General features: G+C 39.7%; 4 protein-coding genes, 2 long non-coding RNA genes and 1 pseudogene across 12 annotated transcripts; 3 read left to right on the forward strand and 4 right to left on the reverse strand.

Moving 5' to 3' along the window:
- Positions 1 to 1662: 1662 nt before the first annotated feature.
- On the reverse strand, positions 1663 to 114869 carry ACAP2 (ArfGAP with coiled-coil, ankyrin repeat and PH domains 2). Of its 3 annotated transcripts, XM_037525311.2 has the most exons (24): positions 114635 to 114744; positions 72399 to 72456; positions 62870 to 62989; positions 62035 to 62088; positions 52810 to 52868; positions 50766 to 50949; positions 45837 to 45881; positions 41246 to 41341; positions 38721 to 38795; positions 33471 to 33583; positions 29370 to 29390; positions 26322 to 26373; positions 24860 to 24960; positions 24434 to 24539; positions 23254 to 23462; positions 22865 to 22934; positions 21325 to 21416; positions 19752 to 19936; positions 18787 to 18879; positions 17220 to 17407; positions 16390 to 16499; positions 14822 to 14932; positions 11820 to 11881; positions 1664 to 6194 (listed from the first exon to the last, which is right to left on the reverse strand). In XM_037525311.2, exons 1-24 carry the CDS (start codon positions 114685 to 114687, stop codon positions 6094 to 6096), a joined length of 2358 nt encoding a protein of 785 aa, XP_037381208.1. In that variant the 5' UTR covers positions 114688 to 114744; the 3' UTR covers positions 1664 to 6093. The 3 variants fall into 3 exon arrangements, with proteins under 3 accessions (XP_054556434.1, XP_037381208.1, XP_037381209.1); XM_054700459.1 differs by lacking the exons at positions 72399 to 72456; positions 114635 to 114744 and adding an exon at positions 67852 to 67908 and having other exon boundaries at positions 1663 to 6194; XM_037525312.2 differs by lacking the exon at positions 29370 to 29390 and having other exon boundaries at positions 114635 to 114869.
- Positions 55669 to 56970, forward strand: LOC119257036 (glucose-6-phosphate isomerase-like; annotated as a pseudogene).
- Positions 114870 to 150362: 35493 nt separating the features above from the next.
- Positions 150363 to 170288, reverse strand: PPP1R2 (protein phosphatase 1 regulatory inhibitor subunit 2). Of its 4 annotated transcripts, none has more exons than XR_005128026.2 (7): positions 169917 to 170282; positions 160415 to 160522; positions 158660 to 158737; positions 158054 to 158148; positions 153346 to 153513; positions 151665 to 151751; positions 151094 to 151134 (listed from the first exon to the last, which is right to left on the reverse strand). XR_005128026.2 is itself a non-coding variant. In XM_037525313.2 (7 exons), the coding sequence occupies exons 1-6, from the start codon at positions 170036 to 170038 to the stop codon at positions 151707 to 151709; spliced, it is 621 nt and encodes a 206-aa protein (XP_037381210.1). In that variant the 5' UTR covers positions 170039 to 170283; the 3' UTR covers positions 151094 to 151134; positions 151665 to 151706. The 4 variants fall into 4 exon arrangements, 3 of the variants coding, with proteins under 3 accessions (XP_037381211.1, XP_037381210.1, XP_054556435.1); XM_037525313.2 differs by having other exon boundaries at positions 151665 to 151756; positions 169917 to 170283; XM_054700460.1 differs by lacking the exon at positions 151665 to 151751 and adding an exon at positions 151968 to 152144 and having other exon boundaries at positions 151119 to 151134; positions 169917 to 170288.
- Positions 152517 to 156007, forward strand: LOC129146735 (uncharacterized). The gene is made up of 3 exons (XR_008553842.1): positions 152517 to 152608; positions 154869 to 155031; positions 155857 to 156007. It is a non-coding gene; the product is annotated as an uncharacterized LOC129146735 (long non-coding RNA).
- Positions 170289 to 192953: 22665 nt separating the features above from the next.
- APOD (apolipoprotein D) lies at positions 192954 to 209701 on the reverse strand. The gene is made up of 5 exons (XM_037524562.2): positions 209591 to 209701; positions 205692 to 205837; positions 199893 to 200014; positions 196195 to 196283; positions 192954 to 193360 (listed from the first exon to the last, which is right to left on the reverse strand). The coding sequence occupies exons 2-5, from the start codon at positions 205815 to 205817 to the stop codon at positions 193125 to 193127; spliced, it is 573 nt and encodes a 190-aa protein (XP_037380459.1). The 5' UTR covers positions 205818 to 205837; positions 209591 to 209701; the 3' UTR covers positions 192954 to 193124.
- Positions 209702 to 245047: 35346 nt separating this feature from the next.
- On the reverse strand, positions 245048 to 253431 carry LOC129146736 (uncharacterized). Its single transcript, XR_008553843.1, has 3 exons — positions 253245 to 253431; positions 246812 to 246902; positions 245048 to 245164 (listed from the first exon to the last, which is right to left on the reverse strand). It is a non-coding gene; the product is annotated as an uncharacterized LOC129146736 (long non-coding RNA).
- Positions 253432 to 258842: 5411 nt separating this feature from the next.
- On the forward strand, positions 258843 to 282472 carry BDH1 (3-hydroxybutyrate dehydrogenase 1). 2 transcript variants are annotated; one of them, XM_037525317.2, is made up of 7 exons: positions 258843 to 258976; positions 264653 to 264775; positions 270529 to 270610; positions 271293 to 271403; positions 272168 to 272309; positions 278710 to 278862; positions 280122 to 282472. In XM_037525317.2, exons 2-7 carry the CDS (start codon positions 264693 to 264695, stop codon positions 280589 to 280591), a joined length of 1041 nt encoding a protein of 346 aa, XP_037381214.1. In that variant the 5' UTR covers positions 258843 to 258976; positions 264653 to 264692; the 3' UTR covers positions 280592 to 282472. The 2 variants fall into 2 exon arrangements, with proteins under 2 accessions (XP_037381214.1, XP_037381213.1); XM_037525316.2 differs by lacking the exon at positions 258843 to 258976 and adding an exon at positions 260227 to 260501.
- Positions 282473 to 288358: the final 5886 nt, after the last annotated feature.

The following is a 288358-nucleotide window of genomic DNA, read 5'->3' on the forward strand; positions in this document are numbered from 1 at the left end:
CCAGATGCTCCCCTCAGAGCGGTTGCTCTGCCTGTTCTGTTCCCTGCTCTGTCTCTGGTGAGTCCTCTCACCCACTGTGTCTCTGGCCTGTACCCCAGCTCTTTTATGCATAATCTTTAAAAAAAAAAAGAATGCTATCCAATAAGTATCAAAATAAATTAACCTGCAACTTCCTATATTTTTGATAGTGAAAAGTGACAAATAATAATGCTGTCATTAAAAATGTATTCAAAAACTACAAATGAAATTTAAAAAAAAATACTAAGTGGAGGAAGAACCTATACTCAAGAGACATACTAGCCAAATACAATGTATGGAACTTACAGAATTCTGACTTGAATAAATTTTTAAAAATATACTTGAGACAACCAGGAAGTTTTTAATATAGTTTTATAGTTTAAGGAAGTGTGATATTACAGAATTTTTTAGAGTCCTTAGAGATACATGTTGAATAATTTCATCAAGTATCTGGGATTTGGCTAGAAAAAATTGGGAAGATGAAAAATGGAGTATAGGAAAACAATGTTAGCCATGCGCTATTAGCTATAAGGTATTCTACTTCTGTAGATGTGTGAAACTTTACTTTTTAATTTCCCCCTAAAACTTACGTAGAATACTAAAGGATTTGGAATTTTCTTCCCTATCAAGGGAAAACAGGTAACAAAGACTATGAGCCCACATGTATAAATACACATGCCGAGGCCTTCTAGAAGAGTACATAGCAAAAAGTATGTTTTCCCTTCAATATCGCACAATAAAATTTTTTTAAGGTTTTTTTTATTATTTATACAAGTGCTGGGGTACAGGCCACATGTGCAGGAGGGTGAGAAGATTCACTAGAGACAGAGTGGGGAACAGAACAGGCAGACTGACGAAGCACACTGCTGAGGGGAGCAGTGGGCGAAGACAGGAGAGGTCTGCCACACCATGTGGGATTGTCGCCGGCCGACCAGCCGGCTGGGATGGAACCTGTGCTGCAGAGGCTGCCAACAGCTTCACAGTGCGGCGCTCAACCACCTGAGCCACCAGGGAGTCCCGCACAATAAAATTTTTTATGATGGATGTATTCTAAAATCTACCTTGCTCAAAATAGTAGTCACTAGCCACATGGCTGGTAAGCTCTTAAAATGTGGCAAAGCAATGGAGCACCTGAACTCTCAATTTTGTCTAATTTTAATTAATTTACATTTCAGTAGTCACATTTGGTATATAAACACCATACTGGACAGCATAGGCAGATGATGGCATTCTGGATGATCATCTTCTTTTAAAATTATCATTATTTAAACATTTTTCTACAGTGAAAAACTATTCTTTTGCAGAAAGGAAAAAGGCTGTTTTGTTTCTTTTCATTTAAAACATGCACTATCTGTGTAGGTTCTCTTTACAGAATAATTCTGAAAATGATATTAAGAGGAATAAGGCAAATTACATAGGAAAGTTTTATGTGACTGCTTTCAATTACTTTGTAATGGAAAGGCAAGAACAGTCAATTCACGTCCAGATCTGTTCTTTCAATTCTCTACTTCTTTAATTTCAATTTACACATAAGCATGTTTTTGCTTACTAGAAGGACTCAGTGGGAATGAGTTTCTAGATTAAACAAGATGTCCATCATAATGGGAAAAATACAGAGCTGGAGAAAAAAAAAAAAGGACTTTTTTTTTAAAAGGTAATGAATTGGGAGCCATACAGCTCTGTGATAAGACAGAAGAAAATATTAAAAAGATCTAAATGGATGTCTTGATTGCAGCAATCAGCATACAGGATCAGTCTGGAAATAGAGGACTTTAAGCATGACAGTTAACAGGTATGTCTATTAACATACCTGTTAGTTCACATAGCTGTAGTTCATAATAAAGTAGAAGTCTGAACATAAAAGAACTATACCAGAGGTAAGATTTTTATTGACTTCTTATAATTTTTCAGCATACAAAGATTTAATCAAGTATAATATTTACAATTCTTACATAATGTACATTTTAGGATAACTGTAAAGATAATGTACTTTGTTCCATTTACAATGACAAACTACAGTAAAACTACATGAATTAGATACAAATCCTCTACATACTACTAAAAAGTAAATGGAGTGTTGGTTATACATTCTTTCAAATATACCATTTCACAGGTAGCAAGAAATATTACATGTAATAAGTCTTTATGACTGGAATGATCCAGAAGTATCACAAAGCACAAGTAAACATATATAGAAAAGTAGCTCATCATTTCAAACATTAACCTTCAGCCTTTATGTAAAATAAATTGTGCTGACAATCTTTATAATGCAGCGAGCTTTCCCTGTTTAAAATTAACATCCAAGGAAAAATAAGAAAATCTAGAACATAAGATAGTGAAAAGATCAATGCAGAAAAGTTTAATCAAACATTGCTTCTCTCTTCTCATTACCTCATTAAAGTCTATATATTTATGTAAACAAAAAAGAATGGATGTCGGGATTCAGCCACATTGTGTTTCATTTGGAAACATCAAGAAGTTGATGAACATATGGTGAATTAAAATTATCTTTATAATGTTTTGTTTTCATTAATGTTATTACAAAAATATAATTTTCTATAATGTAATATCTTCAAATCCTAAATTTATTCCTTCAAGGTAATTTCATATGCAGATTCTCCGAAATATTTGGAGTCTCTGTTATCAAAACACAAGGAAAGCTGGCAGTCATTATTAGATTTTGCTGCTATTCTATGATTTCAAATCATTTCATGATATAACCAAAGTGCCTCTGAATAGCAGTCAGTCAGACAGGTGTTCTGTGTTAACTCTGCCCCCAACCAGCAAACAAAGGGACTCCCTCATAAAACAAGGGAGTAACCTAAGATCATTGAAAAGACAATGCTGTAACTCTTAGATTAAGATCTCATGAGTCCTACTAGGAGAATCAACTGACATAAAGTATTTCAGAGTACACCGTGAGCAGCAGAATAGTATACAAAGTGATGTTACCATTTCGCCTTGTTCCAGTCCACTCTTTATTTGTGAGTAACTTTGAATCTAAAAAGGGTAGTAACTACTTATCAGTGCTCCTTCCACTCTATCACACAGGTCTGAAGATATTCTGCAGTTACAGTTCTATAAAAATATATCGTTTTTCCAGCTCATATCTATGATCAAAAGTGCTATCAAACAGAAAAGTTAGTTTGACAATATTAAGAGTGATATGGGAATGTATTATTATTCAATATGGGTAATAAATTTAGTCTTAAATACAATTTGGTTTACACCTTACATGTCTAAGATTATGTTTTTAAAATACTGCTTAATATAATATATCACAAACTTTTATGGTCCAGACTGTGAAGATACAATTTTTTTTCCCAAAATGTACTCATGAAGAACCAAAGCACATATGCCGAATTAAATCTGTATGTTTTGGAAAGTAAACACAAGTTTACAGTAAAGATCAATATAGGCAAGCCAATGTAATATAGTGAATCACTGCAAATTTCACCATTTCTAAGGTTTGTACCAAAGTTAATTTTTCAGACCTCAGAAATATTAAACATATTGTTACAATGAAATATGGTAAATACTCAATTACCCTTAGTCTAGGTCTAACATGAACTACCCAATTACCCTTAGTCTAGTTCTAACATGAAATTCCATTTTTATGAGCTCTTCATAGTACTGCTATTCTTTTATTGGTATTAGTCTAAATTTTAAGTTATGAGCTAATGATAATGAGCTAACAGAATAATGATAAGAAATCAGAAACAATGATCAGTTAGGGATAGAAAAAAATTGGCAATCACATTGATTTATGAAGCCTAAGAATATGATAGACAATGTTTACACTGTAATTTCTCATAATGCATTGAATAATTCACAGCACAATGAAACTCAGATTTGTTACATACTAAATAAAAGCTACTAGTTGCCACAGCTAAATTCACCTTGATAAGAACTAAACTACTTTGTAACTACTACCTACAAGCTTACTTTTAAAGCCTTGCTGCTTATTCTTTCTGCCAAATTTAATTCAAGTTGGGTTTTAGCTTATTCAAGAAATTCTGCCACAGAAATGTATTTTTGTATTGTCAGTCTTCCTGTACTGTTAAAGATTTGCCTTTTTCTGAAGATATTCAGAACCATGATCCTCTTTAGTGCACTTCCAATACATCTCTAAATATTACATTTCTGTAGATACTAATTACTTCCACATTAACAACTCATGATTAAAGCTATAGGAGGTATGAGTGTCAAATGGAATTGCCTTTACAGTCAGAGATCCCAGAGGTGATCTGAAGCACCAATGGCTGGATCCAAAAGAACTGCCTAGGTTTCCTAGGATAAAGGTTAGGAGCATTAGGCATAAAGTCCTAGGATTAAAACGGGAATAGGCACTATAAAGGTAAAGTGAGGTTCTCTCTTCTTTTTCTATTTGTTGGCTTGTTTTTAATATATTTCCTTATCCTTGAATTTTTTAGATCATTCATTTCAAAGTGTATGCTAATAAAAATGTCACAGATCAGACTTTTTAAAGCCACATGACTCTAAGGTGACACAGGAAAGATTTAATGTTCCAGTTATTGTTGTAAAGTATAAGGCTTTCAAAGTTAGCATTTCCTTAGAAATAATTCACATATTTTATCCTTATCTAATAAGCAGTGATTATTACTAAATAAGCATTATATTGATGCAATTTGGCCAAATATGGAACATTTTCTGTAATGTAAATATATCTCAGTATAATTGATGTTTAGCCAGATTCTGATTTGATGCTCATTTACAAAAATCTACTTATAAGAGAAAAATGTAATTTCTCAATGTATTAGCCAACAAAACTTTTAAATCTCTCTTATTTAGAAACTGAGAAGTAATAATGTTATGCATATAACTTTAAAAGATTAAATTTCACTGTTGATAATATTAGAATGAAGCCATAAAGCAAATACTTCAGTATTTTATACACCTCACAAGATGTCAAAGATGGAATCAGATTAACTGTAGTATATATGATTAAAAAAGTATAATATTTTGCAATTCAAGGGCCTATGATTCATATAACCAAATAGTAAAACTATATAGATGCTATGTTTAATTTGAAAATATATACACTGTGTACAAGAAGTACACAGGATATTGGAAAAATTAAAAAGCAATTTATTGCTGTATATCTTAGTATAAATGAAGAAAAATGTGGTCTTTCTTTCACTAGGAGCAACAGTAAAAATGTATCTTGAAATAAATTTCAAATATAAAAATGCTCTCCATTATTTTATAAATCAACTTTTCCTTTGAAAGTTACATTTTGATGAAAGCATAATTTTGCAACATTCAAGTAACCTTTAAAACAGTTTTATTTACATCAATAAATTTGTCAAGATTTTAGAAAATCAGCCCAACAACAAAGAACTACAACTTCTATAAGTGAGATTATTTTGATTTTCTTTAAAATTAAAGGGCTTCTTTTCACTTCATATATTTGGAACAAATCTAAAGGGCTGAATTATGTCTACCTATACAACCATTGTATGAATGTAAAAGTACTGGACAATAACCAGGCAGCTAAGGAGCATAACTGCATCAATGAGCAAATGGGGGAAACATATTCTCTAGTTCTAACAATTAAATTTCATGTCTACTAATAGCTAAGCTACAAAAAATAAAAACACAAAATCTTCCTGCACCACCAAAAATGATCAGGGAAGTTAAAGAAAAGACATCCTCTCAAGGCCAGTGGGATAGTCAGGAGGCTCCCACTTGATGCAGACATGCTTGACCGAATAACAGAAAAAAATTCAATGCTACCATCCACTGGCAAAAGAAGAAATATTGTCTAAACTCTTAGCATCTTATGATCTACGGAGGGCCTAAATCTAGCTAACACAGCCCTTTAAAAAAAAGGTTATTTTTAGTAAAAAAGATTCTAAAATAAGCTCCTTTCCCAACTACTAGAGATCTGTATTTTTACTTATAAAAATATCGAAAATGGGTACCTTTTTTCTAAATCACTCAGTGTCTACTAAAATTAAAAAAGTAGAATTAAAGCAGAAAGAATTTGAGTTTTCAGATGTACATGCTAAGGGATCATCAAATTTAGTATTTTCCCCTTCTTCTAAGAAACATTCAGAATTTCTGTGAATCTTGCTGGAAACGGTTTAGTTTCTCTGGATTATTGGATGCCATTTGGGAAAAATCACGAAAAATGTCCTGGTAAGTTTCATCACCTGTATGAAAGTAAAATAAAGACACTTTTTAAAATTATAAACAATTAAAGTATTAATAAAGAACAATCATTTTATCGCTAATAACAATTTTGTAATTGTCATATTAAAAATTTGTTCAGATGAGCATTGTTGAAGAAAAAAAGACCACCTAAATATTAGTACTGGAAAAGTATATAGTGAAAGAAAAAAACTATACCTGAAAAAAGCACCTCAGATGCAGCCACAGAGGAAAGTTCAGAGTTAGAAAAGAGCAAAAAGCAAGTATTTTAAAGCAATGTAAAGAAATACATTTATTAACACATGAGAAATGAAAGTTACTTTAAATGAGGTATAGTAAACAAGGCATTCTGTAAGTAAGTGTTCCTTTCATCAAAGCCAAAAGAAAAGCTCAAAAACAAATACTAATGTTTCTGATGGATGCAAGTTATTATCAAAACAAAAATGATAATCAAGTGGGGGAAAATCCTTCTATTTAATATTATCTTTTAATTAAAAGATACTTTAATTTAAATAGTATGTGAAAAGCAATTCTACACTCAAATTTTAATGCTTAACTGAAACTAATGCATCTAATCCATAGCCTACTAAATTTATAAGATGATAAAGCCTAAAAACAACTATAAAATATAAGTTTCACATTTAGTCCTAAATTGTTTTTTTTTTAAACTAGGTCATATGAACAAGAATGGGATTAAAAATCAAAGACATCTGTAAAATCAGAGTAATATATATGTATAAATACATACAAATATATTTAAATATGTATATTACATACAAATATATTTAAATATATTTATATAATATATATGTATATATACATACAAATATAGAGAATTAGAGATATTGATACAGCAGTTTAATTACCAGTTTTCTTGCTATGGAAACTTAAATATATACACACACATACAGATTAACGCCTCAGAAAGGATCTGTATAAAGTAAAATCTTATTTTCAAGGTGAATCATTCATCACGAACGCTTCCTATTAAACATTAGCTTTATACAGAATCTTGGCATGATCCTGTTCTCAAGATTTAGACTGTCAAATACTGTTTTAGATATTTATTGTTGCAACATGATTTTATCATTATTTCTCATAAGATACCTTGCATCCATCTTATTACAAACTCAATGCTATAATTGGTGTTAACAGTGCAGTAAGTTTTGTCAGCTTTTATAAAGCAAATATTTTGAGGAAACAGATCTCATACTAAAAGCTAAAGCATTAGAAAAAAGTTGGGAGAAGGGGATAATGATAATAAAAGGTCTAACAGCACAATCCAAGATTTTCAATAAAAATTATTTAATACTTTTAATATCTAGTCACTGTTAATGTCTAGTCTATGTAAAAAGCAAGTTATTCAAATCTATACATAGTTTTCATTTAGCCCTGGAAATTTCCTCATGACCTGAATCAATCTACTTTAAAAAGCAAAAAAATACAGTAAGAAGAGAATCTTAATAGGGTGACTAAGAGTAACTACTAACCCATTATTGTTATTAAAACAATCAAAATAAAGGTTAATATGCTAGGACAACTGGTAAAACAATCCAATTATATCCAAGCTTCCTTAAAAGTTCGCTCCCATATTAAAAGACAAATTACAATCTATTCCCAATTTCAGCCATTCTAAAAGATAGAAACTAAGAAGAGACCAACATTAAATAACAACAAACCATACAAAATATTTAAAAAAAAAAATTTTGTCCTTAGATGCTGAATTAAAATATTTAAAATATTTATTGTAAACATTATAAATATTTTTAAAATACTATTTAAACTGGAGAGTCTGTTATTTTACTTCCCAAGAAAGTATAAAGTGCAGATTATAATACAAAAATACCACACTGATTTTTATCACTCAACACCAGAAGTAACTAAAAAGGCACACATTATACATTCAAGAAATAGGAAGAAGGATCTAGCAGACGCTAATGCCAAATAGTTTACAGATAGCACCAGATGAGCATTCTTAAGTATTACAAAAGTACAATGGCAATATATGGCTTCTACTATTAGCAATGCATATTATATATAACAAGCGGTGATTTTTTTTCTTTTTGTGATATTCCAGTTTTTGTTTTTAAATCACCTAGTACCTATTACACAAGTACATTTTAGTAGAACCATTGTACCATGCAAAACACATTGTAAGATCTTTTATTCACTGAATTTAAATAGTTCCTTGAAGGAAAGTGTTGGTGCTACACTAATCATTTGTTTTCACTGACTGAATAAGTTTTTTTAAAGTTAATACAATGCAAAAGGAAGTCTCACCTTCACACACACACACACACACATCTTGTTAACATTCAGTTTCTAACAAAACATTAATGGACTACCAATATAATACCTTTCTAGGATCTCCAAATATGTTGTTAGGGCAAACATTACAATAACAATAGTGACTACAATATTTAATATAGTTAACACAAATTGAACTTCAATGTGATTCTTTAAATTTTATGTATAATTTCAATCATTAAAAATTTTCCCAAGGCAAATATAACTTGTCTACACTAGAATACAATAAAGAACAACCCAATATGTTGCCCCAGCAAGTTCTTAGGAGCACACTTAACAGTTTATTATATATGGTAAACAACCAGTCAGCCAACATTTATAACACTGCATATAACCTTTAAATTACTTAATCACATTCTTTTTCTCTTTAGAGAATTAACTTTTCTATGTGCCTGGACAATTCTGAGTTTTTGAAATGTGGACTGCTACATATTCCACTGACAGTTTAAAACAGTTTTTGATTTTTAGTGGTCAGGATATCCACTGCAACAGCATTATGATGATCCAAGATTTTGCTCTTGAAATGTACTCCCCCTCAAAGAGATGGCAGCGAGTGAGAACCCACCCCAGATGATCATGTGTACAATCCTGACACTTCAGGGATGGTTACAGCTTCCTTCCTAATTAGACCAGTGGTCAACTTTTGCCAGCAACATACTCATATAACCAGCAGTGGTTCATTAAAGCTGTGAAGTCATAGAGCCAGAGACTGTGGAAAACACCAAACTGGTTTCCAACAACTGGAGAGCAGGCTATGTTTCACTCACCCACCCAGTCCTCTTAAAGTTGTAGGAATTGATAAAGATGGATAAATCTTTTTCTTTAAGAAATGTGTGCTCTTACATAGCCTTGCATAAAATAGGGAGTCACAGGTCCTTACAGTTGTAGATAGAAAGTTCACAAGTGGAGTTTCCTATAAATGGGTCCATGATTGCCAAAGATTGTATCTCAGTCTTTTAAATGATAGGAGTCTTCATTATCAAAATATTGGAAATAACTGCATTTTAAAGTTATCCAAAATTCTGAGGGTTTTCCTTCTACTACTAAGCAAAAAAGGGAGCTAATAAAACAACCAACAAAATCCATGAGAGAAAAATTTACAGTGAAAAGCAGAGGCAAAAAAATAAAGACCTGCTGCCTGAACAAACATTATCTGCTCTCCAAAGGCTCATAAAAGAAAAAGTCAGAAAGCAATTTCTGCACCATTTCACCATTATTATAAGTGTAAAATCATTCTGCTTTAATTGAAAGCCTCTAAATAAGCTAAAAATCTAATTAATATCAAGATGATCCTCAAATAGATCAAAATCCTTTTATTCTGATAATATACAATTTCCAGAATTCTGTTCTATTTTTTAGCCTCTAATCTAAATTTGAGAATAGTTGGACCTCTTAAAATTAGGCTTTTGTTTCCCAATTTTTTATTCAAATAAATTGGAAAAAATCTGTTTTTCTATTGATGAATACAAGGTATATATAATATACTCATAAGCATATTCATAAAATGACAGTGAAAGTAGCATTTCAATGCTCCTAAATGGTGGATGCAGAACCCTAAGCAATCTGAGTAGAGTCAGAGTCTGCAAGAACATACAAGCCCTATTTCAAGCTTTCCAATTGCAGAGAGAAGTCAATTACTTATCTTGTGGCTAATCAGTTGGGTACAACTTCATCAGCAAACACCTTCAGGAAAAAGAACTGACCAAACATTGAGGTTTAAAATTTCAGGGGAAAAAATTATTTAACATAAAATCTTGATGTTCCCTCTTATCTCACAAATATCAGATCATTACCTTTAAATAATATTTATTTTAAAGTGCTTAAACACAAAGGCCTCATAAATGGCCAGTAATACTATTACTTAAGTATATCTGTTACAAAATTATAACTTGTTTAATATCTAACATTCAAGTTTAAAACAAATAGGTGAAATTCAGAATTAACGCTGAGACTTCACCCTTAATCAGCACTCTTACATCTTCATAAATCATGAGTCAGAAGTATTGTATGATCCATAGGATTAAAGTGGGACACCCTAGATTACAAGTATCTAGCTGAAGTGCCTCTATTCTCAAAGTTCTTACTTATTCCCTATTAAATTAGACCAAAAATAAGTAGTAAGTACAATCCTCTGAGAAAGAATGGCCCCTTATTTATATTAATGATATATTAATATAAATTAAAATAAAAGTAAATGACTGAAAGCAAGCATAAAGCACAGAAATTCAAAATATATTAAAGAGGAATATATTACCAAGCCACTTTAAAAATATTAATATTCATTGAAAAAAAACATACTCATTGCAAACTGAACATTCTCAAGTATTTTAGTTATAAATTCCTGAAAAGTTTTACTAATGTTTATGAATTCAACAGTTAAATTAGTAATTCATATACTCTATTCATGAAATGGGAGATCCAATAATTACAATCGCTTCTTTGTGAAGACTGTCTAATTAGAACACATTCAACAAAGAAAGAAATCTAATCCAACATTTGTTCCTTCTCTTGACATCTTGACTCAAAGGTGAAAATTACTCAAAATGAGACTTGAGTTGATCCTGAGTTCAAATTTTTCTAGTAATTATACTTTGCCATCAGGTTCACAAAATATATTTCTAATACTTCTATTTATCCAACAGGTATTGTACAATTGCTTCGGGCAAATCTACAAGATAAAATGAGACACTTTTCCTCTACCTTTTAAATTAATTCCATTCCCATTATGGGCTTTTTCCCCTACTATTAATTTTATTTTTAAACCTTCAACTCATTTTTAAATCAGAATGCAAAACTCTAATTCAATCAACTTCTCCTAGGGATTTTCCATACTTTTTATATGCCAAATACATGGTGATTTTTTTCCCTGAACACAATTTGTAGAAATTCCCTGAATAACAAAAAGAAATAATATTGTTATATTCACTTGATAGTTAAAGAGAATTACAAAAAGAAAAAGACTATTGTGCTGCTGTAAATGTATAAAGACACATCATCATTCCATTCACTTCACTGGAATGTATATGGAAGACATCTGTACAGTAGATAAAGAAATCAGCAGCCAGAGTTAAATAGAGCAAGTAAATGTGTACTGTAATAGGAATAGTTATGGAATTTTAAAGACCCGGAAGTTAGCAACCCCCGAGGATTCAGTAAGTACAGTACATACTATCAATTCACAATTTACAAGTAAGTTATAAAAATTCTATACTATTAAGTTAGTTTGCTAAGGAACTATGAATCTTCCAATTGTAAACTGATAAATTCCTGAATGCATTTCTTATACTGCATTTCAGTATGGTTATTAGTGGAATATTGACCTGGCTGTCCATAAAGTCCTTCTGATTCCCGCATCTCTTCATTCATTCTTGCTAAACGTAACCTAAAATTAAATAAGATGATTTTTTTAGATGAAGTTATACAATATAAATATTCACAAACTAATGAATTATATAAACAGGTAAAACATGAACTGATGTAATTTTTTTCCTTTACCATATTTGCCACTAAAATAAATGAATTTTTAGTCAAATTAATCAATCTGAGACACAAAAACAACTATTTTATTTTATGCAATGTGTGTGTGAGAAGACAGCAAAAGATTTCTAACAAGTGCATTTCAGCTCTGTTTAAGGAGGATTCTTTCAACACCTCCAGCAACTTGCTTCCTCCAGAGTCCCACAAGTTCCTAGTTTCTACTGCAACTTGTCAAACTTTAACTGCCCACTGCTGAAATTATTGATTCTACATTATGGAAGCAATTGCCAAAGTACATTCTAATTCACCCTGAAGTGAAGTAGTTCCAAACATATTTAAGTAGTGTGTGTTATCTCTAAATACTGGGAGTATATTTTTATATACTTTATCCTATATAAGCATTATAAAAATGAGTGTAGGTTCTTATACATCATATACCAAGGGATGTGTGTGTGTGTGTGTATATACACACACACACACACACGCAATATTAGTTATACATTCTGTTTTGGGTTATTCAACCTGGCAGTAGGAAGAGATGTAGATTGAACTAAGAAGACAAGAATTTCCTCCCATTTAATTACTCACTAAATAATCTTTTTAGATCAGCAAATGTTGCCATTGGTACCCCTCTCCTACTGCGTACTGCTCACCTATAGTGCAGATCACCCACTGCGCTCCCAGATCTCTAGTCCCTTCTAATATGTTCTCTCTGGGGGGGCCTCCCGGGTGGCCTAGGGGTTAAGTCTCAGCACTATTAACACTAAAGCCTAAGTTCGAGTCACAGCCAGGGAGCTAACCCACATATGGGACCGCAGAACACTTCTTGTCTCGCCTGCTGCTCCCCTTAGCTGTACATTTCAGTAGATCCACCTGATCTGCTCCCCACTCTGTCTATGGTGAATCCTCTCACCCCCGCACCTCTGGCCTACATCCCAGTTCTTCTATGCAAAAAAAAATTTAAAAAAATAATTAATAAGCTCTCTTTGGCAACTACAGCATCTACATGGCTTTTTTGTATTCCCAAAGTACTACAATTCTCTTCATCTCCTTTTTTAACCCCTGTGCTTATGAATAACAGCATCACAAGTTCCAGCTTTGGTGTCTGGACTTTTCAGAGAAAAGAACTATTTTCAAAAAAAAAAATTTTTTTTAAGATTTATTTATTTATTTATACAAGCACTGGGTTACAGTCAGAAGCACAGGAGGGTGAGAGAATTCACCAGAGCCAGAGCGGGGAACAGAACAGGCAGACTGACAAAATACACTGCTGAGGGGAACAGCAGGCGCAGCAGCGGAGGTCTTTGCGCCATGTGGGACCCTCACCAGTGGCCAGGGATCGAACCAGGGCTGCAGAGGCTGCAGGCAGCTTCGCAGCCCAGCGCTCAACCGCTGCGCCACCAGGGGAGGCCCTATTTTCAAAAATTACTAAGTGAAAATGAAATCCTCACATAAAGTAAAATGAGAAAATGTAGAAAATTTTGGAACAGATATTTTTAAGGAAGATGAATCATTACTATAAGAATTTCCTGGGATTTTCATTCAGGGTTAGTTTCTCTTTATTATTTCTATTGATCCTTTAATAATTTATCTTTCTCCATTATAAATCTTTAATGATTTAATATCTAAATTTCCCTATAATGGCATGCACAATAACAATAATTCTTCCAGGGCAGGAAAGACAATGGGCACTGAGGACATATGTTTTGCTGATTTTTTTTTTTTAGTTTGGCAGGGTTCAGGGAGGGATGATAGACAGCTAGTCAAGAATTCTCAGTGTGAGTTTAGGAGTTCAAGGAAATGAGGGAGTTTCTCTTTATAAGTGACTGAGATTCTGCAGTGAGTATAGAACTATGTGTACTCATATAGTAGGATCAACAATTCTGGGCTTCATTCTGCACAAAATAGAATGAATAAGTGACTTTATACAACACATGCTAAAGGTTCCCTACATGATAATGAACTATAGATGACGATCACATTTCCAGATTTTAAGTCTAACAAACAACTCTGACCTAAGATGAAAATCAAATTAAGACCTCAAAATTCCTTAACAGATCATATTAAATTGTATGCAAATATTTTTAAATTCTTATCTTAAAATTAAGAATATTGCTCCATTCACAGCAACATGAATGGAACTAGAAGGGGTTATGCTCAGTGAAATAAGTCACAAGGAAAAAGAAAAATATCGGATGATTTTACTTAGAGGAAGAATTTTACAGGGACTACACCTGACAAGAGAAAGCAAACACTGAACAAAAATGGAACAATAAGAATATTCTTTGAATAATTCTTTTAAAAAATAAGCACAAACAGACCCTCCTCCCCAAGTATCACTGCCCAAAAGCAGTACAACTGCAAAAGCCTCTAAATCAATGCAGCTGCCTTTATAATCTTGTAATTCCCGAGGTCTAATAATTGCCTGGTACACAAGTTCAGCCCTCACCCCAGTTCTGTAGTGAGAATTAAAGAATCCATTTTAGTGCAGTCTCTGGCTTTCTATTCCTACTGGTAATGCAGTATAACAATAGTGGCTAAGAACATGGGTATTTCTGTCAGATTTCTTGGTTTCAGATCCACCACTTACTAGTTTCTCAAATTATCTGTGACATAGTTTCCTTATTTATAAAATGAAACTAGTAATATTAACTTTCCCATATGTTGTGAGAACTAATGAGTTCATATGTACAAACTGCTTAATATAGTTAATGTGCTTAGAGAGGGACATGCCATAGAGTATATAATCAAGTTTAAAGTTCACACTGATACATGAAACTCCATGCTGACACCCTGCAGAACTAATATTATATCGGAAATAATCAAGTAAAAAGAAAACACTTACAATGTCACTATATCAGCATTGGCTGCTTCCACAGCTATGCTCAAAGGGTCTTTCCCTTCTTCATCAGTAGCATGTTGATTGGCACCTCGTTTTAAGAATAAACATACCTGCCTATTTAAGGAAACAGTATTGTTCAAATATTATCAGTAAAATAATTAGTATCTACTTTAAAAATTAGAAAGCAATACTTAATTTAAAGAAAACATTTTCATTAGGAAATTCTTGATTCATTCTACAAATATTTATTGAACACTGATAATAATTTACCAAGATTAGCATTTTACAATATCAAGGTATTTTCATATTTAAACTGGCATTATGCCATAGTGGGATGTGTAAATTATGGTCCTTACCATAAAAAAATATGTGCACAGTTATCTATAAATTTAAATAAAAGTCACACAAGTCATTTTGGGATAAGAAGGAAGCCCAGGCAAGCTTATCATTATAGTGCATTAATGATAATACCACAGCAAAAACATAAGAATGTTCCTACTGTACTACACAAATAGCCATTTGTAACTTGAAGAAATTGACAAAAATGAAAAAATACAAAAGAAAAAATATGAAAGGGTAAGTGGAACCTATGAAATAATATGGGAAGAATTATGATTATTTAAGAAGAAAATACAAAGGATGAGTTGATTATCATTCTTAAGTGTAGAAAAGTTGTTATGATGAAGTTATATTGAACAGAATCTCTGCTAATGAAGGAAAAGAAAATAAGCTATAATAAAAATAGAAGATGCAAAAAATGAATATTTTAAAAGAAAAGCTCCTTGCTAGCAAGACAGTAAGAGCTGGGTATTCTGATAACAAATTCTAATTACCAAAGAGGAAGGGGTGGGAGTGGGCTGAAGGGGTCAAATGTAGCATGGTAAATGGTAACTAGCCCTTTGGAAGTAGGCATGGTGTAGTATATACATTTATGAATGTGTGAAGCTGTACTACTAAAATTTACAGTGTTGTGAACCAAATAAGAGAACTGACTATGTGAGATGTTTTATTAAAACACAATCAACTTTGACACAAAGTTTTCATACAAGACTAACACTTTGCTTGCTTCATTTGTGTGCATTAATAGGAAATTCATTTTCAAGGCTTTATTGTTCTGGAAGCCTAAAAATTACTCCAGAAGCTACAATGTCAATACCACAGGTTAAGAATTTACTTTAGAATTTTACTTTAGCTACCCTGTGGGAACTGAAAATTTCCAGTTATAAAATTCTCCCAAAATGTGTGTGCTATGTACATATGTATAAATACATGCACAAATACACACATAGACTTAAGTTGTCTGGCAAAGCCACAATGTCAGTAACAGTTTTAAATACTAAAAAATATCTATATAAATTATAAGTTCACAGTTTAGCAATTTTCATATCTGAAAAGTAACAGTAAGATTTTTCTGAAAGATTTTTCTCATTTAATTTCATTAAAATATGTCATAGGAAAGTAGAACTTTACAAACTCTACCTAAGGGCCTGAACCTAAGAAAAAGCATAACAGAACTCCAAAGTAATTTTTCAAATAAAATCTACTAAAATATGTGAACACTAATAGATTACCCAGTATGCCCCAAGACAGTGGCATGGTGCAGTGGCCCCCGCCCTTGTACATCTCTTTGGTTCACATTAGCACCATTCTGCAGGAGAAACTCGCATGTCACCAAAGAGCCCTTAGAAGAAAAAAGGAAAACAACAATGTACACAAAAAGCAAAGTATATATGTCAAATTGTTACTCTAATTGTCTAATTCATTCCCCACAAAAAAGAAAAATATCCCCAGCAAAAGCACAGAAATCATGTATTATTTCTTCCCAGGAATTAATTCTAATAAGGTTTCCATTTGCAATTTGTGACCTAGCAAAACATACTTATTTCATTAGCAGAATTTTCTTCCAGTAAGAAAAAAAGTAAGGGCTTCCTGGTGGCACAAGGGGTTAAGCACTGCACTATGAAGCAATCCGCAGCCTCTGCAGCACAAGTTCAATCCCCAGCAGGCCAGGGAGCAACCCACATGGCGTAGCAGACCTCTTCTGACTTGCCTACTGCTCCCCTCAGACCTCTCCTGACTCGCCCACTGCTCCCACTTCTCCCTTCGGTCAATCTGCCTGTTCTGTTCCCCACTGCCTCTGGTGAATCTGCTCACCCCCCATATCTCTGGCCTGTACCCCAGCTCTTGTATGCATAAATAAATCAATCTTTAAAAAAAGAAAAGAAAAAGAAAAAAAACTGAGTTTACATGTAATCAAAGTGATGCTCAGAAACCACTACTTACTTCTTGTATTTTTCCAACCCATCTCTTAAAGCTAGAAATAATTCTAAAGCTATGTTTAGAACAAATTATAATTTTTAAATCATACTACTAATAACAAACTCAATGTATGAACTCTTACCCCTAATACAGCCTGAATAAGTGGCGTTCCTTTGTTTTCCTCTGAATTAGCCCAGTTCACATCTGCACCATGAGCCAAAGCCTCAGCCATTTTAGGAAGATTTTTTTCATATGAAGCCCTATAAAGCTGAAGTCCTGGATTAAGATGTTTAGAGTCGAGAAACACAGAAGAATCTTGCCTTTCTCCCTCTGAAAAGCAAAGACAAATACAGCAATAAAAATGAGCTCTTGGTGGGAAGAGAGAAAACAGAAAGTGTTTGTTACATGGGTTGAAAGTCTCAGTTTTATAAAATGAAATGTTCTGTGGATGGATAGTGGTGATGGCAGCACAACAATGCGAAAAGACTTAATGTCACTGACCAAAACACTTAAAAACTGGTTAAGATGATACAGTTTATGTTATGTGTATCTTACCACAATTTTTTAAAAAATGAAACTCTTATTTATATCACAGTGTGAATGTTCTCACTTAAAAAAACCCACTAATTTAACATAATGAGGTAATGGAGGTTTTCACAGTTATCTTACTTCCCACAGTAATCACTTCCCAGTCAACCATCTTCTCTTATGAAGACACCAATTGGTATTTCAGTACCAATGTGGTCTTGCCAGTACCCAATAGGCATTTTAATTACTCTGTACTATATTAAAATAGGTATATTCCTATAAGCCTGGGCTTAAAGTCTAACAATTCCTAAAGAATGCTACCATTAGATCAAACCCTTCTTTATTCCTAGGATGGCCCAATACCATCACAATTTCCAGGAAAAGCAGATCAAAAAATTTGAAGAATGCTTACTATCCTGAGTATTTTGTAAGACCAAAATCACTGAAATAATAAAACGAAAATTTAGAAATAAAGCACAAGTCAGAAGTAAAACCTAATGGGAATGGGGTTGCTGATCTCTTTCTCCTAGTAAGAAAAAACAGCATAAGAAAAAATGAAGGGCGGGGGGGATTGGGGTCAAAATAAAGGGGTTGCAATTGTTTGGGGAATATAAAAATAAAATTTAAAAAAAAAAAGAAAAAATGAAGAGTAAGATATACAGTTATTGTATATTAAAAATTATCCTTGGGCCTCCCCGGTGGCACAGTGGTTGAGCGCTGGGTTGCGAAGCTGCCCGCAGCCTTTGTGGCACCGGTTCGATCCCCGGCTGCTCCCCGGCCACCAGAGGAGGGTCCCACATGGCGCGCAGACCTCTCCTGCCGCCCGCTGCTCCCCTCAGCAGTGTACTTCGGTCCTTCTGCCTACTCTGCTCCCCGCTCTGGCTCTGGTGAATTCTTTCACCCTCCCACGCTTCTGACTATGCCCAGTGCTTGTATAAATAAATAAATAAATAAATCTTTTAAAAAAAATTTATCCTTGGCAACTGATAAAGCACCTTCTGCACATATCACAGGGCTTAGAAGACTGTAGCTAGAAAACTGCCAAATTAAAAAAAAAAAAATAGGTGTTTTCTCATTTGTATTCCTCCTCCCTGTAGAAACTACTTAATCAATCTAGACATTTTATCATATTATTTTTCAGCAAATAATACCAATTAACACTGAATTTCACCAAAACTCACCAGGCTCATATAAACTATTGGCTGACACTGTGGAGGGTAAAGATTCTCTTCCATCATCAGAGCTCTGCTGGATTCCACTGTCATTACTTTTGACTGTTTTTTAAAATAAAAAATCAGCTAGTGATTAAATTTCATGTCATTTAGAAAACAACCTCCCACAAACAAAGTTTTAAAATGAGCTCTGATACATCAACGTGAACTTAGCCACCACCAGCAGAATACGTTTAACACCATCTTAATCCATCTGAACACTTAGTTTATCAAAATGAGAATCACCAAATCTGAAAATAAACTTATTTTCAGAACTATAACACATTTCATTACTCCATACTATGGCAGGGGTGGTAAAGAGCTTAACTTATCATGTGACTGTAAGTAATGTGTAATTCTGAGACAATGGGTAACATCTAGAGAAATGGCCACACGCACAATGACCACTGGCACAGACGTGGAATGCTCCCCAAGAGTAGTACTTACTACTACGCAGTTTTGAAGAAGTATCAAAGTAGGAGAAGAGTGAATCTAGCTCATCAGGACAGAACAGAGACTCCCGCCTGGCCTCGTCGCTATTTACAGCAACCACTGGGGACATGCAAGTTAGCAAAGCACAAAGCAGGCCGTAAGAAGGAAAAAGGGCAGGAAAAAACATTACTGGGAAAAATTTAGGAGGAAAAAAATAGGAAGGATATTAGGTGGTTAATCAGATATTTAGGGCTTTTTAGCATGACAGATTTATAATTCCCAACTCCCCTTGCATTTTAAGTATTTTTATTCCTTAGAATATACACATTACCTAGACATGTGAATTACCAAGACACTAAACTTAATTGTTGTAAAGCCACAGAAATCCAATTTTCCTTAAAATATGTAGAGGAAACAGTTTATAGCATTTAAAAAAATCTACAATCTACAATTATAAAGTGACTTCAACTTAAGAAAATGTTTGTATACACAAGTTGTAATACCTGAACTTAGAGAAGATGCTCTGACTTGGTCAGTTGGCCCAAGTTTAGAAACACTCAGCCTCTTTTCTTCACAACTTTTGGAGACAATCTTTTTTTCCTGCTCAGGAGGTGATGATGATATAGAATATTTATCCACAAATTTTCTCTCCACATATTTTGCTCTGATATATGCCTCTTTCTCCTGTCTGGTATACATAAAAATGCCATAATTTTCTACTTAATCTCTTAGTATGACTAATACTGAAAAGAAGCCATGTAATGAATATTTACAACTAAAGTCACAAAATGTAATAGAAGTTAAAACTGAATTTAGGACATTATGCAAAATGCTTTTCTTCAAAATATTTAATGAACATCTTCAAATACAAATAATTAACTGAAAAATCTCAACTATTAACAAGCCACATTTTTTCTCTTAATTTCTATGCCCATTCACTTTCTATATATGTTCCCCTGAAACCAAGAAAACTACAAAAATGTATAGAAATTAATATTTAAATATTAACATAAATCCAATAAATGTCACATACTGGAATATCAATACTTGAGGCCATAATTTTTCAAAAGACAACCACTTAAAAACAACATAGCATCCTACGTTGAGGGAAGATGAGATGTCATATTTTAAACTTCTGATTTATGATACAATCATAAAATGCCCAATCTGTTATCTATATCTTTCCTTATTTATAACCTTGAAAATGCTCAGGTCTTTGACTAAAATGGCTATTTTTCAAATCAACTACGTTTTAGCAAATGAACAAAATCTGATTTAAATGATACTCATTTAGAGAGCAATAACTTTAATATTGACTCTCTCTCTCTCTCTCTGTGTGTGTGTATGTGTGTATTATATATATATATGTACACACACACACACATATATACACATATATAGATGTAGTCAAACATAAAATCCCAACATGAGATTATGGCAAATACAACTGTAATGCTAAAATGAAAAATATCTAAACTGAAAATATCAATAACAAAAACAAATTATGTACCTTGAAGACAGTCTTAGTCACTTCATTCAATGAACCTCCATAAACACTGAAGTATAATTTCAAACACAGCAATTGAACACTTTCCCATTATCAGAAGCTACCTTTTTCACAATTAATTCAACATCATAATGCCATGTATGAAGTATATAATTAACAAATATTTGTTGAGCTAAGTCAAACAATGTAAAAATTATTCATTACAGATAGTAGAAACTTGACCTTGGAGACATTAATAAACAGATTATCTCTTTTAAAGACCTACCACTGATAAAACTTTGGTCTGATTTAATTGCTAAGAGCTGTCACATTCCTATGTAAAAAGCCTTAAGTTTTAAGATTCTGTCATCTGAAAACTACCTGATTATCTGCTCAGTAAATATAATTATCTAATTAACATACCCAAGTAAAAGAAAGTTACATTTTAACAGAAGCAGTAATTATATCTTCTAAACAGTCTGTTTCAATATTACATCTCAGTCATGGTGGAAAAAGAAATCATAGTTTATCTATATTCCTGATTTGCAGAGGAAAGGGGAACCTATTAAGACAACTGAAATAATAAATACCTTTGTCCTGGTTGTGGTTTCTTGATCCCCATTTTTTCCACTTTAGCTTCATAAACTCTATTTATAACATCATTCCCCAACTCACACATAAGCTATATAATAAGAAAATAAAAAAATAGCCTATTAATGCCTTAGAAAATACTTTCATAAAAGTTCATAAGCAAACACAGCTAATGAATTTCTGTGCATATCCTGCAATTGCTTACTCCACAAAGAAGTATAAGGGTTAAGCAAAGTAAAAACAAGCAGTGTGAGCAGTATCGCTATTTTGCCATTCCTCACCAGAAAACCTCTCATAGAAGATTACCACTCCTATAAGAAAGGGTTTCTCCTCATCCATCTTCCACTAGTTTTCTGTCCCTGTACTACAACTGGTAGAAAGCTGCACACTATTCATAATGTCTGGTACATTGACTGCATAAAGTCTAAGGTCAGACAAAGTTTCAGACAAAAATCAAAGCAAACTACTTTCTCCTTATCCTTGGTATGTAAGTAGTTCAAAATACTGTAAAAGTTTTGGTCATTTTTTTTAATGTATCAGACAAATGTGTTTCAACCAAGTTTTCTAAATTGAATCAACAGAGTTCTATAATGCTAATGTAGAAATGACATTTCTACCCCTCATCCTCCACTTTCTTCTTTCATTCATAACCATTAAAAGAGTCTTATCTAAATGGGGCTACACCTTAGGGTTAAATTTATCACTTTCACTTAGATGTTTACACAATAATTGCACAATTTTTTTTATTTTACTTAAATAGATTACCATTTTACCTATGGACTAAAACTGAAATACAAACACATTTAAAACACAATTTTCAGCTACACCTTAGGGTTAAATTTATCACTTTCACTTAGATGTTTACACAATAATTGCACAATTTTTTTTATTTTACTTAAATAGATTACCATTTTACCTATGGACTAAAACTGAAATACAAACACATTTAAAACACAATTTTCAGACAGAAATAAATACTGATTATACTACAACCTTTAATATAATTTTTACAATGTGGAAAAATAAACAATGAGTAATTAAAAGAATACTATTCACTGTTATGAATTTTGTAAATCTGATCAGAAACCCAACTGTGATATATATTATCAATCCTTACATGAGAAAAAGGAATCATAGCCTGATGACTACTATTCTAACAAATACACGTCTGCAAGTGATCCCATGTTAAAATATCCCAATGATAACAACATGTTATTCCAATCCATTATGGAGCTTATTACAATAAAATCTCTCTTATATTAATAACAAAAATCTATGTAATTATTAAAGAGTAGCATTAAGATACAGAATCTAAGATTTTTTTGAGAAAACATAGGAATGCAGTTTTCTTAAAATGTGACTAGTGCTACACAGACAGCAATTTTCAAAACACTAGATTTGCCAGTATACTTTCAAATATGTCCCAATACAATTTAGTTCATTGCTGGCCCTGAGCAGCACATACATTCGTAAGCCAAGAACATAAAATCTTGACATTTTTGTGAAAATGATACATTTTTAAGCAAATGTTTATCTTACCTTTAAAAGTTCAGGCTCCCAGGTGTCTAAAGTTAAAGATCGCACTTTTGAAAAGTGAACTCCAAGACTCCTAAAGGAAGTCAGGAAAGAGCATTAATAATAACCTAGCAAGTCTCAATTTGCATATTTATGCTTTTTTTTTTATTTTTCTTTTTATGTGATGAGGTTTCTAATATAGTCCTCAATGCACATATAAACAGAGATAGATCTCTGGTTAGTAATGAATGGTGATACAACATACTTGATAACATTTTACAAATTAGAATTTTATCCATTTTATAAAAGCAAAAAGATATTAACTGGAAATTGGGCAAGTGGAAAAGGTCCTCTACCCAAAGGGCCATGATAATTTACACTGTGTGCTTATCACCCTGCACAGGCCTACCCACCGGTGAATCCCAGAGCACTCGATACACAGGGTGATGCCCAGGTTGATGCTGGCCCACCGTGGGTCTGCCAGACCGCAGTCACAACAGCTGGCATTGCCAGGTATACACTGGACTCGCTGCAGGGCACTTTCCCCTTTCAATAATTTATCTTTTGACTCATTTCCAGAATCCAGGCTTCCTGTGGATGGTGATGATTTCTTATCTAGCTTCTAAAAGAATAAAGAATTATTTGTTAAATATATATATATATGTACATATGTGTATATATATATGTATGTATATGTATGTGTGTGTATGTGTGTGTGGAAAAATAACACAATATATATATATATATATATATGTGTTGTGTGTACACACACACACACAAAATACTCTTACACACTACATGCTCCAAACAAAAACTTCCAAAAAATAAATTGAAGGCCTTTTATGGAACTAAGTTTTAGGCATTAGAGTTCAAGTATGAAAAGATGTAAGTTCCTCCATCAATTTGCATTTAGTCTTAAGGGAAGAAATGCATAAACATTGAGTATTTTGTTTTTTATTTATATATAAATTACATATATATAATAGACAAAATAAATAGACATAATCCTTTAGAACTAATTATTTCCAACCTAAAAATGCCATACCCAACTAAATTATCATACAAATGTGATGATAAAGACATTTTTTTAAGTGGACTCACAAATATCTTTTTCAGGAAGTTCCTAGAGTGGTAAAGCCCTATTTCTCAAGACTCACTCATGACCTTGCTCCAAAGAGTTTCTTAACTCATTGGGAAGCTGAAGTCAGACAATGAGCCAAGACTCAATATTAAGCCTGTCTTCCCCAGGAAGATCTCAACTAAGGCAAATTGTGTTTTCCCTTTTTTTTAAAGCTTTTTATCCAGTTTTACTTTTAATGCCCTTTCAGTCATTATTTTATACTTTATTAGAATTAAAAAACTGGGGGTAGGGGAAATGCATTAGAATGCTTATTATGTCAATCTGGGACACATTCAAACACTGAATTAAAATATATATAGAAACATACAAAAAATTAAATCTAGATTTTAAAAAATAAAATGCATTTAACATTTAACACATCCTTCATGAAAAAAAACAGTTGTAAAAATATAATTCTGCAACTAATATTAAAACTCTTTGCAATATGCCATTTGATATCATTGTTAGCTAACCTCTGATTCATCACCCTTCTCTCTATAAGCAGTAGCAATACTGGTTTGAACAGCCTTAATCCATGCTTGGCGCAGCTTTTCAGAGTCTGCCTGAAGCATACAACTTCTAAAAGATAAAAAAGAAAACATTGTTTTTTCAAACACTATATTAGCAAAAAACAATAATATCTGATATGACTTCAGTTCATCAAGACAGTTTCCACATGGTCATATTAATAATCTCTGTAGTATTTTACGAATGATAACTGAATAGTTACATAAATATCTCATCATAACACTTGAATACAAACTATTGAATTTTACAACATTTTATTCCTCTTTAGTACAAATAATCACAAGGGAAACACAAATCTTTCTCTACTCTGAAAAGTCGAGATAAACTATACAAATATACATGCAACTCTCAGATTCTTCAGAACCACTCACTTTGTTGGAGAGACCACCTCAAAGCAGAATCGTCTTTCTATGTCTTCACAATGTTTCACTGTGCAGAGCCTTAAATCTTCCACTACCACAGTGGGGTTATCCTGCAATAACAAAACGAAACTCCCATATCTATCAATCTAGGTTTTAATACTACTATCAATAATAGCATACTTTCAAATATTACTTAAAAAAATGTCCTAACTTTAAAGATTTCAAATTATGTATTTTAGAGATATAGGCTACAAATATACATATATTAAATCCAATTTTGTCCTATTGGTAATTTTAGCTGGCTCATAAAATTACTGTGAAATGATTAAACAAAATAGATTATAAGGAGCTTAATTCAAAACTTGGTAATTAACTAGGAAGTGCTCAATAAATATTAACTTCCCTATTAACTTTCTTCCCTATTCATTACTTTCCTGATCCTATCTCACATGATAAAAGCTATTATTTTCTTCCCAAAAAGAAGGATCTAATGAAGTTTTAAATATCTATCAAAAAAAAAATCCCTATACATCTTTCTTAAAATACCTAAGAAAATAAGAAAGGTTTTCATTATTTTCTAGTACTTAATAAATATATAAACTCAAAGGCAAATTTATCACAGAAGAAATGATGAACTAATTATAGTCAGAATGAAAGATTTTGTATTGAACCAACCTGCTATTATAGAACCAAACAAGTCAAATTTCATATTGTATCATCTCAAGAGTACAGTAAAAATCTGAAATTTATAGTTGAATTTATCATTCACAAAGGCTAAGTAAAAATAAAGTCAGCAAATTAACAAATGGTTCTTTTTCTTCTATTTTTTTGACATTCTAAAGTTCCATGCAATCTCAGTATTCCTTTCAATGAATAAAAATCCCTCACCTTAAAATATGGTCAAAAAAAATATATGTATAAAAACAGTATGAACAACAAATTTAAAGGTTCTATTTAAATTTCTTCAAACTTATATTTAAGGTCATTTTTAACCTTTTGATGTTATCATCTTTCCATATTATAACTCTATATCATTTGGTCCTAAGGTAATATTTCTTAAAAAGGCATCCTGTTTTTCACCCTCAAAATAGTACTATGGTATGGTAGTGTTGTTCCTGTACACAGCTGGACAAAGATACATAAAGAAATAAAAAGTATTAATTCTGGCACACATGCGCACACACGCATGCGCGCGCACACACACACACACACACACACACACACACACACACACATATAAATCCATCTCAAAGCTAGGGATTAAGAGTTAAGGATTCAAAATGACTGCTTTTAAGGAATAAGGAATAAATGTTGATACTTTCCATTGGAGTTTTACACCGCAAAAACATAGAACTAATAAATACTAATTTTGCAAATATGAGTATTTATGAACTTCAATTTTTTACCAAGATGAACAGATGAACTAGAACTGGGGAATCACTGGAGTTTCACTGAATCACTTAACACCTACCTTAAACTTTTTCTGGTAAACCAACTGATTGTTCTGTATTGAAAACCAGCGTCTAAATAAATAAAAAATAGATTAAATTTTCACATATATAATTCCAGTTGTTAGAAATAGTTGGAAAAGCACTAAAAATCAGTCATGGCAATTACATTTTTTGAGAGTGCACTGTTTTGCTTTATATAAACTGATGTCAGTAACAATTCAAAGTAAAGAATAAGCAATTTTAACCACAGATTAGGAAATTTACTGTGTTTTGATTTATTTTGTCAGAAATGTACATCCTAACAAAAGCTGTTATCTTTTATGCTAGCACCAAATAATTTTGGTGCTAAACAGATTTATATTGTAAATAAATGGATTTATATTGTAAATAAGACTGACCATTGTATACAGTAAAACACTGAAGTAAATGGTGCTGGTTTTCAACCTTTCTGCAGATAATTCAGCAAGCATTTGATTAAGTAAACAAAAAACTAATCAACATTTAAGAACTAATATTCAACAGGAGATAATTGCCAATTAACTTGACCTTTCTGTCATATAAAGTATTCCCAACCAGAATAATCAAAGTTATTAATAAAAGTGATTCACCCAACTACCTATATTGTTCAGTTCATTATTATAAATTATTAGGCAAACAATTTACTTGGAGTCTTCTTTACAAGAAAAAGTTAAGCTACATATGGCATACTTATTTCTAATTTATTAAAACAGTAAAAGGACCTAAAGATTAAAAAAAAAAAAAAATCACAGCCAAAAGCCATTCATGAAAGGAAGCAAAAATTCTCATAAAGCATGAAAGGTAAAACAATATTTGAGTCATTATTTTAAAATTAGTTTCATGTGAGATGATTTCTTTTGTAAACATTAGTTATTAATCTATTAGCAGATAGAGATTCTACCTTTTCATTGATACTAATACAAAATACAAGAAATTTTATTTAGAATTTATTTAGAAGATTTAGAATTTCTATTTCTAAAAATTAATTCTCCAAAGCTGAGAAAATGATTACAAGATGCTTTTCTATTTTAAAACTAGACAGATTGTTAGATTCTCTTGCTACTTAAAAAGGTATTACCTTTACCATTAAAATAGAGATTTGTTAAATAAGCATCTAGATAAAACCAAGTGGGTTGAGTTTAAATGCAAATCATCAACAGGGAGGCTAGAAAAGGAAGAACATCTGGGTTTCTTTGCTTTGGGACACATAGTTGGTTAGAAATGTTAAAGGAAATACCTATAAACAAAATAGTACAGCCCTGCCAACACGGGATGACATGCAATGGAAATAATCTCTGACACTGATTAAAGTGACTTTTTAAGTAATTTGAAGCAGAGTGAACTAACTATATTAATGAAAATTGTTATGTTTTCTAGTATAGAAATCATTATATAATTTGCTATTAAAAAATACAAAGATTTTTATACTATGGAAAACACTCATATAACCATGTAAACTTTTCATGCTTCTGAGGTCTTCAAAACATAAATTTCTTTTGACCTACTGCATATTTAGATACAGGCCTCCGAAAATAGTAACAAAATATTACAAATTTTTACATTTTGTCAGACTATTACCTTTCATTATTAACTCAATAGATGACATATATCAATATTTCTGAAACCCAGTTTCTCTCCCAACTATCTGCTTCTAGGTAACTTTCTCATATCATTAATTTTTGCACTCTCAGGAAAAACAAAAACACTACAAATTAATTTTAATTTGAGCACATCTTCTAAGGCAAAAATTTGCATAATGTGTATGCTAGGGAGAAAAATAATTTCAATAACTAAGATCTTTTCTGTCTTATAACACTCTCTCTCCTTCTCTGCCCTAAAATAAATATATAAAAAAGGAGTTAACTATACTCATCTATACTGATCAAGACTTTAGTCAGGTAAGTAAAATAGAATATATTCTTAATTGTATCTGTAGAATAATCACAGCTATTATGGACATTTATAATAAAAGGAAAAATGAGACAATTTCTAGTCTACTGAATATTAAAAAATACTCAATATTTTAAGTTCAAGTTATCTGCAATTTTAAGATACTTAAAAGGTGTATTTAAATCAAAAGGACAAGTTTTGGAAAGCACAATGCTGACAGCTACACTACATTCTATAAGAGTCAGAAACTAACTACAAAACCACAATCTAAAAGTTTTTCAGAAAGAAAAGCTCATGGTTCATTAAGGAAAATGAGAAACCACTTTATCGCCATCTTAAATTGAATTAACTCAATAAAGATTTTAGACCAAAATATTAAATATTAATATTTATATACCAGTGAGAGCTTCCAGATGACAAAATAGCAAGAGGTGGGAGGGGGAACATACATAAAATAATACATCAGTAATCTCCTAGCATGTTTGATCACTTAGTCCCAGAACTGCACTTGAAATTAAAAAAACATGGGTGAAGTCAAATTCTAATTCTGTAGACACTCCATCACTAAAGGATATTGGTGATGGACTTGTGCACACATCCATATAGATGCCAAGAAAGTGAACATTTAACAAAAATAAAAGTTTGCATAGTATGTTCCTTTATTTCAAATTCAATTTTTCACAAGAAAAAAAGAGCTAACTGGTAAAACAAAGAAGAAAAATCTAAGAACTGATGTTTTCTTTCAACATAACTAATATGGTTACTACCAAAAGGACTAATCCTTAGATACTATTTATAATTTTTAAAAAGCACTTACTAGCTTACTTAATTTAAAGTATAATTTAAAAATTATAATTTAAAGTATAATTTAAAATTAAATTTAAAGTATAATTTAAAAATTATAAATATATATGAACTCAATCTAAACCTTCTTTGAGTAACTATAAACATCAAATGTTCTTTTCCAGATTAAAACAAATTGAGGAGATAAACAATGAAAAGGTATAATTTCATTTATATTTTCCTCCCAATTTAAAACATGTGAGACTTTAGATCCATTGCAAGTAATCCATCTGAAAAGCAGGTTAATTATGAGCTTTCTCGTGCCAAAGAGGAAACTGGAGTAAGGTAGGGGTGAGGGGAAGGAAGCCATTTGGTACCTGATATGATCGGGCTTTTTCCTGTCATGTGAAAAAACGGGGCAGGATTAAAACAAAAGGGAAAGGTAGTAAAAGAATGAAAATGCAAATGTGCAAAATAAGCAAAGGACTAGCATGATATGAAAATAAAGCAAGAATTAAAGGAACAAGCTTAAGCTCATAACCTAATAATAAAAAATACCTGCTGCATTTTGTTCATATTAGACATATGTGCATCTCTACAATTAATTCCAACTCTTAGAAATCTGAAACACTAATATTTCAGAAATATACAAAGTTTTCCTTTGAGTACTATAGTATAGAAAGTTCTGACAGTACTGAGCACACCAGGCATATCCCTCTACTACTATTTTTTGTCTCTACAGTCATAGCCATAATATATAGACAGTACATTTCCTTAATTTAATAAGCTGCTCTTGAAAAATTAAGGGAAATAATCACTGTAGATATATCTATATAAACTTGAAACAAATGAAAACTTTTTATAAGAAAAGTGGATTACAAAATAAAAATTTCAAAGATAATAAAGTATTTTCAGTAATAAGACTTCCTTCCACTTGCTCGCCCTCTTTTCATCAAATGGTAACAGAAACCCGAAGGTCACAATAACTTGAGTTTATCTTCAATCTATATACACATTTCTTATTTTTTAAAAGAGGCCATAAAAGAAAAAACTTAGTATTTGTCAAGCAGCATAGGGAATACTTTGCTTTAAAAAACTGGATAACACATCTTGTGCTTAGTTGTATTTTCTAGTTCAATGGTGACTGAGCATCATAGCATGTAAGCTAGTTTTACTCCTCATTACTAACTAATACTAATATTCACTTATTTTCCTTGTTCACTCATCTTTTCTGAATTTACCATTGGGAAAAAAAGAGAAATATACAAGTACTAGTAATCCAACTAACACTGTTTGAGCCTGAAGTGAAGTTGCCAGCATGAGAAAATGACCTGCATGGAAAAGATTATCTTGGTAGATCTCACATGTGTCTTCCAAAAAATATGTATTTTAGACATAAAAATCTCATGGGACACACACAAGCTAGATATCTGAGACCAATGAGAAACAAGCTCAACAATCCACATAAGCCATAAAACTTTCACTCCTTGTTTTATTTCAATCACATCACACAAAACATTATCCCTTCAGTTAAATTTCAAGTTACAAAATGATGTTGTCAAGATATGCTTAGATTTTACAAAGAACAGCAGGTTATAAACCTGCTGTTCCTAATCATATTCACATTTCTCTCAGGAAGGAGGTCTTTTTAAAAGGTTGCTTTTAAAGAATATAATATGCCATTACTCAAAAAAACTATAGATAATGGCAAATTTGTCATCTTATGATTGGTACTTTATTGTGACTGCAAGGGGAAAAAATCAATTAAAATTAATCCACAATCTAAAATATATATATTAAAAACAATGAGCAGAAAAACCATTATATTTGAATGGTGAATTCCTAGATTTTTAAATTTAAGGTGCAAATACCACAAATACAGAGTATTTTATTCAGAGGCTAGAATATATTACATCAAACTGGACAGAGGACTAATTACAGAGGTAGGACAGACTCTTAAAGTTATAAATAGGTAAAAGAAAATTATTTGCTGACATTTCCTAAATTAGATTTTGATAAACTTCATATAAACAATATAAATTCTAAATTATTTTTAACTTGAAAATGAGAAAAAAAATTTTAAGTTACATTTAGTAGATTTACTCTTTCCTCTTCCTTTTAGTCACTGATCTGTAACCTAAAGGAAATTAGGTTCTGACTTTTGTTTTTAAATGTGAAGAGTTTTACAGAATGTTGATATGCTACATTTCTTGCAAGTCTATTTTTTACTGATGTTTCCATCAAAATGTTATTTAAAGGCATATAAAATGAAATTAATTAGCTAGCCATAATTTTTCCATAAGAATGCAAGTTTTTTTGTTAATACATTTTTAAATCATTTTAAAACTAATTTTTTAATAATTGAAGTTATATTTTATCAAGCTATAGATTGCTTGAAATGTCCAAAGTAATTTGTAAAAACACAATGTTGTGTGCCTCAGTTTTGCCACAGACCAGTTATATGGTCTGTACGTCTTCATTACTTTACTAAAAAATTAAAAATTGAACTACAGTCCTTAATTCTAATCAATAACTACCATCCCTCTACATACAGTCGGCTCCTCCTTTAATAAGCTATCTCATTTCTTAAGGTATTGTCTTTTTCACTTTGCAAATGGTAGTTAACAAGTTTACAGCTGAGAATGTTACAATTATTCCCTACTTGATTTTAGTTACATTTAATATCTATGCCAATTAATCAAATTCATAAAGCACATAGTGAAAAATGAAAAGGCTCATGCTTAAATCAGAATTAATTTTTGTCTATTGCTCTAAATGGCAACACAATTTTCCACTAACACTTACTGTGCTTCATTTTGAAGTCTGAGAGCATTTCTTATTGGAGAAGTCCATGGAAGTTCATTTCATTTCTTCTTAACATAATGGTATAGTTTCTATGGATTTATTGTATTTTCACTGTGTTAAACTTTAAGTAGGTTGTTTTGAAATCTGAAGGTTAAAATTCAATTCTAACATTACCTCATGAAACCATACTGGCTGAAAATACCTTTATTTATTAGAAAAATCTGATAATCACACTTTTTTATTTCAACTTCCTACTGTGACTAGGAAATTTGCCAGGAAAAACTTAAAAGATCATTGTACTAACTTTTACAGCTTAGAGAATATAATTTTCATTTTCACTTTACAATAATCAGAAACATTATTTCTAACCAGACTCTCTTGGTCTTCCTACACTCATGTATTATTTTTAAAGTTCTACATAATACAAAGAGGTTTAATATCAAATATAAACATATTATATTATTTGCAGTTTATATTCATTCTCATATGGAAAAATCATTTCTAATAAAAAACACCATATACAATTTTAACACCAGCAATATCAAATGCTAAGGAAAGCTCAATATATCACAACATTTGAAAATATCAGTAAATTTTTTCTATAAAACTTCAAAACCAAGAAACCAAATTAAGTGCACTGAAACTCAATTAAATATACTGATATCCAAGTATAATTGCTTCCATTCAAATTAATGAAAATGTATACCAAACTAAACTTACCAAGAAAACTCTATTTTGTTAATGTCCATGTTTTAAAAAGAAAACAATCTTCTCTATCATTAAGTGAATTCATATCCTGTTCAAGCAGTAAATAAAATATACATACTCAACCAATAATATAATAGTAAATCAAGTAGCCACAACCTAAAATTATTCTAATTTAGTATAAAATTCTTTTATTGCATAGAGAAGCATCTTTGAATAAAAGGTTAATAGCTATTATTCAGGAGGATGATCCTGAAATAACAATCTATTTTTTTAACGCCTACATCTCTGAAATTATTTCACTTTATTATTACTACATGAGAAAATATAATTAAAAAAATTATAAATCACTCACTTAATAGATATTTGCTGGCTTTATATTTTATAAAAAGCAGTTAAGAAAAAAAAATTCAGTGCTTTCGGTATCCATCAAGTTTAGAAAAAAGGTGTGCCAGCTGTCACACATACTTGATATACAAAAACAATCCCATTTCCAGAAATCCCATTTCTGGTTAAAGTTACTGCAAAGATAGGATCATCTAACTCAAAGATTCACATGTAAACACAAAGTAAAAAGTAAACATGAGATGGAGAGGAACCCAAACTTAAAAACAAAGTTCATTTATCTTACCCACCCACTATATTTAATAATTTGTAATCAAATCTATTTCATAACAAATATGGAAGGAAGCTCACATTCCTAGTAACAATCTAGTCATTACAGAACAAGTATTATAAAAATTTTCCTTACTTAAACTTTGCTTAAATTTTATAATTTAGAATTAGCATTGTCCCTTTTCCCAAAAGGAAATCTTATCTTCAATAAGATTCAATAAGATTCAGGGTTCAGGAAAGCTACTACGAACTGTGGCTTAAGGGTATTATGAAGGAAAGAGTTGCCAAATCACAGGGAAAGTCAGAAAACTGAGAATATGGAAAAATCAAGACTAGCATTTGAAATATATTACCTGTTCCAAGTTTTGAAGGCATTGCTAGCTCGTTTGAACAGATATCCTTCCATAACAATGCCATTTGCAGTATCTACATTATATTCTAACTTAGAATCATCACTGGAGAAATCCTAGAACAAAAAAACAAAAAAAGTTCATATGATTTGATGATGTTCCCCAAACAACAAGTTTACCCTACAAAAATAGCTCAAATTGTAGAAAAGCTTTAAAGATAGTTATATCAACAATATTCATAAAAGGGATGCCTAAATGATCAATAATAAAAGGATTGTTTCAACACATCAATAGTGGAATATTATACAACAATAATAATGGTGATGATTTTGAAGATGATGTTGATATAAAAACACAGGTGATTACATAGAATATACTCAAAGAGAAAAAACATAAATTGTATATACACTGTGATTAAAACTTCAAAATAATATGTACATATATAGACAAAAGGAAGAACTATATTATACAGGGGACATTTAAAATGTTTTCATTTTATCTCAATATTTCATGGTAATACATACACTAATAATTTTTTAAAAGGAATGTGTACATGTTTGAGATTTCTTAAATGTACCAATCTTTTCTAAATATATTATTATTATGTAAGTGATTTAATCTGACAAAAGTAATAACTCTACTATTTGGAAGTTCAGAAATAAAGTAAGGAATTTATGGCCTTTTTTTACCTATAAACATTTACTTTTGCAAAGGAAAACCACAGTTTGAAGTGGGCATGCTAAACTCACTTTAGAGGGAACTACGAAATTATTCATCACCTCTATCCTAATCACTACAGTCTTCACTCAAATGCACTTCAAACTTCCAATATTCCTACAAGGATTCGTAAAGATCTGAAATCCAATATCCTATATTTAAAATATTTCCTGGGGCCTCCCCGGTGGCGCAGCGGTTGAGCGCTGGGTTGCGAGGCTGCCCACAGCCTCTGCAGCCGCCGGCGAGGGTCCCACATGGCAAGCAGACCTCTCCTGCCGCCCGCTGCTCCCCTCAGCAGTGTACTTCGGTCCTTCTGCCTACTTTGTTCCCCGCTCTGGCTCTGGTGAATTCTCTCACCCTCCCACGCTTCTGACTGTACCCAGTGCTTGTATAAATAAATAAATAAAATCTTTAAAAAAAAAAAAAAAGATAAACTTTAAAAAATAATAATAATAAAATAAAATATTTCCTGATGAACTTCAAAGTAATTTAAACAAAATGCAAGACTGCTACTATTTCCAAATTTAAAACTCTAAAAATCAATCTCAGAACTTTCAAAATTACTTCTGGACCAATGATCAAAATTTTCATTACTATTCTATTAGGAAGCAGTAATTTTCTATCTTGAGAAAGAGTTGAGCAAAGGTTGACTACTATTCGTCAAGACTACTGGGATGTGGGGTTCCTGCAACTGGAGTGCAGACAGAGTGAGAATCACTTAAGGGTTTTCCAAATCTAAGAGTCTACAAAGATAGGAAAAGAAAACAGATTAAATTCAGAATTTAAAACTCTCCTGACATCTTTCAAAATTTAACCATAGAAAGATAGTAATCCAAAATAAATAGATTAAACAAAATCTTTAAATGAATTGCTACATTTCTTCCTATTTTTCCTTTGGAAAAAAGTCAGGAAAATTTTAATTTCATCATTAAAATTTATTTGAGACTCCATTACAGATCTTTATCCAGAAGCCAGCAATAGATATACTGAATTTGGAAACATAGTACAGGTTTCATTTGAAACATCAGCAGTTTTTAAATAACCCTTCTGCTACTTAAAACATAAGATTTCCGGGCCTCCCCGGTGGCGCAGCGGTTGAGCGCTGGGTTGCGAAGCTGCCCGCTCCCGAGGCGCCGGTTCGATCCCCGGCTGCTCCCCAGCCACCGGAGGAGGGTCCCACATGGCGCGCAGACCTCTCCTGCAGCCCGCTGCTCCCCTCAGCAGTGTACTTCAGTCCTTCTGCCTGCTCTGCTCCCCGCTCTGGCTCTGGTGAATTCTCTCACCCTCCCGCGCTTCTGACTGTACCCAGTGCATGTATAAACAAAAACAAACAAACAAAACAAATAAATAAAGCATGCCTCTATTAAAAAAAAAAAAAAAAAAAACATAAGATTTCCTTGAAAGTGCCCTGTATTTTAAGTATTTTCTAATTTTCAACTTTATTTCCTGAGATAAACTGTCTTCAATTAAATTACCATTAAAATCAATATTTTATAGCATTTAAAATGTGACATATTGGAACTCCCTGGTGCCTCAGGGGTTAAAGACAGTGCTATCAAGCTACTGCCACTTCAGCACAAGTTTGATCCCTGGCTGGCCAGGGGGCTACCCACACGGTGCAGCAGACCTCTCCTGACTCGCCCACTGCTCCCCTCAGCAGTGTATTTCAGTAGATCTGACTGTTCTGCTTCCCACTCTCTCTGGTGAATCCTCTCACCTTGCATGCATGCATAATTATTTAAAACATGACATATTACATGGATATATAATGAAAGTAACTACTAATGTTGGATATATAATATTAGAATTAAAATACATTGATGAACTGACAAAATTGGAAGGAATACCCAAAGGCAAATGATTAAGTGGAAATTGGTAGCCAAAGAAGTGAACAGAGGAAGCCAGCTTTCACTACAAAGGCTTTGGCCTAAATTAGGAGAACTTGAAGTTTTCATCTGAAGCCCAGAGATTAGAAGGCAAAATCCAGGTTGGCCCAGAAGACCAAAGCTGCTAAAAGCAGCTTTCCCTTTTGAAACTGCAGCAAGATACAAGGACCATCATTTCCAGATTATATTGGAAGTCCTGGGCAGCAAGACTACAAACAAATAGGCAAGGATTGAAAAGGAAGAAATAAATATTATTTGAAGATATGATTTGGCATATAGAACACCCAAAAGAATGAAGAAATAAATTAGAATTAAACAGAGGTGAATAAGACTACCTGTTGCAAAAATCAATACAAAAAAAAAAAAAAGTAAAGAGTGAGAAAAGAAGTTTGTAAAAGATAACATTTATAGTAACATTTGCAATACAAGTATCTAGGAACAAATCTAACAAAAGAGTATAAGACACTGGGGAAAATTTAAATAAACAGAAAAATATTTCAAGTTCATGGATTAGAAGACACTTAAGGCACATATCAATTCTTCCCCAAGTTGATGAATAGATACAATGCAATCAACCAAAATCCCAAAAACTATTTTTATGGAACCTGAAAAAAATCCTAAAATTTATATGGAAATGAAAAAATTAACCAATCACTTTTGAAGAAAGAGAAGATAGGAGATTGGCTTTGTTGGATGTCACAAAATACTATAAAGCTAAAAGAATTAAGACAGCAAAGAACCAGTACAATTAAGACAAAACACCAATGAAATAGAATAGAGAGCTTCAAACAAACCTCACATGTACGGAAATGATATACCGAAAAGTAATATTAAAAGAAACTTTTTAATAACTGATTTTGGGTCAACTAGCTACCAATATTAGAATAAAACGTCTTTGGATCTCCACCCCACACCACCAAAAACCCAATTACAGATAGATTAAAGATCTTCTCATAAAAGGCAAATGTGTTAATTTTAGAAGACTATGCAGAAGATATACTGTCATGATCTTGAGTTAGGAAGGGCTTATTAAACAAGACACAAAAAGTACCAAACATAATAGACTTACTAAGAAACGATGTGAAAATTTAAAGCACATACATATACCCCAAAAGGGGGCTTACACCCAGAATATTTGAAGAATGTGTTCAACAGTTAAGCAACTTGATGGAAAAAATGGGATGAAGACTACTATACATCTCACAAACAGAATATCCAAATAACCAATAGACACAGGGGAAGGTACCAGAACTTCCTAGCAAACAAAATGTAAATTAAAACCACACTGACTGGATCTGTCTCTCTTTTTTTTGTTGTTGTTTACCTGTAGTGCAGCCTTTTGTCAGCATTTAAGGGCAGAAAAAAGGTAAGTATTCATAACAAGCAAAGTTAGCATTAATTCTTTAAAGAAAAATAGTTGATTATTATTTTAAAATCAAATAATCTTAGATTCAATAATAATAATAACCACTTTTGGACATAAGGTACAACACTGAGCTGTGTATATCAAAGAGAGACTAGTAAAAGATGCATAATAATGGTCATTAAACAATTCAACTTAGACAAGTATTCATATTTCCACAAACATCCTGATCTCTCGTTTTAATTAAGTCATTAGTCCCAAGTTTAACAATCTTTTCATAGTAATATCATTAAAACAAGTCATACAATCAAAAGTGATTCCAACTTTGAACAAAGCAAAACATTTTACTTGACTATAAGTAGAAGTAACTAATTTAAAGATGTTCTAGTAGAAAATCTCCTTTTTAAACAATGTTTCTCTTTGAGTATTAGTAACTCATCACAAATAAAATTTTCCTTATGTTTAGTATTGACTTCACTTTCATTTTTTTCCCAATGACATTCTATGTCAGATGTAGTTCACTGACATTTTAAATTCTAAGTAGATGATAATAAAGTTGATTTGACAGCTCAATACCAGTAAATATTCTTAAAGCAATACTAGCAGGCATTTTGTCATATACTTATTATTGCATTGAAACTCTAATTCCTTTTATTTTCAGGTGAATACACAAAAAATATTACTAACTATGTAAGATAAAATATTATTAGGATAGTACCAGGTATGTCATATTCAAAACTTTTAGCATACTGAAATTAAAACTATTTCATATTTAAATTTTTATTTTAAAAAGTATGTTTTCAAATACTACTTTAGCTAGACTTGACAAATCAACAAGAAATGCAAGTGAAATGTGGCCATCACGTGAGTGTGAGAGCACTGCCTTAAGAGTGCACATGCTGAAAAGTCATTAATACCAGATACATACTTGATGCTAAAGTGGTCTTCTGATCCCTCCCTGCCCTCTCTCACACACACACTTTTATAGGAACTAGTGGTAATTAATTAAAACTATGAATAGTGCTTTAAATCCTAACTAAGAGTCACTACTACATCAGTTGATACTGAATGATGTGAACAACCCTAAGAGATGTGAAAGAATAAAATACATGCCTGAACATCTGAAAAACATTTTACTTTTCACATAAAGGGAGGAATTTATCTACACAATTTAATTATTAAAACTGAAAGGATTAGCTGGAACACAATGTTATCTTACTGAACAAATAACCAAACAATTGTGTTAAATGGGAATTAATCCCCTTTATTTTTCCCCCCCGAAAGTACCTTTTGTTGAATGGTGGAATGTTTTTGCTCCATCTCTCTTTTCTCCTTTGCTGCATCCACAACAAGTTGATCCAGCTATCAAGGGGGTAAAGTAAAAATTATACAGTTTTAAACATATAAAAGAAAAAAAGGTCAAGATTATCTTTTTAAATTCTATTCCCAATGAGGCAAATTAATTTTACTTCAAGGGTATTTAAATTTACTTTAAGGGCATTTACAATTTTAATATGGAAGTTCTTTTCTTCCACCCTGGTATCAAATTCTCTTTATAAAGGTCTATAACTCCTTGAGGGGAAATATTTCTAAGAACAATCATGGTGCCCAGCGAATGTGACAGGAAGCCTTGTCAAAGACACAGCAGTGATAACATGTCACTCTTTGCATAAGGAAAATGATGCTAGCTTAAGTTGCCTGACCTACTCAGCGATTCTGGTAGTCACAATCAAAGACAGGAAGAAGATAGAATGGTGACTTTTTTTCCCCAAACAGTAAAAGAAGCAGCCAAGTTAGTGCAGCCTAGTCCTCCCATATTCAAGGTGACAGACACTTTCAAAGACTCAAGATGCTGCATGCTTTCCAGTTGGCTTCCTAATGTCATAATCAAATCTCAGCGGTAGAAAAAATAATTCACCAGATAGAAGAGAAATCTAAGTAACATTAATAGTAGGGCCTCCCGGGTGGCACAGGAGTTAAAGACACAGCACTATCAAGCTATCATTGGCCACTGCAGCACAAGTTCCATCCCCAGCCAGCCAGGAAGCAACCCACATGGCTCAGCAGACTGCTCCTGTCTAGCCTGCCGCCTTCCTCAGCAGTGTATTTCAGTTTTTCTGCTCTCCACTCTCTCTAGTGAATCCTTTCACCCTCCCACAACTCTGGTCTACACCCCAGTTCTTATACATAAATAAATGAATCTTTTAAAAAAACAATAATAGTAATAATAATAATAACAACAACAACAAGAGCAACAGGATAGCATTCATTTGTAAGACCAGGATACAAAATCGCCAATAACAAAGGTTAGTCTATAAAGATAAAAAAAACTTATAAAGTCAAAAAATCCCATTTGTTTCCTAATCCTTTCCATCAAAAAGATAATTTTTTCATTAAAAGGAAATAATCTGATTTCCAGTATCATTACAAATGCAGTGGCTTCTTAAACTCCTCTTCACTTGAATAATAAACAACCAGACTATAAAATAATACTTCATGACATGGTTCTACTCCTATAGACACATCAGTACGTTGCTTCATCTTTGAACCTCCATCATCTCTGATTAATATATGTATGATAAACGAATAAAAATGTAAATAGCAACAGGATTGTGGAGAAAAATATGTACAAATGTTTTGATAAGCTTTAAAAACTAAATTTTTAAAAAATCTTAAAGTATTTGATCATTTATACACTCATTAGCACAAATTTTTTTCCCTATAGGAAAATAATTCTATACACAGGATCATCTTAATATTACCAGATAGTTATAAAGGATGAAAAGAAAAAAACGCTGAAACAAAACTACCACTATTACAAATGTTTGACTTAGATGACAATTACACTAGACTCCACCTTAAGATGTAATACATTCATACCTTATAGTAGCATACAACACTGATTTAGTGGGTAATGCTGGCACATGCTACACTAAGAAAGTTATATAGTTTTTTATACTGAATGAGTGGAATAACCATTATACCATGTTTTTATAATCTTAATTAAATGACAAATTATTAGTCATTCATTCAGATTGAAGCACAGTGCAATGCAGCCCTCAAGAGTCAAATTAATATGTATGAACTCACATAGTAGTATCTTCTGCCACAACAGAACTGCAATTTAAGTGATGATTTTTTGCCTGCTAAACTGGTAGTAAATTCCTCTAATGCATCTTGGGAAGTTTCTCTCTCTCTATTGGGGCAGATGTACTATGGAAAAAATATCTTTAACATGGTGGGGCATGGGAAGGTTGGAGTTGGGAAAATACGAAGACTGGCAGTCTTGTCACCTGTATGCTAGAGTTTTCTGAGACATGGAAAAAACATAAAAGTACATGGATATGTGAATGGATAAAGAAAATGTGGTGTGACCACACACACGCACGTGCACGCACACACACACAGAGCATGGAATATTATTCAATAAACTTATAGATACAGAGAACAAACAGATTGGGGATAGCTAGAGGGTGGAAAAAATGCGTGATGTGGTCAAAAGATACAAAATTTCAGTTATAAAATTAATAAGTCATGAAGGCGGACCCCACAACATGCTAACTATAGTTAATAATGCTGTATTAGATATGTAAAAGCTACTAAGAGAGTAAACCTTAAAGGTTCTCATCACAAGAAAAAAAATTTGTAACTATATGTGATGATGGATGTTAAGTAGACTAGAGTGGTCATTTCACAATATATACATATAACGAGTCTTTATGCTATGCACCTGAAATCAACATAATGGTATATGCCAACTGTACCTTAAAAAAAAAATACAGTTATCAATATATAACCATAAAAAAGATTACCTGTGCACCAAGATCCTTCATGTAGGGCCCAAGTTCACTAAATAGATCATATCCTTGATGAAAAAAGGCCAAATGGGCATACATAAAGGATAACATCTAATAAGAGAAAAAAAAGATAAGCATGTTAAAATTAATTCTTAGACAAACAAAAAACATTGATCCTAGTCAGTGTTTTGGTTTTCTTAGGTAACAACATTACAATACAATACAATTTAGAGCCATAAGTTCACATCTCCTCAGATGTGTGTTTCCACATTGTATCCACTGCTAAGGCATCTGAGAGCAAAAAAGAGAGTGCTTAATGGACTTTGGTAGAGAACTATCTAATGATTAAAAATTATTCCACAACAGCTCAAAAAGCCAAACCAATCTAAAATTAAACTGGGTCATTTTCTTAAAAGAATAATTCAGTAATATATTCTCATATTTACAAATGACAATAAATTCCATTTAAAAGAAATTTCCAAGTTCAAAATCCTAATAAGGCCCCAAATTTTAGTAGTTTGGCTTATCTGGATGATCAAACTTTACATAGTAATAATTCAAAGAATCAAGTTTTCAATAGCTTTGCCATTTTCCTAGGTATATTTAGAATATCTTCATGTCTTTCAATCAAACCCACTGGCAAAGTCATACCTTACAAATAAGACACTAAAAGGTTAGAAGGGTAAATATGAAGCTGTCAAAATAAAACAATCATGAACACTTTACACCGTACAAGAATGGAATGCTCGGCGCCCCAGAGGTGGCAGAGGGGGTTGAGTGCTGCACTGTGAAGCTGTCCGCAGCCTGTGCAGCACGGGTTCAATTCCCAGCCTGCCAGGGAGAAACCCACATGGCCATGCTGCAGACATCTCCTGCCTTGCCCGTTGCTCCCCTCAGCAGTGCTCTCGGTCAGTCTGCCTGTTCTGTCTCTGGTGAATTCTCTCACCCTCCCACCCTTCTGACCTGTACCCCAATTCTTATATAAATAAATATATCTTTAAAAAAAAAAAGAAATGCTCACTTTTAACCCTCAAGATTCCAAAATAAAATGAGTCAACAGACTTTGCCAATTTAAAGGTTTCTTTAATATTCACTCCAAAAATTTAAAAATGCCATTTAATGGGTTGAGAGCTTTTCCAAGTTTTCCTATATTTAATCTATTCATGAGAGAAAAATATACCCTTATTTGTATTAAGCCTTTTACATGGGAAGAAATTAAACAATTAAAATATTGAAAGAAACTTCCAAATATATATATATCCATGCTATTTTTAGCAAGAAGAGATATCTATTAAATTCTCTGAAAACCTAAAATGGCCATAAGGTCCTTCACACTCAAGAATTCCTCAAAAGAATTTTTTTTTTTTTAAAGATTTATTTATTTGTTTGTTTGTTTATTTGTACAAGCACTGGGTACAGTCAGAAGCGCGGGAAGGTGAGAGAATTCACCAGAGCCAGAGCGGGGAACAAAGTAGGCAGAAGGACCGAAGTACACTGCTGAGGGGAGCAGCGGGCAGCAGGAGAGGTCTGCGTGCCATGTGGGACCCTCCTCCAGTGGCCGGGGAGCAGCCGGGTATCGAACCGGCACTGCAGAGGCTGCGGGCAGCTTCGCAACCCAGTCCTCAACCGCTGTGCCACCGGGGAGGCCCTCAAAAGAAATCTTTTAACGAGAAAAAACCAATTAAATAAGAATACAAAGACAAATGGACAAAGCTCACTAAAAGCTTATTCTGGCATTAGATAACTATGGTTGTCAACTTTGTGAAAGTAATTTTTAAAAATAAGTTGTATTTAAAAAAAAAGAGGAAGGAGAGTAATAGATAGGCTTGCAATTAAAATGTGAAATATGTCTGCCATCAAAACATATAATAAATGTATTTAAAAGATACACTATGAACTAGTAAAATACACATGCGAAAGGACTGTCTTAATATATGAGATGCTACAAATCTCAAAAATGAATATACCAACAAGAGACAAAGAACATAAACCGAGAACTCAGTGGACAAAAAAACGATTAGAGTAGGAAACATTCCAACTCATTTGTATTAAAGAAATGCAAAATTGAACAATGGGATCACATTTTCTATCTACCAAATTGTGGATATGATGAGAAAACTCCTAGCCAGTATAGATGGGAAATGTTCTTTCTCACATTGTTAGTAGAAATATATAATGTTTGCAGTACGGTAACAATTTCTAAAGTCCTAATACATGTTTAAGCTCTTTGACTAATCTCTTGCTAAATCTATCCTAAGAAAATAATCATATTATTCATTAGAATGACCACTATTATGTTATGCTTTAATATCAAAAGCATGGAAATTACTTAATTATGCATTTGATGGATAATTTTATAGTATATTCAAAGTGTTTATAGTATATTTATAGTATATTCAAGGTCAACAATGATATGCAGGCTTTATCCAGCCCAACCAACTAGTTTTGAATTGCCAATGAACTAACAATGGTTTATCATATCTAATAATGGAAAGAAAATCAAATCAAAATTCATCTATCATGAAAATTATATGAAATTCAAATCTTTGCATCTACAAATAAAGTTTGATTTGAAATACAGCTCTTTACTTACAAATTGTCTATGGCTGCTCTCTCATTACATCAGTAGGATTGAGCAGTTGCAACAGAAACCATATGGGCCATCGAACCTACCATATTTATTATCTCTTCCTTTAAAAAAAAAACTATGCCCGCGTCTGGAATATACTCACATGATAGAATTCTACAGGCCACAAAAGTAACCACTAAATAAATAATATTTAACTACACATGGTGACTCTATTATGTATTAGTAAAAAAGAGTTACAAAACAGCATGTATGAATGATTCCTATTGTGTAAATGCAAGTTTGCAATTTTAAAAGGTACTAATATGCGTTAAGTATACACACAAGCAGAGACACACGGGGGGGGGGGGGGGAAGAGGGGGCGGAAGGGCGGGGAGAGGAAGGACTAGAGACAAAATAAGGGGGGGTGCAATTGTATGGGGAATATAACCATAATGAAAATGCATACATTGTGCAAAGATGAAAAATGATGTAAGAATTATATAAAATAAAATATTAAAAAAAGTATACACATAAGCATATGCACACAAAAAGAAGGAAAGACAAAGATATGCCAAATATTAACAAAGTGCCCTCAGTAGTAGGAACACTGTTATTTTTTTTTCTTCATACATTTTAGTTTCCAATTTTCTACTATTAACATACATTATTCTCAATCTGGAAAAGGAGGTGGAGAAAAACTGGAAATACAATGGACTTACCTAATAAGAAATAAAAAAATACAGACAGAATTTAGGTAAAAGCTAGCTAGGGAGTACTATCAAAAGCAATTTAAGCATATGCTTTCAAGAAAAAAAATAATTTCAATGAAGAAATTCAGAGAGACGAAATAATTTCCAAGGTTCTCAAAACAGGAATGAGTTAAATATCATTTCACCACCATCCCCAGCCCACTTCCCTGTTAGTGTTAAGACAAAAAAAAAAAAAATAATGGATGAATGAATTAAAAAAAAAAAACAAACCCATATACTGTCACATAAGTCTAGAAGGCTCAGGAAAAAAAAAATAAAATGAGCCTCAATTTCATCCCACTAGTTTTTGGGGTTTTTTTTTTTTTTTTGGTTTTGTTTTGTTTTTTTATATTTTTTAATTTATTTTTGTGTAGAAGAAATGGGTACAGGTCAGAGATGCCGGGGATAAGAGGATTCACCAGAGACAGAGTGGGGAACAGAACAGGCAGAGCTACTGAAATACTCTAAGGCAAGCAGCGAGCAAGGCAGCTCAAGAGGTCTGCTGCACTATGCCTGGTGGGTAGTGTAATAATGCAGAGACTGGTTTAACCCCTACGCCACCATGGAGGCCCCCGTTAGTTTTCTAACTGCACACCAAAGAACAAACCAAAAAGTCAATAGATCATCTACAACCCTAATGGAAAATTTATCTAACTGATACTATTTTTGTATGTCCTCAATCTCAAATACATGTATGAAATGTATTAAATTAAATTAAATGTTGCTTTAAGTTCAGTTATATGAGATACATATAAATAACACACAAGAGACAAAAATGTATTAAGTCACATATAAGAAGCACAAATAGGGCCCCCCCCACCCGGTGACACAGCGGTTGAGCGCTGGGTTGCGAAGCTGCCCGCAGCCTCTGCAGCGCAGGTTTGATCCCCGGCTGCAGGGCGAGGGTCCCACATGGCACGCAGACCTCTCCTGCCTGCCGCCCGCTGCTCCCCTCAATAGTGTACTACACTTCATCAGTCTGCCTGCTCTGCTCTCTCCTCTGGCTCTGCTGAATTCTCTCACCCTCCCGCACTTCTGACTGTACCCAGTTCTTGTATAAATAAATAAATAAATCTTAAAAAAAAAAAAAAAAAAGAAAAGAAAGAAACACAAATAAAGGTCAGTAAGAAGATAAATTATGAACCCAGAATAGATAAGTAAATATATATACATATATACCTATTTATATATACCACACATATACACATTAGATATGATTCTGCTTTAAACAAATATATACATTTAGTTTCATATTAAAATATTCAAAACATTTCAATAAATATCTTACTGATTTTAGAATTTCTGATCTCCTTTTTGATTGAAGAACATTAATCTGAGGGAAAATGCATTAGTTAATCATTCATGATTTTAAAAACTAATCCGTGATGCAGTATTCCAAGAGTTGCTTATCCAGTGGCTTAACACTTTTCCAAAATAGCAAATAAAAAAATTTCAAGATTTTTGGAAACTTTTTCTCTTACTAACCAGGTCCCAGCTTATATATCCCCTCCTCACGAAGGCCTAAAGCAAGCATTCATGCACTCTGTACATCTACCCTATTTATTTTCTTTACAGCACCTATAACGAATTTTATTCATCCATTCATATATTCATTCATTTATGTCTTTTCCCCAGTAAAATATAAGCTCTTATTCCCAGCTCTATTCCCCCAGTGGCACATAGTAAGCATTTCATAAATAGTTGTTAAATAAATTCATAGAACTTAAATAACTATTTTAATTAAATGATAATTATCAAAATACATATAAATTATGAAATTTGCCTTTTATGGGATCTTTCCCAACTCCAGAAATTAACAGTATTTTATTGTCTATTCTTTCATATCAGCTTCATGAAATAAAATATCTATAAAAGAAAAGAATCATTCACTCTTTACTAATAATGTCAAAACATTATAGGATATCTGACTCCCCCCCAACTATCAGAATATCTGACTTTTTCAGATGTCCTTTCCATTGAATATTCTGTTATTTTATAAGAAAATGTTAAAGCCCAAATCAGAAGACAAAAAACAGGTCAAAAAAAATCTAAATAACTTTACTAAGCACTAGTTTTCTATTGCACATCCGGATCAACTCCTATTCATTTTTCACTTTGAAATATTAACTTTCTAACTAATTAATACAAAGTAAAAATCAAAATCAACAAGCAACTATAAACCAGAGACACACTACGGGGTTGGGGCGGGGGACTGCTAGGAGAGGAAGGATTAGGGTCAAAATAAGGGAGGGTGCAATTGTATGGGGAATATAACCAAAATGAAAATGCATACATTGTGCAAAAATGAAAAATGATGTAAGAATTATATAAAATAAAATATTAAAAAAACATATTAATCTTCTAATGCTCTAACGTAAACATGTAGGCTGCAAGTAACTTTTATTCAAATCTTGACAAATGTTAAATTGCCTGTTTTACTGTTTATTTTTTGGTTTGGCAATGAAAAACAGCATTTACTTGGAAAAAAAGTAGATCTAATGCTAAAGCACAGTAAACTTTACAAATTTGTAAATTTATTACTTATATTCTATAAAGTAGACACATTAGCCATATAATAAAACAATGGTTCTCATCAGGAAAATCAGACAAGTTTATAACCATATTGGAGAGAAATAAATAGGTCCCAGCTTAAAACTACTGGATAGACACCAAAGGAAATAGGTAATTTACATATAATGTGTAATTCTGGGGGAAAAAAAGATTAGCTAAATCCCCTCTCTAAATAAAATGTATAGCTGAACCATTCAATCTTTACCAAAAAAAATTACTTATCTATTTTCCAAGCACTGGATTACAAAGATGAGATACAATGTAGGAGAAGAATAAACATATAAGTAATTGCAATAAATGGACAAGTTCTCTAGCTGCAATGTATATGACAATATTACACCAGCATAAATAAGGCAGAGGCAAGAATAATTCATGTTGCCTGGAGAAATGTGAGTAACTTTGAACACAGAACAAGAATGAATTAGAAATGGGCTAGGTAAAAGAAATTCAAGGAAGACAAATTTTATGAAATTGTCTTACTATTTTAGACAAGAGGACAGGTATTAGAGCTGCAGCAAGGATGAGAAATAACTGATTTAAGAAATATAAAAGAGGATTTTTCAAGGCAGTTTTGGTTATTAGATATAGCAGTTGAGAATGAGAAGAACATCTAATGTAACTCTCCAATTTTAAACTTCTATAATTGAATGAAAGGGTAACAACAGTCAGGTAATGCAGCTATTTAGGAAGACAACATATTTCAATTTTGGACACAGTAGGAATGGGATACCTCTGTGAAAAATAGATTTTGTAATCTATGCATGGTAGCACTTCAAGCAAGGGATATGATGAAACTGTCAGGGATATTACAAAGTAAAGGTACCAACACTAGAACTCTAAAAGAGATACTGAAAAGGTGGACAAAGGGGAGAAGCCCCTGGTAGAAACTAAAAAGAAACAGAAGTTAAGAGGACGACCCATTCACTTGTAGGACTGTTTTCCAGCCCGTAACATTGAACCTATATTTATCTTTGGAACTTAGGTGTGTTGTGTATCCATATGTATAGATATACCCACAAATTAGAATATTACTTAGCAATCAAAACAGATAAACTCATGCCATATGCAACAACTTGGAATGAGCTGGAAGGGATAATGCTAAATTAAATAAGTCATAGGGAGAAAAATAAATACTAGATGGTATCATATGTAGAATATAAAGCATCCAATGTGTCAAAAGAAAAAAAAAAGCTTAAAAACTACCCTTGAAAGTTTACTCTAGAACTGAAGACTAGGGGGTGGGAGGGGGTGTTGGGAGTCCAAAGACGGAAGGGAATACAGTGGGCTGTGGTGCTGGACTATGGGCGATTTGGAACAAGTACAGTATGGTGGTGATATCTGAGTAGGGCAGAGGAGTGTCCTTTATTTCCAAAATACCAACAATAATGTAAACCAACATTACTTCAATTTAAAAAAAGATGATGACCTAAAGTAATATGAGATAAAGACAAAAGTATGTTTCAAGAAGAAGAATGTGGTCTCTGCCACTTTAATGAAAGAGAACAGATAAATTAGATAAAAACTAAAAACTAATCTAATGAATAAAAACTTAAATAAGCCTTTTCAGTGGAACGCAATAGAAAGACTGAGGACTCATACTAATGGCAGGAAGTAGTATGAATGTAAAGTACGTAATAAGAGATGGGAAATACAGACCACAGAGAATATGCCCCAAGACCTCTGGTGGACGAATGAAATCATGAATAGTACAGGAACCTTTATACATTGTGCTTTTTCCTACACATACAAATGATAGTTTAATTTATAAATTAGGCACAGTAAGAAATTAATAATAACTAACAAGAGCACAATTATAAAAATAAATATAGAGAAAATTACATGAAAGTGGTCTCATCTTTCTCTCTCAGAATATAAAATCATTCATATTTTCATTCCATGGCTGACTATGGTTAACCAAAACCATAGAAAGCAAAAATGAGAAGAAAGGAAAACACAGATAAGGGGGAACTACAGGATTCCATTCTAGAAATCTTTCATTAATAAATTGACTATGGACTATAGTTCGTTTTTAAAAATTTAACTTCCCACTTACTGAACAGGAACATAATAGAAAAAATCTAAAAGCCTTTTTCTACTGTTTTACACAGTTATCTAAATAGGTTTTAATCACTGATTTACATATGGTTGCTAAAATATTTTTTAAGAAATACTCTGCGATTATCACTGAATCAACAATTTCTAGGGACTCCAGTGTTGTTTTCTAAAAAAGAAATTTGGACAAAATAATTCCCTAAGCTTTAAAATTTTTAAGCTTTACTGGTATTCCAGAGGAGGTTGTGGGGGAAGTCAATTCAAAAGAGGAGGCCATAGCAGATACTAAAAATAACACTGTTATGTAAAAGTTATTTTCTTTGCAAAGGAAATTTAAATGCTAGTTTTTCCTATTTTTTCTGAATACTAATTAAAGAAAATTGTTGATTGGGAGACAGGAATCTATGTAAACTTTCCCTCCATTAATTTTTTGATAACCCAAAAGAGAAGAATTTGAATTTCAAAATTGTTAACTGTCAACTGAAAAACAGAAGTTACCTGTTTAAAAATGTCTGCATTGTTAAATTTTTCAGGGTAAAAATTTCCATGAAATGTCAAAAAAGGTAAAAAAAACAAAAAAAAAAATTGAAATTTCAGGCTTCACACTCCATGATAATATAGGAAGACATAATGTACATGTAAAACAATGTATAAAGCATGCCTTCATTTTTGTCTCAAATTCCTTTACAGATCGATCACATTCACACTAGTTTCAATTATACATTAGACCAGAAAATCACCAAGCAACCTATCAAAAACCAACCTCTCCAGTTTTAAAAAGCACCTAGTACAAATATAAGAACACTATTTCTAGAAATATTTTCCTTCAGCAACATGGTGAGTCTAAGTACCTCTAAGCATCTATCTATTCTAAAGAAGTAATCATTAATGTGGCTAAAGAATTGTATACAAAAATGTTATTATCATTTAAAATTACTGAAAATATAAGCATTGCCAGTAAAAACTGGCAACACTATAAATGTCTAAAAATTTAATATTAATTAAATTGACACATCAATTCCATAAAATAAAATACCACAATTAAAAATGCTTTTTATAAAAAAAGTAATTATAATAAAGTGAAAATCAAAATCAACAAGCAACTATAAACCAGAGATATTCTGCAGGGGCAGTAGAAGGGAGTAGGATCAAAACAGGGGTGGGAGGAGCACAAGGGACTATAGTGATGGTACACAGGTGAATTGGTGGTGAGAATTTCACAGGGACTACAAACAAGAGGAGAAAGCATACATTGTACAAAAATGAAGAACGATGAAAAAAATTTATAAAATAAAAAAACAAAAAAAAATTTTTAAATAATGCTTTTTATAGCATTTAAAAATGGAGGAAAGTTTAATGGTAAGTGAAAAGGGAAAGAACTAAGAATCAAAGGTATACACATATCCACATAGATATATGTGCATATATGGATAGACACACAGGTCAATGACAATTTTTCACAAAAAATCATGGTTCAATGTTAAACTAAAAAAGTATTGGTTTAACAAAAAGTATTGGTTTATCTTTTTCAGTACAATTATTCAAAAGTAATGACATGTTTAATAAGCATTTTTTGGAAACATAATAAATATACCTGTAGTACATAGTCAAGGGCTATGTGTCGAAAACATTTTCTTGTTGCTGTGAGAATGTTTGTGGCTTCTTCAACTTCATGCTGTTTATTTCTTTGTACTTGAGCATTTTTTACTAATGCATTTTCTTTTTCTTCACTGACTTTTTCAAATTGCTTCTTGGCATCTTTGAATTTTCTAAGATCTCTAAAAAATAAAACATTTGTGAAACTTTCATAAAACTATCTTGATCAAAAACTTTAGGAACATAACATTTAGAATTTAATTCTTATGCTTCTCTATTTGATTCACTATATATTGACATTCCAACAGAACTTCCAACTAAAATATATATTGTTTCTCAACGATAAATCATTTCCAATATAGTCAGCTAACATTTCCCTCTTTAAATGTGTGAAATTTGAGGTGAAACTAAATTATCAAATTAACACTTAAGAAACATAAAAAGCAAAGTTAATTTTTTTTATCCCAAAGACAATCTCAGGACATTTACCTTCTCTAACCAAATGATTTTCAAACAGTAGTATACATAAGAATCACTGTAAGAAGCCTATTGAAAATGCAAATTCAAGCCTCCCCTGGTGGCACAGGCAGTTGAGCACAGCGCTATGAAGCTGTCCTCAGCCTCTGCAGCGCCAGTTCGATTACCGGCTGGCCTGGCAAGAATCCCACACGGCAGTGGCAGACCTCTCCTGTCTCACCTACTGCTCCCCTCAGCAGTGTATTTCAGTCTGCCTGTTCTGTTTCCTGCTCTGTCTCTGGTGAATCCTCTCACCCTCCCACAAATCTGGCCTGTACCCCAGTTCTTGCATGCATGAATAAATAAAACTTAAAAAAAAAAAAAAAGCAAATTCCAGAGATAACTATTCTGGTCTTTGGGATAAATACTAGAAATCTGAGGACTATCTTTTTAAGACATGCCCTTAATTTTACTACTATGGATAGTATATAGTTCACAATTCAAAATACATTCATTTCTTGCTGAAGGGAATTACTGGGTAAAAGAGCATAAATGTATTCTTAAAACATATACAACACAGTGCTTTCTAAAAGAATTGTACCAATAAAGAGAAACAATAACCATTTCATTTCAAAGACTTAAATCTAAAACCCTTGATTCATTAATGATCTAAGGGTAAGTCGCATAACAACCTTTTACTTTTTCTACTAAGGGACTAAGCAAAATAATTTGATGACAAATGATTTAAAAATAATAAAATACGTTTAAGAAAAATTTAACTTTTTGTAAAAAGCCTTATTTTTTTAGAAGCCAGGATATTCTGAAAGCTAGTTTACTGTGAAGTAACTTATAAAGAATCTGCAAAATATCACCCTTAATACAATTCTAACCTCCTAAGATAGCAGTGAATTTTCTTCATGAGATATGACACTATTTATAGCTTATAATGTCTATAATTAATCCTGAATGCTGTATCATAATTTATCTGTAATTTTATATAGTTCATAGTTTCAGTCAGGAATTAAAAGAGAAAGACAATTATTCATATAGAAAAAGAAAACTTTCCTATCTGGAAAATTCAGATTTTTTTTATTTCTAGCTTCATTTTATTTCACATATAAAATGGGATGAATGTGGCAGAAAAGACTTATGAGGCAAAAAGAATGTATTTTCATTATTCATCCTCACATATTCCGTTATTTTTTTCTTCAAATAAAATTCCATATTATACTAAGACAATGGAAAAATTAGTCTCAACTATAATAAACTAATAATATTTCAACCACTTTTGGGACTTGCTTTGTTTTTGAAAGACCATTTATTTACACTGAAATATTTTTAACCCAAAGCAATTCTAGTTACATGACCTGAACATATATTTCATAGTATAAATGAAAGACATTAACTCTGATTCCCTTACAGAGTAATTTGAAAGAAATGCAATATACATTTCACAAAAGAAAAAAAAAAAACCTCAAATATTTTCAAGAATTCATGGTCCATAATTTCATTAAAAAGATACCAACTCCCAAACATGATCATTAGCTAGATGCTGTTCTTTTTATTCCTCACTGCAATTAACTTACTCTTTAACAAAGTTTTGAAGTTGTGCCTTAATTGATCTCTGAGTTTGGTCAAATAGGATCTAAAAAATAAAATACAACATTAAACAATTAGAAGGTAAACAAAGTAAATAATTTTCAGGTAGTTCTATAAAATATCACATCCTTCCATCAAAGAGTCAGATTCTAGTAACACTTATATTTTTTATTAAAAACTACTTTAAAAATAGACATATAAAAAGGAAATTAAAGCAGTTTAAAAAAAGACTCTATTGCCTGAGTTCAATTCCCAGCCAGGCAGTTAACCCATATATGGCACAGCAGACCTCTCCAGTCTTGCCCATTGTACCCCTTAGCAGTGTATTTCAGTAAATTCACTTATTCTGCTCCCTACTCTGTCTCTGGTGAATCTTTTCCCCCCAACCCCCGCACCTCTCTCCTACACCCCAGCTATATACATACATACATACAAAATATATTTTTAAAAATAAATAGGTAATTAAAACTGATTTTCAAGCCAATTTCATCTAAAAAAAAAAAATCACTTCCATTTATGAAGGAAAACAAATTACTTTAATGTTTAAATAAAATGCTCAAACAGTAAAATGACTCAATACCTTCATTTTAATTCAAGCTCTGGGAAACAACCTAAAAAAAAAATTCTGCTCCATGTACTTATTGCAATATATCAGAACAACCAAGTGAAAGTAACTGCAGAAATTCTTTATAACTTGGATAGAGGCTAGACATTTGAGAAGACCTCGGGATTTAAATATTTTACACCTTGAATTCAAGTAAACATTACATACTCTTTTAGGTTAAAAGACTGCTAAGATTAGAGACAGGAAAAACATTTTATTCCTTACAATAATAATTTGCCCCACTTAAATGAAGCCACCTATTTAACTCTTGATAGCTTTCTGTGTGATTTCACAGGGTTCCAATGGAAATTCAAAGAACTTTCATTTACAGATTTCCTTTATTCAGAGTATGAAACAGATGTCAGATAAAAAGGCAGAAAAATCAATACTCAAAGTGAAAAAGAAACCCTCCTGTCATTCTACTAATTAAAAAGAGTGCCAATTTCATTCTCTGAAACCTTGCTTTTAGTATAATCTTATGTTCTCTCCTAAATAACACAAAAACACATGCACACACACACAATATAGGTTTAGTACAGATTTTAAAATCTGTCAAATTGTTACAAGAGGAGCTTTTTATATTGAACACAAAGTATAAACCCAAAGTAAGCAGAGGTGAAAAAAATTATAAAGATCATAATAGAAGTCAACTAAATAGAAAGCAGAAAATATCAAAACTCAATGAAACCAAAATCTAGTTCAAGAGAATCTGAACAATTGATAAACTTCCAGGCAAAGCAATCAGAAACACACACACACACACACACACACACACAAATTTTAAATATCACAAATTCTATACATAAGATAAAGTATAGTAAGGGGAGTTAGAAAATAATTTTATTCCTATAAATCCAACAAATGAGATGGGTAAATTCTTTGAAAGACAAAAATAACAAATCCTTACTCAAGAAGAAACTGATAACCTAGACAGAATTAAAGAAATAGAATCTACAGTTAAAATCCTCCACAACACAAAAAATTAAAGCTATACATACATAAAACCTACATTCCCACCCCCAGATATTTTCCCAAGAGGAATGAAAACTTAGTTTCACTCCAAAACCTGTTTGCAAATGTTTACAGCAGTTTCATTCTAATTACCAAAAACTGGAATCAATCCAAATATCCTTAGAGAAACAATGGAACACCATAGAAATATTATTCAGCAATGAAAAGTAATACATGTAACAACAGAAACTAATCTCAATATATTTTACTAAGTAAAATAAGTCATTCAAAAGGCTACAAGCTCTATGATTCCACTGACATAACATTTAGTAAGGCAAAAAAGAAAAAAAAAAACCATAGGGATGAAGAACAAATTAGTGATTTTCAGTGGTTGGGTACTGAAGAAAAGACTAAGAATGGGGTGGGCATGAGCATATTTTTAAGGTTAATGAAACTATCATGCCGCTTGACCACAGTGCAGAGACCCAACTTCAGGTATCTGTCAAAACTCATAAAATTGGAATTCACAAGGAATCAATTTTGTTATATGTAAATTTTAAAATAAGTTAAGATATGAGTAACAGTATAGAAATGAACCAGCAGATTTTCAAAAGAATTAAGGAGAAACGAATAGCATGACAGGGGCTCATTGAAAGTACAGACATAGAAACATTATGTCAACAAAAACAAAATACAGATTCTTTTAAGGAGTACTAACATGATGAACACTAATCATGTAATAAGGGATAAAATAAAGAGTATGGTATCTTATAGAAGATATTTGCTGATCTCAATGAAATTAAGTTACACTACAAATAATGAAAGGAGAGAACCACTGATAAACAATTAACAATACAAATCAATTCAACAACTCTGTTTGGCTTGCTGCATGCCATACTCCCCCTTTTCTTCTTCAGCTCACATCCTGGTCCATGTACCCAACCAGTCTTGCCATGGCTATGCTCACCCAGGATCAGCAGTTCCAGAAGTTGCAGGAATGGCACCACACGAACAGCTCAAAACTCAACTGGGCCTCCCCAGTGGCGCAGCGGTTGAGCGCTGGGGCTGCAAAGCTGCCCACAGCCTCTGCAGCGCCAGTTCGATCCCCAGCCGCCAGCGAGGGTCCCACATGGCGTACAGACCTCTTCTGACAGCAACCGCTGCTCCCCTCAGCAGTGTACTTCATCGGTCTGCCTGTTCTGCTCCCCACTCTGGCTCTGGTGAATTCTCTCACCCTCCCACGCTTCTTACTGTACCCAGTGCTTCTATAAATAAATAAATCTTAAAAAAAAAACTCAACTTACACTACCTTTTTGAAGGGGACAAGGAACATTTCAACCATTTCAGCCTGACCCTCAACACCGACCATGGGCGTATTCTGTTGGATTCCTCCAGGAACTTTGTGATGGAGAATGTAATGCAGATGCTGGTGAACTGGCCGAGTCCAGGGATGTGGAGGCGGCCAGGGATCATATGTTCAGTGGGGAGATTAACGTCACTGAAGACCGAGCAGTGCTGCACGTGGCCCTGTGGATCCGGTCAAACACACCCATTTTGGTGGATGGCAAGGATGCAATGCCAGAAGTTAATATCGTCTTGGAGAAGTTGGCCTTTCTGCCAGCACAGCCAGAGTGCTGACTGGAAGGCGTACTCAGGCAAGGTTATCAAGGATATCATCAACACCTCTGACCTGGGACCCTTCCTGGTAACAGAAGCCCTCAAGCTATACTCTTCAGGAAGTCTCCAACATCAATGGGCCAGCCACATACTGCCAAAACCCTGGCTGAGTCCTGAAACTGAGTCCTGAAACCTCCCTATTCATCAACACTTCTAGGATCTTAACCACCCAAGAGACTATCACAAACACAGAGGCAGCCAAACAAGTGCTTTCTTCTGTTGGTTGAAGAACCTTCTGAGGTTTCGAAGCACTTTGTTGCCCTGCCTACCAACACAACTGAAGTAAAAGAGTTTGCACTACTGTAGTGAAAAAGTTTGAAACTGACCCACAAAACATGGTTCAAGTTCTAGAATTGGGTAGGAGGGCACTACTCACTATGGACAGCCATCAGACTTTCCACTGCCCTGTATGAGGGGTCAACAACTTCAACCATCTGTTCTTGGGTGTTAATTGGATGGACAATCATTTCCATCCTGCTGGCTCTGGTAGATGTCTGGCACACTAACTATTTCATGTGTGAGACGTAAGCCATGTTGCCCTAAGACCAGTACATGTATCACGAAGCTGCCTACTTCCAGCAGGGTGACATGGATCCAATGGGAAGTCTATCACCAAGTATGGCACCTGCATAGACCACCAGATGGGTATCACTGTGTAGCAGGAGCCAGGGACAAATGGCAGCATGCCTTCTACCAGTTCATCTACCAAGGCACCAAGATGATACCCTGTGACAGCTCTGACCAACGGGGAGTGGAGTTAGGAAAGCAGCTGGCTAAGAAAACTGAGCCTGAGCTTCATGGCATTAGCCTAGTGACCTCTCACAATTCCTCTACTTATCATCTGATCAACTTCATCAAGCAGGCACGTGAGTTCAGAAGCCAACAAACTCATGCTCCACCACAGACTCTGCTGTAACTGGTCCTTCTTGTCCCTCCTCACTGAAGTCTGGACTGCATGGTCCTGCCCAGAGCACTGACTGTTGCTGGCTTAGACCACAACACTCTGCACCCCACCATGTTCACAAGCCCTTTGTTTTACAATTAACAGGAGTGTTTCAGTGCAACTGACCTGTATTCACATTGTTCCTACACCAGGTAGAAAAATATGCTGAGTGGTAGAAGACACACACACACAAATATTATATGATACCACTTACATAACATTATAGAACAAGCAAAACGAGTTATGGAAAAAAAAAGCAGAACAGTACTTGCCGTGGGGGTATGGGTTGGGACAGTCTGAGAAGAGGTACAGGAGCACTTTCTGGGTAATGGCAATGACTGTCATCTTGAAAGGGATCTAGGTTATACATGTGTGTACATTTGTCAAAATCCACTGAATGTGTACTTAAGAAATACTTAATTTAACTGTATTTAGATTTTACCTCAAGAAATAAAATCATAAAAAATACTAAACTCATAAATTATGCGTGACAATGTGCTTAAGTGAAATATACTATGGTCTATAAATTATTTTGAAATGCATCAGTAACAGGTGGGTTGGTGCAATGTAAGGAAGGGAAAAGTAATGGAGAGATATGAGATAGCACAAATATAGCTAGCAGGTGATTTTAAGAATATTCATTGTAAATTTATTTAGTGGTAAAGAGTACCAGGAAAAGTAATTACCCCAAATAAATAAACAAACAGATAGAGAGAGAGATGGATGTGTGGATGGATGGATGGAAACTCCCAATAAAATGAAACTCTACAAAGATGTCCTCAGTGGCTTGGAATTCTATTAAACATTTGAAGAAAGAATACTAATTCTACCCAAACTCTTACCAAGAAAATCTATTCTCTGAAAAATTCTTATGAGAAATCCTTACCAGATATGGTAAGGAAAACTACAAACCAACATCCCTCATGAAGGGAGATGCAAAAATTCTTCATGATATGTAACAATAAAGGACAATGCAGCTTGACAAATTAGGATTTATCCCAGAAATACATGATTGCTTTAACATCCAAAAAAATCAATAATTTACCATGTTAACAGCAGGAAAAAATTATACAACCATCTTAATAGATGGAAAAAATCATGACAAAATTCAACATTAATTTCTGATAAAAATTCTCAGGAATGAGAAATAGAAGGGAACTTTCTCAATTCCATAAAGGGCACATTATGCAAAACTGACTTCATATTTAATGATGAAGGATTACTTTTACCCTAGGATTAGGAACAAGGCAAAGATGCAAATTCTCATCACTTCTATTCAACATAGTACTAAATATCTGAGCATTAGAGCCAAGAAAGAAAAATGGAACAAAAAGCATACATATTAGAAAAGAAGAATATAAAACTATCTTTATCCTTATAGACTATTGGATTGACTATATAGAAAATACTATGAAATCTGCAGAAAAATCTATTAGAACTAATAAGTGAATTTAGCAAGGTTGCAGAAACCAACCTAATACATAAAAATAAGTATTCTTTAAACTAGCATGACCAGTTATAATTTGAACTTTTTAAAAAATATTACTTACAATAGCATCCAAAAAAATAGGAAATGCTTGGAATAAATCTGACAAAAGATACACAAGACTTATATAGTGAAGATCACATAACATTGCCAAGAGAAATTAAAGAAACTTACATAAATGGAGAGATATACTATGTTCTCAGAGTAGATGACTCAATATTAGTAAGATACTCTTACTAAATTGATCTAAATATTCATTGGAACTGCTCTCCTAATTTTAGTGAGGTTTTTAGTAGAAATGGAAATGCAAACAATAGCCAAACCAATTACGAAACAACAGGAACAAAGTTGAAATACCTGTCCTACCTGATTTCAAGACTTATTATGAAAGCTACAATAATCATGGCTGTTGTGATATTAGAATACAGACAAAAGGGATCAAATAAAATGAACAGAGTCCAGAAATGATACACACATATGGTCAATTTTTTTTAATAAAAGATATCAATAGGGAAAAGATAATTTATCTTAACTTATACTGGACCACAGACCTAAACTAAACATAGAATATAATCTTAGTGAACTTGGGTAAGGCAAACATTTCTTAACAGAACACAAACAGAAAACTACTAAAGAAAAAAAAAAATCAATCAACAAACAACTATGAACCAAAGACACACTATGGGGGGTGGGGGCGGGGAAAAGAGGGATTGGGGTCAAAATAAGGGGGTTGCAATTGTATGGGGAATATAAAAATAAAATTTAAAAAAAATGGAAAACAAAATCAATAAATTAATTTCATCAAAATTTGGAAGTACTGCCCTTCAAAAGATACTGCTACAAAAATGAAGAACAAACCAAAGACTGAGAGAAAATATCTGCAAAATATTTATCTGACAAAAGACATACACCTGGAATATAGAAAGAACTTTTAAAACTAAATAAGATAAACAATTTTTTCACCTGGACAAAAGATCTGACATTTCACTAAAGAAGATACGTGGATTGCAAATAAATGCATGAAAAGACGATGCAGAGAGTCATTTTATTAAGAAATATGCAAATTCATTCCACAGTAAATTTGAAAGAATGATCACAAGTTGCTGACAAATCATATAGAGTAACAACTCTCACAAACCACGGGTATAAAGTGACACAAACAACTATGGAAAGCAATTCCCAATTTTCACCAGGTTTAATTTCTTTAGAGAAATCATAATTATTCAAAACTTTAATATATAGGGCCTCCCTGGTGAGGCAAGGGGTTAAGACACAACCTATGAAGCTGTCTGCTGCCTTTGCAGCTCGAGTTCTAATCCCAGCCAGGGAGCTACTCACATGGAGCAGCAGAACTCTCCTGACTTGCCCACTGCTCCCCTCAGCAGTGTATTTCAGTCAGTCTGCCTGTTCTGTTCCCCGCTCTGTCTCTGGTGAATCCTCTCAACCCCCACACCCCTGGTCTGTACCCCGGTTATTGTATGCATAAATAAATAAATCTTTAAAAAAAATTTTATAAAACACTACCACTGATATTATAAATATTAATAGAAGGAAACAAATCTTCCTTATTTCTTTTAGCAATGTTTTGCAGTCTGCATTACAGTTTTAGAAAATGTAAAATATAATCCTATCTCACAAATTAGCTATTCTACTATTAGCTATGTACACACAAAAAAATAAAAATGTATGTCTATAAAGATTTTTACATATATTTTTATAAGCAATTTTATTCTTAAAAGCTAAAACCCAGAAGTATCTCAAGTGTTCACTATGGAGACTTTAAAATCTGTCCACAAAGATGGCATTCTTCCCTCAAAAGGCAATCTGCCTCTCCCATAGAGAATGTACTGGTCACTGTGACTTTACTTCTGACAAACAGTAACATGGAGGAAGTGATTGTGTGTACTTCTGAGGCTATATCATGAAAAGTATGCAGCTTTTGCTTTCCTTGCTCTTAGATCATTTCTTTGCTCCTTCTCTATTTCTTTTAACAATGTTTTGTGATTTTCTTTGTATAGCTTTTCAACTCCTTGGTTACTTTTATTTCCAGATATTTAAAATTTTTTTGGTAGAGTTGTAAATGGGATGTTTTTCTTTATTTCTTCCTCTTCAGACTTATTGTCTGCTTATAGAACGTCTATTTATTTTTGTGTGTTGATTTTATAAACTTGCTACTTTACTAAATTGGTTTTTGTTTTAATGAAACTATAAAATCTTCAGAAGGAAAAAAGTGTTAATCTTCGTGATCTGGAATTGGCAATGAATTCTTAGATATAATCCTCAAAGAAGCAAGAGTAATAGAAGAAAAAACTAGAATACATCAAAATTAAAACTTTTGGGCACCAAAGGACATTATTAGCATGGAAGAAACCATTATACATCCTATCTAATAAGGATTTAATATCCATGATGTATAATGAATTCAATAAAAAAAACTTAATGGGCAAAGAACTTGAATAAACAACAATAGACAATAGAAGAAAATAGACAAGTGGCTAATAAAGGCTCATGTAAAGATGGTGAATTGCATAGAGAAATGCACATCAAAACCACATGAGATACCACTTCACACTTACCAGATTAATTTAAAAAAATGAAAATTAGCAAGTGTTGACAGAATATGGAAAACTGTTAGGAATATAAAATGATACAGCTCCTATTGAAAAGTTTGCTAGTTTCTCAAAGACTCATCAAAATTCCCACATGACTCAACAATTCATATCTAGATATATACCCCAAAGAACTGAAAGCAGGAACTGAAACAAATACTTGTACATACTAATTTTGATAGTTATAATTTGAACTTTAATTAAAATAAATATTACCAACTAACTTCATCCTTAATATGCTCACAAAAGAATTTTATAAAAAATAAAATTAACTAAGAACCAAAAATTAGCAGATTTTATAAAAAAGTGTTAATAATACTCTTGTTATAGACAGCTACCGACAAGTTTTGAAGCACTGGATAATTCTATGACAGTTAAACTTTTTTAAAAGATATAAAAGTATATCTAGTTTATAAGCTTATATACTTTGAGTAAACTTTCACAAAATTTATAAAGGAATTTCCTGCCATTTCAAAAGTAGTATGTATTCCCCATTCTTGAAGGATAAATGCTCTCAAATCTTAAAAACACGGGTAAATAGCTCAAAGTAAAGGACTCTTTGATATTTGCAATTAATTAGCAAAGGCAAATATATTTGCAACAATCTTAAAAGAAACAGGTAAGTTTAGGAGGACTCTTCTTTATTCTTGCAAGCTAAATTTAGAATGATGACTTATACTTCTTTATTACTGTAATAACTGCTTAAAAACATACAAGGGCACAAATTAAACAAAAAAAAAATGTTACATTCACTACAGAATGGGAAAAAAATTTATATACTTCTTTCACACACACACACTTTATATCCACCGAATGAAAAAGCTGTTGACAAATCAAAAGTGATTAAATTCCAAATTTAAAAAATTTTATAAAATACTGCCACTCAAGAAAAATACTAAAATATTGACATGGTGATAGTAACACCTACTTACTGATACTTACTGTGTGAAAATTTATCATTTCTTGAAGACTGTCAGAAAACTTAGTCAAACTTGTCTATGAAAAAGAAACCAAAAGAAAACTAAGTCATTTTAAGAGTTGTTAAAATCAACCACAAATATGTTACTTTACCATTTCTGCATAAAGACCAAGTTAGAGTGTAAACAATAACATTTATTTCCAAAGGCAATCCCCACTAACCCATGGACATGCTCTAAAAGAGAATTTAAGACTACAAATACTAATTGAAACCCTAGAATAGTTTTTTTAAAAAGTGCTACCCTATTAATACTATTAAGCTAATAAATAAAATTGGCATTATAAACCTAAAGGCAAAATTAAGTGTTATCAACTCTGTGTCCACTTAGGTATCTATGGATCAAATAATCATTAAACCACACTCGTTCCAACAATTACTCTTTATGAAAGGAAGATCATAATACCACGCAGTATACCAAGAAGCCTAAGCTAACCCACCATAGCTAGCTAGCTTACCAAGACTTGAACCTGAAGGCCCCCATACATACAGTTAGATGCTAATTCTTAGGTTAATGCCCTCTCCAGTTACCTCCGTAAACTGCTACTAGAGCATGATCCTGCTCTCCCTGGTCAGAGCCCCTGGGAGATACTTCAGCTCCATGAGCAGCAATTAAACTTACACTGACAATGTAAATCAACCATCAATTTCTAACTATCCTAGAAAAGAGGATTATACAAAATAGCATCACTGCATACAATTTTTATTTATCATTTTATCTGTAAATAAATAAAATTTATGTAAATTTCACATAAATGTAAATAAATTTATCATTTTAACTGTAATTTTAATAATACTAACCTCAACTACAGCATCTTTACTAGAATACTGTGCCAGGTCTCGAATCCCATTCATGAACTGCTTATTTGCAACACAAAAAGCTTTTCCTGTATCAATCATCGCAATACAAAGCTTCACAAGCTGGAAAAGAAAAAAATTACAAGTTGAAAATAATTTTACAATTATTGAACAATTATTAGCAGTAACCAGGAGTTACCCTTATTAAGATAAATTAGGGTTCAACAATAAACCCAAAATAGACTAATTAAAAATTGTTTTTTTCCTTTAGTTTATAAGGTACCCAAAAAGTTAACCTTTCAGGACCTAGAGGGTGTCTGATAACAACAAAAAATAATTTAATTGAGTCAAATTCAAACCCTTAAATTGACTTCATAAAACTTTATTCAGCACCTCCTAAAAGGAAGAAAAGGAATTTTAGGCAGAAAAAGCAGTATGATAAAAGGTATTTTAACTTTTTAAAAAAATGTGGTATGTTGGAGTAAACTGGTATACGCGGTTGGTCATACTAGTATTTTATATCAGTCTAAAAAGGAATATCTGAATTGATTTATTACCCACATACATCAGTCTAAAAAGGAATATCTGAATTGATTTATTACCCATATATCTCCAAAGCCTATTGTTCTAGACATTGCACTTAATCTTAGGGCTGAACTTTTCTTTCAACTTTCTTGTTCACTTCTTTCTTCCTTCCTTTCTTTTCTTTCATTTAGATACATAATATTTTCTTTAAACAGACAAAATCTTGAGTGACTAGTCAAATATTACAAAGCAGATATATTTCTACAAAGCACAAACACAACTGTTATGAATAACAAAACCATGCATAAGAGAGTGAGTGAAGGCCATTTAATCCATGGTTGGGATGTGAAGCGTTCTGAGAAAAGCCCTGAAGAATCGAAGGAATTAATCAGTCAGATAAGAACTTCTGAGTTAGCACCTTTCTCAGTAAGTTTTTTCTCACTTTTAGATTATAAAAAAATTACCCCCTCTTTCTTTTAGTTTTCTAATTCAATTTATTATGTTTATATCTTCATTCCATCTGAAATAAATATACCCTAAAATATTATGCTAAGAAGAGTACACACTTAGCACACTAATCCCCAGAACCTTAGAGGGCATAGCAAACTGTAAGTCGTGAGTAGTTTAGTGCAGTGTGAAAATGTGGAGCATTCAAAGCTTGATGCTGAAAATGTATACAAGGATCAAATCAGAAAAAGCATATGTGCAATGCTAAAATTTTCACACTTTATATGCAAGCAAATAGGAAACAATTAGAGACATTAATTGGGTGAGTTAATCAGAGTTCCATTTTAGAATGATGACCTAAATGGAGAAAAAAGTAAAAAAAACAAGGACATAGAAAAAAATAAAGATAAAGAGATTAGACTAAAAACCACAAGACCCTGGATTAAGGCAGTATGTAGGGAGAGGGGAAACAATTCAAGAATTACAAGCAAGAATCCATGTGTAGTTATGCAGACTGTGTCCTACCAAGAGGAAAAGTTGGGTCTGAAATCCAGCCTTAGTACTGCTTTTTGAGAGTTACATCTGATATAAAATAGTAATTTGGGCAGTCACTAGACTGCCCAGACAGCACAGGCTCTTCAGCAAATAAAGTGTCAATGCTATAAAGTTATATCCTGGACAAAAAGCAGAGGGCAAAACCTGTAGAGTGAGTGTCCTGCCAAGGAGATTAATGAGAAACGCAAGAGAATAATTTCACTAAAGTCAAGAAAGAACGAAGAATCACCAGATATTTGATGACTAGACTGAGAATTCATAAAGGTGAAGTTTAAAAAAAAAAATTAAGTTTGGTGAAGTCATCAGCATCCCTGCAAGATTAGTTTTAAGCGAAAGTGACTAGGATTCTGCAACCATATTATAGTGAGTTATGAACTATAGATGAAGACATACTGATACATTAGTGGTTCCCAAAATATATTCTACAGAATATGCTATAGGAATATTCTGTACCAAAACAAGAATTCTGTGATCTAATAAATCTGGGGAACTCTGGGTTTAAAAAGTTAAACAGATTTCTTTATTGCTAAACTTTTAAAAGCTTTTAATATATTAGTGTATATTATGAATTCTAAGGAAAATGTATAATATGCAACATTTCTCAGAAATATGTGATTATAGAATTCACTTTAGAAGGAGTATTCTCATAAAAAACAATGCTTTACAAAACCCACTATGAGAAATGCTGGCAGAGACTAATCTTTAAACAGTTCTCTAGTTACAAAAATATAAGATCTAGAAAAAGATCAAAAAAATAAAAACTAGAAAAAGTAATTCTAAAATCCATGTAGTATAACCAACATGCAAGAAGAGGGGAAAAACTGAAAAAGAATAATGAAATGGAAACAGTAGCCCTGTATGTTATTAATATATATAGGTACAATAATTAAAAATCTGATAATAGATATGAAAGAACCAGGAAATAGAACAGAATCAAGAAACAGATGCAAATACCCACTACTTGTTGACAGTAACATTTCAGTGGGGGATATGTGGAAAGAAGGGCCATCTCAAAGGGAAAAAAGAAACAGTTTCCAAACCCTCAAATAAATTCCAGATGGAATGAAGATCTGAACACCAAAAATTAAATAAGAAAACATGAGATAATATTTCTTCTAATCTCAAAGTAGGAAAAAGCTTTCTGGAAAAAATGCAAAACTCAAAAACTATAGAAGAAATTGAAAAATTCAAAATTTTCAAAACAACAACAAATCACAAGTGACTAATTTCCCTGAGATAAGAACAAATCATCTCTGAAAAGCTAACCAGTCACTAGAAAAAAAAATGGCTAACACAAATGTACAGGAAATTGCCAAAAGAGGAAATTCAGATTCACTTTATATGCCCGTGGAAAATAATTCAGTATCAGTGCTAAAAGAAATGCAAATTGTTTTTTTACAGAACAGGAAAGACCAAAAAGTTTGATGATATGCTATTTTAGAGAGGGTACAGACACTATCACACATTGTTGGTGGGAGTGTAAATTGGTACAATTTCTATGAAAGGGCATTTAGCATGAGCTATCAAAATTTTAAACATACCCTCTAACCTAGCAATTTCACTTTCAAAAATGTACCATACAGATTTATTTGTATATAAGCCACACAACCATGAGAGGCCATTCTTGACCCAGCAGTAAAACACTGGCAGCAATCTAAATACCCATCAGTAAGCATCTGATGGATATAAACATACAATGAATGAGGCAGCTCATCATTAAACAGAAGCAACATGCAAGATATAATTTTTTTTTAAAAAGCAAAATGAAGAACAAAAGTTAATACTTTTGTTGAAATCGGGAGAGAAGAATACAAACAGATATAATCCTTTAAATACTTAAAAACTCCCTAGAAAGTCACCCAAGAAACTAGTTCAGTGCTCTCCTCTAGGAAAGAAATTAGAAGATGGCTAATTCTTCACTGCATATACATTTTTGTACTTTTGAATTTTGTAAGTGGCTATTACTTATTCAACAAATTAAAAATTCAAAAATAATCAAAGCTTCAATAAAAGCAGAAAAAGGTAATTGGCACTATAACATTATGGTTAAAATCACAGGGTTCTGGGTTCAGACATCTTAGCTGTAAATTCTGAGAAGTCCTGCAACTGTCCAGTCCTGCAGTGAACCAGAATGGTTCCATGACCAAGTCTCTGCAGGCATGCAAGCTGGTCCAGTGCAATGGTGTTTTATCATTCCAGGGAGACTGAGGACACTTTCATCACTCACCTAGTGGTGAGGCAGATCAAGACTGGTGCACCTTGCTGATCCATGCACTTGTATTATGTACAACCAGATCCTCAGAATTGAAGAACTGGGCAGCAAGGCTGTTTGCCAGCAGAAACTTCAGAAACCCTCTAGCCAGTAAGCTTTGGGCGTGTAAGACCCTAGTCCTCCACGCACTAGTGTTTACTCAGACCTCTGCTCCTGATATACTGGCAGCTTAAGGTCTCCAGTCCACCCTGTCAGGATCTCTGGTCATTTGCTGATCTCTCCTACCCATGCGATGTTCTCACAGCTTCCTCGGAGCTGCTGCAGAAGCCAAGTTTGACCACCTGACTCCTGCTGGAAACCTAGCTCTGTAATAACATGATTAGCCCAAATTGTTCTCATTTCACTTCCCATTAAGTGTCTGGAGCCATATGTTTTCATATTGAAATCACCAAGGTGTCCATAAGCAAGACCTCCATAGGTTTTGTGTGCAAAATAAAAAGATCTCAGTGACTCGGGGGGGGGGGGGGGGGAGACAAAGTACTGAGGAATGAGAGTTTAGAATTACACAGGAAAAGGGTTACTTTATCACTTAAAGGAAGGAAAAAACAAAAGAAGATAGGAGCAGATTCTGCTGTTTCTAATTAAAAGCTAGAAATAAAGAGCCAAGGTCATCTAATGAAGAACAAAGCGGTCAGTCTTGACAAAACAGTGAAGTACAAGGCCTCCTAAAAATAACAAGATTACCTCATTAAGTCTTGGAAAACGTGCTTTGTATCAAGAAGTACAGGAATGAACAGCTCTAGCCCCGCCAATCAGTTTCATCAACTAGTTGTGTAATTTCTGTAAGGTTTTATAGCCCAGATATAGGGCAAAAAATATATAGATGGCCAGACTTACATAATGAGAGTTCTATAGAACTGTCACAGAAATGAAATTAAGGTCTCCAGAAAAGAAAAAAATGACATAATTAAATTAAGAGTGAAAAGATTCATAGCAGTATTATTCATAATAGCCAAAGCAGAACATCCTTCAATCAATAAATGGACAAATAAAATTTGGTATGGCCATTAAATGACCTATTATTCATCCATTAAAAGGAAATACTAGAACATCTTACAACATGGATGAATCTTAATAATATTACGCTAAGTGAAAGTAGCTGAAGACCAAATATTGCATGACTCCATTTATATAAAATATCCAGAATAAGCAAATCCACAGAAACAGAAAGTAAACTAATGGTTACCAGAAGATGCAGGGGAAAAGAAAGACTACTAACAGGTACCATGGTTCTTTTGTCATAATGGAAATGTTCTGGAATTAAAGAGAGGTGAGAGCTGGAGAATCCTATGAATAAAACAAAACCACTGAATTGAGAGTGGGTAATATTGAGAGTGGGTAAAATAAAATTGTGTTAGGTAAATTTTATATCAATTTAAAAATTACCAAAATGGAGGCCTCCCTGGTAGCAGCCACTGCAGCACAAGTTCAATCCCCAGTCAGCCAAGGAGCAACCCACATGGCACAGCAGACCTCTCCTACCTCGCCCGCTGCTCCCCTCAGCAGTGTATTTCAGTCGATCTGCCTGCTCTGCTCCCCACTCTCTCTGGTGAATCCTCTCACCTCCCGCTCCTCTAGCTTACACCCCAGTTCTTATATGCATAAATAAATCTTAAAATGAATGAATAAATATAAATTACCAAAAAGAAAAATACACTGAGAGGCAAATGAATTAAAAAGGGATTTGAAATATCAGAAATGGATAGACTGAAAGACTAGCTCTAGATACACTTGAAGAATAGAAGCTGTAGGAGTGAAGACGAAAACTGGAAGGATTAGAGACTTAAGTCGGAAAGTAAGATACCAACATTCCAGATTTCAGAGATTAAACTTTCAGTGGTGAGGCATAGAATTTTGGCTATGAAAACGCATATCAGAGTGAGAATAGAGGTTACTACTCCACAAGTCAGAAAATGAAAGTGTCATAAAACTAAACCACATTTAGACTGCAGCTATCCAGAAGAAAGGACTGGCTTGGTAATGGATACTGTGTTACTTGTATTAGATGACCTTGATGACTAATTATCAGTGACAGATGACACTGATAACTGATTAACATAAGTCTACAGAGAGGGAAGATTTTTACCTAAGACTAAGAGTAAATAAATGTCAAATTAGTCAAAATTTATCAAGGTAGTAGCTCCAATTCATTCAACAGTTTAAGGCATTCTGCCAGAAGAATGGGCTACAAAGTACTTGTTGACTGTCCTTGAGAAACATTCTCTCTTTCATTTATTCATGTGCAAACTGGGTATAATACCAATTCTGCAATATTGCTTTGAAGATTGGAGATAATGTAAGTAAAACACAGGATCTGGTACACAGTAAGCACACAACAAATGAGGGTGGTTTTTTTTCTCTTTAAAGACAGTCTCTATTTTCAAGGAGCTAAAAGTCCGTTGCAGACATATCATTATTAACATTACTTTAGAACTTAAGCACTGAAATGTGTTAACACAGCCTACTCTAATAACCATATAAGGTAGATACTCATTTTCCACATTTTGGAGATGCAGAAACTGAGGCATAGGAAAGTCGAGGTACTTGCCCAAGGCCATACACGCTTAGGAAGCAGTAAAACCAGATTTAAATGCAGTCAACCTTACTCTCAATTGTGTACTCTTTACTAAAAGGCTATGCTACAAACCAAAAATTACCGTAATTTTATAACAATTTATGGAAGTACAGGCAAGAAACAATGCAATACAAGAAAAAGAACCTAAGTCTGATAGTACTGGAGCTATTTTAAAGAACATTTGCTTAACAAATAGGGAATAAGCACTCAAGTCAAAGATGCAACAGATTCAGAAATTCTATCTAGATGGAGACTATGATGCTGCCAATGACAGAATAAACAATATTTTATCATAAAGAAATGCCACTGATAAAGTATTATCCACCAGAAAGAATGTAACTACTAGTGGCATGTATTATAAGCAAAACAAATACAAGCAAAGTCATCAAGCGGGTTTAACTTGTTGCTGGCATGATTTAGCAGACCCTGAACAAAGTTATGAAATCACAAACTAGTCTTAGGCAACTCCTCCGGCTCTACTAGTCCTGCAGTGCCACCACCTTCAATAATAACCATTTCTTGCTCCTCATAGGCTCTCTTCTCTAAGCTAATGCCCCATAATTCTATCAGAAATGGATAGACTGAAAGACTCTTCCTACCTACCTCGCAGGATTGTTACAAAACTTTTAAAAAGGTACTGTATTAAAAAAAAAAAAAATACTACTTTGAATTCTATTATGGGGCATTAGTAGAGTCCATCTGTCTAAATACTTCAAATTTTGAGGTCTTCCCACATTCAAGGTGTTTTATGATTTAGATACAGATCTAGCCAAAGAAAATAAATATCCTTATTTTACTACTGATTCTTTAGAAAACTTTGTCCTTCCATACTGCAGGAATGGCCATGGTGCAGGTTTTCTATGATCCAGCAGACCGGGTAAAGGAGGAGTCAGAGCCATCAGTGGCTTTTTGCAGGCTTTTATTGAGGTTTACCAGGTACACAGCAGGCAGGGGTACTGGGGGGCCGGAAGGCTGGCAGGCCTCCCAGCCCCCAGCAAGTCTTCACTCTATCTGGGCTCTCCGGCGTTCTCTCTCTTGGCTTCTGCTTCTCTTGCTTCTCTATGCTTCTGCTGGCGTCCCCGTGACACCGCCCTTAAAAACCCTGTCTTAGCCCAGGTGAATCCCATCTACCTATGCCCACACCCTATTCCAGGTGCCCGCCATCAGGCATGCATTCAGGACCGCAAGGATCCATCATCTATTTTGATGGTGGGAGGGCAGAAAAAGCCTGACATTTTTCCTTATCCTACACATATATTCTTATAAATCTACCAGAAAATCAAAGCCACACCATCTGTTGCCTAGTTCAAGGGTTTAAAAACTGTTTCAAAAAGTGCTTAAAAATAGATGTAATACCACAAGGGAGAATAATAATATAATTTTATATAGAAAATAAAATATTTAAAAATAATACTCTTGAAAATAATATACTTGCCAAAAATTATAACATTAATTTTTTTTTTCTTTTTTTTTTTTTTTTTTTATAGAGGCATGTTTTTATTTATTTATTTGTTTGTTTTGTTTATACATGCACTGGGTACAGTCAGAAGCACGGGAGGGTGAGAGAATTCACCAGAGCCAGAGCGGGGAGCAGAACAGGCAGAAGGACCGAAGTACACTGCTGAGGGGAGCAGCGGGCGGCAGGAGAGGTCTGCGCGCCATGTGGGACCCTCCTCCGGTGGGCGGGGAGCAGCCGGGGATCGAACCGGCACCATAGAGGCCGCAGGCAGCTTCGCAACCCAGCGCTCAACCGCTGCGCCACCGGGGAGGCCCTATAACATTAATTTTTAAAACCACTTGCCTGGAAGCTTGTGGGGGCTTCCTGAGAAATTTCCAAGTGGCATGTGCTCTCCCACCATGGATCCAAAAGTACATTGGTTCCCAAGAAGAACAATGAATTAAGATCAAACATATGGGTTCTAACCCTGTTTTTTATCAATTCTTATTCCATCATTTGAAGCAAATCCCATTCATTTTCTGAGAACTGGTATCCTCAGCTATGAAATGGAGATAACACCACTCTTCCTACCTACCTCACAGGATTGTGACAAAACTTTTAAAAAGGTACTGTATTAAAAATATATATATACTGCTTTGAAAACTATAGAGTACTATACAAAAATAATGTAGTAATAACATTTTCTAAAATTTTTATTTGCTTTACACATGTAACTAATATAAATGTAACTATATAGTTTACATACAGCTTATATTATGTACATATACTTCATGATTTCAAACCATTTGAAAATCTTCAGCCTAATTAATACATTTTCGATACTTTCTACTCAAAGTGTGGCCCATGAAACACTAGCATTGGTATCAAGTGGAATCTGACAAGAAAGACAAAAAGAATCTCAGATACCCCAGACTTACTGAATCAGGATCTAAATTTTCACAAGATCAGATCCCCAGGTAATTCCAATGCAAGGTAAGGTTTGAGAAGCACTACTTACTTAGCATAGTAATACTATTTACAATTATATTTTATAAGGAGGATGTAAATATAAATAAATGTAAAATTTTCAGAAATAGAATTTCAAATAGCTGCATCTGAAATTGAGAAAATTTTAAGACATTTTAAGAGAAATGGTTACTTGAGATCGGAAGCTATGTCTTATTCCTGTGTTTCTGCTTATTATAGAGCAGACAATGATTCTTGGATAGAGACAAAAAAATTATCAATAATTAATATAGAAAACAGGAATCAATGTACATTTACCCTTCCATAAATTATGACCACTTAATATCAATTATTAAACATATATTAAGCATTTAGGTTAAAATATTTAAATATATATTAGGCATTAGGTTAAAAAAACAAGATGAGTATTTTAAATTTTATTTGTTCTTGAATACGGCCACACCCTAATTTATAAACAAGAACAGTGAAGTTCTGTATGAAATCTATTACATGTCCAGTAAGATACAGTATTTTTGCTGGACAAAGAAACAAACTTTTAACAACAAAAAGGATTTATACTGAGATTTAATAGATTCAAACTCTTGCTCTGGCATAGCTTTTCAACAAGCTACTTAATGTTTCCTCATGTGTAAGACTGGAACAATAATAATATATACCCTTATAGAGATAAAAAAAGTAACATAAACCATTATATATGAAAAATGAGAATTAATGTTTTAAAAGTTAAATTTACCTTATCAAGCTTTAGTTCCAATTCTGCCACATCTCCTTCTACTTCTTCCAAAGCAGCCCTAAAAAAAATTTCAATAAAATTATTTTGTGCATTTAAATGTATATACTTTAATACATCTTGAAAAATAAATAAAAGATATGAATGCTTTAAAAATTACATTTCATATAAAGTAATGATTACCTTAGGATAAAGTATGAACATTTCATACTTCATACAACCATGCAATACAACAGGTAAAACAATTATTGTTTAAGGTAGTTAGAGCATATATTAAGCTGATATACTCAAAGCTTTCAGAGCAGTCAAATTGATGAACTATTTAACATGTGTCTTTTATTAAAGAGTAAGAAATTTCAAAAGTTGAGCCTCACAAGGATTCAGATTTCTGTTTAACAAAGCACATGGAACTAAACAGAAAAGCATCCTTAGCAACCAAAAAGAAAAGCTTTTACATTTAGAAATAACTCAGAAGTAAACCCTTGTTTAATGCACCACTTTGTTTCCAATGTAATTGTAAGAAATCAGCAGTTACTCTCACTGACAAAGGGAAATGCTAAAATTACAATGCTAATTAATTAGCACTTGAAACCTTACAAAATCGGAACTCTGTCTAGAATAAGACAGTAACAAAACTTTTAAAGGATAAGACTTTACATTAAAGAGTAATGTATAACAAAATGCATTCATCTACTTTAAGTCACCTATGCTACTTAATACCTATTTGATACATAATTAGTAAACACACAGAATGACTCACTTAACCCTAAATGACCTCTAAATAATCATTTTTATCAGTTCATGATTCCACTTCTCCATCTGGTAACATCTATTGAAAAACGTTTCTGATCTCCAGAATAAGAAAATTACGTAACTATGAAACATTCAGTAAAGCAATGTCTATTACATAAAATGAAATATGCTAGCATTCAGTTAAAGGAAATAGGTGTAAGCATATGGCAAATCAATAAAAATCTGATTTAAAAAAACAAAACAGGAGGTGCTAAACTTCCACAGTGTAGAAACAGAAATGCTTCTCCTCTAACCAAAAGTTTGTCATTTTCTTCAGCTGTTTTTCAGAATATATTGTTCTCTTAGCCTAAAAAACACTTTGCCTTCAAATTAATCCTCACTTCCTTCATCTGCCTACTGCTACTCAACTGTTAAGACTTAAATCACAAAAGAAAACAAAGATGTGCGTATAAGGATGTGCGTATAAGGATATCAACTGTTTGCAATAAGAAACCTGTAAGGTGGAGCAATAGGAAACAAATTAATGGTGTATCAATCCCATTAGTTGTGGCATCAAGTCTTTACATGAAATTGATCTATATTTACGCAACAACACACGATAGACTACTACATGGAGAGTGGGGGGAAACCAAGTTACAAATACATAGTATTACAACAGGAGACCCTTCACTACTTTCAGACAATGCAAGTGGCAGCACCCACCACCAGAGGCCCCAATGGAGCTCAGGGAGCTGGCAGAGGCCAGCAGTGATGGCAGACAGCTTTGGTTCCCCTACCATGTTACCCCAGGGCATGGGACCCTAAGCCGACAGCTTCAAATACAGTGCTACCTCCAGCTGCAGGCAGGAGAGAGGCTGTGGATTTGGATCATGGAATGGACTAGTCAGGTGCGAGCTGTGAGCTGACTGGTAGATGTTCCAATCAGACTGGTCTGTGGGGGAACTCTTAAAAGAGTTTATAAAGCAGGGCAGGAGCCAACTCAGACACCAGCTTAGTGGGTGTAGGGTATGGTAAAAGTATCAGGCTTTTCTGCACTCCCGCAATTAGGATAAATGACGGAACCCTGCGGTCCTGAATGCAAGCCTGATGGCAGGCACCTGGAATAGGGTATGGGCATATGTAGACAGGATTCACCTGGGCTAAGACTGGGCTTTTTAAGGGCGGCGTTATAGGGTAGAAGCAGAATGAGAGCAGAGAAGCAGAGACCACCAGAGAATACCGGAGAACCCAGAAAGAGTGATGACATGCTGGCTGGCCTGCCAGCCTCCCAGCCCCCCAGCACCCCTGCCTGCTGTGTACCTGATAAATCCCAATAAAAGCCTGCAAAAGCCACTGAGGACTTCGAGGACTCTCTCTTCCTTTACCCGGTCTGCTGGATTAGAAATCCTGCCCTATGCCCCTTCCTGCCCCCTACAGGGAGCCTGCACTGCTGTACTCTTGGGCTCTCGGAGTCTTGTTTGAAGCTCCCTTGGACTGGACTTGCTCCAACTCTGGAACTCTGAGGTGAAAGTTGAATTGAAGGACCTCCAAGATAAACTTTCAGAATCTTTGAACACATGATTACAAAGGGCTCTATTTTAAATGATAATTAACAACATAATAAATGCACTACTTTCTCCTTTCTCTTACCACTGCTTACTGAGTTTTGCCACCTATTATTTCTATTCATTAATGCATGTAAATCAATCTAGAACATATTTAATAAGTGAATGAATGAGTAAAATAAAACAACAGTCTTTCAAATATTGGAGAGCACTGTTATTCCTTTCCAAATCCCTTTTGAGCATAAATTTTATAAATATACAAGATTGTTAAAATAGCCAGTATTTTAAATCCTAACCCTCCATAGCTTAAACTTTAACAGTAGGCAATTATAAAACCTTTTAAATATTAAAATTTAAGTTACATGAGAAAACAAGTAGCAAAATATAAAATTTTTTTTAAATGGGGAAAAAAGATATCAGTCAGCAAATCTCACAGCAAACTACAGCCTCCAGTCAAGCTCAGCCAGAACCTACTTCTGAACAGTGAACTAAAAATGGTTTTTACATGTTTAATGGTTAAAATTTCTTTAAAAGTACGATGTATGAAAATATGTTAAATTCAAATTTCAGTGTCCATAAATGAAGTTTTATGGAAATAGCTCATTTGTTTACATATTGCCTAGAGCAGCTTTCATGCTATATTAATAGCAGAGCTGAGTAGTTGAGACCATATGGCCCAAAAGTATAAAATATTTACTACTATTTGCCCCTTTACATCAAGTTTGTTGTCTCCTTATTGTGAATATCAAATATAATAACATTGAAAAAATATATAAGAACATGAGTGAAAATTCTTTCTCATATATGAAATATATACAAGAAAATAATTTTTAGAATTTAGTCCTCAATGACTAGACCTTAAGAAACTCAAGCCTGAAATTCAGAAAAAGTCTATTTTTATTAATAATAGCTTCATCCTTTTATCTATTCCTATGCCAGTTTTTTATGATCAACCAGGAAATAGTTAACTAAAAACAAAACTAGAATAGGAAAAAAATCTAGCAGCAAATATTAACACTGAGACATTTTTAATCACAGTGATCACTTTTGGCCATGAATTAAATGAAGCTCTATGAGAAGCACAAAAATAGAACTCTCTCCACCCAGATAATTGCACACCCCAGTAGAGAAATAAACTTTTAAACTAGTGCTTTTACAAGATTATCCATTAAAATAACTAAATAGTATGTATAAAATGAGCATTACATTTTCTTCACATAAGAAAATGATTTGAAAGAAACAAAGTACGATAAAGAATTATTTTAGCCATCTCTTTGAGATCTGGAGGAAAACAACAACAACAACAACAACTGCTTCTAACCTGACAATATCCTTAAAATAGAATTAATAATCTAGGACTCAGTCACATGGTGATATAATCTAAAATGTAAAAATAGGACAGTCAAGATCACTAATAAGACATATCTATCTTCAAACAAAGATGACTTGAAGATGGAAGTCATAACTACCCTCTTAAGAATTATCAGATACTCATACTACAAACAACAGATTTTAAAGCATTTAAATTCCTTGTTTTATATTATATAACAGATATTTTCCTAACAGTTACTATAAATTGAATAACCATTGAGATACTCTGAAGAATTGCCCATATGTCCAATATAAATGTCCATGGTTGTCAAATAAGTAATCAGGAGAAAAAATTATTACAATAAATTAAAAACAAATTAACAGGCAACTATAAATTAGAGACATTCTGCAGGGGAGGGGAAGGGAGAGGGATCAAAACAGGGGAGGGAAGAACACAAGGGACTATGGTGATGCTGCACGGGTGAATTGGTGGAGGGAGTTTTACAGGGACAACACCTGAGAGGAGAAAGCATACATTCTACAAAAAGGAAGAATGAGGTAAAATATATTTTAAATAAATGTCCATGGTTGTGATCCCCAACTAACTTTCTCTTTCAGCTCCACAGCCTTCTCCACCATGGGCAACAACACTATGCGATTCTTTACAAAAGAAGAACAATGACTGGGTCAGGGATAGCCCACTAATCCAAAGGAAGCCCTAGAACTCAACAGATGGCAAAACCAGGTGGCAAAAACTCCCATTACAGGAGATGTTAAAAGAAAGGAGGGGGGGGGGGAACTCTTGGTTTTTGAATAAAGAACATAAAGAGTACACACACTGGAAAACTATTCTTTAAAAATTCACTCCTTAAATGATATTGCAATGTGAATAAGTACCCCTTTATTCAGTGAGTTCTGAGTATATTGGGTCTCTGTAACAATGTTACGTGGACAGGCAAAAGAATGGAGTTTTTATAAGCTACTACTTGTGTTTTAGTCCGTATTTACTGTTACTTGCTGTGTGACATCAAACAAGTTCTTTGTTTTTCATCTGTAAAATACAGGTAATAACAATCTCTCCCAAACATGTTATGAACAATTAAATTTTAAAATATATATAAAACCTTAGCACAGTTCCTGACAGTAGAGAATGTCAACTATAGTCAGTGTTAAATACACAACCTCATTTTCATTTTATGGGACAAAAAGGGGGGAAAGCAGTGATAAGATTAAGTTATCTTATACTTCCAGCAAGAATTTGAAATGGCTTGACTAAGGAACCAAAAAAGTTACAAGAGGTCTATACAGTCCAAATTCCTTTAAAACACTTCAACACTCTTATATGTCAAAAATACACATTGAAATCTTCTCCTAACTTCATAACTTCAGTCTACCCATAAGACTACATAATGTGACAAAATATTAGTTGAAAATCCACTTGGTTTTCCAGTATTATCAAAGTCTATCTCTCTACATAGTTAGGAGATAGGAGCATTAAGGCTCTGAAATGTACATTTATTACACAATAATAAAAGCCACCTTTTTAAAAAGTCTGTGCCTTTTATAGAACTGTCAGCGGAATTGAAAGTTCTGTCTCCAAATATTATCTTACAAATGTTATAACTGCTCCTATTTGCTCAGTCCTGTGACAGGAAAGAAAACAGTGGGAAATCAGACTAGAAATTTCAAGGCAGCAATACCTTCTGAGATACCTTCAGAAACCAAAATTTTAACATAACTAACATGGGTCCTTGAGAAAAAGGTTTACTTTCTCCAGACATCAGTTCAATCCTCCATAAAAAGCAAGGAACCAAGTGCAACATCCTTCAACGTCACTTCCAGATCTTAACCTACTGTTCTGAGAGGAAAAAGGGCATTCAAAGGAAGGCTAGAAGGTAGTTTTGATTATCTTCTCCCAAGCAAGATATCCTCTAGGTCCTCACTCATGCGTTCATAAACAGAGGAAAACAAGAAAAACCTTTAAGCCATGAAAATCCTCACCAAAATGTGTATCAGCCCTTCCTTTCAAAAGCCTTCTCTACATATTTCTCAAAAGACAAAATAATGACTATTGACGGAAATAATGGAGTTTGTTTGTTTTTTAAGCTTTTTGTTCAGTTTAACAGTTTAGGAGGAAAAAGATTTTATCTTATGCCCACACATGTATCTTTCTGTGTAAGTGCCACTATATTTCTTTTTTAAGACTATAAACATTCTGCCACTTCCCAGAGGAAAAGTGGCAGAGGAAAAAAAAAAAATATATATATATATATATATATATATTTTTTTTTTTTTTTAAATGTAGTTAAGGAACATATACCTCTTCTCCCCTCAAATTTTCCCCTGTCAATAAACAATACCTAAAGTAAAGCCATCAGGGGCAAGAGGAGTATAACTGAAAAAACCAACCAAATCCTAGCTTATGGTTGATTTGCAAACAGTGTGGAACAGCTGAATGAATATTACACTTTCAAGTCATAATGAGATGTCAATAACTCTATGAGTTCAAGCTCATCATGAAAAAGATAACTTAAAATATTATCCAGATCATCATCCTACAGAGAAGTGAGGTGGGAGCAGCACAGCTAGGGCTCCAGATTCTGTCCTTAACAGGTATATGACTTCCATCTTCACTTCCAAAATCTGTTCTACAAAGTAGAGCCTTAGGAAACCAACCTAAGGGAATGCTAGTAGTGCTTTCATTTGATTAGACAGGATTTTTTTTCTCATAAAAAAAATCACTACTAGTTTAGAAAGCTGTTTCCATTAACAGCCTGAATTTCTTGTCTAAGGAGGTAGCATATTCAAGCAGGTAGAAGGCCACTATAACTAAAAATGAGAGTTAACATCTCTCTACTATCTTGTAAAAGAAGGTGGTAGAAAAGATGCTCTGTATGTTATGTTGGACCAACTTAAGTCCCTTCCAGTTTTCAAAGAAGGGGTTTATAAAGCTAGAATGAAGGTAGTAGTTACCTAATGAGGTATAAGGTTACTATAATGAAATGAAAATTAGGGTTAAGAGAAAAAACTACAAATTTATAGACTATATAAGCCTTCAACTGGGTCCTGAAAACTACAACATAAAGAAAGAGAGCTATTTCTTCTTGAAATCACAACTCAGAAAGATCCACTTAAAAAAAAATTAAGCTGACTTTCTATAAAATTCTTTCCCAAGATTTCTTATCACTTAATAGGTTTTCACACAATAAGAAAATAAAATAGCTATCATCACTGTTTAAAAAGTTAAAATAAAACGTTTGAGCAGCGGGCAAGTAGGAAAAAAAAAGTTAAGTAAACGTTTGACCAAAGTACTTAAAAAGTGTAATGCTTATCATTAGTGGAGGGATCCTGGGAAATACCTTTAAGAGGAGAGCACTGTAAACTCCATGGTTCATTAGTAGAGAGAGTAGGGATTTCTATAAAAGAAACACAGTGAGTGATAATACTGGTGGAATTACCAAGTATTTCAGGTAAGATGGGACTTACATAAAGTAAAGAAACAAGATGGTAGGAACACCCAGGGTCAGATCCAAATAAAACTGTCAAAAAATGATCATCAGAGACCTTTCATGGCTGTTCCCTATAACCTTTATCCGTTACTGGAAATGGTATTAAGGTACAGGATAGCCTACAAATCTGGGAAGGGCCTTTTAGAATACCATGTATGACACATCATAGGTTGCTAAACAAATCACATCTATCACTTTCCCAGGCATCTCCATTAACAAAAAAAAAAAAAATTCATATTGATAAATAATGAAAATAATTGCCTTTACTGTGTTTTAAATTTTTCATGCAAGATATATACTTGCTCTATTAAGAGAACATAGAATAGTAATGCAAAATAATAAAGAGAAAAAACAGTAGGGGAAAATGAGCAACAATCCCAGAATCACAGTATCTTGAATTGATTAAAACCTTAGCAAATTACTGAAAGTCAGAATTGTTTAATGAAAGTATAGCAGCTATGTTTAGAACAGCATTCACGGAGTATTTCATCTCCATTAAACCCCTACAATTTTATAAGATCTGTAAACAGGATGCAGAAGAATGCAAATTTAAGAGCCTAATAAATAGTCTTAATGTTTTAAAGACAACATGCATGCCATAAACCCATGTCAGGATATTAAACCTGTGACAGCGAAGCACCTTCTGCATTTCAATGGAAAGAGCACCTCACCACCACTGTCACAGAGAAGCACTCTATGCTCGCTCAATTCAAATAGAGCACTTGACACTCAAAAGTGCTATTGGCCTGGGTGCCTAAACTAAAAGACCTTAAGCATAGACTGAGGTTAATTTAGCTTTGTAGCCCTTCTTCAGTTAGCTACCATTACAATTATGTAATATGGAACCAGGTCACCTATGATGGTTAGAAATATGGCTATTTATATCTCAGCTTATATAGGTATTTATATGTAATTTTACAGTTCTCTCTTGCTTAGCTTTTAATTATTCTAATCTGCCATGACCTCTCCAGCCTCATCTAGATGTTACTATAAAAGTCTTTAGAAAAAAAAAAATTACAAACACAAATAATTGTATAAACTTCAAACTAGATTCATTATAAAACAAGGAAAAAGGTCAGTTCTTTGAAAGAGAGTGAATCATGCAGAGTCACATTATTGTCAGAAAAAATCAGCAATACAAAGGCCCAGGTATACTCATGGAATAGCATGATGGCCAGCATGACCAAAACAAGCAAAGGAGATATAGGAGAGGAAGTCAGACAAGTAATGACAAGTCCTAAGCATCTTGTATTAGCTAAGAGTAAAGATTCTAGCTTTAAGTGAGAGGGGGAAATGAAGGGTCTGAAACAGGGAAGAGATACAATATGATTTATTTTTCCAAGAATCACTTTGACTGCTCTGTGGAGATTATAGGAAACCAAAGAGGAAATAAAGACATCAATTAGGAGGCTAGAGATCATCCAGTAAGAGACATAGGTGAAAGACTATGAGCAGAAAAGGTCTGGGGAGAAAAAAACAGAGTCTGGTCTTAGTATTGATTCTGCAATACTATACATACAAGTGATGAGATTATATAGATGGATAAATATTAAGAGTCTATAATTTAGCAGTCTGACTGGGGATATAAATTTAGGAATCACAGGCATATAGATAGTATTTACAACCATGAGACGTCACATTACCAAAAACATGTGAAGACAGAAAAAAAAAGATTAAGGACTGAAGTCTGGGGCACTTCAATAAGGAAACAGCAAAAGAAACTGAAAAGGAACAGTGAATGAAACAGTATGGCATAGAAGACCAGTAGAAAAAGTATACCAAAGAGGAAGGGATGACCAACTATGTTAAAAGCTACTACTGATAATTCAAATAATGTAAGGGCTGAGAATAAGCACCCATCATCTGGATAAAGACCAGTAAAAAGCACAGTGTCCATGAACAAATGAACAAGTGGCTAAGCAAAATGTGGTATGTACATACAATGGAAAATTATTCACTCTTAAAAAGGAAGGAAATTCTGACATATGCTACTACGTGAATGATATTTGGGAACATAATAAAGTAAAATAAGTTAGTCACAAAAAGACAAAGTACTATGTGATACCACTTACAGGAGCACCACTTAGAATAGTCAAGATCATACAGACAGAAAGTAGAAAGGTGGCTGCCATGGGCTAAAGAGAGAGAAGAACGAAGAGTTACTACTTTCTTGGTACAGAATTTTACTTTTGCAAAATGAGAAGACTTCTGGAGATGGATGGTAATAATAGTTGCACAACAATATGTATTTTATACCTGTGAACTGTATATTTAAAAGTACATAAGACATGGGCTGGGCCTCCCCTGGTGGCGCAGCGGTTGAGTGCTGGGCTGCGAAGCTGCCCACAGCCTCTGCAGCGCCAGTTCGATCCCCGGCTGCCAGCGAGGGTCCCACATGGCGCGACAGACCTCACCTGCAGCACCCATTGCTCCCCTCAGCAGTGTATTTCGTCAGTCTACCTGTTGTATTCCCCGCTCTGGCTCTGGTGATTTCTCTCACCCTCCCACGCTTCTGACTGTACCCAGTGCTTATAAATAAATAAATAAATCTAAAAAAAAAAAAAAAAAAAAAAAAAAAGTAGGTAAGACAGTACATTTTGTTAAATTTTACCCCCATAAAAAGTTGGAAAATAAATTAAAAATAAGAATTTATTCACATTAAAATATATCATATACACATTTCATTTAGCTATTTCCTTGGTAACCTCTATTCTTTAGTTTTTCCCCCCTGTAACCAGCATATCACTAAAACTGATCAATTTCAAATTTCTAGGTCAAACCACTGAGATATTTACAGAAAATTACATAAACATGTTGTATTAGAATTCACAATGATTCCACGATCAACTTAAAAGTGATGTTCTTATTGCTGAGAAGTGGGCCGAGAGTACAAAAGGAAAAGTCTTTGGATGTCTTTTCTTGGATACATACAATGCCTCCCTTTTCTATCTCCAGCAACTCATTGCCAGTTTTGAAAAGCTCAGTTACCTCTCAGGATGAATAAGCTTGTCCTGATGATGATACATTCATGTCTTACAATGCCTGTTGAACTGCTCTGCAGGGTCTTAAACTCCAGTGAAGAGCTGAGTGGAGGAGCTTGTTCCTGTATACTACTCAAAAGCCTCTAGTTAAAAGGTACTATTGCCAGTAACCTGCTTGTTTGCTCAAAGGTTCAATACTTTGTCTGGAGTAAGGAATGATTTTAGGGAAACTATAAAAGCCAACCAACTGGAAAAGGTTACACACTATGATTTCAACTACATGATATTCTAGAAAAGGCAAAACTATGGATACATTAAAAAGACCAGTGGTAGCCAGGCATTAGAGGGAGAGGGGATAAATCATCAGACCACAGAGAATTGTTAAGTCAGTGAAACTATTCTGTATGTTATTACAATGATGTGTGCATTTCGCTATACATTTGTCTAGGCTAATAGGATATACAACACCAAAAGTGAAGTCTAATGTACACTATGGACATTAGTGTACAATGTAGGTTCATTGATGATAATAAACCTACTATCAACAATGGGGAAGTTTTAAGTGTGGGGGCCAGAAAATACATAGGAATTCTCTGTGCTTTCTGCTCAAGTTTACTGTGAACCTAAAACTGCTCTAAAAATAAAATCTACTAAAAAAATTTGCTGATGTATCATCAGCATTTTTCAAATGTAGATTCAAGATAAATGTGTCTATGCATGAAAGATAAAAATAACTTTAAAAATAAGATGGGGTATATATGCAAGATGATAAGTATAATTTACGAAGCAGTAAACTTTTAAAGTCTTGTGTCATAAAAGATGTTTTAGGGTAAAAAAAATAAATAAATAAAAAGTGAAGATAAACCAGATTGGGAAGAGATATTTTCATTGACAATGGATTGTTGTGCCCATACAAAAATTCTACAAATCAAGAAGCAATGGAAAAATAAGTTTATCAACTTTCTTAGGGAGGGGGGAGAGCATGAATAGGCAACTTAAAGGGAACAAAAAGGACAATTATAATGAAAAGATATTCAATAACAAGTAGGAAACAAATTTAAAATCACAAGATACCATTTCACACCTTTTAGACTGATAGAAAATTTAAAATCTCACAGTACCAAACACAGGAGAGGATATGAAACATACAGGCTCACACACAGCTTTGGATTTGTTTTTAAATGGCCAGAAAGTGCCTTCCTTTGGTAAGAGTGGGAGAGAACTGTTACATCAGAGCGTATTTTCACCATACTATTATATAGACATTTTCAGATCTCTGAGGAGGTGTTCTGTCTCCAATTTTTAGATGAGGACTTTTTTCACTTTAGACCAAACAAATTCTTGAATCAAATTACACACACTTGTTGTACAGGTTATCTAAGTACAACACAGATTAGCAAGGGCATTCCCAAGATCCAGTAGAAATACATTTAACTCAAGAACAGTGAGGCAGAAGAAATATTTAGGACAAGGTATGCTTGAGGGGAGCAAGGAGCATCCATGCTCTGTAAGTATCCCAGCCTCCCTAAGTCTCAACATGTTCACCAACCCAGAAGATCCCATATGACATTTTTAAGAGCTCTCTAAATACACAGTTTTTGAAGCTTCTTTTACATCTTCCAAATATTTCTCCATCTTTCACTTATGGAAGGGAAATGTTACTATATAGTTAAGTCTATTTTTAAGGCTTTTGTCTTTTAAAAACTGTCCTGATCCCTACTTAATATATACTTCATGTATATTATCCATTAGTACATGTATGGCTTTAATTTTAAAATTTAATTCAAAATTATTACTCCACCGGGCCTCCCCAGTGGCGCAGCTGTTGAGTGCTGGGTTGTGAAGCTGCCCGCAGCCTCTGCAGCGCTGGTTCGATCCCCGGCTGCTCCCCGGCCACCGGAGGAGGGTCCCACATGGCACGCAGACCTCTCCTGCCGCCCGCTGCTCCCCTCAGCAGTGTACTTCGGTCCTTCTGCCTGCGCTGCTCCCCACTCTGGCGAATTCTCTCACCCTCCCGCGCTTCTGACTGTACCCAGTGCTTGTATAAATAAATAAATCTTTAAAAAAAAGAAAAGAAAGTGCATGCCAATTTTAAAAAAAAAAAAAAAAACAGAACAAAATTATTACTCCACCTAAAATTCAAGGGGAAGCATACATATCCCACTTTCTTTTACACGAGATAGTGAGCAAGCTGTCCCTCATTATTTCTCAAGTAAGTATTCTTTTCCCTGTGATTTTACTGCCTTTATCATACTCCAAATTATTACATACATTTAAATTTTCTATTCCTTTCATTTCTCAGTACCGGACTCCAGAATACACTACATCATCTCAGTATTCCAATAGGGGGGGAGGGCCTTCCTGGTGGCGCAGCAGGTTGAGAGCACTACTGTGAAGTTGTCCCCAGCCTCTGCAGCGTGGGTTTGATTCCTGGCCAGCCAGGGAGATACCCACATGGCCCGGCAGACCTCTCCTGTCTCGCCTGCTGCTGCCCTCAGCAGTGTTTCTGGTCCATCTGCCTGTTCTGCTCTCCACTCTGTTTCTGGTGAATCCTCTCACCCTCCCACACCTCTGGCCTATACCCCAGTACTTGTATAAATAAAAATAAATCTTAAAAAAAAGAAAATTACAAAAGTATTATAAAAAAATCTAATAGGGGACATCAGTCTCATTGCTCTTATTTTTCAAAATTTGCTTGGTGAGTCTCATACATTTGCTCCTAGGTTTACTAGCATTTAATACTGCATTTAAACTTATAAATTTAACAAAAAATTTTGTTTTATAATATTGCATCTCCTTTTTGTCAGGAAGTTGTACAGTTGTTTTATAAACTCCCACATATTTTATATTGACTTCATTCTATTTATTTTATATCTTTTGTTATTAATTTAAATGGTATTTCCTGCCTCCCTAGTGGTGCAATGGGTTAACAAGCACAGCACTATGAAGCTATCCTCAGCCTCTGCAACATGAGTTTGATCCCTGGCCAGCCACAGAGCTACCCATATGGTGCAGCAGACCTCTCCTTGTCTCGCCCGCTGTTCCCCTCAGCAGTATATTTCAGTCAGTCTGCCTGTTCTGTTCCCCTCGCTTGTCTCTGGTTAATCCTCTCACCCCCCACAAACACACACCTCTGGCCTGTACCACAGTTCTTGTATGCATAAATAAATAAATCTTTAAAAAATAATACAATAAATGGTATTTCCACACACACACAATGTTTTATTTCTATCTGCTTATTGGTATAAAGGAAAGTTACTAACTTTATTTAATGTATATACATATTTTAAAGGCCTTAATTATTTTAATTTTCATTAATAAAGAAATTAGGGCCTCCCTGGTGGCACAAGGAGTTAACGTCTCCGCACTATGAAGCTATTGGCAGCCACTGCCGCAAGAGTTCTTTTCCGGCGTGGGAGCTAACCTACAAGGCACAGCAAACCTCTCCTGTCTTGCCCACTGCTCCCCTCAGCAGTATATTTCAGTAGATCCACCTGTTCTGCTCTCCACTCTGTCTCTGGTGAATCGTCTCGCCCCACCCCTACCCCCACACCTCTGGCCTACACCCCAGCTCTTGTATGAATAAACAAATCTTTAAAAGAAAAAAGGAAGTAAATGCTTTATATAATAAGGTGCTTTATATTTAACCAGACCTAAATACTGTATGCTGAAAAAAGTATACAGAAACATGGTCAGGAAATAAATTCACCTCTGTTCAACAAGCTAAATTACTCAAGAAAGATCAGAGACATTTCCAAGTAAATAACAGAAAAAATGAAACAACCTTGAATTTGGGAGAAGAGGACCAAAGACTTGGGAACTTGAACTTGGGAGAAGAGGAAAAAGAAAAGGCCCTATTCCAGTCAAAATCCATCTACCATAACTTTCAATCTAAAAATGTTTCTTACTACTTAATTTTGAAATACTAAACTGACTTACAAAGTAACATATATTTGTTTTCCCAGAAAAAAAAAAAATTGTCATGCCACAAAAATGTATCCTTGTTTAAGAGGAATTTCACTAAGTCTGGAATAAATTATTATAGAAAAATCAAGAAAATCTTTCAGTGAACCATCTGGAATGATCTTTGTATTACAATGCTCATTTGGGGGTGAAAAGGCTAACTATGCTGCTTTTCCTTCTTTTTGTCATTGGTTACACTCTCAAACACATGATCTTTTAATTATGCTGCTCATAAAGTATCCAACACAAAGTTTCCCTGTTATTAAGACTGTTAAAGGCCAATTAGTATTGGTGTAGGCAGGACAAAAAGATAGCACTGGGCCTCCCTGGTGGCTCAGGGGTTAAGGCTCAGCGCTATCAAGCTATGGCCAGCCACTGAAGCAAGAGTTCAATTCCAGGCCAAGGAGCAACCCCACAAGGCACATCAGACCTTTCCTATCTCACTGACTGATCCCCTCAGCAGTGTTATTTCAGTAGATCTGCCTGTTCTGCTCCCCACTGTCTCTGGTGAATCCTCTCACCCTCCCCTAACCCTGCACCTCTGGCCTACACCCTAGTTCTTGTACGCATGCATAATAAAATAAATCTTAACAAAAAAAAAAAGATAGCACTGCTTCCTATTGTTTTTCTTTCTATTCACTCTGACAACATTCTGGTCATGTCTTAAATGTTTTACTTAGAATTACTATCAATTAGTCTGGAGTGCAAGTAAATTTATTGATCATTTCTGATCAATTTATTACTTTGATAACTTACCATTGCATTATATAAAGCAGAGAACATAAAACACCTAATAAAATGAGACTTTTAATAAATGATCTCACCATTCCTGCATGACCCACTATTCTAGCAGTAATAAACCAATTACAGAAAGCAGGCAGTAGGAGGACAACATTACTTGGTATAAACAAAATGTTAAAATGTCTAGCATCCAGACAACAGAATGGAGTTGTTACATACTGTGTTCTAATCTTTACTCTTATCAATGTGTCACATCATACTGGCCAACCACCTTATATCTGACACATTCTCACCTACTTCTACTAAAGGAATTTTAAGAATCCTAAAATCTCTTAGCTGAGGGATATCAAAGATGATAACCCCTTCTAACTCTTCCATATGAAGAATATAAAAACCAAGTCAATTCCACGAGGTACTTAAAAAGAATTAGATGCAAAAGAATAAAACACCCAATAAGGGTAAAGAATAACTATAACCAAGAAATTCTATAGTTTAGAGAAGATGGTAGTCAGTGAGACTGTAATGAAGAGATGAATGAATGATTGAACAAGGAGACTTCAAGGTTTTTTTGAGGGGGGTAGAGGCAGAAAATGCACATTTACTTTCTTCCCTAAAATGTACAAATAAATATAAAAAGAAAAAATAATTATAGGAAATGTCACCAATTATTATTAAACTAAGAAATGGCTACAGTCCCACCATAGGTAAGAATATATATCCAATACCATGAACTAAAGACAAAATGAAAGTAAAACTTCCACAATTTCTCTAATCTCAAGCAAAGTACAGATTTTTTTCATTCAATCAGAATTCAGAAAAGTCCTGTTAACAGCATAGTACATGATTCACAAACAAATCCCTGTCTCATTTTTAACTTAGGCTAAAAGGCGCTATCTTTAAACTACTTCCACAATGCAAAATGAAGTTCTAGATTACATGAACAAGACCTGCCAAGTAAGTGGCTAAAAAATAAATAAATAAATAAAATGCAGTCTTACCACTCAGCTGGTCACCCACCTTCAAAAATTTTTTTAAAGGTGGAAATAAGGATTTGGAAAGATCTCAAGAGGAGATGAAACCAAGGAGAAGAGATTTCTTTAGAAAAAGCTGTCAATAACACTTTCAAAAAAAAAGGGGGGGGACTAGTGTTTTACCCTTACCTCTAGCCTATTAAGCAAGCCTTCAAAGGATACCACTCTGAAGGTTGAAGACTATCTTTTGGAAAGTAAGGGGCTTTGTGGATTGGTTATCTGACTTCTCTGAGACATTAAAAAAAAAACAAAAACTGTCATTCAACTGAAGTGATCCATGCTAGCAGAGCAGAACACAATTGCCAAGTAGCTGCACTATCACTGACAGCTGGCCAAGGTGTGTCCTGTGTTTTCTCCACCCCTCCCCCACCCCTCTCACAGCCCCTGCAAAAGATTCAAGTCATTTGATAGTTGTCTTGGGCTTGTTTTATATGCTGGAATGAGGAAACTTCTGCAGAAAAGAGCTGGAAGTGTACCATTAAACACCAAGGGGCTGACAAAAATATTGTTAACAACCAGCCCAACAAGAAGGATTTGCCTATTACTTCAGAAAAGCAGAAATTCCTCATTAATGTAGGTTAGGGAGCAACAATAATGGGAGTCTAAACATATTCTCTAAGTTTGTTCACAGTTTGAGATTTAACTGACACACAATAAACTGCACATATTTAAAGGCTACAATCAATCTTGACATATGCATACACTCATGAAGCCATCACCACAATCAAGATTAAAAACATGGCACTCTACCCCATAATTTCTTTTTGCCCCTTTGTAATCTCTGCCTTCTACCTCTCCTTCCCCCAGCCACTTTCTATCACTACATATTAGCTTAAATTTCCAAGAATTTTACACAAATGTATTAATATGTATTCATCTTGATCTGAGTTCTTTTACTCAGCATACTTATTTTGAGATTCATCCATGTTGTGGCATATATCAATAGTTCATTTGTTTTTGTTACTGTATAGTTTTCCATTTTAAGGGTATACTAGCTTATTCACTCACATGTTGATGGGCTTTTGGAGTTTTCACCTATTATAAAGTTGCCATAAACATTCATGTGTAAATCTTTATACATACATGTGTTTAACTCATGGATAAATAATGAGAGAGAAGTGGAATAGCTGCATTATATGGTTAAGTGTATGTTTAAATTTTTAAGAAACTGCCAAACTTTTTTTCAAAGTACTTTTGTCACTTTATATATCCATATTTAAATTTCCATTTACATATCTATATATCACACATAGCATATGAGAATTCTAGTTGCACCACATATTGCCAAACTAAGTATAGTCAACCTGTTTCATTTTAGTCATTCTACTGGGTGTGTAATGGCATCTCAGTGTGGCTTTAATTTGCATTCCCCTAATGTCCACAGAAGTTGAGCATCTTTTCACCTGTTTATTTTCTTTTCTTACATCTTTAGCTAGTGAGGTGGCAAAGGAAGATTTCTGGGAGGCCGTAATGTTTACACAGACAGAAAAGATGGAAAAGGAGCAGTTAGGACAAAGTAGAGCGAGCCTTCCAAGCAAAGGAACAGTTTGTTCAAAACCTAGAAGCAAGAGAAAGAGATGCTTGAAAAGCGTGCCTTCTGAGGAAACCAGAAATTCACAGCTATGTAAAAATCTCTCAATTTTTAAATACTGGCAAGTTTTTAATCACTGTTAATTTTTAACATTATGCAGGCCAACAAAACGAATGGAAGACAAAATATGTGTCTATGGACCAAGTAAGACCTGCTAGCCAATTTGTAATCTCTCATAGAGAGGAACTAAATAAGATTATTAATAAGATTGATCCGATAGATCTATAAATAGCAACAAAGAATTATACCCCACAACTAGAGTCTACACATTCTATTAAAACATCCACAGGCTTCTTTCAAAAACTGATTCATTAAGCCACAAAGAAAATTCCTAAAGTCATAAAATGAAAATAGAATGTATCACAATGATTGAACTCAATGTAATGATTAAAAATAGAAACAAACAAAAAAAGACCCAATCACTTCAGAATAGTTTTAGCTTCTCTTAAACATTCTGAGTTAAAGAGAAAAATCAACACTACACAGTATCAAAATATGGTAAATAATGACAAAAAAGGTTTTGTTCTCAAAATGTGAAATCCAACAAAAGCTAAACTCAAAGAAAAACTTACACTCTTTAAGACTTTATATTGAATATTAAAGCATGCAAATTAATTTTAAAAATTAGATAATTTTTATTCTAAGAAAAGTAGAAAGACACAATCATATAAAGACAACAATAAAAAATGAAATTGATGCACTCAAGAACTAGTTTGGGGAAGTAGATAAAAAAGATCATTGCCACCATACTATCAAAACAAAAAGGGAAAACCATGAATCAAAAAATTCAGAATGAAAAAAATTAAGAATGAAGACCAAGAAGCCACAATATTTTGTATGACCCTTATGTTGTACAAATTTGAAAGTCTGAGCAAAATGTATATATTGTGTTAGTTTCCTCAGGCTCCAAAAACAATTACCACAAACTCAGTGGCTTAAAACAACAAATTTATTCCCTCACAGTTCTAGAATCTGAAATCAAGGTTTAGCAAGACCATGCTCCCTCTGAAACCTGAAGGGGAGGATCTTCCCTTGCTCCTTCCAGCTTTTGGGGGTGGCTATCAATTGTTGGCTGGCAGCTACATTACTCCAATCTCTACCTCCATCATTATGTGGCTATCTTCTCCCTGTGAGTCTGTCTTCACATTATCTTCCTATTTCTTACAAGAATACCAATAATAGTGGATTAAGGGTACACCCTACTCCACTACAACCTCATATTCATTATACATACATACATACATATCTGCCAAGATCCTATTTCCAAATAAGATCATATTCTAGACACTGAGGGTTAGGACTTCAACACACTTTAGATACTGAGTGTTAGTATTTCAGGAGAGTGGAGACACAATTCAACCCATAACAGCTACTTTTTGATAGAACAAATTACCAAAGAACGGCAGTCAGAAAGGTGCTGCCTAGGTGAATTATATGAAGACTTCAAGAACAAATAATTCAAGATCAAATTATACCAGAGCATGAAGAAGTGGACTTTTTTTTTTTCATTTTAAAAAATATTAGCAATTTAAGAGCAATAGCTCATTATACCTTGTGAATATTAATGAAAAATCATAAAATATTCACAAAATCCAGTTGTGTTTTAAAAATTATGACCAGGGGCCTCCCTGGTGGCACAAGGGGTTAAGCATTACAGTATGACACAATCGCAGCCTCTGCAGCATGAGTTCGATCCCCGGCTGGCCGGGGAGCAACCCACATGGCACAGCAGACCTCTCCTGTCACCCTCGCAGCTCCCCTCAGCAGTGTATTTCAGTCAGTCTGCCTGTTCTGTTCTCTACTCTGTCTCTGGTGAGTCCTTTCACCCCCTGCATCTCTGGCCTGTACCCCAGTTCTTGTATGCATACATAATCTTTAAAAAAAATAATAAATTATGACCAAATGAAGATTATTACAGAACTATAATAATAAATATTAAGGAATCCATTAATTTAATTTATTGTGGTATAGCTCAAGTAAGAAAAGTAACATGACTATCTCTACTACACACTGAATATTTGTATGACACCAAAATCCCTATGTTGAAACCCTAATTTGCAAAGTAATGTGGTATTTGGAGGTACGTCCTTTGGGAGGTAATTAGGGTTAGACTGGGTTGTGGGGAGCCCCCTGATGGAATTAGTATCCTTATAAGGATATGAAGGAATCAGAGCTCTCTCTGTAAACCAGGAAAAAGGTCTTCATGAAGAACCCAACAGTGCTGACACTCTGATCTTGGACTTTCAGCCTCCAAAATTGTGAAATAAATGTTTGTTGTTTAAGTCATCAAGGGAATGATATTCTGCTATTGCAGCCCAAATTGATTATGACAGTCTCAGATTAAAAAAGCATTTCACAAAATAAAAATCCACTCCTAATTTAAAATCCCTGTTTATTTAAAAGTATTTTTTTCTTGAAAGAGAGAAAAAGAAAGAAAGAGAAGAAAGCATGAAATTTTGGTTATGTTATACTCCCTCAGCTTTCTTCTTTTATTGGAGCAAAATTTAGCAACATCTTCTAAAATTTTAAGTGTATGTCCTCTCTGACTCAAATTATTATGATCCTTTAAAGTACTTATGCTATAGATGCAGTAAGGTTAACATACTAGGAAGGACACGCATAGAAAAAAAGGAAGCACATAGAAAAAAAAGAAACTAAAAATTTTTAATCAAATTACCAGTCAACAACTAGTACACAGCCATTTAAAGATTAAGATTATTTTTTTAAGTGAAAATAAGCCAAGTGCAGCAGACTGATCTAATCTTATTCATGGAAGAAATATAAGTGTGTTAGCATAAATAGAGCAAAACATCTGAAAGCATAAACACTAAGTTGTTAGTTCTTAGATTTTAAATGTTTGTATTGCATTATTTTTCCAATAAATATAAATTGTTTCTTTAAACTCGTATGAGAAAAAAGAAAGCTTCATAAGTTTTATAAAGGCATAAGAAAGAGAAGAGCATTGCATGTAAAGTTTGAATTGTCACACTGCAATGTTTAGGTGACACAAAAGACAAAATTAGAAAGCCGAAGACATATGAAGGAGTAAATTAGAAGACTCTAGCAAGGTTTACATGAAAGGCAATGTTGAGAAATTGAGAATTTTTGTGTATAAAATTTCAAGTGATGAAATGAGTATCTTGACAGATTATTGTTAATACAATACAATAGTAATAGGCAATGTTGGATTGGGCAAGAAGAGGCCACCCAACGACGTAGTATAATAAGGTTGTCTACGGCAGGGAGTTATTGAAACCAAGTAGGGAGTTACTGAGATCATTCTGAGGTATTACACAATTGTGCTAATAAGTAGGACACAAATGGTATCACATCATTTGCTTACTAAAAACAATTTAATGGCCATCCATTGCAATTCTGAGTGATTTATTTGTTCCAGAGAGACAGGACTAAGGAAGGAGTTATAGCCAAAGACAGTAGAAAAATCACTGAGCTTGTATTACTTGCTTGGAGATATTAAAGAATTGTGACACTCTGAGAGCAGTCACTCTTGAATAAAAGGTCTCATCATAATTACCTAACAAATCTTTTCAAAGTATCTCTTTGGTTCCTATTTTCTCCAGAAGTTCTGATTCAGAGGGTTGAGAGCTGAGTCCAACAAAGATATTTTGGGAATAGCTCCCCAGATGATCCTGACATGTACCTCAGGTTAAAAATTGTTTATTTGACCACATGGATAGCCTCTCATCAACTGACATCAAAATCAAAGAAAATTAAAACATTCTTTTTTTTTTTTTTTTTTTAGATTTATTTATTTATTTATTTATTTATACAAGCACTGGGTACAGTCAGAAGCGCGGGAGGGTGAGAGAATTCACCAGAGCCAGAGCAGGGAGCAGAGCAGGCAGAAGGACCGAAGCACACTGCTGAGGGGAGCAGCGGGCGGCAGGAGAGGTCTGCGCGCCATGTGGGACCCTCCTCCGGTGGCCGGGGAGCAGCCGGGGAACGAACCGGTGCTGCAGAGGCTGCGGGCAGCTTCGCAGCCCAGCGCTCAACCGCTGCGCCACCGGGGAGGCCCGAAAATTAAAACATTCTTAATATAGAGGGCAACGACTTGACACAAAGTCATCTGTTAACTTTCTTTTCTAGATTCAAACTTTACCTTCATAACACTTTCATATTTTTACCACAATGATAGCTACCAGCACCTGTGGCCAGAATACAGCTATTGGATTCAAATCAAAAGAGAGGCCATTGTTTTTATCTCTTGGAATTGTAGTAAAGCAGTACTAGTAATGCACTAGTGCTGTAATCATAGGAAAGATTACACACAATTTACACAATAGCTGATTGAAAGCAAGAAATCTTAACAATAGTGTTCAACAATTGTGAGTAGTGGTTTGAATTAAACAGTTTTGTAATTTGTACAGAATTTTTCCATTGTCATAGCTAGCTTTGTGCCATACTTGCAAGAATTACAGTTTTTAAATACTGTAAGGGCAAAATTATTTCTTAATACCTTTAAAATGCCAGATTGTTTTCAAGAGATTCAGAAGCAGAAAATAAAATATTTTAAAATATTTTTGCTAAGAACTCTCTAATCACTTTTTTTTAAAAAAATCTCTTTGAAATATGTATTTTGACACTATACTAAAAGAACTCCAGAGAGTAACTAACTTTGGATACCAGACAATTTTCACAAATAAGTTCTTCTAGTTCATTTTTGTGTCAAAAAATGCATTTTATCAATGGTTGTATATTTTAACCTCTTAAATAATGAACCAAACATACATAAACCCATCACTTGACTTCAACAACTATCAAACTTTTGCCATTGGTATTGTCCTATCCCTTTTCTGTTGATGTGCTTTAGAGCAAATTCCAGACATTACTTTGTTAATCTTTAACAGATTAGGAATTTTTTAACAGACTGGTATCATTACCACACACAATATGAATTATAATTTTCTAATATCTCACTCATTTCATGTTTGACTTTTCCCAAATGGTTCATAAAAGTATTTCTAGTTTTGTTCAAAGTTTTATCTTTTTATACCAAATTGTGATATACTATACTTACTCTATCTCACAAGAAAATATTAATAACTGGTGAACCCAGTAGAATATTAGATAGGTGTTCACTGTATATTCCTTTCAACTCTTGAAAAGTTTAAACATTTTTAAAACAAAAAGTTAAGGGGAAAAAATAAAAAGCGTGGAGGCAGAGGGAAAAGGTAAGACTACTGCCTTCATTTCCCCTTATAACTTTGGTTTTTTACCAAGAGCACTGACTATTTTAAACAAAACTTTTAAAATAAAGGCCAAGAAGCATACTCCAATTTCCCAGAGGTATAATTTGTTAAGTCTTTCCAGACATTTTAATATGCAACGTCATATAAATTCTAAACTATATCCTATATTCCATTTTTTCTTTCCACACAATAAATCATGGACATTAGTCCCATAAATATTTTTTATAACTCATTATTTTATGAAAGAAGAACAGTGCATTGGTTTAGAACAAGGGTGGGGAAACATTCCATGAACAGTCATATTATAAATTTTAAATCTTGAGGAGCCACAAAGTCCCTGTTTCAACTTCTCAGTTTTGCTGTTGGAGCAAAAAAGCACTCACTGATAATATGTAAATAAACAGAATTGTATTGCAATAAAACTTTATTTATGGATACTAAAATTAATTTTGTATCTTTTTTGTGGGTCATGAAATTGTCTTTTGGGTTTTTTGCAACTTTTAAAAATGTATAAACTTAGTTGACAGGTAAAAATAACATTATTTTCAGGGACCAGCATCAAAAAAAGCAGGGGCGGAGGGGACACTCATTTAAAAATTGAGATTAAAATTCTCACTTCAAAATCCTGACAGCAAGGCCTCCCTAGTGGTGCACAGAGTTAAGTAGCAGTACTATGAAGCTATCGCAGCCACTGCAGCACAGATCCCCAGCCAGGAGCTAGCTAACTCATAGGTGCAGCAGACCTCTCCTGTCTCACCTGCCCGGCTGCTCCCCTCATCAGTGTATTTCAGTAGATGCGCTTCTTCTGCTCCACACTATGTCTCTGGTGAATCCCATACATCTGGCCCGTACCCCAGTTCTTGTATGCATAAATAAATAAATCTTTTTTAAAAATCCTGACAGCAAAGCATTAAATAGCACCCTTCAAAATGTGGGGCCCTACTGAGTATCCAAAATTACATAAGGTACTCTACAACGATTCTCTCATACATTGAGCATTTTCTAAATGCTACCTATCATTATATGTATTTAAATAAACAATATTCTACTTTGTCCACATTCTCCTCTCACAATTTTTCTACTCACAATCATCTGATAAACTTATCTGATAAATATCCTTTTTCACATAACTTTTGCATGTTTTTCCTATTATTCCTCAAGAGAAATTCCTAGATGTATAAATGCTGAGTCAAAATACAAGTATTTTGAAATTCTGAGCTATTTTACTCCTTTATCCTTTGGGAAAGCTTTACCAAACCACATTCCTCCAACAGTTTGAGGGCTATTTCCCTAAACCTTTCCCAGCAAAAAGGAACTTTTTTAATCTCAATTTGACAGGCAAAAAAATAACTCCTTTCAGCTTTAAATATTGAATCTTGTATCTTAATAATTTTTCTCATCATGATGTCCATGGTACTTTTGGACACAATGTGTAGAAGATGGTATTATCTAAAGACAGCTGTATCTACTCAACTTGCAAAATGACAATGCCATTGCCCTATCAAAATGTGAATTTATTTCTCTACTCCTTTGAATCTGGGTGAGCCCTGTGACTGGTCTAACAAAATATGGTGGAAATAATACTGTCCCTGTTGCAGGTTTAGTCCTTAATTGACCTGATAGCTTCAACTTCCCATCTCTTGAAAATGAGCTGACATATAGCTAATATTGACTGAAATACACTGCTGCGGGGAGTACTGTAGAGAAAGCCTGAAGGATGAGATATGCCTGTGGAGAGGATAGAAAGAGCAAGGATTACCAATGCATCAAGAATATGAATGAAGAACTCACAATGGAAGTGGACATTCTAGTCTCAGCCACCCAGAACATCCAATCAAGACTTTTCCAAACTCCTATCCCATGAGTCATGAGCAAAATAAATTGGCTTTTCTAAGACACTAAATTTTAGGTTGGTTTGTTATAAAGCAATTTATTTTTTTAAAAAGATTTTTTAAAAATCTTGCATACAAGAACTGGGGTACAGGCCAGAGGTATGGGGGGTGAGAGGATTCACCAGAGACAGAGTGGGAAACAGAACAGGCAGACTGACTGAAATACACTATTGAGGGGAGCAGCCGGTGAGTCAGGAGTGGTCTGCTGCACCATGTGGGTCACACCTCCCCAGCCAGGGATCGAATGGGTAGCTTCATATTGCTGCATCTTAAACCCTTGCGTCACCAGGGAGGCCCCTATAGAGCAATTTAAAGTAAACACTGATAGAAATTCTAAGATCATCTATCTGCAAATCGATATGTGCTTCAAAGATAACTTAGAAAAATACACTTACTCAAATGATTTTGCAACTGAAAAAAAAAATCTAAAGAACAACTTTTATAACCACTTAGAAGCCTTTGTTAACTTTTTTTAAAATGCCTTATTCTGATTGTTGTGGTCCAGGGAAAACACTTTCAAAAAGACTATCTTAGATTTTCAAAAGATATGTCAATTGAAAATGTATGTTTATCAAAGTGACAGGCTATGGGACATTTTAAAAATATTCTATACAAGTCTTAACTACTTCAGTAGTTCAGTTTGTGAAATTAAGTATGGTATTTCCTTTAAAACCCCATATAGGGTCTCCCTGGTGGTGCAGGAGTTAAAGTCTCAGAGCTATCAAGCTATCACCCGCTGCATGAGTTCGATCCCTGCCGGAAGCTAACCCACATGGCACAGTAGACCTCTCTGGTCTCACCTGCTGCTCCCCCTCAGCAGTGTATTTCAGTAGATCTGCCTATTCTGCGCCCCACTCTGTCTCTGGTGAATCCTCTCACCCCCAGCACCTCAACTATGCCCTACACCCCAGTTCTTGTATGCATAACCAAATAAAACTAAATCTTTTTTTAAAAAAAAGCCCCATATAAAAATATTCTGGGGCCTCCCCGGTGGCGCAGTGGTTGAGCGTTGGGTTGCGAAGCTGCCCTCAGCCTCTGCGCCGGTTCGATCCCAGGCTGCTCCCCGGCCACCGGAGGAGGGTCCCACATGGTGCGCAGACCTCTCCTGCCGCCCGCTGCTCCCCTCAGCAGTGTACCTCGGTCCTTCTGCCTGCTCTGCTCCCCGCTCTGGCTCTGGTGAATTCTCTCACCCTCCCCCGCTTCTGCCTGTACCCAGTGCTTGTATAAATAAATAAATCTTTAATAAAAAATAAAAAAAATAAAAATATTCTGGTAGCCTAGAAGCAGTCTAGTCAGAGTCTCAAAAATTGTGATAACTTTCCTAGAGAACATAAAGATTCTGACTTAACTTTTACCTTGTGAAAGTAAATTTAAGCAAACTCCAGCCGCTGTTACTGCTATATTATATATAGTTTGGCAATTAATCAATACAGCTGTAACAGAAAACTCCTACAATAAAAATTATAGCATGTTATGTGAAAATGGAGAAAGTATGACTATTTAATGAAAGTCTGCAGTCAAACCAATGTGTGCAAAAAATTCTGACAACAGCAAAAGAATATAAAGACACTTTGTGGTCTCTGTACGAGAGTCTATAATCTGAAAGGGAATAAGAATGGGATATATCAGTTTGCAAGGTAAAATATGAAAGGCTATAATTCTACTTAATATATGCAGCATTTAAGTATCTACTAGTTATTTCAAAGTTAATTCTAAAAATAGAAATCTTTATTTTTACCAAAAACCAGTTATTCCCTTGCCTCCCCCTTATCAAACAATACCTGCATTTACCCAGTTACTAAAGTCAATAAGTAATTTTTTATTCTCATTCCCCACGAACAATTCAACAGTAATTCTTATCAGTTCTACGACAAAACTCTATCATTCTGGTAAGTTTCCTAGAATGGCTTCCTTAACACTCTATGTACACTCTTGTCCCTCTATGATAGTAGTCAAAATATTTTTTTAATACAAACCTTACCATTTCTCATCACTGCAAAAAGTTTTCTAAAGACGTCCTATTGCACTAATCACAAAATCCAAACTTTGTATTATAGATGACTTATAAGACCTAAGATGATCCAGTCCCTTGCCTCCCTCTGAAGTTACTCCTACTATTCTTCTTAGTCATACTGCTTCAGTTCCTGTTAGCCTTCTTTTTGTTCCTTGAAGATCAACCTCCTTCCCATCTGAAGGTTGTTGATCTACCAGCCTCTCCCTACCCCATTGTCCCTAATCACAGCACAAGTGATCATACTTTGCACGATCAACAGAAAGACAGTCAAACATCATGGACCTTCCAATAGAAATGATACATCACTTGGGCCTCCTCGGGAGCGCAGTGGTTGAGCGCTGGGTTGCGAAGCTGCCAGCAGCCTCCACAGCGCCTGTTCCATCCCTGGCCACCAGGTGAGGGTCCCACATGGCACGCAGACCTCTCCTGCCACCCGCTGCTCCCCTCAGCAGTTTACTTCGTCAGTCTGCCTGTTCTGCTCCCCACTCTGGCGAATTCTCTCACCCTCCAGCACTTCTGACTGTACCCAGTGCTTGTATAAATAAATCTTTAAAAAAGAAAAAAAAAAGAAATGATACATCACCATCTTATGAGTATTCTTACCCAAAATGTTTAAACTGATGCTATCCAGAGGAAACAGACAAATTCAGAATGTAGGACAGTCTACAGAATAATTTGTCTACACTCTTCAAAAGAGTCACATTAGGGCCTCCCCGGTGGTGCAGTGGTTGAGCGCTGGGTTGCGAAGCTGCCCGCGGCCTCTGCAGCGCCGGTTCGATCCCCGGCTGCTCCCCGGCCACCGGAGGAGGGTCCCACATGGCGCGCAGACCTCTCCTGCCGCCCGCTGCTCCCCTCAGCAGTGTACTTTGGTCCTTCTGCCTGCTCTGCTCCCCGCTCTGGCTCTGGTGAATTCTCTCACCCTCCCGCGCTTCTGACTGTACCCAGTGCATGTATAAACAAAACAAACAAACAAACAAATAAGTAAATAAATAAAACATGCCTCTATAAAAAAATTTAAAAAAAAAAAAAACAAACAAAAGAGTCACATTAGTTTGTTAGCTATATTGTCTAAAATCCAGAAAAGTAGGGATCAACATGTCCAAAACAGGAATAAGCAGCGTGGAACACCTTGATAGAACATATGACAGAATGGGCCTCCCAGGTGGCGCAGCGGTTGAGCGCTGGGCTGTGAAGCTGCCCGCAGCCTCCGCGGCGCCGGTTCGATCCCCGGCTGCTCCCCGGCCACCAGAGGAGGGTCCCACATGGCGCGCAGACCTCTCCTGCCGCCCGCTGCTCCCCTCAGCAGTGTACTTCGATCCTTCTGCCTGCTCTGCTCCCCGCTCTGGCTCTGGTGAATTCTCTCACCCTCCAGCGCTTCTGACTGTACCCAGTGCTTGTATAAATAAATAAATAAAAATAAATCTTTAAAAAAAAAAAAAAAAAACAACAAACATATGACAGAAGCATTTTTTTAAGTTATAAAACCATCCTAGCAATATTAAAAATTTATAACAATTTAAAAAAAAAAAAGCATTCACAAATTTGCACTACAATTACAGGGAGATAATTTCCAAAAATAAAAATACATAACTTAAGAACTCCACTGTTAGGTTTATTAGTGTTACAGAATGCAACTCTGCCAAAGACAGAGGATTTTAGCGACACGGAAAAGGGCATCATTTCCCCTGCCTCCACTTACATGCAGTTGGATTACAACTCCCAGCATGTCAGGAATGGGGGGCAGCTAGGAAGGTGGAAGGAGTGAGATGATAGATAAAGTGAGGTGGAACAAAGGAGAAGGGAAAGACATGTGGGTGAGAGACAAGTGGAGAGGCTGTCTTTTTGGCAGTCAGGCAGAAAAACAGAAGCTGCCATCTTGACCTTGTGGTGGTTCAAAAGTTACATTTTTAAGTTAGGGTATCTCCTTCTGTCCCAGCTTTCCGGGATCTGCTTATCCTTTTCTTATGATTCCCTGCAGGAAGGTGCCTTATATTCAGGGCAGGCTTTCAGGCCTCAGCTACCCAGGTCTGTGACCAGTCTATTCGATTGGGTATTTGCCCAGAAGAGGCCGGGTGATTTTTGGAGTTTTGATCCAGGAATCTATTATTTGAAAAGCTTTTCTCTTATGCAACTTCTCCCCTCCTCTCCCTTGATCTCCTCACTGAATAAAGATCTTTGAGCACACTAAGAGTCTGCTTTCTTCGTCTTTGCGGGCACAGATGGCTAGACCCTTAAAACTAAGGCAAAATTCTCTTAACAATTTGGGGGTCCCTTGGTACCACTTAGTCATGCTGTTTCAGGAGCAGCTTATATGCAGTAGAGGATAAGCTTAATAAACAGAAATTAGGATAATGAAAAATATCTTATTTCTCTATAAAGCATATAACATTGCAGAAAAAACGTAATAGACATGTAGGACACAACCAAAAAAAAAAAAAAATTCTAACATGTACTACTGAGTCCCAGAAGGAGAGAAGTGAAGCAGAGGCAATATCTGAAGGGATAATAGCCAGGAATTTAAAAACTGATGAAAGATATTCTACAAATTTCATATATTGAAGAAACTCTACAAACCCCAAGTAGGATGACTACAACAGAAACCACCTTTATATATCATGACAAAACTTCTGAAAACCATAGTCAAACAAAAAAAATCTTAAAAGCCGCTAGAGGGGGAAAAAAGACACATTATCCTCAAAAGAGAAAGAATAAGACTGACAAACTTGTAACATAAATGATAAAGATGTAAAAAACAAACAAAAGACAATGAAATGTCATTGTGCTTTTGGGGAGGGGAGGAATCAACCTATTATTCTATGCTTTAGGAAAATAGCCTTCAAACATCAAAGAAAAACAAAGGCACTTTCAGACAAAAACTGAGGTGGCTCTTAGCCAGCAGATAAGGCCCTAAAAGAAATACTAAACGATATGTGCTACTAAGTATATTTATTTGTTTTATCCACATGAAATTATTACTGACAAGAAGAAATAAAACCTAGTCTCTTAATTATGTTAGTTTAAATTCAAATAAATTATTTTTAACTTACTATACAAAATTTCTCAATGAACAGAAAACTGAAAGTCAAGATAAAACAATATATCAAGTTAAAACAATTTTTAAAAGATCAACAGGAAGTTTTGTTTTTTCAAAAGTAAACACATTTCTGGCTAGAACTATAAAAATTAAAATGGTTATTAGTAGCAACAACTTTGATTTTGCATGAGTCAAACAAAAAGTATACATGCTCCACTCAAGTCTTATCTAAAAATGGCCTTAAATTAAGTTAAATTCTTAGTTAAATCCTTGATAATAATTGTTCCAGTGCTCTTTCCACTGCCTGCCTTTCGTTAAACTGTTTTTACCATGATTTACACTTCCATACTGGACTGTATTTCTTGGAAATTAAAAAACTTTTTATTAAATTTGAGTATGTCTGTGGCATCACAAAAAATATAAAAATTTAAAGGGAAAAACTGAATCTTGACTTAAGTTACAAATTACTACAAGATTATAATCAAGTCAATTTCTTTTGTGTGAATTTCTATATCTTGTAGAAATAGTGATACATGCATTTACTCAAATCTTCATGTTTAAATCACATTGCTTCTCATCTTGTTTAAGCTCCAAATACTTTCAGATACAATTCAATGGCAACGGGTTTCATGTAACCTCAAATAAGCACATATATTTCCCTACAAGTTTTCTTCTGTGTCCTCTCAGATCTTCTATTTATCTTTGCTCTGACATCATTTCAGATTTAAATCTTTAAGTTACTGTGGTCCTCAGTTTTTGTTTTGTTTTGTTTTCTCCCCTTTTGCTCACTCTTCCTTCTTGAATATTATCATAAAATCTCCACATGGTCCTTTTTAAAAACCTTTATCCTCTCGCCCTCCCACGCCTCTGGCCTGTACCCCAGCTCTTACATAAAAATAAATAAATCTCTGAAAAAATAAATAAACAAAAACCTTTATCACTCTCATCCTACAAAGTTAACTGAAGTTTGTACATCTACTTTCATTGCTCATGATTCAGAACATTGATGATTTTCAAATTCGCAAGTGGCATAGACCTAATCCTTCATGTATTCTATATGTTACCAACCAAATATTTACTTCCACATGGGAAACCCAACATCCTTAACTAAATTATCCCAACTTATCAACAAGGATATAAAAGAAAAGAGGAAGTAGCATTATTAAGTGAGTACTTCCTACCTACTCTGTGAAAGGTCTTTTGAATTCTCAATAATACAGTATTGTTCTTTCATTGAGTCTAGGAAAAAGTAAGAAACTAACCCTAAGGTCTTATAACCTTAATAAGTGAAAAAAGACAAAAGTCTAACAGGAATCTGCCTCCAGAATCCACATACATGGTACAAAGTCACGCAGACTAAGAGTATGCTTCACTTTAAATTATACTGTACTTAACCTATCAGCAGAACAGAAAGTTTCAGTGAAACATCATAGATTAAATACACACATTTATCTCCATTTTCTCCAAAACTCCAACTAAAAATGACTGAGAAAAAGAAAGCTCTAATCCACAAGGACAAAGAACAAAAGCAGTAACAGAAGCCACACAATTCTAGAAATTGAATGGCAGATAAATAAAACAACAGTAACTCACTTAAACCAGAGAAAGCCAAAATCTAATCTTCAAAGTATACTGGTAAATGAACTTGAAGCAAGAAATTCACAACAGAGTTCCAAGATGGTTAGAGACACGAAGACACTGTATGTCTCAAAATGCCAGTGCAAAGGGGGTGAAAACAGGATGATCACTTGAAATCTTGTATTTATAAGGAAAAATTAAGATTCCTCAGATCCTTAGTCCAACTCCTCCATCCTGGCATGATCACCCCTCTCCTAACCCTGACAAAGGATGGGAGCTTTATTTTCTGTAAAAATTGACAAAATGAAATCAAAAGCATTAAGAAGTTAGTAAAAAACTCCCTAGGAGAAACATCAGCGAGAACTCCCTACCCTGCAGCCCCTCTCCAGAACCTACTTCCTTAATTCAACTCCTAGGAAGTGAGAACTTAGGCTACACTTACCTGGCAGAGCAGACTCCTTAAGGACATCTGTCAGGTAAACAAGACAAGACAAAGAAACTGACATATGGAAGTGGCCCCAATGAAAATGCTGTAGTGAAACCCACCAAGCAGTAAGTCATAACAAAGTAGGTCATAACAATAACCTTCTAACGAGTCTCATTTTCTCTTGTGAACAGAGCCAAGAATGACAGAAACATTTAAGGAAATCTTCTTTCAAAAAATCAGATGACAATACTGCAAATAATCAGTTAAAAAATTAAATACTGCAAAGTTGTCACCAAAAAAAAAAAAAAAAAAACCAAAGATGAAAACACAAAAAATAATACTTGGAGAAAAGAGATAAATCACACAGAAAAAAATTTAATTATGACTTATTTCTTCAGATGTATAAGAAAGGCTCTTAAAGAATGGGTAGATATTTTAAAAGAATATTCAAAGTAAGAAAGAACTGTTGGAAACTAGGGTTAGAATTTAAGTTGGATATGTCATCCAGAAAGTAGGACAAAATGGCAAAGAAATTAAAAAGGGGGGTGGGGGAGGAAACAAGAGGATTAATTCAAAACATGAATATAAAAATAATTAAAAATGTGAATAACAGAAAAGAGGAAAATAAATTATCAAAGAAATAATATAACTCCCTAGAGTTAATAGACAGGAGTTTTCAAATTGAAAGGAATGTGTCCAAGGCAATATATAAAAAAGATGCACCAGAAGGCAAATTATAAAATTTCAGAATACCAGAAATGAAGAACAAATATTAAAAAACCTCCCAGGACAAAAAATGAGTCAGAAAATCAAAACAGCACATATGTCAGCAACACTGAAAAAACAGAAAACAATGCAGCAATGCCAGAGAAGTCTGAGGCAAAATGGTTTGTTGTTTTTTTTTTAAAGATTGATTTATTTATTTATACAAGCACTGGGTAGAGTCAGAAGCACGGGAGGGTGAGAGAATTCACCAGAGCCAGAGCAGGGAACAGAACAGGCAGAGTGACAAAATACACTGCTGAGGGGAGCAGTGGGCAGCAGGAGAGGTCTGCGCGCCATGTGGGACCCTCACCCGGTGGCTGGGGATCGAACTGGCGCTGCAGAGGCTGCGGGCAGTTTCACAACCCAGCGCTAAACCGCTGCGCCACCGGGGAGACCCTGAGGCAAAATGGTTTTAACCAACAATCCTACAAACATTTCCAAACATGTAAGATCTCAAAAAAAAAAAAAAAAAACCCTTTCTGAGGGAAGATGATGGAAACTATGCCTCTGCCAAATCAAAATAAATAGAAAGGCAGAGGGAATTCCCATATCAAAAATAAAGGGAATAAAGAGAAAGAAAAGACAAGCCATAAATGGTAAGAAAATATCTGCAAAATACATATTTGATAAAGGATTGTTATTCAAAAATATACAAAGTACTCTTAAACTCAATTTTAAATTTCCAATTAAAAAACAGGCCAAAGACCATAACAGACAAATGGCAAATTAACATGATAAGATGATCCACATCTTATGTCAACAGAGAAATGCAAATTAAGGAAACAATGAGATAACCACTAATCACCTAGTAGAATGGCCAAAATCTGAAGCACTGACAACAACACTGATTTGAAGGTGAAATAACAGGAATTCTCATTTATTTTTGATGTTTGGCATCATAACTGTGTAGTTTGGGGATTTCTTATAAAACTAAACACACTCTTACATTACAATCCAGCAATTGTGCTTCTTGGTGTTTACCTAAAGGTGCTGAAAACTTAAGTCCACACCAAAATCCGCATAGGGATGTAGATAGCAGTTTTATTCATAACTGCCAAAACTGAGAAGCAACCCAAGAGGTCCTTCAGTAGGTGAATGAATAAACTTTGGGACATGGGACATCTAGACAATGGATTATTCAGGAGTAAGAAGAAATGAAGGACCAACGCATGAAAAGATATGGAGGAATCATAAATGTGTATTACTAAGTGAAAGGAGTCAATCTGAAATAGCTACATAGTATATGACATCAACTATATGACATTCTGGAAAAACCAAAACTATGAATAAACAGATTGGTGGTTAGGGTGTAGGGATGTGTGGAAATGCATAGACACACAGATGAAATAAGAATGCGGAATGGGGCCTCCCTGATGGCCCAAGGGGTTAAGTCACAGCACTATAAAGCTATTGGCAGCCTCTGCAACACAGCACAAGTTCCATCCCTGGCTGGCCAGGGAGCTGACCCATATGGTACAGCAGACCTCTCCTGTCTTGCCGCAGTTCCCCTCAGCAGTGTTTCAGTCAATCCACATGTTCTGTTCCCCACTCTGTCTCTGGTGATTCCTTTCAAACCCCCCTTCCCATGACACATTTGGAGTTAATTTCTGCATCTGGTGTGATGCAAGGGGTCAGATTCATTCTTTTGTATATGGTTACCCAGTTGTTTCAGCACCATTTTCCTTACTGAATTGTACTGGCACCCCTGTCAAAATCTGGTTTATCATAAATGTAAGGGTTCCTGGACTCTCAATTCTATTCCTTTGATCTATATGTTATTTGTATTCTAGTACCACACTGTGTTTACTAAATAGCTTTACAGTAGTTTTTAAATTAGAAAGTGAGCTTCCAACCTTATTCTTTTTCAAAATTGTTTCAGTTATTCTGGGTCACTGCATTGTTTTTTAAAGATTTATTTATTTATGCATACAAGAGCTGGGGCACTGGCCAGAGATGTGGGGGTGGTGGGAAGTAGATGATTCACCAGAAATAGAGTGGGGAACAGAATAGGCAGACCAACCGAAATACACTGCTGAAGGGAGCAGTGGGCGAGACAGGAGAGGTCTGCTTTGCCGTATGATGGCTCCCTGGCCAGCCAGGGATCAAATTTGTGCTGCAGAGTCTGCAGACAGCTTCATAGAAAGGTGCAGGAGGCCCCGTGGCCACTGCATTTGTATATGAATTTTAGGATCGCTGTGCCAATCTTCAAAGAAACCAATTGGAATTTTGATAGGGACTGTGTTTAGTCTGTAATCAATTTGGGGAGTGTTGTCATCTTAACAATATTAAGTCTTCTGATCCATGAACAAGGAATGTTAAAAATTATCCCTAAGAATTGGTTAAATTTATTGCTGAGTATTTTATTCTTTCTGATGCCACTGTTAAATGAAATTATTTTTCTGCTATTATTTAGAAATATAAATGACTTTTATACACTGATTTTGTATTCTGTAGCTTTGCTGAATTTATTAGTTCTAATATATATTTTGTGGATTCTGTATACAAGGTACATAATCTAAAAGTAAAGATAGTGTCACTACTGCTCTTATATGGATGCCTTTTATTTCCTATTCTAGCTATCACCTCCTAATACATTGAATGTAAGTGGTAAGAGCAGACTTCCTGTCTTGACCTTAAGAGAAACTCATAGTTTTACCATTAAGTATTATATTAGCTAAGACTATTTTATAGATGTTCTTCATCAGATTGAGGAAGTTTTCTATTTCCAGTTTATTGAATATTTTCATCAAGAAACTGTATTAGGCCTCCCTGGTGGCCCAAGGGTTAAGCACCGCACTATGAAGCAACCCACAGCCTCTGAGTTCAATCCCCAGCAGGCCAGGGAGAAACCACATGACGAAGCAGACCTCGCTTGTCTCACCTGCTGCTCCCCTCAGCAGTGTATTTCGGTCAGTCTGCCTGTTCTGTTTCCCACACTGTCTCTGGTAAATCCTCTCACCCCCCACATCCCTGGCCTGTACCCCAGCTCTTGTATGCATAAATAAATAAATCTTTTTTAAAAAAGTGTATTAGATTTTGTCAAATGCTTTTTCTGCATCCATTACTTTGATTAGGTGGGGTTAGTCTTTGTTTCATTAAAGGGCATATTACATTGATTGGTTTTTGTATTCCTGAGATAAATCCCACCTGGTCCTTGGTGTACAATCCTTTTATATATTCCTATGTTTGGTTGGTGAGGATTTTTGTATCTAGTCATAAAGAATACTTGTCTGTAATTCCCCTGTGGTATTTTTGTCTGGCTTTAGTAGCAGAGCAATGAATTGAAAAGTGATACCTCCCCAGTTACTTCATGTAAGAATATGTAAAGAACTGTTGCTAATTCATCTAAATATTTGGTCACTTTCATCAGTGAAACCATCCTGACCTGGGCCTTCCTTTTAAGAAGTTTTCAGATTACTAACTCAATTTCTTTATTTTTTTATAAGTGTATTCAGATAAGAAAATCTTGAGTCAGTTTCAGTAGTTTGCATCTTTCTAGGAATATATCCACTTTATCTTCTCTAATTTATCATAGAATTAATCATAGTGACTGTGGATAATCCTTATTTCTGTAAGACAGTAATGATATCTCCTCACATTCCTAAATCTAGCAAATTTGAATATAGTTCCTTTTTTTTTCTTGGTCAGTTTGGCTAAAGCTGTTATTAACTTTGTGGACCTTTTTCAAAGACCCATCATTCAGTTTCACTGATTTTCTCTACAGTTCTAGTTTCTATATTCATGCATTTCTGCTCTATTCTTTTTATTTCCTGCCTTTTCTTGCTGCAAGATTAGTTTCTTTTTCCAGTTTCTGAAAATGGAAGGTGAGGTTACTGAATTTGAGAGCTTTCTTCTTTTTTAATAGAGCTGTTTACAGGTATAAATTTCCCTCTAAACATTGCTTTAGCTGCATTCCATAAGTTTAGCGTGTTGAATTTTTGCTTTCATTTGTCTAAAACTGTTCCTTAACTTTCTTATGACGTCTTTTTTAATCCACTGGCTATTTATGGGTATGTTGCTTAATTTCCACATATTTGTGATTTTTTCACTACCTGCTTCTGTTATTAATTTCTAATTTCATTCCATATGGCCAAGGAACACATTTTGCATAATTTCAACCCTTTAAAATTACTGAAACTAGTTTGACGGTCTAACATATGGTCCGTGGTAGAAAATGTTTCAAGTGCACTTGAAGAGAATGAGAATTCTATTAAGTCTTATTGGTTTACAGCACTGGTCACACCTATTTCTTAACTGATCAGCTGCTAGTTGTTCTATGCATTACTGAAAATATTTATATCTCTACAATTTTAAAATTGTCTATTTCTCCTTCAATTCTGTGACTTTTTTGCTTTAAGTATTTTGAGCTCTGCTAAGTGCATATGTTCATAAGTGCTCTAGCTTTCTGATGGGTTTTATCTTTTATCACTGTAAAAAGTCCTTTATCTCTAATAAAGTTTGCCTTAGTGTCTGTTTTTATCTGCTATTAGTATAGCCATTCCAGCTCTCTTCCAGTTACTGCTTGCATGGCTTATCTTTTTCTATGCTTCTACTTTCAACATGTGTATCTTTGAATTTAAATGTTTCTTTTTATATACATTTATTTATTTAGTAAAAGAACTAGGGTGTAAGTCAGAGGTGTGAGGAGTGAGAGGATTCACCAGAGACAGAGTTGGGAGCAGAACAGCTGGATTTACTATAGTACACGGCTAAGGGGAGCAGTGGACGAGACAGGTGAGGTCTGCTGTGCCACATGTGGGTTAGCTCTCTGGCCAGGGATTAAACTCAGACCATAGTGGTGATAGACTTAACCCCTAGGCCACCAGGGAAGCCCCTAACTGTTTCTTGTAAACAGCATGTACAAGTAGTTGGATCAGTACTGAAATTTCATGTAACATAAAGTTTTAAGTAAACAGAACCAAAATACATAGAATGACATCCCCTCTTCTGAAACTGGAGAAACTCTGTAAAGACACAATACTCAAGAACAGTCATTACTGGATCAAGAAGATGTGGTACATATACACAATGGAATATTACTCAGCAATCAAAAAAGATAAACACATGCAGTTTGCAGCAACATGAATGGAGCTAGAAGGGATCATGCTCAGCAAAATAAGTCAGAAAGAAAAAGGAAAATACCAGATGGTCTCACTCATAGCAGGAATTTAGAAAACCTAAATAAGGTACCAGGAAAAAGACTAATTAATACAAAGTAAAAATTAAATTCAACAAGCAACTATAAACCAGGGACACACCATGAGGAGGGGGGAAGGACTAGGGTTAAAATAAGGGGGGGTGCAATTGCATGGAGAATATGACCAAAATGATAATGCATACATTATGCAAAAATTAAAAATGATGTGAGAATTATATAAAATAAAATATTAATTAAAAGAAGAATAGTCATTAAATAAAAAAAAAAAACCCAAGGGAGAACTTGCCCCACCAAATAGGACAACTACTATAAAGTATTATAAGTAAAGTATTAATGATTTTTGAAGAAGAAAAACCAAGTTCATTAGTGAAAAGAGTAAAATCCAGAAAAGAGCTATATATGTATATATTTGTAATCTTACGTTAATGGGGAGAAGATGGAAAATTCAATAAAAGTTGTTTGGACAAGTGACTTCCACTAGGAAGAAAACAAAATTAGACTACATCTAATACGAGATCTGACACATCAGACCTTACTGTATATTGGTGAATGACAAAGTATCTTGTATTTCCTTTCTATCACTTCTGAAATGAAAACACATTTCCCTCTCTCCTTTGCCCACTATATTTTCCATGCATAAAGTGACAGTTGTTAGTATATGTGTTCTAAAGATAGAAGGTAAAGTGGGAAAGTAGCCAGGATTAGTGCCGGTTTAACATAGCAAAACATACACAAGACATATATATTTATATACACACATATATAGAGAACATTTGATTCCAATGTCTTTCACTTATTAATAAAACCTTCCAACCCAAACCTCGATGTTTTTTAAGATTTTAAATTGAATAAAAATCATATCTGAAATAGAATAGAATAAAATAGAATAAAAATAATAGAATAATAATAAAAATAAAATAGAATAAAAATCATATCTGAAATAGACTTTACAAACAAAAGATATTTAGAATGGTGCACAATAAAAATGTTGAAGTAAATGTATCAGAAAAAAACTAATGTTTGAAGGCATACTAATGCCAGTATCTTTCGCAATTCAGAAAATACTTTCAACTTTTTCAAATGTTTAATATATTTAAGTAAAAAATACAGCTGAGGGCCATACACCATGGAATATTACTCAGCATTCAAAAAACATAAACACATGCAATTTGCAGCAACGTGGATGGAGCTGGAAGGGATCATGTTCAGCGAAATAAGCCAGAAAGAAAAAGAAAAAGACCGGATGGTCTCACTCATAGCAGGAATCTAGAAAACTTAAATAAGGGACCAGGAAAAAGAATAACTGTAAGAAAGAAAATATCAAAATCGACAAACAACTATGAACCAGAGACACTCTATGGCGGGTGGGGGGCGGGGAAAGGAGGGCTTGGGGTCAAAATAAGGGGGTTGTAATTGTATGGGGAATATAAAAAATAAATTTTAAATAAAAAAATAAATAAAAATAAAATTAAAAATACAGTTGAATAAAAATTAAATTTTGTAAGATGTCTACAAACAGGAAAATAAATGTTTAAAGTTTGAACACTGAAATTTTCTTTTTTCCCCTTTTTTTTACATCATTGTTCATTTTTAAACAATATTTGCTTCCCTCCACCCCCTCAGGTGTAGTCCCCATTAGAGTTTCCTTCACCAATGCATCGGTGCATCATCACCTCATTCCCTTTGCTCCTCCCTCCCTCCCTCTGATTCCTCTCCGGCCTCCTCCCCTGCAGGATGTCTCTGATTTATAATTGTCTGTTTTTGCATGGTTGTGTTTTGTACTGTTATTATTTTTTTACACTGATATCTTATTTGATTCCCCTATATTCCTGCGATAAGTGAAACCATCGATACTTTTCTTTTTCCTGCTGGCTTATTTCACTGAGCATAATTCCTTCTAGCTCCATCCACGTTGCTGCACATGGCATGAGTGTATCTTTTTTGATTGCTGAATAATATTCCATTGTGGATATATACCACATATTTCTGATCCAGTCATCTATTTTTAGGCACTTGTAAACACTGAAATTTTCTTCAACAAAATCTGCCTTTTTGTTACTTGCGTGTCTATAGTACTCAAGGCAGTTATTCCAGCAGCCAGACATAAACACAAGACTCATTTGTGAAGAAAAATAAAAATTAGTTTTAAAATGTCACAATTGATCAGAACACTACAAGGAATAAAGTGCAAATGCCTTACTATCAAAGGAAAAAAGCTTAGCCCTCACAAACTTCTATTTTGATATGAAAGATTCAATACATCACTCATAACATGCACAGTACTCTAATAAGCCAAGTTTCTCTTATATGAAAGCATGTGAATAAAGACTTCTGAAATATTCATTTCAATAACTATAGTAATTATTGAACAGGGTTATAGAGTAACAGGGATATAAAGAAACTACGAAAATGAGGAATGTGAATGATGAAACATTCCTAGGCATTTTTCCCTCGATTGCAAAACTAATCTAGTCGCCAAAATGTATACAAGATGTGGGAGTTCTCTGAATTTTGGTTCTATTCCCAATTTGCAGCCAATAGCTGGAATACTAGAAACAACTCCTGAAAATCTCTAAAATCTAAGTTAAAATAGAATAAATATTACATTCATGTTTAACAAAAGTTTACTATAATATTCCATACAACTTAATCAGAATCTTTCTCTCTTGCTTTACATTCAATGATTCCTCTATTTCAAAAACAAATATGGGGCCTCCCCGGTGGCACAGTGGTTGATCCCAGGCTGCTCCCCGGCCACCGGAGGAGGGTCCCACATGGCGCGCAGACCTCTCCCGCTGCCCGCTGCTCCCCTCAGCAGTGTACTTCGGTCCTTCTGCCTGCTCTGCTCCCCGCTCTGGCTCTGGTGAATTCTCTCACCCTCCCGCGCTTCTGACTGTACCCAGTGCTTGTATAAACACACAAATAAATAAATAAATAATACATGCCTTTAAAAAAAACAAAAAACAAATACATCACACAGTCTGTGACCTACACCAGTGTCCAGAAGTATTTCCAAATCACTTATGTCAACTTGGGTTTGTTTTTTTTTTTTTAAATCAAGCTTAAAACGAGAAACAAATTGAGCACAAAGCTATAATCTCTCGGAGAAAAATGTCATCACTTCATTAAAAAACAAACAGCTAAGTTATAGCAAGAAAAATTTCTCACACACACAAAACCAGTAAGACTTTCTAAGGTTTCAGTTGTCATACTATCATGGAATCTACAACTCCAAAGCTGTCCTAGAGAAACCCTTTGCATCTCCTTTGGGTTCTTCAAGTTACAAAGAACATAAGAGTTTCCAAAACTAACACCAACAACAGCAGTCAAAGCAGGCGTCATCTTTCACAAGCAACAGCCCAAAGCGACAAATAAAAGTAACACCAATTTCCTTAATCAAAGGTCAAAACCAAAAAACTGTTCTTAAATTTTCTTTTAGCAGTAGCAGTTCCTTCGTTCTTCAATTTTTTTCTCTGCTTTTCACTCAAAAGAGAGTGGGAAGTCAAACTTACAGTGACAGGATGAGAACAGGTAGTTCCCAGGTGGAGGATGCAAGCACTGACAAGCCAGGCTGGACCTAGAGGTCTGCGGGTGCGCACAAACCGCGCACACCCCAGCTCAGAGGAAGCTTTCAAGCAATGCCACTAGCGGAAGTTTGAAGGCCTTTTCATTTTCCTCTTGAAGTTCGAAGACCAGCCCTGCAAATGTACCATACGACCTGGCAAACCTCCATTCTCCGAAACAAGTCGAGTTCCCTACGCTGCCCTAAATGGAAAGAGCACGTACTCTGCACACCCTCGGGACGGCCGCCTCTCACCCGCGAGAGGGGCCGGCCCGCGTGAATCAGAGGCCACCGTGTGACACTCCCTGGGCGCATCCCACTGGGACCCGGGGCCTCCCAGCCCAAGGCTGCTGGAAGAGGAACAGAAATGCAATCCTCAGGGCCCTCCTACTTCCGTTCCCAAAACATAAATGCACTGTTTATCCTGGTCCTCACCCTCCAGCCCAGCACCTCTCGACAGGGGCACCCCCCGACAGCGGCACCCCCTTCCAGGAGCTGAAACAGAGAGGAAAGCAGATGTGCCCTAAGCCCCAGGGTGGGCAGAGTGCGCTCGGTCAAGCCCCCGCCTGCAGCACACACCGGCCGCCAGGGCCTCGCCGAGCGCCCCTCGGGCAGGGGCCACGCAGGCCGCAGGAGTGGACGTCCCGGCGCGCCCCCCGCGGCCCCCGCCCGGGTTAGAGGAGCGGAAAAGCGCAAAGAGGAACTAAGTGAACTGCAAGCGGCCGCCTCGCAAGCTCCCTCGGCCGCACGGAGGAGGTGGAGCGGGGGGTGGAAACACAGAAGGAGCGGAAGGAAGGGGAAAGGATGAGCAGCGAGAGGAAGGGGACGAGCGCGCGCTCCCGCAGAGGACACTGTCTTCGGGGACGCGGCTGCACCCCAGTTCCTGCAAGCGGAGAGGGTGCGCCCGGCCTCGGGGGCGCGCCGCCCCGGCCAGCGGGCGAGGAGGGGAGACAAGCAGGCGACAGCCCCTGCCCGCTCACCCTCGCCCCTCAGGACGGGCGGCCGCGGCCGCAGTGCCCGGGACGCGGCCCGAAGCAGCGGCAACGGCCGCTCGCCCCGTCGGAAGGCGCGAAGCTCGGGGCCCGCCGCCGATGCGGGGCCGGCGTTCGCGCCGCCGCTGCCGGGGGAGGCAGCCCGGGTGCCGCCGGCCCGGGGCCGGGGGCCGCCGCAGTTACCTGAAGCGGGGCGAGTCCCTCAGACACTCCTCGAAATCCACCGTCATCTTCATGCTACCTCCGCCTCGCTCGCGGGCGGCGCGGGGGGAGCCGGGGGAGCCGCGGGCGCGGCTGCGCGGCGGGCCCGGACGGCGACGGCGGGCGCACGGCCGCCACTAGCGCTGCGCGGAGCTGCGGAGGGCGCCTCGCCCGCTGGTCATAGCAGCCGCGAGGACTGCGGCGGCAGCGTCGGCTCGTCAGGCCCCAGCCTGGCCCCTCTTCCTCCCGCCCCCAGCAGCGCGCCGGCCTCAGGAAAACGGCCCCGGAGTGACAGCATCGGCCAGCCAGCCACGAACCCAGCGGCCAATGGGAGGGGCTTCCGGCAGCGCCGCCTGCGGGCGCTCCGGCAACGCGCCTGAGCGACGGGAGCTCGAACCAATGAGCAGTGCGACCGTGGGCTCCTCCTCGCCACGGACGTACCGCGGGCCAACCGGGACGCGCGGCCGTCGTTAGGCGGGAGCTCCGGTTGCTGGGAGGCTGGCAGCTGAGGCTGCTTGAGAAGGAAGTCACGTGGTCGCGCGCCGCGCTTCCCTCCGAGCCCCCGCCTCTTTTGCTTCCCCAGCCCCGCCCGGCCGGGCAGCCGACGCGATGGAGCCGCCGCCTGCAGGTCTGGGGAAGGAAAGTTGCCTTTTAAAGCAGTTTTGGCAGAAATGTGAAGAGGCTACGGTAGAAATTATAAAAGGAAGAGATGGCTTGGCTAACCAAGCAACCACTTCCTTTTAGGTCAGAGAAACTGAGGCCAGTAGGGGAGCAAGGGTAACTTTAATGATAAAATCCGTCTTTGAGTTTCTGGCTTCCTCACTTAATAATTTGGAAATATCTCCCGTGAGAGCTGTTCATATTACCAGAGACTTCTGAGGAGCTGGCATTGGGAGTGGATGTCAAAAAATCAGAAGGATTTAGACAGGTATGAGAGGTAGGGCTTTTCTGGGGAGGAAGTGCTCTCAAAACCACAGAAGACATTCCTCTCTACTGACACCTTTCTCTCAGTAGCTTTTGCCAGTTCTAAAATGATAGGCTTCTGAACAGTTGGCTCACTTACTCCAATTTATAATACCTGGCCTCTAATCCGCAGTTTTTCTAGGAGCACTACATGCTCAACATCTGAGCCTCACAATAATCCTACAAGGCAGATACTTACCATGTTTCTGATTCTAAGTGCTATTTGTAAGTACAATGGGTACAATATATTTAAATGTATACTTTTAAACCCAACCAAAAAAGCATAGGCATGTCCATAGAAATGTACCAGTAAGATGTTCGGACCTCATAGTGACTCTCAGAGTCTGAAAGCAAACTTCTCACTGTAAAATGAAGACACCACTGATCTGATAGAACTGCTGAATCTGAAAATGATAAGACTTCTAAAAGCACTTGGCACAGTGCCATCCATATAGTAATCACTAAGTAAATGTTGGCTATTATCATAACTGTACCACTTTCTTACTCAGTACCAGTCTTATATAACCCTTTGACCATGGGCTAAGTATAGCATGATTCCATGTTTTTTTTAATAACCTGTAGTTATATCCTGATCTCTTTAGCACCTTTAGAAAGTTACTGTAATTTTTACACATTTCAAAAAGTTATGTTATATATGTCTCTTCTTTCACTAATAAGCTTGGTTTATTTTCTTTTTTTTAATTTATACAAGCACTGGGTACAGTCAAAAGCGCGGGTGGGTGAGAGAATTCACCAGAGCCAGAGCGGGGAGCAGAACAGGCAGAAGGACCGAAGTACACTGCTGAGGGGAGCTGTGGGCGGCAGGAGAGGTCTGTGAGCCATGTGGGACCCTCGCAGGTGGCCGGGATCGGTGGCCGGGATCGGTGGCCGGGGATCGGTGGCCGGGGATCGAACCGGCGCTGCAGAGGCTGCGGGCAGTTTCGCAACCCAGCGCTCAACCGCTGCGCCACCAGGGAGGCCCGATTTTTTTTTTTTTAATTGAGTTATATATCCCTGAATCTGCACAGCTTCTCTTGATAACTAGAAGCTATTGACAGTTAAATGTTCAGTGTCCTGGATGTCAGACACTTAGGTTGGTCAAGTCAAGCACTTCTAAATTTGTAACTTCTGTGTCAAATTTAGAGAGTTGGTCATGGCTGCTATATTTGTGTTTCCTGATGCATGACACTAATTTATACATACAATAACTTATTGTTCCAGTGCTTCATCACAGTGTAGAGTTTTGAAAGATTAGACCTAAGGTGACACTTCAGGATTTAAATTAAAATTCAGCTGCATGACACCATCAATGTAAATAATGCAACTAAGCAATTATCAAATGAACATCTTTCTGTGGCTGGTTAAATTTAAATATACCCAGTTAGTGATAACTGTCACAATTTTTCTACTCTGTTCTCTGGTAATGTATGCATTTGAGAATGTCAGTGTATGATAAATCCTAAACTAAGATATTAAAGGTGGGATAGGGTGGGAATAGTGAATCTTAAAATACAAGAAATACAATATTATTATTATAGGCCCCATGACACCAGGTTTTTAACTGCATACTGCCTACTCTCTCCTTTAGAATTCTGCCTTTGCAGTTGTGGCTCTGTGAAATATTTCCCTTACATCTCCTCCTTAAAATGCAACTCAAATGCTACTCTTTCAGGAAGCCTTCTCTGTTTGCTGAAATACAGAGTTCTGCTCGCAACGCACCCTGAAAGCTAGTTACCAGGCCAATCTACACTGTTGAAGTATACAATAGATCAAACCTTAAATTGCTTCCAAATGTCTTCTTCCCAGTCTTCCCAGCCCCTCTTCCAAACTCTTTGGAATTCTGCATATCTGTAGTAGCCCTTCCCACAATGCTGCTTACTTCCTCCTGAGGATACTTTTTTTGACTATTTATCCTTTTGAACAGAGGTTGTTCACTGCTCACTCTCTGTGCATCCTGGGCCAGGATGCATAATGACCAAAAGCCAGACTCTGGACAGCAATTTATATTTTACATTCCACCTTTATTTTTTGAACTTAATGTCATCTAGTTATACCACTGTCTTACCTTTCTCATTGCTGCTACCTACCACTTTCCTAATAACTTCCTGTTTTGGCCCAGCTAATTGCATTACAAATTAGCTCAAGAAAGGGGCATTAGGATGAGGGAGCTGTAGACAGGTACTGAAACTGGAGCCCCGCAACCCACGTATCTGACCACTGGTTTTCCTCTCTTGGTGTCTGTATCCTTTCTCTTTCTCTCCTGCTCCCCAACTCCTGCCGGATTTCCTCCCTGCCCTCTTGTGGGTCTGTGCCACTATGAACCTGGTTTGCATATAATTGCTCATTGCTACTGGTTCCTTCAACAAGTTGGTTGTCAGATGACTACAGAGCCAAGTAGGTAAAGTAAATGAAAAAAGCTAGGCAGGTGGAAGCAGTATGGAATGGGGAGGGTGGGGAAGGCAAACATGTGCCCTGGGCACTTACTCATATCTGTTTCATTTTTGCTAGATCAGATTTTACAAGAGAAGCCAAATAGCCGAATTCTAATGTAAAAATCTCCCATTATCCAAGTATTAACTCTTTCAAAATATTAGAAGATACTCCACAGGTCATAAAATTAAGTTTCTGCCACTTCTGCTATATATTTTTTAATAATTCTTGATGTATCCTTTCAACCAGAACTTCTGGAGCTTATCACTTTGATCTGTTTCTCAATTCCCAGATCCCAGAAGAAAATCAGATTAACCCAGCTCGTCATTCCATGACAGGTCACACAGGTCTCTGGCAAGCCGATTGGGTGGTGTCCCTTGACCTAATTATTTGTACAGGGAATGGGGGTGAAGATGGGGGTTACAGGACAACTCACTGGTAGATAATTTCCCTAAAAGGAGGTATCACTGTCCAGACCGCATGAAATACGCTAGTAAACTCTCACGTTCATCTGGGACTTTGGCCTCTGATTCACAGTCCTCCATCCCAACTCCTGCCTTCAGCTAAGGTGATTTCAATGTCCACTCATTCTCTCTTTCACCCAGGAATATCCACAGAGCATGTACTCTGACCAGACCCTATGGTAGGTTGTGACATTTACAGGCAAAATAAACAGTGCTTCCCCTGTAGAGATCTCAAACCTAAAAGGGCAACACGTGACACCTTCTGAGCCAGGAGCATGCATAAGGGGCTACCCATACTTTGACAGTCATTTCTCCTGGGGAAGGAAATAAGGATTCTCAAATCTCTGCAGGATTGAGTAATCTTGGGAAAAGATCCAAGGAAGGTCTTTCCAGGGGAGAACTTTGTGACTAAAGCACAGATGTAAACAGTGACCAGATAAAGAACATTGTCTGGTGCTGAAGAATTTGCAAGGCAATGGAAAGCCACTGGAATTTACACATGGGATTGCTCTGATCATTTTGAATTTGAAAGGAGAGCTAGGTGAGGGATTGGTGTGTTTAACATTTAGAATAAATTTAAGCAATTTTGAGGTTTTCAATCAAGTCAATTGCAACCCAGAGATGTTTAGCTCATAAAATTAAGAGAAGGGAAGCTTATGGCCAACTGAATGTGAGGGAGGGAAAAAATAGACTAAATTCCTAGGGTGACTCCACTTTTCAGGTTTGGGTGACTGGGTGAGGAGTGGTGACATTTACATAGAAGAAAGTATCTTTTCCTCAAAATATGCCCCTTCAGAAAGTCCTTAAAAGTTCCCACCTTAAACTTTGTCTCACCCAGAACATTCCATGCACAAGCTCAACCTTGAATCTCTCCTGCTGTCTCACTCCCACACATTCACTTCACACTTCCAACCCCAACCTAAGACTATTTTCATTGCCCAGACTGTTGGTAACCACCTGTCTCCTTCACCACTTCAACAACTTGCTCTAAAATGCCTGAAAGACTCCTCCTAGGTCATTCCCTGCAGATTCTGTTATAGATTCCCAGGGTTCTTTGGCTTTCACCATTTTATGCCCCACAAATTTTGAGCCAATTGGTTTCAAGAGAAGACTGTTTATTGTGGATCACATAATAGAAGAGGAGTAGCAGGGGGAGGTACCATGTTCCCCTCCCCCACTAACATGTACCACCTTGGACTGGCTACTGGGAACTAGGGGCAGAGCTGAGCGGTCTGGTGATGCTATATAACCCAGAAAGCAGGTTGGGTCCAAAAGGGCTCTTGCTTCTCTGGTTTTAACCTGTGCCCAGGGCTTGGAAGGAGATGCATGGAAGAGAGACATGTAGAAACTTTTGAAAGAGACACATGAGTGAGAGACATTTGGAGTCTGACAATGGCAGCTATTATCATGATGTGGTAGCTCCTCTTGTCCCACTTCTTTGCCTTACCACTTACTTTTCTGCTGTTTTCACCAGAAGGTGCTTGAGACTTGTGGCAAGATTTTGGGCCTCAGTGGACCAGCTTTGGGCCAATCATGTTTGACTAGGCATTTGCCCATGAGGGGATGGGTGATTCTGGAAGTTTTACTGGGAAATTATTAGAAATATCCTTTCTTCTCTTTCTCTCTATACACACTAACCTATTAAAGATCTTTCACACTGAAAGTATGCTTCCTTTGTCTTTATGCAGCAGATGGTAAGACCCATTTTAAAGCATGCATTCCTGTAGTTTTGGGGGGGGGTCCATGGATGCGCCTTGGTCGCATGCTAACACCCTGAGCCATGCTCTGGACCTGAGAGCAGTGGTATCCTAGTTTTATGAGGCTGGTTACTATGGCAAGATAATCAGGTAGTAGGCAGCAGTGTCAAAGCATGTTTTAGGCTGGGCTACCCTGGGGCATGTGCAGAGGGTTACATGCTTCTTTATTCCTCAATGTTGCATTAGCATCTTAAGTCTCCACCCAGGGGTGCTCTCTTTTTTTTTATTTTTTTTTTTTTTTTAGCATTCTAACAAGTGATGGGCCACTTTTAGGCCAGGTCTTTTGCTACCTGTGTAACCATTAGGTTTCAGCTAGTTCTGGTGCCATTGCCCAAAAGCAAGCATCCTCTACAGAACTGGGATCTCAGTAACTGGAAGGTTAGGCAAAGAAGGTCTAGGTCCTGGGATTCTGTAACAATTCCATACACTCAGGCCTGCATCAATGCAAACATTTCTTTAGTGACCCCCTACTAGTTGCTGAGCAATACTAGAGAAAATTTACATCGTTTTTTAAAAAATATTTTTAAATTTAATTTTGTATAGAAGAACTGGGCTGTAGACCAGAGCCGTGGGGGTGAGGTAATTCACCAGAGACAGAGTGGGGAACAGAACAGGCAGATCGACTGAAATGCACTGCTGAGGGGAGCAGCAGGTGAGACAGGAAAATTCTGCTGCTCCATGTGTTGGTCAGCTCCCTGGCCAGGGGTTGAACTCAGATCATAGTGCTGATAGCACTGAGACTTAACCCCTAGATCACCAGGGAGGCCCCCAATAATTTATATATTAAAATATCAGGAGTCATTATAAAAATTTAAGCAGTGAAGTGTGATGTGATCTGATTTTATATTAAAGGGGGCTGGCTTGATAGGCAAGAAGTGAAGGCTTTTAGGGCTGAGACTGTGTATCACTGTAATCAATCATAACAGACCTGGACACTGCATAATTTAGGATTTTCAAGTGCCTTTGTAATGTTTACCTGTGGCCTGATTCCTGGCCCACTGGCACAATGACTGCTTCCAAACTTTGTCACACAAGCTGTGGCCCACCTCTGTCATGGTTTGTAGATTTTTTTGACTCATCACAAAGAAAACAAGAGTCCTTAAGTGGGAACATTTTCCCCAACCCCGACCCACATCCCCATCTTTCCCATTTTCCTTCCTTCTTGTCCACTTTTCTCAGAGGGACATGCACCCCTTCCTGTGCTCCTCACCCCTTCCATTCTCCTCTGAGAATGATTTCACCCATTATCTTCACTCTTTGAATCCTCAACCTTTTTCTCAACTGACTTTTCTTCTCTAAGAAGAAAAGAGAAAATCATATACCCTCTGTGTCATAAAAGATAATTTTTGCTATAACAGAAACAATTTGAGTAAGGTAAACATAGAGAGTTCATGATAAGATAGGTTAGTTTTCACCTAGATGGCAGGCTTTCCATGAAACTTAGGAAGGATTTGGAATCAGAGTTTGTGAATCTTCAATGCTCTCTGCACTTTGCATGCATCTTCTTTGTTCTGATACAGACCTATAGCTCACTTCATCTGACTCTCCAACCAAAGATTAACCAAACAATCCAAGAGAAAATGGTTTTCCTATTGACCCAAATTCTAAATGTCTTAGGGAAATATTGGCACAGTTTGCACATGTACCCCATTAAGGACCAATCAACTACAGTCAAAGAGGCAATCATGTACAGAAATAGCTTCCAGAAGTCCACCCCTTCACTATGTGGGTGGGGACACGGTTAGCAAGAAGTTGGATACATTATCTGAGTTGGATAAAATCTGCTTTGGTTATTGCCAAATCTCCCTCCATTGCTTTCTATCTGAAACACTTAACAGCATAGTCTCCACGTTGTCTCCACCTTTTTATGCCACTGTCCACTATATTCTACGTTCTGCTTCCTACTCACTATCATCAATTGATTTTCAATAAAGTCACTGGCCAATTTTCAAGCCAAAGGACAATTTTCTGTAACTGTTTCTCTAGACATCTCTTCAGCACTTAACACTGTTGGCGGCTCTTTTTACCTGGAAACTCAAAGCACTCTTTTAGTTAATTAAAATTCTTCAGTGCCTTATCATCACCTAAAGCTATGGTTTTTGATCTTTCCTTAATCACAGAACCCCTTACTTAGAAGAAAAAGTTTTTCATAGATTCCCACCATTAACAGATAGAAATGGAGCTGGTGTAGTCAGAACAGGGTTAGAGACTCAGACTCTTCCCATGTGACAATACTCCTTTCCTTCAGGTGACCTGCGAGTGGACTCCAAGGAGTCCTCCACTGAGTATGATTTGAAAACCATACATCTCAAAGATAAATTCCAAATTCCTTAATTCCGTACATAAGGTCTCTTTAGTCCAGCACCTGCCAACTGTTCCTGCCTTCTTTGCTGCCAATCTCTCTACTCTAAACTGGCTCATCCCTCATGAAGGAATTCTGCTCTTCCATGTGCTTCTCAGATGCCACACCCGCCACTACCATGATGCTTACTCTGCCTGAATGAGCCCCCTGATTTTGAATGCCCACTGGGCTCCAAGTCACCATTTAAAAATGCTTCAATGGGATCTCCTCAAGTAATTCCCCACCATTGTGGCAGGACATCTTTGTGCCCTGGTTGTTCTCTGCAGACCTGGAGCTCCTGGGTGGTGACATTATATTCCTTATCACCTGGCAGCTCTAGAACCTAGTCTGCCCACTGCCTGATCAATAAATCAATGTATTTTTCTCCCATAGTGTTCTTTTCCTTATTCAAATCTCCATGATTCCTCATGCACATGTGTGTATTTCCCCCACCAGATTGTCAGCTAAGATGATACTTACATATTAGGGTGATTGTGAGAATTAAATAAGATGTACATAAATGTACCTAACAATGCCAGACTTGTTGGTAATTTTTCATCCTGGCAGTGTAACAGAATCCCCCATAGAATTTTTCATTGTTTTAACATGGATTCCTGAGCCTTATCTGGTAAATCAGATATTGCAAAGGGGCCTCTGGGCATAAGTCCCACAGATGACTACTGATGTAGGACCTTCATAATTGAAACAATACTAGCTACTAATACTCATTTTGAAACTCCAGTATCTAGCACAGAGATCAGCAGTGTAGGTGCTCACTAAATATAGGTTGTGGTAAAAATGAACTAATGTTTTCAACATTCAGAGCACAACAATTTTTGTATTTAACAAGCCAAGGTTTTGAGGTAAAAAGGCAGATTTAGGTTAAAGGGTCCCAGACCACAACTTACTTCTGTCCATCATTGTTAAGTCTGTGCTCCTGTGAGCCTTCTGCTGCTCTTCCTTCCTTCCAGCCCCTTCCCACCTTCCTGCCTTTATTATTTAGTTGGAAGAAGTGCTCTGCCCAACTATAATCCCCGTGGAACCCGAACATCAAGGTTTCAAAGCACTTGTTTCCTGGCTTCTTGATTTGTCTGTGGTCTATCTCTGAGAGATTTCCTGGAAGGTTTCCTCCCTCACAACCACATTTAATTGATCCACAGATGCTATTAACTGTTCCCCATGTGATAGCTCTTGAACTGATGCCCACCTTCAAACCTCAGGGACCCTGCCTTGGTTTAAGCTTTTGCCTGGATTATTCCAAACAGCTCTCTTTTTTTCCTGTAACTTTTTAAAAATTAAGATAACATTGTTTGACAACAACATATATGATTTAGAAGAATAGGTTCACACCTCTTCACATGCATGTTACCACACCACCATCACCACCAACACACTCATAATCCTAAAAATAGCACCCTTATAGGGTTGCTTGGCTATTATGGGTTGAATTGTGTTCTCCCCCAAATTATAAGTTGAAATCTAACCCCTAAGTATCTATTCTAATGTGACTCTATTTGGAGATGGGCCCTTTAGGGATGGCAATAAAGTTAAATGAGGTTATAAAGATGGGGCCCTCCCTAATCCAATATGAGAGTAGTCCTTATAATAAGAGGTAGCGACATCAGGAGCGTGTACATGTGGAGAAAAGGCGATGTGAGGATACGCCAAGAAGATAACCACCTATAAACCAGGAAAGAAGCCCCTGGAGAAGACAAAACTGCCAACAACTTGATTTTGAACTTCCAGCCTCCAGAACTGTGAGAAAATTAATTTCTGTAGTTTAAAAGCAACCAGACTGTGTTTTTTTGTTATGGCTATCAAAGAAAACAAGTATAATCACTGTCTTTGAATGCCCTGAATGTCTGGGGAATCCTCCACTTTACACTTTCCACTGTCAATGCTGGAAGATGAGTGTCATTCTCTTTCCCAGTAGTTCAGGATCCAATCTGGGGACTGGACTGGCAGCCATGGGCGATGCATCTTGGTTCTCAAGGCTCAGTGGCAGTGGCTCAGGGAGGCAGTATTTCTTGGCAGTGTTGGTGCTGGTGCAGGCTGTATGTCTGTAGTGGGTGGCAGAGGCGTGTTCACAGGATCAGTCTGGGCTGTGATTATAGGATCGCCATCGTCCTGGGACCTTGGGGCCTACCCAACAGCTTTTTACAATTTACTTTAGAAAATTAACTTTACTGAGCAAGGTTTACTTACACTAAAGTGTACCCATTTGATGATTCAGTAAGCTTTGATAAATACTTAAATTGCCACCACAAACAAAATATAGAATGTTTCTATCATCCCAAAAAGTTCCCTGTGATCCTTTGTAGTCACTCTTCTCTCTACTCCCCATTTTATACAATCACTGATACATTTTCAGTCACTATAGATTAGTTTTGCCTTTCTTAAAGAAACTGAATCACATAGCATATGCTTTGTTCATTCAAAGTAACATTTTTGGAATCTATCCCCAGACCCAGTTTCAGTAATTTGTGCCTTTTTATTGCAGAGTTGTGTTCCACTGTATGGACATACCATAATTTGTTTTCACCTGTTGAGGGGTATTTGCATTGTCTCTTATTAATAAAGCTTCCACGAACACTGTTATGCCTGTATCCCCCTAAAACTGAAGGCCTAACCCTAATGTCTTTGGAAATGATGTGTTGTATTAGTCACCATCTTCCCTTTGTGTTCTTGGCCTGGCAAGAAATGTCTTTGGAAATGAAGCCTCTAAGGAAGCAATTAAGGTTAAATGGGGTTATAAAAGTGAAACTCTGATCAAATAGGATTAGTGTCCTAGTAAGAAGAAACACCGGAGAGCTTGCTCTTTTTCTCCTTCTCTCCACATAAGCAGAGGAGAGGCCATTTAAGGACAAGGGAGAAAGCAGCCAGCCACAACCCATGGGGTGAGTGCTCACCAGCCACCAACCTTGCTAGCACCTTGATCTTGGACTTCGTCTCCAGAACTGTGAGAAAATGGATTTCTGTTGTTTAAGCCACATAGTCGTTGGTATTTTGTTATGATAGCTTGAGCTGACTAATACAAACACCAAACAGCATTTTAAGGAATTCCTTTTCTGCTTAAACTAGCCAGAGTTGGTTTATGTTGCTTGTTAAACTTAAAAACCAGGACTCAAATGGTTTGTTGACTGCTGTTTTGGCAGTGGTGGTGTAAGTACAAAAGGCAGAGCTGCTGAGAAAGGCCAGAGCATCTCCTGTGTACCAGGCCCAGAACACAAAGGGAAGACGCTGCCGTATTTTGGGCCAGGAGTGATGTGACCTGGTAAGCATTTTAGAAGGTTAATTTGCAGTAGCAGTGCAGAGACTAAATTGGAGAAAATGAGACCGGGAGTATATTAGTTTGCTAAGGCTATCAGACCAAAATACCATACTGGGTGACTTATACAACAGAAATAATTTTCTCATAGTTCTGGACCCTGGAAGTCCAAAATCAAGCCACTGACTAGTAAATGGCTGTCTTCTCTTTGTACCCTTCCCTGGCCTTCTCTGTGTGTGTGTGTGTCACTGGTGTCCCTTCCTTTTTTTATAAGGACACCAGTTCATATTGAATTAGGGCCCTACCTTTATGACTTCATTTAAGTTTAATTACCTCCTTGTCTCCAAATTTAGGCACATTAGGGATTAGGGTTTTAACATTAAATTTGGGAGGAGGAGGAGGCAGGGACATAATTCAGTTTATAACAGTAACCAAAAAATGATGACAAAGTTCATTTCCCTCACTTTCCCTATTTGCTTGCTTCCACACAGCATTCCCTGCACTTAGACTAGCCTTCCTAGATCTTCAGCAGGAAATCTTCCCTCTGGATTTGGACCCCTTACTTGCAAGCCCACATGTATACTCCATGTCCGATACTTATTGTACTGTCCCTGCACTCAACAGCAGGAGCCAACCCTCTTTCTGTGTCCTGGTGTGTAGCCCAGTGCCTAGCTCTTAGTCAATGCTCCACAAATGTGTGTTGAAGGAGCCGCTCTCCATTGTTCTTTTCACCGTTATGCTAAAGTAATAAACCATCCAGAGTTCCCAGGTATACTATGCTATTTAAGGTTCCTGGACCTCTGCATAGGCTGCTTGCTTTACAAAAGAAATAATATGCTCCCTCCTCGCTGCCCTCATGTGTGTGTGTGTAAAATGTATGTAAGTATACATGTATGTATGTGTATGTTCATAAATACATAGTATAAGAATGATATAACAAATGCCTTGCTCACCTTATGACATAGAACATTACCAACACTGTTGGACTCCCCCCTGTGAATTTCTCCCTGATTGCCTTCCCCTTTCTTCCCCCTCAGAAATTACTATCCTGAATTTTTTGTGTTTAACTCTTTCTTTTCTAGATTTACACAATATATTATTTAATTTTATATATTTATATATTTTTGAAGATGATATAAATGATAACTACTATGTCATCTGTACTTTTTCTTTGGCCCTAAAATCGTGTTTCTGAAATTCACCCATAGATGCCTGTAGTTCCATGTCATACATTTTCACAGCTATATGAATATAATTCATTTATGAAGTCTTCCATGAGCATTTGAGTTGTTCAGTTCTTTGTTTTCAGAAAAAGTGTTACTGTGAGTATTCCCGTGTATGTCTCCTAGTGCATGTTGCAAAAGTATCCCAAGGGCACATATTCAGGAGTGGGATTGCTGAGTGATTGGGTACAAGTGTCCTCAACTTTATTAGAGGCAGCTTGTTTGCCAAATGCTAAACCACTTTATATTACCTGCCTCCACCCAGCCTATAGATCAGCTTTAGATGAGGCCATTCCATGTACACTCCAGTACTGCTGCTGTCAGATGCTTATTCTTTGTCAATCTGCAGGTATAAAAATCAATTCATTGAGTTATAATTTACAAATATATATAAAGTTTTCTTGATTTATATAATCAGTTTCCCTGATTATTGAGATGGACCATCTTTTCACATGCCTACACATTCATATTGCCTCCTCTGTGAATTGTCTATTTGTGTCTTTTGCCCAGCTTTAGTAGTTATTAATTTTTTTGCTTGTAGACCATTTTATGTTGCACATATCAATCTCTTGTCATTATATGTGTTAGAAATATCTTCTCCCAGTTATAAATGCTCTTTTATAGATATATAGTGCATTTTGATAAAAACTATTAATTTTTAATGTAGTTAAATTTATCTTTTCTTTTAAAATTTGTTCTTCTTGTGTCTGAAGGAATTCTTCCATACCCTGGGATTATGAGGATATTATTTTGTAAGATCTACAATTTTTGTTTCATGTACATCTTGAATCCCATGTGGACTCAATTTTTGGCCAACAGTATAAGATAGCATACCTTTTAAAAAATTGATAATTATTTGTCATGTTGTTCCAGTGCTGTGCACAGCAAAGTCCCTTCCAGTATATTGCTTTTTGTTTACACGTCTATATCCCATTAGTAGCCCATGAATCCTTTGAAAGCAATAACAGTGTCTTATTTTCCTGTGATACTCAGTGCCTACCATAGTTCCTGCACTGTCAACATCCAATACATATTGTTGCTTGCTTCTGTCCTCTTAAGTCTGTAACACCACAGACAGTCTGAGCTAGAAAGAACAGAACTTGCTTTTCTTGTCAACCCCTGTATTTTACAGGTGAGGGAATGGAGGCCCAGCAAGAGTGATCTGTGTACTAAGGAGATCACACTGGGACATAGGAGAAGAGTGGCTGGGCACCCTGATACCTGCTTCTCCTAAAGGCACCGAGTTGAGTTTCACTTACTGTGGTCATCCAGCACCTGAACAAAAGCAAGGCCTGTTAGCAAAGATAGAGGGGTGTTGGGTGTGCCACAATGGCAAAGGATTGATATGATTAACCCTGATAAATCACAGAGAAGGAAAAGGTCAAGAATGCTTGTATTAAAAAGTGGAAGAGGGCCTCCCTGGTGGCACAAGGGGCCCTTGAACCTATGAAGCTGTCTGCAGTGACTACAGCACAAGTTCGATCCCCAGCCTGCCAGGGAGCAAACCACATGGCGTGGCAGACCTCTCCTGACCCGCCCGCTGATCCCCTCAGCAGTGGGGATCTGCCTGTTCTGTTCCCCTGTCTCTGTCTCTGGTGGATCCTCTCACCCCCTGCATCTCTGGCCTGTACCCCAGCTCTTGTATGCATAAATAAACAAATCTTAAAAAAAAAAAAAAAAAAAAAAGGAAGTGACCCATGAGAAAGAAAGTGCCCTGAGAGCAGGTGCAACAGGGTGGTCCCCAGGAAAGGGGGAGGTTCCAGGTTCCCTGCCCCACCCAAGGAAGGGTGGAGCTGAGCAGGAAGAGGAGAAGCTGGAGAAGAGACTAAGGAAGGAAGGAAGCAGGATGGAGCCAGGAGACCTGGAAGAGGCACATGGAGCCTAGAGACATGTAAAGAAACTGCGCTTGTCTTTTGGTCGTGGACTGGGTGACACAGATGTGGGTGAGACCCGTGGGAGGTGACAATGGCAGCTTTTATCTTGATGTTGATTTTGCTCTTTTCCTTCCGGGCTTGTCCAGTTGTTTGTGACCCTTTTCTGTGGGTCCCCACTGGAAGATGCTTTAGACTTGTGGCAGGCTTTGGGGCCTTGCTCTGGGCCAATCCCATATGGATGGACTTTTACCCACGAGGGGACGGGTAACTTTAGGTGCTTCATTTAGAAACTAGACTCTTTGCCTTACCTGTATTGTTTCCTAGTTTTATTAAAGTTCCTTCCCATTAAAGTCTCCTATGTTTTGTGTTGATGCGGCGGATGGCAGAACCCATTTAGAATAGGCAGGTTTGCGGGGCTTGGGCTGACCCTCTCCCTGTCCTATAACACAGGGACTGACTGTTTTGCTCATGACCATATTCTGCACAGGGCCTGGCAGAGAGTTGGGGCTCAATTCATGTTTGATATTAAGTAAATAACCAGCACACCTGTGGGAAAGGGGCTTCCTTAGGACAGCGGGAGGTGAGCCAGTATAAGTCCTCCAGCCTTCCCTCTGTTCTGCACAGCACATGGGGAAAGGCTGCCCTTCTAGAGGAGTGTGGCTGGTATGCTCCCAGTCCTGAAGGCCCTGCTTCATGAGAAGATAAACAACCTCCAGAAAGGAAACAGGAAACATGTATAAAGGGAAACATTAAGTAAACAATGGTGAGACTGTGCAGATAGAAGCTATCATGGATAGTTCATAGGACTATAGAACTTTTCTGAAGGACATTTTGGCATTATGCATCAAAAAACCTCTACATCTTGTACAGAATTGTAAACTAGTATGATCACAAAAAAAAAGGCATGTACTTGATCCAACCATTCACCCATTTGTTCAATAAATACTTATGAAACAACACAAAATGCTAAAGAGGGGGTAGCATCTGAATTTATTTCAAAAGAATACGAGATACATATGCATGTTTGCTGCAGTGTTGTTTCTACAGAAAGGGGACATGTTCTAAATTTTTACTAATAGGTTGGCTAAATGTAGAATACCATGTAATATCAGTTATGCTTAGAAAAAGAGAAGAAAATAAACCCCAAGTTGACAGTGGTTATTTGTTTTGCCTTATTCCTTTATGTTATCTCTGCCTTATTTGTAAACATGTCTATTACTTTTCATAACCAGAAAAAAATTTTCAGACCTATTATTCCAAGAAGAGCAGATACTAAAGAGTTTCCAATTTTATCTACTTATTTATCTTTAATTATTTATATTTTGCATATCTCCTGGATTTAAGATATTAAATTACAAGGCTATTAAAAAAAGTTTGTTTGTTTTTTCCAATGAAAACCTTATGTGAAAGAGAGTAAAAAGTTATACCAAGGACCTAGGGTTTTTGCTTTTTGACAAGGTTAAATAAAATGCATTATTACATGGTTTTAATTAACTAAGGTAAGAATTCATACCAGTATTTCAAGGATGACATTTTTCTGAGTTTCCAGAGGAATTTATACAAACTTCATTTCTCCTCCCTTTACTGTTGGCTAACTACAGTGCTGGTCCCCTGAACCTCTCTGTAGCGCTGAATCCATGGCTTTATAAGAGCTCACACAGAGGATGTGGGGTTAGCATGGGAAGTTTTGGTACTTCCTTTCGTAGGCATCAAAACACACACACTATTTTCTTTAATTTTACTATTTCAAAGAAAATCTGGTACCCCCAAATATGAAAATGAAGGTTTAATCCAGATATGAGGGGATTTTAGTTTTGTTGCTCTTGAGTCTGATTTAAGGCGTTTGTACCAAAGGGAGCGCAGCAGAGTAGGTTCCCCTCCCACGCCACTGATGCCAGAGACCACCCAGCTTGGGCTTCTGCTCCTCTCCTCCACTGTCACAGGACACCCACAGCCATCAGCTGGAAAACCTACTGCTTTTCTTCTGAAGCTCTTTCTCCCCTTTAACTGCCTCCAGATTCTTGGCGGAGGTGCTAGGAAAGTATAAGATGACAGAAATAAATTTGTCTTCTTTTTCCCTTCTTCCTTCTTGTGAGAAAATAGGTATTGATAGATCAAACCAAGTTATTGATTTCCAGGGCCGAAATGAAAATTTCAATTTTTATCAACTGTACAAGAATAGAGCAAAATATGTCCTATGCTAGAAAAGTAACAAATTGTCCTACCCCAGACTATCTGCCAAACATGGTTTGTAGACACCCGCTTCCTTACTCTCTCCTAATCACAAGGTGGCATGTTGTTGTTGTTTTTAAAAGGAGAGGAAGGAAGGATAAATGTTTCCAATTTATCAGTTTTGAATACACTGCCTACATCATAGTACAGATCTGCGTTACAATTATGACTTTAAATTTACGTCTTTTTAAGAGAGGTTTTTCTCACCCAGAGAGGTCTCTATTTTTAAAATGTTGTCATGTTGGCATTACTAATAGACTTTTGCACAAAAAACAACTGCTTGCCAAAATGCTATAAATCTAAAACTACATGTTCAAAACACCAGAAGTGTGAGCTCTGGAATGCAGGGAAAGGATGAAGTTTCCAGTTAATGAAATTAGCCAGAAGTCGGAGAAGTAGCAGCATTCAGGAGAACAAGGGGTTAAACACCTCCCCAACCCTAGCATCTTGGAGTGTATTCAGTTCAATGTAATGTGAATCCACATGACTGGTCACAACATAGCTCAATTCAAAGAACAGAAATTGTCTAGCTTCCTGGCCCCAGTCACCACTGCTCCAGGTCCTCACAGTTCTGACTTCCAGCTTTCTTACCTCTCGGAGAATTAGAAAATTGGTTAACATAAAAGTAATAGGTGGACCCATGACATGCTGCCACAGAGAAAAGGGGTGTGTAGCCCTACAGTGGTTAAATTGCTGCACACATATCAATTAGCCAGAGCCAATCCTCCCCTGCACCCACATAGCAGCTGACCTGCCAGGCCACTTCGGGGAAAAACGTCCCACAGAGATGACCATGAGACAAGTAGGGTTTGCCAGTTTCCTAAGGGACGTTCCGGCTTTGACTGGCGTCTCTGATTCCATAATTGACAGCTGAAAGGGGCCAAGGTGGGCATGGGCACAGCCACTGAGCTGTTGGCAGCTTGTAACAGTGACTCTGGAAGGCAGCAGAGGTGGGTGGCTCTATGGAGATAAGCAATTCACACCTCCCCATCCTGCCTCCCACTCCCTAACTTGGAAACACAAGGTACTTTTGGGATCTGGAATCAGCCTCGCGCAACTGTTCTGCCAGGGCTTGTGCTTTACCAACTGCTTCCTTGGGGTTGGCCCTCAAGGAGAAGCTGGGATTTGGCTTTTTACTCACTAAAGGTCACAGCAAGACTTATTTTAGCCACACACCCAAACAGGCAGCATTTCCTACATCTAGAGTCATGATTTTACATACGCATAAGAACCTTAAAGATCCTGGAAATGACTCACTCAGGGTGGAATGGCCAACCTGCAGAACAAGAACTAGAGCAGGGCCCCTGAAACAGTGTTTCCCAAACTTGTGTTCCTTAAACTTTGTGGTCTGAAACACATTCTACCTGGTGACCAGTGCACATGAGTGTGGCATATACATATGCGGAATTAACATGCACATTTCTGTCAATCGGAACAGAAGGGCTGTGACATATTATTACTCTTTCCAAATGCTGTGCTCTGTCTTCTGTTCTATTATGTTTTTTTTAAAAGCTGTTTTGACCCACTAAACTGGTCTATGACCCACTAATGAGTCACAACTTGCCGTTTGAACAGCACCCTAAACATAAGCAAAGACTCTTTGTGCTATTTCATGCTTAACCGTCCAAGTTGCTTTTAACCATGTAGTAAAACTTTCTGAAAATGAGAGTCATCATGACTCTTAATTCAAAAAGACCTCATATTTCTTGTAAAGCCATTTTCAGCAGACAATTATTTTCTCTATTCACTTCCAACACTGTAACCATAGCAAGGCTTTTAAAGCCCTACATTGTCAGTCCTTTGCACAAAACACCCTCGGTAGTTGGTAGTGATGCCCATAGCTAACAGACCGGGTCTTCAACGGCCAGCTCTCTTCTGAACACTTAAGGGTGTCTCGCCCATCCCTTCCTCACAATGGCCAGGTATTGTCTTACCAAGATGAGCAGCCAGCCCCAGAGGCAGGGCTAGGAATTGAATGCAAGCTGCAGTCTGGTTTGAATCAACACTCTTGCCCCTCCCCGCTTCCCCTCAGAAGTTAAAGGGAATCCAATGGCTTAAAATAGTCTTGAAGCCACATCAGCCGCCCCTTGTGCTCTCGCCTCTCGACCAGCCTGACCTCACACAGGCTGTTCCTTATGACTAAAATGAGTCACCTCCTGCTTTGGTTCAGTCCTACGTAAGCTTCACTTTCGGTCTCTCCCCCGACCCTTCCTTTATGCCGAGATGTCCCTCTGCGCTCTTGGCTATCTCTCTTTACCCCTGCCCCCTCCCTCATTTATCCATTCAATTCATCTACCACCTATTTGTTAGTATTTACTCCCGGCAAGGAGATAGAGTAACAGAAGCGAGCAAGTCTTTGCCCTCTTGACCTCACCCTTTCCAAAAAGAGACGGGAGCAGGTAATAAACGATTGAATAATATGCAAGCCAGCGATAAGTGTGAATGAGAAAAATGAAGCAGAGTAAAGTGAACTGGGTGTGCACAGGGCAAGGGGCATGCAGCTGTTTTGTACTGGGAGACCAGAGAAGGAGTCACAGGGGGGTGACGACTCAGCAGAGTTCAAAGGCAGTAAGAGACAGTTCAAAGGAGGAGCATCCAGTGAGTGCATAAACCCTGAGTGGAGAGAGTGCTTGGTGGGCTCAAGGAAACAGTAAGGAGCCCGTGTGGCTGCAGCAGAGCAAGAAAGTGAGGTTCAGAGAGGTACAGGGGACCAGATAATGTAGAACATTTTACCCTATAAGATGGTGAGACACAGGGCAAGCTAGGAATTAGGCAGTTTTAGGGACACTGCAGGAGGGGACCTGGGAGAACTAAGGAAGGCTTCAGAAATAAGGGCAGCAAGAGGAATGTAACTAATGGCACCTGGAAAAACAAACATCCCAGGACCAAGGACAACATTGTTAACGCTGGCCTTGGTTTCCTTCAGGTGATAAAGGGAGGTAGAGATTGGAGAAATGGAGAATGGTTTAATTTATGGACAACTTAAAAGGGCAGCTGTTTAACTTCAATGCAGAGATGCTCAACCGAGGACTGGGCCATAAAGATAAAGAAGTAACAAATGGGGAAAGAGAAAGCTGTTAGATAAGGAATGTGAAGATCCCCTGCCTCAGTAGCAAATTAAGTGAAACAGCCAGCCGAGAACTAACCAATCACAAAGAGACTGGTGGAACTTTAGAATAATTAGGGAAAGAAGGTATATATTCCCTGGGACACAACTCCACTTTGGCTTCCTTGCCCCTCCCAGGCCTGGTTCCCTGGCCTGGGAGTCCCACTTTATTTCTGTTCTTTTTCTCCTCGATAAACTTTTTCTTTCTCTAAACAAACCTGCCTCTTCTCCCTTGCTTGCCTGAGCGTCTGCGAAGTTCCTGCAGGGGCTTCGTGAGACACCAACCGGTGGGGGTCTAGTGGCTGGGGCTCAGCACTGCCCTGCAGCCTGGGATCTGTTCCTGGCTGAGAGACTAGGCCTGACAATTCCGGTATCAATGGGGAACCCCTGCAAGGTTCTGAGCAGAAAATGGTATATTAGTGTTTGTTACAAATTTAGTGACTTAACACAAATTTATTATGTGACGGTTCTGAGGATCAGAACTTAGACACGGCATGAGTGTCACTTGGATAAAATCAAAGCATCAGCAAAGTTGTATTTCTGTCCTGGGTGAGAAGATGTTTCCCTGCACCTTCTTGTGTCCAGAGGTCCTCTTCTTCCATCTTCAAAGCTAGTAATATACATCCTCTGATCATTCTTCTGTGGCCACATCCCTCTGATCACAGACAGGAAAGATTATCCACTGTTAGGGGGATTTGAGTGGTTAAGTTGGATCTCCTGAATCATGGAGATAGTCTCTGTATCCCAAAGTCCTAAATCTCACCGTCCTGTGGTTGTGTAAGGGATTCAGAGTTCCAGGGATAGGGATGTGGACATCTTTGGGGAGGGCCTTGTTCTGTGTACAAATGATGCGATTAACCTAAGTTTTAACAGGATCACCCTGGGTGTTCTGTGGGGAATAAACTGTAGAAGATAAGAGCAGTAGCAGCGAGACCAGGTAGAAGGCTGGCAGGGCAGCCCAGGTGATTGCTGATTGAAGCCCAGGGCAGGTGCTAAAGTAGAGGTGGTGAGATGGATCAAGTTCTGGATACTTTTTGAAGGTGGAGCTGACAGGTGTTGTTGATGGATTGGATGTGGGTTGTGGGAGAAACAATTCAAGGATAACTCCAAGGCTGAATGATCTCATGTCTCCCCTTAGAATACTTGATAGGGACTCCCTGGTGGCCCAGGGGTTAAAAACAGTGCTATCAAGCTATCACCAGCCACTGCAGCACAAATTCAGTCTTCAGCCAGGCTGCAGCCCACATAGTACAGCAGACCTCTCCTGCCTCGCCCGCTGTTCCCCTCAGCAGTGTGTTTCAGTACATCTGCCTGTTCTGCTGCCCACTCTCTGGTGAATCCTCTCATCCCCCACACCTCTGACTTATACCCCAGTTCTTATATGCATAAAATAAAAATAAATCTTAAAAAAAGTTAAAAAAAAAGAATACTTGACATATGTGTTTATTTGTTTAACTACTTCCTTATTAGATAGCAAGTCCTGAGGGACAACAGTTCAAATCTGGTTAAAATACCAAACCACGAAGGTGGTTTTCCCAGGGCAAGGCTTACCCAGTGCACTCCAGATGTACTGCTGCTGCGATTTCCTCAAAGGTGGGAAACTTGAGTGCATAATTTGTGGTAGTGGAGGATTGTCTTCATGCTCTCCTGATGATAAAAACAAAAACAAAGCAAGAACAAATGAGATAATTTCAAGAGTGATAAATGCTATGAAGAAATGAAATGGGGAAGGGGTTGTAGGTGGGCCAGAAGGAGATAATTTTGGACAGAGACTTGAATAGAAAGAGAGTAAATTAGACAGTAATCTGGGGGCAGGACCAGGCAGAATGAATAGAAAGTATTATATTGTAAGGTCAGAATGAAGTTGGGGTTCATAGCAGAGGAATAGCAGGGAGTCAGCAAGTGGAGAGCATGGGTGTAGGGTAAGAAAAAAAGTCAGGCTTTTCTGCCCTCCCGCCATCAGGATAGATGATGGATCCTTGCGGTCCTGAATGCATGCCTGATGGAGAGCACCTGGAGTAGGTGTGGGCATAGGTAGATGGGATTTACCTGGGCTAAGACTGGGCTTTTTAAGGGTGGCGTCACAGGGACGCCAGCAGAAGCTGAAAGAGAAGCCAAGAAAGAAGCAGAAGAAGCTGAGAGAGAAGCAAGAGAGGCAGAAGCCGAGAGAAGGCCGGAGAGCCCAGAGTGAAGACCTGCTGGGGGCTGGGAGCCCTGCCAGCCTACCGGCCCCTCAGCCCCCCAGAGCCCCTGCCTGCCATGTACCTGGTAATCCCAATAAAAACCTGCAAAACCACTGAGGGCTCTGACTCCTCCTTTACCAGGTCTGCATGGGATCCTAGAAAACCTGCTCAGTGTCCTGTCCTGCCACTACAATGGGGGTCGATGCTGCAGAGCTAGGCAGATCATCACAGAGAGCTTGAATTTTATTGTGATGGTAAGAAGATAATAGGAGCAAAATTGTGTAAAGAGCAGCACATACACTGGATGAAGGTGTCAATGGACTTAGGCAGCCATGTTGGCATGCCTGTCAGAGCACGCCTCTGAGATCACCTGGGTCGGAATCTTGGACACACCACTCACTGTGTGTGGCCTTGGACAGCTTACCTGATTTCTTGGTGTCCCTGTGTCCTCACTTGTAAAATAGTGGTAATCATAGTAGCTCATATTAGGGTCGTTTTGACGATTAAATGACATATTACATATACCTATAACCTTAGAATAATTTCTAGAACAAAAGTACTCAATAAGTGTTAGTAGTCATTTTCGCTCTTAGTGACTGTAGGGTAAATGGAAGTTATCAGGATTTTTCTGCCCTCCTGCAATTAGCATCTATGATCGACACCTGTGGCCTTATAGGCAGGCCTGAAGGTGGCACTTGGAGTGTGGTGTGGGTGTGTGTAAGTGGGCACCCCTGAGCTGAGAGACTGTACATATAAGGGGCCAGCTGAGGAGAGGGCGGCCGAGGACCGTGAAGCAGAGTATGGTGGAGAGCGGTGGAGAGCCAGAGAGCGGCTAGGGGAAGAAAGAACACGTAGGGATTTGCAGGGCGACCCAAGTTGCTGTCTCCCAAGGCTTCCAAGGGTCTCCTTCAAGCTGCCTGAACTGATGATGAACCTACCCGGCCTGATGTTGCAGAACATGCCCAAATTGCATAACTGATTGAGTTTATTACTGCAAAATTCTCTAATTAAAAATCTTTCTATTTTGGGGGCCTCCCTAGTGGCGCAAGGGGTTAAGCACTGCACTATGAAGCAATCCACAGCCTCTGCAGCATGAGTTCGATACCCAGCTGGCCAGGGAGCAACTCACATGGTGAGGCAGACCTCTCCTGTCTCGCCCACTGCTCCCCTCAGCAGTGTATTTCAGTCAGTCTGCCTGTTCTGTTTCCACTCTGTCTCTGGTGAATCCTCTCACCCCCCACATCTCTGGCCTGTACCCCAGCCCTTGTATGCATGAATAAATAAATAAATCTTTAAAAAAGAGAGAGAATCTATTTTTAAGCAGAAAAATGACACATAAAGGGAAAACATTTTTAAGCAGAAAAAGTAAATGTGTATTTCTTATATATAAAGTGTTGTAGAATTCAGACAGGAAGTGAAATTAGCCTCCCCCAAAGTACTCAATAAGTGTTAGTCATTAGTGTTAGCCTAGTGTTAGCCTCCCCCAAAGTTCTGAATGAATGATATTAAAATGCTAAAATATAAAGGGTTTGAATAGGCACACATGAGGGCATATCAGCCCATTGCTCCTTTAAGGGGCCAGCTCATCCTCTTCTCTGGTTATTCTTTCTGGTCCATGTCCTCCTGGTGAGCTCTGCCCAGAGTCCAGCTCTGCCCTCTGCCATTGCCACCTGCCTCCTACTCCAATGGACACACACAATGGTTGTTTCAAATATGAGCAAGATCCAAACTGGGCCAAATCAGAGTCCTCTGTGGGGTTTTGCCAGACATAGGGGAAAGATGTTCTCTTGCCAACACCGGAAGCCCTAAGGATGATGTAGATCAGGTGCCAGCAGCCGACTACCACCAGGTGGAGAGAATGAAGCCATCACAGAGAAGCAGAGTCCACAGAGACAACAGAGTCATAAAGGCAGAGCCTGCTGAAAATTCTATTGCATCTACAGCCAGATCTACCTCTGGATCTATGAGTCATTGATCCATATTTTGCTTAAGAATTTGCCTGCTGGCAGCTGTCCTGCCTGCTGTGACTATGCAGGTGTCTCTTTTTTTCTTTCTCCTTTACCTGCAAAACCTGTCCTTTTAAAATTTGCTGTCACTTAACATCAAAAGATTCTCCGTATACATACTTTCTATGAAAGATACTCCCAAATTTCCAAGATAATCTGTGATTGTCTATAAAATGCATCAACATTCTGACCAATTAAAAAAATAATCAATACTTAATTGACAATGTGAATAAAGATAAAAATCAGAAATTAGTTGTCAGATTAGCTGAGAAGCCAAAGCAGACTTTGTTACCAGATCTACAGAGCACCTCTTCTTAGTACTGGGGACACCCAGGAAGGACCTGTGACATATCAAGTGTCTTTGTATGTTACTTTTCAGAGAAACTGATTTCAACCTTAAAAATCTAATACTTATAGTACCACAGTGGTGCTATTTCTGCCATCGTTGTGTAATAATAAAAGGACATCATGTGTTTTCAATAGTGTAATGTGATTCCATATCCACAAATTTGCCGTTTGATATTTTTATAACTTCTCGTTTTCACAATATTCAACAGAACTTTATTTTTGCTGTTTGAATGTACAAAGGAAATTAGAGTAGTGTGTAATTGAAGCAAACCAGATTAAGAACAAAGCTATTCTAAAACCCAGCTGCCAACCAGCTACTCAGTCACCCACCTTATTTAATTTGTTGTCTTGGAATTGAATAGCAGCCAAAAACAAATTCTCTTCAAAACTGGATTAAGGTGCATGTGGATAACAAAGTGCTGCTAAACAGGTCTTCCCATATCAATAAATAGCTTGAAAGGAAAGAGGCAAATGAAAAATCCCTGGGAATTTTTGAAAACTTGGCAAAGATGTTTATCATTTGGGTCATGCAAGAAAAATATCCTGATAATAAATAAGAGCACTGAAAACTATGTAAAAATGTTTTTGTTTTTATTTTTAACCTTTCTAAATCTAGGCAACCAGTGCCTTCAAGAAGCTATTTTTGGTGATGTTACAGTGTTCTGACACCTTTTCCTTCAGTAAAATTGACACATCTGCTGAAATTAACATTTTTTATCTCCATGGCCCACATGTCACTGAGAAATATAAAATATCATTGTGTTCTTCTTGCTAACCAGCATTTGGAAGAAGGCAGCTGTTCAAGCCAACCTTATTGCAGCCCTCTGAGAGAGAGACCATGTTATTGCCTTTGAATATTATAAGACCATGCACATCTTTACTCAGGGCAGATAAACTCAGCTCCAGCTAAACTGATTTGGTAGCCCAAATCCCATCTGTTGGAATCTGCATGTAGATAACACCTTGACAATCCTTTTTGCCTATGTCCGGAGAAAAGAGGAAGGAAGAGCAATGTAGCTGCAAAGTTCTTTTATATCCCATAGAGGAACAGGCCCAAGGAACTGGAATCTACATAATCTTTCTGCTTGGTCCCTTCACAAAAAGCTACCTGTAAATTGACATTAGGGCTCCATCATCACAAACTGGAATCGAATTACATACTATCGCAATATTGAGATTAATGTACCTCAAGTTTCAAGAATAATTTGTCATTTGTTATCTGCCTTCTTATGTGTAAGAAAATATAAGGAAGGTGTGATTAGTCTAGAGAAAGAAAAGACATACACAAATAATTGCAACACAGAGCAGAATGTAGTGAAGGAGAAATCAGCATAATATTATAGGGTCACAAAGGTGGGAAAAAAAAATCACATACAAAAAAGTTTAAAGAAAAAGATTGAGCTTCACAGAAAAGACCAGAATGGTAGAGGGGTGAAAGAGAAAAGAAAAAGAGTAAGAAAACATGAACTCATTCAGCTTCTCTGGACTCCAGGGAAGAGATTAGGGAACCTTGGATCTACTCAGAAAATAAAGGGGTAGAATTAGCCCCAGTTCCAGAAAACTAAGCTACTTGACTAGGAGAAGGAAAAACTAGAAGAACGCCAGGATGGTGCCTGGAAGAAGTCCAGCTGGGGGAGGTGGCAGAAGAGCATTACAGTTCGTCGTCAGTTGATCTGGAAAATTAGGATCCCATCCAGGATAACAAATGACAAATGCCAGTCAGCCCTCCTGGCTCCTGAGGCGTCTCCTGGCTATGACTGGTTCTTGGCCTTGCATTGTTTTTAATGTTCTTTAATGGTAGTTTTTAGAAGCACTAATCTGGCATTTTGGAAAATATTCCTCAGATGATATATGCCTGATGCTTTTCTCATGATTAGATTGGAGTCACAAAATTTGGGCCAGAAAGCCACAGAGGTAGTGCCATTCTCATCCTGTGATAGCAATAATACACACTATCAACTTGACTTATCAGTGCTGAAGCTGACCTTGATCACCAAGTTGAGACAGTGTTTGTCAGGGTTCCCCACTGTAAGGTTACTCTGCCCTACGAAAGTCATTATGTGCAGCCCTATCTTAGGAGTGGGGAATTGTGCTCTACTTCTTTTTTTTTAAGATTTATTTATTTATTTATTTATTTATTTTTAAGATTTATTTTTTTTTTATACAAGAACCAGGGTACAGGCCAGAAGCACGGGTGGGTGAGACAGAGCGGGGAACAGAACAGGCAGAATGACCGAAATAGACAGCTGAGGGGAGCAGACGGCAAAATAGGAGAGGTCTGCTTCGCCATGTGGGATTCTCGCCCGCCGGCCATGATGGAGCCTGCGCTACAGAGGCTGTGGACAGCTTCACCGTGCAGTGCTCAACGGCCTGCACCACCAGGGAGTCCCTGTGCTCTACTTCTTGGGGGCCTAATTTCCTGCTGAAATGGTTTTTCATATTGAATACATAATAAATAAGGGGAAGAAAATAAAGATGTAACTAGCTGTAAGAAGTCCATCATGACATTGAAAAATATTCTATCTAATGCATACATATTTATTAAGTCATACATAAATACAAACATGTATAAATAAAAATATATACAATATTGATTCCCTTTATTAAGTGATGATGTTGAGATTATAGTTCATGCTGCAGACTAATATCTTATTTTTGAAATTTATATCCAATTATTTCTTTTCAATACCAACTCTTCATAGATATTGGGTTGGAAAGAGAAATATAGGATAAAGTTTATTTTGACATATCTTTGAGATGAGCTGAATTTCTCCACTTCATGGAATTTGCATTCAGGACATGACTTTCTTTACCAAAGAGTAAAAATGGGCTAAGGACGGGGTAACATGAAGAAAACATGTCTGACATATTGGAGAACTGATGCCTTTTCTTTGTTGTACTTAAGTAACTGTTGTGTTACTTAAGGGTGAGTAACATGAGTTACTCAAATAAAAGACAACAAGACAACAATGAAGAAAAGAAAAGAAAGTAAGAGAAAGTAAGACCAAAAAAGCAGGCCAGTTTCCAAAATGAGGGTAGTAAGAAATGTGGCCGGAAAGTCAGATCATAAAGGAACTAAGGGCAAACTGAGTCCTGACTTTATCCTGCAGGTTGTAGGGAACCAGGGGCTTCTAAGCCAGGAATATTTTAAGATATGGTTATGTTTGTTTAAAAAGAAAGCTCACTTCCAGGAAGAGGATGGATGATTAGCAAAGGTGACAGAGAGAGGACTGAAGAAATAAGATTTTGGGTGTTTGTCAGGATCGGGGTGAGACTAGTTACAGAGAAGCTAGGATGGATTCAAGTGATATTTGGAAGGTGATGCTGATGGGATTTATAATTTACATACTGTAAGGGCGAGGGCAAGCGGGGCATCAAAGGTGACTGCAGAACATTGGTGCAGGAAGACACAGCTCCACTATCATGGCATTGTTTGCTAGGGAAATTTTATGATTCTAGTTTTGTATACACAGAGTTTAAACAAAAGAATGTAAACTTAAAAATTTCTTTTTCTCAGATATGCTTTTGAAAAATAATGCTCAGACTGCTGAGTTCCAAAATTAGCTCTGAGCTGTCTAGCTCTGTGCTTCAAATGTTTTGTTTGGGGACATTAGAATATCTCCTTTCTCTAAGACCTGCCACCAAAATTTCATTTAACAAAAAATAGGGGGTGGTTATTTTAAATGTTTTTCCTCAATAGCTTTTTTATTGCCATCAGATGATATTTTAATTTTTATTATAACTAAAACTTGCAAGCAATAAGTTTTTGTTAATAAGAAGTGTGAACAAAAAGAAACATAGTTTGGGGTTCTAATTTAATGTATATTAAGGCCTCCAACTCTAAAAAAGATATTTAGTTGTTATGCCATCTGTTTAGAGACTAATTAATGGTTTAAAAATAAATGATCTTTTGAAGGCAAATAATGGAAAATATTAATATAGATCTCATAAACCTACAGTATAAAAAATGATGATGCATATTTGGCATTACATTAAAAGAACAGGCTGATAAAATGCCACAATGAGACTCTTAATAAACAGTATGTGCACAGATAAGGAAACAGCTTATTCAAAGAACAGCAAGACAGGATTTTGATTACTTTCATAGGTCTCTTTTCAAATTACTATTGCTAGTGATTCGTTTTTAAACTTTACCCCATAATGTGTGCATTTATACCTATATACAAAAGGTAAACATTCTCTTCCTGACTCTTAAGTCTATACTTTCTTAAGTAAATACATTATGAACATTATGAACTTTCTAAAGTATTAACACATAAATTTCTGCTTCTTCTCATCTATTATTCTAGGCTATCTTTCTTTCTACAGTGAGACTTCTTAACTGTCTACATATGCAGTATCATTTTCTCGCCTTTTACTTATTTCTTAGTCTCCTACAATATGGCTCAAGAAGTCAGTTCTCAGACAGGTCACCATGATCTAGTGACCCTAAATCTAATGAAGACTTTGTTATGTTAGCCCTCATGTTTGGGGGATTAAATGAGTTAATCATGCAATATACCTAATAGAATATCTGAAATGTTTTAAGACATGTTCCAAACACTTTTTTTTTTTTTATTGGCCCATCCACACCCTTGGACAATAGGCAAGTCCAGCAAATGGATCTTTTCATCATTTAAAATAATTGAAGAGCCTCCTTGGTGGCAAGGAGTTAAGACACAGCACTATCAAGCTATCCGCAGCCATTGCAGCATGAGTTTGATCCCCCGCCAGGGAGCTACCCACATGGTGCAGCAGACCTCTCCTGTCACCCTTGCAGTGTATTTCAGTGGATCTGCCTGTTCTGCTCCCCACTCTGTCTCTGGTGAATCCTCTCACCCCCTGCATCTTTGGTCTCCACCCAGCTCTTGTATACACAAATAAATAAACCTTAAAAAAATAAAGTAATTGAAAAGTCATTATATTTATACTCATTTGTATTTACACAGTTAATCCAGAAAAATAGCCACAAGGAGAATATGACAAAGTATATCCTTTCATTTTAATTTTCCAGTGAATCTCATGAACATATGTTATGTAAATCTCCAGAGTTGGGTCAGAAGAGGAAGTTAAGTGTCCAAGATATTCCAGACTGTTTCTTAATATTTAAGAACTTTTTAGACTCATCTTCTAGTTGAACTACAGAACTCAGCAACTGATATCTTCTCAAAAGTGTTAAAGACCTTGCTAAAACACTTGTGACTGTACAGAATTGAAGGAATGATTACATTACAGTAACAATTCATTCACCCTGGTGTGAGATTTTTGGCAATTAAAGTCAGAAACAAAAACAGGAAGCTGACAATGAAAACAAGCCTCGGCATCAAGGAGAATAATCACAAACCCACCCCCAGAAGATGGTAACTACCCTCAGATGACTTACTTTTGAAAAAAGTTGGCATATTAAGGCTTGGGGAAGATCCCTTTAATGGACTCTTGAGGGCAAAACTGTCTTTCAGAGAGGACAACAATTAGTATTCATAAGAACAAACTGGGGTCAACAAGTAAACATGAGAAGTGGGGCCCTTCGTCCTTACTGAGTAGTAGAAAATGCACCGCTCTTTAGCAAGACTTACATCCAAGATGCTTAAAAAAATAGGAGCGTTTGTTCTTGTGCTAGGTTGTTCTGAGAAATCTATTTAGGTGAAAGAGCTCATTTTCAGATAATTCTGAATAATGATTAATTCTTAACTCTTTCCTCATAACTCTGAAAAAATAAAACCGCCAAGTTAAGACAGGGCCATAATTTGATGAGAGATTTATTGTAAAAATAAGGAGTAAGAGAAACTGGATTCTAGTCTCTCCCCTGCCAAAAAACAGTTGTGTAATCTTGAATTCTTTGCTTGGGTTTACATCTTTGAAAAATAGGACATTAGACTAATTGACCTCCAGCCAATATCCAAATGAAGTTATATGAAAATGTTAAAGGGTGAAATAGTAAGGAGGAAAAGGTAAATCACATTATGAACAATTAATTCCTTTTTATTCATTCATCAAACATTGATTAAGACTTCTACTGAGCTGACCCACACAAAACTGTGAGAATACTGTAGTTAGTAAAAGAGCTCCTGCCTTCATGGAGCTTTCTATTTAGTGAGGAAGTCAGACAGCAACCAAGCAAACCAACTAGATAAGGAAAAAGTCTGAGGATAACAAGAGAGACATCTTTTTTAGAAAGGGTGGGTAGAAAATGGCACCTCTGGAGAAGTTAGATCTGAACTCCAAAAACTAGAAAAGCTATATAAAGAATTGGTGAAGAGCATTTCAGGCAGGGTACTTGCCAGTCCTTAGGCATTAAAACATGGGAGAAACTTATGGAGAAACTGAGGGGAAAAAAGTATGACCATAATAATTAAGGAAGTAGGCACAAGATTTGTAGAGGTAGATGGGGGCCAATGCATGTAATCTTGTAAGGCATTCTGGGATATCTGAACTCATTCTCAAGGGTGGGTGGTGGAGAAATAACTGAAGCGCTTTACACTGGGCAGCAATACTTGCTGTTATAGAAAATAGAGTGGAAAAACAAGGGAAATAGGGAAGCCACTTAGGCGGTTACAGTAATACAGGCCAAGTATGGTGCTGGCTTGACTAGGATAATGTGGCAGGGAGTGGAGAAAGTGGCAATAAAGATATGTGATGGAGGAAGAATCAAAAGACTGTCTGCATATGTGAGAGAGCGAAAGGACTTGATGTTGAGAAATAATATGGTGTTAAGTTATTGATTTGGGGAGAATGCCTTGTGTGGGAAATGAAGCAATAGCTGAAAAAAAGAGCTCAATTTTAGACATGGCATTTGGTATTTGTGACATCTTATGTTTAATTATGCTTATGCTACTGCTTAATAGACATACTGAACTCTGTTCTGCCTCTCTCTTACATCTTAGGTTTTGACCTCAATAATTGCATAACTTTTTTTCTCAGAATCACCTTTTACCTTTTCATGCACATCTCCCAGCAAATTCTGAGCACATAGTTGATGTTTAATAAATGTTTAATAATGCGGGGCCTCCCTGGTGGCGCAAGGGGTCAAGCACAGCACTGTGAAGCTAACCGCAGCCTCTGCAGAAACAGTTCGATCCACCCAGCCAGGGAACAACCCACATGGTGCAGCAGATCTCTCCTGTCTCCCCCGCTACTCCCCTCAGCAGTGTATTTCAGTCAGTCTGCCTGTTCTGCTCCCCACTGTCTCTGGTGAATCTTCTCACCCACCCCACATCTGGCCTATATTCCAGTTCTTGTATGCATAAATAAATAAATCTATAAAAAATGTTTTATTTAATAATGATCTCATAAACATCTTTTCAACTTTACACTTATTAGTGTGTCTTCATGCAAACTATAAAATTCTAGATGACTCTAGCCTAGGTCTACAGAACCACACTTGAAGCTTAGAATAGTATAATATTTTGATTCAGTTTACTTTGCAACCTGGTCACTTTTTTTCCCTCTAGGGCTGCTTTGAAGATGCCTAGGTTGTATCCTGATTTACCATGAAAACTCAAGACACCCTGCCCTTGGGGAGTGGGGATCAATTTGATTTTCAAAATAAGCACTGGACCAGAGAACATTTCCTGATACTTTCAAACTAGAGTGGGATCTCCAAAATTGTAGTCTTCACCTACAACTTCATTCCCAACTTGTCAATAAATTTAGGAATTATTAAATGGCAGAAGTTTAATTGGCAACAATCCACAAACTTGCTTTAAGTTTGACTTCTGAAATCCAACATTTTGGATTATACTTTGTTGAAGAAAATCATTGGCATTTCTGATTTTGTGGGATCTTTTTATCTTGCTAATACTTTTGTGGTAGATGACTGGGGAGAGCTTTGGCATCCGGGGAAACTGCATGAAACCTAAGCAGCCAATTTCTTCCTAGTTGTAATTGGCCCAAACTTCCCTACCATAAAGGCCTCCTCAGGATGGCTAAGGGTAAGTATATTATTCTTTCTTGTTCACCCAAAGCAGTGCTCTCTGCTCTATACACATGAAAGTTTGAAAATTTTTAAAGGCAGGGATCTTACATCCCTATCTCCCAATGAACTTTATAGCGCTTGCTTATTCAATTGGCATTTCTTTTACATAAGGAGATGGAAACACGTTGTCTTTTACTTATGTAACAGATATACCAGGGGGTGTAATTCAGCTTTCTTCTTCCTATATTTGTTAGGTCTGTTATTGTTAATACTTTTTTAGTCTGAAACATTTTATTAGAACAAGGGATACTGCAAAGCTGCTTATATAAATCCCCTTTATCTAGAAAGTGGGGTCAATAATATTAAGATAAAAAAGATCAGCTTGCAAGATCCTCTTCTATTCATAGTCAATACTCTTATCAATTCGAAAAGAAACAGAACAAAAATTTATAGTTCTCTTCAATTCCAGTAAATTTCTGGTAATATTAACAAAAATGGGATTGAACTAAAACACTCACTTGGCAGGCTTACTGAAAAAAAGTTCAAGTTGGGCAGTTAAGATAAAATCATGACTGCACACTTGCCAAATCCACCCTCATTGACCTACTCTCAGCATTACCTCCCCACCAATAACACCTCAAATAAACAATGACTCAATCCCAAATTTAAAGTGTAGGTGCCAAAAACCCAATGCAAAATATTTTGTTAGGGCAGGTAACCAAGTTTTGGGACTGTAAGCTAGACAAGACAATTGCAATCCGCTATCTTCCCAGTGAATGGCTGATGTGTAAAAGCTGATGAGGACAAGGCAGTTTGGGAAATTGCTTTTAACAGTTAAGTCTTTGAACAACAGTCATATCAATACTAAAACACAGCAGCTCATAACCAACCACATCTCTCCCTCCCTCATTTGCCCAGGACGTTATTTTCTTGTTTCCTGCATAAGTTATCAAGTTAGTCATGTTATTTGGAAAATTAAATACAATCTAAAAATATTGTGCTGTTATTACTACATCTTCTCTTTCCACGGCAAACTGTTCTTTTTTAGGAAGAAATTCATTTTTCAAGTATCAAAAACCTTAGTCTGTTCCGCTACCTCTATTTGTGATGCTACCTGAGGGAAATGGGTAAGTTACGGTGAGATGTTTGAAAGATGTTAGGTTAAACCAAGTTTTAAATGGTTTCTTTATGCAGGATGTCTCCGATCTTTTAATATGAATATGCATTATTATAAAGCTCCAAGGGGCAAGGGGAGTAAAGTATAGAGCATGTGCAAAGCTTATTTGCTCATGGAATCCCTTTCATGGAACATGTTATGGGATTAAGGGTATCATGGAACACACTGGGAAATGTTAGTTTATGTACATTCTAATTTTTATAGGCCTGCTTGACACCTTATTCTAAGCTTGAAACATTTAGATTAGAAATAAAACTTGCAGAACATAACCAAATCACAGACATCTTCATGGAATGTTTTTCCCAAAATGTCATATAAACCTCAAAGATAGTTTCCAATTATTCAGAGTAAGATAAAAATCAAAACTCAAACACCTGAAAAATTTTATTCCTAAAGCACACTTATATCAATAATCCAATTAAAGTTTTATTTGTAAGGTATAACTTCTAAAATGGATTTCCTACATCTAAAAATGCCTGGATAAAGAACATGTAATTTAGTAAAATCTGGATTTGAATCCTGTTACTTAGCACGTATGAGACACTGAGTATAAATAACTTGGCCAAGAGCACTTTCTAATAAAGATATCTGCTTCATATGGTTGCTTTCAGGATTAGAGACCTATAATACCAAGCAAGGGTGAAGAGGTTCTCAATAAATGGTAGCTCCTGTTATCATTCCTATTTTAACTAAAGAAATGACTCTGCCACAGTGCAGTTCAAGATATTCTCCTGCAATATAGAACAACTTACCAAGAGGACATGGTTCCAAGATAGCTGGAAAGCAAGAAAATAAAATCCACACACAGATAATTTTTATATTATTGTATTTTATTACAATGTGTTGAGTGTACTAACTTAAAGGAAAAAATGTAAACAAAATGAAGGTCTAGTGAAAAATGGCACTTCAACTTTAATCTTCAACTTAGTTATTTTTAACAATCCATTTATACCATTATATGTCTCAGATTTTAAAGATCATTTCTGAATTTTAGACTGAAAAATGAATAAACAGTTAAGCAGAGGAAATGCTACTGGTTAAAAAGTTAAATCTCTCTTGGCTAGAATTAAACATTGACAGGTAACTTTCTCTATAAAGGAAAGTCTACTTTGGAGCATAAAGTTACATTTTTTGTGTAGTCCAAAACCATGTCAAGTAGAACTCATGACTTGATGAAAATAGTCTTACTCAATTACATTTGACTACTTAAAATCTTACTGAGCATGCTATTTGCTGTGTCTTACCTCCAACACAACTCTCTACTTCCTGAAACAAGTTTATTATTTAAGTTTCAAGAAGTAGTTTATAGGAAACACCAAAAGAATCAGTTGTTAGAGGTATAACCTTTTCTTCATTGTACACAGCTATTTCTAAAAATAAAGAGTATGTACTTTCTAAGAATAAAATGAGAAAACCAAAAACTGTGGTCTCTGTGCATGAACATATACACACATAGGCACGAACTTAAGTTTCCCCAAATGTGTTAGGCAGGTATAACTCAAAATTCTAACGTCAGAAAGTAAAGATAAACACTTGTTTATAAATCAGTGATACTTGCTTATATACTTTAATTAGAATACTACACCTGCAGTTAGTTCAGATGTACTTTGATTGGATCCCATTAGGAAAAAAAGACATTCAAAATAATAAGCACATTCTTCAAACAGCAGAGAATTCTCCCACTTTATTTATCTTGACTTACTGGTATTTCATAAATTTGCAAGTGGAAGATAAGCTGTTCAAAAAAGCCTTTTCATATACATAATACACAGAAATTATTTTAAAAGTCTATTCACATAATGGATTTCTTTGGTACTAATGAAAAATTGAGATACAAATAAATGACTAGAAATGAAACCATGACTAAACAAAGAGCAAAGGAACAACACTACATTTCAGGGAAAAAATCCAAATCTTACTGTTAGAAGAATAAAGTATATCTGTCATAGTATACATTATCAAATTCCCTTAAAGCAGGGATTATTTGAAGTTTTTAAATGAAAAAAAGTTCAGGATTACCTCTGTTTTTACATTCAGTAACTATCATAGCAACATCGGTTACATACAACATCTGCCTCATCTCACCAAAAAAACCCTAGGGGTTTTCTAAGTCAAACAATAAATACCAGCAATTCAATAAGCAAGCTGGAGAGGAGGAGAGATTTGAATTGGAGAGGAGGAGAGATTTTGCAGCTGAATTGTATCTCCGGTATATAGTACGGCTGCTGGTCACTCTATTTTTTCCATGCATTAGAAGAACAGGGACTGATAGTCAAAATAAAAATTCCATTGTGTAGCAAATGATAGAATTTGTAACAGCAGAAAGAGTTCCTAATGTCATAATCATCGTTATGATGCTTTACAAAGGATTTTGTGCACATGTGTGGAAAGGAGTAAAAAACAAAGGCAGGTTAAGAAAAAAGGGAATGCTGAGACTGTATTAGAATTATATTTATTTTAAAAATTGATCTGAAATCTGCCCATAAAGTATACAAAAAAAAGTCAGAGTAGACATTAGTGCAAGTTTAACCTGATAATTTATTCATGAAAAGAGCTAGTTTTGATGAGGAAAAAGTTCATCCTTTCCTTGTAAACATAAACAACAGGAGTTTTAAAGGTAATAGGCCAGAAAATGCAACAATAACTTTTATAATATAATCCTTTTCAATTAAACAGACAAATCAAGTTGAAGACACCTGTTAAAATACTTTGTAGACTGAATATTCACCAGTCTATATAATCTTGTTCCAATTGGGATTTTTGATTTTTAAAAAAACTTTTTATAAGAACTATCACATCTAGAAGTGAAGAAAATAAATTAGATCCCTCCCCCCAAGATATTATTTTACCTCTAAATCATAAAAAGCTTTGTAATTATCTTATACAAATTAACCAGTGTTCTTACAAAATTAATGTGGTTTTGGACTGATGACATTACACTGTGTTTGTGGTGAAGTACTAGGCACAAGAATATATATATCAATTAGGCATTTTCAGTCTAATTAGTCTCTAAAGTTATTTAATTCTTGGCAATATATAATAACTGGTATGCATTTTGGTACATAAGGTCTGAATTGTAGAGAACAAGAAGCTGTGTATTATAGTAACAGGTTTGTATGTGACAATTACAGTGTTGAACAAGTATCTTCTATGAACTCTGTGATTTGTTTTGCAGTTGGTCACCTGAAGTAGATCCTGCAAAGATAAAAGGAAAAAATCAACATAATTTATTTGTTGTGTATTGCCAACCTTGGAACTATCTGCTATAAAGTTTCCTAACGTGGCCATGGATAATAAACAAATAGGTATCTAAAAATCAAAGGTATATTTTATAATTAGTCTGTGACTAATTATATGAAAGAATCTCTATTCCGCCCCCCACCCCCAAATATTTTAAAGAGCAGAACAGGAGTATACTTGGCATTAGAACAAACAGGTTTCAGACTGATCATTTCTGTGACTAAATCACAGGTAGATAACTAAGAGTTTGTTACAACTCAAATCTCCAAAGCTATAAAAGACAAAGTGACAAAATATTTCCTCAGAGTCTAAAATGCCACCTTTCTTTTCACAAAGAAAGGTATAAAATAGATGGGGATAGCAAGGGTGAGGGAGAATAACAACAATGCTTAAGAAGTAATGGGTCCTATAAAATCTAGAAATTTTAAAAGCTGGTGAAATTTCCTAAGGGTCGAAAAAGGGTACAAGAAAAATAGGAAACTTACTTGCCTATGTCTTATCATGTAGTCTTTCTATTCTTGCGGACTTTATGAAACTAAGTAGGATATACTCTTATGTAAGGAGTACTTCATCTGCACTGAAGAAAAACCAGGTACTGAGCTAACACAAATTTTTGTCATACATAAATGAAAAAACATATTTATGTACTAAATATGTAACTCTAATGTATTATAAGTAAAGAGGGAGAGCAAAGACCAGAATTCTTTTTGAAAAGCTGTAGCATTGAAAAAAAATCGGCAGCTTACTGCTCGCTGTTTCTATGGAGGCACTTATTTCTTAAAACCTACCCCTTTCAAAATGCAGCCCTCTGCTGGCCTGTGTCTATGCAGGTGTTTCTTTCCTGTTTCTCTTTTCCTTAATAAACTTGCCATAAAAAAAAAAAATCCTTTGACATCTCACATAGTGATGCTGGTACAAATTTCCAGTGACAAGTGGGAAGGATTCTTGGTGCTTTGGCAGAGTGACTAGAAATTGATTGAAAATTGAAAATCTGAGTAGAAATTGATGAGTTATAATCAAAGAAACATTCACTTTGAATGTATCCAAAAAAATCACCAAGATAATAGGTAAATGGGGAAGTAAACCCAATTAAGAGACAGGTCTCCTAAAAATGGGTAATAATTTTAAGAAGAGAAAGAGAGAAACCTATAATGATAGCTACTTAAAATGAAATTTATTCAAGCTAAATGTGAGCTAAAAAAACCATGGTGCATAAAATGGAAACGAAATGTATGAAACAAACTGAAAGGATGAAGTATATATGGAATAATGAAAGTATTACAGTTCTGACACTATTGTGAGACAGAGTCATCAGGTTCTATCATAGAATCACTTACTGTACTTAGGCTCACCAAAATAATGTTATTTACTCCTAAGAAATCCAAGACACAACAAATAAAGTTACAATTCTACTTAGAAGCATCAATTTGTAAGTACAAAGTGTAGACAAATGGGTACAAGATTCACATGAATCATGTAGAAGAGTCATCTGTATTCAATATCAGAATAAATTTATTAAAAATAAGTAAATAAATAAAATCTATTTGTTGTGCCTGATCAATAGCTGATAGGCTTCAAGGGCTGGCTGTCCAAGACTTCAAACAAAGATATGCCAAAAAACTGATCAATTCAAAGAATCAGCATGGAAAGTATATACTTTGTACCTTAAGTGGTATCAAAACAAATCTTTCATATTAAAAAAAGTTTCTCTTAAAAATTTACATCTTTAAATAACTATAAGAAAGAAAATATCAAAATCAACAAACAACTATGAACCAGAGACACTCTATGGGGGGGGGGAGTTTGGGGTCAAAATAAGGGGGTTGTAATTGTATGGGGAATATAAAAAAATAAAATAAAAAAAAAAGAAATTTACATCTTTAGATTGTAATGACATTAAATATGACCTGAAACAAAAACAAAATACATCTTAACATGAAGAAAAACATTGCTTAAAGCCATGTAAAACAAACAAACAAAAAAACATATCCGTATCACATAACATACAGTCTTAAATCAACTCTGAACATAAAATTTTAGAAACTTTTGGACAGTAATAAAGTGAATCTTGGCAAAATTTTATGAGGTTCTTCAATGTTTCAATAAAATATATGATTTAGGCACAAAAAATCATAGTGTCTCAGTGATATTTTTGAAACATCTAACCTTGATTTGATTCTTCCGAATTCATGCCTTCTCCAGATGCAGCCTCTGACATTTCTTCATCATCTTCATCATCATGTAGGTCTTTTGAAATTAACTGTCTAGCTAATTTAATATTCAGTCCTTCATTGTAGTGGAGCTTCCTCTTCATTTCAAACTGTCGCTTTTTTTCTACCAGATACAAAAAATAAGAGTAGGAAGTTTTTAGTGCAAAGATGGCAATCTATAGTTTGTGTCTAATGCTGCTTTTGTGCGCAATGGCAGAGCTAAGTAGTTCTGAAAGAGACTATAAGTTCACAAAACCTTAAGTATTTACTTCCAGGCCCTTTACAGAAAGTGTGCCAACTTCTGCTTTACATGGCTCAAATAAAGACAAATGAGTCATTTGTAGTTATACTTGTGAAGAACATTTAAAGATACAGGAAAATTCTCCAGAAATAAGTGAATGGGGAAAAAAAGCAAGATATACCACCACACACACATAACACAAATATAGAAAATGTACAAAGGCTGCAAGCATATATGTACACACAGAAAAACAACTCAATAACTAAAAGTGGTTAATTTTGGGTCACGAAACTATGATCCATGTTTTCGCATTTTCTATTTAGAAAAAAATTCCTTAAAATTTTGTATTACCCATGATTTAAAACATTGCTGGCTAAAAACATAGCATCATCCCCAGAGTAACTGTAAGAAAAATCTGTTAGAAGGAATAGTTAAGCAGTTACAGACTATTCTTTCACTTATAATCTTCCCCACAGAATCAAAGTTAGTAGCAAACTAACATAACTGATCATATTTTACTACTAAATAGCATTTTAAATATCTGTTTATGAAGTAGTTTTGTTTATGAAGTATAAGACTTGAAAATTTCTTAGACCAATGCATTAAAAAACAAAAAGGGGCTCAGCATAAAATTGCCAGTTGTTTATGTCAAAGTATTAAACTTACTCAACCAGTTTTATTATGATAGTCATAAAATTACATTTACAGTTCATGTCACTACTGATCAATGACTTTTCAGCCTCTGTTAGGAATGGGAGAAGGAAGTTCTCAGATATCAGATTATAAGCATTTGTTTCAAACTACTAGGACCTTGCCAGGCACCTTTCTTCTCTACTCATAAATTATTTTTGTGATTTATTTTATACTTTGAGAGTACCGTAATGTAATGGGAAGTAAAATAAAAAAATAAAAATAAAAAAAAAAGACCATTCATAAAAAGACAAAATCCTCATGACTTTTTAGGGCTGGCTTTCAAGTATTCAGATGATTTAAGGCTAATATTAATAAACAACAAAAAAATGGTTCTATTTCCAATACCATATAAGTTTACTAAAAAGTCAACACTTTTTCCTCATTACAAAGTAATACATGTTCATGGTAAAATTTTAAAAACTCAATTTCTTCACTCAGAAATTACCATAGCATTTTATGATTCTAGATTTTTTTCCTAAAAATGTATTTTTGTATCAGTGACTCATATGTTGTTGTATATGATTGTTTTTCCGCTGACTATATAGTTAGGATGACTGTGTAAGTCTCTGTTCAAGAAGTGCCAGTTCACGCATATTGTCTGATGGAACTGTAGTAATGACCCTTTCTTTCACTCCATGACTTTTTAAAAGTAACAACCAGCATTTAAAGAAAACAAAACAAAACAGGACTGTATCACATATAGTAAAGGTACGTAGCATTTTGTGAAATTCTTTTTTGTAATTCTATGTATACATGTATACTGAATGGGACTTTTGATATTGGTGAAAAATATTTGAAAAATATTGGAATAAATCTTAGAAATTGAATTGCTACATTAAAGGGTGTCATATTATTTTAAAACTTTTGGCTCATATATTGCCATACTGATATGTATATAAGTATGTAAGTAACCTATTTCTCCATTCACACCAGAAATTTTTATCTTTGTTGTTTGAAAGGAAAGTATCATGATGCTGTTTTAATTTGTAGTTCCTTTTTCCTAAGAGTTGATATTATAGTACTTCTCTCTTGTGAATTATATTCATAGTTTAAGAAAATGATTTATTTTTATTTCTAGTAGATACTGAATTTGTGGTTTTGCTTTTTTTAAAAAAAAGATTTATTTATTTATTTTACATACATACATACATACATACATACATACATACATACATACATACAAACACTGGGTACAGTCAGAAGCACAGGAGGGTGAGAGAATTCACCAGAGCCAGAGTGGGGAGCAGAGCAGGCAGAAGGACCGAAGTACACTGCTGAGTGGAGCAGCGGGCAGCAGGAGAGGTCTGCATGCCATGTGGGACCCTACTCCAGTGGCAGGAGGAGGGAGCAGCCAGGGATTGAACCGGCGCTGCAGAGGCTGCGGGCTGCAGGCTGCGGGCTGCTGGTTGCTTCGCAACCCAGCGCTCAACCACTGCACCGTCAGGGAGGCCCTGTGGTTTTGCTTTTTATAGATAATTATAGAATACTCTAAAATTATTAATTTAAAAACATGCATTTTTATTCATTTCACAGAAAGCTGCTAATACAAGAAATCTCAACCTTCTGGAGTAGTTGTATTCATTTACTTATAATTCTTACATGGAGAACAATATAATGTAGAGAACAATACAAGGATATTCACGTTTGAGGCACAGCTCTAGTAATAAACCATTATCCATGTGAACTTGACAAGTTAATTATCCTTTTTATATTTGCTTTTATTAAAATATAATGGAGAATGTATCTATTATTTTAACTTATTAAAAGTTAGTATTTACTGGGCAGTTACAATATGCTAGAATTATTGTGAAGTACTTCAAATTTTTATCTCTCTTAATATTTAACCAATGACTCTTAATACTTTATAGTTCCCAATTTAGAAATGAAGAAACTGAGGTTCCAAAAAATTAAGCAAATTTGACATACAAACTTAGATCTGTCTTACTCCATTGTCAACATCTTAATTGTAATGCTATCAGTTATAAGATAATCTTTTCCAAGAATTTCTGTCAATAAGCAAGGTTTGCAGACATGCAATTTGTCTGAATTCATGAACTGAATTTGTGAAACTGTAAGTTATCAAATGGTTCTCCCTACTGGCAAATTCATGGAATTACAATTTGAGGGAAAATTTCCTTACAGAAATACTGACAACACATAGGTTAATATATCTTCTGTTCTCAAATATGCCGTCAGGTTTTTAAAGAATAATAAAGAAACAATTTCTATTTTAAACCTTTTCTCAAGGGCCTCTTGGGATATAATTTGGGAAAATAAGTCAGAAAGTCATGGAGGGTAGAAAAGATTTAATGTAATACAACTTGAGATTATACTATATATGAAATTTCTCTCTTGAAGGACAATTAGGTTCTGACCATCATAATTTTGTTGAGCAAATTATAATCTGAAAATGAAAGAAAGGTAAGATTCCTGACAGTTAGCAAAAAAACTGAAACTTTAGTTCTAAAGTTTCTGAATTTCTGGATGTTTTTACGTATTTTTTTTTTAAAGATTTATTTATCCATGCGTACAAGAGCTGGCATACAGGCCAGAGGTGCGGCGGGGTGTGTGTGTGTGAGAGAGGATTCATCATAGACAGAGTGGGGAACAGAACAGGCAGATTGACCGAAGTACACTGCTGAGGGGAGTAGCAGGCGGGTCAGGAGAGGTCTGCTGTGCCATGTGGGTTGCTCCCCTGGTTGGGGATTGAACTTGTGCTGCAGTGGCTGCGGATTGCTTCATAGGTTATATCTTAACCCCTTGCATCACCAGGGAGGCCCTTTACATCTATCTTTTGCTAATGCAACTAGCAGCCTGTTTTGTACGTATGACAATAAATCCTTGAGCCAAACAAAAAATTAAATAAAAAAACAGTGTAAATGTTTAAAAAAAAAAAAAGTTAGTTTCTGGATTTCTTTATAGTACAGGTAGTACTCATATTTGAAGGTTTTCAAGTATATATACAATACTATCCTTTTCTTTTTTGTGAGGGTATGTGTTCTTTTCCTGCACCTGTTTACCTATACATAGGCTTGGTTTTTTCTTTTTAAAAGAGCTGGAAACTACACCAACAATTTTTTTTCTTGTGCTTATACATTCACACAGTTCAGAAAGTATAAAAAGCAACAGATGGAATATCTTCCTTCTGTCCTCATCTTACCATAGATAACCACTGTTACTTATACAAACAGAAACAATGAGTAGGTACCAATGCTTTAACCAAGTAACTGTATAAGCTACAAGAGTTTCTTCCAACCCTGTTGAGAAGATTATCTTTAGCTCCTTTCCCCATTATGCTGCTTTCACTCTATTCTTGGTTCATCTATAAGTTTTACACTCTCTTAAAATAAAAAAGCACAAGCAATTTGAAAATTACCTCTTATTTGCTATCTCTTTAAGACCATCCAAACATTCAGTGACTCTAACAGCATTAATTTAATAAGTATTTATTGGATTTACTCTATTCCAGGCCCTAAAAAGGTAAAAAGGTACAAAGGTACAGTTATAATTACTTTAAAGATGGTAGTGTTTTCCAAAGTCATGAAATCAGGGTTGGAAGAAGAGCTGTTATACAATAAATCCACAGAAATACAACGAATTCTAAAAATGCTGCTCCATAATCTCCCACCATTCACTTCCCAAAGAGGAAAATCTCATGACAATCTTCCAAATAGTGGTTTTATTTTACCACAAATTGTTAGAAAAATATTGAAAGTAGTAAACAAACCACCTTGTTCTTCAGGTGAGAGGTCATTATCCTCATCTTCACTGCTTTCTTGTTCATGAACCCGATACTTTAGCTCTGAGCCTTCGGCAGCAGCTAATCTATAAAACAATCATTTACAGAGAAAGAAACACTGATATTCTTGAATTACTGAATGTCTTATTTAACTTTTGAGTCTCATAAAAACATCTGAAAATGATTAATATGCTAACTATAACCTGATGAGGAATGGGTGTAGAAACCAAAAAGCAACAAGCATGGAGGATGACAGAAATCAAAGAACAAAGGAATAGTGCTTTTGTTTATGAATTCACTTATTTTTGCCTTTCTCACCTCTATTTTTAAAATCTAGGTGGCAGGATATTAAAAACAAAACAAAACAAAAAACCACACAGGCAATTGACACAGGGACTCTATGTACCAGGCTATGGTACTCTTTCTGCTACTTGCATACCTTGGCTTTAATCTAGAAACAAGACTAGATAAGGTGCTGTGAAATATTCAGATAAATTTAGTATAAATTTTTAAAATTTATGCTTCAGTAAAATGTTTTCAACTTTGCACAATTAAAAATAGTGTAAGTGAAAATTCCTTATAGATGTCAGTACTTACTTCTTAGCTAAGACATCTGGGGTAAGGACTTCAGTGGCTTCTGAATCACTCACTGCCTCTTCATCATCACCTATCATACTGGGGATGACAAGCACATTATAATTAATATCTGAACTATAATTTTTCAAGCAGAAAAACAGAAAAATAATTCTATAGACTTAATTAAAATATCAACATATTTATAGTTCTACTGTTTTCTCTGAAGTTTCATTTTAGGTTCTACTCAATGTAAGTATTTAAAAGCATACTATCAATCAAGAAACACTTCAAAATAATTTTAAGAAAACATTACTACAACCATAAAAATCAATATTGAAAACTCAGATCACATGGAAAAAAAAAACAAAAATACTTCAATTAGTCTTCCCAGTAGGAAGGAACTTAAAAAACAAACAAACAAAAAAAAACAAATCCATTGCCTGCTTTTAGAATATATATTTGTCTATCAACCTAAAGTTACCACAATAAAGTCAAGTAAAATACCAAAATCACATGCTAAATGTGCTAACCATACTCAGGAAGTTTTTCCCTCTACCTGCAAATGAAACCTTTGCTTCCCACTTCACTGCCAAAATGGATCTTTAATTCTCAAGACACTGAAAGTTCTGTTAAGCCAAACCCAGCTATATATTAAAAATTGCTGCATAACACCTTTCCTGGTTAGCTAAGGGGACAAGTTAAATAACTGCTATAGATTAGAAGATGCTGTTTTTTCCAAGAGAAGTTGAAATAAAGTTATTTACATTATTGGGTATAATTAAGCAGTAGGGTAAAATAAATAATCTATCAATTTGTAGAACTGTTCTACAGAAACTTCTGTAAAATTTACAGATGAATTATATGTGTTGTTTATATAAGTAATAATTTAGGTTGTATAATATCTTTCTATAAAAACATCTTCTGTTAAATAAACTCTTTTAAAAAGCTGAGCACAGGTATCTGTACATACACACACACACATGCACACGTGATACATATATCTTCAATAACTTGGGGACCAAGTAACTTTGCAACTCTCATGCTGAGACTTAACCCCTTGTGCCACCAGGGAGGCTCAATAACCATGTCTTTGAATGGGTTAAAAAAAAGTATTACCATCGATGAAGTTCTCATTTTCTGAGAAGTCCCTGATTTTTACTTAGGAAGCAAATAAGCCCAATCCTCATCTTCCTATCTATAAACAGATTTAAGGAAGGTGAAAGTCACTAATCTGTGTGCATCAAACAGCAGCTAGGGGTAACATCACTGAGCTACAACCAGTAAACAATTTACTGTGATAATTACAATACATAAAATATATTCCATAATTTTATTTTTTTAAAAATTTATTTTTATTAACTTATGCATACAAGAACTGGGGTGTAGGCCAGAGGTGCAGGGGGTGAGAGGATTCATCAGAGACAGAGCGGGGAGCAGAACAGGCATATCTACTAAAATACACTGGTGAGGGGAGCAGTGGGCGAAACAGGAGGTCAGCTGCACCATGTGGGTCAGCTCCATGGCCAGGGATTGAACTCATGCTGCAATGATAGCTTGATAGTGTTGAGACTTTAACCCCTGCGCCACTGGGAAGGCCCCAATTCCATAATTTTAAAGCCATATGTTACCACACAAATAGGTACATTTGGGTTATTAGTGTTCCAGTAATAAATATAAAATAAAATACAAATTCAAATTGGCTGTTATCCAGAGGCTTTTATCAGCTGCAAAATGGAAAAACAAGTCAAAACAAGAATGATGACTATAAATTATTACCTATGATAAGGAGTGCTAGGTTCATCTATTTTCATTAAGCCATAGTCTTTGTCAGCTGGATGGTATGTTGCCAGGATGTTCATTTCATCCCACTTCTGGGATTTTTTGCTAAAATTAAAAAGAAATAAATTTTTTCTCAAAGAAGTAAAAGATTAAAAATGTACACATCTAAAATTCACAAATATCAAATCCCACATTTCAAACTTCTATTTGAAGTTTGGTAATTGCTAACTTTACATATACTTTCTTGAAATAGAGATTGAGTAAGGGCAAAAGCCATGTCATTACAATAAAATGCTAGTAAATATTTTATAGAATACTTGGTGCCCACATATTAAACATTTATTATTCAGAATCTTCAAGCATTGAAAACACTAATTATACATGGACTATGGAATTAATAATAGCAAAAATGGATATTTATACACTGCCTGATCTCAGTAATCAAGGATTTTTGATCTTATACACACTGACAATTTGACCAAAAAAAAAAAAAAAAAAAAAGAGTATTGCTTTGGTTATTTTTCTTAAAGATAACCATATAATCAAAAGACTTAGACCCTAACACCAAAGGGGACACCTCATTAAATTCGGACACCACTAAGTAAGTACAGTTTAAGCTGAAAATAATAGTTCATTTTTTTTTTAACCTAGAAAAATAAGGGTTTGCTAAAAAAAAAAAAAAAAATGCTGTATTCATATCACCTGGGATAAATCTACTTAGGAAGAGAATTGCTTTTTAACTGCTTTATGAACACCTATCAATATCCATTCCACAAAATATATGCACAACTGCAAAGGTGTTCAATAATTAAATACCCTAATTACAAATCCTTATCTATTCCCTAAAAAGGGTAACAAACATGTCTCTGGCACACAATTTGTGACTTGGTTATGTATTTGAAAATAAAACTACTTTGAAGAGAATCAGTGTAGAGTTTACAGATTCAAATAATCTTTCTGCATTTGGTCCATTGTGGAGAGGTGTCACTATGAATATTTTTAATTTTCCTAACTCTACCAATATCCAGAGATCCTGAAGTGCTCTTGAAGAATGATATACTTAAATTTTAACATCATATTCTCTTCTCCTTGAGTTTCCTAAAGATTTACAAGTGCCCACTCATGGCAGGTGAGTTGATTTTTATGTTCTCTTGCTTTCTACCCTAAAGGACCCACAATATCATACTAAGCACTTCTTTTCCCCTTCATATTTTTATTATGGTAAAATAAACACATAAAGTTCACCATTTTAAAGTTTTTAATTCTGTAGCATTAAGTTCATTCACATTGTTATGCAATAATCCATCTACAAAACTTTTTTTTATCATCCCCATCTGAAACTGTAGTCACTGAACAACTTCCCCATCTAGACCCTGGCACCTACAATTCTAATTTCTGTCTCTATGAATGTGACCCTTCTAGGGACCTACTCAGGTAAATGAACTCATACAGTATTTGTCCTTTTGTAACTGGCTTATTTCACTTAATGTCTTCAAGTTTCATCTGTGTTGAGGCATTTTAAAATTCCCTTCCTTTTAAAATATGAGTAATATTCAATTGCAGACTCTTTTTTTTTTTTTTTTAAAGATTTATTTATTTATTTATACAAGCACTGGGTACAGTCAGAAGTGCAGGAGGGTGAGAGAATTCACCAGAGCCAGAGCAGGGAGCAGAGCAGGCAGAAGGACCGAAGTACACTGCTGAGGGGAGCAGCGGGTGGCAGGAGAGGTCTGCGCGCCAGCAGACTAAGTCTTTTAAACATAATTTCCTTTCAAAGAGATTTACTGTTTATTTTATTAAGGGGCAAAGGTTGCCCAGATGAATGAATATACAGGTGACTGGGACTGTAATTTCCACCCTCCCCCACCCTGCCAAAACAGCCAGAAGTTGCTTAATGTCCCTTCACTATCAAACAATCAGAATCTTAAAAGATTATAAGAAGTTAAATATCAAGATATATTGGTCATTAAGACTTTTTCTTTAAAGAATTGCTTTATTTGTTTTTTCATTCATCATGGAACTCAGCTGAATTTTCAATTACTTAAATTTAAAATATCAGTAATAATAAAAACCTCATTTGATTGAACTATCAAAAGATTGTGCGAAAGGAACTTGCTTTCCATTATTGTATTCCTTGGGCGCTCACTTTCTATTTATCACAGCAATAGCTGGTATTAAGGCAGAAAAACAAAAACCCACTTAAAAAAGAGAGAGACACGTATAAGATTCAAGTTCCAGTTACCCTTTCAGGACAACAACTCCAATACACATGTTTTCTAGCAGTATATTTGCATGAAAATATATAATAAAAGAGTTTTAGTATAACTTTCTTATTATATAGCTTGCTGAGAGAAATATTTATAAAATCAAATTCTAAAAGCATCATACAAATGTTTTTAATGATTCACAATTTTTTTTTAAATAATTAATTTTTTTAAATTTATTTATGCATAAAGAGCTGGGGTGTAGGCCAGAGGTGTAGGGGGTTAGAGGATTCACCAGAGACAGAGTGGGGAGCAGAACAGGCAGATCTACTGAAATACACTGCTGAGGGGAGCAGTGGAGAGACAGGAGAGGCCTGCTGTGCCATGTGGGGTAGCTTCCTGGCTGGGGATTGAATTCCTGTTGCAATGGCTGGTCTCATGCTGCAGTGGCTGGTGATAGCTTGATAGTGCTGAAACTTAACCCTGTACACCACCAGGTAGGCCCACAGAAGGAAATTTTTTTTTTCTAAAAGATTTTTATTTTTTTATTTATTTATTTATTTATTTATACAAACACTGGATAGAGTCAGAAGCACGGGAGGGTGAGAGAATTCACCAGAGCCAGAGCAGGGAGCAGAGCAGGCAGAAGGACCGAAGCACACTGCTGAGGGGAGCAGCGAGCTGCAGGAGAGGTCTGTGCGCCATGTGGGACCCTCCTCTGGTGGCCGGGGAGCAGCCAGGGATCCAACCGAACCGGCGCTGCAGAGGCTGCGGGCAGCTTCGCAACCCAGCGCTCAACCACTGCGCCACCGGGGAGGCCCACAGAAGGAATTTTTCTAAAAAGTTATCCCTTCTATTTGACTAGAGTTTTAGACATTTTATTTTGCTAAGTAGTTCTATTACCTACAAATTTCTGTAAATTTAGAAAGCAAATGATTAAGTCTGCTCATGGTCATATTCTACATAAGGAAATGTACACTGAAAAAGAGATACACTTCTAAGGAATTTAGATAGCAGAAAAGATTGAGCAGCTTTTAATTAGAATAATGAAAGAAATGTATACAAGTTTTAAGAGAAGTAGATTAATTTTGTGAAAAACGCAAAGGGAAGCCCATGAAACCCAAAGTAAAAGCCTCTGAAATGACAACCAAGAGTTAAGCCTGAGTCAGAAAAGAAAAATAAACGTAAAAGTTTCATAAAAACTGCATTGTTTTATTAAAATTTCCTATTAAATACAAGAAAACTAGCCCATTTCTATTCACACAAAGTTCAAAAGCAGGTAAAAGTAAAGTATGCCGAGAGATGTATATTGAGTTTGATTAGCTAAAAGTCAGGACAGTGGTTAAGGGAGAGGAGGGGATTGTGATTGAAAGGGGCCGGGAACATTTCTGAGGTGATGGAAACATTTTTTTTTTCTTACCCAGAATGGTGGTTATAAAAGTATTTGCTTTATAATAATTTCTTAAGCTTTAAAATTACATTTAGACACTCTTCTGTATGTTACATTACAATATTAAAAAATAAACAAATGATGATTAATTGCTTTGCTCCTAATCTCAAAATAAAACAAGTTATTCCTTAAATGATGTTAGTATTATTGTATTAAAAATGACAATTTATCATCATTACTGCTTAAGATGAGAAGACTGAAAGTGGACTGTCAGGGTTTAAAAGGTATTTCTAATGGGGGTGAGGGTGGGACCTGTAAATCTGTTTGAATAAATGGTAGATGAAAAGAACTACAGGATAAAAGGAGATATCATGTTTTCCTAAAAAATAAAAAGAAATTTTAACAATCACAATCCTAGCACCCTAAAACATCCACAATTCTGGTTTTTGCATATTCTTTTCACTATGTGTAATGTAGAAGGAAAAAATAGATAAGCTATCAGTATAAATAGGGAGCTAGCAGTACATACATTTTATCATAAGCCACTTGTACTTTCTAGTCTTTACCTATTTAACTACCGCAAAATAGCCAATGATAAACAATTTACCTAATGTAAGATATTTAGAGTGAATTCAAGGTTTTCCTACTTAAAATAAAGCAGAAATAAACATATTTGTGCATCTTCTATTCAATCACACACAAAAATTTGCTAGGATAGGCATATCTGGGTTAACAATAACAAAAGCCTTATATTCACTCTATGTTTCCATATAGCTTTATTGAAAGAGAGGACTATATGTGATGTCCCTAGTAATTACCAAAACTTTGCCAAGATTGGATATTTGTGTGTGATTTTTCACCTTGAGCAAGAATAAACTGATATACTTGTTCTTTTTGCTTATTACCTAATAAATAATACGAAAGTGCTTGCTTTTTATTTTTTTGTATGAATTATGCTTATATTCTTTGCCTATCAGAAACCTTATAAATTTGAGTTCTTTTTACTACAATGTAATGAATATCCATATAAATGCAAAGAACTCAAATTCATTACAGGAGATTTAAACATTACATAAAGTATAAACCACATTATATATAACCCCAATTTTTCCTAGTTTGCCTTTTAGTCTACTTTTTTATAAACAGAATTAAAGTTCTATATAATCAAAGCTTCACCCTGCTTCCTCAAGACAATACTAAGAGAAAAAGAAATCCTTAGAATTATTCAGAGCAAGAGAAGTTAATAATATCTTACCAAAACATGAATTTTAAATAAGGGCATAAAACAATAGGCTACAAAGAATGTTGGGAATTCTTAGATGGAAAATAGTGAAGAACAAACTGTCAGCAGAGGATACTGGATAAGGAAATTAGTATCGCTACTAGTGTTTTGATAGAAGTAACAGTAGGAGTAATAAGGTACTACGAGTGAACCTAAATTTAATGCCCACACTGATTAATTGTGATCATTCTTTGGGTTATATCCACTTACAAAAAATAAGGGTGTCAACTCTCTTATCTATCCATCCATCCATCCATGGGGGCAGGTCTGCTGGAAAAGTGAAAGCACCCGTTGGTTTCAGGCTCTCTTCCTCCCCAGGCCCCCTTGGGTGACTGGTTTCCCTGCAGTCTAATGTGGTCCAGATAGTCACCACTTCTCACTTTCACTTTGATGCCATCTCAAAGAGCTATTACTTCTTGTTGCTTATAACTTACTTATTTGGTAGTTTCAGCTGTACTTAAGAGTGGGAAGAAGGATTTTGCTTCAAGGTGTTAAAACTTTAATTGCACATTTCAATAAATGTTCTTTCTTTAAATGAAGATTAAACTTATATAGGATGACAAAGTACAAGACTTTGAAGTATGACACAATAAGTGAACAATTTAAGACTTAACAATAAAAGCAATTAGTCAAAAAGTCACTTTAGGAAAACTTTACTCAGTGAATTTTTGACTATATGCCATATTCTTTTACAGGTAGAAAAACAGCTGAAGCATGCTTACATAAAATTATATTAAAAGAAATTTAATTCAGGCACAATTTTTTTCAAGCAGAATTTGTCAATGTGATCTAAGACTACTATAGAATTTAAAATGAGCATAATATTGACTTCTAGTATATTATATAGAACTCACTGAAATGAGGGACAAATAAGATCTCTATATTTATTTCTATGAAAGTAACACTAACATTTGAGGATGTGGTACTGAGTTAGACACTTTACAATTTATTAATTAATTTAATGAGTATATTATGGAGGAATATAATGACTAACTCACTGGAAGTCAGAGTAGCAAGCAGGATGAACCCAAGTAATCTGGCCTCAAATTCACTATTAAAGATTTCTCATAAGATAAGCTTTAATAATATTTAATATCACATTTTCAACAATTACAAATATACATTTTGCTCATTTTAATATCTCAGAAAACAATATACTTAAAGCAGATGGCAATATAGATTAAATAAGTTTTTTTCTTTCTTTCTTAGTGGTACATAAATCATGGTACACCTTATAATCGACATCTTGCCTTTTTTTTTTTTTTTTTTTTTTTTGTGGGACCCTCGCAGGTGGTCGGGGATCGAACTGGCACTGCACAGGCTGTGGGCAGCCTCCAACCCAGCGCTCAACCACTGTGCCACCAGGGGAGGCCCACGATGTCTTGCTTTTATGAAATACAAATATCTACTCACTAGATCTGTTACATTAGACCTTCATGAGGTGTACACTACATTCAGTATCAACAAAGGCATTCTGTCTCTCAAAGACACGTACAGAGCAGACTAGAGTGAATTTTGAGTTGCCCCAATGCACAAGTTCCCAGGAGAGGTTAAATTAAGGTGATGCTTGCTTTATCTTCTTGTTTCAACTTTCACACTGTTTAGTAAACAATGTATTGCTCTTCTGCTTTTTTGTTGGTGAACTCACTGATTAAAATGGTTTCCAAGTATCATGAGGAAGAGCAGACTAGTGTTCCTAAGCACAAAAAAGCTGTGACACATCTTAGAGAAAATGTTTGTTAGATAAATTTCATTCAGGCATGAGTTACAGTACTGTTGGCCATGTGCTCAACATTAATCAACAATATAGATTAAATAAGGTGTCTTTAAACAAACAAAAATAAAATAAGGTTATGATGAAAATGTTGTGACGAGAATTTGCAGGAACCTAACTGCAACCCAACCTAGGAGTAATGGTTCAGTATTTACTAATTCGGGGTTTGCTTGATCACTTCATAGAACATAACAACAAGTATGGCTTACATTCCTTGTCATTATCACATAAATATGAAATTCTTTTGCCTTATACTCTTCCAGTATTTAAAGTTTTACCATTACACTATACGTAGTTCCTGAATTTTAAGGGCATTGTAACGGAAATGATATTTATTTTTATTTATTTATTTTTAAGATTTATTTATGCATGCATACAAGAACTGGGGTACAGGCCAGAGGTGTGGAAGGTGAGAGGGTTCACCAGAGACAGAGTGGGGAACAGAACAGGCAGATTGACTGAAATACACTGCTGAGGGGAGCGGTGGGCGAGACAGGAGAGGTCTGCTGCGCCATGTGGGTAGCTCTCTAGCTGGGGATTGAACTCGTGCTGCAGTGGCTGCAGATAGCTTTATAGGTTGTGTCTCAACCCTTTGAGCCACCAGGGAGGCCCAACTATTTATTTTTAATTCTTTTTATATAAAGGAGTATCCTAGTTGTAATTAAAATTAAACATTACAAAAGGTTGTTTCAAATGTGCGCAATGCCTTTATGTGCTCAACTCATAAAGTTGCTAATACTGTGACAAAGGTAATACTGGGTTGTCCTGAAAGTCACAATGCGTTTTTGACTTTTCCAACAACCCAATATTTGTAAATAGTCCCCCCTTATCTGTGGGAGATATACTCCAAGCCATCTCAGTGCATGCCTGAAACCCCAGATCGTACCGAACTGATATATACTATGCTTTCCCCTACATGTACAATAATTTTAATTTATAAATTAGGCACAACAAGAGATTAACAATAAAAATTAAATGAACAATTCTAACAATATACTGTAATAAGTTATGTAAATGTGGTATCTCTCAAAATATTTTATGGTGGATAATACTGACCGTGAGTAACTGAAAACTCAGAAAACAGAATGTTGGATAAGGAGGAACTACTGTATTGCACTACCAAGAGAATTATTTTCTTTGCTTCAAAGTCATGTAACAGTGATCATAAACAAGCCCAATCCTTTTTATTACTTTCAACCAAACATCATGAACTTCAATAGGCTTGGTAGCTCCTTTTGGGATTATAACCCTCCAACTAAACAAGTCAATCAAAGTCACTCATGTCCCAAAAGGCCCCTCTTATGTGAACAGCTCTTACAAAGGAGCAGTCATTTATATAGGTGAGTCAGTCCAGAATAGTGACTTTTGAGACAGAAAGACCTGGAGGTAAACCCCAGCTAATTACTGAGAGAAGTAAACCCATACAATTGGACTACAGGAAGTTATGGCACATTGAAGTTAAGAATAAATTAAGGCAGCAGAGAAATACAATAATAAATCACTTAGCCAAACAAAAGGAAGCTCCCACTGGTGAATAGCTAAATTACACAAATACCATTGAGAACCACATTTCTGCTGTTAAATATCCTGACATTACCGACTTAGTTTTTGTTTTTTAAATTATCTTAAGTTTTCCTACTATAGCTAAGTTCTGGTGAGATGCTGTTTTGTTAATCCCTACACAACCAGTGGCCCTGTCCACCCCACTCCTTTCCCATTTGAAGCAGCTTACCCCAAATAGAGGTTGGAAAATGTATTAAAGAGTCGAGGAAGTGTGGGGGTGTTGCTAGACAAACTAAGGCCCCTCCCCACCTCAAAAAGCCACAATTCTAAGCGGTTATCCTACTTAATTTTCTTCAAGGTAGCACAAACCCGCATAAAACATCACCACCACCAAATAGTAGTCTCCTTTACAGTCCTGAATCGATCCTTTAAACAGGTGTGCCCTAGTTCCAATATTCTAAATTTCATGAACATCCCCATTTTAGTTTTATAACTTCACAGGTTTCCATGACAACTTTAAGTTACTTTCAGAATGTAGATCCTATTATTTTTAACATCTTTTAACACCCAAGCTCCTCAGCACTTCTAACCCAGTGGTTTACTTTACACTCGATATACTGTACTTCATTTTTTTCCCATTGAGCTCCTTGACTCCTTTTCTACCTCATTCTTTTTAAAAGGCGGGTATACTGTTCCATAATACAAACGTTCCATAATTAGTATTTCCCCACACTTACTGATGAACCTTGGATTGTAGAGATAACTGACGAACCAGGGCTTAGGGCAGGATGCTTTTGACAGTTCACGTTAAAAAGAAATGAGTGCGGAAGATCAATTAAGAGAAACGAAGAAATGGTCTCTTTTTTGCTAGGGCCTCTTAAAGATTAGTTCATAAAGGGCTCCCGAGCCACGAGAATACACTTTCATTTTTGAAGAATTTTAGAAAAGTTTGAGTTAAGGAATAATATAAGCTTCACAGGTGAAGCTCTGAAACTTCAATTCTATTCTTTAAGGTTGCCAAGCCCCCAAAGTTCATGATGCTACTTAAAACAAAACAAAACAAAACAAAAAGCCTATGTGCGTATACACTTTAAAAAAAAAAACACACACACAAAACAAAAACCCTGATAAACGTCATAGCTCCTGCCTTCTTTCACATCACTCCACCCCTTCGCCTGGCCGGAGAGGGAGACCCGAGCGGCGCGGGAGTCGCTTCCCGGCAGCCGCCCCGCGCTCCGAGCCGGGGTCGGAAACGGCGGGTCCGGAGGGCGAGGCCGCCCGGGCCGGGAAGGAGGGGCTCCCTCGGGCGGCCCGGGCGGGGAGCGGCGGACCCTCCCGGCTCTCACCTCAGCTCTTCGTCGACGCTCTTGCCGGGCTGCTCGGCCGCGGGCACCACAGACGTAGTCGTGGAGCTCTTGTTCTTCAGGATCCCCTTGATGGGCCGGTGCGAGGCCGTCGAGGCCGCCATTGCCCGCCGCTCCGGCGGTTGGCTCAGCGTCGCTGCGGGGTGCCGGGTCCAGGAAGGAAAGGACGCGAGCAGACACCCGCCAGGCAGCCGCGGAGCCCGCCCCGGGCTGAAGAGGCTGCGCCTGCTGTCGCGGAGACGGATGCCGGCGTCGTTGTCACGACACAACGACCGCGACGCCACAGCTGACGCCGCGCGACCGGCGGCCCTTCGCACGTCCTCGGCCACCCGCACTTTATCCGCGGCCCGCGAGGAGAAGCCGGCCTAGTGCCCCAGCGCGGGCGCGACGCCGACGCCAAAGTCAAGCGGGCCCGCCCTCTCGCGATATCTAGGGCGGGGCGGGGGCGGGGCGAGAACAAAGCCAACCTCCCGGCCCCGCCCCTGCCGCTCCTTTCGGCCGGCCCGCCCCGCCCCTGCGCTGGCTGGTGTGGCCGGCTGGGAACCCTGGCGTGGTCCCAGAACCTTCCTGGAGATTCCTGGAGGTCTTCTGCACAGTCATAGATCTCCCCAGGCACCCTGACTCCCACCACCTCCTGAGGGTCATATTGTTATTTGTGTAGTTTATAGATCGGAAAATCGAGGCTTAAAGGTTACAACATTCCCCAAGATGTTAGTTGACTTTTAGAGAAATATGTCCCTTTTCCACTTAACCCGCATAAAAATTCAACTCTATGATATCATGGAATATCGGCCTTGGAATGGTACTTAGAGGCCTGTTGTGAAATCATAGAATATTAACTTTATGAACTCATAGAATATTATCCATATTGAAATAGGCTTTTACCATGCGAGAAGCTGAAGGACGCAGAGGAAACATTACCTGAGCGCTACAGCCACACAAGCTGTCCACAGCATGTGGTCAGAGAACTGGAAACTTCTGGCTTCTAACCTGGTGCTTCGCCCTTTTACCATAGTCCATGTATTGGTAATCGCTCGCAAGGTATCACTGGCAGGAGTTTCTAGAATTGTGGTTTATCTCCTCCCCTGCTCCCCCCAAAAATCTAGGAAATTAATTTAAGGTATCCACCAGTCCAACACTGGGAGAAATAGGCCAGAAACCTTGGAGCTATGTAGGTCTTTGTAAGAAGAGACCCAAAGATGAAAAACAAACGCTTCACACACATTTTCTCCCCAGCTTATCCCATGCCTGGATGTGAATGAAAGAACTCAGAGAGAAGAGGCAGAGCTTGAGGCTCTAGGTGTCAGGATATGTGGGGGTCCAGTTTGGGTATATTGCAAGGAGTAATGGATTCTCTGGAGTACAGGAAAGGCCAGAAGTTTGAAGCCCTGGAAACAATCTCAGCACCGTGCTATATCCAAAGTCAAGCTGGGACCAGAAGAGGGAGTGCAGTCCAGTCCAACTGTACAACTTTTCTCCAAGCAATTCCAGTACCAGGAGTTGCAGAGATGGAAAATACGGAGGTCCAGGGATGGAGCAATCTGTTATGGACTGGATTGTGTTCCCTTCAAAATAAATATGTTGCAGCCCTAACCCTTTATCCTTTATACCTCACAATATCACCTTTTTTTTTTTTTGAAATAGGGTTATTACAGATATAATTTGTTAATATGAGGTCATACTGGAGTAGGATGGGCTCCTAATGTTATATGACTGTATGCCTTATAAGAAGATGGTCATGTGATGATAAGGGACTGTAGTAATGCAGCTACCAGCCAAGGAACACCTGGGGCTATTCAAATCTGAGAGAAGCATGAACAGATTCTTTGCCAGAACTCTCAGAAGGAATCAACCCTGCTGACATCTTGATTTTGGATGCCCAGCCCCCAGAACAGTGAAACATTAAATTTCTGTTGCTTAAAGCGGCCCAGTTTGTGGTACTTTCTTATGGCAACCCTATACTCCCCATTCCTTCCCACTTCTACCCACAGTTCCCAACTCCCTCATCACCAGGCACTTTCCCATGACCCTTTCCAGGCCACCTTTCCTGTGACAGGCCAGAGCAGACTAGTTTACCCAGAACTACCACCTTTAGCTGCTCAACCTCCTGTGGACTTAATAGATGACTTGGTGTGAAAGGAACTTGTCAGTCCCACCACATAGCTATCCACCCAGGTTCTCCTCCAGTAATCCTAGTGGTCAGAAGCTTGCTCCTCCCAGTGCAGCTCATTTTATCTTTGGAAAGCTCTGATTCAGAATATTCTTCCTTACTGTTCATTTAAAAATCAGTGCATTTTATTGTATGGTATATAATAATTTTTATTGTATATAAGTTTGGAGGTAGGATCATTGCAGATATAACATATACTTCAGTAAAGGTTGCTTAGGAAAAAGAAAAAAAAAAGACTAGATTGAGCTAATACCTGGTTTCCAGCAACATCTATTGGTGTAGCAGTGTGGGTAAAAGAATGGGGGTGGGGGACATGCCCTATTCTATTTTACCCAGGTGGCAGTAATCTCATTCAAGTCCCCTGCTTCTAGGCCCCAAATCTCATCTCCCTTTGAACTATGCTACTCATGAACAAGCTCAGGGTTCCTGCAAACTGTTCTGTTTTTATTGCCTGACCCTTAGCCTTGAGCTGAGCTCCTAGCATGTGGGGCCCCAGTAAAGGCATGGCTGCTGAGTGGAGATAATGGAGGGAAGTGCACAGGAAGGGCAGAAGGGCAACAATTTTGCCTGTCAGAGTTGCATGTGTCCCCTAGGGATTTCTCTAGGGCCTTCTGCTGCCGCTCTTGGCCCCCACTCTGTTCCTACCCAGAGGTCCCCTGCTGCCCTCCCAGCCTGAGCCAGGACTACTCACTGGATCTGACATTATGCCCTGACTAGTCCTGCCCATCTCCTGGGACAGAGAGGAAGCTTTCATTGAAGGGGAAATAGGATGGTTGCCTACCTTCCTGAGTCTACAACAGGACCCACACCTGTATTGCCTCTCCTGTCCTGTCAGCAGAAGACTAGGCCAGGGGTGGTAATCATGTTCCAAAGGAAATATGCAAAACTTCCCTTCATGTTCTAAATTATTGGGCAGATTTGCTTTGTTCCTGCTTGGGCCTGGCAGTCACCACCCTGAATCTTAACTATGAGTCCTTAATTAAGCAAAGCCTTGCTTTAAGACCCTCTAATGAAAAGGGCTACAACAGTATGACATAACATGTTTTATTACAGTTAATAAAATAAAAACCATTGGAACAGCAAGTGATGAAAAGTTCTCTGAAGAACCTTGAAAAAAATGTTACCTTCATCAAAATTTGAACTTTTGCCTCTTGTATTATTTCTGCCACTCCTAGCCCCACTAAGAGTGAATGCAAGTGAAGAGGACCTTCTGAATATTAAAAAATAATAATGAGGGGCACCCCTGGTGGCCTAGGGGTTAAGTCTCAGTGCGATCACCACTATGGCCTGCATTTGATCCATGACCAGGGAGCTGACCCACATGGCTCAGCAGACCTCTCCTGTCTTGCCCACTACTCCCCTCAGCAGTGTATTTCAGTAGATCTGCCAGTTCTGCTCCCCACTCTGTCTCTGGTAAGTCCTCCCACCCCCTATAACTCTGGTCTACACTCCACTTCTTCTATGCCAAAAAAAAAAAAGTAGTAATGTAATATTAATTTGACTGCAAGGCTGTGAGTTTCAGTACAGGTTCCCTTATTTTAGAATAATTGAACCACTTTATTCTTCAGGGTGGCCCAAAGATTTCCAAATGCCTCAGTGTATGTCCATAAGAGAGCTCTCTTTCTCTGCCTCCTATGACATCTGCTCTTGTGGGAAGTCATCTGGACCAAACAGCCAAAACACTGAATTGTCTGTATTTATGTTACATTTCCTGTGTGTCAAGGGTCTGGCTTCCAAGAGACGGATTGTGGATGGAATTTTCCATTCTGGTTTCAGTTTGTGTAGATAGCTGTTGAGCTCAAGGCATGTCATATGTTTAAAAATATATACATGTCTAAGGATTATTTGACAATTATTTCTGCTTCCTTTCTAAAGCTTCATCAAGGTTGCCTGATGTGATGCTACCTCTACAGAGGAGGACAGGGGACAATTTTAATATTGTCTCCTCAGTCACATAGTAAACCCACTATGTGACTGAGACAGTTATTTACTGGAATAAGCTACTGAAGCCAATACCACCTGGTTTCTCACCAAGAACCGAATTCCCAAACTAAAAAGGACTTCCGCAGCTGACCCCATCCAGCCTACCAAGGTCATCAACCGGGATTCGAGGAGCAGAGAAGTGAATAGTAGAACCTCTGGAAAAAATATTCAAAGGTTGTGACCTAACAGCTAAGGAGTCAGCAGCACGGGAGTCTTTGTTTGCCAAGAATAGCACATTGTTCTTTTTCTTTTCAGGTAATCCCTCCCTGAGGCAAGAAAATCAGAGATTTTGTAGTACATGGTAGAAATTCATGGTAGTCACAACAAAATACAAAAAGAATCAAAAAGAGAAAAGAAAGTCAAGGACAAAGATTAATTTTCTGTTAAAAATTCCTGATGTGCAATTGTGGCACTCTCCACTGTCCCCTTCTTTCCAAAGCTCTCTACCAAAAGGATTCCTTAGCCTCACCAATAAAACCTCCAAATTGCCCAAAATACTTTTCTGAGGAGATTCAGAACATATACACAGCTGTTGGGTATACAAAGGTTTCATTAGTTCCTGAAAGGTTCCCAACCCTTTTTAAACTATTTAAATTGAGGGACTCTGGAGAAGTACTTGCTTTTTTCAAAAACTATAAAACAAAAAAAAAAAAAAAGAAAGAGAGAGAGAGAGAAAGAAAAAGAAGGAAAGAAAGAAAGAAAGAGAAAGAGAGAAAGAGAGAGAGAAACAAAGAGATAAAGAAAGAGAGAAAGAAGACTAAGGAAGCTAGGATAAGTAGTGTGAGGAGTCTTGGAATGGTAAGTAGGATATGTGAATTATTTTCTTGGCTAAGCGACACATTCATCTTGTGCCTGCTAGAATTCACTCAGTTTTTTGTGACTGTAAATTTTCTATAAGTCTACTGGCCTGGTTTGTAAATTATTGCAAGGAGCAAGTAAGCAGTGCCATACGTTATAATTTTATTGTGCTAGTTTTGCTAAATTCTATTGCATTTCATTATTCTATGAACTCATCATGGACTAAGGATTATAGACTTTAAATCAGAATATATGTGACGTTAATATACACAATTCATGGAAAACCCAAATACATTTTGAAGTCTATATAGTTATTGTTTGCAATGGGAAGATGTTTTACTTTAGTTGTGTTTATATTCACTTGCATTTGTTCTAGTTCGAAACTTCTCAAACATCCAATCTTTTTATCTTTACTTGACTGGTTATAACAGTATCCAGATGGTCTAGGGACCAATCTTCATTTCCCTTACTGTCCAATTGTCTTCATGGTCTTCTCACTGCTCTCATATTTAAAAAATTAGATTATGGGGCCTCCCTGGTGGCGCAGCGGTTGAGCACTGGGTTGTGAAGCTGCCCGCAGCCTCTGCAGCGCCGGTTCGATTCCCAGCTGCTCCCCGGCCACCGGAGGAGGGTCCCACATGGTGCACAGACCTCTCCTGCCGCCCGCTGCTCCCCCCAGCAGTGTACTTCGGTCCTTCTGCCTGCTCTGCTCCCCGCTCTGGCTCTGGTGAATTCTCTCACCCTCGCTTCTGACTGTACCCAGTGCTTAAATAAATAAATAAATAAATATATCTTTAAAAAAATTAAAAAAAAACAAACAAAACTTGTTAAAAAATTAGATTATGTAATGATTCTTAATAAATGCAGTGTATGTCCATAAGAAGACTCTGCTTTGCCAGCTGCAGCGTTAGATGCACAGAAAATGCTTAGATCCTTCTCCCCTTTTATCCCCTTACTCAAGGAGCTCAGTCTTCACTTGGGCCTTTACCATCTGGCCCTGTCTGTCCTTCTGGGCTCCCTGTCTTTTCACCTCTACTTCCTGTCCATTGTCTTCTTCACACCAGTCACGCTACCCTTCTCATTGTGCTAGTGCATCCCATAAGCCTTCATTCTTCCATGACTTTTTAATCTGTGTGAAATGTCATTCCCCATTCTTGCCCCGAATCACCCCAGCTCAAAGGTCACCTCCTTCTCCACTCCACTCAGCCACAGTTAATCTTTGGTTCCACACTCCCTCCTCCCCACCAGCCCCCATCCCAGATCTCAGGAAACAGTTTGCATTCCTCTTTCTCATAGTCTCATAATTTTCTATGTGCCTTTCTCGTCTATTGTGCATCTCTGGATTGTGGGAGCAGCCACATTTCTCCTCTTCCTCCTCACCGACATAGCTTAATAACTGCAATGTGTGTGCATAGGAGCCCTTGATAGGTGTTGGTTGAGTCAGTGAATAAATGAGTCCATTGTTCTGAGATTCCCCTCCTCCCTATATAACATCAACTTCTTGGAAAAGGATCTGATTAAATATATCTTGTTTTACATGGCAGAGTGAGGTATTAACAGCTATAATGCTGGAAAGGAAATAATGAACTAAAAACTGCTGAATAAGGTTGAGAAGGCATTGATAGAGGATGTGATCCTGCCAACAGTCAGAAGTCTTTATTACGGGCTTGTCATGTGCCAGGCCCTTTTCTAGGTCACACATACTGCTGGCTTTCACAAATGAAACTACAGCAAGTATTTTCTTTTCATTTTTGTTTCAGAACCCTTTTTAAATTTTTTTTCTGTTCACACACACACACACACACACACACACACACCCTAATTGTAATTAGGTCTCTCCTAGCTTTGGTTCTGTGCTCTGAGAGCACAGCACTGCTGTTTTCCCAAGGGTTAGCTTCCTAGTTATTTCTGTCAGGAGTTCTTATTCAGGGTCTTGTGCTCTGGGTGGGATTTCAGGCTCTCTCTGACCTCCCGTGGCTAAGGAAGGTGATGGGAAACCCTCAGGAGAAGCCATCTAGCTCTCACAAGAGCAGTGGTATATAATTGTGAATGTCTCTCTCAGTTTCTCCCCCACGGACTGGAAGTCAGGAGAGCACAAGGTAAGCGAGACTTAGGAGGAAATCTCAGTTTGGGAAACCAGCAGCAGGAGCCACGTGGGTTGGTGTTTTCTGTGCAGACATTCTCATCGGTGAAGCATAAAGCAGGAAATGCTGAACGTTTCCAATAATCTTTTTAAAAATATCTCCCATGAAGAACATTCTAGGGCACAAAAAACTCACTTCTTACTTTTTTGCTTACATGAGGTTTTCTAGCCAGAGACTTGAATTAAAAATGAAGTCAACGTGAAAATCAACATGGTCCCTAGACTTTTTTTAAGCGTGGCAATTATTTTTAAGTGTGGCACTGTTTTTTGGTAGGTAACAGACTAGAACATTCTTTCTGAATGCCTGTCATTATTGGTTTACCTACTTGGAAACCAAACTCTAGATAAGCTCTTAGCTGACATTTTGTCTTAATTTTATAAGTCACTGCCTTTCCCCTAATAGCCCCAACATGCTTAAATTCACTGTGCTTGGCAAAGGCAATTACATTTGCCTCATTTCAGAAGAGAGTCCAGAGACATGTTTTTGTGTTAGAAATGTCTGCAGTGCAGGATTGTGGAGATTTATGGGTAACCATAGCTGAACTACATCCCTCCGAATGGGAAACAATGAATTAAGTCTGCAGGATAAATTCCCTTCAATGTTTTCGGGTCAAAGAGTATCCATAAAAACATTAATTGCTTTTGTTTCCATATTCCCTTCCCCTCTATAAGGGGACAGAGAAATAAAGAACATTTATACAAACTGGGCAGAAATAAAATCTGGTTAGTCAAATTAGCACACTTACTAAAAGTGAGATGATATTTCTTGAAGGATTAGAATAGCATAAAATTAAGCTGTGTTAAAATAAGAATTTAGCACAAAGGCCTAGTCTCTCTCTCCTGGGGTGATTACTTTCAGGGGTCAATAGTGCATCTTCTCCCAGCTCTGCCAGCTTTCAGACACTTGTGGTGGGCAAGTTCTTCACACCGCAGGCCTGCCCCTCACCAGGCCTCCCACTCAGTCACCTTCAGCTACTCTGGGTGGGCTTTCCCCAATGTCATCTTCAGGCACCTCAGAGCTGCTTCTCCTCAGCTCTGTCTTCTGGGCGCACTCGCCTCTGTTCCTCACAAACTGCTTATTCTCAGGGAGAGAATCAGAATATTTGATAACCAAAGTCACACGGGCTGGTCCCAACCAAGCAGAAAGAAAAAGAGCTGTCATGCCAGTGTGGTTCATATAACTCACAGGCCTTCTAGGCTCACAGGGTTGGGAGACCCAAAGGTGGCCAAGCGATGGGGAACTATGGAGGCTCAGAAGAGTGGCTTCGTATCAGGTGTACCATGTGCTCTACCCACCCACCGAGCACCAGTCACCCGACACCTGCCCAGAACATTGCCCGTATTTCTCACCTTAACAGAATTCTGGGTTTTTCCTCCAGGAAGCTCTGCACACCATGGCTGACTGTTCACCCATGAGCCCAGGACTGGGAGGGTGGTTGCTTTCTCCTTGATCCATCACTCCCCCTATTTGGAACCACCCTCCTTGGTAAAAACTCTTTCTTGAGGCTCACGTTAGCTGCTGATATCCCTGCCTGCCTCTTTCAGTTGTTGCCATTGGGCAAACTCCTGGGAGCGCTCTGCATTTCATCTGGAACTTTGGTTCATTTTTTTTTCTCTTTCAAGAAATACTAATTAATAAGTGTCCACTGCGCCAAAGTGCTGTATGTACAAAGATGGGTAAGCCACAATTCTCAACCTTAAAGATAAACTTATAGTTTAATGAGGAACACTACAATAAAGAATTGCCAGTCAATATGCTGGATGCCTAAACACATATGCAGTGCTTATAAGCATGGAAACAGGACACATGGAAACTCTTGGGGTATTAGCTATCTATGGCTGCTGTAACAAAGCATCACCAACAGAGTGCCTTGAAACAACAGAAATGTATTCTCTCACAGTTCTGGAGGGCAGAAGTCTGAAATCAAGGTACCAGCAGGACCACGCTCCCTTTGAGATTCTGGGTGGTGTTCTTCCTTCCTTGCTTCTTCCTAGCTTCTGGTGGGGACTGCCAGTCTCTGACATTCTTAGTTTGCAGCTGCATCACTCTAATTTCTGTTTCCATGCCCCATATGTTTCCGTCTTATGTGGCATTTCCTCCTTTTAAGGACCCTAGTCAGGTTAAATAACCTCACTTAACTTGATTAAACATGCAAAGATTTTATTTTCAAATAAAGTTACACTCACAGGTATGGAGGGTTTTGTCACCAGACAAGGGTTTTGTCACCAGACAAGGGAGATCAGACTGTCACCCTCAGTCTGATCCCAGCCTCCAGCAACATGGACGGAGAGGCCAGGAATGAAGCAGTGGCTGCTGTCACTGTTCTACCCACTGGGAGTCAGAGGAATGGACATGGGTGTTGGGGGTGCTCCCAAGCCTGGGGAAGGGCTCTTGAGACCCTGTGGGCAAGACTGAAAAGAGGACGCCACAGACAGGCAAGGAGTCAGCATTTATTGATTGGTGAAAGAGCAAGGAAAGAGAGCTCTGGGGAGATTTTGGGGCATGAGAGACTCTCCGAGGTGTCAGGGGTAGGAGCATTTATAGGTTTTAGGACCAGCGTTTGAGAACAAAGGAAGTGAACGTCACTAGCTGAGAAAGCAAGGAGAGTAGACTCGGCTGAGGTCCATGTCCTGTAGCTAGTTGTGGGCACCACCAGCTGTGGCTTAGTGGTCGGGGGTTGTGCCGGCTCATGACCATCTCCAAGGTGAACTCTCAAGGAGGCTGCGTGCCTGAGGCGCCAGTTTGAATTGGTCTGGTCTGAAGGTCTGAGATTCTTTTCTTCTGATTCTGCAGCTCCTCTCTCTCTCTCTCTCTCTCTCTCTTTTTTTTTTTTTTTTTTTTGGTCATAGCAGCCAACTTGATAAGCTATAGAAAGATAGCTTAGGAGTGGCAAGGAGTAGTAAGAAAAACAATGGTTCTAGGAAATTAATGGCAGCAGATGTCTGGGCCCAGAGTCATCAGGTTTTTTAACCTCTTATTTACCAGTCCATGGGATTGGCAAAACTGAACAGCAAAATTTTGTCCTTGAGTCCTGTCCTGTCCCTGTTCCAGGATCTTTCCTGTCTCAGTGAGGATTTCGAAATATCTTTGGGTGGGTGGGGGTGTGTGGAACACAATTCAACCCATAATAGCTGGGTAGGAGGGAAAGCAAGGGAAGGGCCAGAGAAGTCTGGCTTGACTAAATTGGTGAGCAGGGGACAGAGAAGAGTGTCCTGTCATCTAGAGCAGTGTGGCCTGAGGCTGGCACCTTTGAGGAGCTGCAGGTGGGTCAGCCCGGCAGGTGTAAAGGGCAGTGGCAAGAGATGATCCTAAATGCAGCGGGAGCCAGGTCATAAAATTTGCCTCTTGCCACTGAAACATGCCTTCCCTCCATTACTCTTCCTTTCTTGACTCTCCCGTCATCTTGGACTCCTACGACCCCATCACGCCTCACATTTAGTTGGTTCCTGTCTACCTGAAGCTACCTCTGACAATCTCCTAAATCTGCCTTCTTTCCATCCCCACTGCCTTAGTGCAGGCCCTCATCCCAGCACACCTTGCAATGGCTACCTCACCAGCCCTCCCGCTTCCCCACTCACTCACTTCCTCTCTGTGCTGCCCTGCTAACAGAGTCATGGCTTGTAATTAGTGGCTCAGGACAATGCAGTTCTCAGGGGGAAAGTGTCTGGGTAGGCAGTATGTTTATCTTCTTTCTGTGGTGAGTGAGGTTGCCTTAGTCTGCTGCCTAGGCTTCACCCAGCTTCCTCATCAGCCCCTGGAGTTCCTTGTAGCCAGGACTTCAGCCTCTGATCTTCTCTATAGGGACCTTTTTCTACCCTGAATTAATAAATTGGAATTTTGAATTAATTTTTTACATGCAAGCTAAATTACTTCTTAGTTCTAAACCCTTCGATCAACTCCTTCACCTTCAGATAGGAAGCTGAACTCGACTGTTGATGAGATCATCTGACCCTTGCCAACTTCATATCACACTGTTTCTCCACAGGACCCTGGACCCCAGATGCCCCTGAATTACTTGAGGTCTCTTGTGTGGCAGTCTTTCTTCGCCTGTAAGCTTCTATTTCTGGCTGACTCTAGTTTGTTCTTCCAAATGCAACTCAGGATTTTGTACTGAGGAAAACCTTTGAGTCCTCCAGGCCAGTATCAGGTGACTGTGCTCTGTGCTCCCATAATGCCCTATTCTAACCTCATTCCAGGCTCTTAGTCCTTTGCGGTCTCCAAATCCTACACTGTAATGGTTCATTTTCTTGTTTATCTTTTTCTTTAGACAGAACACCTCAAGCAGACTCTAGGTCAATTCTCTTACAAGCAATGTACCTAAAATACTGCCTTTTTGGCATCTGTGGGGGGTGGTATCCAGTGCTTTTTTGTTTGTTTGTTTGTTTAATTGTTGGATTTCCAAGGACATTTGATGTGGACACTAAGGCACCCCCCTTTAAATAGGTATTGTTTGCAGTTACTCATGATAAAGGCTGAGCAACAAAACCTGCTTGCTGGGGGTGGAGCAGTTAGCAGGCAGCTGGAAGCACTGCTGTGGATGAGATATTGAGATTATGTGGGGACTCTGAAGGCTGTTGTCTGTGGGGATCCCAATGGCAGATGCTTGAAACAACTCGTTTTCAGTCACCTATACTTTATTGTGCCATTTTTGACAAATAAGTTTTTATAGTTTATAATATTTATACTATACCATTTCAATAAAATATATTTAGTGATTTTGAGGTCTTGATTCACAGTAAATAAAAACATTAACCGCAAAGGAACTAACAATGCCATCACTCATAAAATGTTGCAAATCTGTTATGAGATAATTTAAAATACAAAGTCTGAAGTGTTTTTGTCAAAACATTTTGAAAAGTCCTTACAATGCCAAAAAGAACACAGGACAGCACCAATAAAAGAAAAAGATACTCAAAGGAGGATTGACTTTTGAGCCAGAAGCTGCTACTCTCAATTCTTTGTTAACTTCATTCCTCTGTGCTGAAAGTAGGTGATACTAAAATAAATAAGACAGGGTTCTGCTCCTAAGTCCCTTACCATCTAGTGAGGGAGATAGACTGGCCAACCAAGAGTCAAGGAGATAATTTAGGTCAATAATGTAGAGGTGATAGATTGGATTTATCTTTGGAGATAGTAACTCTAAGAACAAGAATAGTAGCCTTCCTGCCAAAGCTAATATGTGAACTGTTGAATTATGTAGGCATAATTCAAATAATGAGTCAAACTGGTCCTCAGAGTAGATAACTGAAAACAAAGGTTATCAAGCTTTGCACTTAGTGAGGAAACTACCACACTATTTCTTGACTGTATTGAATTTGGTAACTTAATATAGTGTTTCTAGGATGTTTTATGGATTCTGTTTTTATAAAGTTGCTCCACTACCAGAGTAGTTTCCTTTTATTATTCTGAAATAATAAATATTCTTCATTTTTAATTTCCTTGCTTGGTGATTTTTTCCCCCAGTTTTGTATTTAACATGTAGGATATTGAAAATTCTCTTAGGAAGCCACCCACTGGTGCACTTTGTAACTTTATTTATTTTATTATTATTTCTTCTTATAGTCCAAAACTCTTATTCCCCCCTGTAGGGTAAAGAAAATATCAGGCTTTTCTGCCCTTCCGCCATCAGGATAGATGATGGATCCTTGTCCTGAATGCATGCCTGATGGCGGGCACCTGGAATAGGGTGTGGGCATAGGTAGATGGGATTCAGCTGAGCTAAGACTGTGCTTTTAAGGGCGGCGTCACGGGGGGACGCCAGCAGCCGCAGAACCTGAAGGAGAAGCCGAAGCAGAAGCCGAGATCACCAGAGAGCCCAGATAGAGTGAAGACTTGCTGGGGGCTGGGAGGCCTGCCAGCCTCCCAGCCCCCCAGCCAGCACCCCTGCCTGCCATATGCCTGGTGAACCCCAAATAAAAAACCTGCAAAACTACTGAGGACTCTGACTCCTCCTTTACCCGGTCTGCATGGGATCAGAAAACCTGCACTGTGGCCAGTCCTGCCCCTACAATTGGCATAGTCAGCAGGATCCATGCAGACGGGTATTGGAGCCCTCCGAAGACCCGGAGGAACTAAGAAGTAAAAGACTGCCTGTGACGACGCTGGAGGCGCCATGGCGGTATAGAAGATGGATACGTCCACGAGCTACAGGATGAGACCTGGTGTGAAGGAGACGCCCGAAAGGACCAGCCAACGACACCGGAAAGGACCAGCCAATGACCCCTGAGGCAGCAGGCCATTGTTGAAGCAGGGAGAGGCCAATGGACTTGGACTGATAGACTGATGAACTGATGATCTTGGACTGACAATCCCGCCAAAAGGCGGAGGACCTTGGCAGGTTATGTTTTTTTTTGAGAATCTGGGGGTGGCCAGTGGGCCTTGATGGCCAAAAGCAGCCTGTTATGCCCAGCAGCCAGGTGGAGGAGAAAAGCCAACTAAGAAGGCAAAAGCTGGTGCTGATGCTAAGTTGAGAAGCCCTGAGCGGCTGTTAAGCAGCCTGGGTATGCTGAAGAACTGTGAGTCTCGTAAAATCACCTGTGGGTGATGCCCTGCTCATTCTTGAGTGAGGGTGAGGAGCTGAGGAACCTGTCCTTGCGGGACGGGTGGGGAACGTGGCTTGGGGTGGAGCCCAAGCCAAATGTAGAGTTTGGATCCCCGACCCAGGTGCTTGTGCAGTGGGTTGGCTTGAGTGCAGGGGTTTGTGAGTCGCATGGGTGGCCATGAAGGCCGAGTGTTGGAGCAACTGCAGACAGAAACCCTGAGGGTTGGCGATTACCCCCAACAGAATAAAATTGCCAATCCCAGAGCTAGTGCATCCTGGGGGTGGATGCTGTGTGTGCCTTGTAGCCGAGACTACAGCCAGAGAAGGCCAGGAAGCCTGACGGCTCCTGGTGTGATATAGTAGATGCCGTGAGTGATTCCCCTCCCTCGTATGAGCAGTGCCTTCGGCAGCAGATTTGGTGGCTCATGTGTTGGTACCAATAATTGTCTTTTGCACTAGGTTGGTGCCCTGCCTGGACTTATTTGTGTTCTGTTGTATTTTGTTATATTGTATTTTGTTCTATTTGATGTATTTGCTTTTGTGGGCCATGGCTGCATTGTTTGTTTGCTTAGAAAATTATATATATATGTATAGACTGTATGGCAGAAAACCCTGAGGGGGTGGACTGTAGGGTAAAGAAAATGTCAGGCTTTTCTGCCCTTCCGCCATCAGGATAGATGATGGATCCTTGTCCTGAATGCATGCCTGATGGCGGGCACCTGGAATAGGGTGTGGGCATAGGTAGATGGGATTCAGCTGAGCTAAGACTGTGCTTTTAAGGGCGGCGTCACGGGGGGATGCCGGCAGCCCCAGCCAGCAGCAGCAGAACCTGAAGGAGAAGCCGAAGCAGAAGCCGAGATCACCAGAGAGCCCAGATAGAGTGAAGACTTGCTGGGGGCTGGGAGGCCTGCCAGCCTCCCAGCCCCCCAGCCAGCACCCCTGCCTGCCTTATGCCCGGTGAACCCCAAATAAAAAACCTGCAAAACTACTGAGGACTCTGACTCCTCCTTTACCCGGTCTGCATGGGATCAGAAAACCTGCACTGTGGCCAGTCCTGCCCCTACACCCCGCCCCCCACACACACACACCGATCAAGGCATGAATTCCTGGGGAACGGGTTCCAGCAGCGTAGGCTGCTATCCAGTGGTTCTCGGCCAGCAAGCCTCTCTGGGTAGAGCAGGCTGGTGCTTCAGATGAACCCAAGTCCCTTTCTCTTTGGCTTCCTTTCGTTCCTTTTCTTTCATATGTTTCAGGAAGCTATCTAGGCTCTTAGAGTACTTACTATGCACAACACAAATATTCTTGGCAAGAATCTTACTTCTGTTTGTTCACAACAATGCCAACTGCATGCTGAGTGATATGATAGACTCTTGTGATTTGCCCCGGTAACATGGGTGGGACATTCCTTTTTGAACAGTGCCCATCCTCTTGGAGTCTGCAATCTCACTTTTTTGTAGATTTTCATGTATGTGGCAAATCCATGTTTTCTAAAAGGCCTGTAGAACATTAGTGGGTACCTCTCCACTTTCCCTTTGTGTTGGTCATTTTGGTAATTTCCTGGAAGATGGTGGTTACAGTGAAGGACAGTTTGTGACTTTAAAGGAGAGAACTTTCTTTAAGGTGGTGGTAGAAGTAGTGTACAATTCTACATATAATTAGTGACATAGTATCAGTTAAAGATGAGGTTAGTTTGAGAGCTCAGAAAGTTCCCTAAGATAGCTTACTCTTAGGTAAATAATTATCTTTGTAGACTACCCTTCTTTTGCTATCGGCTAGCAGTGAACTTACTTGTGAAAAGATATGGCACCTCAGGGTTTTTGTTTGAAATGAAAGAAGTCCTTTCTCCTTTCACTGACAGACTGTAATGCTTTTCTATTACAATTCAAAACAGCTTTTAGGGCAGGTGACATTTTCAAGAAGAAAGAAATAGAAAGGCTGAATAAATGAGCTGGGGAACACTTTCTATAACATATAAAGGGAAATGAGAAGTGGACACAGGTAAATCATTCAGACTTATTAAGAGAACAGTAAAGTTTCTCAGTTGATGTGTTAAGTAATTGCAATCAGCATCTGCCCCTCAAATCACAAGGAGGCGGCATGGTCTCATGGGAGGAGGGTTTGTGGGTATTAAAAATCCCTATTTTCATGCTGCCTGTGCTGCCCTTTTCCAGATGGCTCAGGAGCTGCGAGGGTCTCCTGAAGTCAATGGGCTTCTCAGTAGAGTTGTCCCTTAGCCAGGTGAAACTGAATCCCTCATGGGAAAAATAACCAGAGCCTGAGTCCGACACTTGCATGTTGACCATCTCCCACACCTGGCAGCACTGTGGGGCGGGTCGTCCTCTTCTCATCGTGAAAAACCTGCAAGCCATCAGGGCTAGCGAGGGCTGCCTCCTTAGTGATTATTCCTTGCACAGAAGCCCTGGTGTAGCCGTTATCAACTTGTCAAATATAACACTAACTTGGTACTGATAGGGGCTAGGGAGGGGGCGGAGATCAGGTGAGACACTAAGCTGCTATAGTAGGAAATCTGCACCACTTATTGTTTATGGCCTGTCTGCCCGGAGTTAATTTTCCAGCCCAAGGACATGTCTGGAGGAGTGCGGGCAGCCAGTGCTATCTGAAGACCAGCCTCAGCCCAGTGGGATGAGCCTGAGGCCAGGTGTCCAGGAGGGTGATAAGGAGCTCCAGGGGCTGGACATCACAAGCTTCTGGCGGTGGTGAAGCCCTGCTTACTGCTGAAATCTCTTTGTCAACTCACTATAGAAAGGCAGCTGGAAATGAAATTTCAAGGCAGTTTCTTTAGGGTGTTAACCCCCCCCCATCTTCAAGATTGCCAGCTGTCTGATTAAAGATTCAATTCCTGTCTCTACTTTATTGGCATGTGGACAGCTCCCTGGCCAGCCAGGGGATCACACTCATCTGAAGAGGCTGCGGACCACCTCATAGGCTGCGTCTCAACCCCCTGTGCCACCAGGGAGGCCCTCAAGTCATTTCACTTTATGGACTGCACTTTCTCCATTTTGAAAGTGAATGTGCGGGCCTCCCCGGTAGCGCAGCGGTTGAGCGCTGGGTTGCGAAGCTGCCCGAAGCCTCTGCAGCGCCGGTTCGATTCCCAGCTGCTCCCGGCCACCGGAGGAGGATCCCACATGGCGTGCAGACCTTTCTTGCTGCCCGCTGCTCCCCTCAGCAGTGTACTTCGGTCCTTCTGCCTGCTCTGCTCCCCGCTTTGGCTCTGGTGAATTCTCTCACCCTCCCACACTTCTGGCTGTACCCAGTGCTTATATAAATAAATAAATAAATCTTAAAAAAAAAAAAAGAAAAGAAAAGAAAGTGAATGTGCATTTGAAGAGGATGATATTCCAGCAGAGAAGTGTGGAAACATAGTGGAAATAGTAAATTTGGAAGCAATCTTTATTGACTATGTTGACAAACATAAGATATATGTTCCTATATAGGAAATATAAGAAATTTATATTTATTTGAGTTCTGCTTTCAATGCAAGGACTGATATCCTCTGAGTCCTAGGTCATTTATTCAGCCTTTGTATTCAATCATTTCTTCACTCATTGCACTCATTCATTCAATAAAAATTTATTGGCACTATCCTAAGCTCTGAGGATATAGGAATATACAAAGAAAAAAAAAAAAGGCAAGGTTCCTGTCTTCAGAGACCCTACTTCTAGTGGGAAAGAAACAACAAATTTATAAGCAAATAAATCAACAAGATAATTGCAGACTGTGAAAAGAGTAAAAAAGAAATGAGTGTTGTGGCAGGAGGTAACAGGAGAAATCACTTTGAGGTAGATGCTTGTTGAGATGCCATCTGGGCTGAGACTTTACAAATCAAATGCCAACAGCCTTAGCTTCTAGGCTTACCAAGGTAGAGAGGTTATTCATATCAGTAATCTGTGAGTGCAAAAATGACACATTTAGACTGTTCCCCATGTACAGTACGTTTGGTTGACAAATGCCCTTAGGTAGAATGCTACAGATATCAGCCTCAATTTTGTAGATTTCCATAGCAACCATCAGTAGTGTTAGTCCTGGTTCTTACCAAACACTCCCTTATTTGGGAGGAAGGATGCAAGGAGTCTGAGCCTGTGGTGCGTGCCCTGGACTCATCATTCCTGCTCAGGCCAGGCTACAGACAAAGAACAAACACCTGCTTAGTCACAGCCAAACTGCCCTGACAAAGGAGTGGCTCCCTGCTTCTCCAGCCCTGCCCAAGCCAGCCAGGGAGTTCCTGAGCCCATTTGTCACCTTCTGGGGACAGAGCTGACACACAGAGTGCTGACAGCTCTTGGTTTGGAGACAGAAGGCTTGAATTAAAAGCAGGCAGAGCTGGTGGTTGTCTATATATGACTGGAATTTTTCTTCCTCCACTTGTCCTCAATGCTTGAAATTTTACTGCTAGAAGTTAGCATCTAATCTCCTCAGTTTTGAAATATTTTTGTATTTTTTATGTTCAGGTCACTCATTAATTTTTGAATGAGGGGCCATTCTTTGAACTTCATAGTTTAACATCTTAAAAGGGACTCACAAAAAAATTCTAAAAATGACAAGTCACGATACAGGTGTCATACTTGAGATCTCATCTTCTTCAGAGCTGCCCCACTTCTGAAACAAAACATCCGTACGCTCCATCCTTCGAGCACAACTCTGAGGCTTCCCACCTTCCTCTGAGTTACTTCCACCTCACTGCTCTTCAGCTTTCAGGAGACCACTCTTTTCATGAGAGTTTTATGGTCTGTGTCAAATATAAGACATATATGAACAGGTAACTGTAATTCAAGGTAACGGGCAAGAGTCCCTGTCTGCTATTTCCCACCATTCTGCTTAAAAAATAAAGCATTACTGTGGTAGGCTAATAATGTCCTTCAAGTTTATGTTAAGTGAAATAAATCCGGAGGAAGACAAATACTGGACGATTTCAAGCATATGTGGAATATAGAGAAACAAAACAAATGGACAGACAAAACTAAGCCAAACAAACCCCAGAAATATGACTGTAAAGTTTATCTACTAGGGGGGGAAGGTAGGAGTGGGGACAAATTGGGGAAGGGGCCCAATGGACTATGGTGGAAGATTATGGGTGTTTTGCGGATGGGTGTGGAGCAGTGACATACATCTGAAGAGGTATGAGTCTATGCCTCTGAATCATGTGCAGTGTCATAAATTAATGTTACCTCAATAAAGAAATACAATATTAAAAAAATAAAATTAAATGTCCTTCTAAAGTTATTAGACCCTACTCCCTGAAACTTCTAAATGTTAATTTAGTGAATGAGTTTTTGCAGATATTATTAAATTAAGGATCCTGAGATGGGAAGTTTATCTGATTTATTCAGGTGAGATCTAAATGTCATCCCAATGGAGGCAGAGGGAGACTTCACACACACAGACACACACATACACACACACACAAACACAAAAGCCCCATGAAAACAGAACAGAAAGATATTTGAAGATGGGAGTGATACAGCCACAAGCCGAAGAATGTCAGAGACCCCTGGAAGGTAGAAGTAAGGAAGAGATTCTCTCTTGGAGCTTCCAGAGGAGCACATTCTACCCACACTTTTCATTCTGGTCCAGTGACATCAAATTTTTTTTTTTAAAGATTTATTTATTTGTGCATACAAGAACTAGGGTGTAGGCCAGAGGTGTGGGGGTGAGAGGACTCACCAGAGAGAGTGGGGAGCAGAACAGGTGGATCTGCTGAAATACACTGCTGAGGGGAGCAGTGGCCCAAAGAGGAGAGGTCTGCTGTGCCACGAGGGTGAGCTCCCTGGCTTGGGATTGAACTTGTGTTGCAGCTGGGGATTGAACATGTGTTGCAGCTTGATAGCACTGTGTCTTTAATCCCTGTGCCACCAGGGAGGCCCTGACATAGATTTTAGGCTTCAGGCCTGCAGAACTCTCAGAGGAGAAATTTCTATGATTTTTCTAACTCCGGTTTGTGGCAACTTATTATAGCAGCCACAAAAAATTAATACAACTTATTAATTGTTTAATTGTGGAAACACCCTGTGTTCCCCTAGTCGACTGCTACCTCCTTCCTTCTACCTCCAAAGGTAACCAGGGTCTTGGGTTTAGTTTATTAGTCCCTGAATTTCATTATACTTTTATTACATATGTATATATTCTGAAATAATGCCATTTTATATATAATATCCTACTGTAACCACATTTTAAATTTTATCCTTATGCATTTTTTTATTTATGCATGTTGGAGTATATTTTGTAAATTATATATATTGATACATATAACTGGAGTTCATTTTTACTGTGACATAGAGTTACTGTGCGTGTGTGTGTGTGTGTGCGTGTGCCACAATTTTAAAATCAATCCTGCTGTTGAGGTGCATTTTGGTTGTTTCTATTTTCTCAGACAGGAATGCAATGTACTTTTTTTTTGGTACATGGTTCCTTTTACGTGTAGGAGTATGACTTGGATATTTGCCAGGGAATGCAATTACTAGACCAGAGATTGTGTTATCCTCAACTTTTCTAGATACTGCCAATCACTCTGAAAAAGTACTTGTGAACACTTGGGGGGTTGGATTTTGAAACAGGATTTCAATGAGGGGAATGATGTGCACCAAAGGCGTAGAGATGAACCAAAATGGGAGACCCTAGCAGGGATACATAGCCAGTTCTCTTCCACAAAGCAGTGGTTCTCAAAATCTGAATTAGTTGGGGATTTTTTGCAATCTTTGCTTTCTTTTGCTTTATCACCATCCTGGGATATATTTGAGTAAATGTGACATGCCTTCATTGAGAACCAGTAGACTGGATGCCTGGCAAGGAGCAAAGGGAGAAGAGGCAGAGAGCAGGCCTGGGAGGAGCACCAGGAGGACAGAGCCGTCAAGCAGGACAGTGCATGTCAATCAGGGACATTAGTGTCTTGAAGCAGACTGAGCACCGAGCCTGTGGCAGGTATCCAGCGGCATCAGCAGGGCTTCACTTCCTTAAGTTTAGAGATTTGACCATGTATATCAAGTTTAACTCTGTTTGATTTGAGGGCTGCTCTAAGTAAAACAATGAAGAGTATTTTTGTGCATACATCTTCCCTTTCAACTGGATTGCATACATTTTTAAATTATGTGGAAAAAATAAATTACATGGAAATTATATACTCTGAGCACCTTCACAATATGAAATGTAACCTTGAATGTTTGTTTAAAATGTGTATGTATTTGCTAGAGATTTAGACATAAGAAGTTATGGGCAAAATAATAGGATGTGATATCTGGGATTTGCTTTACATATTCTAGAAGAAGAAATGGAGGGTGGTTGGTGATAGCAAAACAAGATTGGTGAAGGGTTGTGGATCATTGGAGTTGATGATAAGTAGGTGGGGATTTGTTATACACTATTGTCTGTAGTTTATAATTTATCCCACTTCCCTTCTTTTCTTCCTTTCAGATTTTTTTTGGCTATTTTCCCCATTTTTCTCTAGCTACTTAAGTCCCTATACTGTCTTCTGGCGTTGCCCAAGGTTTTTTCAGGTTCACTCACAGCTGATACTTGTTTCACAGTTTGCCCCAGCCAGCCAGCCAGCCAGCCAGTCAGCCAGCAATTCATTTACAAAAAATTTGTGTCTTTGTGATGGGCAAGATGCTGCAAAATGTGCAAAATGCAGTTCCTTTCATTGTTTTTGATGTTACCAGACAGCTGTTAGGAGGAACTCAATCGCAACACATTTTGTCCTATGAGAGACAGAAAAGCAGCTGAATGCCCTTGGAAATAACTATATTTTAGTAGAGCAAAGTGACCTCCAGTGCCTGGGCAGTGAGATAAAACACCGGGTGTGACAGCTGGCGAGCCAGGGAGAGAGGATCACTCCTTCAACATCTACCTCCTCCTTGCCTCCTTCTTTGCCTCATCGTTTTCAGCCTTTAAGAATTTCAGACTGGGCCTCCCTGGTGGTGCAGGCGGAAGCGCTGCACTGCGAAGCTGTTCGCAGCCTCTGTAGCACGGGTTCGATACCGGCTGGCCAGCAAGAATCCCACATGGTGCAGCAGACCTCTCCTGTCTCACCCGCTGCTCCCCTCAACAGTCTATTTCGTCAGTCTGACTGTTCTGTTCCCTGCTTTGTCTCTGGCGAATCCTCTCACCCTCCTGCGCATCTGGCCTGTACCCCAGTTCTTGTATATATAAAAATAAATCTTTTAAAAAAAAAGAATTTCAGACTGGAAGCTGCATTTTGAGGTTAAATTTAGTAAAATTAAAAAGCTATACTATTAAGGTCCTTGGGATTTCTGTAAACTTTAATATAAAGCATTGAGTCTCTGGTGAAGGTTCACGGATGTATTGGTGGTGGAAATTTTACAGGGACTACACCTGAGAGGAGAAAGCAAACATTGTACAAAAATGGAGATATATATATATATAAATTGATATAAAAATGGATATATATAAATGGATATATATATAATCTAGAGAAAGGGAAAAAAGTATTGAGTCTCAAGAGTTCAAGAAAATGAGTATTTTATATTCATACTGAAAAAGCAAAAATATAATTACACGACTTAATTTCCTATTCATTTCCCAAAACTAGATTCATTTCCCAAAACATTACTAGATTATAATGCTCTGTGAGTTAAGTGAAGTTGCCAGGTGATAATTCTGAGGTCTTTTTGATTTTAAAATTCACAATATAAAAAAATTCCCAAAGAGGCTCTTGCCTTCCTGAGGGTAGAACACCCCAAGATGTGACTGTTTGACTCTCATGGTTACCTGTGTCTTGCAGGCTTCAGGCTTTCGCAAAGGTCTCATGGTTCTGTCCACACACTTCTACCTTCTAACTGTCAGCTGGGATTATAATGGCAAGTTGATTTCTTAGTCATTTTCACTTGTCTGTGAACTTCTTTGGGAGGATGAGGGTTTTATATGTTTTAATGTTTGGAATGCAGTTTGGCCTCAATGAACATCAGTTGAATGAAAGACAAAAAAAATACTTATTGTTTTAAAGATTAGCCCCATAATCTTCTCCCTCATAGATTCTCTTCTCTCCAGGAAGACTCCAAATTGGTCCCATTCTTCAGCCTCAATCTGGAGACCTCCTATTCTGAAAGAGACTCAAACTGCTCCCCAAAACCCATGGTTCCCCTAAGGCGGTTACCTACTGCAGGGTCCCCTAGATTCAGGTCACTCAGCATGCACCTTGGCAATCAGCTTTTCCTTTCTAGAAATAGGATTGTTACCGCTACACTTAATCTAAATCAGTGCTTAGTTTTGTTTCAACATAACTGCTTAAGGATTTCCAAACATGAACTAATGATTAAAAACCCACATTAATTAATCCAGTTCAGAATCTATTGTGAACACAGCAGGTCACAGCAATAAGTTTATTATTAGGCATGTGAGGTAACAGGATAACATGTGGCTAAGTGTTTGGGAGACGTTCTTTGGCTTCTGCTATCACATTTCTCTTCTGGTATTTACAGTGGTTTGCCATGGTTGCCTGGTTTATCTTTATGAGGGGCGGGGTGGGGAAAAGCAAAGCAAAAGAAGGAACTTGGAGAGGATGTAGCCTCCCTTTTAGAGCCTACTTACAGGAAGTCAGGGCAGTTCACCTGATCTGTGATAGTCATTTTCTCGATGTCAATGTTATTAGAGGCCAAGATATCTTTCAGATGGGTCACTGTTTCTGGAGGGAGGTAAGGATTTCTCCCCAAGATCCAAACATAATCCATATGAAAAAGCCAGATGATGGTGGTACAAGAGTAGACGAGGGCGTAGTTCTTATAGTCGGTGGCCAGGACCCAGTACGGAGTCAAGGGCATCACTGGAAACCAGAGGAGGGGAGTATTATTAAGGGGGAGCAGGGCCAGGGCAGCCATCTCCAGGACCCGGAAGCCAGGTTCTGAGATCCTACTTTATCAATGGTTCTTCATTCCATGGGAATCATATGGGAACTCTGAAAAGTAATAGTCTTCCTCTATGCTTCCCACTCCTTCCTTCAGATTCTGACCTGGAGTGGTACTTTGGAAAGCACTACAGTGATTCTAATGTGCAGCCAGCATTCAGAGCCATCACTATGGATCCCTCTCCCTGGCAGCAGGTCTGGTTCCAGAAGCCCATTGTGTTTAATGGCACTGGAGTGTTTAATGGCACCCCCCCATCCCGGACTAAAAGGCCACACTTAGCACTACTGCATATGAGGCACCCCTTGGCTAAGGAGAGTCAAGAATGTATGGCCAGAACCCCTGGCCTTTTGAGTCAGAATCTCATAGCTGCCTTTAGAACCTACCTAAAGAAAGAGACAGAAGTTAATGTTGCTTTATTTTTTCTTCCAGCAGGGCCTTCAAAAACTCCTGCATTTGTAAGAATGTGCCAAATTGGGTGGTAACAAGTGATAAAGTCTTCCTCACAAAGGGCCTGTAAGAAATCATTGACTGACATCTGCATAGTATTGAAAGCTCAACATTACAGGGTTTCTTAAAAAGAGAGAAGGGCATTTGCTTTCTCCATCTGAACTCAGAAACTGTCTCTGTGAACGTGACCTCCACAGCCTGTGGTCCAAAGCAAAGAAAATGAACCCACTTGTTAAAATTAAGTAGAAGATGATGCCAAGCAGGAGAAAGCTGTGTGGAGACCCCATTAAGAATAAAAGACTTGGACACATATGCAGCCACAGGTGATTTGCTTTCGTGGGTTTCAAGCTCCCCATGCCCTCCACTAAAAAATGATCAGTTTGCCAAAGTCAAACCAGACCTCAGCACTCATGAACGGCCTTGAGAAGCTGGGAACAACAGAGGCAGCGTGTGAGGGGTCAGAGCTTGGCTGGGTGTCCAGGACCCAGCAGGTTCTCAGGACAAACAAGAGGGCTACTCCAGGTGACCATCCACCAGCGGCCCTCCTACCTCTGACTTCCCACCTGCTTATAAATACAAAAACAGAAGGATACTTGCAGGCTGTCTGGACACATGCCTGGACAAGGCTGCAGGGCACAGACTATTGTTCCTGATTGACTTTGCTAGCACTGTCTGTGCCCGCCTGCTGCCTACCGAGCTCACTCGTGAGAGCACACGTTCATCATTTGTCTGCTACCTTTGAATTTCAACTGTTTTGGTGTGTTCCCAGCTGGACTGAGAGTTCTTCAGCCTTGAGCGATTGGGTAGAAATGTGACTTCTGTCTTCTCCAGTAGCGGCACTTGCTCACATGCCCAAGCACGCACATTCTGTCTTCCTCCCACAGGGTCTAGCTCTCAAGCATAAACTTACCCAGATATTTCCTCTTAGTCAAAAAAACTCCCATGTCCCTTTATGAGAAAACTCAGTCTCCTCTTGCTTCTGGAAGGCACTTTGGTTTTCTATCATGGTGTTTGATGCTCTCCAGTCTTCCAGTCTCCCCGCCCCCCCTTTCAGGGACCCTCCCATGCTCTAGGCGTCTTTCTTCAGACCTTTGTCATTTCTCCACTTGGGACATCCTCTCCCATAAACCCTGTAAGCCCCCATGCAGACATCTGATTCCTTCAACCAGAATAAAATCTCATCGTCCTCTGCTTCCCCAGCTAATAGCTCCTGCCTGTCTTTTAGTTCTGATTGCCAGCTTCCTTCTGAAGGCTGTGCATATAATACTGGGTCTTCACTCCCACCGCCTTCCTTTAGTTGAGTGTTTGGAGACCTAGGTTTTCCTCCCGATTCTGCCTCTAATTAATCTAGTGACCTTACTTATATCATTAGTTTTTCTGCACTTTAACTTTCTTATTTGTAAACAGAGCAAGATAAATGGACATGCACAAAGCCCTTTACAGTTCCCAGAGCATGTTATCTAGTTTATCTTCACATCACTGCGTAGAGCAGTGAAGTTGGTGCCTGTGGTCATATGTGCAGGAAGAACTCTTTTCCTCTTAGCATTCCTTTCTTGGTCTATAAGATAAGAACACCCTCTCTGTCCCCACTCAAAGGGCTACTTGTGGGCAGGGATGTGGGTAGTGACTCCTCTTGCAGCTGCCAGCTTCAGTGTCTGTCACTTAGGTGGGGAGAGGGACTCCCAAGCACGATTTGTACTAGAAAAATCTCACATTTCTGAGCTGAATTCTCCGGTGTGTCTATAACAGCAATATGGTCTGTTGCCTTTCTCCATTCCTCAGTTACTCCAGAACTCAGAGGACAAATGACTGTGATTAAGATGTCTCAGGGACCCCAAAAATGTGAACTAGAAAGTGGCAGGCAGAGCCAGGACTCAAACTTACGTTCACTCTTGCTTGCACACTTTTGCACATATTAATTGTTGTGCTAATAACTACTAATTTTCCAGGCCTTAGTTGCCGCTGAAAGCAAGTCTGGATTAGGCATCTTAGTGTTCAGTCCTCTGTGTTTCTATCTCTGCTTCCTCTATGGAAACACCTACTGTCGTTTTATAGTAAACTACCTGGCTACTTGTCACCGGGACCTGAGCTCCTCAGGGACCAAGACCAGCTGTTTTGTTCATTATTGCAACTCTAGTGTGCTCAACAGGCAACATGTGACATGTAGTAGGTACTCAACAAATAATTATGTATCAAATCATTGCAGGTGACACTCAGATGTGATGGGGTGCTCCAAACCAGGGCTCTAGTCTTCATTTTGCAAATCACCTGTCCTTGAAACCTCCTAAGGAAAGTGGATACTTACACCAGAAATACTTAACTCCCAGCTTGGCGGGTTCTGTGAGGTTGCCCTGGGTGGCTTCACTTTCAATTTGATTCACACTTCCATCAGGCCTATAATGAGTCAAAAAAAAAATTCTTGAATTCATTAAAAGCCAAAAATCAATGAAAGGCAAGATCTATGACACTAAGGACTATTAAAGCCAACATCTTGAGTTCTGGTTAGGGCCACTCTTGAAGGCAGGGTAGTCCCTAAATCTTATCCTCACCTTTCCTTTGTGACCATCTCTGAGACCAAGTGGAGGAAGACAGCCGAGGGCCAGAAAAGTGAAAACTGAAATGCTCCAAAATAGAATAACATGGCAAGTCCTTGCACTTTGATGTTGTTTTTTGCATTGTATGCAGTGACCTACAAGGCCATTTCCTGCTCCCAGTTTCCAAAGAGAGAGAGAATAGAAAGAAGGGAGAAACAAACAAAACAACCCAATAATCTAAGAAGATTTTCTTCTTTAAGCCTAAGAACAGGCCAAAAGAAAAAAAAAAAAAAACTGCAACAAGGATTGGCTTGATTACTGAAAATAAAGTAAAATGGGTTCACAGATAGGCAAGCTTCCCCTGTTGTTGGGCCTGTCCCATATCATGTGTCCCATAAAGGGGGCCCTATGCCTAAGCTCTAAGACCCCTTCCAGCTCAGCAATCTTCTGACAGAATGTAGGAGATTTGCACACAGGCCAGGTCAAAGCAGGCAGTGCGGGAACACTGCCATTAATCAGTGATTCTCAGGGGCATTACATGTGAAGAGATGGGTACCTTACAGTGAACACCACCTTATGCTTATAATTGGCGGTGTCATCTTATTTTTCAGTGGTATATGACATTATGGTCTGTCTTAAGAGTGGTGATCTTAGACCGGATGAAACACGTTCACTCTTTTGAAGGGAGCTGGCTCCATATCTGGATAAGTCCCAGGGGTCCCACAGACCTGAGGGAGAAGGGGATGGATGCAGAGAAGGGAGGGGGCCCAGACATCAGGATGCCCTTTCTTGGAAGCCAACACAGGAGCTGACTGTTTGCCAGTCCTCAAGGGCACAGGTAAACTAACATTAGAGCGATAGCACATGTTAGAAAGTCAGTAGGCTATGGTTTGTGGTGATGGATGTCCCAGAAAGCAGACAATAAGCAATAGGTAAGGGAGGGTGGGAAATGTACACTCCTGCTCCGGGATGCCTGGTCTGTTTATCATTAAATAAGGCTGGAGATCCTGCCCTGCTCTGTCACCTGGAACTCAGCCAGGAAGATATTCGGTTTCTATGTGCAGACAGTTGCTTAGCAACAAACCAATCTCTTCCCAACAGCCTTCCCCCCTTTTCCCCATCCTTCATCTTTTGCTCCAGAATAGTTTTCAAAAGACCAGTGACTGATCATAAACTCATTAGTTGTTCATGGGGAAAATGCATTTGTATTTTCAAGGGTAGCAGCAGAATAACAACAATAGGTAACATTTATTAAATTGTTGCTATATGCCAAACACTGTTGTAGGTATTTTATATGTATTTCTCCATTTAATCACTCACATAATCCTCTGGATGGAGGGTTTTGGATCATTGCCACTTTACAGAGAAGGAAACTGAGGCTTAAAGAATTATCACAAATAAACTAAGATCACAGCATTAGTAAGTGGCAGAACCAGGAAATGAAACTGGCCAGCCTAATTCCAAAATCTGAGTCTTTTAGCTCCCAGGCCTGTGCCAGCTGCCTGGGCCCTCAAATTCTCTGGTGCTGGCTGAGTCTTCTGCTCAGACTGCCTGCCTTGTCCTCTTATTCTGTGAATTCAACATTCCTGGAAAAATAAATGATGCCATTTTCCTGAACTAACAAACCTTTCTCCAGGTTTGTCCAATTAGACATACCTTTCCAAGTGCTCTTGCTGTTAAATATATGTGGCCCTACAGGCAGAGCCTCCTAGTACTCAGGTACAGTTAAAGAGGAGATATGGCCAAGCACAGAGGAAAGGTGGGGAACCTCATGGGTTTGGGGGATCTTTGTGGTTGTCTGACTCTTGGCCTTAAAAGGGGACAAAATATTTGAAATGAAGTCATTGCAACTTTGAAGCCTACAAAATTATGAGATCTCTGGGTGTCTGCTTTTCAGCTCCTGCAGCTGAAATGAACTGGGCTCTGAAATGAACTGCATTTTTCTTCAGAGGCCCTCAAGATCCTTATTTTGTTTCTATGATTTGTACAAGGCCAGGGAGTCAACCCACTGAACTTTGACTCACAGGATGCCTAGTGGGAATAGGGAGGCTGCAGAAAGCCTCTCTGAGCCAGAGTAACTTCCACGCTGGGCTGTGGTTGTTTTCTTGGAGATGATAGGGAAGAGAAAGAACAACTCTTCAGTCCCAGCCTTTCTTTCATTTGTCTTCTGCTCTTTCCCTTCACTTCTCCCTGGGTTTGAATCTCAACTTTGTCCTTTACTAGCTGTGTGACCTTCGGGCAAATTACTTTCCCTCGCTAAACCTTAGTTTCCTCATTTATAAAAATGTACATACCTCATAATTGTTACAGGAATAACTGAATATTATATATATATGCACACTCATTTACTACACACAAATACATACATATATGTACACACATTTGTATACACATACACAGGCAGTATGGAGCCTTGCATATAGGAAATGGTCAATTAATATTAGCTACTATTGTTTATTGTTGCTCTTATCTCGTTGATGCTCTTATCTTTGTTGTTGACTGGGAAGGAGTTTTTCCTGGGGCTTTTTTTTAAGCTTATGTTTGTTTTCTAAAATATGAATTTTTGAATCAAGTAGCAATCTGTCATTATTAGAAACTCTCTGTACAGTACACATCTGTAAGCTATCCTGTTCACATAGCCTAGAATGTGACTATGAATGCATTTGATTATTTGTTTTTTTTAATGAGTTTTATTTAGATTTTATTATTATTATTTTTTAAAGATTTATTTATTTATTATTCAAGCACTGGGTACAGTCAGAAGCCCGGGAGGGTGAGAGAATTCACCAGAGCCAGAGCGGGGAGCAGAGCAGGCAGAAGGACTGAAGCACACTGCTGAGGGGAGCAGCGGGCGGCAGGAGAGGTCTGCGTGCCATGTGGGACCCTCCTCCGGTGGCCGGGAAGCAGCAGGGGATTGAACCTGCGCTGCTCGCAACCCAGCGCTCAACCGCTGCGCCACCAGGGAGGCCCTGATTATTTGTTAATAAGGAGTTTTCTAATAGTTAAAGTGGTCAGGAGAAGGGTAAACTGTCCTGGAAGGTGATGAGCTCCTAGTTTCTGAAAGGATTCAAGCAAAGTTGGGTGCCTCTGTCAATAGAGGATATAGAAAGGAATTTTTCTTGATTTGGAGGTCAGACAAGATGGTCCTCACCGTCCTCTGCCCTCAGAGTATCTATCTTGCACTGAGAGCAGGACTCCTGAGGTTTGAGCCTCTGTGTGTTCTCATGGGCCTTGGTACACTATCAGAAGCCCAGCAAGTGGCCATGGAAATGAATGAGTGACTTCCAGCTCCCACCATCCTGTCTGCCAAAATCTTTCAATTCAGGACAGGTTGCGGGCAGGCATTCCAGACTCGGCATTGTATGTGTCCTCCCTGAACTAGATTGCAAGGACACCCAGTCACCCCAGGACAGCACTCTGCAGGACTGGCTCCAGGACGTGCTTTGCCTTTGAAACCACAGCCACTCACCTCATCTCCTGATTTATCACTTTGATGTTTCCGTTTTCCATTAGTGAGTAGTTGGCTTGGTTGCAACTTCCCTTCTCAAAGCTCAGTGGGATCTTCTCAATTTCATACCATCTTCCAAGATACTGCAGAGACAACAATAAGCAGAGCAAAACCTGTAGCTCTCTGGGGCACCCGCCATCTCTTTACCACTGTTGTCTTTCAGAGCAGAGCCCTTTCCTGGGGAAACCAGGCAAAATGGGCTGCATTGTTCCCAGTGCCACCGAGCAAGATATTGATTCAAAGGAGGAGAAATGAATCGGATGTGTGGGCCTTGGGCAAAAGCCACATTCTATTCCTAAAGTGCTCTTTATTTAGATGTGCTGTCGGTGTCCTCTTCAGCCAGAATCTGTGTGAAATTCTAAACTCTGTAAAAAGAAGGGACTGATCTAGGTGCCTCCCATCTCAAACATTTGGTGATTCTATAAGGCATCCTTGAATGTTTTCAAAGTCAGATATGTTCACTGTGGGAAGCTGAGGTTCAAGAGTCGGTTGAATTCTCCTCATGTGAACCCACACAGGGAGTTGGGCACTAAGGTTTTTGGCAGGTGACCAGGATTTAGAAGATTTGTATTATTCTTCCATGGGGGGCCTGGATCTCAGTTTACAGCTTCTGTGTATGGAGTCAATCTTAAAGGAACTGTACACTGTGGGTGAGGGCAAGGGGAGACAGGTGCTCTCGTGCGTCAGACAGCAGCATAGACCGCTCTAATTTGCAATCTTCGTGGAGGACAATTTGGCAACATCTAGCAAAACTAAAAATATATATCCTCTGGCCCTATAATTTCACTTCTGGGAAATGTATCCTCCTGATAGTCAGAAATGATGCATGTATAAGGTTATTGATTGAGGCACTGTTTGCAATAGTAAAAGACAGGAAACAGCCTAAGTGAGCATTAGTAGGGGCTGGGGTAAATGATGGCACATTCATACAGGGGAATGTTATCCGCCCCCTTTTAAAATAGCAATGTGCAATTATCCCTGCCATACAGTTAAAAGAAAAAAGAGCCAGGTGCAAAATGGTGTATATATTTAGTATCCTTTTATTGAAAAAATATGGGAAAAGATTATTATGTTGGCTTTCTATTGCTGCTATAAAATTACCATAGGGGCCTCCCCAGTGGCGCAGTGGGTTGAGCCCAGTGCTGTGAAGCTGTCCGCAGCCTCTGCAGAGCAGTTCAATTCCCAGCCAGCCAGGGAGCTACCCACATGGTGCGGCAGACCTCTCCTGTCTTGCCTGCTGCCCCCCTCAGCAGTGTATTTCAGTCAGTCTGCCTGTTCTGCTCCCCACTCTGTCTCTGGTGAATCCTCTCACCCTCCTGTGCCTCTTGCCTGGACCCCAGTTCTTATATAAAAGTAAATAAATCTTTAAAATAAAATAAAATTACCATAAGCTTAGAGCAACACACATTTATTATTATTTTTTTTTCCTGTAGGTCGGGAATCTGACATAAAGCTCATTTGCTAAAGTCAAGGTGTTGATAGGACTGTTTCTTTCCAGACAATCTAGAGGAGAACTGCCTTCTCACCCTTCCAGGTTCTAGGGGAACCTGCATTCCTTGCCTACTGAGTTCCCCATCTATCTTCAGAGCCAGCAAAAGTGGCTCAAATCCTTCTCCCATTGCATCGGTGACTTCTGCTCCATAATCCCACCTCTCTAACTATGGCTGGGGAAGTTTCCTCTGCTTTTAATGACTAGATTGGGCTCACATGGATAATCTGGAATACTCTTGCTTCCTGAAGGTACATAACTTCAATCGCATCTACAAAATTCCTTTTCTATGTAAAGCAACACACAGGTTTTGTGAATTAGGTGATAAACCTAATTCTGTCTCTCACAGCTATGTACATATTTGTTTGTATACTTACACATTGTCTCCCATGAGACACACAATAAGCTGCCTTTACCAGTTTTACTGGGGAGGAAAACTGAGACTGGTTTACAGGGGTGAGAGAGAAATTTTTCATTGTAAGTTCTCTTGTACCTTCAGGATTTTGAACCATGTGATTGCATTTACTAATCAGATATTATTGAAATTATATAGCAATTTAAAAATGTATTCCTTGACAAAATGAAATCAAAGAGATGCAAAAAGTCAGAATTTAAATGGAAACCATGTGGCAAACAGCATCAGTATAGCTTCTGACACAGGGCTCTCTGCTTACTATCTGCGCACATTTCTGACATACATTTTCCATTAATTTACTAAAGCACAGTTTTCAATTAAAATGACTGAACCTAACATTCATTGATCAAGGAATAATGTTAAAAGTCAACTGGTTTTACAGGCAAGCTCATAAAAAGCTCCATTTTATTTAGTGCTATCTAATGGTTCTGTTATTATTGATGTGATTTTAGCATTCCACAATTCAAGCTGAGGAAGCATAATTTTCCAGAACAGAGGAAATTCAGGGATGGAAAATGCTTTTTATGTCATGTTGCCTATGGTCTCTTATTATTTTTGTGAAAGTCTTTTCATCTTTTTGGATCTCAATTTCTCTATATAAAGAGAGTGCAAAGTCAAAAAGAATTCTGAAAAGAAAATAATAATGTGTTTATTTGCAGATGACATGATTTTGTACATAGAAAATCCTAAGGAACACTCACACTCTCTCTCACACACACACCATTATAAATAATGAATTCAGCAAAGTTAAAGGATATAAAGTCAATATAATGACCATATACATATATAAAGTATATTTCTATACTTAAAATGAACAATCTACAAATTAAACTAAGAAAATTACATTTACAATAACATTAAAAGAACAAAATACTTTTTTTAAATTTATTTATTCATTTATTTGTTTGTTTGTTTTTTTGTTTATACAAGCACTGGATACAGTCAGAAGCACGGGAGGGTGAGAGAATTCACCAGAGCCAGAGCAGGGAGCAGAGCAGGCAGAAGGACCGAAGTACACTGCTGAGGGGAGCAGCGGGTGGCAGGAGAGGTCTGCGCGCCATGTGGGACCCTCCTCTGGTGGCCGGGGAGCAGCTGGGGATCGAACCGGCGCCGGAGAGGCCGCGGGCAGCCTCGCAACCCAGCGCTCAACCGCTCCGCCACCGGGGAGGCCCAAGAACAAAATACTTTTGAATAAATTTAATGAAAGAAACAAAAACGTACTTTGGAAACTATAAAACATTACTGAAAGAAATTAAAGATTTAAATGGAAAGATATCCTGTGTTCAGGGATCAGAAGACTTGAAATTGTTAAGATGACAATAATCCCCAAATTGATTTTCAGATTTCATGCAATTTTTATCAAAAACACCAATTGATTTCTTTGCAAAAATTGACAAATAGTTCCAATTCATATGGGAATGCAAAGGACCCAGGATAGACTAAAGAACAAAGTGGGAGAACTTAGACACTCTAAATTTCAGCAATCAAGAATATATAGTACTGGCATCAGTTTAGAGATATAGATCAATAGAATAACATTGAGAGTCAAAAAATAAAGTCTTACATATATAGTAAATTGATTTTCAACAAGGATGCCAAGACTATTCAATAGAGAAAAATAGTCTTCTCAACAAATAAATCTAGGACAACTGGATATCCACATACAAAAGAATGAAGTTGGGTCCCTATGTCACACTACAGACAAAATTTAACTTAAAATGGATCAAAGGCTTAAAAGTAAGAACTAAAAGTATAAAACTCTCAGAAGTAAATATGGGAGTAAATCCTTATAAATTTGGAATACCCAACATATTTTTAGATATGATGCCAACAACACAACAGCAAAAGAAAAATATAGATAAATTGGATTTCATTAATATTAAAAACTTTCATGCTTCAAAAGACTTATCAACAAAGTGAAAAGGCAAGCCATAGAATGAGAGAAAATATTTACAAGTCAAATATTTGATAAGCGAAATTATATCTAAAATATAGAAAGATCTCTTTTATTTTGATATTTAAAAGATAAATAACCCAATTGAAAAATGGGCAAAGGACTTGAATAGACATTTCTCCAAAGAAGATGGCCAATAAGCACATGAAAATATGCTCAACATCATTAGCGGAAAACACAAATCAAAACCACACTGGGATACTACTTTGTATCCTACTATAATTGACTATAATGAAAAAGATAATAATAGTAAGTGTGGATAACGATGGAGAAATTGGAATTATACACTGTTGGTGGGAATGTAAAACGGGGCAGTTTGGTAGCTTCTCAAAATGTTAAACATGACACTAACATATGAACTAGCAATTCTACTCCTAGGAATAAACCCAAGAGAGATGGAAATATATATCCATGAAAATCCCATAAAAACAAACACAGAAAAACCCTGTACATGAATGCTAACAGCAGCATTATTTCTAATAGTCAAAATCTGTAAATAATCCAAATGATGAACAGGTAAAATGCAGCTTAATTCACATAGTAGAATATTACTTGGCAATGAAAAGGAATGAATTACTGAAACATACTATATCATGGGTGTACCTTGAAATGTTATGCTTTGTAATAGGAAATCAGTCACAAAAGACCACATATTGCATGATTCCAATACTATGAAATGCCCAGTAAATTCATCAAAGCACAAAGTTGGTTACTTGGGGTAGGGAGTGTTGTGGGGAAATGGACGGTGACTGTTCAGGGGCATAGAGTTTCTTTTGGAATGATGAAAATTTTCAAAAATTGATTTTGGTGATGGCTTCTTAACACCATAAATATAGTAAATATAGTAAAAGTCACTGATAGTGAAAACTACTTTAGACAGGTGAATTATATCTCAATAAAACTATTACTTTAAGCATCTTGCTTAATTTTCAAAGGATTTGTAAATGCAGATAAATTATAATTTCCAAAGTATTTTGAGATCTTGACCCAAAAACTGAATTGGTTCTCAAAACCCTGCATATTTTTTTTTTCTTGTAAAGCTTGTGAACCAGCAGGATACTATCTCTTGACAGGGATATTCTAGGTATGAATCAACAGTAGTGGAAACCTCTAAGTGATAGTATCTAGAAAGTGCCTCTTTATATTATTTCCTCAAACTGGGCCAGATCCCCAGAAGAAAAACCACGTAAGGGGGAGCTAGATATATTCACATCCTTTTTAGTGCAGTTAACAAGAAAGCCCCTTGGGGAGTTCTGTCCTCTCCTAGACCCTGTTTGAGAAACCCATGGGTGTTCTGCTGGGAATCCTGGTTTTGAATCCCGTTTTGCAGGTGTGACTGGGGTAGATATAAGCTCTCGCTAACATTCAGCTGCTTCATCTGTAGATCACAGACAATAGTACTGTAGCAGCTGCTGGTGGTGTCTGTCCCACATCTTGTCAGCACGCCACTGGGTTTGCCTCAACCACTGGCAACAATTTCCGTGCACACTGCCAGCTTCCTTCCACCAGCCCAGTTCTTCTTCTCTGTCAAAGGGCTTTGCCAGGACCATAGGAGCTCCCACCACCCACTTGCATCATCAGGGTGAGAATTTGAGGCACATTCTATACATTTCCTCTGAGGATTCCCAGCGGCATTGAACGCTGAGTAACCTGCCTGATTGCTTTTCTGTCTTCTCTGCCTCAGTTTCCCCTCACACCCATTCATGGGATCATCTGCTAAAAGCTCTCTGCTTTCCAGTTCTTTTCTCAGTGTCTGCTTTGGGGGAGGGGTACCCCAAATAAGATACATACCTACCCTAAGGCTTGCTTTGGTAATCAAAGCACAGTAATAAAACTGAACCTTGGAACATGTTTATCAAATGAGAGATAGAGAAATAAATGGGAGCTTAGCTTTTACCTCACCTTATTTACGTCAAAATCCTCCTGCACTGGAGGAGTCGGGCACTTCCCAAGATGGAATGCTTGTCCCTCCGCCACCCCGAAGAGGCCAGCCAGGGCAGAAAGCAGCAGCACTAGTACCGTCACCATCTTGGGGCTGGGTGGCCTACCTGAAATTGGGGGGGAAGCAGCTAGAGTTATTCTGAGCCTCCTAGGGATATGGGGTCAACAGATAAAGATTTCTTGGCTGGCCATTCCTGCGGGGCTATGCCCCATCAGTCCCCTGCATCTCTCATCCTACAGGGCCACCTGAGCTGTCAGTGCCCCTGTGAAGCCTTCCTCCCTCTCAGCCTCTCCTGACACCTTGTGCGTCCATCGCAGCACACTCTGCTGGGACTGGAGTTAGCTCCATTTATTTTGCAACCTCCCTTCCCTCCCCTAATTGTACGTTTTCCAGGACGGGCACCATGCCTGATTCTCCTTGACATCACCATTGTTTGGCGTCAGGTGCAGGCTGAATGAACAGAAATAAAGTGGGGCCAGAGGAATAGACCAAGGGGGAGATGGAAGCAGTCAAATGAACCCTGAGAGAGAGAGAGAAAAGAGAACTCTGAGAGAGGGAGAGATATAGCGTTCGTGTCTCATAAAATTCTCCCATACCCACTCCTTCCACTTCTTACTGGGCCATTTAGCTCCACAGAGCAGCCTGGAAACCTCATTTGGGAACAGCGTGCAGGGGACTCGAGGGTCGCTCCAGCCGGGTGTGAATGCTGACCTTGCCACTAACTGTGTTCAATTTATGCTCGGTCTCCTTGTCTGTGGAGTGGAACTAGTCATCACACCAGCCTCAGGAAGCTTTATGAGAATTAAATGAGGTGAAAAAGCAGAGTCTGATAGAGACAATATGCCCATTAGATGCTAGTTATTATTATTTGGCAGAGTAGAGATGAATAATTGTTTCCTGAATTTCTTTTCTTAACATTCTATTGGGGGATAGTTTTCATAGTTGAAGTGCATTTAACCAGAGGAAGACTAGTAGCTAACGTATAACCGTGCCACAGGTACTTCAGCCCAATGTGCCCTTGGGAAGCTGCTCTAAGGAAGGTCAGCGGGCAGGGGGCTGCTGAGGAGGGTCAGTGAGCAGGGGTAGGGGGCTGCAGTGCTGTTGGAGGGAGGAAGCTTCCTGAGCGGTTCACTGCTTCTTTCACTGACTTGCTTTCAGTCTGTTCTCTTCCTTGTGACTCCTTGCCTGTAGCTGCACAAGAGCTATTTCCAGCTCTTTGCCTTTCTCCCTGTGATGAAGAGGATTGAATCAATGCAAGCAAAATGTTCTCAGATCTGAGCATTTAAAAGGATGTGTCATAACAGGAATAATTATAACCACTTTATTATGAGTTTCTAAACCTCCAAATAACCTTTCATAATCAATAGCTTTTCTGCTGGAGGCTTTGTTGCACTGTTTTCAAAAGAACAATTACATAATGAGTAAAAGCTGTCAGCTGGGAGAGTAGAGGGGTGGAGGGCTGGGGGGGTGGTCACTGAGCCCCACCTTGAACAAAGTGTGCTGTGGGACCCCTTCCTTAATTTTGAGGCTTTTCCCCCCGTTAGACCTTACCACTGTGTAAATGACACCTGCCTTTTAATCTTTTTGGGGGATTTGCAGAAACCCAGCTTAAATCCACAAAGATTCACATCCATTTTCAAGAACTTCTTAGGCTGCAGATCTCTAACCTTGACCCCCAGTATGCTCCAAGTTCAGTGCCTTCTCTAGAAGATCGACGTTATGCACGTACTACAAAAGCCCCCCAAAACTCGACGGGATCTTAGAGTGATTTATCCAACCCCCCCCACCCCAGGTGTACAACTGGGTAAGTTGAGACCCAGAAGGGACAGAGAGCTAGGACTTGAGCTCAATATCCAGTTCTCCATCCTGCAGTGTCCCTGAGCCTTGCTGGTTTCTGCACACCACCTTCGATGGCTTTTGTGAAAACCAATTTACAGACACCTATTTACAGGAGATTGGGAGGCTAGCAGACAGTTCTTGTGCAAGCACCATTGGTGTACACTCCAGATTCCAGCTGCAAGAGACAGGCCTTACATCTTCCAGGGGCATGCAGCATTGCTGTCCTTCCTGGTGGTGTAAAAAAACTTCCATTTTTTTTTTTTTTTTGTTCTAGGGATGTACACATATGTTCTTCCATGAGACCATACTTCCTAACTGCTTTTTATTGCTTTCTGAATAAAGCCATTTTGCTGGTGAAAAAACTGGCTGCTTATTTGCTTGAGGTCAACATCAACACTTTCAATAAATACCTACCTCTGTAACCTGATGAGTTTCATCTCATCACATGGCAATTATACCAAAAGTCAGTTCTATGTCTTCTGACAAATATCCTATTACAGAATGTTCTGTTGTGGGCTGAAATGTGTTCTTTAGCTCTGTAGGAGGATTGCAGAGCAAAGCAATACTCTTGATTGCATCTCTTCCAAAGATACCTCTTTATTGCAGTAGTTTTATTCTTATTAAAACTTTTTGTGAGCAAAAGAGTTGATAGCATCAGTAATTTTTTTTGTTTGCATTGCCCCTTTCATTCCAATTCAACCAACACTGATTAGAGCAGCTTCTGAGAATAAATCACATTATTAACATATACCTATTGTTAACTGAAATAAAAGCCTCGATGATAGTTAGACAAAGAGCTTATTTAGATAATCAAAGTAAAGATCTGAACCTCGGAAGGAGTCTGACATATCATACTCTGCAAGAACTATTCCAACAATCACAGGTTGAATTTAGTTTATATCAGTAAGAAGAGTAAGTCATCAATATTCAAAATATAATTATTTTTGACAGAGGAGTTTCTAACTTGTGTAGACTTAAAGGTATGTTGATGCTATCTATGTGCAGAGGAAGGCAATACTAGGATTTAATCTCTTCCTTTCTGAGGAATGCACCATGGAGATGCAAAGCCTGGATATTCATGTTTTAAATCTTTATCTGGATCCTTGGTCACTAGTGAGAACTGAAAAGACTGGCTTTAACATAGACATCAGATTTTGCATAGCTCTTTCACAGACTTCAAGGCTTTGCTCTCTTTTCTGCTAGAGCAGGGCAGCCTTGTTCCTAACCAATGCCCTGGCCTCAGCGTTTTACAGTGCCATGCACTGAATCTTCATGGCACTCCCTCCATCTCGGAAAAACCTGTGCTGACATTCTCTTTGTGATCACTGTGCTCAACCCGGTTGCTTCTTGGCAAGATGTGAATCTAGAACTTATGCTCAGGTTCCTTATGAGGCTGTATTCGTAACACATGCAATTAGCATGGACCTAGGAGCTGCGGAACATTAAGGATTAAATGTTTAGATTTCATATGATAAAATAAAATGTATTTGAATAAGTGGATTTTTAAAATCCACTTAGCTATTGAACCTAACAAGTAAATACATATTCTAAGAAAATAATTTTATTGCCATATTTTAAAGGTGCTTTCTATTCACACATACTATGAATACCAGTTCACTTTTCAGTTAATTTTCCTGAGATGCCCTGAAAATGCATCTAGTACAGTATCGTGTGTAATGTTCTCTTGTCTCATATAGTCAAGAGGGGGATGCATAGTGCAAGAAGACTTTGAGATGAGTCAATATTAGGCAGGCACCCCACCTCTGCCATTTGTTGGCAATCTTATTTTAGAACTGTTGCTTATCTGAATATCTGAACCTTAGTTTCCGCATCTGAAAAACAGAACTAATAATATCCACCTTTAAGGTTATCTGAGGAAAATTGAGACCAAATCTGTGAAGCTACTGGCACAAGCCCTCAATCTTGTTACTTAATATTTTCTGCTGAAAAGGGGCCATCAAAAGTCAAGACTACCTCTATCTTAAGCATTATCATAAGTGAAAATTAAAACAATACATACCTTTTTTAAAAAATCAAGATGAAGGCAGTTTTCATTTGCAAAATCCTCCAATTGGAGATGCCTTGTCTTGGTGACTGCATTCTCCCAATCTATTTTATAAGCTTCATCAGGTCATTGATGTTTAATTTTAATGAATGCCACACCCCCCTACAGTTCAGAAAAACTGGCCTAAAAGCTTAGCTCTGTATGAAACACAAAGATGGGATATTATGTCCATCTCCCTCCCCGATTTCCTTCACAGCTGTTTCTGAAGAAAAAACAATGAGACATTGTGTGTGTGAAAGAAAGACAAAATGTATTTCATTCAAAACATCTTTTTTGCTATGTGGATTTTAAAATTTAATTTGCTTGGATAATGCACTTTTGGTATCCAATAAGATGACTTGCAACATGTTTTCTAACATCTGGTATTTATTTTTTCATTTTTGTGTAAATGAAAAATCAACAATCCCATTTCCTGAAATGGAGCATGAATTCCACCCCATGTGGACCTGGCCTGGATGCAGCTCAGGCACCAGTGTGAAAGTTAGAACTTTGAGTTGGTTTTCTATTTTCTATGGGGTCCTGGGCCAGCCACCCCTTCTCTGAGCCATGGGAAGTGGACAGTTTCCACCGGAGTTGGTGTATAAGGGAAATAGCAGCTGTGTAGCAGTGGGGTTAAAAGCTAAGCACACCAAAGGTATTTTCTGCAGCTCCTCTCTGTGTATCTCTGATGACCTCCAGCCTGTAGCACTGCTTGGGGTAAAACTGGGGGGAGGGTGTGGATTTAAGCCCAGGGGCACTTTCTTTTTTTTCCCCCCTTTTAATTAATTAATTTATTTATTTAAAAATAAATTTTATTTTTATATTCCCCATACAATTGCAACCCGCTTATTTTGACCCCAATCCCTCCCCTCCCTGTCCCCACCCCCCATAGAGTGTCTCTGGTTCATAGTTTTTTGTTGATTTTGATTTTCACTTTCTTATAGTTATTCATTTTCCTGGTCCCTTATTTAGGTTTTCTAGATTCTTGCTATGAGTGAGACCATCTGGTATTTTTCTTTTTCTTCCTGGCTTATTTTGCTGAGCATGATCCCTTCCAGCGCCATCCATGTTGCTGCAAATTGCATGTGTTTATCTTTTTTGAATGCTGAATAATATTCCATGGTGTATATGTACCACATCTTCTCGATCCAGTCATCTATTTTTGGGCTTTTGGGTTGTTTTCAGGCACTTTCGGTTTAGACTCCTCTCTCTCTCTCTCTGGAAAGAAAAGCTTTGATTCTTAGCATAGAATTGGGTTCTATGTTTTTGTGATAAACTGGAAGTATTTTTAGTGGCATATAGATAAGAGTACCTTTGCAGTTTACTTAGATTCCTAAATAGAATTCATTCTCAAAATATTAAACAATAGAGGGAAATTTGCATACAATATTTATAGGCATTATAAATATTGACTACAACAAGAAGAGTGAATGCTTAACATAGGAAATTTTTGGCATGTTCTTTACCTTTTCAGGAAACTTTTTTTTTCTTAAAGATTGTTTTAATTTATTTATGCGTAGAAGAACTGGGGTATAGGCCAGAGGTGCAGGGGGTGAGAGGATTCACCAGAGACAATGTGGGGAACAGAACAGGTGGATTCACTGAAATACACTGCTGAGGGGAGCAGTGGGTGAGACAGGAGAGGTCTGCTGCACCATTTGAGTTAGTTCCCTGGACAGGGATCGAACTCATACTTTAACTCCTGCATCACTAGAAAGGCTTTCTTTTCCTGTTCAGAATTCTGACCTTTGTTGTCTCCTATAATGCTTTGCCCTCAGTTTTCCATGCCTCCCCTCCCTACATGTCTCTGCTCAAATGTCACTTCTTTTAAAAGGCCTTCCTGACCTGTCAAAAATAGTACTCTTGTCACTATTACTTTACCTGCTTCATTTTATCCTTATTACATCTTTATTTTATTGCTATCTTTTCTTGTTAATAGTGTGTTCCCCAGAAGGATACAAATTCCACAAGTGTAGAGAACTTGCTTTGGTGATTTACTGTTGTACCCCTAGAAGCTAGAGCCCATAATAACTGCTCAGTAAACACTTGTCAATTAAATAGAATGGACCTACCCAAAGAATTTACTGAATATTCTAAGACATACAAAAGGAACTAGAGGAAATATTCAAGAGACTTTTATTTGAACTGTTTGCCTAGGAAAAGTACTAGCTTGTAAGAGTCTTTGTCTTCTTTACTGAATCATATTTGTCTCAAAAAGTTAAAAAAAAGGTACACAATAAATCCCTCAGCCTCATAAAAAGAATATTTCTCCCTCTACTCTAGAATTCATTCTCAAAATATTAAACAACAGAGGGAAATTTGCATCACAATATTTATAGGCATTATAAATATTGGCTACAACAAGAACAGTGAATGCCTAACATAGGAAATTGCTAAATGTAGTTTTTGTTAAAAGTAGTTTAACATAGGAAATTGTTAAAAGTAGTTTCCACAAAGCAATATTGCTAATGTTTCCAAATATGTAAGCTGGAGATCAAATTCTACCAATCTATTGACCTATCAATATCTACATCTATCATCTCTATCAATTTTATTCCTCAACATTGAAGCAAGAACGGCGAAGTTGGAGGGACTAGTCTAGGAATTATAGTAGGAAAAGAAATCACATTTCTTTCCTGGGTCTCAGTTTATTTTATCCTGAAAATGTTGGCAAAAAACATAATTTAGGGAAATCCTTTCTTCACCTGTTTCATATTTATGGAGCCAAGCACATGTTCTTAAACATGGTTTATTAAACAAATCAGACCTATGTTCTAAACAAGTCTTTATTTTTTTAATTCCAAAACAGTACACGTTTGTTGTAAACAATTAAAATAGCACCAAAATGTAGGACTCAGAAAGTGTAAATGGGGCCTCCCCGGTGGCGCAGCGGTTGAACGCTGGGTTGCGAAGCTGCCCGCGGCCTCTGAGGTGCCGGTTCGATCCCCGGCTGCTCCCCGGCCACCAGAGGAGGGTCCCACATGGCGCGCAGACCTCTCCTGCCGCCCGCTGCTCCCCTCAGCAGTGTACTTCGGTCCTTCTGCCTGCTCTGTTCCCCGCTCTGGCTCTGGTGAATTCTCTCACCCTCCCGCGCTTCTGACTGTACCCAGTGCTTGTATAAACAAACAAACAAACAAATAAATAAATAATACATGCTTCTAAAAAAAAAAAAAAAAAGAAAGTGTAAATGTTCATAATCCCACACTTCAGAGGTAACCATTGTTATGTCTGCATTTATTCTTTTGTTATTCTAACATAATAGCAATAATAGCATCACTTTTCAGTGTTCTGAAACTTGTTTTCCAGTAATAACGCATCACTCTATCATTTCACACAGTTTGATCAATACATGCATCATCCTTTTACTTGCTACAAAATCTCAACTCACAATTACCTGACAGCACATTTCTTCCAGAGACGGCCTTTGGCTTAGCAGAACAGTTCTTTGCTTGGGGGAACTTCCATGATGTAGGTGATTGCCTCAGGGGTTTCATCTAAGGCCCTCAGTGCAGATGAAATTGTTTTGGAGGACGTTTTGTAATAAGAAATAGAGAACTGTCCCATCTTTTAAAAAAGTTTTTCACTGATGAAAACTTTTCTATTTATAAATAAGCGGTTTTCTCGACTACCATCGTCCTCCTGTGTGCCCTTCTGAAGTGATATTTCTTTTGTCAGTTAACATAACTTTTCATGTGAAAGCCCAGACTAAGAGTTCTTTATAACACATATTCATGCTTTAAGGTTCAGCTCAAAAGTTCCATCCCTGGTTCCTCATCCGGCAGCGTTCCTCCCTCTTTGTGCTGCGTTCTTATGACACACATGACTTTGTTCTCAGGTGCATCACACCTTAGCCAACACCATAAGGGCTCATCATCTCCTGAAGATAGTCAGAGTCTGTTTGAGTCAGTTTGTCTTTTTATCCCTAGTAAATTGTATAATGCCTGACCTATAATAAGTGTTTACTACATGATGTTGGATGATTGAATAAAAGGATGTCTAATTCTCATTAATTGCAGGATTACTATGCAACTCATGATTTATTCAGGTGCCCTCTACATCTCCTTTCTGTCCTCTTATAACCTTCCTTTATTCCTAAGAGTTGGAACCACTGGAGAGACAACAGTGCCAAGCATCTGGTGAACAGTAAGAAAACAATCAAATTGGTGAAAACTGCAATTTGACATGACATGGGGGGAAAGAACGCTGAACTGGAAGTCAGGTGACCTGAGTTCTCAGCCCAGCTCTGTTACTAATTCACTTATCCATTCATTCACTCTTTCAACAACAGATCTCCAGCACTGCCCTGTTCAGTGGTGTGTTAAATCCTGCAGCTGCGGTGGTGAAGATGAAAGACAAGGTGCTGGCTCTTGTGGGGCTTGCTTTCCAGAGGAGACTCAGATACACACACCAGAAAGTAACTATGGGAGAATAGGGTGATGTGATAGGAAGTGACTGGGTGACTACCTCTGCCTGGTGGTCATGAAAGCCCACTCCTAGTACTGAGACTTCAGCTGAGGTGTGGATGGTAAAAAGGAAGCAGTCAGTCAAGGATTATGGGAAGAGCATTGTAGGAAGAATATCATTGCAGGAAGAAAGCTTCAAAGGTAGGAATATATTTTCAAGGAACAAAAAGCTTGGAGAGGTTGGCAAAATCTATATTTTGCTTTTAGAAATTTGGTTTTTATTTCAGGTACAATGAGCAACCATTAGTGGGTTTTGAGCAAGAGCGTCTAAGATCAATCAGGTTGCCCTGCCAAGAATGGATTGCATAGTGGTTACAGAAGGATTAATTGAGAAGCGATTACATTCTTTCAGGCAACAGTATCTTAGACTAGAGTAATTCTAATGAAAAAGGAGAAAAGTGGATGAATTTGGAAAATGCTTTGAAGATAAAGTGGACAAGATTTATTGATAGATTGAATATGGAAGATGAGGACAGAGGGGGCTCAAGATTGACTCCTAGATATTTTTGTCGAAGAATTGGGTGGATGCTCGTGCTAATGACTAAAACCAGGAAGACTGATGAGGAGCATGTTTGGGAGGAAAACTCAAGTTCTTCCTGGAAAGATTATAGCTGAGTTGCTACTAGATATCCAAGTGAAAATATTAAGAAATGAGCTGGATATTCAAGTTAATTTGTGGCAGAGTCAAGACTAGAGGTGGAGATTTTGAAATCACAATCATACAGATTGCCTTCAAGGCCATGGAACTGATTGGGGTTACCTAGGGAGAACATACAGTAACGGAAGAAAAGGAAGCTCAGGACAGATCCCTGACTCTCTAACCTGCAGAGGTTGAGTAGAGGAAAGAAGCTAATAAAGGAACAGAAGGAAAAGAAGACAATGGGCTATCAAGAGGGAGGAAATAATCAACTTCTGCTGAAGGTTTGAAGAAGATAAGAACAAAGAAATGGAACCTGGATTTAGCAACATGGAGATTATTGGTGACCTTGACAACAGCAGTCTCTGTGGAGAGTAGGGGTAGAAATTCAATCTGAGTGCATTGAGAAGAAGCCATGGAAATAAAACTCTCTTTTAAAGTTGAAGGAAAGCAGAAAAAAAATTAAGTTGGTGAAAGGAAACATCAGGGCAAGGGGAGATGCAGCAAGTGTGCACAATGGGGATGGATCAGTAGAGAAACCCTGATTACACAGGAGAGGGAGGTGAGGCTGTAAGAGCAACCCTGGAAGTAGAGAAAGAGGTTGCGATCCAGAGCACAGGTTGAAAGGCTGGATTTGAGAGGAGCCAGGCTTCCAGAGAAGCCAGAGGGAAGGAAGAGGATAAGCAAGTAGAATCAGGGGGGTCTGGCATAAAGATTCAGGATTTTCTCTTTGTGTGACCAAGATCAAGTGCCAATCTTGTTGAGACACGCTGGACAACGAGGTCTGCTCTGATCATGATGAATGGGCTTCTTTGAACAGGACATTCCACTAATTACTTCTATCTTAATGCCAGCTTGATTCCATACAGGATATCTGGGGGAAGATGCAGGTTCTAACTCATCTAAGATTAATTACAATTGTGCCTGTCTAATCCACACTACTTATCAGGTCCTGAATGGTAGCTTTTCATACATTAGCTCCATTTGTCCCACGCCCTGCCAGGCAGACATTCGTGCTATCCCCATTAGAGAGATGGAACAATTGAGGGGAGAAGAGGTGGTCAAGCAGCTTCTCTAAAGTGAGAGAGAGGATTTAAAACCTGATGTGTGACTCTAAACCCACAATTCTAACCATTATGTTCTATCTTCTTGGCGCAGAAAGAAGTGAAAGGATTTAGCTATGAGAGAGGACCGGTGTGAATGTCCTCAAGTTAAATACATCTCAGCAGAGAAGATGACGCCACTGGCTTAGGAATTGCTCGTTAGTTCCAAGAAATGTTGAGGGAAGCAGGAGGGCCAGGTTTTCCCTAGCAGGTTAGGAGGCTAGTGATCAGACACCTCCACAAAGACTGCCTGAAGGCAAAGAAACAGAACCCATTCATTCAGTCCACAATGCAGCCCTGTAACCATCAAATTCCAGCACCTGGGGCACCTGCTAAGCGTTCCCAGTGTGGGAGGTGAATTCTCAGTCAAGTTATGGTGGCCTTAAGCTTTATTGGGAAACATAGTTGGTTTTGCAATCCTGTATCAAATTAGGTGTAAGGGCAGGACAGGCCACTGAGCAGGTTTTCTCATCCAGCAGATGGGTGAAGGAGGAGTCCTGGAGCCCTCGGTGGCTTTTGCAGGTCTTTTATTTAGATTTACCAGGCATAGGGCAGGCAGGGGTGCTGGGGGTGGGTGCAGGCCTCCCATCCCCCAGCAAATCCTCACTCTATCTGGGCTCTCCAGTGTTCTCTCTGCTTCTCTTCTTCTCTCAGCTTCCATTTGTTCTTGGCTTCTGCTGGCATCCCCGTGATGCCGCCCTTATAAACTCAGTCTCTCAGCCCAGGTGTACCCACTTCAGGTGCCCGCCATCAGGCATGCATTCAGGACCACAGGGTTCCCTCATCTATCCTAATGGTGGGAGGGCAGAAAAGCCTGATACTTTTTCCTTACCCTACATTAGGTTACTTTTATTTTTTTATTTTTTATTTTTTAAAGATTTATTTATTTATTCATACAAGCACTGGGTACAGTCAGAAGCCCGGGAGGGTGAGAGAATTCACCAGAGCCAGAGTGGGGAGCAGAGCAGGCAGGAGGACCCAAGTACACTGCTGAGGGGAGCAGCGGGCAGCAGGAGAGGTCTGCGCGCCATGTGGGACCCGCCTCTGGAGGCCGGGGAGCAGCCAGGACCGGTGCTGCAGAGGCCACGTGCAGCTTCGCAGCCCAGCGCTCAACCGCTGCGCCACCGGGGAGGCCCTAGGTCAGTTCTTTTAAATACATACAAGGGCAGCAGGGTTACCTCCATGTGTTCCAACCTGGACAAAATTCAGGATTTTTAATGTAGATGTAGTAAGAATTCTTTTTTGTTTTTCTTATTTTCTAAAATAATACATTGATGGGAAAAGCCCAGGTCCCAAAATCAGAAGATGGGGCCCCTGCCCTGGCTCTTCTTTAGCTGTGTGACCTTAGAGAATTTCCCAAGCTTTTGGCGAGGGGTGGCTAGCAGGTGCTTATAACATGGAACTTCTGGATCTCCATGGGAAGAATTCTATTACAATATAATTGAATTCCTTTGCTGTTTTGTATAGCTTATTTTATACATCAATGGACATTTTTAGTAAATTGCTAAGGAGGGTTCATGACACAAAATGGGTAGGAAATTGCCAGAAGTTCTTTAGGGTCCCTACTTAATATAATTTCCATTAATGTGTATTTTGGGAGTTAAAATTCTTTTAACAAAATCTGACTGAATGTGGAGAAAGGCAGTTTCCCAATGCTGGGTATGACAGATCAATAAATAGAAGGCGATGGATTTCTATGTCTGCATGTGTAGGGGCAGGAATGGTCACTGAGCAGGTTTTCTGATCCAGCAGACTGGGTAAAGGAGGAGTCAGAGACCTCAGTGGTTTTTTTGCAGGTCTTTTATTGGGATTACCAGTTACGTGGCAGGCAGGGGCGCTGAGGGGCCGGGAGGCTGGCAGGCCTCCCAGCCCCCAGCAAGTCTCCACTCTATCTGGGCTCTCCGGTCTTCTCTCGGCTTCTGCTTCTCTAGCTTCTCTCTCAGCTTCTCTTCGGCTTCTGTTTTGGCTTCTGCTGGCATCTCTGTGATGCCACCCTTAAAAGCCCAGTCTCAGCCCAGCTGAATCCCATCTACCTATGCCCACCCTCTACTCCAGGTGCCCGCCATCAGGCATGCATTCAGGACCGCAAGGATCCATCATCTATCCTGATGGCGGGAGGGCAGAAAAGCCTGACATTTTTCCTTACCCTACAGCATCTAAGTCTCAAAGAAAATGGCCAAGTCTTTTTTCTTTCTCTTTCTTTTTTATAATTGATCTGTGATTTACTTTGCCCAAAGTGGTACTGTGTTGGGTCTGGGGTCTGGAAGTCGTCTTTTGAGTTTTCTGAAATTAGTATTTACAAGTAGGTCCTCATTAGTGTCATGAAGAGTGATTTGAGAACCAGAGCAAACTCCATTAAGATGGTAAGTAGTTTTTCATGAGCTACATCTCCTGGAGGGCCAGTGTAGGGTAAGGTAAAAAAATGTCAGGCTTTTCTGCCCTCCCGCCATCAGGATAGATGATGGATCCTTGCGGTCCTGAATGCATGCCTGATGGCGGGCACCTGGAGTAGGGTGTGGGCATAGGTAGATGGGATTCACCTGGGCTAAGACAGGGCTTTTAAGGGCGGCGTCACGGGGACGCCAGCAGCAGCAGTAGAAGCCGAAAAAGAAGAGAAGCCGAAGCAGAAGCCGAAAGAGAAGCCGAGAAGCAGCAGAACGAATTCCAGAGAGCTCAGATAGAGTGAAGACTTGCTGGGGGCTGGGAGGCTGGCAGGCCAGCACCCCTGCCTGCCATATGCCTGGTGAACCCCAATAAAAAACCTGCAAAACCACTGAGGACTCTGACTCCTCCTTTACCCGGTCTGCATGGGATCCGAAAACCTGCACTGTGGTCCTTCCTGTCCTTACAGCCAGTGAGTAGGTGTGGGGGCAGGGGGCAAGGTAAGTGAGCACCACAGCTTTCTCTGATGTTTAGATTTGGGTGGAGACTATATAGCAGATCCATTACACATTCAAGACTAGACCAATATATCCTTTGGTCTCACATACAGTGCTTAGGCCCTAAGAGGCAATGTTTCAGAAGTATTTGGTATAATGGACTGTTGAGTAATCTTTGTGCTTTTCTTTTCCAACTCTTGTGTTGGCAACTCTTCCTTAGCCCAGTGGTCCTGGGGTGTTTTTAAAAATACTGCTTCCTGGGCCTCCCTCATGGTACAAGGGGTTAAGTCTCAGCACTATGAAGCTATCACGAGCCACTGCAGCACAAATTCGATCCCTGGCGAGGGAGCTACCCACATGGCGCAGCAGACCTCTCCTGTCTCGCACGCTGCAGCCCTCAGCAGTGTATTTCAGTGGATCTGCCTGTTCTGCTCCCCACTCTGAATCCTTTAACCCCCCCCACCTCTGGCCTGTACCCCAGCTCTTGTATGCATAAATAAATAAAATAAATCTTTTTAAAAAAATAAAAAAGTCCCACTTCCAAAGATTATGTTGATCTGTATGAGGGTCTGAACATTAGTAATTGTTCAAGGTTCTGCCAGTGTGCAGCCAGGGTGGAGAGCCACCAAGCCCTGGTCTTGCTGGCCTTTGACCATCCTGTTTGCTGTTCCCTTACTTGGAAGGCCTTCCTGCCCACTTTATTCAGCCAGTTCTTATTTGTCTTGGAGGAAGTGTTCTCTGAAACCCTGACTGGGCTCTGTGACCCTCTGTGCTCCCATGGCTGCTCACACCAGCTCACTGTAAGACACTGTACAGCATGCTGGTCTGCTTTGTCAGTATTCCCTACGAGGTTGTGCATGGGAAGGGACATTGCTTTATTTCTCTGATGTCCCAGCTTCTAGCAGTGTCTGACACGAGGTAACAGTTCGGCAAATGTTTGTTGAATAAACAAAAAGTTGAACATATTTGGGGGGAAAGAATCAGTGGCGCAGCCAGACTCATGTCTGGGTCTTCCCAATTTCCCAAGGCCTGACATATCCCAGGAGAACTCGGTGTGCGTGCGTTCAGGGAAGTCTGAGGCTGACATTGGAATTACATGTGTTCAGTATTTTAAAAGGTCTTCCACCTGTTGTGTGATCTGTACCACACCAAGTCTTGACATCTCAGGGCTGCAGCCCCAGCCCCCACTGTGAAATTATCACCCCGCCCATGTGGCTGCTGGCTGGAGTCAGGCTGCCTCTTTGTCCCTCACGGAGATGTTGGTTCTGTCTCAGAGGAACAAAGGGAACATTCTGACTGAGAGAATGGCTTTCAGAGTCTTCCTAATGTAGCCCTGGAGAGAAGACATTTTTATTTCTATCTGTCCAGGGGGGCCCCCATAGAGGCAGGGGCAGGTTCTTCATTATGAGATCCAGATGAATACCCAGTCAGGTGGGCACTCTGAGAGTTATGAAAATGGGGAAGGAAGGAGAGAGGGAGAAAAGCTGTTTCTGTTAAAAACTCACTGTATAGCACTCAAGGACTAGTCTAGAGACTCTGTCCAGTTCATTCATCCATTCCTTACAGCAATCCTGTGATGTAATATTGTCTCTATACCCTGTCTACCTCTGACTCACTTTTCTTCAACACCTGTATACACTCAGTCTCCAAATTCTATCTAGCCTTCTAAATTTCTATGTTATCCCCGCTCATCCCCAGTGGCACTGCCTTAGCTCAGGTCACCATGTAGTTTGACATGAGATGACAGTTCGAATATCACTGAGTTCACACCACATGTCACTACCTTGGTGGGAGCTGCATTTGGACCTGCGTCTTGGATTAACGGAAGTTTCTCTGTTGAGTCTGTGATTCTGAGTCTTGCTGAGATTCCCTTGATAATTCTGACTAATACTGGTAAAATTCCTTCTGCTTCCCCTACCCCCAGGCCTAAATCCTTGACCATGAATCAATCATCTTAATTTAACAAATGTTTACTGAGCACTTCCTAAGGGCCAGGTATTTTGCCAGCACCAGGAAGATATAACAAGATAAAATATTCGCCCTTGTGGATTTTGCTATTCTAGTTCTTTTCCCCTCTGAATGGCCACTCTGGGCTCCTGCCATAAACCTCCCTTCCCCGAGTAGGGAAGCATCAAAAGGCATTTATGCCAGAAGATAGACAAGGCCATTAACCAGACAAGCTCCTGAGACTCAGGAATTCCACATCCTGTCAAGAGGAACTCCGGGCAACTCTGTTCTGCCCCCTAGGGGGGTTACAAGTGATATCTTATCTTCCCCTTACTTCCAACATCTCCACTCAAGAGAAGGACCTAGATTAGGAGCCCTTAGGACCTCAGGAGCCGAGCTTGGTGATGCACTATGGGCATCTTGGGATCACACGGGAACCCTGGTCTCTAGGGCAAAGCCTATTGACCTAGTTGGCCAGTAATCTTTTCACCTTGGGTGTCATGGCCTCTCAAGTAAACATGACTTACATACATGTTCCCCTTAATATCGAATGTCTGCTTTCCTGGTATATTCTGTTTCTTTTAATTGGTCTGTATAGATTATAGGAGAATGAACACATTTTAATTTAACACAATTTTAGGAGAATGAACAAATTTTAAAAGCAATATATATGAAAGAAAGATGTCATTTGCTTCAAATAGGAAAATTTCAGTCATGAAGAGAAGGCCTATCATATTATTATGAAGGACAAGAAAGACTCCTGGGCCTGAAGGAGGTTCCCACTTTACAAATCTTTTTTTCTCTATTGTTAGGCCAGAGATGATCTTCATGTTGTCATAGTAACTACTCCAGGTTGAGAATCTCACTCCCTGAAGATTTACCCTAACTCATTCAAAAGAACCCAACTGATGTCCTAAAGATTAAAGTGTCAACCTACTCGCCCTTGCCTCCCTTTTCCATTAACCAGGGCCTTGAGCTGTGGAATTTTCCAGAGGCTGGTGCTTCCATTGGAAGGGGAAATCACTGGATTTCCCAGGACACTCATACTTCAAGTGGGTCATTTGAAAAGATGTCCATGTTCTGTTTAGGGAATAATTACAATTTCTGGTGCAGGGATGTTCTTGGGTATGGCTGGTTTCAACTGAGGCCCTGAGGGACTGGTTTTGAAACTGGGGAAAAGTGAAAGAAAAAAAAAAAAAAACTAAACTAAGATCAAGACAGTAAGAAAACAAAAAACAAACAAAAAAAAACAATGGTACAAAAGCAGCACTGTCCCCATGAGCAGATGGAATGGTGGGTTGAGCCGGCCCAGGTCCCTGTACCAGGCCTCCCACAGCATCTGTGTTGGGCTGGAAAGAAGCACATCTCTGGTCCAGAGACAGCGTGGGTTGAGGAAATGGTCCAAGGGACAAATGGCTACATTAGGACATCCTGCTGAGCAGAGAAGTGACTACAGGACCTTAGATTTGAAAATTGGATAAATGGAGTGTACTTCTCTGTTCTACTATAGGATCCTGTGATGTATCTGTTAAATAGAATAAATCAAGTGGCATAGTGAACATCCCAGCTTGAATTATACAGCTTAATTGTTACCTATTCTGATGAATCAACCAGATAACTGCCAAACCCTCAGGCCTCATAGGGATCTGTAGACAAAGACCTGGGTTTAAATACTGGGGAGGGCCTCCCTGGTGTCTTATGGGTTAAGTCTCAGCACTATCACCGCTAAGACCTGAGTTCAATCCCTGGCCAGGGAACTAACCCACATGCCACAGCAGACCTCTCTGTCTCGCCTGCTGCTCTCCTTGGCAGTGTATTTTTGTCGATCTGCCTGTTCTGCTCCCCACTCTGTCTCTGGTGAATCCTCTCACTCCCTCTGTCCTATACCCCAATTCTTCTACACAAAAATAAATAATAAATAAAATCTTTAACAAACAAATAAATAAATATCAAGGAGCTGCCTCCTTCAGACCAGCTGCTACTTCTAATATATGCTATCTAATTTGCACCCAGACAGGGGGGTATTCTACAATCTCTGTAAGGCCCTTTCCTCTCCTGAGAATCTATGATTTTACAGAGAACTAGAGATAAACAGTAATAGGGATATACTACACCACCAATCTTCACAGAGTGGACAGCAGAGGAAAGGAAGAATTCATGCAACTGGACACATTCACAATATGGCTTGACCATACTCATTCCCTGAGACTCTTGGGGACAAGGGAGTCTGACCTCTCAGTGATATTACAGCCAACTAAGGTTTATCGTCTTTTGTTTTATTTCAATTCTGATATCTTGACAGGTCATGCTTATTTACACCCAGAAATTGAAACTGCTAAAACCTCACTAAGATAAAGAATCCTGGGCCTCCCTGGTGGCGCAGCAGGTTGAGCGCTGTGCTATGAAGCTGTCCACAGCCTCTGCAGCGTGGGTTCAATTCCCGGCTGCTTCCGGGTTCAATTCTGCTAGGGAGAAACCACATAGCATGGCAGACCTCTCTTGCCTTACCTGCTGCTCCCCTCAGCAGTGTAGTCTGTCTCCCTGTTCTGCTCCCCGCTCTCTCTGGTGAATTCTCTCACCCTCCCACACCTCTGACCTGTATCCCAGTTCTTGTATAAATAAATAAATCTTATATAGATAGATAGATAGATAGATAGATAGATAGATAGATAGATATTGTTTGAAACTAATTATTAAAAAAAAAAAGAATCCTTTTCATGTTAGGGTTTATGGACAAGGCACAGGTCTGTGGGTCTCACTAGGCTGGTTCTAAGCCAAGCTTTGTCATTAGCTCATGGCTGACCTTGGCAAAGCACTTCCTCAGCCCAGATCAAAGCGGGCAGAGCACACAGATCAAAGCTTCATCTTCTTCCTTGACACTCTGACTACCTTGGTAATGTGTGTGGGAAGATGGGTGGCTTAGGGGAGTCATAAGGGAAGTTAGGGTAAGGTCAGATTAGCTTGGGGACCATTAATTCCTTGGGTCTCTTCAATACTGTGCTTGCCTCTTTAAATGTTTGAAGCTGCACTCAATTCCCCAAAGTGTCAGCTCTCACCAGGGTCTGCAGGCCACCTTGGAAACACTAGAACTCACTCACCATTTCTTGGTTATGGGAGAGGAAATTCAGAGATGTAGGGTGAGGAAGGAGGGCATGTGGAGAGTACAGCTGGGGAGATGCTTCTATTTTAAAACTGTTTGCTGCAGTCCCTCCAGCCTCAGCATCAGGAGGGGAATGTACTTGTGAGTAAATAGAATCTGTTATTCCCTTCAGATGAAATTGTTGATCTGAAACAGGAAATGCAAAACCCCGGTTCTGTTTTTCTGCACTATGTTACTCTGATGGGAATAATAACAGTTGTGCAACCAAAGCATGATTTTTAAACCTATCTTCTGGTCACAAAGGAGCTGTAAGGAAGCCAAGAAGCACAGACTCCCCAAGGCAGGATTTGGAGATTTTGCAAATTCCAACCGATTTTCCCGATGAACTGTAGTAACCCACTGCAAGAGAGAAGAGACTGAGTCAATCTCCAAGTGCATCTTGTCCTCCTAGTGTTTGTTTTGACACCAGAAGAATTTCATCTATGTGTGGCTCTCACGGCCTGACCCTCACCAATTTGTTCAGCACTCGATCGGGTGAGTACTTGGTGAAAGCAAAGATTCATCTCTCCAGTACAAAACAACTAGTTGAGAATGGGAAACTTCCATGATTCATTCCATGGGCTGATTTATTTGCAGGATGCAAGTAATCTTCCACCAAATTGCAGAACTGATTACTTGAGGGGGAGGACTTGCCATAGATACATGACTGAGTGCCTAGTTGAGACCTGTCACCCTTGGACTCCAGGAGAAAAGCAGCCTTTCTATGATAGCCTCTAGTGGACATATCAGAACTAGCCCTGGGATTTTAGTGAGTGCGCTGAACCAATCTGGAGAGGGCAAAAAGAAGTGCCTGGATGATTTTGGACAGGCTATTTTTTTTGTGTCAGAGGAGAGGTCACTCTCTCCTGTAGTGCAGCCCAAACTTGACACACGCGTACAGTATCCCCATAATTCTTCCAAGAGTGTTGGTCTTGTTCTTCCACGCATTTCTCAGACAGTGGGGGGTCTCCCTCAGTCTCCACCCCTCATGCCCTCCCAAGTCTGTCCATGATGCTCATTTCACCCCCCTCTGCCTGGACCCCTCTATGCCTGGTCAGTGTCCTCACGTTTGTCTCTACCCTTCAGAAGGGCCTTGGACCTTGCTCAGCTGAACCAAGGGAACTTGGGGCTCAAATAAGGAAGAAATCTGAGAAATGAGGAGAAGCTGAGAAAGGCCAGGGCTATGCCTTGGGGACAGAAGAGAACTTGCCTCTTGTTGGCTCACTTATCCTAAGAATTAAGGAGGAGGAAACTTGTAAAATTTAGCTTTCCAAAGTCTAGAATGATCTTCTCTATCCACTTTACTGAAGCTATCTCCAGAGCTTTGTTTAGGGAGATTTTGGTAAAGAAATTTTGATCCTTTGTATTGTCAGTACCTTTTACCCAGTCATGAAAATGAGGATGGATTATAAATCCTTGTCCTCAAATACTCCCCGGTCTTAATTTAAAGCCAACTACCCAATTATCACACGGTAATAATTGCATTTTTCATGTCCACTTATACCTTACATCATTTCTTGAGAAATTTTCTTTAACCCCTAGCTCTGCAATTTTGCAGACACTAGGTTTCTCTCTTTTTGTTTTATATTACTGATCATATTTTGTGGATAAAAAAAGTAGCCTTTTAGTTTATAAAAGCCATAAATTTCAAAAAAGTCATTTCAAGTTGAAAACCAACAACATTTGATGGATGATAGACTTCCTCAGGGTGCTAAGAATAGAAGAAAGTCTAGTCTAGTCCCAAGTTCAAACACTGTAATGTTGATATACCACAGGCATCTCACTTACCTATGATATTGTAGCTTAGAGGTGTCCTCTTCCGTGTAGGTTGCTTGTGTTGAGAATAAAATGCAACTGGCAGTAGTTGTTGAAAAAACATGCAAACAATAGTTCTCCTTTTCATGCTGCTGTTGCCTTTAGTTATAAAACATAAAAATACTTTTATAACTGCTTTGGAGCCTCCCCTAGTGGCATAGGCGGTTGAGCGCAGCGCTGTGAAGCTGTCCGCAGCCTCTGCAGCCTGGATTCGATCCCTGCCAACCAGCGAGAATCCCACATGGTGCGGCAGACCCCTCCTGTCTGTCCGCTGCTCCCCTCAGCAGTGTATTTTAGTCAGTCACCTGTTCTGTTCCCCACTTTGTCTCTGGTGAATCCTTTCACCCTCCCGCGCCTCTGGCACATGTATGCATGATTAAATAAATCAAAAATGAAAAAAAAATATATAATTGCTTTGCATGAGTGATCACAGAAATAATTCATGTTCAATGCAAAAATGTAGAAAACACAGAAAAGCACATAAAAGCCAATGATACCATCAGTCAAAGAAAATGACAATTTGCAATTGATACTTCTGATAGATAATCACAGAAGTGAAAGGCATGTATTTTTTTAAAACAAAAATGAGATTTCAGTGAAGTAGGGAAATCAATAAGTGAAGGAGATGCTGCAATTGCATCAGAATTCAGAGACGATCTTCTGATCAAGAAGTGGAAAATTTGAGCTAACTAAATCTTAGATCGTCTCAGGACCAAGTTTGAGGAGTCTGGCCTTCTAAACTACCTCAGGGAATGTACAACCTGGTTTTAATTAAATGGTCTTCTGGTACTGGGGTATCCAAATCCATGTCCTGTCCAAGTTTCACCACAGGTCAAAGTCTTTCTGGGATTTACTCTGTTATGTAGGCCCCACATGGACCAGGAGGTGAGGAGTAGGGGAGTGATTTGAACTCTTTTAACTTTTCTTCTCCCTCTTCTCCTCCCGCCCCCCCAACCAGGATTTATTGTTCTCAGTAGCCAAGTTTCTCTGTCACTGACTTTTTACTTATGATATTTTCTCCAGAGTCATCACAAGAGCTTTATACTTTGCTTCTCTGAGATGCGTCGTGAGAGAAGGAAACGTGGTTTTCCCTTTGTTTCATTTTATGCCCCATTTTATTAAATGTACACATCAGCTCCTCACAGCATTTCCCACACCCTATAACAAAGAAAGGTTTTCACTGGGTTGTGTCATGAGTCATGGAGTCAATGACTCCATGCAGGTCCCTTTGACGTTGGGTTGGCTCTACTCAATATTCATTCTACAAAAAATTTTTAAGTACTTACATGGACCAGGTACCATTCTAGGTGTTAGGGATTCATCAGTGAATGAAACAGACAAAAATCGCCCCCCCGCCCCGCCCCACACACACGTTGGAGCTCTCATTCTAGTGAGACCAAATGGCTAAGTGCCTCTTGCTGTTGCCAGTTCATTCCTTCCTTTAGGCAATCGTTCAATAAATAGCAAGTGCCTGCTGTAGTGATGTTGTAGGGTGTCAGCTTGGCTAGATTCAGTGCATGTTCCAGAATTTCCATTCTTGCATGCTTTTGGTTACGATGGGCCAAATGAAGGAGCCTCATGTGAGACACAGAGGGTGGAAGTGAAGGAGCAGTCACTTGGCAGCGCCCATACATTGTTGTTCATCTGCTGGCCCACCTTGTGGGCAGGAAGTTTTCTGGGCCTGCTCCTGCCCCTGGGTCCTTCCTTGGTTCCATTGATTCCTGGGCCAGTGTGGGCATTTATCTCTGTGATGAAGGGCACCTTTATGCCACTTGTCAGCCCCGCCAGCTCTTTGGCACTCATTCCACTCTGCAAAAACCTAATTCACCATTGCTTACCCTTCACTCTACTGTACCCTGCTTTTTACTTTTAATTAACTAAGGAAACCAGAATACATCACTTATCATAAAATAATAAAAAAGAAAGCATTTTTGTTAGAAGAATTTATACATTTGAAAAATACCCCATAAAGGTTAAATTTCTTTAAAAAAAAATTGAAAAGAGATGCAAGTTAGCAACCAGAGAGACATTCAGGAGAAGAGACAATCACAGAAGACTCAGTGAGAAAACAGGAGCTGTCCAGTCTTATTTTCTTTCTTTTTGTCCTGATGTTGAAAAGGGGAATACATAGAATAGAAGTCATTCTAACAGACAATATTTATTAAAAATGATCTATTGAGAGTGAGTCCAGACTGTACCATCAAGAACCTCTCCATTGAGACAGGAATGAAGTGGAGGATGGGACCCAGGGTGGACCCCAAGAGAAGAGGACATCCTTGGGATGAACAACTGGGTGCGTGTGGCACACACTTTTTCCTACACAGAAAACCTGCTAGACCAGTGCATTCTGGGGAAATAAGGATGAGGTGATGGCTTTGTATTTCTCCGACACTGTGGGGGGGGCCTACAATAAATCCACTCAGCCTGGCTATCAACACCAGGCATCAGCTGAGTTGGAACTGCTCCCCAGTTAGTCATTTTCCTGGTCAGGGTTTCCTGGTGACCCTAGAATAATTCCCATCTGTCACCAGAGTGACATGGCTTTGTGTCCACTCGCAGTGCCCAGCAAAGTGATCCCAGCAGGAGCATCATTACTCATTGATTTATACAAACACTTTCCACCTGTGCAAAGTCAGCTTTTAAAGAGTGTGGACTTGGTCCCCATCAGGGAACTAGCTGATCTTCTTCAAATGTTGTCAAGATGGTTCCAGGTCTGGTTAGGATCCTCTGGATCCAAAAGAGCTATGCTCCTCATTGCAATGCTACAGCTAGGTCAATAACTCAAAACAAAAGCTAGCAGACACACCAATACGAGGAACAGATTAAAGTTCCTTTCTTCTCAATAGGGGCATTGCTTTCATCGCAAGGACAAATGCTGTGTTTTGGAAATTCCACATTATCCTTCCCACCTGCTTGAAGGGCAATTTCAATAAATAATACTCCAGTATAATTCTTCAGTTTTTCTAGTCTTGCTTTAAGCGCCTTTAGCTAAGTGCTGGCACAGAGGCAGGTTATAAAGAAAACAGGAAGAGGAGTCCAGGCTAAAGTTTCTATTTGAAAGTTAGTACCTTGTCCTAGAATCTGCTGTTCCCTTCATGGGTCAGAATAGCCAGAGTTTTTGTGGTTCGTGGTTCATATACCCCCAGGACACTAAGCACCAAACATCTCACAGATTTTTGTTAACAGTTTTTACAAATATGGACCTATGCAAAGTCACCTGTAAAAGCACTCGTGTTCCTCAATCTCACACTCAGGGTCTGATCAGCAAAGACACAAATATGATGATCTCCATTGTGACCTTGCAATGCTTCACTCATTTTGGCTATTAATGGTCTTTACCTGACATACAGCAAGTTACCTGTCATGGATCAGGTGAGCAAAAGAAATCACAAAAATTCAAGCACAAGGGGAGAAATGTATGTACGTGTAAAAGTTTAACCCAGCGTTACCCAGTCTAAATCTCTCAGCCATGAAATAAGTCATAATCTTTCCTCCTATAAGGCATTACTGGGTAAAAAACATACTTAACATCATGGTAGAGTCTGTCCCAGGATGGCCTTCTCTCTGTCCCAAGAGACAGAGGACAACCTGAACGCCCACCTCCAGTACCAGGAGAGCCTGTGATCTGGCTTCCACCTTGGACTCAGAGGCCAAGACTGCATCTGCCTTGCGCTATAGCTGGAGCCCAGGAGGTTTAATTCAAAACTCAGTGTTTATTGCATGAATTATTTTTAAAAATCCTTTGTTGTCAAAAGCATTTGCCTAGAGTCTTAGGGAGGATTACAAAGGAATGCTTTCTTCCTTCACTTTATTACTTAGGAAATTACCTCTAGATCTTCCAAAGTCATAAAGCTGCAGGATTTCATTAGAGCCTTTATACATGGAACAATTGGACATTCCTTATGATTTTTTTCCACTTCCATTTCCTGAGGTGAAAACAAGGTCTGGGAAAGAGAGTTGTCTCTTTCTATCTCTGTCTGTTTCTGTTTTTTCAGCCTGCCTCTGTTTCTCTCTCTCATACACATGCAGACACATTCATATAGACTCACATGAGCATGTATAAAAATTCCTCTGAGCATCATGTCTTCCTATGATAATGGGACAATAGGGAAGGAAATGCAGTTGGAATGTGATAGGATTGGGGCAGAGGAAGACTCTTTACTTCAAGGGAAAACTTTAGCTGGTTTCTTTTAAATATTAAACAATTTCATTGTTAACTGCACATCCACCAATGGAAGAAAGTCATTCCGCTTACCTTATGGAACCCAGGGTTTCTCAGCAGTGGCGCTTTGGCTATATTGGATGAAATGGTTCTATTATGTGAAGATGTTCTATATATTGTAGGATGTTTAGCACCATCTCTGGCCTCTAACCACCACAGCAGTCCCCATTTGTGATAATCAAAAACATCTCTAAATATTGCCAGATATCCCTTGGGGGCAACCCCCCACCCCTTGTTTCATTGATAACAACTGATACAGCCCTTTTCTCCCAGGATCTCAAGGCACTTACCTGCAATTTCTCAGGTAGCCTCCCCAATAAATAACTTCTGTAGGGAACAAGAGAGAATACAGCATCTGGGTTCAGGATTGAATAGCAATGTTCTCTTAGGCTGTCCTTAGTACTGAGTCTGACCTTTTTGGATCCAACACTAATCTGGTGCAGCCTCTGGCAGCTCACAGGGCACTCTGTGCTGCCCTTTCTGTGAAGACCCATCTCCTAATCAGACACACAGCTTGGATTTCAGTCCTATCCTCCAACTCTACTGGGTCTTTTTGCAAAGCACAAACTCCACAATTGCGGACTGTTGCCCTGGGCACAACCTTCCCTTCTGCTACTGAACTGTGGTGCCACAGCCAGTGAGTTATTCTTCTAAAACCATGCCAGTCCTATTCTTCTTGAACACACCCATAACTTATGTGATGTGCATCTGTGGGGGTGAGGTTTATGGAGGCATCCCAGACTGTACTTGCCAAATGTAGTTTATCTAATAACAAAATCTGGCTACCTGTGCAGCCCAGACTATATTATTATAAAACTCTAGGTAGAACTCAAAAAATACAGGCTGGAAATGCAGTTGACAGATGACTAAACAAATTGATGACATGCATTTACAAAACTCTTTGTATTGGGACTCTGTATTGATGAACATCCCAGGGACCTTTAAAGGAAAATTTGACCGCATTTCTGACCTTAGAGGAATCCACCCCTGGAGGGCCTAGGTAGCACAGCCCTGACCTGCTTAATCTGTACAGGCAGCCTATAGAGGTGTAGCACTGGCATTTTAGTATGATACCCAGAATGTTGTTTAGAAAGGTTCAAGTACTTAGAGGAAGTTTATGTCATTTTTTATTTGGCTTGTTGCTCAGAGTGTATTTCAACAGAATACCATTTCAAAATTCTACCTTTGAACTAACTTCTCCCACTGCACTGGCCTAACCATCATAGCAGAATTATACACACATTCAAGACATAGTCTGAGATTCATGTAGCTGCATTTGTCTCCCCACTCTCCAGCCCACCTCAGCATAGACAGAATAATAACAAACACCCTGAAAGAGGAAATGGTTTCTCCTCTTGAATACAGAGCCCCAAATGTGTGATTAAAAAGGTTTTTTATTTAATCACTTATTTAAAATGTCAGATATGAAAAACACAATGCCAGAAAAGAATTTCTTTGACAGCAGAATGGACCCTGGAGAAGAATCAGTGGACACAAAGATAGGTCAAGAGAAAGGATGCAAACTGAAACACAAAGAGTAAAAAAGGTGAACGTGTAAAACATGTATCTAAAAGCTCTGGTAGAAAGTCAATTGATCTAGCATACATGCCACTGGATCCCCAAGAGAAAGCAAGAGAGAGAGAGAAAATGATAGAAGTACTTGAAGAAATAATAACAGAATTTTCCAAAGTTAGTGAAAGGCAAAACAGAGGACCAACCATAGAATTAATAAGTGGAGAAAGTCAGAAGGAAGTTTAACACACACAAACAAAAACACCTCCCATGTACCAGGCACACCAAACTACTGAAAATGAATGATAAAGAGAAAATCTTATAGGAAACCACAGAAAAGAAAGACAGAAACAACAAGCACAGAAGAACAAAGATAAAAGTGACACCAGACTTCTTTCATGAACTAGATGAAACAAGAAAATGGTATCTTTAAAATACTGCAATAAAAAAAATCTATCAGCCAAAAATTTTTTACATAGTGATAATACATAAAAAGATATCAAGGTTTAAATCCACTAGCAACTTACTATTTTTTCCTTATTCCATGTATTCTGTGTTCTTTGTTTTCCTTTTCCTGTTGTCTTTTAGACTGAGTAGTTTTTATCATTTCATTTTATCTCCATTCTATAAGCTTATTAAATACAAATGGCCTAGACATTCTAATTAAAATGCAATGGTTGTTGGACTGTATTTTAAAAGTAAGACCTAACTATATGCTATGTATTTGGGAAATAAAAGCCTTCAAATACAGACATAAGTGATTAAAATCAAAAGGGTAGGAAAGGATATGTCACACAAAGAATAATCAGAAACCTCAACATAGTCAGTTCTGTAAGTTCAACACAATCTTAATCAAAATCCCTAAAGATTTTGTTGTTAAAATTGATAAGCCAAATAAAATTTTTATTTGGAATTACAAACAGTGGAGAATAATTAAAGTAATTGTGAAAAAGAACAAGTTGGAACTGACATTATTGGACTTTAAGTTCTACTAAAATGCTATAATAATCAAAATAGTTTGATAGTGGTAGAAAGGATAGATGAATAAATCAAAGAAAAAAATGGAGTCTTGAAATAGATCTATGCATATAGGGTTGATGTTTTACTAAGTTGCCTAAGATAATTCAATGGGTAAAGGGTAGACTTTTTTTTTTTTTTTAACAAATAATGCTAATACAAATGAATGTCCATGAGGGGGAAATGAAACTCCATCCTTATCTCACAACATGTATAAAAATTAGCTTGAAATGGTACTAGGCCTAAACACACTTTATCAAATTAAAACAATTGCTCTTCAAAAGACATTGTTAAGAAAATGAAAATGCAAGTCACAGATTGGGAGGAAAATATTTGCAAACATGTCTGATGAAAGTCTTGTGGTAATCATACAGTCATAAACTAGGTTTGCCTTGCCTATTTTTAAAATTTGCATAAACTGAATTACATGGTTTATACTTTTGTGTCTAGATTTTTCTCTCTATGTCATAGCAAGTTGCTATAATTTGTTTATTTGTATTAATGTGTAGTATTCAATTGTATGACTATGCCATAATGTAGTTATTCATCCTATTTTTGATGGACATTTGAGTGCTGTCCAGTTTTTACTGCTTGTTAAATAGAAGGAAATTAGAAGGGAGTTGAATATCTCTCTCTCAACAGGCATTTGGATCATGTAATTTTGGGACAAGTTATACCTGACTTTAGGAACCCATAATTTTGATTTTCTATAAACTGATCCAGAGCAGCCATATACATGTAATTTGGAAAGGAATTGCTGAACTACAGGGCCTGGCCATGTGTACACATTTTTCTAAGCTGGTGTACCAGGTTAAACTCTCAGCAATACAGTTGAAATACATTCCCTCCAATATTTGTTACTTTCAATGTTTGTCTTTTCTTCTAATTTACTTGTTTATTTGTCATTTTATGTTTATTGAGGTATAGCTGATGTATAACACATTAGCTTCAGGTGTACAACATAATGCCTTTCATATTTGATTACATTGAAAAATGATCATCACAGTAAGTCTAGTTAACATCCAACTTAATGAAGTTAGTTAACTTCCTCTGTCTCTTCACTGTGTTTTTAATTTTCATTTATTTATGGTTAATGACATAGAGTCCTTTATATGGCTGTTTGGGTGTCTTCTGTGACCTTTAAGTTGTTCAGTCCATCTGTTTTTTGCTTATTGCTATGAAAATACATTCTAGATATAGTTTTTTAATTACATCTGCACATATCTCAGCCTACTCCAGGACTTACCCTTTCTCTGTCTTATATGGAATCTTTTGAAGAATAGCAATACTTCATTTTAATTTAGACTAATTAATCCATTATTTTCCCTTTATGAGTTTTACCATTCTTGTGACTTGCTTAAAATATCTTGGTCTACATCCAATCAACTGTGATAGAAGACTGTGGGTACTTGGTGGCTAGTGTGGGGTGGTGGCATGCACCTGGAGTGTGTGATTCTATACCTCTGATTCATATACAACAAATGCTGCCTCAATAAAATAAAATTTAAAAAAATTAAACAATAAGAAGTTAACTCAGTTAAAGAAATGTGCAAAATATATGAACTTCATCAAAGAAGAGATATTCATGAATAATAAGCACATGAAAAAAAATGCTCAATCTCATTAGTTATTAAGAAAATCCAAATTAAAACAGCAATGAGATAACACTTTATATCCACTAGAGTAGTTAAAATTAACAAGACTGACCCTCCCAAGTGTGAGCGAGGATGTGGAACAACAGGAGGCCTCAGACATTGCTGTGCGATAGCAGAGCAAGATAGCAGATCCACCTTGGAAAGCTGTCAGACAATTTCTTGTAAGGGTAAACACACATATACACCATGTGACAGCAATTCCACTCCTAGGTCTTTATCCAAGAGAAATAAAAACTTATCTCCACATAATTACCTGTTCCACAGATATCCATTTCAGCTTATTCTTATGACCCAACTTGGAAATAACCACAATCTCCATCAACTGGTGAGTAGATGATTATCTATGCAGCAAATACCACAAATGGTAATAAACTCATAAAATGAAACTACTCAGTAACGAAAAAAGAACAAACGACAGATACAAAACCAGATGAGTCTCGAAATCATTATGCTAAGTGAAAGGAACCAAGCACAAAGACACATAGTGTTTCATTCCATTTACATGATATTCTAGAAAGGACAAAACAATTGTGACAGAAATCGAGTCAGCGACTACAAGGTGCCAGAGAATGGGGGAGAGGGGCCTGAAATACTAACTTGAGTGGTGGTGACTTCCTGAGTGAATACATTGTCAAAACTCTTAATATGAATACATTTTACTATAGGTAAGTTATCCCTTGATAAAGCAATAAATGTTCAGATATATACACACAAAACAATGCTTAAAGAAAAAAGATATGCGGTAGAAGGAGTAGAAGTGTTGGTGGGTGAGGAAAGGGGAACAGAAAATGGGAGCAAAACAGAGAGCTCAGACTTCACCCAGTGGCAGGGTCCACAGTTCAGCAGCTGGGACTCTGAGGTGAGTTGAATCTGCTTCCTCTGACTCCCGGTTTCTCCTCATTTTCTAGGGTAAGATTGCACAGAGAACATCCGCTCTCTGCCCCACTTGAAACATTTGAAAGCTGTGGTCTTAGCTTCTTTGAATATTTTGTCTTCCAAGTTAAGTATTTTCTGTTCCTTTGACTTTCCTCACAAGAGATGTTTCCTGGGTCCTTAGCATCCACCCCTCCCCTACCTTCTTGGGTTCTGGGGCTCTGGGGTGTCTCTGGGGAGTCTGGTGCCATCATGCAGCAGAATTGAGAGACAAGTCACTGTTCTAGTCTGGGATGTGCTGCTTTTGTTAAAGTAACCTAAGCTTCATTTAAAGCCTTCCTCTCTCCTTGTTGACAAAGGGCTTTTCAAATTGTGACCTACATCAGATATATAGCAAGCACTGAATGAAATAATCACCTAAGGAGCTGTTCTGTTTTGGCAATATAATGTAATGCCTCAATTATAACATTACAGCTACAGTTGACATCCCCTATGTACCCCGTTCAAACTTTCCCTCTCTGCCTGGAGTTCATTGTTACAAACTTGATGTTCATTTTTCCCATGCATGTTTTAACACAGTAGAATTCCCAAATCAGAAAAAAATATAATTGTTTTGCATGTTCTAAATTTCATACAAATTGTTGCACACTACATGTATTTTTCTATAACTTAGGCTTTTGGTATTTATCTATAGTGATTAATTTTAACAGCTTTTTGGCATCTGCTGACTTTTCTACGATGTGTTTATCCAGACTCCTATTGACGGGCATTCAGGTTGTCTCCAATTTTCTCTATTACTGACAATGCTTCGATGGACATTCTTGAATATGACTCCTTTTGCAGCTGTGTGGGTTTCTCTAGGGTCAGTAGCTGTGGCTGGAACAGTTGAGTCACTGAATATGTGTGTCTTCTTTACCACACATCACATATGTATGTTTTTAACCATCTGATACACAATAAGCTTGTGGTTCATTAATTTTACCATAGGAACACGTATCAAGCTAGGTTTTCCCCAATATGTTCATTTATAAGCCAATATTGTGTTCATTGAAGGCATCTTGTATGCAAGAGCAAGGCACTGTAGGCATAGAGAAAGTGGTAAGTTTCTGTTGCCTTTAAGGAGTTTACAAATATATGACAGCAAATGGAGGACAGGACTGGATCTGTAGATGAAGAACCCTTACTGAGGCTCCTAATTATGTACAAAGACCCACTAATGAGATTCCTGTCTCACTACTTGGGACGGAAAACAGAAAACTGAAACATGATGGCTGTCCACTGAGTGCCTGACAGCACCTGTCCTTCAGGGAAGAGATAATACACATACAACATTTAGTACATGCCCAGTAGCAAGCGGTGATTAATGCTTCTATAACCAGGGCATGGGACTAGGGTTTTTTGGGCAGAGAGAGTGGTGGGTGCTGTGTGTTCAGGGTTATTACATTATTGCCAGCGAGAAGCGGCTGGTCCAAATCATCCCCCACTGTGTTTATAAGGAAACTTTGGGGAGAATACCCTCTCTAACAGGAGCAGGTGTTCTGGGTCCCCCCAGAATGCCTCGAATCCAGAGGCACATCTACCACCAGTCCTGAGGCTCTGTTAGTTCCCCAATCAGAGAACCAAGAAGGAACAGAGAGACACACTAGGGAGCTCACCTCTGAGACAGGGTGACTTAGCACCTCATGGGGGTCGGGGGTGGGGATAACTCTCATGTCCTTCCTCAGGTGGGGAAGAGAAACACTTTGTCAGTAACAACCTTCTCCTTGAAAAGGTCCATGACAAAAGGTAAGGATTTCAGAGGGAAAAATAATTAGCTTAGTACTTACCACAATCCACCCACAGAAAGACACAAGTCCTATTTCAAGCAGGAAAGGGATGGAAAAAACAGGAGAGAAATGTACCTTCCCCCAAGATAAGCATTCTCTGCAGGATCCCTTGTCACATAAGCTTCAATTTGACAATTTTTTTTTTTAAATAATAACGGTGGCCAGATGAGAGCTTTGAAAAGTGGCACCCAGCAGGTGTATATCTGTTACATGTCTCATGGATACTGAGAGTGGCCTGGCACAAGGTGGGAGGGCCTGTCCTCACAGAGGAAGATACAAGGAAATAAGGTCTGGGAGCAATGTCACAGTCTCCTGCTGCGGGAATGTGTAAACATTTATTTGAGGTAATCACCTCATCATCAAACAATCCTCTCATACTAACAATTCAATCAATTTTAATAGAAAGTATTGTTAGGGGGAAAAGGATGTCCTAAAGCTAATTCCATACAGGCTTTGTGGCCTCCACCCCCACCCCAGGCCAAAGCCAAAGACACTGGGAACTCCAAATCCCATCACCACCAAAGGGAAGGTGGCTGGGACCTGAGGGTGGGGTTAAGCAGCCAGGTTGGTATAAAGCCAGACACGTGGGCTTTGGAGGGGTCCCCCATTTTGACTCTGCCAGCTCGCAGTGTCCGGCCAGCTCGGAGAGTGCTTTTTGGGTTTCCAGGTCGGCGGATCGGGTAGGACACATTAAAGACTTTATTTCCCTATTTTCTCCCTGAGTTGTACATTTTCCTTATTTCCTTTTCCCTTGTAAATAAACCTTTTATTAACCTTTTGTGTGTGCCTGTAGTGGAGTATTCATAAGTACCTTTTAAGCGCGAGGGGGCGGGGGGAAACAAAGCCAGGCAACCCGTTCAATATCGGGGCTGAGAAAATATAGAAGAAAATTCACCCTGGATTTTGTATCCTCCAAATTCAGCTTTATATATGGGTAACTAGGTTGCTCATATACAATCTTGTCACCAGACAAGGGCGAGGCTCTTGGACTCAGACGGTCTCAGAGTGAACCGGTCACTGTCTGCTGCTCCACCCCCTGGGAACTGCAGGGACAGAGCAAGGAACCCTGCCCCAAGCCTGTGGGCAAGACTGAAAGGAGGACCCCACAGACTGGCAAGGAGTCAGCATTTAGTGATTAGTGAAAGAGCAAGGAAGACTCTGGAGCATGAGAGACTCCCTGAGGTGTCAGGGGTAGGAGCCTTTATAGGTTTTAGGACCAGCGTTTGAGAACAAAGGAAGTGAACATCACTAGCTGAGAAAGCAAGGAGAGTAGACTCGGCTGAGGTCCATGTTTGTAGCTAGTTGTGGGCACCACCAGCTGCGGCTCGGTGGTCGGGGGTTGTGCCGGCTCATGACCGTCTCCAGGGTGAACTCTCAAGAAGGCTGTGTGCCTGCAGCGCCAGTTTGAACTGGTCTGGTCTCAAGGTCTGAGATTCTTTTCTTCTCAGTCTGTAACTCCCTTTTTCCAAAGCAGCCAAACTTGATAAACTATAGAAAGATAACTCAGGAATGCCCAAGCTGGGGAAAATTAGTAATAAAAACCAATGGGTCAAGGAAATTTATGGCAACAGGTGTCCAGGCCTAGAGTTATCAGGGATATATATATATTTTTAACCTCTTGCTTACCAGTCGGTGGAAACAGCAAAATTTTGCCCTTGAGTCCTGTCCTGTCCTGGGGCCCTTTCTGTTTCCCTCTTACTCAGCTAAACTTTTAGCATCTTGATACATTATTAAGTCCAGCTTTTGCTTACTTAACACTGATTAGCATTCTCTATTGGGAGACATTACATTGAATACTTTTCAACTTCAGCAGTGTAAGAGTAGAAACACTTCAGTAGTTAAAACAAAGTACATTCATCGATTTCTTTCAAAATCCCTTTATCCTTGCCACCCCCACCATCACTGCCACCCATTGCCCTGAAAACACCTCCCACCTGCCTGCTTTATGTGGGAAAAGGATGAGATAGTGCTTTCAAATAAGGTATCTAATTAGTCGTCACAACTTCCATGGAGAACTGCAGGTAGTAGTCTCATTTAACGGAAGAGAAAACAAAGGCTCAGAGAGTGTGATTCACTTTCCCAAAATCCACCAGCACAAGATGGAGCAAGGACGCTCTCTCCCTGCACCTTTGACCATGAGGTCCTGACATTGCCCACGGGTGCTGGTGGCCTCACAGCTGAAAGGAAGAGAGTGCAGCTGTCTGCCCCACTGCTTGTGTGGCTTAAGGCGGCACCTTTTCTGGGAGCAGGTTTTCAGAAAGATAACGGTCTGGAAAAATTAGGTCTGGGATGACCAAATGGGAAGTGTCATGCAGCAAGAAAAGGATTCCAGTAGCAGAGACAGGTCTAGGATGAGACAAGGAGAGAATTGTGGGTGCACAGTTTACAGAGTGGACTCCACGTTTACCCACCACTGTCTGTAAGAAGCTGGCTCATAGTCAATTTTTTTTTTTTTTTACTCCATATTCTAGGTACAGTCCCGAGAAAGGAACCGTTTCTTGGGTTGTGCTTATTTTGGCACAAAACTGAATGAGCAGGTGGGGATGGCAGCCCTGCACTCCCTGAGACCTGTCTGGTTTGGGTGATGAACTGATAGGTGGGGCCCTGAGGGCCCCAGGGCAGCAGCTGTTATGTGTGTGCTGGATGGGGGCATAGAGGGGAGAGAAAGAAAGGACCAAGGGGCAGTGTGGTCAGGCCCAGCCTGGCCTGGAGACAGTTTCTGAGCCTTTTGAAGAGGACTGTTCTCCCTGTTCCTCAGATATTATGGCACCTGGCAGGGAACCCAGGAAGCCATGGCACCCCTGACAGTCTTGGTAATTTGAATGTGCAGGGAGGACATTTGTTGAAGGGACTCTTCAGAAGGCTTTGGTGGCAGGAACATGAATGGGACCTGGAGAGAGAAGGCGGTCAGAGCTGATCTTGAGCAAGTTTCAATTATTTGGGAGAGGGCCTCCCTGGTGGCACAAGGGGTTAAGAAGCAGCACTATGAAGCTATCCTCAGCCACTGCAGCACAAGTTCCATCCCTGGCCAGGGAGCAACCCACATGGTGCAGCAGACCTCTCCTGACTCACCCGCTGCTCCCCTCAGCAGTGTATTTCAGTCAGTCCACCTGTTCTGCTCCCCACTCTCTCTGGCAAGAATCCTCTTGCCCCCCACACCTCTGGCCTGCACCCCAGTTCTTGTATGCATAAATAAAGAAATAATTTAAAAAAAAGTAGTTACTTTGGAAAGTCCCAGAAATAAGTGGGAGACATTGTTGGGGTGGGGTTATGGAAGGGGGGTAAGATTTTGATAACATGATCTTTGTAGCCACAGGTTTGGATTAAGGGCATCATTTTGGCAATAACAGAAATCTTGCTTCTATCTATGAGCAAGGAAAACACATAAATACCTCAGGATTTTTAAAAAATTTCTTGATTTGTTAAAGAAGATTTTCAAGGTCAAGAAGAGCTGAATAACACCCTGTTCCCACCATATACATTACCTCCTGGCTCAATCCAGCTTCTCAAGGATGGTGAAACACAATGAAGAACATACTTTTTAGGGGAAAATGATGATTTTTGAGAGAAAAATGGTAACAATATGTTCTCTTGGTAGACTAGCAAAAGTGCTGGTAAAAGGGCCTTTCATTTAAAAAAAATTAAACAGACATCTCTAACTGGCTATTTTGTTTCAAAATGTCAATTTGCTGCAACTAAGAATCCTCCCTGACTTCCAAAAAACCACTTTCTTCTAAGACAGGTAGCTAGAATGTAATTCAGTTCATTAGCCAGCTAGATTTGAGGCGTGTTCCCTGAAGCACACCAGTATCTGCCTTTGGGGGGTGAAGGGGACACACCTCTAAGATGAATTAGCATGCTTCCTGTCCTCCAGTAGCTCATACTTTTAGGTACAGAGACAGCTAGTGCTCAGTTGGGGGAATAAATTCAACATTTAGTCAACACTGGTGCTGTGAGGATATAGACCTTCACTGTGTGAAACAGTAGCAGGACTCTGAGCCCTCAAGAGTGCCTGGCTGGGACGGGCTGTGGAAGGAGGATGTCGGGTCCATTACTAGGCAATGGATTGTACTCTTTCCTTCCAATGGGAAGAGGATGAGCTGCCATATTTATGGATCTGCCAGGCTATGTTGCACTTTCTGTGGAACCATCTCCTATCTGTTCTCCAACTGAAAAAGCAAATAGTTGCACTCCTTTGGGCCACATGAAGCACTAGTGGTGTGTAACAGCCCTGCCTGTTTGCCATTAGGTCTGGATGCCATCGAAGTGAGTGGCTGACCCAAGTCTGAGGCCTTGTGATGCAAGTTTGGCCCTGCCTCAGTGGCTGAGAGATTGCTTCCAGAGTTCCTAGGTAATGTTCACTTCTGTTTGTTTTTGTTTTGAGGCCTTTGGTTAGTTTGAAACTTTTCAGCTTGGCAAGAGTTTTCTTTTCAGTTCTGCATCTTTTGCTGAAGAAGGTAAATAGCTCTTCCATGAGAAAACAACAGCCAGGTGCAGTGTGGGAGTGCTACTTTCGGAGTGAGCCAGCCTGGATTCTAGTCCAGCCTCTTTATGAACTCCAGCAGGTATTTGAACTCTGGAAACCTCAGTCTTCCCATCTGCATGTAGAACAAGACTGTTTGGCTTCCAGCTAAAATAGATTATAATCAGAAAACTAAAAATTATGGAATTGCCTCCCTTTCCTACATGCAGGCATGTGCGTGTGTGCACACATACACACACACAAACCAGGTCTCTGAAAAAATCTTGGCAACAAAGAACATCAGAGAGAGGAACCAGAGGCAAGCCAGGCTGGAGACCTTTCTGGGAGCCAGGCCTGGACCTCCTCACACAGTGTTTATAGTTGCAGAACATAAACGACCAGTTAAAAGTGGGCACTTACCAATTCACACACATACGTGAGCTCCTGTGCTCCCAGACTACACAGGCTTTAGTTGGTCCTGGAAGTTTCATTTCGTGTGGAAAGTTTTTCCACTTATGTTTGGTCTTTTCCAGTTCTCTCACCTGGGAGCTCCTCAGATCCTCTGATACCCCACACAGTACACATCCTCTCCACTCCAGGGAGAGCAGTAAGGACTGTGAAGATGGGCCTCTCCACCACGGGCCTATATCTCACCCAGCGTCCAGTCTACCACCATCTCTCAGCAAACTGGAGCCTCCCTCATGGTGGCTCTGCTTCTTTGTCTGTCCCCAGCAGCACTTTCCATCCACGACGTGAGCTGGCCAGTTACTGCCACCTTCTGATCAGTGCCAGTAGCGGGCCTCCCACAGTACAATTTAAGCAGAAGCTCCTTTCTGTCCTTGCACTTTGTCTGATGTTGGAGAAGAGCGACCTCTAGTGCTGGTTTTTGGAAGAGACAGCATCTTCCTCCTGGTGAGGTCCCCTGGGATCAGTCTTTTGACAGCTCCAACCATCAGGTGGCCTCCGTGGTCCTGCAAAGACCAACAGGACTGCAGAGCAACTGTAACATTCTAGAACCCACCATCTTCCAACACCACCCCAGTCTTTGATATGAACAATGCGCATAGTTTCTCATCTTTGGTAATGGACTACACACTTTCAGCTAAACCATGTCCTCCTACCCTGAACAGACTGCCTTGTCTAAGCCCCTCCTTTAAGGTATTTAGAGCTGCCACTGGCCATAGGACATGACGTCTGTGATGCTTAGGAGACAGAGGCTTTGGAAAATGAAGTGGTGCAGCAGTGTCTGAAGGGAGAGGCATGCCTTCTCCCTCCTCGTCGTGCAAACATGTGCTGGTCCTTTTTGTTGCTGTATTTTCTATGGATTATAATCTATTTCCAGCTCTAAGTGACCTTACTTAGAGATTTCATGAGACCCCAAACTGCTATGCCTACAAGATCAAATTGAGAGTAATTTGTATGTCATTTTTGCCAATTATATCCAATCATAGGTAGGTGACCATACAGCCTGTTTTTCCTGGGGCAGTCCTGGTTGATGCCTGGCATCCTGACATGATTATTAATATTGTTCCCTTTAAGTCTGAAAAAAGCCCCATTTAGATGGTAAATTACACAGTCACCTTAATCACAGATAATCTATGTAAGAAACCACTTAGGTATTGGGGTTTAGAAGATGTAAATGGGCCTCCCCGGTGGCGCAGCGGTTGAGCGCTGGGTTGCGGAGCTGCCCGCAGCCTCTGCAGCGCCGGTTCGATCCCAGGCTGCTCCCAGGCCACTGGAGGAGGGTCCCACATGGCGCGCAGACCTCTCCTGCCGCCCGCTGCTCCCCTCAGCAGTGTACTTCGGTCCTTCTGCCTGCTCTGCTCCCCGCTCTGGCTCTGGTGAATTCTCTCACCCTCCCGCGCTTCTGACTGTACCCAGTGCATGTATAAATAAATAAAATGAAATAAATAAATAAATCTTTAAAAAAAAAAAAAAAGAAGATGTAAATGATAATGTTAACAGGAATTTGAGAATTAAGTGGTTATTATAATCTTTAGTGCATAATTAGATCTAAGCTTCCTGGCAGTGGGAACAAAAGATAAACATGAAGGTTTAAGAAGCTGATTTTGTCTTGTAAAATGACACATATTACATCTTTCAGAAGGTCATAATTTATCGAATACTGATATTTAGGAGGATTTTATATTTCACTTTAATTGTTATAGGAGGGACCCTGAGTAATGTAGGGGTGTGTCTTCAGTGGTAGATTTCGCATGGTCATTTTTTTTATATTGATGAAAATGTCAAAAATGACTATGCTTTTCTAATTGTCTCTCTCTGTGAAAAATGTGAAGACAATAAAAACTATTTCACACGGACTAACTGAGATATTACATGAGCAAGGGCCAACTAAATGATAAATATTAAACATTAGCTTTATTATTCTTGTTATCTCATCCAAACTCTTCTTTTATTGGTGGGGAAGCCAAGGTCCAGAGAGAGGAAGGGATGTGGTTAGTGGTAAAACGGGTTGACTTCTGCTTAACTCTAAATGCTAATAAAACCTCACATTACTGTTCACCAAGACATTATTGAGATTCTATCAGGCCACCAGTGGGGGCTGAAGGTTAGGAGCAGGGGATGATGCAAGAAGCAGTTTAGAAACCTCAGGACCATAGTGCCTAGAAATGGTGTTTTATGTCATCATCAAAAAAAGATGTTATTAATATAATTTTATTTTGGCAAAATAAAGCTTCTCATGATGTCTGAATCACTCCTAACTGAAAAGAACAAGGCATCTGCTTTTTGTGCTTTAAGAAAAGGCTGTTCCAATCTGGTTTCTGGGGACGCAGCCCTTTGAGGCTAGTTCCAGCAGGGGGTTTCCAGCATGACAGTCTGATCTTCTTTTATAGTTTTCTTTTTATAGCTTCTTCTTCTCCAGGTCAGGGTGTCTCAAAGTGTGATCTCAGACCAGTGGCATCTGTATCACCCAGAAACTTGTTAGGTGGGTAAATTCGCCGGTCTCACCCTAGACCCACTGAGTTAGAACCTGGGGGTTGATTTTGTTTCATGTTAAGGTTTGGGATGGGTGCTCCAGGCTATTCTTAGGGCCTTGTCTGTCTGACTTTCAAGAGACAAAAGAAGCAGATTCATGGTAATTCTCCGGCTTGCTGCTCTCCTCCAGGCCCCAGGCGGGCTGTCCTCTAACTTCTAATCACCACTGCTTTTTCAGGTGTGGCTGTAGCACTTGGACTTGCTCAAAAATGAAGAAATAGCATAGCCTTTGTTTGATGGTTTGCCTAGCCAGCACCACCTCTGGATACTAAAAATGATCTCTACCTGCATCAGATGTGCCAGATCCAAGAGTGCTACAATCTGACGGCCCAATTTAGTTTCGTTTTCAAGGAAAAAAAAAAAAAAAGAAACACTTATTTTGTGAGCTGCTGATGTCTAGTTAGATTAAAAAAAAAAAAACCTGCTTTTTTTTTTTTTAAGATTTATTTATTTATTTATACAATCACTGGGTACAGTCAGAAGCACCGGAGGGTGAGAGAATTCACCAGAGCCAGAGCGGGGAGCAGAGCAGGCCGAAGGACTGAAGTACAGTGCTGAGGGGAGCAGCGGGCGGCAGGAGAGGTCTGCGGCCATGTGGGACCCTCCTCTGGTGGCCGGGGAGCAGCCGGGGATCGAACAGGCGCTGCAGAGGCTGCGGGCAGCTTCGCAACCCAGAGCTCAACTGCTGCGCCACCCGGGAGGCCCCCTGCTTTTTTTTTTTTTATTAAAGGTAATCAGTTCTCCAAAGAAGTAATAGCCATAGCAGTCCTGAATGTAGAATTCTATAGAAACTACAATTCCCTTCTAGAAAGAGCCTTTCACATTTCTAAATGGGTCTGGGCAGAAACCACTGACTTGGGCTTGAAACAATAGTGACTCACTTTTCAAAGAATGATGTGGCTGATGGTTCTGCCTGTTCCCCCACCACTGCAGCAGACTGGGCTGTGGGCACAGATTTATCACAAGGAATCTTCCCCCAATCCTCCTTGCTGAGGGCTTCTTTCTTGACTCCACATAAACCAAAAAGGAAATGATTGGGTGAACCTCAAATTGTCCTCTTGCAGGTCTTTACTTCCAATAGAGCTTTCTGGACTACTCAGGCATTCTTCCCCAGGTGTTATTTTGTAAGCAATGTGTTGCAGGGAGAGTGGGAATTCATTCTACTTGGCATTGCAGAGGAAAGCTGTAGCTGGGAGTGTGTCCTGTGCTCCTAGCGGGGGAGCTAGAGGGTCTTCCACACCCAGTCTTGAACTATCAGCACAATTCATCTGAGCTCAGGCACTAGCTGCCAAGGCCTGCAGCCAAGGGAAAATGACTTAAGGCCTGAGAGAAATGTAACAGACGGAGATAAGTAAAGAAGGGCTCAAGAATAGAAGTATCCTGGGCCTCCCCTGGTGGTGCAGCGGTTGAGCGCTGGGCTGCAAGGCTGCCGGCAGCCTTTGCAGCGCAGGTTCATTCCCTGGCCGCCGGGAAGGGTCCCACAAAAAAAAAAAAAAAAAAAAAGGAATAGAAGTATCCTTCATCTAGAACACCAGTTCCCACCCAGAGCTGCTCTTTAGAATCACTTGGGCAGCCTCACACTGTCCCACCACCCGGCCATGCCCAGGACCCATCACGTCAGGATTTCCCTCAGTGGAACCGAGGTATCAGCAATTTTTTTAAAGCTTCCTGGTTGACTCCAACGGGCAGCCAGGGTTGAGAACCATCTTTCTAGTACCTATGTCTTCCAGAAACTGTTATTTTCCTTTCTTGCAGAACCATGCACCAGGCATGAACCCTTCTTGGTTGATATTTCCTTCATTTGAGGACCATGATATAGAATCTTGTGCTAAGTGAAAACCGAATCTGAACTTGTTTTGCTCAGGATCTATTATTTCCCTTAGGGTCTTGTATTTTTATCAAATACTTATTTGGAGTCCCAGAAGATTTCATTGGTTTTATTCAATAATGTGATACATAGAAGGGCCTATCACTTGACTTTGAACTTTCTGGTCAGTCTGGTTGAACATGATGAACAAATGAATCTCCCCTCGCTAGCAAAATATGGTGACTCCCTTCAATGTGTCTCCCAGCACCCTTCCAAAAGCCCTTTTAAAGACTGTCAACTTATAACCACAAATCTACCTTTTCCTTTCCTGCCAGGCATGGTGAGCTCTTGTCTCCTCTACGAAGCTCCTCCTCTTCTGACTACAAAGGGTCTTGTGCTAAACTTACATGGAAAAGAATATTTTCGATTTTGGAGTTTTACAGGAACTGGATGAGTGGTCACCAATTTTTGCCTAATGTACAACCCTTCCTTCTTTCTTTCAATGTTACCCTGTCCCTCACCTCTATGCACGGTAATTTGCCAAACTCTTGGCAGGATCTGAAGCATCAGTGATCATGAGAAGAGCAGAAATATGCTTCCTGTTGTGAGCCATATAAGTATATGGTCCACACTCTTGCCCTCCCCTCTCCTGAAGACACCTCAGCTAAGCACCATACCTAACTGTTTTCAGTGTGGAAAACTGCTGTCATTTCAGGGAGAGACTGTATTTCAAACCTGTTAAATGTCTATCCAGTAAGCCTTTCATTTCACCCTCTTGTGACCTTTATAGCTTTCCATAAAATGTGGGCCTTCTGTTTTCCGCTCTAGGCTATTTGGACTTACTCTCAGTCCTCCCCAGTCCTGGGGCCAGGAAGAAAGCTTCTCTCTTCAGAACAGGTTAAATCATTAAGATCCCAGCATTAGTCCAGTTTCCCTAGAAAACAAAGCCAAAGGCAAAGCTTGCATGCTAAATCTTTTCTTGGAAAAAGGATTGAATTCCAGGAAAGTAAGAATAACAGAAAAAGGGAAGGGAGGCAAAGCAAATACAAGGTAGTGAGTGCAGTACTGAACAGGCCATAGCTTCTTAAGCAAATACAGCTGGTTGCTTTGGCAACTGGTGCTTGTTCTGGGGACTGGGATGTAAAACTGGCTAACAAGAGCTGACTTGAGGCAACTGTCTTAGAATAATGAATTTAACAGGGACCCAGGACCTGGGATCAAGTGGTATGCGTGTGGGTGGGCGATAGTGCCCTCCCACAGGCACAGAGGCAGCCCCCCACCTGCTGGGGTGAGAAAGGTGGCCAACCACTGAGAGGCCAACCAGGAGTCATACAGGTGGTTGTGTGAAATGTGCACTGAGTTCAGTGTGCAGTGCTTAATGAGCAATGTGCATAGCTGTAACACAATAAAACATGCTACACTGCATACAACACACATTACATGTATGTCCAATATGTTCAATGCATCCACATTGCATGCATGTGACCTGCTATATGCACATGTGCTACATGCATCCAACATACAGAGACCACGTACTCATGCACTTCATTTGCAGACAAGCTACACTTACAAATTTACACATATGCACTGCATGCATTTAACGTAGACAAAATATACTATATATGCACACTTCATACATACAAGAAGATAACCAGAAACTGTCATCCCCCAAAGACCCCACTTTGGCACTTCGATTCTTTGACCTTCCAGGGATGGAAAAAAGGTGGGTGATGCATGCAGGAGAAGAAGGCTGTGACTCTCTTTCATTCCTGAATGCAGAAGGGGAGGATAGCCACTGCAAGAAAGATGAGAAAGATGGATGCCCTCCCTGGGCTGGGAGGAAAGCAAATGTGGAGGCCTGCCTGGTGAAGACACCAGAAGGCAATCGCCAAGGAGTTCTGCCTTACCCCACGAAGTCTGCCTTCCTGAGAAGCCTGAAGCAGCTTTCCTCTCTCCCATGTCCTCTCACTCACTTCTGGGCTCTGGGTGAAAGATGCCCACACCTCTGCCCCTGAGAGCCCCTCCCTGCCGCCATGACAGGGAGATGAAACACAGTGAAGGGAAGCCAGGGTCGTGGGCACTGGGGGTAGGGTGTGTGTATGTGTGTATGTGTGTATGTGTGTGTGTGTGTGTGTATGTGTGTGTAAGAATTCACCAGAGACAGTATGAAAAGTAGAAAAGGCAGATTTATTGATTATTCTGCTAGAAAAACAGGGGAAAGACAAGAATGTCTGTGCGGAGGTAAGTTTAAAGCACTTTTTATACTCCAAACTTGTGGGCTTTCTAAGGTTTAGGAATAGGTCTGTGCTGGCTGCTATCTACTACCATGTCAGACTGAGATTAGTCCCTGCATGTTTAGAATTTACATCAACCTTTCATGGTTACAGGTTGGCCTTTATGGCCCAGTTTCCCTCTTTGCCAAAAGTCTCCAGCAGTTCCCAGGGTAACCCTTCAGTTGCTCTTATCTGTTCAAAACTTCCCACTACAGTCTGAAAGGCAAGGAAGAGACTGAGTTTTAACCCTATAAACCCCAACACTTCCTGAAGAGGAACTGAGTGGCTCAAGAAAGGACACTTAATTCATAGAGCAAGTGCTGTGAAAGGCGGCCCAAGTATGCTTTTTGTTGTTTATCTATTCATTCATTCACTCCTCCATTCCTTCCTGATCCATGTGATGGAGGCTGAGAGTAGAAAATTTTGAACGGAGGCAGCACAAGACCAGAAACTGGAGGTAGGGGTAGAAATGACGAACATCTTTGTTAAACCAGCTATAGAAATGAAAAATCTTTAGGGCCTGCCCGGTGGCGCAGCGGTTGAGCACTGGGTTGTGAAGCTGCCTGCAGCCTCTGCAGCGCCGGTTCAGCACCGGTTCGATCCCCGGCTGCTCCCCGGCCACCAGAGGAGGGTCCCACATGGCACGCAGACCTCTCCTGCCGCCCGCTGCTCCCCTCAGCAGTGTACTTCATTGGTCTGCCTGTTCTGCTCCCTGCTCTGGCTCTGGTGAATTCTCTCACCCTCCCGCGCTTCTGCGCTTCTGACTGTACCCAGTGCTTGTATGTATAAATAAATAAATCTTTAAAAAAAAAAAGGAAGAAATGAAAAATCTTTAGGTATCAACTGCTGTAGCAAGTATCAGAATGCTATAGAGGTGCAGAGCAGATGTGGAGATATAGAGACTGAGGGCCATTGCAAAGAGTCACCTGTTGTAACACATCAACCTAGTCACACTCTAGAAGTGATTGATTTAACCCTAGATAACAATTCCACAAAGGAACGAACCCCTCCCCAAAAGAACAGTATATCAATACTATTTCTGCACTGGCAAAACGCAGCTCTCCTGTCTGCCTGTGACTAAGCATGTGCCTCTCTTTTCCATTCTCCTTTTAATAACCCAGTCCTTTTATTTTTATTATTTTTTAAAGATTTATTTATTTATACAAGCACTGGGTACAGTCAGAAGTGCGGGAGGGTGAGAGAATTCACCAGAGCCAGAGCAGGGAGCAGAGCAGGCAGAAGGACCGAAGTACACTGCTGAGGGGAGCAGCGGGCGGCAGGAGAGGTCTGCGCGCCATGTGGGACCCTCCTCTGGTGGCCGGGGAGCAGCTGGGGATCGAACTGGCGCTACAGAGGCTGCGGGCAGCTTCGCAACCCAGCACTCAAACTCTGCGTCACCGGGGAGGCCCAATAACCCAGTCCTTTTAAAATGTAACTTTCGTCTGCCTGTGTCTGTGTAAACATCTTCCTCTCCTAGGTAAATTCACTGCATGTCGCTGAAAGGGGAACTCTGCCAGAACTTTTCCCAGGTAATCCAAGTACCCTGCTCACTGATCCCCACACCTCATCAAGCTGACATCCCATCCATCCATCCATCCATCCATCCATCCATCCATCCATCCATCCATCTATCCATCCAACCCGGCTGCCTGGGTCAAGATATAAAAGTGATAATCCCATGGAAAAAGAGATTGTTTTAAAAAGATTATTTTGAAAAGTGCTCTATAAATATAAAAAATCAGAAAATCAGAGCTTGAAGTTAACATAACTTGTCTCCTACCACACTGCTTACCAATGACTATGGATATGAAGGTGTGTCTGTGGGAGAAACACTGGAAGTTGGTTCAGATTCAGCCCAGTTACTTGATGACAGGCCATTTCACTTCAGTTCTTTTGACTTTGGCTTCATCGTCAAAGGGATGGAAATAGTGCTGATGACTACAGTGTAAATAGTCATTACAGAGTTCTGAGACTGTGAAACTCTCTTCAGACATTGGAGTTATGGAAAATTCAAAGATAGATTAGATCAGAAATGACCAGTCCTAAGGAAGAATAAAATACTTAAAAAAATGAAGTTAGCACCCAGGCAATGGCCCCAGGGGATAAGGCAAACTGAGGAGTGGCTTAGAGAAGCCTAGGGTAAGTGGCAACCACCGCTGAGTGCCAAGGCAGAAATGCCCAGCCCAAATTGCCCTGGTAGGTGGGAAGCGAAGGACTAAAAAGGCAAAGAGAGTGAGCACACTCGACTAGATATGTCAAGTGAGGCCAGAAGAGCCACCGGTGCAGTGTGTTCATGGGGAGTTCTATTAGAGGAGGAAGGGGGGGGGTAATAGAATTTTTTTCTTGCTTGACTGCTCATCTTTATTTTCTAAATTTTCTAGAACAAGCTTTCAGTGTTAAAAGGAGCAATTCATCAGGAGTTCTTTGTTTGATGAGTTTTCCTGGAGATGGTGTACAGATTCTACAAGAGGATGGATCATCTTCAAAGCTGACTTCCAAACCAAAGGAATGAAGGCCAGGAAAGGTCAACTCTGCAGAGGAGATGTGATGTGGCACAGGAGGGAGGGGAGGGGATCCTGACCCTGCTGTCAATTTCACAAACTCTTGCACAGTGTCGCCTCCACGCCTGCAGTGCACAGACATAGATCCCTCTGGTCTCTGAAGTCCTGGAGCTCAGAGCAATTGTCAAGGTCTAACTGTGGAGGCCTTCCTACCTGGGTAGAGGTCACCTCTTTGGGCCTCTATCCGAACTGGGGATGTTGATATTTACTCACTGCTGAGAAGGGTTGACTTTGAATTGTTTTCTTACAAATGGAAAAAGCCTCTGATCCACTGCCCATATTGGAGAGACTAGACCAGGTCAGGGTCCCACCCCTCTGGGCTGTGTGTCAACCAGCAGTTCTGACCCCTCCTACAGCCCAGGCTGGCAGCTTGCTAGGAAAGGTCATGAAGAAAACACACTTCAATGTGTAACATTTCTCCTGGGTTTCGTAGGATTCCTGCCAACTTGGAAACGAAGGACAAAACCTGGCAACAGATGGCTGAAAAAATCCCACTGAACTGGAATGAAGATTCTCAGATTTGTGGCTGTTCATCCTGGTGCTTAGTTCACTGCCTGCATGTGCCAGGTTCTCAGAGGCTGACCTTGACTGATACTAGGTTAACTGCATCTGAGAAATTTTACTCAGTGCCTTTTTTGTTACTGTTTTAATTATGAAAGTACGAAATACTCTGACAACAAATTCAAGTAAACATAGATATAAAGTGAAAATTGTCACCCATCAATACCTGCTTTTACTAACCAGAGGTAGTAACTTTAGTTTCTTATAATTACTTGTAGCAATTTCTCAGCAAAAGTAACAGTAACACAGACACATACATACACACATTGTATACATATCAGATCTTAGAATTACTTTACTACCTGAAAAACATGTATGGAAGATCTTTCACACTGGCTATCCTATTTAATGGCTGGGAAATATATTTCACTGCATGAGTGAACTGTAATTTAGTTACCCATTCACCAAGTTTGGGAAGTATTTTTATTATTTTCAGCTTTTAGGCTTATAGTGTTATAGTGAATATAATTAATACACTACTGGACACTTCTACAAGTAAACCTAGGTTATACATACTAGAAGTGGAACTGCCAGGTTGGCTTTTAGAAAATATTGCCGAATTGTCCTTTTCTCAAAATTTATTTGAAAACAGCCAATACATGAACCTGCCTGTTTCCCTGCATCTAGTGCCTTCCTGGGGCCAGGATCAGAGGGTTCTGCATGAAGTGAACAATGTTTATGGTAGAAGTGCACAGTAATCAATGTAAACATTCCATTATTTAGTTATTTTCAGGTTTTTTCTATTAGAAATAATGTTTTAAGTGACATGTACACAAATCTTTGTCAAAACACATTAGTGTTTTTGTAGGCTCGAGTCCTAAGATGAAATTGCTGAGTCAAAGGGCATCTGTATCCTGCCAAATCATTCTTTTAAAGGATGGCCATTTTCACTTTTGCCAACAGAGCATAAGGGTGCTGCTTTGTCATTTCCTCTGCAGTCTTTTAATTTTCACCAATCTGGTTCTTTCTAAGTGTGAATGTGTATATATATATATATATATATATATGTATATATATGTATATGTATATGTATATGTATATGTATATACTGTGTAAGATTAAGGTGTACAGCATTTGACTTACATGTGTTGTAAAATGGTTAGCACAATCACTTTAGCTAACATCCATCATCTCATGTAGATACAAAAAAGAAAAAAAATGTGTTTTTCCTTGTGATGAGAACTTTCAGGATTTACTTATACCATACAGGGTAACTGTCATCAGGATCTACTCCTAGAAGCTTTCACTTATACCACACAGCTGTGTATCTGTCTTCATTAAGCTGAGCACAACATGTCCCAACTTGCTAACTTGTAACTAGAAGTTTTTACCTCTTGACCACCGTCATCAGTATTCCAGAACAGGTCATGATTTTCCATCTATGAGATGCCAAAGGAATCTCCTATTTTCCAGAGCTACTATTTCTTCTCTCCATGTGGTATTTAAGGAGTGTTTGGGCCCCATCTTCTTGCAGCTGACCCAGTCCTAAGTCACTGAACTAGCTTGAAATCGTTCTCTGGTCCTAATTCTAGGTCATGCTAAGGTTATGCTCCAGATAGTCCCATTCCACTCTGGCCGGTTTCTCTGCTCCTTCATGACCACACATACCTGGCAGAGAGCAAGCTCAAGATGGAGGGAGCTGGAGCTGACCTTTGGCATCCGTTTTTCTTATGTTTCTCTAACCAATGGCATCTGCTTGTCAGAGAGCCAAACTCACAGACATTTTAAGCTTAAAACAAACAGTTACAAAGCTGAACTTTGTCTACTTAATGACAAATATCCAGAACGCTGAATATTGTATGTTAGGGTTGTTGACGTTGCTTATCACATGTGTTAGGATTTCCCTTCCCAGCTAAAGGCAAGCCTTGAAATAATACATACAGAGCCTGTAAGAGGATTCCAGGGCAGTACACCATGCTTTACTGAGAATGAAGAGGATTTCAGGTGTAGCTGACTTGTGACTTCCTTGAAGAGAATCCTGCCTGCTGACAGTGCCTGGAAAGGCTGCTGCTTCCACTCAGACCGCTAAGGTGAGAGAAGGCTGAGAACTATCAGCCTCAAATGTCGGGAAGAGCCTTGTGTGAGGGGAAGAAATTGGGGAGGAGTAATTAGTCCTTTGGAAAAAGAAGTGCTGGCAACCCAATACAAAGAAGCAGCAACTTTGCAATATTCATTTTCCTACAGAAATAGTAACCTCTGTCCCTGGTAGCAAAAGGAGAAGATAGAAATAATACACATTCATTGGAAAAAATTGGAAAGATATTGATATAAGCATATGGGTTTGTGTCCTTTTTCAAAAAAAAGTTTAATATGTAAAATATTCTTTGAAAAACAGAAATTCAGGAAGTTAAATCAGATATAAGGGTTGAGAATCTTGTCTCATATTTTGTCTTTCAGTTTAAGTGGTCAATTAGAGCCTAGAATCACTTTTCCTAATTGAGGGCACTGCATCTTGGCTCTGTATTATATGCATTAAAAGAAATTTCTAAGAATCTAAGCAGGGCCTCCCCGGTGGCGCAGCGGTTGAGCGCTGGGTTGCGAAGCTGCCCGCGGCCTCTGCCGCTGGTTCGATCCCCGGCCACCGGAGGAGGGTCCCACATGGTGCGCAGACCTCTCCTGCCGCCCGCTGCTCCCCTCAGCAGTGTACTTCGGTCCTCCTGCCTGCTCTGCTCCCCGCTCTGGCTCTGGTGAATTCTCTCACCCTCCCGCACTTCTGACTGTACCCAGTGCGTGTATAAACAAAAACAAAAAACAAACAAACAAACAAATAAATAAAAACATGCCTCTATATAAAAAAAAAATTCTTAAAAAAAAAAAAGAACCTAAGCAACTCCAATTTCTACTAGGTTACCCACACTAATAATGTCCAGCTAGTTATCGAAATGGTTATTTTAAATTATATACTACAAATAGACTTATAACTGAGATTCTTTTTCTTTTCTTTTTCAAAGCAAGAACCTTTGAAAATAGTCTTTCCAGGGGGCCAGACTTTTTTCTGTTTCTACCATTTCCTAGTTGTATTGCTGTTCATGAGTTATTTGACCTCTCTTAGTCTCCACTTCCTCAACTGCAAAGTGGATGTTCCTTTTAGGGTTGTTTCAGGGATTATATAAAATATATAAGACATTTTTTATAGCGTCTGGCATACAGTGATTAATCATTAATTGCTAAATTGTGTCATGGAAGACAGGGACCAAGCATTGAGTTATCATTGCATTTGAAAAACAACGCATTATGCCTGGAATATAATAAGGGCTCAATCCATGTGCACTGGATGTAGTTTATATCTTGCTGAAGGTGGGAGTGGGATGGACAGAAGTGGGGATACTGGGGAAACAGTAGGTCCTGAATGAACTCTACCCACTGAAGTTTTATGGACTCTTCCTCCACCCCCATGCCAGAGATCCGAGGTGCTGAGGATTACAACTCCCATCATGCCATAAATCAGCTACGACTCTTGACTTCCGGAAGGGGGGGGATTGCTGGGAACTAAGAGTAGAGTTAAGCAGACATGCTTGGTGTAAAACAAAAACATGGTCCTGGAGAGGGGCTTGATTTTGCCTGCTTTCAGCATGTACTTGGGGGCCCAGCTCAGGTAGCAATACCAGTAGGACATATTGACTAATTAATATATCTCTTTCTCCCTCCTTCTGCTTCCCCTCTTTTCATTTCCCTTGTAAATAAACCTTTTATTAACCTTTCTACATGTTCCTGCCCTTAGGTCTTATTCCGAGTTTTTTTTTAAGCACTAGGGTGAGGACTCACACGCAGGCCATCCCATTTCCCATTGGGGTGGCCCTGTAACAGGGACACTTGTTTTTTATCTCCACATATGCTTCCCTCTTCAAAGAACTCAAAAGAACAGTATCTAAATTTCTGGTCCAATCCCCACCACAAATTCTGTGGCTTCAACAGTTATTTAAATTAAATGTTAGAGTCAAGAGGTAGAAAGGTAAAGGGAATTTGGGGTCTGATATGTCCCCTTATTTCCCTTAAGCTCCAAGCACTTCTTGCGCTTATTCATCCATGGCAGGGACAAGGTCGGACCTCCCAGTTTCATTCACTGGCAGAATTCATTATGACAGTCATGCAAAGATCAAGCTTCTTTTCTGCAGACTAGATTCTAAGCACTACAACTTTGATTTTAAAATGATATATTGATCTTTGTCTTTCTTTCACTGTCAGTTATAGAAAAAGCTACATGATACTTCTAAAATTCTGCAGATTAAGGATATGTTAATATTAACACCTCCACCCCTACATTTTTTAAAACAGAAAATTCAGTGGCGCCCACACAAACAGAAGACTTTAGAACGGGGTCATTATTCTCTATCCCCCCAGCTGAACTCAGCACAAGCACTGCAGTGTGGGCTCCTGGAGGCTTGGAGGTGGTTGGCTGAGGGCAGGGTTTAACCTGCACCATTAGACATCTGATACTTAACCACCGAGGGCAGAGAAGACCAGGAATATTGGGAGATGGGTTAGGGCTACATCTAGGAGGAGGATCGGGACCTGCAAAGATGAGGGAATGATTAGCTTGTGCTGGGATTCAAGAGGAGTGTGATTCAAGAGGAGTGTGAGGTTTGAGGCAATTGAGAGATAATAGAGTGAAGGGAACCAGCACTGTGGGCTTTCTGGGCAGGGGCATCTTTTAAGGGTGCTTCATGCTAACCGAGAGTCTTTCAGGATGCTCGTCTTCTCTAGTCTGTCCTGAACCCCTATAGGAACTCTACTACACTCACATGTCCCTCATTTGGAAGACTTACTTCTAGTAATTCCTTTAGCTCATGTCTCATTTGCCCCCTTGAAGATAGGGACTATGGGTCGTGTCCCTCCCGAACTGAGTCTGGTAACTTGCAGCAGCATCCCTTTTGTGTTGAAAGATGAAATGTGTTAGGTGCTGAAGACTGGGTCCCGGGCCTGAGACATTGTATCCAGGCAGAAAAACTGGTTTTATTTTTCACAAGGGGCTGAGGGAAAGGGGTGGGCAAGCAGGTGACAGAATCTTGGCGCAAGCTGTGTTGGAAGCGACCTGGGTTCCATACTATCTCCAAGGCCCTATTTTACTACTGAGCTAGGAGTTTCTCCAGTTTCAAAGTCAGCAACCAGGACCTTGGAGGGCAGGGAGAGGTTTAAGTTGGGCTGAAAATGCCTTTGTTAGACTCTTACCTAGTTCCAGGTCTTTACCTGGTCCTGTCTCCTCAGAGTCTGATACTTCCTGCCTGTCTCTTGGAACTTATTAGCGATGTCTTAGAGGCCAGGGTAACGGGGAAATAAAAGGAGCAAAAGCGCAAACCAAACAAATCCTCGTTTACAGGTTTGGGAAATGTCTGGGAAGAACAAGACCTGAAATGTGGGCTGAGAGGCCTTTTGGGGGCTAATTATTGGCTTGGCTGAGTTCCCCCCAAAAGGAGCCTGAGTGTAGAGGGAGTTACAGGTAGTTTACTCAGGGGATGAGTCATAGGAATGGAGAATGGGGGAAGAGACAAAAGGAACAAAGGACCCACGAGTATATTGTTGAGTTGACAAGTTGGGCACTATCATGGGCAAACAGGATTCTAGTCTCCAAATGCTATGTAGAATGTGTCTTGGAATTGCCTGCCAGATGAAAAAGCCAAATACTTCTTCACCAACTCCTGCCTGCCTTGGTGGAAGGTTGCCCCATGCGGTGTTAGGGCCTTTGCATTTCCAGGTGGCTGCATGTCAGAGCGGATTTCCAGTCTGTAGTGACAGAGAAACCCTGAGGTAGGAAAATGTCAGATGCAGCTGAGGTAAGATACTCAAGGTTATACCTGTATTTGGTTGCCACAGCAAAGCTGGAGTCAGAAGATGGGCTGGGGAGATGTAAGGTCAGCCCCAGAAGGAGTCTGATACAAGTGAACACATCAAACATCATTTCACATAGTAGACCTTTTTGTCCATTTAATTCTTAGCCCACAGGCAGGGTGTATGGTTTTCCTAGGTGAACCTATTCATTCTTCCTTAAATTAATCCCTTTTCCAGCAACACATAACCCTCAAAGAGTAGCCTGGCAGTTAATGATGTGTTGACTGGGAAAATGTGCAGAGCCTATTCTGAAATACAGCACTCAACCAAGTACTCTGGCTTGAGTCTGTCTGGGAAATCGGCACAGAGAACTAAGCACATTCTCACTTCATGATTCTCCCAGCTTTTTTATAAAGATTTATTTTTGGGCCTCCCTGGTGGTCCAACAAGGGGTTGGGCCCCAACAAGGGGTTAAGCACCGCACTGTGAAGGAATCTGCAGCCTCTGCATCATGGGTTCAATCCCCAGCCAGCCAGGGAGAAACCCAAATGGGGCAGCAGACCTCTCCTGTCTTGCCCCCTGCTCCCTTCAGCAGTGTATTTTGGTCAGTCTGCCTGTTCTGCTCCCCATTCTGTCTCTGGTGAATCCTCTCACCACCACCCCCATCCATCTCTGGCCTGTACCCCAGCTCTTGTATGTATAAATAAATCTTTTTAAAAAAGATTTATTTTTATTTATGTATACGCATACAAGATCTGGGGTGTAGGCCAGAAGTTGGGGGGAGCTGGGAGTGGAGGGTGGGGTGATGAGAGGATTCATCAGAGTGGAGAGTAGAACAGGCGGATCTACTGAGATACACTGCTAAGTGGGGGTCAGGAGAGGTCTGTTGTGCCATGTGGGCTAGCTCCCTGGCCCAGGATTGAACTGCAGTGGCTGGTGATAGCTTGATAGTGCTGAGACTTTAACCCCTGCGCCACCAGGGAGGCCCGACTCTCCCAGTTTTTAAGGCTCTATTTGCCAGGAGCTGGAGATAAAGTAATTCAGTCTCAGGCCCCAAGTTCCACCAGGCTAGTGCTTCCATTTTCATCTGCCTAGCCCTCTCCAATCAGTCCTAAACATAGCTCTGCCACAAATTTGTCCTCATCGTTTCCTTCTCCCTTCTCTCAGCCAGTTTCTCATCCTGGAAACTTGGGGGAGGAGGGGTAGGGCAGGGAAAGGCAGGCTGATCTGTCCCACTGGCCTCTTATATACTATTATTGAAACCCTGGGAAGTGGTACTCTTCTTAAATTGCTTTTAAAGACCCGTGCAGCAAATCATTAAATTTCATCAGATCAAAACACAAATGGAGAACAAAACCTACCAACCCTGAGGACCTCTAAAGACAGCCAGTGTGCAAAGGAGCTGGGAGGGGCCGTCCTTACTAAGGTTTTCACTTCCTGGGGTGCGGCCGTTCCCCGTTGGGTTCGGTCCTGTGCGGGGTAACCTTCCCCGCCAGCCCCAGGAAAGGCCAGCGGCGGAGTAGGTCTGGGTTGGGCTTAGGACCGAGCCGGGCAGCACGCAGGGGGGTGTGCCGGTCGGGCCCTGGCGACGGCGTGGGGGGCGGCCCTGTCCCGGCCGCGCGGCGACGGGGAGGAGAGGCGGGTGCGCCCTCAACCCGGGCGACGCGGCCGTCGGGCCCCGCCCCGCGCTGGCCTGGCGCGCGCCCGAGGTGTCGAGGCGCGCCGGGGTGGCCGAGAGGAGCCTGCGAGCGCGGGAGTCGGTAGAGGGGCTTCTGAGGCAACGGCGGCAGCGCCCCCACTCGGTCGCCCAGTCGGGAGCGCCGGTGCTAGTGACACCAGGGCTGAAGGTGAGCGCGGCGGCGAGCCCTCCGCCGCCGCATCCCGGGCCGGGGCTGGGGAGCGGGAAGGGGCCGCAGCCCCGCAGCTCCGGCGGGGCGCGCCGGCGCCTCTGCTCGGCCTGGTGCGGTCCGGGGCGGCCCCTCAGGCGGCGCGCCCGGAGGCGGGCGGGAAGGCGCCGGAGGCCCGTGGGCCGGGCCCTGTGGGCCGGCCGGGAACGTGAACCTGCCCGCCAGACCCGTCTCAGCCCCAGGTGATCTCCCCGGTGCCCTCCGGGGCCGCCTGTCCGGGCTGGGAACCGGCCCAGCAGGTATTATTCGGAATAAAGCGCCCGGCAGGGGGAGCCCCGGGCTGACGCGCTGCCCAGGGGCGCCTCGGGGAACCTTCGGGACGCAGCGCCCCCCTCAAACTGCCGCGGCAGTTTCCAGAGGGACCTCGGTCTCGAGAAGGGAAGGAACCGGCCCAAGGTCACTTCGTGGCCAGAGACCGAGCCAGGACCGAGACCACAAGACCCGCCTTCCACCCCCGGATTCTGGGCTCCCGTCAACGCATGTCCCCCGTTTTGCCCCGCATCCCTCTTCCTACCCCGTGTCCCCCACGAGCCCTGTTCTCGGGGGCTTGGGGTGCCTCCCGCCGCCCTCCCACCGCGCCTCCAAAGGACGCTGGACCGGGTCAGGCCGGCTCCCCTGCGCACGGCCCGGGCCGGCAGTTGCTGGAACATCGAACGGGGCTGCCTGGCCGGGCAGGCGCGGGACGGAGCGAGGCGGCGGCGCTGCGGGCGGGCGGGGGCTGCCGGGATCGCTGGGCCCCCGATGGCAAGGCCCGGAGCCGGGCAGTTCGCCCGCGGGAGGACGGGGCGGCTTCGCCTGGGCGGTGCCGCCGCAGCCAATGACTGTGCGGTTCGGGCCGAGCCCCTCGGCTCCCCGCCCGCGGCGGTCCCCGCGAGCCGCCCGGCGACAGGCGGTGCCGCGGGCGCGCGGCCAGGCGGGGCGCTGGGTGAGGCGGCGCCCGCGCGCCCGGCCGCCCGCCCCTTGCCTGGCCGCGGGAGCGCGCCCGAGGGCGTGGGCCGGGCCTGTGCGCGCGCCTCGGGAGCGCGTTCTGCGCGCAGCCGGCCGGGGGCCGCCTCGCTGGGAACTGGGCGGGCCCGGAGGCGGGTCTGCGGTCTAGCTCCGCGTAGGACTTGGAGCTCAACGCTTTTTTCCCTGCGGGTCGGCCAGTCGGCTCACAGTCAGCTGATGCAGAGTCACCGTCTAGCCCTGTGAGGTGTTGCAGAGACGCACGTTGCGGAGGGCCGCCTGCTGGGATCCTTTATGACGCAGCAGGGGTTCTGCTTACCGAAGCGTTGGAGCAAGGCCTGCGCCGGGAATGTACCCTCGGCGGCGAGGAAGCCTGCTTTTGAAATTTGTGTAGCTTGCATGTTCTCTCAAAACGCAGATATAGAATGCTTGCTGTTAAACACCAGAATTGACCTTTGGGAGGAGCTAGGAGTCAATGATTGAACACGTGGGTCCTCACTGTGGGGTGCTCACAGTCCAGGTGGGTATCTGGTCAGATGAGGGTTATAAGTGGTTACAACAGAAGCACCTCTAGCACTACCGTGCCTACCTAAGTGCAGCTACAGAGGCACTGAAGGCAGTGAATGTGAATGGGTGGCAGACTGATTTTTAATTTTCTTGATCAGGAAAGACATCTTGGAAGAGGTTTTATTTGAATTGGGATTTCATCAGATTGGGTACAGAATGAACAAGGTACAGAATGAACAAGGTACAGAAATGGGAAGTACAGGACTTGTTGAGAGATGGTATGGCAAATGGGTTAGTGAGTAGATGAGAAAAAGTTGGAGATTTGGAGGTGTCAGGTGAGGACCAAGAGGCCCAGACTGTGTACTCTGATTTGAAATGTGTTAAGCACAGAAGAATAGAATGGCTTATTTGTCAGCTATACTAATGTCATTTTTAAACATCTAAACCAAAGATATTGGAAATATCTGTGATTCTTTAATATTCTGCATTGATCAGTAAATTATAGAGGGCTCTACCTTCAAAACAAAGCCAGACTGACCATTTTTAATCACATTCATCCCACCCAAAAGATGGCCACTGCAGAGAATGTTTGTGATGATGTGATATGTTCTCTGAGAACTGGCCATCACCTAAATTGAATAAGGTGACTAAAGTGTGTCTTAGACTGATCAAAGTGTCTGAGTTAGGTTTACCTTCACTGAAATGGGCTACAAAGTCGAATCCTTGACTGTTATTGGAAGTCTCTGTTACACACAGACCTATGAGTCATTAAGGATAGAATGGTGGTAAGAACATCATCTGCTATGTCATTTGATGGTCCTCTATAATGTTGTTAGACTTTTGGCCCAGAGTAGTTATATCTTTAAGGAATAATAGATTTTTTTTTTTTTTTTTTTGCACACGTGCTTTAAAAGTTACCAGGTTTCCCTTTTGCATGGCCCCATTAACTGCGCAGTTAGCATGCATAGCTGAGCTAGGCTGGAGCTTTAGGCAAGGCTGTACTAAATGATCAGAAGGGAGATAGCCAAAGGATATTAACTCTTCTCTCTGGTTAGAGATCTGGAATGCTCACAGTTCCCAGGTAGTTTACAAAGGTGATGTGGGTGGCCTTAGATAGTAAGTACAAACGACTAAGTTCAGGTATAACTTAGCTACTCAGTTACCTTTTAAAACACTAGGCTGCCCAAACAAAATATCCAAGAAGAACACTTTGGAGGCAAGCTGTCTCACCTTAGAGTCTCAACTTGTTGGTCTTCAACTTCCTCAGTGTGCGGTCTCTGCCTAAACTCAGCTTGCCCTCCTCACTGGAACAAGACCCTGCCCTCCTACTTGATAATACCAAGGCCCCTCCAGTTTCCATCTAGAAACAGAGAAGTTCTCTTTCCTACCCAAGGCCTTTCTTCTGAGTCCCTATTTCCTGCTGAATTCCTGCCTCTTCTGAGGATGTCAGTACTGGAAACATCTGCCCTTTACAGAAGAGACTTTCACCTTGAGCTTGACCCACAGGAATGCAGCCAGCTATGTCCTCTACAAGATAATCCTGTCAGAATGTAACAAGGGTGTTCAGCATTGGGTCATGGATGCAAACACTTCTATTTTTTGGAGAGGGCTTTCCATGGGTTACCTGCAGGAAAGGAGGTGGCACCCTTTGAAACAGACCCAGAGAGTCCCAGTGTTAGAAGTTTCTCCCACATTACAGATTGATATGAGCATCTTGATTTTGTGACAGTGCCTTATAAATTTGGCCTCTGGAAGTCAAGCCTACTGTGTCAAGTCACCTGGGCCAGCTGTGTTCAAGGTACGGGCTACTGTCCCCCGCCCATAGGGGCTGTGCCTGTCTCCTTGCAGCACCCACCTTCCAAAGCCTTGTCTGTTTCCAAACCAAAAAGCAAGTGAGTGGTTTTTCAAGTTGAGAACAATATTTTCAGAGAATAAAGCCCAAAGCATTAAGATGGCTGGCAACCTTGAACTGCTGGTGAATCCCACCCCCTTATAGCATTGTGTTTAGAGTGGGAATAGCAATATAATGAAGAAACTCAAAAAAAGAAAAATAAGTCTGAATTTCTGTTATTCCACCTATGAGACTAAATTGTGTGCATCATTTACAGGGCATCAAGGGGCTGAGTTTTCAGGGATTTTAAACTATTTTGACTCTAGCACTTATAGGTATTGCTGACCAGAGGAAAACAAAATTGAAGGCAGCCTTCTATTTGGAGATAATATTGGAGCTTTCTCTGCCACAGGCATTGAGCGGAAGGGATGGAAAGGGCTTTAATTATAGACAATTGGATTTGAAATCACCCAGTGGTGGTGACCTCAGACTCCAGTCCTATTGGGAGGGGTGGAAAGGGATGTGCTCTGCCAGCTCTCAGTACTTAGGTGGGGAGGGGGCCCCTGTTAAAGACTCTGAGCCCAAAGTGGGCCCATGCCTTCCACAAAGGGCCAAATTTGGGGGGCAAGCACACAGCTCATCCCTACTCAGCAGGGAGTTGCTGAGTGCCTTAGTGTAAGACTTTTCTAGGCACAGAATTCAGTTGTGAACAAGAGACACAAGAGTTTATGATCTAGAAAGGGAAATAAAGAGCCAAGATACTTTTATTTTTTATATCTTTAAAGATTTATTTATTTATGCATGCAAGAGCTGGGGTACAGGCCAGAGATGGGGGTGAGAGGATTCACCAGAGACAGAGCGGGGAACAGAACAGGCAGATTGACTGAAGTACACTGCTGAGGGAAGCAGCGGAAGAGACAGGAGAGGTCTGCTGCACCATGCTGATTGCTCCCTGGCCGCTGGGGATCAAGCTTGTGCTTCATAGTGTGGTGCTTAACCCTTTGCGCCACCAGGGAGGCCCCGAGGCAAGATACTTTTAGATTGAAGAGTGATTTTATAAAGAGCAACCATTGTGTGTTGCATGGAGGATCAGGGACATCTTCTTGGAAGTCTGAAGTATTGGAAGAACCCAGCCAGTGAGCAAGGCCAGGCCCTGAGGCAGGAAAGAGCCTAGCACATCAGAGAAACTTTCAGGTCAATGTGGCTTCAGTGCAGAGTGCCAGGGCAGAGTGGAGACAGACGAGGCTAGGACAGGAAGCAGAAGTATGCTCCCACAGTCTTGGAGAGGGGGCTTTTAGGCAAAGGAGTCACACAACTTGGCCTGTTATACAGAGATCTTTCTGCCTACAGTGCTGGGAATAGAGTGTGATGTCAGGGCTGGAGTGGAAATAAGGGAAATATCATGCAAACCAAAGAGATCCCTATTTATTTTTCATTCCGAAGGATAAAACAGAGTGAAGACTTCTATCTGCCTCCTGCTGTGAAAGCTGCAGTGGTTGGCTAGTTAATGAACTTATTACAGAAATTCTGAGCCAGTAACTGATTGTCAGGTTTGGGGTGACAGCAAAGGGGCAGGGTGAGAGCTCCTCCCACCAGAGCCTTGTTGCTATGGATAGGAAAGCAAACCACAAGAGTTGTGCAAAGAGCAGCTAGGCTTCACCAATGAAAGAACAGCCCTGTAGTAGCCCTGCTCAACTCCTTCCCCAACCCCTTCATCCCCTTAAGCCAGAAGGAATCACTGTTCATCAGAGCAGGAGTGCAACTAAAGCATGTCACGTGATCTATGACCAGTCACAGTGCTGAGTCGCTTTAAGGTGACACCAAGTGAAACATTGGCTTGTTGCAATGAGATTTATTTAATCTTGGAGGGGGTGGTGAGAGAGACTCTGTGTGTGTATTTTAATTTAGAATGATTAAAGCATGTGCCTCATTTTATGGCTCCAGCCTCCATGCTATATACAGCTACTGATAAATTCAGCCTTAGAGCCAGACCCTGTGTTTGGGTGGAGTGCGGGAGAGAGATGGAGAACTGAGTAAATGACATGTCGCCTGGGACTGGCAAAGCTGCCTGCAGAAGCATGTGGGCAAATTGAGAGTGATGTTTAGCTGGATATGGAGAACACAGACAGGAAAATGGGACTCAGAGTCTGATCCCCGAGGGTTAAGACCGGATTCCCTTGCTGACCTGGTCTAGGTGGGTGACAGCTTGTCCAGGATTGAGTCAACTAGGCATAGTTGAGTCCAGGATTGAGTCATAGGATTGAGTCCAGGATCACATAACTAGAAGCCCTGAAAGCAGCAAGGTGATGCTGAGGGTGCATTTTGTGTTTCAGAACCTACTTGGAGGTGAAGCTTTCTACTTCTCGTGCCACCATGCTGACTCTCCGCCTCTCCAGACCCCTGTCACAGCTCCGGGGGAGAACCTTGAGTTTCTACAATAGAGAGATTGAAAAGAGGTAAGAAACTGAAGCCTGGGGTGGCCTTGAAGGTCATACTTTGTGGGCCAAGCAGAGCTCGTCACACATGAATGATGCAGGCACTAATGGGAGCTCACCCTCGAAGATGGCTCTCACACCTGCTGCCCACTTGCAAAGGAAACTAGGAAGACAGAGACCTTTCCAGGGCACACAAAGCACAGAAGAACATCTTTCATCACTGCTTTATTTTATTTTATTTATTTATTAAAGATTTATTTATTTATTTATGCAAGCACTGGGCACAGTCAGAAGCACGGGAGGGTGAGAGAATTCACCAGAGCCAGAGCGGGGAGCAGAGCAGGCAGAAGGACCGAAGTACACTACTGAGGGGAGCAGCGGGCAGCAGGAGAGGTCTGCACGCCATGCGGGACCCTCCTCCGGTGGCCGGGGAGCAGCGGGGGATCGAACCAGCGCTGCAGAGGCTGCGGGCAGCTTCGCAACCCAGCGTTCAACTGCTGCGCCACTGGGGAGGCCCACTGCTTTATTTTTTTTTTTAAGTCTTTATTTTGAAATAATCCACACATAAAAACAAAAGTTTCAAAAGCAATACAAAGTTTCCGTAGTCTCTTCAACTAACTTCCCCAAATGCTAATGTCTTACAAAACCATAACGGAATAATCAAAACCAGGAAATTACCATTGATAGAATACTGTTAAGTAACTGACAGGCTTGATTCCAGCTTTTCCAAATGGCGTAATAGTGGACCTTTTCCTGTCTACAAACTGGGGTCCCACTATTGTCATGTCTCCTAAGCCTCTTCTCAGTGCATCCTATTAGGAGGCACACAATGGGACTTGTTACTCTGATCACCTGGATAACTGCTCTCTTAAAATCTCACACCGAAATCAGTTTACTCAAGTACCCTGAGACTTCACTGAACAGTTTATGTGATTTAGAGGAAGTGTTAAGTACAAACTGAACAGCCATCTTTTCTTCTTTGAGAGCTTCTAGAATTGCCTTTTCCAAAGGGATTCAGTGTGCCCTGCTACGTCATTTTCTTCTTTTGCAGCCAGAACAAGAAAAAAAATAGTGCTTGCTTTTTGGTATTTGAGAGGAGTGAAATTAAGTGTTAGGTTAAAGGCAGAGTCCCAGCAGCTAGAAACTTAATGGATATTTTCTTGCAAATAAATATGTTTAAAAGAACATGGATTAAGGCTCTTAGCAGCATTTCCATGGGCTACAGAAACTTAATTGGAGATGGGTTTCAACTACCAGATGACACCATGTAAAGAGTTTTAAGATGGCTCTCCAACACAGGCAACTTTCCATCAACGAGGAAACAGAGCCTGGCTCTGTTGAAGGGCTTTTGAAGAGAATGACTTACTGCATTATTTTTTTTTTTTTTTTTTTTTTTTTTTAGTGAGTGACAGCAGTGGCAAGATCTATCTCAAATGTGGCTCATAGAGATTCCTGGCGAATACTTTTTATACAGGAGAAAATAATCCTGAAGGAAAGGATTTGATTAAATTCCTTTACAAAGCTTTTATCACCAAATTAAAGAGAAATGAGGCATCGGTGAGGCTTCTGGCTCACTTAAGCGGGAAGAAAGGCTGTTACAGGAGATTCAGAATTTTCTGAAAGAATTGTAGAAATTACCTCATTAGGTGGAAGGGGGTGGGCAAGGTGAATCGCAGCACATTCGTCCTTTGGGCAAAGGCACCAGCAGAGGTCAGGATAGACACTAGGGGTGTGAAGAGGATGGATTTGTGGGTGATCACTGAGCCTGGACCAGTCAGAAGGTCTTGGGTGGGGAAAAATTTGACCCAATCATTTTGCTTGAACCTCAGGTACAGAGAGCCTCACACTCCAGTCCCCACATACAGGTGCATCCTGTCATAGCATCCTTGACAAGTGATTTTATAGCCTCTGTAGAATATCTCCAGTATGGGGTGGCCAGTGCCTCTCATAGCAAGCCTCTTGTGTTTGGACAGTGCTATTATAAAGTTCTTCTTTATATGGAACAGGTGTATTTTTTCCCCATATATGCTACCCCTCATTCTTGGGTCTGCCCTCTGCATTCATATTGAACAAGTTAATCCCTTATTCCAGGAACACCATGGGATTTCAGTACCCATCTGCCCTGACTTCTCTTATTCCATCTGAGCGTTTTCTCATTGTTCACTCCCATGGTCTCACCTTGTAGCATCTCGGTCTTTCATCAGAAAGATGCCACTCGGCCTGTCCTCCTTATTAGGATGTGGTGCTCCAAACCAAACACCTCCACATGTACCTGTCTCAGAGCAGCAGTCACCCAGCACACAGCAACTGTCCAGATGAGAACCAGTTATGGCCTCAGCCCCTCCTCAACCCCTGACAGCCCACTCTGCTTCCTGGCTTTGCAGAGCAGCACTCACCCACTTTCCTTCCCCTCCCTCTACTGGGTTATTTTGTTTCTTTGTTTTTTTGAAAGATTTATTTATTTATGCATACAAGAGCTGGGGTACAGGCCAGAGATGCGGGGGGGCAGGGGTGAGAGGATTCACCAGAGACAGAGTGGGGAACAGAACAGGCAGACTGACTGAAACACACTGCTGAGGGGAGCAGCAGGCGAGACAGGAGAGGTCTGCTGTGCCATGTGGGTTGCTCCCTGGCTGGCCAGGGATAGAACTTGTGCTGCAGAGGCTGCGGATTGCTTCATAGTGCGGGGCTTAACCCTTTGGGCCACCAGGGAGGACCCTCTACTGGGTTATTTTGAAGCAAATTCTATGTGACCCTAGTAACCAGGAAGGAGAACCCGAAAACAACTTCTCTGGACTTACAGCCACCCGCTCTTCCCCAGGACTGCGGGCACTTGGATCAGCCAAGATGCTTATCAAACATGCAGGTGTCAGGGGCCGCCCCTTCCTACTGAATCAGAATATCATTGGAGGGATCTGGGGGTTTGCCTTTCAGCAAGCTCCCCATGTGCTTCTTAACTAAAGCTTGAGAGCTGGGGTGCTATAGCCTTCCCAAGCCCAAGCTCCTGCAAATTGAAACAGCCCCCAGGAAGGGATCCCATAGCACCTGCAGGAACTCCAAAATGAGAGAAAAGACCAGTAGGTGATCCCAACAGTGCCAGGACATTCTCAGACCTGCTGGAGCCTTACAGCTGGAGTCAGGTGTTCTTGGCCCTGACTTACATGCTTTGTTCAGGGTTCTACTTCTTGGGGCTTGATGTGAATGGGATGGAGCTTTGTGCTCTCTGAAAAAATAGAAATATTCTACTGACAGCTGGGTATGAGAGGTAGAGCCTGCTATAATACCCCCAGGGACAGTCAAGTTCGAGACTGGGAGTCTGGATATATTTGGGAATCGAGGAGGTGGATTAGAGAAAATCTGGCATCAAGTATGTCTGAAATAAACTTTCTTTTGATGTGAGATTTTTGTTACTTTAAAAATACCAGATAGTGCTAAGGGGGAGGCAGAGGACAAGCACATAAAATCTAGCTCTAGCAGGGACACCTTGTTCCTTTAGCAAGCAGCACCTGTGGTAGTGAGAAGGCTGAGTGATTCTCTTTGGTTAAAGCATTAACTAGTATTGGGTATGTTAGCCATCACATTCTGCCACTTGAGACTATCCATGCAGAGGGCTTGAACATCCAAAGTGATTCTTCTGTGGCAGCTCAAAAGGACAGGAGGTTACACATTGGCCTATTATAGGTATTAGGTATTATATCACATGGTACAGAGTTCAAATGGTACAAATCTCCATCTTCCTCCCCACTCCTCTACCCCACATCCATGTTGACAGCTGTGCACTCACCCCTACCTCCTCCACTTACTGTTTCTGGTTTAATATTCATTTACAAACTAACAGGATTTCCACTTCTGGAAGATAAATGTACTTTTCTCTATTTCTTCTGCAAAGTACATCTAAAATTCTCTGGGTATTATATAAAACCAGCACCAAAAGGCTCTAAAACTTGGAGAAGGTAGATCAGTCAGGGACCTCAAGAGCCAAGAAGTGACACAGATTTGAAGCTGGCAACCCCACAAATGCCACTGAGATCAGGCATTAAACAGCCCCGGCAAAAGCTTGTTCTCTTTAGTCAAAAGAGCATTGCCTAGCAACAGAAAAGTGGACAACAATCACTTGGATGACACTACAGAAAAAGCTGTGGCCTCAGCCCTACCAGTACTGAGGCCTAGAGGTCCACTTTCACCCCAGTGCCCCATCATGGGTACTGTCAAAATAGTCTAGGACTTTTGTTCCTTCCCAGCAGTAATTAGGCACTCTGCCTGCCTGGTGTGGGTGAGGGGGAGCATCAGAGGAGGCCTACTGGAGAGTCATGACTTTCTCTACCACCAGGCGGTAATGAGACTGACCACACACCCCCCCATACATGCGGGGAGCAATAATGAGGCACTCCAATGCCTCTCAGCCAGTGAGGTATCAGTGGCGATCAAATGGGGAGCCAGAATTCTCATCCCCAACAAGTAGTAACACTTCTCAAGTAGTCTATGAAGTTAATATTACCCTGATTCCAAAATGAGATGAAGACAGTACAAAAGGCTACAGACCAATATCCTTTGTGAATATAAGATGCAAAGATCTTGAAAATATTAGCAAATAGAATTCTGCTATATGAAAAGAATAATAGATTATGAACAAATGGGTTTCTTCCAGGAATGCAAAGATGGTTCATTATTTGAATATCAGTCATTGTAATCCATCAAATTAACAGGCCAGAAAAGAAAAATGACATGATCTTATCTATCAATGCAGAGAAAGCAAAATTTAATACCCACTCATGATAAAAAGTATGAGAATGCTGCTGCTATTCTGGAAAAACAGTTTGACAGTTTCATTAAAAACTACACATATTGCCTCCATGAGACCCAGCAATTGTTTTCCTGGGTATTTATCCAAGAAAGACAGAAACAGCTTTGTACAAAAATCTATATAGGAATGTTCATAGCAGTTTTATTTGTAATAGGGCCAAACTGGAAACTCCCCAGATGTTCTTAAATAGATGAATGGATGAGCTGTGGTACACCCATGCCTTGGAGTACTACTTAACAATTAAAAGGGACAAATTACTGATACATGAAACAATGTGGATGAATCTCCAGAAAATTATGTTGAGTGATTTCAAGGCAATCCTAAAAGCTTAAGCTTACACTGTACCATTTATGTGATATTCTTGAAATGGCAAAATTACAGTGATGGAAATCAGATTCATGGTGAAAGAGAATGTGGGGTGAGAAGGAAGTAGGTGTGGCCAGGAAAGGCCACATCTTTGTGATGGAAGTGTTCTGTGTTTTGACTGTATGGGTGTCAAGATCCTGGTTGTGAATTGTACGATAGTTTTTGCAAGATATTACCATAAGGGATATTGGGTAAAAGGTACAGGACATCTCTCAGCATTATTTCTTAACCGCATATGGACCTACAGTTATTTCAAAATAAGAAATTTAACTTAAAAAATTATCAGCAGGTAGCATGAAGCACAAGGGTTAATACATTGAATTTGCAGAAAGCTTTGTTAACAAAGTTCTGTCACTGGAAGCTCTCCCTACCCTGTGGTAAAGGACCACTGCAGCTGCTTGTCCACTTTCTCCTAGACTGGCAACCCAGGGGAGAAGAGGCCGGGTTCCCAGTAGCACCAGTAGTACTGGCAGGGAGTTCTCAGGAAACTCAGATGGGGGCAGCCGCTTCTGCTCACTAGGACTAAGAGTGCTCTGAGTTACTTCTGCCAGGAAACAAGGTCAAGGAGTATCCCCCTCTGCTCATGGCTCCCTTTTTCTTGCAGACGCACGCTGCTGTGTTGCTCCACGTCCTTTGTCCCTGTGAGCCATAGGACCTATGCTGATGCTGCGGATGTGGTGGACCCGGTGAGTAGCAGCCCAGCTGGCGTGGAACCAGCCAGGCAGTCAGAGCCCTTCCCACTGGACCCCTAGGCCTTGAACCACTCTTAGAGCAGGGCTCACAGGAGACTTGGAGTCACTTTCCCATTTGTTTAACCACGACCTCCACTCTCCCCATCAAATGAAGTCAGAGATTATGAATCTAGACTCTGGAATCTCTCAGTTCTGATTTCAGTTCTGGCTCTTGTCATGAACAATGTCGGGAATTTTTTCAAATTATGTTTCCTTGTAACATATGTATAATAGTCATGCTTACTATATGGAGTGACTATAGGAATTAAATAAGAATGCATGCCCAGTTACTATGGGAATTAAATAAGAATGCATGCTTCTCACATAAATAATAATTGTTGCTTTAAAGATGACAGTGGTAATAACAACAATGATGATGGGGTGATGGTGATTGCAGATGAGAAAACAGGTCCAGAAAGGGGAAGTAACTTCCCCAAGCCACATTGTTAGTTGGTGGCAGAATCTGGGTTAGAACTCTTATCTCCTGATTCTGAGTCCAATATTTTCCACTTACTATGGTGCTCCTCCAGAAAGAGATGGGCAGGGAGAGCCAGCGCTCCTCTTGCTCAGAGGAGGCCTAATCACTATGCTTTCAGGATCCTCGGTTCCTAACATGGGGTCTGACCTTCTAAAATAGGTTGGCAGCAAAGCTGTTCTGATCACAGGCTGTGATTCTGGATTTGGGTTCTCCTTGGCCAAGCATCTGCATTCAAAAGGCTTCCTTGTGTTTGCTGGTTGCTTGATGAAGGTAAGAAATGGGTCATCTTTGTCACTACTGCCCTTTACACATAGTCATTGTTTCATTCTGTAGAGTTCTTTGTTTAAGTGCAGTAAAATTCATGTAACATAAAATTTACCATCTTAACCATTTTTAAGTATATAATTCAAGTTCAATGGTATTAAATGTATTCATATTGTATAATCATCACTTCCATTCACACCCATAATATTTTTAATCTTATAACATGGAATTCTATACACAATAAGCGATAAATGTCCGTTCTCCCCTCAACCACAAATTACATTTTCTGTTTTTATGAATTTGACTACTCTAAGGACCTCACTTAAATGGAATTACACAGAATTTGTGTTTTCGTGACTGGTGTATTCCACATAGCATATCTTTAAGGTTTATCTATGTTAGAGTCTATTACAGAATTTCCCTTTTTGAGGTTGAATAGTATTCCATTGTATTATATATCTCATTTGGCTAAACCATTCATCTATTAATTCATACTTGAGTTGCTTCTACAACATAAGTGAATAATGCTATTGTAAGCATGGTACAAAAAGAAATGCAAATACCTCTTTGAAAACCTACTTGTAATTCTTTCAGGTATATGTCCGGAAGTAAAAGTACTAGGTAGAAACGGGAGTGAAAGTACTAGGTGGAAATGGGTGTGGATTTTAGATTTTTATTTGGATCTACCAGCTCCCCACTTTGGCCCTGATCCTCACCCTGGAGGCAGAGTGGGAAGGAGCAGGGTATAACAGCTCCTCTCTCCTCCCCAGGACACAGAGGGTGAAGGCGTCAAGGAGCTGGACAGCTTGAAGAGTGACCGATTGAAAACCATCCAGCTCAACGTCTGCAATAGCCAGGAGGTGGAGAGAGCCGTGGAGGAAGTCCGCTCGACCCTGGAGGACCCTGAAAATGGTAGGGGCCACCTTGGGCTACAAGGATAGTACACAGGCCATTCCCAGGGGTCCTTGTTAACTGCTGCTCTGCAGACACCAGTATTCTGTAAAAGGCGGCACAGCAGGTGGAGGTGGCTATATTAAACATGCCTGGGCAGTAAGAGATTGTACAGAAAGCCAGAGATGGTTTCAGAATCTAAAGGAGTACTGAGTGGGGATGCGCTGGTACAGGTCAGTTCAGTCAACCTAATGCCCACTGGGGCCAGGTTCTGGGCTGAGTGTGGCACACAGACTGGGCACAATCCCTTTCCCTGGGGACCACACATTTCTTTGGGGAGCTGAGCCAGATGATTTACATATCCCTTCTCAGGGAGTAGCACAAGATGGAGGGACGCAGCCCAATCAGCTAGGGCAAAGTGTGGCAGAGTGCTGGGAAGTGCATCCCAGGAGAAGGGGAGAGCATGGACATGGGTATGGGACCCACAGAGTGGACTGGGGACAAGTCAGGGAGCCAAGTCTCAGGGAGGTGGTGGCAGCAAATGAGGTTGTGGAGGGAGATGACCATGGCCTGGGGTGCCAGGTGAGGGACCCTGCTGCTCTCTGGGGGACAGTGGGAGCCCCTAGAGGGGATTTTTAGGGGATGACCTGGATAGATTTGTGAAAGCTCACTCTGGGGACTGGGGTGTCAGTTTAGAGGGAGGACTTCAAGGGGGAGCATAGGCATGGGAGTCCTGAAGTAGAGCAGTGGTGTTGAGAAAAAGAATTGAAGGAGAATGGAGAGGCAAAGCTGGCTGCATTTGGTAACTAACGTACGAGGTAAAGAGGAAGAGGCAAGGCACTGGTGCTCCTCACTGGAAGAGCAGGTTGAGGGATGGAAGACGCTGAAGTGCCCATGGGACACACTGGAAGGCATGCTGGGGTTAGGGTGGGTCAGGTACCTAGGGATGGAGGTCAAAGTAGAAGGGGAGGGGCAATAGGAACTGTGGGGAAATATGAGCAACTAGGGATCAGAAAAGGGGAAGAGACAACTGCCACAGGGGTTGGGAACAGTGCCCAGAAACTAAAGAAACATTAAAGTTAGAGGACCAGTAGACAGAGGGTCTCATGCCTTCCCAAGGGAGGCTGCTGGCTTCCTGGGGCCTGCGCTCAGCTCTCTGCTGGCATTTATCAGTCAGGTGAGATGCTGTTGTCCTCCAGCAGCACCTCAGAAATGCCAGTGCTGTGCTCTCAGAGAAGTTGCCATCCTGTCACCTATGTGTCACTGTCATCCCAGTGCCCCCTCTTTCTCAGCAGGCCATTCCCAGGCCCCTCTGCTCTCTAAGGAGAGGCCTCTGAGTTTCTGAATTCACCAAATACCTGTTCAGTAATTAACAGACAGAGCCACGGCTCCTATCCCATTGACAAAGGCAGGCTGGACTCCACTGGGATGCTGACCAGCCTGGAAGGTGATGCCTACCTTGCCCCCGCCCCAGTGGTACAGGCTCCTCCCGTCTGCCTTCCCTGGGCAGCTGGGATACTGCCCTCGTAGACTGTCGGGCAGGAAAGCAGCTGCAGTCGGCACCTAATGCCACTTCGTCACACCCAGCGGGTTGTGGTACTTTTGGTCTCACTCATAGCAGGAATCTAGAAAACTTAAATAAGGGACCAGGAAAAGAATAACTATAAGAAAGAAAATATCAAAATCAACAAACAACTATGAACCAGAGACACTCTATGGGGAGTGGGGGACGGGGAAAGGAGGGATTGGGGTCAAAATAAGGGGGTTGTAATTGTATGGGGAATATAAAAATAAAATTAAAATTAAAAAAATTAATATACCAATAAACAACAACAAAAAATAAAAATAAAAATAAACAAAATGCCTGTGGGAGGGAATCGGCACAGGGGACCTGAGACTGGGCTGCACCAGGGCTGGGGGCCGCTCAGGACCTGATCCTTGTCCCCTGCCACAGCGGCAGAGCCCTGCCATTCCCTGTCCTGGTTTGCCCAGCGAGCCTAACCAGGAAAAGGAGGGGCCTTAACCCACAAGGGATGGGGGGGCTTTAACCAGTCTCACCCCCACCCTTGGACTGGACTCAAACCCAGCACCATCCCTGACGCACAAACTTTTCCCAGTTGTTTTTTTCCACGTGAAGCATTCCAGCAAGGGTTGATAAATCACTCACCATGACTTTACTTAACCACTGCATTTTGTGGAAAAAAACTTAAGTCTGAAAAATAAATCCGTCAGATCTGTGTGTGCTCTGATTCCCCTCCTTCCTCCCCCTTTTTTCCTGGTAAAACTGCAAATTCACAGCATTCTCAGGCAGTGCTGCCCCTGAACACCAGGTGGCGCGTCCCAAAGCTTTCTGGCCAGTTTGAGCCCCTAAGGGGTGGCTTTGACTCACTCCACCAGGCAGGAAACTTCCAGGAGGCGAGTAGAGGGCATATTTTCATGGCAAGTTTGATGCCTTTCACCCTAGTCCTGTAGAACGTTGCTGCCAAAGCCAAGGGAGACAGTCACAGGGGGTAAGATGAAGGGGATTGTCTGATAGGGCGGGTGAGCCATCTGCCACCAGCCATTTTGCTCCCAACAGGATGCTGAGGGACTGGACATCTGGAGTCTGTGACCAGCCCTCCCCACTGCAACCCCAGGACTCTGAGCGAGTAGGTCAGCTAGCAGGCTGTGGGCAAGGCCTGATCCTGAAGCTGCCAGTGAACATGTGTTGAGTATGTGCTGTATACTTGGCAGTGTGCTGAGCACCAGGAGGGTTTGACCTGGCAGAGGTGTTTGCAGTTGGACACCAGCTGAGTGGAAGTTGGAGGCTGGAGCAGGGCCTGAGGGGCACAGCTACAGGACTTGGGACATTAAGGCACAGACAGGGAACACCCTGTATCTGGGTACCCTCAGTATGGGAGTGAGAAGACTGGATTTACTCTGGGTTTTTATTAGGTGTGTGACCTGGGGCTTCTGCCTTTACCTGTGTGGGCCTCAGATTGCACATCTGCAAGGTGGGGAAATCTATACAAGTCATCCAGTGTTCACACCTAGATCTGATCAGTGCAGGAGCACAGGTAGAATTTCAACAAACATTACTCTCAGGCTGAAGGGCAGGGAGCTGAGCAGAGCCAGGAAGCCGCAGAGGGGCCACGATGCAAAGAGAAGATTCAAAGGGTGGAGAGGGGCCAGATGGGCTGTTCAGGCTTAAGGATGGTGAGGGAAAGTGGCTGAGACGCATGGAAAAGGAGGTCTCATGCCCCTCTACAGAAGGGAACCAGAGGAGCAGGAACGGGGTGGCTGACAAATGGAGCGTCTGAGGGGTTGAAATGAGGATGAAGGGGGAGGAGAGAGACCAAGACAGGCAGCCCGGGGAGAGGCTTCTCCAGTAACGGAGGGAGGTCACAAGGACTCAAGCAATTCATGGAGTTAGGAAAGAAGACACCAATTCTAGTGACACGGCAGAGGAAGCCAAAACAGCACAGGTCTGGGTGGCAGCTGTTTCACTGCACCAGTCCCAACACCACAGCCTGAGGGCTGTGTCCCCACATAGACCTGCCTCCAAATTCCATCCTGTCCACCTGCTGTCTGGGTGACACTGAGTAAGGCACTTAACCTCACTGAGCCACACTTGTTTCATGCAGCTATGGGACAATTTATCATTTACTTTATAGGCTGTTTAAGAGCATCAGGTGAATTAATAGATGCAAATTTCAGGACCAGGGAGATTTCCTCTTGATCTTTCTCTGCAATATGAATAGTATCCAGTGACTGGTTAGACAGGGGAGAAGTGAAGCTGCTGGTGGAGTCAAAGAGGAAAATGCAACCATTAACAGAGGAGGACCAGGCTTGGACAGCTGGGGACTGGATGTGTCATCGTGGTTAGAGTGAGTTGGGGACCTGAGGGGCATCCAGGTGAAAGTGACCGTCCAGAGGAGGCGATGGTCAGGAGAGAGCCGTGACTCATGAGGGGCACGTGGGAATTGTTGGATGGAGGTGGTGTTGGGGCTGTGACAGGAAAACAGCTGCCACCCAGACTAGGAGGAAATTGTGTTTAGATGCAGAATGTTGGCTGAGGACCCCAGGGAGCTACCACATCCACAAACTGTTACTACTTCTCAAGTCAGCAGAGCTAGAATCCAGGAGCTATGTGCTTTCACAGGTCAAGTGCAGCTGAACTTTTTTGGATATCAGTGTCAGATTTAATTCATTTTTAGATGGAAAAAGGACTGTGTATCTTAGGTCATGGGGTACTATCTCATATGAATCAAACACAAAGCAGTTGGAAAATTCCATGAACATGGAGAGGACGAGGCTGCTTAAGCACCGAGTATCATCTGAGTGAAGATGGTCTGAGAAATGATAGTGGGGGACTCCTGTAATTAGGGAGGTAAGTAGTGAAAAAGTTCAGGGAGGTTAGAGATGATGCTTAGGTATCCTTAATGCCAAGGAAGGAGAGAGTGTCAAGAACCATCCGTGGTGCTCATACTGTGGAGAGGCTGAGGAGAGTGATGATGGGAACTGCATCCTTAGCCTGTGCACCTGGACACCCCGGAGCAGTGGAAGGGCTGGGACTTAGAACGGCAGGGAAATGGGAAACTGAAGAAAGTAGCTGGTATTCTCGGAAGCCTGACCGCAGAGGGTGGGAAGCAGAGAGTGGCGTGAAGGGGCAACATGGTTGAGAGAAGGTTCTTTAGGAAATGGAGAGATGGGATCTATAGATATTTCCTCACCCAACAAACATTTATTGAGCACCTAATGTGTACAGTGTTGAAGGGAGGAAGCCAGGGTCAAGGGAAGAGCTGAGGTAGCATAAAAGAGAGAATAGTGATGGCTTGCTATGGAAGGTGGAGGGGAAGTGTCAGCCATGACAGGGGTGAGGCCTCCTGCTATTCCTGGGAAGGAGAAAGGGGTAGTGCTCCTCAGGCAGTTTGCAAGGCAGGGTTGGGGTAATCTGTGGGGGATGCAGTGCTGACTCTGATCTCATCATTAGTGTCACTGTGAGGTTACTGGTAAGACTGAAAACTGGAAGCTTCTGCTCAGCACCATGGGGAGTGGGAATGAGAACTTCTGAGCACTTTGTTAACTAGCAATTTCCTTTTCCTAATAAATGTCTTTAATTCTCCATAATTGAAGGAGAAGGCACCAGAGGTCAGTTGATGAAGCTTTAATTTGGGTAACACGGAAGGAAAGCAGCTAGAGACCAATTACTCTGTCATTTACACAAACTCATTTCCATGATTAACTGGGAAAGTGAAGCCAGGCCAGAGTTCCCACAGGCAGGGGACAGCCCGGGAGGGCAGCTCTGCCCTGAGACTGCCTTGGGAAGGAACACAGGGCTTCCTTGGCCTCTAGAGACTAAGCGCTGAGGGTTTCCACAACAAAGGGGCAGGGCCTAGCTCTGTCCTGAGGTTCCAGCTCAGCCAGTCCTTGCACCCCCAATATGGGAACTCAGAGGGCCCTTCAGGACAAGGGGCTGGCTCCTCATTGCCAATGTCTCCCAGTTCAGCTCTGCCTCTGACTCACTGGATAAACTGAAGCCAGTCTTTCCCCCTCAGGACCTCTGTCTCCTTAGCTGTAAGGTTAGTAATCAGACTAAATGTACTCCAGGGAGCTTTCCAGCACCAGTGTTCTGAGCCTACAAAAGCCATCTGTCCCTTAGCTTGGTCTTTCAAGCCATGTATTTTGGAATAGAGTACACACGCCCTGAGCCTATACTCCGCCCTGTGGCTGAGGAGTATTCTCCACTGTGGAGACCAGGTGTATACACCTGGGACACTGGTGAGCAGGCTACCAGGTCCTGGGGCTTACACCCAACCAACAAGCAGTGTATGGTTCAAAAAGGGGACATCAGAAATGCAAGTCATTGTTAGGAGGGCCTTAGGGTGGAGCAAGACTGGTGCCCAACTCGAAATCAAGACTTGGCTGAGCCTCTCATTTGCTGCGTGACCTTGGATCTGGGTCCCCTCTCTGGCCCTCCAGAGAGAGCTGGGCCTAGAAGACTTCTGAGGTTCCTCTGGCTCCTGGCTAGAGGGAGAATGTGAGCAAAGACTCAGAGGTAGAAATGAATAAACAGGTGACCAGTGCTGCAGGGTGTGGGGTGAGACTGGGTGGAGTTAGGGTGGCAGTGAACAAGGTGGGGTGGGACTCCAGGATGGGGGTGCCCAGCAGGCCTACGTCATGATGGGCTTAGAACTTCGATGCACATAGAAGTGCGATGAGGATTAGACATTCTAGACTTACGTAAGGGCAGGCTACAGCCAGTACTGCAGGCTTCTCTATCTCCTGCTACTCTTGGTGACTCTATAAAGTGTTCTGAGAGCCTTGGACAAGAGGGTGGCAAGTCATGGGGAAAAGAGATGAAAATGGGGAGAGAAAGGGCCTGCAGGCTAATGGGTGATAGCCAAGCCCATGTGGCCACTGTGGTTCTGTCCTCTCCTAGGCATGTGGGGCCTGGTTAACAACGCAGGTATCTCAACCTTTGGGGAGGTGGAGTTCACCAGCATGGAGACCTACAAGGAGGTGGCGGAAGTCAACCTCTGGGGCACAGTGAGGACAACAAAATTCTTTCTTCCCCTCATCCGAAGGGCCAAAGGTGAGTTGGAAAGAGACTTTCTTCCTGCCCCCACCTTTTCATCTTTGCTCGGAATGGAAAGCGATCTCAGCAGATGCTGAGCACATGGCTCCCAGGTGTCTCTCAGGCTGCTGGTGAGTAGCAGAGGGGTGGTGTCCAGGCAGAGACAGAAAGGGATGTATGGTTTTCAAAAAGCAGAGCAGGTAAGAGGTCAGCAGTCTATGTGGCAAAGACTGAAAGATGACAGCAGCAATCCCACTCCGGGATCCTGTGCTCTACCCTAGAGAAACAATCACCCTGTGCACAGAGCTTTACCTACACATGATGTATCCCCAGGGGTGTGGTTAAGAAAACTTGGATATATCTATTCTCTGGGTTACTATGCCATATAAAAGTATATAAATGTGGTCTTAAGTAAAAAAAATAATAAAGTGATAATTAAGATTAGAGAGTTTAAAGACAAATAGGACACCCAAACCATGTTAGAAGTCAAAGGTAAGCAAACCACCTAAGGAGTGGCTCAGATTTTCTCCTTACACCATCAAGCAGTTGTGGCCAAAAAAAGGAAAAAAAAAACCAAAAAAAACGGCAATGGGGAGGAATCATACTATCTGGCCCAGAGTTCTAGCAATGTCAGGCTGAACCCAGAGAGCAGCTGTAGGGTTTCAGAAGAAAACCCCAACCCTTCAGCAATGCTGAGCTAAAAGGCTTCTAGAAGTGCCCAGGATGGGGCTGTGCCTCAACTTCCAGGGTGCAGGTCCCAGATCTGCCTGGGCTGCACCCCTCCCTGCTGTCCCCAGGACTAGGAGAAGCTGTGGTCAGCCCCTGAACACCCAGACTGGACCTATGGGAGTCTCTCTGAGGCCACCAGTCTCCGAGTGCTGGAGATTCTACTCACATGACCTAGCCTGAAGTCAGGTTCAGAACCCTACCTCTGCCCCCCATCCCTGCCTGCAGACAGATCCCTGCCAGGTGATAACATTGGCCTCTGGTGAAAATGCAATGGGAGATCGTGCAACCCAGACACCACTTAGCGGTGTGTTGCCCATTATACTGTGCCCTCAGGTGTGCAGTCCTGCCTTTCATTTCTTCTTCCCTGCCTTGACCAGGAATATCAGGGATGCTCATTCTGATGTATTGGTCTGAGCTAGTCTCCTAGCCTGCGTGGTTCAGAAGGCCAGGCCCCGGTCTGGCATACAGCAAAACAGATATGGGAGACCCCCGCCTCTGCCGCACCTGGCAGCGGCTCCTGAGCAGGTGCTTGCTGTCTCCCTTTGTAGGCCGCGTGGTCAACATCAGCAGCATGCTGGGGCGCATGGCCAACCCCGCGCGTTCCCCATACTGCATCACCAAGTTCGGGGTGGAGGCTTTCTCCGACTGCCTGCGCTACGAGATGCTCCCACTGGGCGTGAAGGTCTGTGTGGTGGAACCCGGCAACTTCATCGCTGCCACCAGCCTCTACAGCCCGGAGCGCATCCAGGTCATCGCCAGCAAGATGTGGGACGAGCTGCCCGAGGTGGTTCGCAGTGACTATGGCCGGAAGTACTTTGATGAGAAGATCGCCAAGATGGAGACCTACTGCAACAGCGGCTCCACCGACACGACCCCCGTCATCAACGATGTCACCCACGCCCTGATGGCCCCCACCCCCTACACCCGCTACCACCCCATGGACTACTACTGGTGGTTGCGAATGCAGGTCATGACCCACTTCCCCGGGGCAGTCTCTGACCGGATCTACATACAGTGAAGTTTCCTGCCTTCTCTGAGTCTGGGTGGAACACAGGTGATGGAGGGGTGGTTGGGGGGGGAGTGGGGCGGAAGAGGGAGGGGACAGGGGATGAGAAGCGCAGCTTGTGTAGTCATCTTTTGATTATCCACTTGGGGGTTGTCCCCAGTTCCAGTTGCACTGACCCTCGTGCAGTGTTCGTGATAACCAGAGGGGTTAGCCTCGCCTGGCCCGCGTGAGTGAGTGGCAGGCAGGGCCCCTAAACCTCAGGGCAAACTCGGCGCATCCATCAATCTGGAGTTGATTTCCTACCAAGATTTGTGGGAAAACATCTTTATATTAAAAGCAGATTTATTATAAAATAGAATCTAAGTCCCTTATATTTTTAAACCAAAACATCAGCTCTAAACTTTTTTCCCTGATCCTTCAGTGAGCCTCATAAGTACTTTTTTTTCTTTTGTACACAAAGAATTTGCAGCCCAAAGAGTATATGTGAATAACCCCGTTTTTACTTATGTATGGTCCAAGTTATGTGTTCCTGCCACTGCTTTAGAAACTTAACATTCTGTGTTGCAGGGCTGTGTGCACCCAGTTATCTGAGACCACCCCTCCGCCCCCCGCCATGACCTGTGTCCTCGCCTGAGCCCTACACACCACCACACTGTGCGCCTCTGCATGTCCACGGTGCTGCATTTTACTGGTCAGCCCACAGCCAGTGATTGAGAGCTGACTGTGCGGAGGGTATGGGGACATTCTAGAGATTTCCATTCGAGAGTTCTTCAACCTCTCACTGGACTTAAGACAGACATGTGGAGGTGCTCTTTAGATTAGAGAGCACCTGGTTTGGGTCAGCTTAGGTTGTCTTGGGTATGACCTGTGCTGGTGAGACATCCTGGGCAGGAACTATGGGGTAAAGGCCTAGCACTGTGGCACCTTCTACCCCAGGGTGGGTCCAGGTCCCCTGCCAGTCTCATGTGGTGCTCACATATTACACACACACACACACACACACACACACACACATATACACTTGCCCTTCACCACCTCTCCCAGCCCCAGGACTGGATTCAGGTTCCCTATCTGACTCACATGGTGCTCATACACACACACACCACCCCCACATATCTGTTCTATATGACTCTCCTTCCTGCTGTGGCCTTATTTTTAAGGCCAGGTCACTGACAGAGAATGTTATCATTTCCTGCATTTGGGTTTAAAGACTACCATCCTTGCCTATGCCCAGAGCCTGGATGGCTGCACAAAAACTAGGTACCACCATCTTCCAGGTGGCTGCAGGCCTAGGACAGGGTCCTCAGTGCCAGCCCCACAAAACTAGCACCTTTGCCTCTCCCTGCAAGGGACAGGCCTTCCACTAGAGTGCGCCCTGCCTCCTCCGCAGCCCCAGCCTGGCTCTGCTCCTGACTCAGCTTGCTCCCAAACCTGAGGTCCTGAAAAAAATTTGTGATTCCCACCTCAGAAACAGTCTGGGCACAGAGAAGCAAGGCCCCTTTAGGAACAGCATTCCTGCTCTTCTGACTTAAACTTGGAGCCTGGCACCAAGAAATAGCATAAGAATCTGGGCAGCTGGAACTGGCCACAGGGCTCAAGCAGTGCCAAGAATAAGGAGGGGGGGTCTCACAATGAGCAATTATAGTCTGCCTTTTGGGCCTGTATCTCCTCCGTCTTCAGTTAGGGATGCTCTCTCCCAGCTCCCTGTCTGTAGGGATGATAGCGTGGCCAGGCAGGGCTAAAATTCCAGAGCCTAGAGAAGGACTTTTGACAGCCATTGTGTTTACATAACAAGATCCTCTTGTATCACAGTTTGCCTTTCAAATCTTCTTTTTATATCTTGGGAGATTTTGTTTTCATGCTTAATTTTATTAAAGGAAAATGGATGCAACACTTGGAATTACACTGTATGTGGATACCTGGGAACGGGGGGAAGCAGGGGGAAGATGGTCACACATGCTGGTTGGAATCAGCAGTAAACTGGACACAGGAGAAGCCGCACATTCACCTGCTGGGGTCTCCAGGAGTATGACAGGACCGCCAAGGTCCTGTTGCTTGCAGCAGGCTGTCCTATTTTTTTTTTTTTTTTTTTTTACACCAGTGATTGAAAAACCCAGAGCACCTTCCCTCCTGATAGTCTCCATGCTAATTAAAACCCCACATTTACCATTCACTTTCTAGCAGCTTAATGATGCCAGAAAATTGGAGTAATCTTCCTTATGTGGAAAATGAGATATGTGGAAGTGAGATATGAGAATGTGGAAAATGGGTGCAGGGGCTAGTCTAATTCTCGTAAGAGATGGGAACAGAGGTGGGAGTTCCTGTTTCACAGATGACATACTGAGATTTGAAGTGGACTTGGGTCTCCTGAGTGGTGCTGCTCTTACCATCACCTCACCCTGTAGCCACAACCTGGGAACGAGGCAGGTCAGGTCATCAGGCACCTAGACCCTCACTGCTTGTCCATTGGCACGAGCTGCCCCTTGCAGAAGTGAGGTTAGGAGGCCGTCCAGAGGCTGCCGCCCAGCTCTCACCATGCAATCTGCTGGAAACAAATGGCATTCACAGGCACTGACTTGGGCAGCACTGTCTCCTGCACCCCTACCCCACTCTGCAGGGATTTCCTTGGTCAGTGAGGCCTGAAGACTCTTCTCCTATTGCCACCTAGACCTGCAGCCCTGGGCTTGGGCCCCTGCAGTATACTCCCATCCCCAGAGAACAGGTACAGGTCAGCAGGGCCCAGAATCCGTGATGCGCCCTGTATTTAGCAGGTACGCACACTGGGCCCAGGACAGGAACCAAGCACTTATTATCTAATCTGTTCCTCCGCAGGACCCATGAGGTGGGACAGGGTTCAGTATCCCTGCCAGTCCCACTCTGTCACCCCTATGGCGTGACCTTGAATAAATGACTTTCAGTTCAGGACCTCAGTTGCTGCTTCAGGCAAGAGGAGAGAAAGCCTGCAAAGCCTGATATTGGAGAAGGGGATTCAGGCTAGGCTCAGCTTGACCAAGGGCTTCACCAGTGGTACTCTCTGTGTGGGACCAATGATCTGGTGCCTTCGTGGACACTAACCCTCTTTTGATGACTATAGGCTGGAAGAGGGCTTTTTCTAAGACGCCCCATTGGTGCCTTGCTATAGAGCACACGACCATTCCTCCTGGGACCATGAGGCTGTGTGGGCAGGTGACAGGCAGCCTGGTCCTACCTACCACAAGCTGCTCAGACTGTGCCTCTGCTGCCCATGGCAGGGGTCTGCCAAAGTGTCCCCACTTCTAAGTGCTGTTCACTTCCTGTATTTCAAACAAGGCCTGACTCTGCAAACCCATGTGATGCTCTTTTGGTGTGGGTGCAGACATGAGAAGCAGAGGCTCCCAGCTTGGGTAGCTTCAGGCTCAGGCTGCCAGACGACAACCAGGCACATCTGTGCCGCGCCGGTCATGGCCCACTGCCGGTTCACCTCCTCCTCTCCATGATCCTCACAGCAGTCCTTGGGGTGGTGGGGGGGAACGCAAGGGGGGTTTATTATCTCACTTTCCACATAAGGAAGCAGATTACCCCAAGTCTCATGCCAAGGGAGGGATAGAGCCAGGGGCCAAACCAGATCTAACCTCCAGCCTGAGCTAGTGAGGCATGAAAAGCAGGGCAGATGGCACTAAGATCTAAAATAAGGAGGGGAAAAAATACCTCAATTATGTAAGAGAGCGAAAAATCTGTAAGCATATGCACTGTAATAACCACAGAGCGCTGCCACATGCACTCACTCCTCCTTTTCTTCCTGCTTTGGGCTCTGGGTGCTGCACCCTAGAAGAGAATGTGCTGGGGTAGCCCAGGGTCCCTCCAAGGGGAAATCTGCCTTCTCTCGGCTTCTCGGCTGACAGCGCATGTCTCCAAGGGCATGCTCTAGGAATACCAACATCCTGGACAGAGATGTTCTGGAGATAGCGCCAAAGGGCTTCAGGATATATGAGCACAGGTCTTGGGAGTGTTCAGATAAGAGGACACCAGGAGGGCTCTGGGCCCCAGGCTCCAGGACTCTGGTGGAGACTAAACAAACAAGCCAATGAGCCCAGAGCAAGTAAGCCTTCCTGGTGAGTGTAGGCATTAAGGAAGGTGATTTGTGAATGGCAGCTTCACAGGTGTAGGGTGACCATCTGCTGGGCCAGGCACCAGGGGCCAGGGCCTGGGACAAGGGCTGGGAGAGGCTCCCAGGGACCCCAGGACCTCAATCAAGGAAACGGGAGCCATCATCAAGACAGACTCCCGGCCTCCTGGAATCTGGCCAGGCCTTGACATCCTGCAGTGATGGAGAACTCATTACTTCCCAGGAGGGTATTTCCTTGGTTAGAGAAAATTTATATAAAGACTGAGCTGAACTCTGCCACTACTAGTTTAATTCCTTTGGCACTTGGCCATGACCCAGAACCACCCACAACACTGGGTATTTGGAAATGACCACGTCAGAATCAAGGGCCCAGGTTCCTCATTGAGCAAGGTTTCCGTACTCACCACACAAAGTTTTGCTGTGCTTATCCCAGCCCTCAGTCCTGATGGCTCATACCAGGCTAAATGGCCACCTGAGTCCCCTCAAGCAACCAAGAACTTTAGCACATTCGGTGAGATGCTGACACCTGTGCGTGCCCCTGCCCCTTCACAACCAGCCAAGCTTGAGCACTCCTCTCTCCTGATCCTCGGAGCCAGCTTATAGGTTTGGCAGGACCACTGTGCCCTTTCTACCAATGCGAAATGGCTCGGGAGGCAAGGCAACTTGCTGAGAGCACAGAGCCAGGAGCCCAGGCCCACCAAGGTCGATCCTTTGGTCCCCTTCCTTTATGCCAGATTACTTCATTCTTCCCACCAGGGCCCTTGGGTGGGGCTGGACTCCTGTCAGTCAGAGGCTGGCCGTGTAACCTGAGGAGTGATGGGTGTGAGCATTTAACTCAGCTTTCTCCTAGGCCATGGTTTTGCTGAGAGCAGCACAGAGAAACTGAGCCTTCCCATGTCTCAGGGCAGGCGTGTCGTCGTGTCTGTGTGTTCTGCCCGCAGCCTGGTCCCTTATGGAGCACCTGAATGGAGAGAGAAGGGGCCAGCGAGCGCTCCCAGGATGTTGCTGAGGACTGTCCTGGCCTCAGCATCCAAGAACATGTGTTAGAAGAGAGAGCATGTGAATGGGGACTAACCTCAGGGGACACTGATCCCAGAAATACCTTGCGCTGCTCTCTTAGTGAGACTTAATTACTCCATAAAATGTGAGGCTGCTCCCACTTATCAAATTATAGGTGAGCTTAATTACAGCTCACTGAGTAACCACACTGGGCTTCTTCAGAAATAGCAGTGGGCCGGCTGCTCTTCCAGCTCCAGTGACAGCTCCTCGGTTTCAGGAGGAATGGTCCTTTGTCCAGGGTCTCCATGCTGCTAAGCTCTGCTCTCAGATGGGAACCAGCTTGGCGGCCACCCCGGGCACTCTCGTCTACTGGACCCCCTGACTGGGGCTGCTTTCCGCTGGCAGGGACGCTGTGGGCGCCCTGGCCTGGTGCTCCGTTACTGCACTGCTGCTCTGCCGGGGTCTCTCGCTCTCCTCCTTCTGCTGTGTTCTGGCCAAAGGTTTTGGCTGATATGTCTGATCAAGGCTCACAAATTTGAGAGAGACCTGCCATCAGAAGCAAAGAAGGCCTGGTGCTGGCTGAGAAACGGACTTGAGGGAGACTCAAGGGCGCCTTTGCTGAAGCGGGGTAAAGAGCAGCAGGCCGCTGGGGACTGGTGAAAGTTCGGTGACATCATGAAGAGCGTCATGCGCTTCCTTGCAGGCTGACAGGATCCTCAGCCTTGTTCCAATGGGAGGCATGGTATGATCACAGGGGCTTTGATGGGGATGTAGGAGTGGCTGCTGAGAGGCCCCCGAGTGGCCGCAGCCTTCCCTATGTCAAGGTGCAGTCTCTTGCTTCCTCTCCCTCTGCACCCTTTATTATTTGACTCTCTTCTTTGTGCCAGACTCTGTACTGGGCACAGAGCTTCCATTGGCAGGTAAACCCCTGGACCCCCAGAGCTCACCTCTTGCCCAGGAAGGTGGAAAGATTAACCCAGGGTTACAGATACCACCACTCGGGGAGGAAGTGAAGAGCTTTGTTCTATGAGGTAGGAATAAAATTCTCAACCTACCCACAACCTAATTTGTCTTCTTCCCTTCGTGGCCTCGGAGCCCCAGGTGGACAACAGATGTGAGGTGGCATGAATGGGCAGGGGTCCCTTCCTACTTGGGGAGGCCCCTGATTTTCTCAAGGGAAAATTAAAAGTGAGCATTCCTGGAAAAGCATGGCTGGGCCTTGCCAGATACCAGCAACATGAGGTGGTCAAGCAAACGGTGCTGGGACCACCTGAAGAATGTGCAGGCAGGGACTCCTGTGACCCAAGGGCCTGGGCATGTGGTCTGGCGGCTAAAGGGAGAACAAGACCAGATGCTTGGGTTGAGAGAGGCATGGAAGTGTGGACACCACCTCAGGGAATGCCACAGATTTTCTAGTGTTCTCCTTGGGGGTTTATTTCCCGAAAGGCTAAGTGCCCAATAAAAGAAAACCATAGCCATAGAACACTAAGAGCTCTTAGGGGGAGGTCTTGTTTTCCTACGGCAGTGTTAAAGGGGGAAATCTGGAGAGTCACCAAATTGGCAGCCCCAAGGAAGGAAACCACTAGTGATGACCTGCAGCCACAGGTACAGGAAAGAAATTTCTGGAAATTTCTTTCTTGGAGAGATTGGGTAAAAAGAACAGAAAGTTTGAGCCAGAGAGAACTGACTTTGAATCCTGTTCTGTAACCTTTGGATTGTATAATACCGTCAAGTCATTTGTCTCTCCAACCGTAGTTACTTCAGGTCTAAAATAGGGATAGCAGTGGGTGACTTGTAGGGTTGTTAGGTAGGTGAACATGTAGGTTTCTTAGTAGAGCACCTGCCACAGAGGGAGGGACTCAGGGTAGCCAGGGTCTAAATAACCCTCCCCCATCCCCACCCGCCCTACACTCACCTTTGGAGGCATGCACAAGACTTAGCCCAAGAATGCTTTAGGCAAATGGAAACTGAGGAAGACTCTAAGCTGAATCATAGCAGCGAGTCCATCTCCCTGCTCAAGCTGCTCCTTCCAGGGGCTGGGGACAGAGCCCCCTTCTAAGTGCTAAACACAGAAATCCTTACATCCTTTCTTGCCAGCAATCCCTGAAGGAAATGCCAGGTGGATTCAGAAGTTATTGGCCATTAGGGCTTAAACCCGAAAACTCATCCAAGTGCATCCCAGAGAGAGAAGGGGGTATTTTCAGAAGCACAAACCCTTGAAACTGTCCCGGGGGATGGGCCCATGCAGTTTACTTAGGACAGGGCTTGGAACAGTTTTTCCTGGCCCGGAAGTCTGTGTCTGGATTCTTTCTGTTACCTTTCCTTTATGTTTTAACCAGGCCTGCCTTCCTTTCTGTCTTTTCTCTTTCGATATCCAAGTTCAGAGGGTTAGTGCTGTCTATACCCAGGTTGCAGGGAAGCTGTGGTAAGGTTTGATTATTGGCCCTGAGGGTTCCCCAGTTTGTGGGGCAGATGGACTCCAGCCACTGGCAGGGCCTGCACTACAAGGGACATGTGATCGTTGGTGAGACCCCAGGGAAGGGAGTAGGGAATTCTGACTGGGAAAATTATAGACAAGTACTAAAAGAGGTCATATTTCAGTGGAACTTTGGCAAGTGAAGAGGATTAACAGGTAGAACCAGGAGGCAGGGCACTCAGCAGGGCATTTACAACAA

The sequence above is a fragment of the Talpa occidentalis genome, unplaced genomic scaffold (genome assembly GCF_014898055.3).
Source record: "Talpa occidentalis isolate TD23 unplaced genomic scaffold, MPIMG_talOcc4v2.1 talOcc4.4, whole genome shotgun sequence".
In the NCBI taxonomy this organism is placed as follows: domain Eukaryota; kingdom Metazoa; phylum Chordata; class Mammalia; order Eulipotyphla; family Talpidae; genus Talpa; species Talpa occidentalis.

Excerpts from the sequence above, each read along its gene's own strand:
- ACAP2 (XM_037525311.2), bottom strand. The coding sequence starts at position 114,687 with ATGAAGATGACGGTGGATTTCGAGGAGTGTCTGAGGGACTCGCCCCGC. Across the intron at positions 21,417-22,864 it reads GGGAGCCTGAACTTTTAAAG|CTTATGTGTGAGTTGGGGAA; the intron begins GTAAGATAAACA and ends CTTATTATATAG. Across the intron at positions 16,500-17,219 it reads TTATTCAGGCTGTATTAGGG|GGCTCTTTGGTGACATGCGA; the intron begins GTAAGAGTTCAT and ends TTTTCTTCTAAG.
- PPP1R2 (XM_054700460.1), bottom strand. The coding sequence starts at position 170,038 with ATGGCGGCCTCGACGGCCTCGCACCGGCCCATCAAGGGGATCCTGAAG. Across the intron at positions 158,149-158,659 it reads CCAGATGTCTTAGCTAAGAA|ATTAGCTGCTGCCGAAGGCT; the intron begins GTAAGTACTGAC and ends ATTGTTTTATAG. Across the intron at positions 153,514-158,053 it reads CCTCTCACCTGAAGAACAAG|AAAAAAAGCGACAGTTTGAA; the intron begins GTGGTTTGTTTA and ends TGTATCTGGTAG.
- APOD (XM_037524562.2), bottom strand. The coding sequence starts at position 205,817 with ATGGTGACGGTACTAGTGCTGCTGCTTTCTGCCCTGGCTGGCCTCTTC. Across the intron at positions 200,015-205,691 it reads AGGATTTTGACGTAAATAAG|TATCTTGGAAGATGGTATGA; the intron begins GTGAGGTAAAAG and ends TTGTCTCTGCAG. Across the intron at positions 193,361-196,194 it reads GGGAGTTAAGTATTTCTGGT|TGATGCCCTTGACTCCGTAC; the intron begins GTAAGTATCCAC and ends TCTGGTTTCCAG.
- BDH1 (XM_037525317.2), top strand. The coding sequence starts at position 264,693 with ATGCTGACTCTCCGCCTCTCCAGACCCCTGTCACAGCTCCGGGGGAGA. Across the intron at positions 270,611-271,292 it reads CTGCGGATGTGGTGGACCCG|GTTGGCAGCAAAGCTGTTCT; the intron begins GTGAGTAGCAGC and ends CTTCTAAAATAG. Across the intron at positions 271,404-272,167 it reads TTGCTGGTTGCTTGATGAAG|GACACAGAGGGTGAAGGCGT; the intron begins GTAAGAAATGGG and ends TCTCCTCCCCAG.